The 268845-nt window shown below is 39.4% G+C and overlaps 3 long non-coding RNA genes across 3 annotated transcripts; 1 reads left to right on the top strand and 2 right to left on the bottom strand.

Annotated features, from left to right (window-relative positions):
- Positions 1–13924: 13924 nt before the first annotated feature.
- LOC139458327 (uncharacterized) lies at positions 13925–55343 on the bottom strand. The gene is made up of 3 exons (XR_011652662.1): positions 55301–55343; positions 52130–52156; positions 13925–13980 (listed from the first exon to the last, which is right to left on the bottom strand). It is a non-coding gene; the product is annotated as an uncharacterized lncRNA (long non-coding RNA).
- On the bottom strand, positions 55338–187198 carry LOC139458326 (uncharacterized). Its single transcript, XR_011652661.1, has 6 exons — positions 186938–187198; positions 181427–181459; positions 153621–153705; positions 102161–102206; positions 74877–75261; positions 55338–55419 (listed from the first exon to the last, which is right to left on the bottom strand). It is a non-coding gene; the product is annotated as an uncharacterized lncRNA (long non-coding RNA).
- LOC139458325 (uncharacterized) lies at positions 79022–218947 on the top strand. Its single transcript, XR_011652660.1, has 3 exons — positions 79022–79168; positions 177425–177480; positions 215800–218947. It is a non-coding gene; the product is annotated as an uncharacterized lncRNA (long non-coding RNA).
- The last annotated feature ends 49898 nt before the right edge of the window (positions 218948–268845 follow it).

Genomic DNA, 268845 nt, shown 5'->3' on the forward strand with positions numbered 1-268845 from the left:
ATGTTCAATGAAGTTCTTTAGACATTTAAATATACCAATGAAATAGCATTATTAACAGAAACCACCCTCCTCATACTTCCTAGTTAGCTACCTGCGTCCCTATACATCCTGCTACATATAGCACCTAAACAAAACAATAGCTATATCATCTTTGCAGCATTAAATGCTTCTATGTCCAGCAGCACCAACTGTATTTCGTTAATATAATGATTTATTAAAATTGTGTAAATAATTTTCTTTGAAATAATAAAACAAGATTTGAATATTTCAAAATCGAATGTACCTCCCACAGTGAGTGATTATGTTGCAGTGACTGTCAAAAGATTCCATCATATTTCTGGTTATGCATACCTTACTTTTAATCACTGTAACAGCCCATAGGAAATATTGTTATTGGTTCGGTTGGATTTGCTAATATATATTTTTACATACTCTGCAAAACATATATATTCAAATATTCACAAGCTTAGTACTGAAAGAGTCATTAATAGTCACAAATACTATGAGTTATTTACTTCCTACATTTCAGTGATGTCAGATTCATTGATGAAAAAAGTTTTTAAAAAGGAGGAAAATAATTACAGGAAATTGTTTATCCATGGAATAATTGCTTGAAATATATTTTAGTTGATTGTCAACTTTATCAATAAAATAGGTATAATGCAATAGGCCGAGGCAACGTTCACACAGACATTCCGAACATTTATGTTATATGTGGAATACACAGGAGTAAAGAGTGCTGGAAATTCAATGTTCAGTCTTATGTTCGTACATGCTCTAAAATGTTTTGAAATTTAAAAAAAAGGTGATAAGTAATTAACTGCAAGACAATCACCGTGAACTAGTAATAAGTATAATTTTCACATAAATAAGTGATCTCCTAATAAAAGAAATAGATCATTCTTTTCTTCTGTAAGACGATATATAGTTTTTAGTATATTCACTGGGGATGTTTTTTTCTGGGACAATTCCCAGTGAAAATAAATTTGTTATCAATACTATAAGATTTCTAATCTGATTTGAAAGAGGAATGGAATGAGAAATAAATTTCGTGCGAATAAAATACACAAGCTGAAACTATTAATCCAGAAGGATCCGAACAGCTTTTAATACCAAACACTAACCTGTATATCATTGAGTCACAGGTGAACGACACGCTATTTATTCGTTATTTAAACAGATATGACATTATTTAAGATATTTCTTTATTCTTATAGTTCATGAATTTATTCTTTATAGGCTGTAAAAACGTTAAAATCATTAATAAGAGCAAAATTTCAAGGGGTTGTGGATATAGAAGGTAGTGTCGGCATTTGCATAAGTCTTCTAAAAATATTCACACAGTACGTCAAATGTTAAATAAAGAGCCATACATGTAAGCATATACCCTAACATTTTTTTCTGACTGCGTTTCTATTGAGATACATATTGAAAGAGTTAATTAGAAATATACCAAAAGGAAACATAAAGAAATGAAGACACATATTCGTATAACAGTGAGAAATTATTGTTTCATTCGTTTTACAAATATGACAATGTTAATCATGATAGCACACAAGTTGGACGGAAGATATGTGCAACCACGTGGCCAAAGTAAGAAATCACACTTACTTGTCTGTAGACTAATACTATCCTAGTGGATCCCAATACGTGGAGAATATAATTAAAAACGTTGAGCTTAATGATGTTGCGGTTACGATTGTTGTGGCCTACATAATGAACTACAGACATAACGTACTCGCTGTATACTGCAAAAATGTGTCGCTAGAATCCGAAGTTAAACTGGAGGGGACCTCATTACGACGATGCAGTGTAACACGGAAAGCACGTAATATGCAAATTAAAATTCCTTTAAATGTTTGACCAATGAACGAATCACGTGTTTTAAGCAGATTTAAATTAATCTTCAAATAAGAGTTATCTCCCATAGCCCATGCATGATCTGAGTGACATGCAGATAACATATCTACCCGTTCTTCAGTAGTTACAAGTTTCGTGTTGGTTTTAACTTATTATCTCCATAAACAAATTTTTATCGAAAATATTATAAGCAGAGTTTATCGCAGTTTGTTTGTAGAAGGACCAAAGACTGCTGTGAATATTAATTTTGGTATTTTCCTTATTTGGCAAACACGACTTGCCTCTAAAGATGACGTACAGCTGCACGATTTGTGCGGATATCGTTTTTTTCCCGTTATTTGTCATTTGCATATCACAGACAAAAATGAAGATTTTTAAATTGTAGTCATTCAAGGATATACAGTTTAAAAAGTGTCTACTTTGAGTAGTTCGATTATCTATAAATCTGTTTTCCACCAAATCGGTTTTGAATTTTGAAACACATAGAAATATGCAAGATGGTATAATCAAAGGAGAAACCTTTATTTTGGACCAAGTGCAGTTGTTCTTTTCCTGAACAAAACACAAGACATATTGACCATTTCTGTTATTGTTACTTTTCTCTGTTATTTCAAACATTGCTGTACGTAACATTTATTGTATCAATATACTGTTATAACCATCTCATTTTTTTAAGTTAGCGTACCGTGAGTGTTTGGTTAATGATATTTTGTAATTACTAACACTTACAAATATTTAGGTAATGGGGGCGTGTTACAGAAGGATACGGTTAACATACTGTAAATAATTATTATTCATACATTATTTATAACAATTGAATTCTTTGGTGCCAAGAACTTATAAATAACCACTGATCTGTTGATTTATCAATGAAATTCAAATTTTTCAGCAAAATAGAATTTTGATAAAAATAACAATACCCTCAGAGCGGATTGCTTTATATTTACTCTCTTGTTTTCACTTGCGTGTCGTCAAATAAACTGAAGTAACATAAGTATGTATCAAAGTTATTTCGATCTTGCGGGTTTTTTATTTGGTTACAAAAATGGGAAGTCAAAATACTAATTATTTTACATACGACTGCTTTTAACGTATCATTCAGGTACTATTTATGTACCATGTATCACCGGTATCCCGTCTCAACAGGTCAGAGGTTTCAATATTATATCACAACACGTGTTGGATAAGCGTTACAACATCCCAGCGGTAGTGGCTCTTGCAATAGATATTCTTCCAAACGATGCGATAATAAAGCTTTAGATGGGGAATGTATTCAAAATACCAACAATTATATAACAATTATTAACAACTAATCAGGTTTTTCTGATGGGATTCGTTAGGGGATGTATTTGCGCGGTTCTGGCATAGACTTGTTCACGACTGTACCACAAAGAGTGATAGTACATAACGTGGGATTTGATATAGATACATTTTGCTGATGTAAGCGTTCTGTACTGTCAATATTTAGATAAATCTTTACACAATCTAAATAACTGTGATAAAACTTGGATGTTATTATAAATATACACCTAAAAAGACAACGAATATTAATGTCAAACTATAATGACATGCAGACAATGAGTTACTTTGGAAGTACGATATTCCAAGGCAAAAAGACGACAGTCGTCGTGAAATGCGTATGTTTATTATCAACAACAGCTGAAACAACGACAACCGTACACACATTTCCAATAAAAAACTAAAACGTATAGACAAATTTCATAATTTCGTTTTAAGTTGATATAACACTGTTGCATTCCTTCTAACATTCAGCATTATTCTGAAAACATAACCGGCATTTTTTGTCACGGGATTATTCTGATAATGCATCAGCTTGTTAAGCAGAGCTTTATGTATGTAAAGGGATTATGCTTATTGTGTTGCAAAATATTCAAATGAAATAATTCATATTGGAATAAATTAGATATATTGCATGTGAAATCTATTCATGTTACTTAGGTATCCCTTCTATATCAGTTGTGAAATATAGCTTGTAGCAAAAAAAAGTATTTTCAGACACCAGGGAACACATTTTTCGGTAACCTTTTTTGTGACAATAATTACGCGTCTTCATTTGGACCGCTTCGTGTGAAAATATGCACATACAACTATAGATAGCTAGGTCGAAACAACGTACCAGTTACAATTTACAGTTACATTTATGATTAGTATAATCATAATGCTGTCCTTACCTTAGGGAAAATATAAGAAATTCGGATTCATATACACGACGAGAATGAAAATAGTTAATTTATAATATATGTTTAATAAAAACCCTTGTCCCTCACCATGACCGTGTGACAATTGTATACTATGAAAACAAAGCCAATCTATAGGTTTGTATAAAAAAACAAGTCTAGCCGGCTCTATTCCACATATGAAACCAGATTCAAGATTTGTATTTTCTAAATTTAGAATAGATATATGTATGGTGTAATAAAACATTTCATAGACTCTATGATATTCTATAAAACCCCATATATATTTGTGAACAATAATAACTCAGAAACAAAGGTCATTGGTCATGCGTTGAATGGAAACTAACGGTGAAATGAACTGTTATTGATTTCATGCTTAGAATGAAGCCTAGCTGGTACGTAATATATAGGACATGTTAAACCATATGTATCTATAAAGGAACATTGACAATCCTTCAGACAGTGCTAATTATGGTGAAAACATATACGTGCATTAATGTCCTATTAATTATATATTGACATTTTCTTTCCCTATACACTGGTGATTTATTTTTTGTTATACTATATAAAGAATATTGTATTTCTTTGATATAGTTTTCAGTCATTTTTTATTTTTTACATACCTCTATAATCTACATCGTACGACTTGTTCTATATATCTAAATTTGTTTAAAAAGAATTACCTATTTTTTTTAAGTGTTTATGAAAGGATTATATGTCATGTCTACATTTTGTATCATCATCAAAGCATGTTTCTAGGTATTTTGGATGTCAATAAATTATTTATTATTTTGATATATTTAATGAATAAATATGAAACTAGTATCCACCCAGGGATGAGGGAAACAGACTGCACGTACGGCGGGTATATTTCGCTGCAGATGTACAGTACAGTGGGAAATATAAATATTCTTTCTTCCCCATGAATTGAAATTATTGCTATCTCGGCGATACAAATACATTAACATTAAGTTTTCTCAATCTGCGATTCACTTCACTGTATAGATGCATCCCGCTGTGTAACAATGTGCTGTACACAGCTCGCGACGCCCGATTAAGTCCACATATGCCATATACATTAATAATGTTCATTATGTTCACAGACTAACATTCCCATTCAGAATTGTTGTTAAGTATTTTTTTCAGGGAATAACTGCCTCGCCTTTGCGTGTGTTTGTGACAGGTGCCACCGGTGGGCCGAACGCCTATGATCACTATTTGATAGTTATTCATAAGCATATGCATGCTTATGATAATGTCGGAAGCGTACACTAGAATCTGATGTCAGAAGATATTTCTTACGATAATGGAAATGATTTTGTCGCTTTTATCGAATAAATAATATTTTATATTTATACGATACTTTGATGACAAAAATGACACCGGTGAAGCACATTTAGGACTAACTTCGTGAAACGGAAACGACAAACATATCGTGTCAGTGAACGCGGAAAGACTTTATTATAAAACTAAAATTGTGTTTGTAAAAATTTATAAAACACGAAGTAACGACTTGTCCATATCCTTATAGTGAAAGCATCAAAATAAAAATTAAATTGACAAACTATATGAACATGTAAAAAATACAAATACGTAGAACAGTAACAAATTACTTGCAAAATATATAATAAGTGTGTACATATATCACGAAATAAATACACCTTTAAAACTTGTATATAACTTACACTAGTGACAAATTAACAGAATGTACATATCTTACTGACATTAGTCTGAGGATATGTTGAAAAAACACGAAATGTTTAATCAAGTTTTACATATACCAGTATCCTCTTTCAACTGCAAAATGTATTTTATATCCACTTCAGTAGTTGAACTCTTAAAAACATGTGACTGTTGGACCTCAGGTTCGACCAATCAGAACGTCTGTCAATGTCAACATACTCCTCTGGAAGGTTAATACATGCATATGACCCATGTCTGGTACATGGGTCTTGATCACTTGTATCGCGAGTGTATGTCTAAGCAATGCAGTACAACGGTTAGGGGAAAAACATATTCATACTTAAAACGATACACTACACTAGTATTACTAGTATTAATACACACAATGATAATTTACGTGTGTGCGCAAAACTATGAAATGTATGTGCTTAAGTATTTTAAAAGAATATATATTATAATTGTAAATGGAATTTTCAAAATGATGTTTTGCAATCTGTGTGAAGGTATACGGATGTTAGATAGAACTCAAAGTTGCAGAACAGACCAGCGTGTTAGGAGATCGATAACTCCATCACAAGCCTGACCCCTCGAATATGAGGTATTAATCTCCGACTAAATGTCACGTGTGACATTTACGAACGATTTCAACAAAATGATAAAAACTCAATGTATAAACGCATGACGTATTCCCAAGATACTGCGCTTGTAAAGATGTTGTTCTGTTGTCGCTATCGTGTAAATGAGTGAAGGTCCGTGGAGCGTCAAGTCGGGTACAACAGTTATACTGTACAAGGTTTTCTGTGGTCGGGGTGAAACACAAGATGACTACCGGGAACTGAACCACGTCGAGAGAGGTTGGGTCATCTTGGTATCAAAGTCCATACTACCTCGACCAGAAAAGTACGAAACAGGTTGAAGTCGTATTCCTTTAAAACAATATTAATCATAATTCAACTTGAAAAAACGCTATATATCACACACATCAACATACATTTGTTCGATTGTTTTACGTTGGTCGATAATTTACAATTGTGGTCATTAAATGGTCAATGCGAAGCAACCACTTGGACCTTTAAATGGCCCCCTATTTCCTAACATGATCTGTTGGGGCAAGCGGAAATATTCGTCATGAAGGTTGGGAGTAATCAGTGAGACATATTCCCTGACGCCTGAAAATCGAGTTTAAGAGTGAGTGAGTATGTTTTTACGCTGCTTTTAGCAAGATTCCAGCAATATCACGACGGGGACCCAAGAAATGAGCTTCACACATCGTACCCATGTGGGGAATCGAACCCGGGTCTTTGGCGTGGCGAGCGAACGCTTTAACCACGAGGCTACCCCACCGCTCAGGAGTTTAAATTTTATTGTTAACTCGTGGTTATACTTACAGTTTACATTATCTGAGTAAAATGTGATCTATTATCTATATATATAAAATCATTTTTCATTTTATTGTCAACTCTTGTTAAGTCTTACATTTGGACAACATCAAGGGTTGTTAGAAACCCATCAAACATCCATATCTAAAACCTGATTAACACCTGAGATAGTTAACGCGGATTAATACATGAGATAGTTAACGCGGATTAATACATGAGATAGTTAACGCTGATTAACACCTGAGATAGTTAACGCTGATAAATACCTGACAAAGATAACGTTGATTGATACCTGAGATATTTCACGCTGATTAAAACCTGAGATATTTCACGCTGATTAATACCTGACAAAGATAACGTTGATTAATACCTGAGATATTTCACGCTGATTAAAACCTGAGATATTTCACGCTGATTAATACCTGATATAGTTAACGCTGATTAATACCTGAGATAGTTAACATTCAATTTTAAAATAGCATCCAGTAAGACATTCCACATGTACATGCATGTCGAAATAACAATAGTATTTGTTGGAGAAGTCCTAAAAGTAATATAGCAACAAAATCTGATTAATACCTGAGATAGTTAACGCTGATTAACACCTGAGATAGTTAACGCTGGTTAATAACTAAGATAGTTGACACTGATTAATACCTGAGATAGTTAACGCTGATTAATACCTGAGATATAGTTAACACTGATTATACCCGAAAGAGTTAATTAACACTGATCAATACGTACGCTAGTTAGCAGTGATTAATATCTGGGATAGTTATTTAACACTGAGTAATACCTGAGATAGTTGACACTGATTAATACCTGAGATAGTTAACGCTGAATAATACCTGAGATAGTTGACACTGATTAATACCTGAGATAGTTAACGCTGATTAATACCTGAGATATAGTTGACACTGATTATACCCGAAAGAGTTAACACTGATTAATACGTACGCTAGTCAGCAGTGATTACTATCTGGGATAGTTATTTAACACTGAGTAATACCCGAAAGAGTTAACACTGATCAGTACGATAGTTATTTAACACTGAGAAACACCTGAGATATTTAACGCTGATTAATACCTAAGATAGTTGACACTGAGTAATACCTAAGATAGTTGACACTGATTAATACCTGAGATATAGTTGACACTGATTATACCCGAAAGAGTTAATTAACACTGATCAATACGTACGCTAGTTAGCAGTGATTAATATCTGGGATAGTTATTTAACACTGAGTAATACCTGAGATAGTTGACACTGATTAATACCTGAGATAGTTAACGCTGATTAATACCTGAGATATAGTTGACACTGAGTAATACCCGAAAGAGTTTACACTGATCAATACGATAGTTATTTAACACTGAGTAATACCTGAGATATTTAATGCTGATTAATACCTGATGCAACTGACGTGCAGTAGACATCATTTCTATTCAGTGCAAGGACACCCTCACACGGAGAAAGCAGGACTTCGTGTGCACCAAGCCACGTCATCAGCGGGGCAGAAATATCGCGAATTGTCCGGTTTGATTACATAGACAAGTCTACATAACGTAATTCTCTTTGAGTAAACCGTCACTACGTCATTATTGCAGCGGTGATTAAGGTATGACATGGCGCCCACTTTCAGTGGTAAACATGTACGTGCAAACAGCTGTGTGTCAAAAGAGTCCCCCCTGCGCCTTGTAAATCTCTGCATCGTTTGTTTGTATCTGACTTGTAGAGAGTCGTTCAAATGCTGTTACATACGGTATATTACATGTATCTTTCTGTTTGCGTGTATTATTTCTTTACTTCTATTCACTCGATCGCTTAACAATAACAACATAGATTCTCATTTAAATGCTCTTTGTATTCCATGGAGACACACGTTAAAAATTCATTAGCGGATGGCCAGGAAACATTGACTATTATTACGCCCCTTCCGTCTGGCGATGGAAGTCTCGTTCTCGCGAGATTTGAGACATAGAAGTCTTACTGTAACAATCCCCACGTGATCTCTATTTAGTTGAATTAATAAGCCATTTAAAGCAAATAGAACTGATATGTAATTTTATCAAACTCGACATCCCCGCAATGTTGATTTCTAGGAATGCCGGAAATTCAATTTATTGAAATGCCATCTGACCGCGCTTTGATAAAGGAGAAACGGATCTGTATTGTACGTTTATGGTGATAATGTCTATAGATCAGCAATACCACCGCCAAGCATTTATTCTGCACGTTGCAGAGGATGAAGCGAGCCTCTCCAGTGTCACTCGGTATTTAATGATATATGTTCTTGAGGCTTATTTCATACAGGTCATAACACTTGAAGTTTCAAAGTTTTTCTTGCAAGTGCCATTGCAACAGCGCGACTGATAGTCCTCTTCAAGATGCTGAATGAGTATAATGCAGATTTTATTAAAATAAAAATGAGGATAATTGCGATAATTCTTTTAACGTGCCAGGTAACCACTCAATTGAATTCTTATTCGAACATTATATCATTAAGAGTTTTGAAACATGAGGAATAGCTCGTTTTAGATTTCTTATCAATGGCATAAGTTTTGCAAATCATGGCATGTGATAAATATTCGTTAGTTATATAGTACTAGTATATTTGTTATAGTTCTTTCGTACCTATGATATGATCAATGGCATGCAAAAGAGGTTCATTGCAAGATGTATTTATATAAACTGAAATAGTTCCATAATTCATTTATTTTTAACGTTATGACCATAAACCCTTGCTCCCGTTACGCATATCATCATCATCGTTATCATAATCATATTCATCATATTTATCATCACCACTACTGTGTTGTTATCATCATCATATTCATCATCTGGCTCCTATTTCCGCTTCCATTACTTCAGTTGTTTGTGACTTGTATTAAATTGAGATAGTGATTAGGCATGCAGTGACATGCTTCTACTTGGAAAATTGCCTTTAAATAAAGCCAAATTTCAAAATATATCTGGTGGTCTGTACATACGTAATGGATAAAGTTAAATTGTTATTTTCACTCATGCACAACAGATCTGAAAGAATATATTTTTAATGTTGCCTGCTTGACCTGCGAACTTCAAGATTGCTCACTGCATTGCTCATATTTGTTCGTATTAATGCTATGCAGAGTTGCATCCCTTCGGTACGCCAGAAACCCATGGTCGTGAGAATGTTGATGCTGATTCATGCCTGACATAGTTAACGCTGATTAATACCTGAGATAGTGAACACTGATAAATACCTGGGATAGTGAACACTGATAAATACCTGAGATAGTGAACACTGATAAATACCTGAGGTAGTTAATGCTGAATAATACCTGACACAGTTAACGCTGATTAATACCTGAGATAGTGAACACTGATAAATACCTGGGATAGTGAACACTGATAAATACCTGAGATAGTTAACGCTGATTTATACCTGACATAGTTAACGCTGATAAATACCTGAGATAGCTAACGCTGATTAATACCTGAGATAGTTAACGCTGATTAATACCTGAGATAGTGAACACTGATAAATACCTGAGATAGCTAACGCTGATTAATACCTGACATAGTTAACGCTGATTAATACCTGAGATAGTGAACACTGATAAATACCTGAGGTAGTTAACGCTGAATTATACCTGACATAGTTAACGCTGATTAATACCTCACATAGTTAACGCTGATAAATACCTGAGATAGCTAACGCTGATTAATACCTGACATAGTTAACGCTGATTAATACCTGAGATAGTTAACACTGACTAATACCTGACAAACTTAACGCTGATTAATACCTGAGATATTTCACGCTGATTAATACCTGATATTGCTAACGCTGATTAATACCTGAGATAGTTAACATTCAATTTTAAAATTGCATCCAGTAAGAAATTCCACATGTACATGCATTTCGAAATAACAATAGTATTTGTTGGAGTAGTCCTAATAGTATTAGTAGTGGCAACAGTAGCAGTCGCTGTGGTAGCAGGAGGAGTTGTAGCAGCAATAGTAGCGGTAGTAGTTGTAACTGCAGTAGCACTAACAACTGGTAACGTAATAACGTGATGGTCGTCTCGGTTGTCAGAAGTAGCAGTGATGTTGTTGTAGCAGTGATGTTGCTGTAGTAGTGGTGTTGCTGAAGCAGTGATGTTGTTGTAGCAGTGGTGTTGCTGTAGCATTGATGTTGTAACAGTGATGTTGCTGTAGTAGCGGTGTTGCTGTAGCAGTGATGTTGTAGCAGTGATGTTGCTGTAGCAGTGATGTTACTGTAGAAGTGGTGTTGCTGCAGTAGTGGTGTAGCTGTAGTAGTGATGTTGCTGTAGCAGTGATGTTGATGCAGTAGTGGTGTAGCTGTAGTAGTGATGTTGCTGTGCAAGTGGATGTTGCTGTATCAGTGATGTTGCTGTAACAGTGGATGTTCCAGCGGCAGTGGGTGTTGTTGCGAGACAGCAACAGTATATTACGGCGATACAATTGTTCACGGATAGAAATCAGTCGATAAATCTTGCCATCTTACTCTTTGTTCATAATACATATAGCTAAAATAATATCCCCGCGGAAAACATCAAGTTATGAAGGTTATGTATAAATCTGTAACCGTTTGACCTTCAGCCAAAACCCACCAGAGAAATAACCATTCAAGCTGTTCAGCCAATTTAATAAAATGACATTTATACACGTTATGGTGTTCCGTCTATACGACCTACTATACAATCTTAATGTGTTTCAACAGAATTATCACATCGGCTTGCTCTTTAATATTGCTAAACGGCTGGGGAATATTGAGGCGACTGACGTCATACTACTTTTGGTGTTGGTACAGCGAGCCGTCATACTTGGTGAGGTGAGGTGAAATGGGGTTTAACGTCGCGTCGAAGATTGTTGCACATATATAGCGACGTGCATGCGCGTGTATGTGTGTGGCTCGTATTCTAATTGCGTGGATCGATGCTCATGATATCAATCACTGGATTGTCTGGTCCGGACACGATTATTTACAGACCCCCGTCCTATAGCTAGAATTTTGTGCGGCGTTAAACAAACAACAAACATACGAAACGAAAGGAAGTGAGTGTGTCTGAGACTTGATGGTTGGTAGTTTGTATTGAAGGACAGACATGATGGTTGGTAGTTCGTATTGAAGGACTGACTTGATGGTTGGTACTTTGTATTGAAGGACTGACTTGATGGTTGGTAGTTTGTATTGAAGGACAGACATGATGGTTGGTAGTTTGTATTGAAGGACAGACATGATGGTTGGTACTTTGTATTGAAGGACTGACTTGATGGTTGGTAGTTTGTATTGAAGGACAGACATGATGGTTGGTAGTTTGTATTGAAGGACAGACATGATGGTTGGTAATTTGTATTGAAGGACAGACATGACGGTTGGTACTTTGTATTGAAGGACAGACTTGATGGTTGGTAGTTCGTATTGAAGGACTGACTTGATGGTTGGTACTTTGTATTGAAGGACTGACTTGATGGTTGGTAGTTTGTATTGAAGGACTGACTTGATGGTTGGTAGTTTGTATTGAAGGACAGACATGATGGTTAGTAGTTTGTATTGAAGGACAGACATGATGGTTGGTACTTTGTATTGAAGGACTGACTTGATGGTTGGTAGTTTGTATTGAAGGACAGACATGATGGTTGGTAGTTTGTATTGAAGGACAGACATGATGGTTGGTAATTTGTATTGAAGGACTGACTTGATGGTTGGTACTTTGTATTGAAGGACTGACTTGATGGTTGGTAGTTTGTATTGAAGGAATGACTGGATGGTTGGTAATTTGTATTGAAGGACTGACTTGATGGTTGGTAATATGTATTGAAGGACTGACTTGATGGTTTGTACTTTGTATTGAAGAACAGGCTTGATGGTTGGTAATTTGTATTGAAGGACTGACTTGATGGTTGGTAGTTTGTATTGAAGAACAGGCTTGATGGTTGGTAATTTGTATTGAAGGACTGACTTGATGGTTGGTAATTTGTATTGAAGGACTGACTTGATGGTTGGTACTTTGTATTGAAGGACAGACATGATGGTTGGTACTTTGTATTGAAGGACTGACTTGATGGTTGGTAATTTGTATTGAAGGACTGACTTGATGGTTGGTAATATGTATTGAAGGACTGACTTGATGGTTTGTACTTTGTATTGAAGAACAGGCTTGATGGTTGGTAATTTGTATTGAAGGTACAACTTGATGGTTGGTAGTTTGTATTGAAGGACAGACATGATGGTTGGTACTTTGTATTGAAGGACTGACTTGATGGTTGGTACTTTGTATTGAAGGACTGACTTGATGGTTGGTAATATGTATTGAAGGACTGACTTGATGGTTTGTACTTTGTATTGAAGAACAGGCTTGATGGTTGGTAATTTGTATTGAAGGACTGACTTGATGGTTGGTAGTTTGTATTGAAGGACTGACTTGATGGTTTGTACTTTGTATTGAAGAACAGGCTTGATGGTTGGTACTTTGTATTGAAGGACTGACTTGATGGTTGGTAATTTGTATTGAAGGACTTACTTGATGGTTGGTAATATGTATTGAAGGACTGACTTGATGGTTTGTACTTTGTATTGAAGAACAGGCTTGATGGTTGGTAATTTGTATTGAAGGACTGACTTGATGGTTGGTAGTTTGTATTGAAGGACTGACTTGATGGTTAGTACTTTGTATTGAAGGACTGACTTGATGGTTAGTACTTTGTATTGAAGGACTGACTTGATGGTTGGTAGTTTGTATCGAACTGGAGAAAGTAAAAAGACATATAAGTATATATTAGAATATATTACCATATCTTCATTGTCAGGATATCCCCAGCAACCGGATAAACTTCCCTTGCTGGGTTGCTGAAAAAGACAAACAATGTATCATTAAATACATTACTTGTTTGGTTATAAGTAGACCGTGAAAACAGTGCAGCGTAACTATGGTAACCACAGTGCTTGAAAATGTCCACCCAGGTTATTGACCCCAAGGAACCTCCTACTGCTCTACACAAAATTTCCCTTGGTCCATATTCCAGAACCCTATGTTTCTCCTTCATAGGTGATAGTTGCTTGGCCCTTGGATATTTCTATCAATCTTCAACGCTGTGCTACGTATTCTAATAACGGTAACTATGACAACGTGATTGAGCTTTGTGTTGGGACCAATAAAGTTTGAAATACATTTGGTCTTGTGTTGTCAATCTGAAACCTGTTTTCCGTTCTCTGTCCGAATTATCGAGGTTCCCCACTTTCTCCACAACAGCTGAGGAGAATTCGTTTGAGACGAACAGGTGTCTTTGCAGGTTAAATACAAATACCATATTTTACATTGTCGTTAATCGATCGTTCCGTTCCTGTTTTACTTAGATCCCAAATAAGTATTCAGACATCTGGGGAAAAACTGTCACACAATGAGGCGATGCTAGTTCCGTACAATTTCTCTTTGTCAAAATCACAGCAGATCATGATATGGTAACCGAATCCCACCCACATTGCGTGTCTTATTCCATGCAGATTTAAACAAGACACACCGATTCAGAATAAATAAATAAACAGAACAATGAATTCCAAGCTATGAATAAAATATGCAGAGATACATATATAATCATGTACACATTGTGACCTTGAGTTAATAGGCCGTGGCTTTGAGGCACCGGGAATGAGCTGAGGCTTACGTTAAATGTTTTGTGGGTGAGTACTGTTTTACGCCGCAGTTAGCTGCATTCCAGCAGTATGACGGCGTTGGGCATCAACCATGGGCTTCAACTATAACGTAAGTTCCACGAACACAAATATGTTCCACACAACACTAAGGATATATAGTTTAAATAATAAAAACGTTTGGATGACTCTCTGTGAGTATGGTTTTACGCCATGTTTAGCAATACTCCAGCCATATCACTGTGGTGGACAGCCGAAATGGGCGTCCCACATTGTACCCACTTAGGGAATCGAACCCGGGTCTTCGGCGTGATGAACGGACGCTGTAACCACAAAGCCGATTTTGGAAGAAAATTGTAAAGCCTAACTTAAAGTCTATCCCCTGGAGTGGGGTGGGGTTTGGGGACTGGGGGCTACTGTCCAAATCCTAATGAATTAAATCTGTCTGTTTGTGTCTACGTGCATGAGTTGAGATCAGGCCTTATTGCTTGAGATCACGCCCTCCTTCAGCGTATACATATTAAAAGCGGGAATTAAGTTCGATCCAGTTTCATCTGGAATCAACTGGAATCACTGGCGAGTGAAAGGTTTCGCCGCAAATTGGCAAAATGCTAAACCTTTAAACATACATTTTAACCATGTGGCATCGGACCCAGATCAGGTAAGCTTACCATCATGTAAGCATAAAGCAAGGTACAGGTTGTACTTGGATAGTGTGATACATCAGTGTCGCATCAAAGCTGATTGGTGACAAAGAGTGACATATCATTCAAGATAAAAACTACTTTGCACCCCCCCCCCCCGGAGACAGGCGGGTAGAATCCATTTTTCCTGCAAACGTCCTCACCCAGTGGCGCCAAAATCTCGCTGGAATGGTTTCCGGGTTCGTGACAGCGCCTGTACATTCATACAGTGCAGTGTTTTCCACATATTTGAAACAGTTACAAAAGGGAACAATACGACGAAACAATCCTAATCCGGACGTTCCCGAGAGAAAGAAGTCCGTATTTGAAAATTGAAATATTTCCCTTTTCCTTTGACCTTTGAGGTTTTGTTACGTAATCTCAGAGACACACACAACACAACGCACTGTGTTATCGTGATGTTCTCCACCCACATTATTTACTGTCGGCGTGATGTTCTCTACATAGATTATTTTCGATTTTCTATGCGATTCTTGGCAACACATGAACGGTGGCTGTGTAGATCGGGTAGTGTTGGCAGCAGATGGGTCGTCAGCATTTCTGATTCTGCTCGTCAACAGAAATACATATCCACTTGGTCCAGGTATTGCAGGTAATTCAACATCGAAAAACACTACAAACCTTGTAAGCATTGATATGCACACCGACATTTTTCTCCAATATAACGAATGTTTAAAATTGACCTGGATTAAATAAAGAGAAATTATCCATATCTAATTTACTAAACTTATTCGCATGTAAAAAATGTCCAAAAAAAATTAAATAATGGAAATTGTCAAAATTAACATGGCTACTAATTTCAGATTTATTTGCAATCTTGAGATCTTAAGACGAACACATTTACAATTCGCATAGAAATAAGTATCACCAGGAGACACAGGAAGGAACTATGCAAATATGAACCTTAATAATTAATCAGGTAGACAAATCCTAACCGCAACGTCTTCGAAATTTAGACACGAGGGACTGCATTGCACTTGTGTGAGTGCAGTGAAAGGACGTCCCAGCTCTTACGTGATCAGAATGAGAAACCTCGCTTGAACCATATATACATACATCCAGACGTATTCTCATGCTCCAAAAGAAATTCTACAATATACATTATTGGGGTTGAGCAATACATGCTGCGTATGTGGATTACGAGTATGATCCTCTTCTCGGAGCTAGACCAGACAGTTATGAAACGAATCTGCGAATCAAGCGACTTACCCCAAACCGATGCATTTGAATATTTCGACAGTTGCTCTAGCGATGGAGTTGTCTCCCTTCCAATGCGAGCGTGAACTTTCAACTTGAAACTTTCAATTTCAAATTTCAAAACAGTTTCCTGGAATTATTCTGCCCGTGTTTGAAAAAAGAACTATTATTTTCCAACGGTTTTCAACTATCATTAGCATGGATTGTCTTATATGCAAAATGTACATAAAATGAAAAATATATATTGTGCCTTAATCGAGTTAATAATATATTTACTCTCTATTTAATAATGGATGTCCTATTTTGGAAACTGCCTTCGCAACTACAGCTTCAGACTTAATGGACGCTGTCTATATTATATATGTCGTCCAATAATTAAAGGACAGCCCGAGAACTCATTTATCGATTTAGGAAACTAGCAAGACAGCTTCTATGTGGTTGACAATTTATTCATCCAATAAACTTCAAAGGACACGCCGTTTTCTTTCATCTGTAGACTACATTCATATTATATGTAAACACCCAGTTGCACCCTCTTCACCTCAGAAATTAAACATACCACATATGAATGTTATTTTGAGAAAACTGATGCCCTGACGGTATGTGAACAAAATCGTTCACCCAGTCAAGATTTACCTGTACAGGTAAAATGGATTTCTGTTCCTTTGAGTGACAGGTGAATAGTCAACAATTGTCACTATGTCATGTGGATAGAGTCGCTGTCGTCGTTGTGAACACCAAGCATGGGTATTATTATTATAATTATTTGTATGATGATGAAGATGATGATGATGATAAAGCGCTTATATCCAGTAAACTTCGGATTTCATTTGGGAGTGAGTTCCATACCAGTGGTGCTGCCTTTCTGAAGCATCTGTCGCCAAGCGATGAGGGTACCGTTAGTAAATGCTTACTAACAGACCGCAATGCTCCCGTAGGCGTATGGAGTCGTACCTTGGACCGAAAGAAAACGCACGCATATTCCACCGATCGACAGTGACGAATGTGGCGATAGATAGTGATAACGAAGTAAAACGCAAGGCGAATTGATGGACTAATATGTTCATCTTTGAGATAACCAATTTGAAGACCAGAGCCTGGTGACGAATCCCACCTGGCTTAAAGCACCAGCATCAGCATCAACGCCATCACAGATGAATCATTGACAGCGGTGTCCCCACCACTGGATAACTAGGGGTGTTCCCGAAACAGAGAGCTGTCTTCATCATCGAGCCCCACACACAACACAACAGGTGCCTGGCACACACAGGTGTCATACTAAAGGCCCCGAGAGGCCATGTGAAATGTTCATGATGAAGGCTTCACGGGGAAACATCACACAAATAAATGTCATGCTGCAGGCTCCATGAGGGCATATTACGTATACAGATGTCATGTTCAAAGCTCCACGAGAACGTGTCACACAAACAGGTGTCATGTTATAGGTTCACAAGGATATGACAGAAACACGTGCTCCAAGGGGACATATAACACAAACAGGTGTCACACTAAAGACTCCACGACATGTCACACACAGGTGTCAGTCCTCATGCACCACGATGACATGTCACTAACACAGGTGTCAGTCTACAGGCTCCACGATGACGTGTCACACACGCACACGTGTCAGGTTCCACGATCACATATCACACACACAGTTGTCAGTCTACAGGTCCCAGCTATGACGTGTCACACACAGGTGTCTGTCTAATGCTCCACGATGACATGTCACACACGTGTCAGTCTCTACAGGCGCCACGATGACATGTCACACACAGGTGTCAGTCTACATACTCCACCATGCCATGTCACACACCCAGGTGTCAGTCTACAGGCCCCACGATGACATGTCACACACACAGGTGTCAGTCTACAGGCCCAACGATGCCATGTCACACACACAGGTGTCGGTCTATAGGCTCCACGATGACATGTCACACACACAGGTGTCAGTCTACAGGCCCAACGATGCCATGTCACACACACAGGTGTCGGTCTACAGGCTCCACGATGACATATCACACACACAGGTGTCAGTCTACAGGCTCCACGGTGACATATCACACACACAGGTGTCAGTCTACAGGCCCCACGATGCCATGTCACACACAGGTGTCAGTCTACAGGCCCCACGATGCCATGTCGCACACAGGTGTCAGTCTACAGGCTCCACGGTGACATATCACACACACAGGTGTCAGTCTACAGGCCCGAAGATGCCATGTCACACACAGGTGTCAGTCTACAGGTCCCACGATGACATGTCACACACACGGGTGTCAGTCTACTGGCCCCACGATGCCATGTCACACACAGGTGTCAGTCTACAGGCCCAACGATGCCATGTCACACACACAGGTGTCAGTCTACAGGCCCAACGATGCCATGTCACACACACAGGTGTCGGTCTACAGGCTCCACGATACCATATCACACACACAGGTGTCAGTCTACAGGTCCCAAGATGCCATGTCACACACATGTGTCAATCTACAGGCCCAACGATAACATGTCACACACACAGGTGTCAGTCTACAGGCCCCACGATGACATGTCACACACACAGGTGTCAGTCTACAGGCTCCACGGTGACATATCACACACACACAGGTGTCAGTCTACAGGCCCCACGATGCCATGTCACACACAGGTGTCAGTCTACAGGCCCAACGATGCCATGTCACACTCACAGGTGTCAGTCTACAGGCTCCACGATTGCAATGTCACACACACAGGTGTCAGTCTACAGGCCCCACGATGACATGTCACACACACAGGTGTCAGTCTACAGGCCCCACGATGCCATGTCACACACACAGGTGTCAGTCTACAGGCTCCACGATGCAATTTCACACACACAGGTGTCAGTCTACAGGCTCCACGATTGCATGTCACACACACAGGTGTCAGTCTACAGGCTCCACGATGACATATCACACACACAGGTGTCAGTCTACAGGTCCCACGATGACATGTCACACACGGGTGTCGGTCTACAGGCTCCACGATGCCATATCACACACACAGGTGTCAGTCTACAGGTCCCACGATGACGTCACACACACAGGTGTCAGTCTACAGGCCCCACGATGACATGTCACACACACAGGTGTCAGTCTACAGGTTCCACGATGCCATATCACACACACAGGTGTCAGTCTACAGGTTCCACGATGCCATGACACACACACAGGTGTCAGTCTACAGGCCCCACGATGACATGTCACACACAGGTGTCAGTCTACAGGCTCCACGATGCCATGTCACACACAGGTGTCAGTCTACAAGCCCCACGATGACATATCACACACACGGGTAGCAGTCTTCAGGCTCCACGATTGCATATCACAAACAGGTGTCAGTCTACAGGCCCCACGATTGCATGTCACACACAGGTGTCAGTCTACAGGCTCCACGATTGCATGTCACACACAGGTATCAGTCTAAAGGCTCCAAAATTGTATGTCAAACACACACAGGTGTCAGTCTACAGGCTCCACGATGACATGTCACACACAGGTGTCAGTCTACTGGCCCCACGATGACATGTCACACACAGACGGGTAGCAGTCTTCAGGCTCCACGATTGCATGTCACAAACAGGTATCAGTCTAAAGGCTCCACGATGCAATGCCACACACACACAGGTGTCAGTCTACAGGCTCCACGATTGCATGTCACAGACAGGTGTCAGTCTACAGGCTCCACGATGACATATCACACACACACACACGGGTATCAGTCTACAGGCTCCACGATTGCATGTCACACACAGGTGTCAGTCTACAGGCTCCACGATTGAATGTCACACACAGGTGTCAGTCTACAGGCTCCATGATGCCATGTCACACACACACGGGTATCAGTCTACAGGCTCCACGATTGCATGTCACAAACAGATGTCAGTCCACTGGCTCCATGATGCCATGTCACACACACGGGTAGCAGTCTTCAGGCTCCACGATTGCATGTCACACACAGGTGTCAGTCTACAGGCTCCACGATTGCATGTCACAAACAGGTGTCAGTCTACTGGCTCCACGATGACATGTCACACACAGGTGTCAGTCTACAGGCTCCACGATGCCATGTCACACACACACGGGTAGCAGTCTACAGGCTCCACGATGACATGTCACACAGACGGGTAGCAGTCTTCAGGCTCCACGATTGCATGTCACAAACAGGTGTCAGTCTACAGGCTCCACGATGACATGTCACAAACAGGTGTCAGTCTACAGGCTCCACGATGACATGTCACAAACAGGTGTCGGTCTACAGGCTCCACGATTGCATGTCACACACAGGTATCAGTCTAAAGGCTCCACAATTGTATGTCAAACACACACAGGTGTCAGTCTACAGGCTCCACGATGACATGTCACACACTGGTATCAGTCAACAGGCTCCACGATTGCATGTCACACACAGGCGTCAGTCTACAGGCTCCACAATGACATGTCACACATATAAATGTCAGTCTACAGGCTCCATGATGACATGTCACACACAGGAGTCATGCTAAAGGTCCAAGAAGACATGACGCACACAAAGGAAAAAATAGGTTTTAGCAATATTCCAGAGGTATCACGAGGTGGACACCAGAAATTGGCTTCGCACATTGCAGCCATGATGGGAATCGAACCCAGACCCTTGGCGTGACGAGCGAACGGTGACCTGTAAATAATGGAGTCAGGACCACACAAACCAATGATTGACATCACGTCCATCGTTCTACACAATTGGGATACGATGACATGCATCAACCAAGTCGGCGAGCCTGACCACCCGATCCCGTTAGTTGCCTCTTACGTCAAGGATGGGTTGCTGGTGACCAATTATCACCCAGTTCTTCACGGGTTAAAAATAAGTTAATTCTGTGCTACCTCAATGATAATGACACAATAAAACATTTTAGGACTGTAAACATTCCTCTTTAAATTTGTTAAATCTGTTATTTGTCCCTATGCACGTTTGGGTTTGAGGTTTGTATTAAACATATAGGTATTGTGCAATTTACATCAGGCAAACGTTTTGTGTCGGAATTATTATGTCTATGACGGAAATTGCCGACTGTAACATCGTCTGCCCACGTTAAACTGGAACCAGTCACGTGTTGTGGCGCTTAATGAGGAAGCTCCTTACATCATCACATTCAGTGAAGGATTGTTCAGAGTTTTGAAATTCTTAAAATAGTGCTGATGAAAGTCATCTCACCATCGATCAATAATGTTTGATGCAAGCATGCTGATAGCAATTTCATTCTGTTAACCACGAGGTCTCTCCCTCGTGTTCATTTCAGTCAGATAGACTGGTGTTAGCACGTGCAATATGAGCCATCTCTCACCGTTGGTAGTCTGTGGTGCACGAGATATCCGTTCCTAGCTTATTGTCGTTACGAAAACTGGTGTTAGCACGTGCATATACAGGTTACCTCCAAGCTTACTGCACTCACACAGACTGTTGTAGCACGTGCATCCCGAGGTATCTCTCAAAGCCTCCAGGCAACACCTTACACGTTTCATTTGGGGGGCAATTATGGTTGCTGACAGATGTATAGCACATTTAAAAAATCCTGAAATATAAGTGGTTGCTGTCGTAAATTTGAGCACTGAGCAAATATATACACGGGGGTTATTGTGTGGATGGTGAGTGGAATTTGTCCAAAAAGGGAAAACAGGTTTTAAAAATGAACTTGATGACAAATTACTACACAGCTGTCACACTGTAATGTGTGAGTGAGTACGTATGTGCTATCCACATGCAATATTCCGGCGATGGTTCGCATTCGTACCCGAGTATTAGATGTGACAAGCGAACGCTTTGAACAATGATTTGTTTGTTTGTTGTTTAAAGCAGCAAGCAGCAATATTTCAGCTTTATGACGGCGGTATGTAAATAATCGAGTCTGGACCACACAATCCTGTGACATCATGAGCATCGATCTACGCAATTGGGAAACGATGGCATGCATTAACCAATATTCTTAAAGACCCATGTGGGGATTACGGGGATTAAATGTCCCCAGCATCGGGGGTCTGGATCGGATGGTCTGGTTCGGTGACTTGACTGATTGCGTGCCATCGTACCAGTGGAGTGGGTAGTTGTTGCTCATGCTTTCACTCACTTGTTTGCCTGGGGCAGGCTGGATTAGTAACAAGCCTGCTTTATATCTAGAATTTCGCTGCCCGCAGCGTTCATCAATATTGTGAATAATAGACATCCCGTATTCTGCCCGTGTTGTTCGGACGCCTTAACCACGTGACTACCGCTACCTCACCCTCCTGTCCTTTAAGACAAGTCCCCCACACAACACTAATTATATTAACCTGTTCAAAGTCAGGGCAAGATTTGGAAATGGATTCTCTTCACACACCTCTCCATTAACGAATGCTCTGAGTCCAGCCTACGCTATTGCCTGGTCAAGGGTAATATGCGATGACGTTTATCCACTTAATCTGGTCCAACAAGATGGGGACAGGCGAGGTTACAATCAGTTAAAGGTGACAGTATCGGCGTGTGTTATTTTAGTTGTCAAAGGATGATTTAAATAACTGTGTGAGTGAGTGAGTTGGCTGTATTCCAGTTATTTCACGGCATGGCAGCTTGAGGAAGTGATGCAGGTCTTGGACGTTTACCACTTTGTGGGGTATTGTGCTAGAAAGCCTAGAAATATAACGATGGGGAAATCTTGGATGTGAACCCCAGCTGGACGCAACGACTTGGCTATCCGCGCTCGCGTGTGCGCGTGTGTGTATGTGTGTGTATGTGTGTGCCTGTCTTTGTGCGTGCGTGTGGACCTTGGCTATTTTGCTAAATAACTTTATTCTTAAAAGGCGGATACACAGGACATATATCTCAATAACCTGTTACAGGCGAACTCCCTTGGTGACGTGACTTCCAGTTATATCACGCTGCGTTAATTTAATCTGGGAGTGTTGCAGGTGTTCGACGTTTACAACTTTGGTGAAACCACGAGCACGGGTATGGTGCTGGCAAACCTAGAAACATAATCGGAGCGAACAGGGATTCAAACCCACAGTCACAGGTTTCTGTCGTGCCAAAGGGACGCAACTCTGCACAGCGAATTACGGCGCCCGAGACGAGTGGGTCACCAGACCGCCATCACCAGATTTCCACAACCGGATTGCCACAAACAGGCCGCCATCACTGGATTGCCACAACCAGACCGCCATCACCAGATTGCCACCACCAGATTGCCACAACCAGACCACCATCACCAGATTTTCACAACCGGATTGCCATAACCAGACTGCCATCACCAGATTGCCACAACCAGACCACCATCACTGGATTGCCACAACCAGACTGCCATCACCAGATTGCCACAACCCGATTGCCACAACCAGACCACCATCACCAGATTTTCATAACCGGATTACCACAACCAGACCGCCATCACCAGATTGCCAAAACCGGATTGCCACAACCAGACCACCATCACCAGATTGCCACAACTGGATTGCCACAACCAGACCACCATCACCAGATTTTCACAACCGGATTGCCACAACCAGACCGCCATCACCGGACTGCCACAACCAGACTGCCATCACCGGATTGCCACAACCAGACTGCCATCACCAGATTTCCACAACCGGATTGCCACATCCAGACCGCCATCACCAGGTTTCCACAACCGGATTGCCACAACCAGACCGCCATCACCAGATTTCCACAACCGGATTGCCACATCCAGACCGCCATCACCAGATTTCCACAACCAGATTGCCACAACCAGACCGCCATCACCAGATTTCCACAACCAGATTGCCACAACCAGACCGCCATCACCAGATTGCCCCTATCGAACTGCCACAACCGGAGCACCGCTACCATATCGTCACAACCGGATATGGTTTGCAAGACCACTGGTTTTTTCGCCCTCGTGCTTTCTTCATCACTACTTCTGTGATCGGTACTGATGCAAGCTCTCGGAGGCGCGCACTTTTCCACCGTTTAGTATTCAACGGATCGAGACGTTTAATTCTAAATGCAGTCATTAGTATTTATAATCTAGTCGCCACAATGAAGGCGATATCGAGTCTAGTTTCTGCCAACATTTATCACTCGTGTCCTTGCTTCAAGACATTGCGGTGCTGCAACATGGGGGGCGTATAGCTGTCTCTTTAGCTTGCCCGGCCGTCTTTCTCACATCGTCATGATGGTCATGGTGGTAGTGATGATGGTGCTGCTAAGGTGGTGTGTCGTGGTGGTGATAGTGGTGGTGGTGGTGATGGTGGTGGTTGAGCCAAGGTCGTGTGTCGTGCTGGTGGTAGTGGTGGTGGTGGTGGTGGTGATGGTGGTTGAGCCAAGGCGGTGTGTCGTGCTGGTGGTAGTGGTAGTGGTGGTGGTGGTGATGGTGGTTGAGCCAAGGCGGTGTGTCGTGCTGGTGGTAGTGGTGGTGGTTGAGCCAAGGTGGTGTGTCGTGGTGGTTGTAGTGGTGGTGGTGGGTGATGGTGGTTGAGCCAAGGTGGTGTGTCGTGCTGGTGGTAGTGGTGGTGTTGATGGTAGTTTAGCCAAGGTGGTGTGTCGTGGTGGTTGTAGTGGTGGTGGTGGGTGGTGGTGGTTGAGCCAAGGTGGTGTGTCGTGCTGGTGGTAGTGGTGGTGGTGATGGTGGTTGAGCCAAGGTGGTGTGTCGTGGTAGTGGTAGTGGTGGTGGTGATGGTGGTTGAGCCAAGGTGGTGTGTTGTGCTGGTGGTGGGTGGTGGTGGTTGAGCCAAGGTGGTGTGTCGTGCTGGTGGTAGTGGTGGTGGTTGAGCCAAGGTGGTGTGTCGTACTGGTGGTAGTGGTGGTGTTGATGGTGGTTGAGCCAAGGTGGTGTGTCGTGGTAGTGGTAGTGGTGGTGGTGGGTGATGGTGGTTGAGCCAAGGCGGTGTGTCGTGCTGGTGGTAGTGGTGGTGGTTGAGCCAAGGTGGTGTGACGTGCTGGTGGTAGTGGTGGTGGTTGAGCCAAGGCGGTGTGACGTGCTGGTGGTAGTGGTGGTGGTTGAGCCAAGGCGGTGTGTTGTGCTGGTGGTAGTGGTGGTGGTGATGGTGGTTGAGCCAAGGTGGTGTGACGTGCTGGTGGTAGTGGTGGTGGTTGAGCCAAGGTGGTGTGACGTGCTGGTGGTAGTGGTGGTGGTTGAGCCAAGGTGGTGTGACGTGCTGGTGGTAGTGGTGGTGGTTGAGCCAAGGTGGTGTGACGTGCTGGTGGTAGTGGTGGTGGTTGAGCCAAGGCGGTGTGACGTGCCGGTGGTAGTGGTGGTGGTTGATCCAAGGCGGTGTGTTGTGCTGGTGGTAGTGGTGGTGGTGATGGTGGTTGAGCCAAGGTGGTGTGACGTGCTGGTGGTAGTGGTGGTGGTTGAGCCAAGGTGGTGTGACGTGCTGGTGGTAGTGGTGGTGGTTGAGCCAAGGTGGTGTGACGTGCTGGTGGTAGTGGTGGTGGTTGAGCCAAGGTGGTGTGTCGTGCTGGTGGTAGTGGTGGTGTTGATGGTGGTTGAGCCAAGGCGGTGTGTCGTGCTGGTGGTAGTGGTGGTGTTGATGGTAGTTTAGCCAAGGTGGTGTGTCGTGGTGGTTGTAGTGGTGGTGGTGGGTGGTGGTGGTTGAGCCAAGGTGGTGTGTTGTGCTGCTGGTGGTTGAGCCAAGGTGGTATGTTGTGCTGGTGGTAGTGGTGGTGGTTGTGATGGTGGTTGAGCCAAGGTGGTGTGTCGTGCTGGTGGTAGTGGTGGTGTTGATGGTGGTTGAGCCAAGGTGGTGTGTTGTGCTGGTGGTAGTGGTGGTGGTGATGGTGGTTGAGCCAAGGTGGTGTGTCGTGGTGGTGGTAGTGCTGGTTGAGCCAAGGTGGTGTGTTGTGCTGGTGGTGGTGATGGTGGTTGAGCCAAGGTGGTGTGTCGTGGTGGTGTGTCGTGGTGGTGGTGGTAGTGGTGGTGGTAGTGGTGGTTGAGCCAAGGTGGTGTGTCGTACTGGTGGTAGTGATGGTGGTGGTGATGGGCACTGATAGAAATAGTGTTGTGTGTAACCCTGCATTTCTGAATTTCACTTATATCACGGAGTTTCAGCTTAAGTTTGGAGGACAGTCCGAGGTGCTGCAAATCTTAGAGCACCAAAGTAACTCCCCGAGATGTCATAGATTAATACATAACCAGGGGGAATCTAGGATTCGAGCTCCCGATCACGGGATTCTCGCAGCTGCAAAACATGAACCTGCTTAACCCGGGTACTCTCTCAATGTCAGTCAACAGATCGGGAGGTACCAAACCTAAGGCACCGAGAACAATGGGGGATCGGACAATGGGGTACTTGGGATGCAAGTGTGACATTTCAAAAGCGAGGTCCGCATATTTGCCATGTTTTTCCTGAATCTTGTCAATAACATTGGTGTCAAAAGGGACACAAAATTCAATAATATGAATGATTTCATTGGATTTATCAAAAAGGACAAGATCAGGTTTGTTGGCCTGGATACGTCAGAGGCTGTATACGGGCCTATTCCAAATAATTTTGTTTATGTCATTTTCCATGACGCCCTCTGCATATTCTGGGTCGTGCCATGGATGGACCTCTGTGTCAAAACCACAAGCATGGCGAAGACGGTAATAGAATGATCGAGCCACTCCATCATGTCGCTTAAGATACTGTGTTTGTGCCAAATTAATTATTATTATTATTATGAGTGACGTAATGTAATTATTCTGGGCCAAGAACTATCACAGATGAGTTGTTTTTTTGTTGTTGCAAGAGTGGACCTGACAACACGACAGTTTTTACATATACAAGTTGAGGGCCCTGTTGCAATCGTACAAAGTCTACCCCGACTCAACAGTTACTTCAGCGTCTTGTAGTGACAAATCGTCGAACACATCCCGAGCCCCGCTCGCCCAGGTGGAGGGACCCTTGTTTGTCATTGGCAGGCCCTTATCAGGGATTAGTATCAACACTGGAAAGTCTACCCGTCCCAAGCTGGGGACGTAACTCACACCGTAATGGCTTGAGCTTTTGAAACGTAGGCAGACCACCATGAATCGTACAACACGTGAAGCGAAGGCTCGTCGCGTACCCCGCAATTACTGATGTATTTGCGACGGAGCCAAGCTGATTGCCTGCTACTTTATGATAGCACAGTTCAATCTGGTTACCTCTACCGTCGTGGGGTACGGGGTGGTGGCGACGCAGCTGTCTAAGAATTCTGTTGCTACACGTTGTGAACCCTCTGCCGTCGTAGAATCGGGTGACGACTCAAACGTCGACCCTGTTGATGTCGTCAGTGACGTGGTCCAGAAATTCTGGAAGAAGTGTGAGAATATCACGTGACTACTGTAGGATGCTGCACAGTTCCACCTGGTACCCTCTGCCGTTGTAGAGTTCCCGTGTCAGAGACTCCAATCTCAAACGTCGGCCCTGTTCATGCCGTCAAAGACTTTGTCTAAGAATTCTGGTAGCAGTGTGAGAAGGTAATTTGTGTGAAGATGATTTGACGTGAGGTACACCATAAGACGTTCAAACAAAGGTGTGTACATTTTCATCGCTCCAATGATGATCGTGCCTGTTTTGTGACGATAATGTTCATGAAACATTTGGGAAGATCCGGTTTAGAACTGGTCTTCAGCAACCCATGCTTGCCGTAAGAGGCGAGGTTGGTCAGGCTCGCTGACTTGGTTGATGCATGTCATCATATCCTAATTTCGTAGCTCGACGCTCATGAGGTCAGTCACTGGATTGTTTGGCCCAGACTCGATTATTTACAGACCGCCTTCACAATACTGGAATATTGTTGAGTGCGGCGTTAAACAACAAATGAACAACAACGAAACGTTTGGAAAGGACAGAATGTTGCATGATAACGAAGTTGCAAAGATTATGTTGTTGTTGATGTTGATGATGTTGATGCTGAGGAGGTGGGAGATCAGGAACCGCCACACTTAGCACGACCGACTGGTAAGGATGAGGGTAATTATCGGAGTAGATGTAAACATAACGTTTTGCCTTGACATCGATCCCGAGTCCTGCACGAATTGTCTTCTTGCTGTTGTCGACATTATTTGCGTTGTATATTGAAGCTCGTTTGATATATTCATGGCAGGCGAAGCTTCATATATCAACGTGTGAAGTGTGTATTTTTAAACAATGACAGCAAACCTGTGGTTTCCATTCCGAGTTCCGCCCCGAACACAATTCGATATCCCGATCACCATCATAAAGCTCTCGTCAATAACTCCGAGCCTGGATATTCTGTGGAACTATATTATTTTCTCACATAACTCAAGTCATATCCTGGATTCCAACTGTCACGGGCCACAATGGTATTGACAGTGTGGAAGGACATATAGAAAGCTACACAGTCATTAGGTATGATATATCTGTGTGCATATTGGTAGACTAGGGGTAGAACTATTGTGCCCATCTTTAGGGAAGGCGTCGCCTATTGACCAAAGGGCGGGTGTTGGGGTTGTGGCAAGAAATGATTTGTTACATAAAATACTGTGGTGAGTGAGTTGGTGGTTTAGTGAGTAAGTGAGTAAGTGGGGGAGTGAGATAGATGACGTTGTATGATTGAATATGTTACAACCGGAAGTCATGTCGGTAATATTTAGCTCCATTATGACTTTAAAACCTATTATTTATAAAGCAGAAAAAAACAACGGACAACGGACAGTATACCACCTAGAATGTCACAATTTTGATGTAAAATTAGTTGGAGAATAAAGATGGCTTTAGAAATCTTTTCATAATTTGAGAAAAAAACATTACATGGCAGTGTTTTTGAGCGTTTGTGTGTGTGTCTGTCTGTCTGTCTGTATGTGTGTCAGAACTAACACATTGTATATGCATATACCATAACGACAACAATAATACATTGTATGATAATAAACTACAAAGACAACGCTTACCGATGGTACATACATACGATAAAGACCAAACTAAGACATTCTTTATGAATATACTAATGAGATCAAACAACCCCATTGTATATGAATATACTTTTGGGATCAAACAACCCCATTGTATATGAATATACTAATGAGATCAAACAACCCCATTGTATATGAATATACTATTGAGATCAAACAACACAATTGTATATGAATGTACTATTGAGATCAAACCAACCCTTTGTATATGATTATACTTTTGAGATCAAACTAACCCTTTGTACATGGATATACTATTGAGATCACACGAGCCCATTGGGTATGAATATACTATTGACATCAAACTAGCTATATACTACTAATATACTATTAAGATCAAACTAACCCATTGTATAAAAATGTACTTGTAAGATCAAACTAGCCCTTTGTATATGAAAACACTATTAAGACCAAACTTATCCATTGTATATGGATATACTATTGAGATCAAACTAGTTCATTTTATATGAATATACTATTGAGATCAAAATAGCTCTTTGTATATGGATATACAATTGAGATATGAATACACTAACATGACCAAATTGACTTATGACATATGAATACACTAACATGGACACATTTACCTATGATACATGAATACACTAACATGACCAAATTGACTTATGACATATGAATATACTAACAATGCCACATTTACCTGTGATACATGAATACACTAACATGACCAAATTGACTTATGACATATGAATATACTAACATGGCTGCATTCTCCTATGAGATATGATATATGAATACACTAACATGACCAAATTGACCTATGAGATATGAATACACTAACGCGGCTATACTGACCTATGAGATATGAATACACCAAGATGGCCATGTTGGCCTATGAGATATGAATTCACTTACATGGCTATACTGACCTGTGAGATATGAATACACTAACATACCTGCATTGAGTTATGAGATATGAATACACTAACATGGCTACATTGAATAATGAGATATGAATACACCGACATGGCCACATTGACCTATGAGATATGAATACACTGGCATGACCACACTGACCTGTGAGATGTGAATACACCGACATGGCCACATTTACCTATGAGATATGAAAACACTAACATGGCTATACTGACCTATGATATATGAATACACTAACATGGCTGCATTGACCTATGAGATATGAGATATGAATACACTTGTATGACCACATTGACCTGTGAGATATGAATACACCGGCATGGCCACATTGACCTGTGAGATATGAATACACTGGCATGACCACATTGTCATGTGAGATATGAATACACCAACATGGCCACATTGACCTATGAGATATGAAAACACTAACGCGGCTATACTGACCTATGAGATATGAATACACCAAGATGGCCATGTTGGCCTATGAGATATGAATTCACTTACATGGCTATACTGACCTGTGAGATATGAATACACTAACATACCTGCATTGACCTATGAGATATGAGATATGAATACACTAACATGGCTACATTGAATAATGAGATATGAATACACCGACATGGCCACATTGACCTATGAGATATGAATACACTGGCATGACCACACTGACCTGTGAGATGTGAATACACCGACATGGCCACATTTACCTATGAGATATGAAAACACTAACATGGCTATACTGACCTATGAGATATGAATACACTAACATGGCTGCATTGACCTATGAGATATGAGATATGAATACACTGGTATGACCACTTTGACCTGTGAGATATGAATACACTGGCATGGCCACATTGACCTGTGAGATATGAATACACTGGCATGACCACATTGTCATGTGAGATATGAATACACCAACATGGCCACATTGACCTATGGGATATGAAAACACTAACATGGCTATACTGACCTATGAGATATGAATACACTAACCTGGCTACTTCGACCTATGAGATATGAATACACTAACTTGGCTACTTCGACCTATGAGATTTGAAAACACTAACATGGCTGCATTGACCTTTGAGATATGAGATATGAATACACTGGCATGGTCACATTGACCTGTGAGATATGAATACACTAACATGGCCACATAGACCTGTGAGATATGAATACACCACATTGACCTGTGAGATATGAATACACTTACATGGCTATACTGACCTGTGAGAAATGAATACACTAACATGGCTGCATTGACCTGTGAGATATGAATACACTTACATGGCCACATTGACCTGTGAGATATGAATACACTAACATGGCCACATTGACCTGTGAGATATGAATACACAAGCATGACCACATTGACCTATGAGATATGAATACACCAACATGACCACATTGACCTGTGAGATATGAATACACTGACATGGCTGCATTGACCTATGAGATATGAGATATGAATACACTAACATGAGCAAATTGACTTATGACATATGCATATACTATCATGGCCACATTTACCTATGAGATATGAATACACTAACATGACCACATTGACCTATGAGATATGAAAACACTAACATGACCAAATTGACTTATGACATATGAATACACTAACATGGCTACACTGACCTATGAGATATGGGATATGAATACACTAACATGACCACATTTACCTATGAGATATGAATACATTACATGGCTATACTGAACTATGAGAAATGAATACACCAACATGACCACATTTACCTATGAGATATGAATACATTACATGGCTATACTGACCTATGAGAAATGAATACACTAACATGATCACATTGACCTATGACGTATGAATACATTACATGGCTATACTGACCTATGAGAAATGAATACACTAACATGACCACATTTACCTATGAGATATGAATACATTACATGGCTATACTGACCTATGAGAAATGAATACACTGACATGGACACATTGACCTGTGAGATGTAAATACACAAGCAGGGGTCACGGGTGGCCCCTTTGTCTAAGAAGCCGCAATTCGATGTGCAGAGTTGCGTCCCTTGGGCACGCCAGAATCCTAGGATCGTGAGCTCGAATCCCGGTTCGCCCCGATTATGTCTCTAGGTCTGTGACCACCATACTCGTGCTCGTGGGTTTCACCGAAGTGGTAAACGTCTGAGACCTGCATCACTTCGGGCTTTCCTCCCACATCAAGCAGACATGCCGTGATGTAACTGGAGTACTGTACTCAGGATTATTTATTAAATCGTCTCCAATAGTATGTATACTATGCAGTCAAAACAAGACGCCTTAAAACGATGATATTTCTTTCACATTGTATTATCAACATTGCATTTCTTGTATATAGCCCAAAGGCCTTCACGTAAATAATCTATGTTGCTTGGATTTTGACCCATGATATTCAAATATATACAGTAAGTATGCTGATTCTTGAGATTTATTGGAAGACATTTATTTCATGTTTAATATTTGATTTATGTATTTCCTGAAATACATTCACGACTTGCACATAAAAATCAACTTGTACTATATAATATAATATAACAACCTGTCTATGACTTGCCCCATGATAGTTTCTAAGAGTGTAGGAGACAGAGAAACCTCGTTAATACAGACGTCGTTGATTGGAACCTATTGTTGAGAATGCAATACAGTGTAAACCTCGTTAATACGGACGTCGTTAGTTGAAAGCTATTGTTGAGAACGGGAATACAGTGTAAACCTCGTTAATACGGACATCGTTAATTGGAACCTATTGTTGAGAATGGGAATACAGTGAAACTTCATTAATCCGGACATCATAAATTGGAACTTTGGGACCTGTTGTTGAGTATGGAATACAGTGAAACCTCTTAATCTGGACCTCGTATTTCGAACCTCGTTAATACAGACACAACTGCATGGAACGTCAACATATATAACAAGACATTATTCTGAAAACATGATTCGTTAATCCGGACATTTGTTAATCCGGACTATTGCACCTTATACTGTACCGTCCGAAATATCGGGGTTTAACTGTACAGAAGACGAAACTGAAAATACTAATGAATTGACAGGGTCTTTGTTCTCAGTCGACATGATAAAATGAATCATTATTGTAACAATTAACCTTTGTTACAACAGTACGCCAACATTTATGAGCTTGCAGAGATTGATAACCTTTAAATATTCAGTGAAATTTCGTGTAAACTTTAACGAGTATTATGGATAAGTAGTTCAGCACAGGTCAAAAGGAATTATTGTTCACTTCTGATAGAATTGTCTGTGGTAGTAGGTTAAGGGTGATGTTTGCAGACCATTATTGTCGCTGGTAATGTTCTTTTCAAGAAGTGTTTTTTGACAAGGCCTTAGATATGTGTATCGTTGAGGACAGTATTGAGTATGACATTGTTTAGCATCATTTCAACCCGAAGACAATTCATGGATGTATTTCCAAGAACATATTGAAGATATATCCAGAATGTTTTTCTTTGTCAGAAGATGTATTACAAAAACAAACATAAAGAGTGCGTGAGTATTGTTTTACGCCGCTTTTAGCAGCATTCCGACAGTGTAATGGGCTTCACACATTGTACCCATGTCGACATCGAACTTAGGCCGTTGGTCTGACGAGCGAACACTTTAACCACTAGGCTACCCCACCGCTAATTCCCCAAAATGAGGATAAGGAAATATCGTATTGTTTCGAAACATTTTTTGCTTATAGAGATATTTGTTCTTGGCATTTGTTACCATGTAATATAATTAAGACGAAAATAATCTCAGGATGAAAGTTCTGCACCAAAGTAAGTACCTAAGTGCCTACCCGTGAAGACCCGGATTAGAATAGGTTTTCAACAACCCATGCTTGTTGTAAGAGGCTACTAGCAGTATGGGGTGGTCGGGCTCGCCGACTTGGTTGATGCATGTCATTGTAGGATGGATGCTCATGATGTCAATCACTGGATTGTCTGGTCCAGACTCGATTCTATACAGACCGCCGTCATATAGGTGGAATATTGCTGACTGCGGCGTTAAACAACAAACAAACAAACTTAAGTACCTCAGTCTGATAAGCTCTTCACGACCATGAACATCGGCACCATCACCATAGAGCCCGAGTGAGTAAGTGAGTCGTGTTTTACGCCCCTTTGAACAGTATTTATGACCGCTATATTACGTCATAGAGTTTTACCCCCTTGGTGAAACCAACGAGCACACGCTGGTCCCGACAAAGCAGGGACTTTTATTAGGACGAAGGAACTCTTGTTTTTTTCTACTAAATGAAACGGGACAGTCACACCTATGCACAGACCATGCACAAAATATTGCTTATTTACCTTGGTGTGCGCGAGTGTGTATTCAGTGGACAATGTACTCTCTGTGTGTGTATTAACTGTGTGTAGCTGTGTGTAGCGAGCGCATATGTGTTTGGTGTGTGTTTGTGTGAATGTGTGTGTGCATTCAGTAGATAATGCGCTGTGTGCGTACGTGTGTGTGTAGATGCGTTAGTGTTTGTGTGCGTGAATGCGTTCGTGTGTGTGTGTGTGTGTGTGTGTGTGTGTGTGTGTGTGTGTGTGTGCGTTCAGGAGAACACTGCAAGATATATGGCTACTTTACCTTCTTCTGTAAGTGCATGTATTCAGTAGAGGATTGCAAGCTGTTTATATGAATGTCCTAGATGAAATGGAACAATGTTTCTTCAAGTCATAGCATACAAGTAAGGTAACAGTAGCGTATGCAATGTTTGGTTATTGAACTATATACATGCAATTGAAGGTTACATACATTTCCCCGAAATCTTCAATATTGAGTATTAAACAGACAATTAACGTATGACATACGGTTATTCACATAACATTATGTACGGGTGCCATCACGAATTAGTATTGCCATGTTTGAGCATAAAGACCTACTCTGCATGCTACTGTTTAGACACAATCGCTTATTTACGAACAGTACACAATAAGTGACCACCCAATGCTTTTCAAGAAAACAAACAGATTACAGGAAGGACATCATCAAAGATGAAAAATGAAACAAAAAACACCCAGTGTAAACCATGGTGGCAAGAGGGATCTCTGGCATAGTTTGGAAACCGGAAGAACATGGCAGAAATACTAGTACTGCATATAACACACACCGAAGCAGTGATTTTCTTTAATTTACATAAACTATAAAAACTGATGATATAACTTTACACTAATAACGGCTGTGATGTTTTTAACAAATACTAAAACGAAACACTTAGTAAAATGTAAAAACAAATAATTTGTAAACAAATCCTTTCTATTATCATGGGAAATCTCTAAAATCAAAGTCCATTGTACGATTCCAACGTTATCATAAGCATTTGCAAATAGTGATTACACCGTGTGTTGGCGACATACCGCGTACGGGTAAAACGAAAATATAGACACCAGATATTGAGGTTTACTTCAAAGCTTATATATTATGCTGTTTAAGCAAACATAATATTATTTGGAATAAGTTACAGTAAACTACGTTAATAACGAACACGCTTATAACGAACTGACGGAAAAACGAACATATGTTTTGGTGCAGCCATTTCCTGTTTATGTCATGTATACATCCTTATAAGTAACTACGGCTATTACGAACTAAAATTAGTGGTCCCTTTGAGTTCGTTATATTGTTTGTTTGTTTAACGTCGCACTCGGCACCATTCCCGCTAAATGACGGCGGTCTATAAATAATCGAGTCTGGACCAGACCATCCAGTGAGGATCGACATACTCAATTGGGATACGATGACATGTATCAACCAAGTCAGCGAGCCTGACCTCCCGATCCCGTTAGTCGCCTCTTACGTCAAGCATAGTCACCTTTTCACGGCAGGCATGGGTTGCTGAAGACCTAATCTAAGCCGGATCTTCACGGGTTTGAGTTCGTTATAACCGTAATTAACTGTATATTAAGACTGTTTGACGAAATTGGTATGATATCAACTTATGGCTTAGATATGAAGCAGTGATAACATCATGAATTATTTACCTTTTCTAGGACTAGTTATATATTCCGAATTCGTTATTCGCAGGTTAAACTTCACATCAACATGTTTCACTCTTAATATACTCATATCTACCTATTCACTGCTCATTCGAGGCCCTTTACAAGACATTTACGTACATGGTAGTATCAAGGGGTACATGGGACAACGTGTGCGAACACCTATACAATTTACAAAGGTTTTGTATCTGTTACTTGTCAAAGATTGATGTCTGACACGACTGCATATCTGAATGAAGTCGTCGATGAATCTATTTGATGTACTGAGCTGAACATATGTCCTTATCAGTCTAATCGCTGGTTAAATTTTAAAATAAACCTATATTTTTCAACATATTCAAATGTTCAAAGTCAGTGCTAATGATCCGCTCACTATAGAATTTTGCGGACATCTTTTGATTTAATAATATATTTAGCAAAAATTGAAAGCCAAGGGAAATTTGTCGTATTAAATATATATACGTTAACCAGTCCCCACTGTATTCAGACATTGGACCATCATCGTGTAGTGTCCATTTTTGTCTTCTTCAAATGTCAAAATATTTTATGGTTCAAACAAGATTAAAGCGACCAATCAGCGTTCGTGTGTAGTCTGGATACTCATGAATATTCATAGGTCACATGTGAGCTCCCAGGGTCCAGCTCTGATGACCTTCTTTCACGATGAATATTTTGTATTTTAAATTTGTCTGGTAAAATTCCGAGAAAATACATGAGGAAACTGTAGGAATGTGGTTAATAAAATATCTTATTGATAAGTCTGGACGATTAAGGCAAGTAATAAGATATTTCTCTATCTAGACTATTTGTCTCGCAATGTTCAGGAAAGTAAAAGTAGATGCACAATATATATATATATATATAGATATATCAATGTATATCTGTAAATCTCCACATAACTCACAAGCTGCATAATTACAAGGTTTGATTTAAATATATATTATCAACAAAGGCCAAAGGATGAGACAAACGGTTTCCGTATTTAGAGTAATATATATGTTTTCCATTTTCGGCATTGCATCGATACAATTTCAAGTTCACGTATAATAATAATAATAATAATAATAATAATAATAATATGTGTATATGTATATAATATATATTGCCCTTGCCTCCATACACAAGGTGCATGCTCTAAGCGCTAACATTATAACCCTAAAACTAGCATATTTAACAACTACAACAGCTACGATATGATTCTTTCTGGCAGTATGTATTTTAAGATAATAATAAAAAGAATGTTTTCGCTATGCATATTCCAATTTATTACATAACAGTTCATTTTATAAAGAACTCAAAGTACAGACATATGTTGGTATTTTATGTTTAAATTGTTTATAGATATATCTTTCCTGTCTTCCCCTTTAAATGTTTTGGTTTGTTTTTGAACTCGGACGATCCAAGTTTATGCACTTTGAACAAAGATTTCTAAACACAAATCTTCAAACATGACTTTATTGTCTCTAACTACAGTGTCTGTTTTGTCTAAACGGCGGGCATCACAAATAAAAAGCAAAATGTTGACACTGTAAACGTTTGCATATAATTGTGTTTCAATAAAATAGAACAATAGAAATAATAGTACTTTGCCAGTTCGGTCCTAACGAGTGAAATTCATGTTGAAGATTGTCACATTTCCTACAGCTAAGTACATCATGCATGTGTGTAATTCTACACAAGACAAAACACGGGTCACGAATACGTCTTCTCCAGTCAAGGGAGTCGCGTGTCTCGGCTGAGAAATGAATTATGCACATGATGTAAAGAGTATCTTGCTTTCTCTATATGTCAAAGAAGCATACTGCAAGAATTTTTGTTGTTGGAAACTATACAGATTTATATATTTAAGGTTTATTTTACCTTTTAAGAGTTTATTCTATTTTTATATACACTATAATCGTCATCTCGTTATTTACATATTTATGAAATATATATTTCTGTTAAAAACACGACGTGGTAAATACATATACAATGCACAGGTATGTTACAAGGTATAGTAAAAGTTATATGATATTTTACCTTTTTACAGTTTATTTAACTTTTAAATACACTGTAATCTTCAGCATTATTTATGTATTTATGAACATATATATTTCCGTTCAAACATGACGCGGTAAGTACACATACAATACACGGGTATATCACAAGGTATATTACAAGTTATATGATATTGTTTGCAACAAAAACAATGCCTTACCATCATCGCGAGTGTACAAAACCAGAACGGAATAAGATTCCATAAAGTTTAACATATACTACTCAAAAGAACTTAAGGATCACCTGATTCTTCCATATCACAACAATTAATCTCTCATGCCATGAGAGATTAACATTACCAATATGAAAGAATCGGGTGATCCTTAACTTCTTTTGAGTAGTATATCTTTGTATACATCAAGTTCTGGGATCGAAGTAAAATATGCGAACAATAATTTTACGAGCCACTTAATACCTATCTGTCAGTGTTTTTTTTATGAAACTGCTGTGTATAACTAAAATAAATCATCTAAGGTCGAAAATTGGAGACAGGCGATTTTAAATGTCAAAATATACATGATGGATTGCGTGGACTCAGACAGGCATAAATAACTATGGGCAACTAAATACTTTGAATTTAATTATTTTCCTACCAAGATTTGTGACTAAACCTAACACAGACAAATATTATGTTAAAGAAAATGCGAAAATACACATGAAACTATGAAGTGCGGAACAAGTATGGAAAGCTAAACATCGTTGGTTAGGTATGTAATGAATTATGAATTCAAACCCCATTCAACAAAAACATAACTATCTTTTGAGTACAAGCGACATGTGGCAATGTGATTTTCAATATAAAATTACTGCAATAAAATAAATATTGTTTTCAATTACATTTCAAACTGCATTTGCCTTCGTACATGGGGCTACTTCTATCTTTAAATCGCCCTCGTGAAGTTTTATTGACTCTTATGATCACAGATAAAAAATAATCAAAAACTAAATAAAATCATGAATTTGTGCATAGAAAAACTGTGTGATCTACTATGCTTTCCAATAAGGACAGTGGATTAAGAACGTTCTATATGAATTTAGCCTTGCGAAAGTACGGGACTGACATACATACATTTGTGACCGATTGTAAACCATGTTGCGAACTTGTTACAAGCGGAATGTGAGTAGAAAAAAATGTATTTATTTTTGAGTAGTTTATTTACAATTGTGTTAATTCACAATTAAGTAAATCGGAATGAAAAACAATTTCGCTTTACCTGTATTGCAATGCTCTCAGTCTCCCTTTCCGATACCGGTAGCGGGCGAATAGATTATGCTCATGTAGGGCCAGACGGGCCTTGATCTATTTTTAGCTCCCTTCGCGAACTTTGGGAAAGTCTCTCGCGCATAGCGTCATTGAGCAGCGAGATGCGAACATCTTATCCACTTTCCGAAAATAGCGAAAACAAACCATTTTTTCAGTAGGGTATATCTATCAAAGGTGAAACAGTGATAAAGTTTCGCCAACGATACCCGTGTAGTCTCAAGTAGAAACTGTACTGGTGGGGTAAAGTGACAAATCTGTGCCGACACATTCCAGTAGTCCCAAATTCAAGTAAATTCTTCTGTTGAATATTCTTCACACAAAAAAATATGTTTACATTATACAAACAAGTCCAATATTTGCGAAGGTATTATATTTTCCGAGCTGCATTGGCATCATTGCGTCATAACCTATCTATACAAATTGAAATGATTTTAACAAAACATTTACTTTTCCATTACTGTTATCTCATATTATAAATTGCTGCTGAACGAGTACCAAATATCTCCCAATATTTCGTTATTTTTTATTTCATTTAATGCATTTAATGCTAATAGTACACTACAATGAATTCCATTCAGTTATTAAAAATCAAATGAAAACCCCGAACGTTTATTAAGCTCACTGTTAGTTTCAGATATAATGATGGTCACAAAATAAAGAATAAGAAGAGCAGTAGAGCTAAAACGTGCAGTATTTTAGTTTACTTTACATCAACACTTATTGTTTTTTAAATAAGTCAAGTTGGTGACTTAAACATTACAAATATGTTTGTGTCACGGTTGATTGTGTATGTCTCTAAAAAAAACCAAGCATTTATCTCACGCCCTGATAGTGTTCGTGTGCACTACGTCACGTCCACAGGTATTAGATTTATTCCTGTCATGGAATTATTCGCTTCACATCTGTGTGAATATAATTGACATATATGTCTAGACGGTTAATAAAAATATAATTATTGACATTATGTGTGGATAATATCTTCATATACACCATACCATAGTTTCCATGATAATCTTCATTTGTGGATAGTGCCTTCATATACATGTCATAGTTACAACATTCATAGTCAGGTATCCATCACATCTTCATATATACCGTGTCATTTCAACATTATCCATCTGCAAGTATGGATAATACCTTCATATATACCATGATACAGTTACCATGTCGATCTCTATGTTTGGATAATACCTGCATATATACCATGATACAGTTACCATGTCGATCTCTATGTGTGGATAATACCTGCATATATACCATGATACAGTTACCATGTCGATCTCTATGTGTGGATAATACCTGCATATATACCATGATACAGTAACCATGTCGATCTCTATGTGTGGATAATACCTGCATATATACCATGATACAGTTACCATGTCGATCTCTATGTGTGGATAATACCTGCATATATACCATGATACAGTTACTATGTCGATCTCTATGTGTGGATAATACCTGCATATATACCATGATACAGTTACCATGTCGATCTCTATGTGTGGATAATACTTGCATATATACCATGATACAGTTACCATGTCGATCTCTATGTGTGGATAATACCTGCATATATACCATGATACAGTTACCATGTCGATCTCTATGTGTGGATAATACCTTCATATATACCATGATACAGTTACCATGTCGATCTCTATGTGTGGATAATACCTGCATATATATCATGATACAGTTACCATGTCGATCTCTATGTGTGGATAATACCTTCATATATACCATGATACAGTTACCATGTCGATCTCTATGTGTGGATAATACCTGCATATATACCATGATACAGTTACTATGTCGATCTCTATGTGTGGATAATACCTTCATATATACCATGATACAGTTACCATGTCGATCTCTATGTGTGGATAATACCTGCATATATACCATGATACATTTACCATGTCGATCTCTATGTGTGGATAATACCTGCATATATACCATGATACAGTAACCATGTCGATCTCTATGTGTGGATAATACCTGCATATATACCATGATACAGTTACCATGTCGATCTCTATGTTGGATAATACCTCATATATACCATGATACAGTTACCATGTCGATCTCTATGTGTGGATAATACCTGCATATATACCATGATACAGTTACCATGTCGATCTCTATGTGTGGATAATACCTGCACATATACCATGATACAGTTACCATGTCGATCTCTATGTGTGGATAATACCTTCATATATACCATGATACAGTTACCATGTCGATCTCTATGTGTGGATAATACTTGCATATATACCATGATACAGTTACCATGTCGATCTCTATGTGTGGATAATACTTGCATATATACCATGATACAGTTACCATGTCGATCTCTATGTGTGGATAATACCTTCATATATACCATGATACAGTTACCATGTCGATCTCTATGTGTGGATAATACCTTCATATATACCATGATACAGTTACCATGTCGATCTCTATGTGTGGATAATACCTGCATATATACCATGATACAGTTACCATGTCGATCTCTATGTGTGGATAATACCTGCACATATACCATGATACAGTTACCATGTCGATCTCTATGTGTGGATAATACTTGCATATATACCATGATATAGTTACCATGTCGATCTCTATGTGTGGATAATACCTGCATAAACACCATGATATAGTTACCATGTCGATCTCTATGTGTGAATAATATCTTCATGTTGTATATATACGTCTGCGTGTACGTAGTATCCTTGGCTTTGTCCGTCTACAGCACTGTATCCATCTCCCTGTCCTTGCTTAAATTCCTATATCCATTTACATTTTTGTTGACATTCATATATGCTTCCACCTGTTTTTTGTTACATTCCTGTATCCATTTCCCTGTCCTTGCTTACATTCCTATATCCATCTCCCTGTTATTGCTCACATTCCTATAGCCATCTCCCTGTTATTGCTCACATTCCTATAGCCATCTCCCTGTTACTGCTCACATTCCTAGAACAATCTCCCTGTTATTGCCCACATTCCTATATCCATCTCCCTGTTATTGCCCACATTCCTATATCCATCTCCCTGTTCCTGCTTACATTCCTATATCCATCTCCCTGTTCCTGCCTACATTCCTACATCCATCTCCCTGTTCCTGCTTTCATTCCTATATCCCTGGGGCGGTCGGGTAGCCTAGTGGTTAAAGCGTTCGCTCGTTACGCCAAAGACCCGGGTTCGATTCCCGACATGGGTACAATGTGTGAAGCCCATTTCTGGTGTCCCCCGCCGTGATATTGCTGGAATATTGCTAAAAGCGGCGTAAAACCATACTCACTCACTCACTCCTATATCCATCTCCCTGTTCTTGCTTACATTCCTATATCCATCTCCCTGTTCCTGCTTACATTCCAGTATCCTTCTCTATTTTTTTGCTTACATTCCTTTAGCCATCTCCTTGCTCCTGCTTACATTCCTATATCCATCTCCGTATTCCTGCCTACATTCCTACATCCATCTCCCTGTGCCTGCTTTCATTCCTATATCCATCTCCCTGTTCTTGCTTACATTCCTATATCCATCTCCCGGTTCTTGTTTACATTCCTATATCCATCTCCCTGTTCTTACTTACATTCCTATATCCATCTCCGTGTTCCTGCTTACATTCCAGTATCCTTTTCTATTTTTTTGCTTACATTCCTATATCCATCTCCCTGTTCTTGCTTACATTCCTATATCCATCTCCCTGTTCTTGCTTACATTCCTATATCCATCTCCCTGTTCTTGTTTACATTCCTATATCCATCTCCCTGTTCCTGCTTACATTCCAGTATCCTTCTCTATTTTCTTGCTTACATTTCTGTAGCCATCTCCTTGTTCCTGCTTACATTCCTGTAACCATCTCCCTGTTCTTGCTTACATTCCTATATCCATCTCCGTATTCCTGCCTACATTCCTACATCCATCTCCATGTGCCTGCTTTCATTCCTATATCCATCTCCCTGTTCCTGCTTACATTCATATATCCATCTCCCGGTTCCTGCCTACATTCCAGTATCCTTCTCTATTTTCTTGCTTACATTCCTGTAGCCATCTCCTTGTTCCTGCTTACATTCCTATATCCGCCTCCCTGTTCTTGCTTACATTCCTATATCCATCTCCCTGTTCCTGCTTACATTCCTTTATCCATCTCCCTGTTCTTGAATACATTCCTATATCCATCTCCCTGTTCCCGCTTACATTCCTATATCCATCTCCCTGTTACTGCTTACATTCCTGTAGCCATCACCCTGTTCCTGCTTACATTCCTATATCCATCTCCCTGTTCTTGAATACATTCCTATATCCATCTCCCTGTTCTTGCTTACATTCCTGTATCCATCACCCTGTTCTTGCCTCCATTCGTATGTCAATGTCCCTGTTCTTGCTTACATTCCCATAGCGACCTTGTCATGACAACCTTTGTCCGAATGACCATTTAATTACAAAGGCTACTTACCATGTTGTAATTACAACCATATGTCTAGAATCACTCAACGTCCGTTACGTCGTACTTAGCAAAATGCTAATCCCATTGGTACAATTACAGTTAGTCACGTACAACGATCAGTGCAACCATGTCACTCTTCATTACCTACTCTTGTTTGTATTCATGACTTAACCTGTGTCAGGTTAAATAAGCCTTGGTCCAGAGATACGGAGAGACAGAAAAGTCTCATCCTTTACCTATCTAGGGTGTGGCGAGATGCTCCGGAGCACTGAATCACTTCCACTGTGTGCTGACCTGGCATGCAGCAATACACACACTTTAATCATCAACTTTATATTACTAGTAATTAATGTAACGCCCATGTGCAAGGAGCGTTGTTAAACTATTAAACTTTGCTTAACAGAGTAATTGTAATTCTTTCAGAGACTTATTCTTTTATTCTTCCAATATGACTTGCTTGATGAAGGTACTAGTGTCCCGATACGATGCTTGATAAAGGTACTAGTGTTCCGATACGAGTGTTGAAAGAATGCCTATTAGTAAGTTCAAATGTTCACCAGTCACCCCTACTGCATCCCCTGAACTTGTTGTTATACAGTTCTCTGACAGAGACGTGTATTCCTATGTCATCTGCCATTGTCATGTCCGAATTGAAGGAGGTGGGTGTGATTTTATGTGTGTGTGTGTATGTATGCATGTGTATATTTGTGTATGTGTATGTGTGTGTGTGTATGTATGTGTGTGTATGTGTGTGTATGTATGTGTGTATGTGTGTGTATGTATACATGTGTATATTTGTGTACGTGTGTGTGAGTGTGTGTGTGTGTGTGTGTGTGCAAGTGTATGTGTACAAGTGTATGTGTGTGTAAGTGTGTGTGTGTGTGTATGATTTTGTGTGGACCACACATCCACAGAACCATGTTAAAACAGACTATATGCTGAGGAAATATAGCCAGTGGGCGTTTCCGTCGACAGACAGCCATGCTGTGCTGACCGCGCCTCATTACCGAGACATCAAACCCTAAATATTTGACTGACACAGATGCAAATACGCGGACACATATCATTCAACAATACCGATATGTCCCTGACACAACTATTGCGCCGACAGAAGTATTGAATACTGTCTACAGACACAAATAGTGCAATGACACACATATTTCCCCGATACACATGCACTGATACAAGTATTATATACTGTTTCCTGACAATAGGGCAATGACACGCATATTTTGAAATGATATAAATCCATCTTTTTTTAAATGAGCGAAATGTTTCTTCATTTAACATTGCACAATGAAATCATTAGGACATGGTAACATCGGAGCATATCGTAAATTCCTAATTCAATCTCCCTGCCCTTGCTTACATTCCGTTGAACGGCTTGTAACATTATAACACGGTTACAACGAATGATATCGTGTAATCGTGACATCGGAGGATATCGTGGCATTCTATCATCGTTACATCGTTTCATTTTAACCCTCTACAATCGAAACATCTTATCATCTTAACACCCTATCATCGTTCATCGTAATACGCTAACGTGAACAAACGTGAGTGAAGGTCTACTCCCAAAAAACTCCCCTAATTGTCTTTAAAGAACACATTAGTCTTGACATTAAAGATGCAAACACAGTCACATGACAGGAATATATTGAAGGACTTCCGACACAATTGCGAAAAATGACTTTTGTTTAATCAGCCCAGCGAGAACCCCAGGAGACCGCATTGAGAGCGGCATTTCATTATTGTAAAAACAATCCCCTTTCAGTCGTTAGTACCAACAAAGATGCTTGATAGGGCAAACTTGCAAACCAATTTCTTTGAATTCGTTTGATCAAATTTTCTACAGCAACAAATAACTGCCGGAAGTCCATTCTTTGATGCTTCACGTGAAAAGATCTTCCTAATAGTATTCCGAGATTGTCATTAAAGAGAATTTGGTCGAGACCAATAATATCGGTACTCTGCTTAGATTCGCGTAATTAGGCATGTGTAGTAGAAATCTACTAATAACCAAACAAAAAATAGTGCCTGGAAAATAAAGAATCTCATTTCGTTTTTTTCCAGAGGCATTGTTTGAAATTAATCGGCAGACGACAGCAGGACCGCGCACTGGTTCTTGAGAAGCACGAGACAAGCTCAGGGCCAGTGGCTGAAAAAGAAGTGAAAAAATGACTAGCTGTCGCCAGAGAACTGCGAGACAGCGTAGAGATGAAATATCTCTTGTTTCAATATTCTTCTCTCATAAAGATGCATTCGGTCAACTTCGGTGGTTTCCGGAGGAAGTTGACGAGACGTGTATGTTATGGCTTCAAGGTTGTATTTCATTCGGATTTCGTCGGCTGACCATGTCGCTTACTGATAACATTTCACTTCTATTAAGAGTTCGCTGCCATTTTCCGGAATCGAATAGGACAAAAAATTCAAGTCTTCATAGAATCTACGTGAACGATGACGTGACATACCATTGCCTATATTTCTAAATGTTTGGTCGTTATCTTCTTGAATGAATCACTTATTGTCATAGAAACGCGACAAGCCGCGTGACAACCTTTGTGCTCCTCTACTTGCTGATATGTTTCTCTGGCCATATGAATCAAAATTTCTGCTTTGATTTAAAAAATCAAAACACGAGAAAAAGGCCAAGACGTTTAACTTAAGCTTCAAGTTTATCAAAGATTAGATATTGATTAATAGTTGCGAAAAAGCCACATAGTTCCACTGATATACCAGACATACACAGTGAAATAGCCACATAGTTCCACTGATATACCAGACATACACAGTGAAATAGCCACATAGTTCCACTGATATACCAGACATACACAGTGAAATAGCCACATAGTTCCACTGATATACCAGACATACACAGTGAAATAGCCACATAGTTCCACTGATATACCAGACATACACAGTGAAATAGCCACATAGTTCCACTGATATATCAGACATACACAGTGAAATAGCCACATAGTTCCACTGATATACCAGACATACACAGTGAAATAGCCACATAGTTCCACTGATATACCAGACATACACAGTGAAATAGCCACATAGTTCCACTGATATACCAGACATACACAGTGAAATAGCCACATAGTTCCACTGATATACCAGACATACACAGTGAAATAGCCACATAGTTCAACTGATATACCAGACATACACAGTGAAATAGCCACATAGTTCCACTGATATACCAGACATACACAGTGAAATAGCCACATAGTTCCACTGATATATCAGACATACACAGTGAAAAAGCCACATAGTTCCACTGATATACCAGATATACACAGTGAAATAGCCACATAGTTCCACTGATATACCAGACATACACAGTGAAATAGCCACATAGTTCCACTGATATACCAGACATACACAGTGAAATAGCCACATAGTTCCACTGATATATCAGACATACACAGTGAAATAGCCACATAGTTCCACTGATATATCAGACATACACAGTGAAAAAGCCACATAGTTCCACTGATATACCAGATATACACAGTGAAATAGCCACATAGTTCCACTGATATACCAGACATACACAGTGAAATAGCCACATAGTTCCACTGATATACCAGACATACACAGTGAAATAGCCACATAGTTCCACTGATATATCAGACATACACAGTGAAATAGCCACATAGTTCCACTGATATACCAGACATACACAGTGAAATAGCCACATAGTTCCACTGATATACCAGACATACACAGTGAAATAGCCACATAGTTCCACTGATATACCAGACATACACAGTGAAATCGCCTCATGTGTTTCATATTCATAAAGATTTAGATTGACCATAAAGTATCCACAAGACTGTATGACAAGAGGAACGACTTCAACTTTCTAATTGTCAACTGAATCCCATCTTGTATTCATGGGATACTGAATCCCATCTTGTATTCAGGGGCACTAAATCCCATCTTGTATTTAGGGGGTACTGAATCGCATCTTGTGCTCAGGTAGTACTGAATCCTATCTTGTACTCAGGTGGTACTGAATCCCATCTTGTACTCAGGGGGTACTGAATCCCATCGTGTATTCAGGTAGTACTGAAGCCCATCTTGTATTCAGGTGGTACTGAAGCCCATCTTGTACTCAGGGGGTACTGAATCGCATCTTGTATTTAGGGGGTACTGAATCCCATCTTGTATTCAGGTAGTACTGAAGCCCATCTTGTACTCAGGTGGTACTGAAGCCCATCTTGTATTCAGGGGGTACTGAATCGCATCTTGTATTTAGGGGGTACTGAATCCGATCTTGTACTCAGGGGGTACTGAATCCCATCTTGTATTCAGGGGGTACTGAATTCCATCTTGTATTCAGGTAGTACTGAATCCCATCTTGTGCTCAGGTAGTACTGAATCCCATCTGAACACAAGACGGAAGCAAGTCATTGTTTGATGATTAGAAAACTGAGGCCACTACGAATCCCATCTTGGACTCAGGGGGTACTGAATCCCATCTTGTACTCAGGGGGTACTGAATCCCATCTTGTACTCAGGTAGTACAGAATCCCATCTTGTATTCAGGGGGTACTGAATCCCATCTTGTACTCAGGGAGTACTGAATCCCATCTTGTACTCAGGTAGTACTGAATGCCATCTTGTATTCAGGGGGTACTGAATCCCATCTTGTATTCAGAGGGTACTGAATCCCATCTTGTATTCAGGTAGTACTGAATCCCATCTTGTGCTCAGGTAGTACTAAATCCCATTTTGTGCTCAGGAAGTACTGAATCCCATCTGAACACAAGACGGAAGCAAGTCATTGTTTGATGATTAGAAAACTGAGGCCACTACGAACATCTAACAACACGACAATCAGCTTACCTGGAGACCCGAGCCCTCGACATTCTACGTTCCCACCAGGAGGAACCAGTCAACACGCGTGAAGCCGTTATGACATCTCATATAATGAGAAGGTCAGGTGATCACGACACATATAATAGCAACGTGACATATATACCAGTGCTGCTTTTATCCTTCATGTTTTAAGCAAGAAAGCCAATTTAAATTGCGGCAAAGTAAAAAAGTCAAAGTAAAGAGAACATGTGATGTGTTTTTCTAGTCTCTCAAGAGTATCTTAACGTTTCATAAATAGAAATATTTCATAAATATTTTCAAATAAACGATCCATTCAGTATCCACCTATTGTGAAAATAGTCTATATGATATAATTTTTTATGTCTTTCTCTGTGTGTACAAATTATATTGTGCGCTGAAAACAAACGTCGTGGTTGCAGTGAATGAGTGAGTGAATAGGGATAAACGCCGATCTGGGCAGTTTCTCACTGTGATCAAGGCCGTGCAAATATTGCTGGTCGAGATCGAAGTTTCAGATTGATCCCGATTATAATTCTTGGTCGCTATCGTTGATTACACCAAATTGTAAACAACAACGACCTACGTCTGTCCAACGTTAATCTGAAACTGCGAGTGAGTATTGATTTACGTCGCTTTTAGCAATATTCCGGGAATATCATGGCGGGGCATACCAGAAATGGGCTTGACATATTGTACCATGTAGGGAATCGAACCCCACTCTTCAGGCGAATGCTTTAACAACTGGGCTACCCTTCCACCCGAATTTGAAACACATAGATATGTCTGAAATAAGGTTTTAAACAAGCTTCATCCTTAAGCCCAACTGAAAATCATGAAAACGTGCCTTTTTATCAGAATTAGTCATCTCGAAATCTTGAATTCAGTCCAGGGGATGCCACCCGAGATAACTGAGGGTAGGGTTTTATGCGATATATACTGACAATCGTCACTCACTCACTCACTCACAGACCCGTGACGATCCGTAGTAGAATAGCCCATGCTTGCCGCAACAGGCACCTATGCTTGTCGTAAGAGGCGGGATCGGGTGGTCAGGCTCGCTGACTTGGTTGATGAATGTCATCATATACCAATTCGGTGGATTGATGCTCATGATGTCAATCAATGGATTGTCTGGTCCAGACTCGATTTTTGACAGCACGCCGTCATACAGCTGGAATATTGCTGAGTACGGCGTTAAACAACAAACAAAAACAACAAACAGAAATAATGAAATGATGTACTAATGTATGCTATGCTGCATAAGTACACCCTCCCTGAAGTCGCCGAGCCACTACAACTGACAGCCGGTCCATTAAAAAGGTGCTGGCGACCCAGTCAACCCATGCCGGACAGAATGACAAGGCAGTGGCGACCCAGTCAACCCATGGCGGGCACAATGACAAGGCACTGGTGACGCACTCTACCCATGGCGGGCACAATGACAAGGCACTGGCGACCCACTCTACCCATGGCGGGCACAGTGACAAGGCACTGGCGACCCAGTCAACCCATGCCGGGCACAATGACAAGGCACTGGTGACCCACTCTACCCATGGCGGGCACAATGACAAGGCACTGGTGACGCACTCTACCCATGGCGGGCACAATGACAAGGCACTGGTGACCCAGTCAACCCATGGCGGGCACAATGACAAGGCACTGGTGACCCACTCTACCCATGGCGGGAACAATGACAAGGCACTGGTGACTCACTCTACCCATGGCGGGCACAATGACAAGGCACTGGTGACGCACTCTATACATGACGGGGACAATGACAAGGCACTGGTGACCCACTCTACCCATGGCGGGCACGATGACAAGGCACTGGCGACCCAGTCAACCCATGCCGGGCACAATGACAAGGCACTGGTGACCCACTCTACCCATGGCGGGGACAATGACAAGGCACTGGTGACCCACTCTACCCATGGCGGGAACAATGACAAGGCACTGGTGACCCACTCTACCCATGGCGGGCACAATGACAAGGCACTTGTGACGCACTCTACCCATGGCGGGCACAATGACAAGGCACTGGTGACGCACTCTACCCATGGCGGGCACAATGACAAGGCACTGGTGACCCAGTCAACCCATCGCGGGCACAATGACAAGGCACTGGTGACCCACTCTACCCATGGCGGGCACAATGACAAGGCACTGGTGACGCACTCTACCCATGGCGGGCACAATGACAAGGCACTGGCGACCCACTCTACCCATGGCGGGCACAATGACAAGGCACTGGTGACCCACTCTACCCATGGCGGGGACAATGACATGGCGCTGGTGACGCACTCTACCCATGGCGGGCACAATGACAAGGCGCTGGTGACCCACTCTACCCATGGCGGGCACAATGACAAGGCACTGGTGACCCACTCTACCCATGGCGGGGACAATGACATGGCGCTGGTGACGCACTCTACCCATGGCGGGCACAATGACAAGGCGCTGGTGACCCACTCTACCCATGGCGGGCACAATGACAAGGCACTGGTGACGCACTCTACCAATGGCGGGCACAATGACAAGGCGCTGGTGACCCACTCTATACATGGCGGGCACAATGACAAGGCGCTGGTGACCCACTCTACCCATGGCGGGCACAATGACAAGGCACTGGTGACGCACTCTACCAATGGCGGGCACAATGACAAGGCACTGGCGACCCAGTCAACCCATGGCGGGGACAATGACAAGGCATCCGCGACCCAGTCTAGGGAACAAGGATGAGGCACTGGTGAACAAATCTATCTGAAATCTTGATGGAGTGTGAGACTCAGCAATGAGCTTCCACGTCCAGTCGCGTATTCGGGCAGAGCATCACAAAGTAGCGTTGCACCCTCCCCGTGGATTCCTCATCCTTTATGTCTGTGTGGGTCAACTATAGTAAAAAAACTACCACAAATAAAACTATGAAAATACAGCTGCCGAGACACATGTGTGAAGGGAATAAACTGAAGAACACAACTTACCATAATGAGACACGCTGGAGCATCTTCCTGCAAACAGATGCGATTTTGTTAGCAAAGACCTTACTGCGTATTTATGTTAAAAACTTTGATGTTAGGTGAGGTGAAACTTGTTTTAAAGTCGCGTACAAGATTATTGCACTTATATAGCGACGTAGCGACGTAGCGAGTGTGTGTGTGTGTGTGTGTGTGTTTGTTTGTTTGTGTGTTTGTGTGTGTGTGTGTGTGTGGCTGCTTGTACTAGTCCGGACTAATTTTTTTACAGTGCTACCCTACTGAGATACCATACCGCAGTTTAACATGAGTACCCCACAGTATACTGTCTTCGAGCCGACCAGGCCTTGTTTTAGCCCCTCAATGCCGAGCGCAAGGCAGAGAAACAACTACCAGGGTAACAAGCAACATCTTCTAAAGTCTTTTGGTATGACGCGGCCGGGGATCGAATCCCGGAACTTCCACTCTCCAGGCGGACGCTCTCCCATTATATCACGGAGGCGGTCTCAAAAACTATGAGTAACGAGCGCAAGCAATGAAGTTTAAAGAACGGTGTTCCCATTCGGAAAGCGAGGTGCCCGAACGCATCCATCACGACGACGCCATTGCCGTTGGCCAAAGCGGCGCGTCTGATCCTCATTATTGAATATGGTCATTTATTTTTATGGGGTTTTAAGTGTGTCAGGTTGGGAAACACGTTATTGAACTTTAACCCCTGACCTCTGTGCCAAGTTTGATATTTCTACAATAAAGAGGACGTCGATCCGGTTGTTGTTCCCGAGAGAGAGTTACGCCTGGGTCAGTGGCTCAGCGTTTGTCAAGAGATGGTCCCTGGCTGGCTGCTTCACGTAGTCAGAAAGTGTCCAATTCCTTTAATTTGTCGCCATTCGGTATTGCGTCTGGAGAGGTATATATACTTAAGAATATAACGGATTCGAACCGTAGTCATTACTTTTATACATGCTCAACCGCCACTGGGGTCACTCGACTAGACTTACGCTTAGTCTCTGAAAATATATAATTTTGGTAGAAACAAATAACTGCAATTAAATTGAAAGGAACATCAGTGAAATGGGAGGAGGAAAACCTAGGCTTGCTTCATTTAGGGCTTCTGCATTACAGGAAGGACAATAATATGGTTCAGGGATTATGAGAATGACTGTCACTCGATCTTTAAATTCGCAAAAAATCTTCTTTTACAATAAAAATGGAACTGATGTCTGGAAACCGCAATATACTTTCTTATTTTGGTGCAAATAAAGGGAACGATATGATTCTTATAATAGGTTCTTGTTTCCTGCTAACGTCGCACTCCGCAATATTCCGAAATAAAGAATTTAAGCAATCGAATCTGAGAAACTATCGACACGGTTTTCAACATAAAAGACATTCCCTTCTTACCACTACAGATGACAGTTGACAGTACATAGAGAGTGTGTACTTCCAACAACAAAATTAAAAAAATAAAAACTCAGAATTTATGTACTGCCAACGCTTTTGCTCGGGAGAAACAAACCATCCAATATTCGTTTTGTAATATAAAAATAAACTGCCGGGCAAAGTGAGTGAGTTGTGTTTAACGCCGCTTTTAACAGTATTCCAGTTATATCACGGCGTGTCAGCTTAATGTGAGAGGAAATCCCGAAGTGATGCAGGTCTCAAGACGTTAACCATTTTGGTGAAACCCATGAGCACGGGTATGGTGCTGACAAACCTAGAAACATAACTGGAACCCGGATTCAAACCGACAATCATAGGTTTCTGGCGTGCCCAAGGGACGCAACTCTGCACAGCGAATCACAGCGTCTGAGACGACTGGGAGTGAGCGAGTTGGGCGTTATTCACTTTTGACATGTACCCATGTGGGGAAACAAACCCGGGCCTTCGGTGACGAGCGATCGCTTTACCCACTTGGCTACCCCACCGCACCCAGTCATTGTTATGGACTGCTAACGAAAATATTTAATAGCTTCACGCCAAGCAACGTCATGCAACCTCACGTCGTCTACGACCCTGCACGTTTCCGTGACGATATAATGCTAAGGCTGTTTGCATAAAACTTTGAACTAGTGTAATCATATCTTGCCCCCTCGTGTACTTTGTTATTTTTAGTACACATCTAAAAGCACTGCTGGTTAAAATCGCGCAATTTTGAATTGTTTGTTAAGCCTAATCTATGCAATAGAACGGAAGTAGCGCGCGCCGCACGGGCCAAATATAGTCTTTCAGTAGTGCTACGTCTAGCCCTCGTCCGCCCCGGCGTCGGGCCCCAAAGTGCTGCGTGTTTAAGTCTATATCATTTTTAGCACGCGGATCACCAATTAAGGGATTAGCTGTGAAAAGATTCATACTGATAGAGAGAATTTCTAGGTCTTATCATTAGTCCGTATTCCCGTTCTTCTTTAGAGTAACCTCCCTTATGTTTGTCTTGCACGTGCAAAATGGCGCCAAACAATCCTTATAAGGAATATGGTTAATCATAAAACCGAAAATTCAAAATGCCTAACGGCTCAAACACATAAAAGGTCATTATAAAAAAAAAACATGCCTCAAATTTAACAACTTACTCGTAATTGTTAAACATTTTCTTTTTGTCGGTTGGGTAGTACTGTGTTGTGTGGATGTGTTCGTCACACCGAGGGCACAGGTTCATTTCCTCACTGAAGCATTAGGCGTAGAACTGATATCGAAATAGAGGATCAAAATGAGACGAGGTCGCGTTTAAGATTATTTCACTCCTACAACCACGTGCATGCATGTGTACGTGTGACTTATGCCGACTTTATAGTGCTAGCCCGCTGAGATGCCATGCCACAGTTTAAGATGCACACCCTACTCAGATACAGTATAGTGACTCCAGGCCATACAGTCCTTGCTTTAGCCCCTTGATGCCGAGCGCCAGACAGGGTAACGTCTTTTTAATGTCTTTAGGTATGGAGCGACCGGGGATCAAACACCGACCTTTTGAAGGCAAGACCTGCCAAACTCGTGTCGAATTTTTGTCTCATTTTGATTCACGGTCTGAATGAGTTGCTAGGGACACCAAGCGTGAAGGTTCAAGCGTGAGATTTGACGATGTGATCAATATCTCTTTTCTTTTGGGCAATACCCTTCTTATTACTAAAGAAAGTCATCATAGTCGTAAACGTTACTTCTTAATCAGTAAACACGCCAGCTTACCAAAATCTCGCGAAGTCTCGCTTGTCACCAACACTCTTTCCACTGTCCACCTTCACAGATGAAGTCAGTGATGTGAGCGACCCTCTGCTTCGTGATGTCACCCACTTGCTGTCACGGATCTGGGAAAAGAGATAGGGTTGATAGTGTTTTGTCTTCTGGTTATAATGACCAACAGAGACGAAGAGAATTCGTTGTAATGTTATGGTTTGGTTTGAGAGTATTCTCGTGCAATGCATATGCACGTACATTGTTCGTTGTCACTCGGCGGCCATAATCAATGGTGTTCAATAAGTTGGTCACGATAAAGTTTATAGGTTTGTCGTTACCCGTTTTTGTTGGTTTCTCTAAAATGTCACGGAGGTTTTTCTCTTGCATGACTTTTATTTCTTTGTTGTTTTACGCCGCACTCAAGCTATATGACGGCGGTCTTTACATAATGAAATCTGGACCAGAAAATCCAGTGATTGACAAAATACGCATCGATCTACGCAATTGGGATACGATGACATGCATCAACCAAGTCAGCGAGCCCTAACCCTGATCTTTACCGGTACTCCCCCATGAAGCCTGACAGGCCGTGATATAACTGAAATACTCTGCAACGTAGCTTATTACGACTTGACCACCCGGAACACCCCCCGCCCCCGCACCCTATTTAATTGTGATTCTTGCATTGTATTTTACGACCCGTGAAGATTCGGGTAGAGAACAGGTCTTCAGCAACCCGGTTATTTACAGACCGCTGGAGGGGGCACGGGTGGCCCAGTCGTTTAAGGCGCCACGATTCGCTGTGCAGAGTTGCGTCCCTTGGCCACGCCAGAAACCTATGATTGTGGGTTCGAATCCCGGTCCGCCCCGATTATGTTTCTAGGTTTGTCAGCACCATACCCGTGGGTTTCACCAAAGTGGTAAACGTCTGAGACCTGTATCACTTTGGGCTTTCCTCACACATCAAGTTTACACGCTGTGATATAACTGGAATGCTGTTAAAATCGGCGTTAAACCCACTCACTCACATACCTGATGATCACAGGTGCGAATATAGCATTGACATGACACTGGTGTGTTCTGACATCCACCGTCAGTGCTTATCACTGCAACGTTGAAGCTTTTCTGTAACACGGCCCATCAGACGTCATACGCCACCGTCACCCGTGGCAGTGGTGATCGACAGTGACTGTGATGGTATCCTCCCGTACAACCCACTAAGTTAACCGAATCTGACACCTATGGCAACACGTCCAGAGTGTAAATACTAAGTGAGGTATACGCGAGATTGGTGGTGGGTGATTGACGGAACGTCCACCAATACGACCTGAACATTACAACGCTATCTGGACACAGGGCAGTGGCATGTCACATGTCTGGAGAAACGTATTCGATTCGAATCTGGGAGGAGACTTTGTGGGTGAGTGAGCGAGTGAATGAGTGTATTTACATGATGTGTACTAACCTACCTGAAATCCCAACAAGGAGACAAGCACGGGGTACTTATCTACCCGAATTCCCAACAAGGAGACAAGCATGGGGTACTAGAGTACTGATCTACCCGAAATCCCAACAAGGAGACAAGCATGGGGTACTAGAGTACTGATCTACCCGAAATCCCAACAAGGAGACAAGCATGGGGTACTAGAGTACTGATCTACCCGAAATCCCAACAAGGAGACAAGCATGGGGTACTAGAGTACTGATCTACCCGAAATCCCAACAAGGAGACAAGCATGGAGTACTAGAGTACTGATCTACCCGAAATCCCAACAAGGAGACAAGCATGGAGTACTAGAGTACTGATCTACCCGAAATCCCAACAAGGAGACAAGCATGGGGTACTAGAGTACTGATCTACCCGAAATCCCAACAAGGAGACAAGCATGGGGTACTGATCTACCCGAAATCCCAACAAGGAGACAAGCATGGAGTACTAGAGTACTGATCTACCCGAAATCCCAACAAGGAGACAAGCATGGGGTACTGATCTATCCGAAATCCCAACAAGGAGACAAGCATGGGGTACTGGGGAACGGTTTATCACCCAACACGGTGACACGGTAAGGGTGTGATCGGAGACACTGAAGATACAGCGTTTGCTAAAAGAGGAACTCCATCACATCTGAGGATAACAATGTTACCACCTACAGAGGTTTGCCAAGTGCCAACATTTCTTTAAAAGGGTAGAACACAAATAGACAGCGTATCTCGGAGCCTTGTGTGACGGTTTAAGTGGTGTATGCATAGTTGAACGCTTAGCTGTATCAATAACGACTAAACACAAGCCGTCATGTTTTCGGAAGGTCAGTCAAACTGGACATTGAACCGGTCAAGAAGGTAAATAATTGATGAAAGACATTTTTCTGTCTTTCTTGGGTTTTTTTGGTGGACATTAACACCACGGAACACGTCATTTCACAGGGAGAAGGACAATGTTTCTTGAATCTCGGTGTAACTTTATTACAGAACTATAAACACTTTAATAGGCTTAGGTAAGTGAGCTGGATGTTGCAAGGTATTTCGTCTGTGTTCTGCTTTAACAATGTAACGGAATATTGGTGACGGGAGCTCTGATCGTGTCTAGACCACGTGATATGAAAGAAGTTTGTTCAAGTCAGCCATGCGTGTGAAATGTTGACGTAAAAATGTGAAATTATTAGAAATATCGAGAGTGTTGATTTATGGAAGTGTTTGAAAGTTGATATCTTTGAGCCTTCAAGATTTTTTAAAGAGAAAAACTTGAAACAATGTATTTTTGTGGCAGACATTTTTTTCAACAGTCTGAAGCATAATTATGTTTGTAAAGAATTTTCGGGGACACTTTTTCTTCGATACAATCCAATGCCCCCAGAAGATCCTATGGTCAGTCCTTCAGCTCCGTCAGACTTTATGGCCGTATACAAGTGTTTTCCAGTGAACATAGCCAAAAAAGCATCTTGTGAAAGTAATTACATGGCTGCTGACTGGCAGCTGGATTGCTGGCATGTTAATATGAAAGCATTTTACCAATCGAATTATACGAAATTTCAGTAGTCCTCAGAACGTATTCCATCAGACTGTGCAAATATTTTCATTTTTTTCTCTCTACGAACTTGAAGCAGGGGCAACGAGATACGAACGTGCCAAGACTCCGAATTAGAGGAACTTTGATAGAAAGTTCAAAAGTTTAGGAAACTAAAAATTAAAGACAAATTTTGACATGAGACGACGGGCTCTCCAGACAGCGCATGATCAGTTGGGGAGGGGGGAAAGAACTGGCGTTGACTCATGTACCGCTGGCTATTAATAGAACGTCTAGACGGTCGCCATTCAGTTGCTCCACAATGAGTGTCTCGCTCCTCTCCCCGCCACCCAACCTCCCCCTCCCCGCCACCCCAACTCAACCGATTCTCACCCTTTACATATAGCACGGTACCCGCAAACCTGCCTTCGTCAATATTTCGTGGCTGAGGCGCTTTATAATCGCAGTCGTCGTGTTTTAAGCCCCTCCGCATACATCGTCCACCTTGACTCACTCACTACCCTCTCCCCGCCAGACCTCTGTCTCTCTCTAACATTACACATACCCGGGAATCCGACCATGTTAAGAAGTAGCCTCACTGCTTACGCCTGACACAAATAAATCGCGAAACTGTGTCAAAGTGCATTACGTTATTAAAGACTTGTAAACTATATTGCATACCCCCTCCCAAGAACCCCACTCCCCTCCCCACCCACTTCACGTCACCCCAAAACACATCTATGCTTAAGCTAGTAGTATGATATTTAATGATAATAATAATTTTGCTTCAGATTGTTGGAAGGTGTTTTTTTCAGAAAGATATTTCTGCTCATAATTGTAAATAAACAATCCTATGATTTTGCAGCTGAAGCTAAAACAAATCCATACAATATCCTCCCCATCTCACCCCCCCCCCCCCCCCAAAAAAAAAAAACAAACAAAAAAAAACCCCAACAAAACAAAACAAAAAAACCCCAACAAAAACAAAACAACCCAAACAAACAAAAAAACAAAACAAAAAAACAAACCCCCAAAACCCAACAACAAACAAACAAACAAACAAAACAAACCCAAACAAACAAACAAAAAACAAAAACAGATACGGGCAGGTCAGAATCGCTGTCTTGGTTGATGCATGTCATCGTATCTCAACTGCGTGGATCGATGTTCATGATGTCAATGACTGGATTGTCTGGTCCAGACTCGATTATTTACAGACCGCCGTCACATAGTTGGAATATTGCTAAGTGCGGCGTAAAACAACAAACAGACAAACAAACAAAGTTACAGGTCATGAATATTTTGGGGGACATTTGTTTGGTGTTGAGAAGACTGAGCACCCAATTTCATAAAAATATCGCCATATCATATATAATATTCATGATCCCGAACGTTTTATGTTCAGTATACAGTGTGTTGTTGCAAGATTATACAATACCATTTTGGCTGGCCGTTTTTACTGGGTTTTTTTTTCTAAATATGAGTAGCAATTATTGTTAAAGCACGTGGCCAAAGCATTAAAGGTTGTTCACGATAAGGGCAATTATCAATGCATTCCTGAACACTTTCTCTATTATTCACTAGCTCATGCCACGTGTGGATGATCATGAACACGAGGAAGATAAGTATGCTATTTTCTAAAGAACATGTATATAAATGTCTTCATGAGGATTATTTTTTAAATATTTTCACATTTTTTATTTTCTTGGTAAATATATATATGTCTTTGTTGAAAGAAGTAGCAGTAAAGTTTGTGGAGGTCTTATTTAGTTTTTTAAGCTTGATTGAAAAAGGTTGTTTTCAGTGAGGCACACAAATGGACATACCTGAACCCATGTGGTCGGACCACGGTCTTTGGCGTGACGAGACAACGCTCTAAGCACTAGCCTACCCACGCCTCTTTTGAGCAAAGAGTAGCGGGTGTAATTTTACGCCGCCTCGGGCAATATTACGGCCGAAGGCTTGACACATAGTACCTCTATCTGGAATCGAACCCGGACGTGACGAGCGAACGCATTAACCACTAGCTACCGTATCGCCCCAGTAGAGTGAGACAGTCTAAGGATAGAGTGAGCTGAGTGAAAAATGTTTTACACCGGAAGGATAGCAGCTGTACTCATGGTTGATGGTATGAGCAACGATCCACGGGGGTACGATTGCATAGCATTCGCAAAGCGTTGTCAAATAGCCGATACTCATTTTGGTTTGTGTATTCCTAAAATATGCAATTGGACTCGGAAACTTTGAAACTAGTTGTGCTGTTCACAAGTCATAGCAAAGATATGCGACCAACCCCCCCCCCCCCCCCCCCCCCCCCCCCCCACCCCCCCCCCCCCCCCCCCCCTTTCCCACGCACACAAGAAACAAGGGACATCACAAGATGACATATCCCCCGTAGTTTGGGCACGTATACCCTTGCCAGTGGGTACCTTCAGTTCGTTGAAGAAACAAATAATGCTGTTCAATATTTTTCAATATCCGGAATCCAGAAAGTTTCATCCAGAAATATTCCACTGTTTGGGAGTTCTGCGCCGGAAACGAGGACTATTCTGGTTTTCAGTATAAGCCCGCCTTGTCGTCATGAAAGGATAACAAAGTAAAACAAATAAAAATCCTAAATCAGCAAAAGGCACTAGTTCACCACTAGACTGATCTTACAAGTATAATCCTGAAATAGTCAACGGTGTTGGAGTTCTGCTCCGGAAACGGAAAAAGCCTAGGACAGACAGACGGACGGACGGACTGACATGGTGATATCCCAAACAACAACCCAACAACCCAGCCACCGAACCACTCACTGAACAAGTGCCATGGAATACCACTGTAAAATATAACGTAGTGTCAGAATGACGGTACACCCTCCTCCAACACCTGGACTTTCACAAGTCTCTAACGCAATAATTATCAGTTTGAATCCTAATTTCTTGATTACATATAGATGTTCCTTTTAGAGACTGGCGTCCTTAGACCGTTCACGTATCTAGACTTGCCTGTTATAAGGATATAATTACTTTTCACAGTGGACACCCCATTCAGTACAGCCTTTGAACAAGGCAACCCAACACCCTACCTATCCCCCCAACTTTACCATTTAGCGACATTCCATGCTTGATCTAAATGTACGTCGTTGATTTCACCTGCTTTTGACAACTTCCGTTTGTGTCCTCGTTGTGTATTTAATCAACTCGAACAAAAGCGGCAGTAGGATATCGTGGTGGGTCGTATGTTCAACTGTCCCGCAAGACCGTTCGTGTTCAAAAACCAGAAATGATACAGAAACAGAAACGGCGGTAGGATAACCATGTGGGTCGTGTGTTCGCCTGTCTGGCAGACAGACTATGTTCGAAACCGGGTATAGGTACTGACGATGCACCCCATATTGGAGTCTGCTGTTACCGTTCTTGCTTCAATAGCGTTATAAAAGGGCTGAATCCACTGGCACTTCTCGAGCGGCGGTCTGTCAGGCCGGCGCTCCCTGATAAGCGTTTTATGTGTAATTTGAGCGCGTATACATAATTGTGGTATTCAGGTCATAACAGGGCGCACGTGCTAATTAGCCCACGACATATTTGCGGTTTTCACCCAGCATGCAAAGCGCATCGTTGAAAGGTGGTCTCACTCCTTAAAAACCACAAACATATGCTCAACAGCTAAAATAACTCGACCACAGTCTGTGGGATCGGCAGAGCCTGAAGTGTAGAGGGCACCACTCCCAGCATCACGAAGACCATATTAACCACAAAGGGAAATGTTCTGGTGTAAAAACAAATTTCATGTTGGTCTAATGAGGCTTATAAACACCCCGGGTGTGCGTGCCCTCCTCATAGGTCAAATGCCTTTAATCATCTTGTATCAACTCTTCCAACCGCAACTAAACATGGCTGTGAGAGAATCCACCTCCCTTAAAGGGGCAGCAGCATCTCATCTTTATTACGGGGGCTGCTCGATGCCCTTGTCAGTTATGCTACTCTTGTGCGTTACTTTCAGCGGTATTACAAGCAAGGCTGTGTCTCTTCCATTGGAACCTTTGAATTCACTTTTTACCCTTTTCATATCGCATAGCTTTATGTTATGTTATACTGCTTTTTGAAAGTTTAGAATCGGTGTTTTATTGGTCTTAGGGGCGTTCTGTGATGAGTGCGAAGGAGCGGATCAGGTTGGTGCGAAGGTAGCCTCTCTCACAGTCCCTGAAGCATATCATTTTCTCTTTAGCCCAGCCCTTACTGTGATGATTTAGTCAAAAATAAAGCAAGTCAAGCTTTTCCTCCAGATTCGGAATCTCCTATCTCACTTGGACTCTTTCTCAGTTAAGGTGGAGTTGTTTGTTTCCATCAAAATTATATAGTTTCAGAGACTTAGCGTTAGTCTAGTGACAAGGTTGGATGGCAGGTGCTGTTTTAGCGACTGAGGTGGCGAGTGGTTGGGTGGGTGTTGGGGTAAGCGGGAGTGAGTGAGTGGATGGATGGGTGTTGGGGTAAGCGGGAGTGAGTGAGTGGATGGATGGGTGTTGGGGTAAGCGGGAGTGAGTGGATGGGTGTTGGGGTAAGCGGGAGTGAGTGGATGGGTGTTGGGGTAAGCGGGAGTGAGTGAGTGGATGGATGGGTGTTGGGGTAAGCGGGAGTGAGTGGATGGGTGTTGGGGTAAGCGGGAGTGAGTGGATGGGTGTTGGGGTAAGCGGGAGTGAGTGAGTGGATGGATGGGTGTTGGGGTAAGCGGGAGTGAGTGGATGGGTGTTGGGGTAAGCGGGAGTGAGTGGATGGGTGTTGGGGTAAGCGGGAGTGAGTGAGTGGATGGATGGGTGTTGGGGTAAGCGGGAGTGAGTGGATGGGTGTTGGGGTAAGCGGGAGTGAGTGAGTGGTTGGGTGGGTGTTGGGGTAAGCGGGAGTGGTTGGGTGGGTGTTGGGGTAAGCGGGAGTGAGTGAGTGGATGGATGGGTGTTGAGGCGAGAGTGTGTGAGTGAGTGAGTGGATGGGTGGGTGTTGAGGCGAGAGTGTGTGAGTGAGTGAGTGGATGGGTGGGTGTTGAGGCGAGAGTGTGTGAGTGAGTGAGTGGTTGGATGGATGGGTGTTGAGGCGAGAGTGTGTGAGTGAGTGAGTGAGTGGATGGGTGGGTGTTGAGGCGAGAGTGTGTGAGTGAGTGAGTGGATGGATGGGTGTTGAGGCGAGAGTGTGTGAGTGAGTGAGTTGATGGATAGGTGTTAAGGCGAGAGTGTGTGAATGAGAGAGTGGTTGGGTGGTTGTTGGGGTAAGTGGGAGTGAGTGAGTGGTTGGGTGGTTGTTGGGGTAAGTGGGAGTGAGTGAGTGGTTGGGTGGTTGTTGGGGTAAGTGGGAGTGAGTGAGTGGATGTTGGGTGTTGGGGTAAGCGCGAGTTAGTCAGTGGATGGATGGGTGTTGAGGCGAGAGTGTGTGAGTGAGTGGATGGATGGGTGGGTCTTGAGGCGAGAGTGTGTGAGTGAGTGAGTGGATGGGTGGGTGTTGAGGCGAGAGTGTGTGAGTGAGTGAGTGGATGGATGGATGGGTGTTGAGGCGAGAGTGTGTGAGTGAGTGAGTGGATGGATGGATGGGTGTTGAGGCGAGAGTGTGTGAGTGAGTGAGTGGATGGATGGATGGGTGTTGAGGCGAGAGTGTGTGAGTGAGTGAGTGGATGGATGGATGGGTGTTGAGGCGAGAGTGTGTGAGTGAGTGAGTGGATGGATGGATGGGTGTTGAGGCGAGAGTGTGTGAGTGAGTGAGTGAGTGGATGGTATGGTGTTGAGGAGAGAGTGTGTGAGTGAGTGAGTGGATGGATGGGTGTTGAGGCGAGAGTGTGTGAGTGAGAGAGTGGATGGATGGGTGGGTGTTGAGGCGAGAGTGTGTGAGTGAGTGGATGGATGGGTGTTGAGGCGAGAGTGTGTGAGTGAGAGAGTGAGTGGATGGGTGGGTGTTGAGGCGAGAGTGTGTGAGTGAGTGAGTGAGTGGATGGGTGGGTGTTGAGGCGAGAGTGTGTGAGTGAGTGAGTGAGTGGATGGATGGGTGTTGAGGCGAGAGTGTGTGAGTGAGTGAGTGGATGGATGGGTGTTGAGGCGAGAGTGTGTGAGTGAGTGAGTGGATGGATGGGTGTTGAGGCGAGAGTGTGTGAGTGAGTGAGTGGATGGATGGGTGTTGAGGCGAGATTGTGTGAGTGAGTGAGTGAGTGGATGGGTGGGTGTTGAGGCGAGAGTGTGTGAGTGAGTGAGTGGATGGATGGGTGTTGAGGCGAGAGTGTGTGAGTGAGTGAGTGGATGGGTGGGTGTTGAGGCGAGAGTGTGTGAGTGAGTGAGTGGATGGATGGATGGGTGTTGAGGCGAGAGTGTGTGAGTGAGTGAGTGGATGGATGGATGGGTGTTGAGGCGAGAGAGTGTGAGTGAGTGAGTGGATGGATGGGTGGGTGTTGAGATGGGAATGAGTGAGTAATAGTAGTAACATAATTGTAGTAATAATAGTAGCTGTTGCTATTGTTGTTATTGTAGTAATGAAGTGATAGACGTAGACGCCTGTCATGCCGGTTTCCATAGTAGCGTGTTATGACTATTTTTCGACGGGTCATGAATAATTTTGCAAGACATTAGTGTTACAACAGTAATTCTCCATGACAGTAGGATGTCATGACAATAATTCTCCATGACAGTAACACGTCACGACAACACCACGTCACGACAGTAATTCTCCATGACAGTAGGATGTCATGACAGTAATTCTCCATGACAGTAACACGTCACGACAACACCACGTCACGACAGTAATTCTCCATGACAGTAACACGTCACGACAGTAATTCCTCATAACAGCAGCACGTCATGACAGTAATTCACCAAGACAGTAACACGTCGTGATGGCAATTGTCCATAACAGTAACACGTCGTGACGGCAATTCTCCATGACAGTAACACGTCATGACAGTAATTCTCCATGACAGTAACACGTCATGACAGTGATTCTCCATGACAGTACCACGTCATGACATTAATTCTCCATAACAGCAGCACGTTATGACAGTAATTCTCCATGACAGTAACACGTCGTGATGGCAATTCTCTATGGCAAGAATACGTCATGATAGTAATTCTTCATGACAGTAACACGTCATGATAGTAATTCTCCATGACAGTAACACATCGTGACAGTAATTCTCCATGACAGTAACACGTCATGACATTAATTCTCCATAACAGCAGCACGTCATGACAGTAATTCTTCATGACAGTAACACGTCATGACAGTCACACGTCATGACAGTAATTCTCCATAACAGCAGCACGTTATGACAGTAATTCTCCATGAGAGTAACACGTCGTGACAGTAATTCTCCATGACAGTAGCACGTTATGACAGTTATTCTCCATAACAGCAGCACGTTATGACAGTAATTCTCCATGACAGTAACACGTCATGACAGTAATTCTCCATAACAGCAGCACGTCATGACAGTACTTCTTCGTGACAGTACCACATCGTGACATTAATTCCCCATAACAGTAACACGTCATGACAGTAATTCTTCATGATAGTAATTCTCCATGACAGTAACACGTCGTGACTGTAAATCTCCATGACAGTTACACGTCATGACATTAATTCTCCACGACAGTAACACGTCGTGACGGCAATTCTTAATAAAAGCAGCTCGACATGACAGTAATTCTCCACTACAGTAACACGTCGTGACAGTAATTCTCCATGACAGTAACACGTCTTGACGGCAATTCTCGATAAAAGCAGCAAGTCATGACAGTAATTATCCATGACAGTAACACGTCGTGACAGTAATTCTCAATGACAGTAACACGTCGTGACAGTAAATCTCCATGACAGTTACACGTCATGACAGTAATTCTTCATGACAGTAACACGTCGTGACGGCAATTCTTTATAAAAGCAGCACGCAATGACAGTAATTCTTCACGATAGTAGCACCTCTTGACAGTAATTCTCCATGACAGTAGCACGTCATAACATTAGCATGTCATGACAGTAATTCTTCATGACAGTAACACGTTATGACAGTAATTCTCCATGACTGTAGCACGTCATAGCAGTAACACGTAATGACAGTAATTCACCAAGACAGTAACACGCCACGACAGTAGCAAGTTATGACAGCAATTCCCCAAGACAGTAACACGTCATGACAGTAACACGTCATGACAGTAATTCTCCATGACAGTAACACGTCATGACAGTAATTCTCCTTGACAGTAACACGTCGTGACAGTAATTCTCCATGACAGTAACACGTTATGACAGTAATTCTCCATAACAGTAGCACGTCATGGCAGTCACACGTTATGACAGTAATTCACCAAGACAGTAACACGTCACGACAGTAGCACGTCATGACAGTAATTCTCCATGACAGTAACACGTCGTGACAGTAATTCTCCATGACAGTAACACGTCGTGACAGTAATTCTCCATGACAGTAACACGTTATGACAGTAATTCTCCATAACAGTAGCACGTCATGGCAGTCACACGTTATGACAGTAATTCACCAAGACAGTAACACGTCACGACAGTAGCACGTCATGACAGTAATTCTCCATGACAGTAACACGTCGTGACAGTAATTCTCCATGACAGTAGCACGTCATGACAGTAATTCTCCATGGCCGTAATTCCCCATAAGAATAATTCTCCAAGACAGTAGCACGTCATGACAGTAATTCTCGGTGACAGTTGCACGTCATGGCAGTAGTACGTCACCACAGTAACTCTGCATGATAATAGCACGTCATGACAGTAATTCTCCGTGGCAGTAGTTCTCCATAACATTAATTCTCCATGACAGTAGCACGTCATGACAGTAATTCTCAATGACAGTAGCACGTCATAACAGTAATTCTCAATGACAGTAGCACGTCATGACAGTAATTCTCCATGACAGTAGCACGTTATGACAGTAATTCTCAATGACAGTAGCACGTCATGACAGTAATTCCTCATGACAGTAGCACGTCATGACAGTAATTCCTCATGACAGTAGCACGTCATGGCAGTAATTCTCCGTGACAGTAGCACGTCATGACAATAGCACGTCATGACGGTAAATTTCCATGACAGTAATTCTCCATGACAGTTGCACATCACGACCGTGACCCTTGACCATACATCGCCGTGAGAGTAGAACCGTGCACGGAAACATTACCAACCAGACTTCTGAAGCGGTTCCTAAGCATGACCTCGTTCTAGGTCTTGTCATTGACATGTGTAATGGAATAAGTCCAAACAATGGCATCAAGCAAAATGTTGCATTGGCTGGCCTGGTAATTCTTAGTTCATTCTTACGCTCTAAACATGCCGCGCCAAGGGACTTAAGCTCCTTAGCAAACACACTCTGTATGCCGTGCTCAAACCACAAAATACATTGTATGAGATTAGCATAATCTAATAGTTTAATTCCTGATTTATGCGTTAACACTGGGGTAATTTACACAACGCCAGCCGTTGGCTAGTTCATTTCGAATTCGTTTCAATACAATTCTCACTACAAGACAAGCAGGCCGAAATGCCGATGAACGTCGAGTGCCAAATGTCAAATTTGACAGCTACAAAATTATGTATTGTCTCCGTGGTGCGTTGTGCTTGTTCTTCGGGGTTTTGGGAAGGTCATTGTGCCATGACCTTAACCTTTGACCTGGCCTCGTTCTGATGACAGATTGTTCTGGACATGTAAACGTGACCAAGCGCGGCATGTCTGGGCGGAGCAGCACCAGACGGACAAAAAAGCCAGACACATAACAGATAAAAAAACGAAAACGGAATCATTGGTGCCATGAACGACAAAACAAAATTCTGAACATCAATGTGTCAGCACTTTCATGGCACACATTTGTCGATTCTAGTTTTTCAGGATTTATACTTGTAAGATACAAATTAGACATTAACACAACCATGAAAAAAAAACAGACTCGGTCTTAAAATCTAAGTACTGAACATGTCATAGCAACCTGTCACACTTCCAATATTAGATTGAATTGGGCGGATAATTGTGAACAAAAATCTCCCTGGAAGTGGTAAAAAATATTAGTCCTAAAAACAAGAAGTGTTTAAATATATTAAAAATCACAAGAAGCCCACAATGCTCTCACATTCAGTAAACGCAAATACGAAGGTACTTTTTCAGGAATTAAATCTTCTTCTTTTTTCAATTCACACTTCTACACGACGCATGGGTTATTTTATTTGGCGACAACAGCACGTCTCCCGCGAGTACGGTAGGCATCCAAAGTCGTGTTATAGTAAATAAATTGAACATGTCTTACTGGGAATTAGGATTAAGTGCAAACGGTAAAAGAAAATGACAAAATTTGGTCTTAGATAAAAAGATAAAAAAACACAGGAATTGAACGAGCAATTTTTCTCAAATTATATTCAAAACTAATGGCACAATGCTGTCATTGTGTAAAATTCTTACAATACGACGTTTAGAGAATAAAGAAGTTGAGATCCACATGTCTGACACTACAGCTTTAAAAAAATGCCACTTCCAGATATTGATCTTACTTTCAGTAACACGTACATAACTGTACATTACAAGTTGTTATTCAACCATATTCCAATATAAGTACATATCAAAATGATAATAAAAATAATATATTCAGATATCTCATGTGACAATGTTATGAATAAACCCTATTCTTGTATTACTCTCGTTTCTAGAAGATACAAGTTTCAACCCATTTACAATATCAAATCTCCCGTGAAAAAAACGGTTAGAATGGGTCTTCAGGAACCCATGTTTGTCATGAGAGGCGACTCCGGGGATCGGGGGGTTAGGCACGCTGACTTGGTTGATGCATGTCATCGTATCCCAATCGATCGATACTCATGATGTCAATCACTGGATTGTCGGGTCCAGAATTGATTATTGACAGATCGTCTTTATATAGCTGGAGTAGTGCGGGGTTAAACTACATACAACCAGAATGAGAGAGAGAGAGTTAGGTTTTACTCCGGTATAAGGGGACACCAGACATAGGTTTACACATTTACCCATGTTAGGAATCGAACCCGGGCCTTAGGTGTGATCAGCGAAAACAAGTATGTTAGTTGTTTTTTTGTTTTACGTCGCAAGTCAGCGAGTCCGACCGCCCGATCCCGTTAGTCGCCTCTTACGACAAGCAGTCGCCGTTTACAGCGAGCATGGGTTGCTGAAGACTTATTCTAACACGGATCTTCACGGGTAGCGATCAATTAACCACTATTTCCCCATTGCCACCTTCGAGGCCAGCTGGTGTGACGTTGCATCATCATCTGCGGTACATCTTCATCAACTCACTGGTGTAATCAACTAAGCGAACCTCCATACAACATAGTGTGTAATACATGATTTATCGCAGAGTGGCACGTGAGATTGGATTCGCACTACAACCGTTTATTGAGTGCGAACAGAGACCATGCATCCGTATATTGTCCCTGGGGTGATGCTCAATGGACTGCGGTTTCTAGAACACACTTGTATACTTCTGTAAAAATCGAAGAAAGTATGTGGCTGTAAGTAACCTAATACCCCGTCTTAGATCTTCCACCACACAACTCTGTCCTATTTACAGCTGGTGCCTTTCACGGCCAACTAGACAGCAGCTTTGTTTGTTTGTGGCTCTCAGTAATATCTAGCTATATGACGAAGGTCTGTAAATAATTGAGTCTGGGCCAGACAACCCAGTGATTGATATCATGAGTGATGAAAAAGACCAATATAAGGATGTTTACAGATGGAGACAAGTTTGGGATGCTGAAGACCAATTCTAACACGGAACTTTACAGATTGGCACCAACAATACGGCTTCTCCAAACCTCTCTCATTGAGACTGAAAACAAGCTATTGTTGAATGATAAGCATCTCGTTGCTTTCGTTAAATGGTGCGATGCACATCTAAACCAACGGTTACAGTGTTATTGATGTGTTTATGACACGACAGACACTCTCAAAGAGTGACGGTGCTTTTAGCACGTCAAACAGTTGATCATATCTTACAACGGAATCCCTAATGCCCCCGTTATAACGTGCTGACAGATGAACGCGCAATACCGAAGGTTAGGTCCATGGCGTCATTCTGTGGCACGTGACTATTCTTCATCCAACATGACAGAACATATGGTGTCACTCTTGGTAGTTTAGGTAATACATTCATAACGCCATCATTGTCATGGAACTTGTAATGTCTTTTGTTTGGGCCGTTTTGTCCTTGATCCATTCTTAAAACATAAAACGAGAGAGTTCGTTTTTATGCCGCATTAAGCAGTATTCCAGCAATATCATGACGGGGGACAGACACCAAACATGGGGTCCACACATTGTATCCATGTGGGGAAACGAACCCGGGCATTTAACATTACGAACAAACGAACGCTAAAACCACTAAGCTACCCCACCAAACTCAAAGCATTCTGAACTGTTCAACAGAGAGTGAGTGAGGAAAAGAGGTTTAACTGCACTTTGAACAGTATTTCAGTTATATCACGGCGTGTCACCTTGATGTTGGGATGGTAGCCCGATACGTCGCAGGTCGTCACCACGTTTGTGAAACCTTCGGCGTGGTGTCAGTAAAATGTTTTTTATCAGGACGAAACGGGACTCGACTACATTTGGCTATCCGTCTCCAAACAGACTCGTGCCAAGCGTGGCGCAAATAACATTTGGTTTGAAACATCAAACATTCGTTGCATCAAAAGTGGGGTCATGATCCGGGCCACTTGGCAGCGTTATCAAGGTCGTTCACTCTTCACTCTATCCGTGAAGATCCGGGTTAGAATTGTGCTTCATCAACCAATGCAACGGGATCGGGTGGTCAGGCTCGTTGACTTGGTTGATGCATGTCATCGTATCCCAATTGCGTAGATCGATGGTCAATCACTGGAATGTCTGGTCCAGACTCAATTATGTACAGACGGCCGTTCTATACCTGGAATATTGCTAAGTGCAGACTTTTGGTAGAAGTGGAATTCACTAGCAATACATTCCTTCATATAATGAAACCTCGTTAATTCGGACGGTACTGTTCCCAGTTAAAGCGTCCAGACTAATGTCCCACTGTATAGCTTTTCGATCATCTGGTAACTCTCTTGTACGATGTAGATCTAGCGATAAATATTTACCGTAATTACAAAGAGACAATGCTCCAGTTTACTTGCTGTGATTACAACCTTTAAAGAAGATAGGCCAACAGTTCGGGGAGTTAAGCTCCTTGTAAGGCCTGCTTCCAGATTAAACATCCGGGAAACAAATCTGTTTGGATTTAACCACGTGACTATCTTCAGGACGAAAACCCAAAACACATACACGTCAGGTGTCAGATCTACAGGGATGTGATTTGCTTCCCGGATGAAGAAGAATATTAGAGTGTTCTTGGTACGCCGTAGCATTCTTCCAGTTATATCGTATTTTATCTAATAGGTGCCGGCCTCCAATAGGCGCCGGGTACGAAGCAAGGTACAACACAGTAAGCGCCTGGTATGTTACATTAAATTACTCCTCCCTGGAACAAATGAAAGCTTCGAATCGAAGGGTCCCGCATAAGCACTTCAGGTTGTTGAAAGAATTAGCGCCAGGGCGCTTACTAGAAAAAATACAGTATTTCTAAAACAAAACGTTTTCGAGTCTAGGCCATTTACAAACAAGTGGTTGATAGCACGATGAATGGTTGACAACATGGCGGTACCAGGGCATACATTGTGACCTGTGTGAGACTTGGGTGATGGGGATTTCTGCTGACCGGTATCCCCAACTGATTATACTTCATGTAGCATATCTGTTGGTTTAATGTTGTAAATAATACTGTAGCTTCATTTGCACCTCAACTGACTAAAATGACATTTACTTCACGTTTCTTGCTTCTTACTTCGGTTTTTTACATAACATCTTGGAACAACGTATTTTTTGTGACTGACGATTTCTTTATTTTGAACATTCTGAAGCATACATATTTATTTAAAGCGTTTTTGACAATTTCTTTCTCTTGATAAAATCCCAGTCGGGGTACGAATACACTGAAGTGTCACCGACCCCGCCACGGATCCATTAGGTCACATCTTACCTCTGGCATAGGTTGGTGGGGACCAAATGTAACCTTGAATCCCGACAGGCCCAACTTGTACAATAAATCACATACTAAAACATCTTTATCAACAAAATGATACTCCTGAAATATGTGATGTTTAACGTCACTTCTGTGAGATCATAACACGACAAAGGCCTTCATTGTTCTCCTGTGTCAAGGCAGAGGAATCGGCTGAACGATGTGAACGTGGGGAGGATTCCACACAACGTGTATCCTGTCAGGCTTGAAGCAAACTGCCATGTAAGTGTGATAACGACCAGCTCTATGTTGCGATCTAGGTAATAATTTATGTAACTATCTAAATAAAATGTTCCAAAGCATAAAGAGGCGATTCAGCGCACGGCGTGAACCTGTCGACATGCTAACTGAAAGACCGCACTCATCCCATGCGTTATGGTAAAGACTTCTGAGGAACTTAATGGATTCCTAATGCAGCTGGAACGGCGCAGGCGCCTGGTGTCGAAACCGCCATCGATGTCTGCCACTCTGCGCTTTTATGTATAACAGTGTATCCCTGTCCCTATACCATGGTTGGACCGATGATACAGCCCATATTAAACAGTAATGGAAGCCGCGATACAGAGCTGTTAGCGTGACGTAGTAAGGGTGTACATCGGTGTGAGGTACCAAGCATGTGGTGAGTGAGTAACTTGGTCTAGCGCCGGTCTAAAGAGTATATCATGTGTGTGTCAGATTGATGTGGGGGAATGCCCAGCGCGACAAGCGTTGTTGCGTCCATATCTATGCCAATGATTTTCCCCTTACGACATTGATGTTGATACCGACGTTTAAACACCGATGACGTTGATGCCGAAGTTTATAAACGATGACCTTGATGTAAACATGGATAACGTTGAAGCAGAAGTTTCTAAACGACGACCTTGATGTCAAATTTGAAATACCGATGACGTTGATGTCGAAGTTTAACATAAACGATCTGAATGTCGACATTTAAACACCAATGACGCTCATTGAGTTTTGTTAACGACGACCTTGATACCGACGTTTAAACACCGATTATTTATACCGTCGGTAAAACCAAGGTCGAGGTTGATTTATACACCGATGTCAATCAGGCAGAAGTTTAAACACCGATTACTTATACCGTCGTTAAAACCAAAGTCGAGGATGATTTATACACCTATGCCAATGAGACAGAAGTTTAAACACGTATCACGAAGATATCCCCGCTAACTTACAAAAGACGTTGATGCAGACGTTGATACCGATGTTAAATAAATACATGAACACTCAGGGTAATCCGCATATACTTTGTTTCTTGTCACCTATGTTTGAGGTAAGAGTTGTGAAAATGGATCGGGTTGTAAGGGTAGGTGACCTAGCTGTTCATTGTTCTAAAATGGTGTTGGTCGATGCTCATGCTTTCAGTCACTGGTTCCCTTGGTCCAGAATCGCATGTTTACAGGCCGTGTGATTTAAATACTTACTCCATGGTCTCCATGTCCATTTCTCTTTCAGTGTGCATATCTCGCTTTTACTCAACCGATTATTTACAGACTGTCGTCATATAGCTGGAATATTGGCGAGTGCGGCGTTAAACAAACACCAACCAACTAACATGTGCGCCTGTGTTCGAGATAAAGGGAGTTAACAGCTGTGCTCCTGAGTTCGAGATAAAGGGAGTTAACAGGCGAATGCTATACATTCTGGCTGTACAAAAGACTCATGCCAGCGTAACGATGATATAAACAGCTGATCTGGTTCCTACCCTGAGTTGAACACTGAAGATGCTCGCAATAAACTAAAGACTATTATGCCAGTCCTGTCACGTTAAAGTTCAACAACGTGATTTTATTTGCGACATGGTCAGGGAGCGCCGCCGGCTACAACGGAGTACAGTCGGTTACACTGAGTCAGCCGAAGACTAGAGGAACACTTTATACGTGCGTGGGTGAGTGGGTGTCATCGTGTGAACGTGTGAGTTGATATCTGTGCGACTGCGAAGGTTCGTGAGTAAGTGGGTGAGTAGCGAATGAGTGAGTGAAACGAGTGAGAGGGTGAGTGACAGAGGGATAGCGGGGTAACAAAGGACACCTTGTGATCGATAGTGAGAACAACGGTCACGTCATCGGCGTTGATGGCGTACTAAACTGTCAGGCCACTCTTTCGGTAAAATAATCCAGTAATTCACTATATACTCGTTTCTTAGACCTGACTGTTTAAAGTAACGAAACAGACCACCAGATATTTGACGATCATTGGAGACTCGCAGGGATTTTAATTTTTCATTTTGCATCAGGTTTTACGAAAAAACCATACATTTGTTTGCAGGAAATTTTGAAAAAATACCTGTTGTAAAAAAAAATAGGAAAGCGTTTGATGTTTTCGTTCAGGTCAGAAATGGAACGTTTTGAAGGCGAGGCTTAAGACATCTCGAGCTAGATTTTTGTAGCATTGATGAAAGCGTGTGATACACAACACATGAGAGTACAATATCCAAAGCACAAATTTTAAAGCGCAAGGTCCATTCTAAATCACAAAATTACCTTTTCTTGTGTTTTTCTCCATCTTGAATCAGCTAGGTCAAAGGTTGCCTCTCTGTTATGGAAAGGATAGGGTGAAGGTCACTTCTCCATCTCTGGCCAATCAGGGTGAAGGTCGCTTCTCCATCTCTGGCCAATCGGGGTGAAGGTCGCTTCTCCATCTCTGGCCAATCGGGGTGAAGGTCGCTTCTCCATCTCTTGCCAATCGGGGTGAAGGTCGCTTCATCATCTTCGATACGATAGGGCATAGATACCTTCTCTATCTTGGGGTGAATGTCGCTTCTCTCTCTTTGATTAGTAGGGCTTTATTTGTAGTCAGAGCGGATGAAGGTCGGTTCTCCATCTTGATTAAGACGGGTGAAGGTCTCTTCTCCATCCATTTTCACACCTGAAAAGGAATAATGGATAACGTATGAAATACATGCATGGGCCAGTCTCCTAGTTACCTTCATTTCACAGAATACGAACATTTGTTAGTGTTCAACCACAATTTTAACTGTTCCACCAGACCCATCAACATTTCACACCCCCAAAAACTGTTCAACACAACCGAACTATATTCCACCCCACCCTAAATTGTCCCGCTCCATCCAACTATATTCCACCCGACCCTTAACTGTTCCATCCGACCCTTAACTGTTCCACTCCACCCTTAATTGTTCCACCCCACCCTTAACTGTTCCACCCGACCCTTAACTGTTCCACCCGACCCTTAACTATTCCACCCGACCCTTAACTGTTCCACTCCACCCTTAATTGTTCCACCCCACCCTTAACTGTTCCACCCGACCCTTAACTGTTCCACCCGACCCTTAACTATTCCACCCGACCCTTAACTGTTCCACTCCACCCTTAATTGTTCCACCCCACCCTTAACTGTTCCACCCGACCCTTAACTGTTCCACCCCACCCTTAACTGTTCCAACCGACCCTTAACTGTTCCACTCCACCCTTAATTGTTCCACCCGACCCTTAACTGTTCCACCCCACCCGAAACTGTTCCACCCCCCTGAACTGTTCTACCCCACCCTAAACTGTTCCACCCCTCCCTAAACTGTTCCACCCCACCCTAAACTGTTCTACTCCATCCCGAAACTGTTCCACCCCACCCGAAACTGTTCCACCCCACCCTAAACTGTTCCACCCCATCCGAAACTGTTCCACCCCCCTGAACTGTTCCACCCCACCCTAAACTGTTCCACCCCTCCCTAAACTGGTCCACCCCTCTCTAAGCTGTTCCATCCCACGCTTAACTGTTCCACCCTTCCTAAACTGTTCCACCCCTTCCTAAACTGTTCCACTCCTTCCTAAACTGTTCCACCCCACCCTGAACTGTTCCATCCCACCCTGAACTGTACTGCCCCACCCTAAACTGTTCCACTCAACCCAACAATAGTCCACCCCACCCTAAACTGTTCCACAATACCAAATATATTCAACCTCATTCTAAACTTTTCCACCCCACCCGGCCTAGGCTTTGACGCCACCTCATCACATTCGTTGCATTAAATAGAACCACCCTGCTCAGCCTGTCCATAAAACATCCCTCTTAAGATAATTATCGTTTTCTTATTCCCAACAATACCCTTAACTCCGCTGTACATTCCCACCCCCAAATTACCAGTTCGTCAATACCGTATGTCTTTATACCCTAGTTGCTATCATTACTGATTATTTCAAACCCCAAATCTCTTATTTTTCCATCCAATCCTTCACCGTGAGAGCGACCGTAGATCAAAGATAGTGTTAATCCCAAAATGGAGACTTGCGCATGATCGCCCAGATCCAGAGTGCGACTGGAGGGAAGTGAACCTCCCTGATTAAAGAACAGGGGGCGCTGCTTGCCCTGGCCCCAAACTAGGACAGTCACCGACATGGTGACTTACTCACGTCTCTACCTGTCTGATTCCGGACTGTTTACACCTTCCACCAGAGGGCTACAGCTAAACCGTTACCAGCCCTGATCAGGGGTATATGTGCATATGTGGCATTAGCTTTCATGAAAAACAGCTGTGACACTTTGGTACTGGTAATTGAACTGCTCACTCAATCATGGCTGCAAAGGTTCATCATGGTCGGATATGTTCTTACTGCAACTTCAGTCCGGAAAAAGTGTTTTGAGCTTTGGATAAAATGGCGAATATGCTCATGAGACTTTCGCTGTGTTAAACACGGGTAAAGACAAATCATGATACATTCAGACCTGCGTACCAGGTGTAGTACTATGTGATATTGCTTAACTCACACGGTCAGCAAAATTAGCAAACAAAAGTTACCCTAAAAAGAAGTCACCTGAACGACAAGGTATGCCCTTACTTTCATAAGCTCAGTTCATGAGTGACCACCTGAAGAATATTCAATCGCCGTCACCATTACCGGTATCACACAAGTGATCGCATAGCATCATCAACGTCGTTACCTTCCTCCTCATCATCAAATAAGTGATAATTTACTTCATAATCATCATCATCGACGTCTCCGTCGTTCTCATCATCATCTTCGTCGTCATGATATAAACAACTTACATCATTATCGTCAGTCATTGTCACCCTCGTCGTCGTCATTATCATCCTCGTCATCATATAAGTGATAACTTAGATCATCAACTTCATTGTCACCGTCTTCATCGCCGTCGTCATCACACAAGAGATAACTTATATTATCATCACAGTCACTGTCATCATATAAGTGATAACTTTTGTCATCATCACCGACATCATCACTTCATCTGTTGTAGCCGGATTAGTGACACAGTCGTCATCGTCTCCACCATCATCATCAATCGCATCTCCGTCGGCTTAAAGATTGTAAGTAGTAGATGTACTTGGACATTATAGTATCCGTAATTTAGTAGCCATGTAGCAAGTTTGTTATAGTAGCGGTGAGTAGTTGTAGTAATCCAGCTGTATGACGGCGGTCTGTAAATAATCGCGTCTGGACCAGATAATCCAGTGATTGATATCAGCAACGAGCCACGCAATTGGGATATGACGACATGCATCACCCAAGTCAGCGAGCCTGACAACCCGATCACATCAGTCGCCTCTTACGACGAGCATGGCTTTCTGAACACCAAGTCCAACCCGATCTTCAAGGGTCAGCATCAATAGCAGCAGTAGTAGTAGTAGTAGTAGTGATAGTAGTAGTAGTAGTAGTAGTAGTAGTAGTAGTAGTAGTAGTAGTAGAAGCATTATTCTGATATATTATCATTATTGTTATTATCGCTAGTAGTAGTGGTAGTAGTTTAGTATGATCATCATACATTCCTGACACCGAAATCAGCCCATAGTACTAGGCCTATATCCTTATATCGTCCCCGAGGTGGTGACCGCGATACATTGCTTCACTCACGGAGTCGCCGCTGTCGTCATTCATGCCCACTTAGATTGCGAGTGTAGACACAAATAGACGCTCCGATCCATGCCAGAGAGCGGATCCTATATTTAGATCTAATTCAATGCTAATATATTGTCCCCGTCAAATCACTTCCGTTTAAGACACCTTAACAAAAGCCTTCACCTTAGCTGATGCGTTGGCAAAATCGAAATTCGCACCAAATATAGACCTGATGTCAGAATAAGTGTTTTTCTCTAATCTAGAGAGCTCTACACCAAAGGGAGACCACCCACGTAGCAGTCAGCTGATCGGGAAAGTCGAAACATCTAAAAATCAATATCTCCGATCAATGACATCGAACTGTGGGTGCTTGTGTAGGTATCGTCACGCATCATCCCCCGATAAGCCCACGCTCGCCGCTCTGCCATGAACGGCGAAATGTCATCGTGTTATTGTACAAACATCTTTAAATCGATAGTTCCTGACTCCAAGTTATTTTTTTAAAACCTGCTGCAGCTGCTAAAATGTAGTTAGGATTGATAAGACAGAAAAATCGCATCCTAAAGTCGACGTATCAGGGCCGTGGTGGAAAGTTCCCATGCATGATAGTCCAAATGACATGCAGTTGTTAAATCACCTGCATTTGGCCATGTATGTTGCGTCGCGTGAGATTGAAACAGGATGACGTCACAAGACAACAACCCATGCTCGTAGCTGCACATGAAGATACGTACCATACATGCTAGCCGTGCATGTTGCGTGCAGATGACCCGCTAATTTGCATATGACCTCTGCAAACCTGCTTTCGATGCACTGAGCATTGGGAGTGTGACGCTGTATACAGATTGTGTTTGGGAGTAGAGCGGTGTGTGTTATTCAAACCACGCCGCTCTATATTCAGGATATTTCATATAGGTGGATATACTTTACCGTAAGACTGCAATCAAGGAAGATGGCGGGTAGGTAGCCAATTGTCCTGGTTTTTTTCGTATTACATCATAGCTGTGCCGCTGCTGAGCCGTACGGTTACATAACCGACAACAAAACACGAAGGCAGGTTGCCTCGCCAGTCAGAGACAGGGCGTCTTGACCCAGAGAGGTAGTCTGTATTTCCCAGCCCCAGGGATCGATACGCCAGGCCCGGGGGTGGCGGTGGGGGGTGGGGTGGGAGAGTGTGCCGGTCACGCTGAACCTCACCCATGTTATTTAGTCATATATAGGATTATATTCTTTGGAATGCAGCCAGTTGGGCTAAAAAGTGTTCATGACACAGGCGAACGGAATTTGACAAGAGAAGATCCAACCGAAGAGCTCCTTGTATTCAGAAAGCCCCCATAACGTAATCACGCCTTGAGGGAAAGGACCGCTTGTCAGACAAACCCGTGTCGGCTATCAACCCCAAGCCCTAGACAGGTCTCATGCTGTCTCGTCAGTTGTCAAAACTAGGCTAAACTCACACATTCAAGCTATATGGTACATTTACACACATTATTATTTCTATTGTTTATTCCCCTTTACATGTAACAGTTGCGATAGGTCTTTAGTCTGTGACGAGTACACCTTATCGTCGCATCAGTTTTGATTGCAACGGGCGACGCGCCGCGCCTTCAGTATGGTGAGATTCACATTGGAAGGCCGACTCTCTGTTTACGCTGGCAAACGATTACATAATCAAACGCCATAACTGTCAGTCTCAATATTGCGCATGCGCAAAGGGTATTTAGGGTCATGGCCCTTTGGATCTGTCTGAGGGACACGTGACACGCTTTTCTCGCACAATTTCAAAGTCTCGTTCTATTTGCTAGGGTGGTTATTTGACAGTATAGTGTTGTATTTAGACTGCTGGGGTGATAGCAGTGTGACGTTAGCTAGTCAGTTGAAAGGAAGCGCTCAATTGAATCGCTCTTCCACTGGATAGAAAACTATAGCCTGCGTCGGCAATAGGCCACAAATACAATAACCACGACTGCACCAACTTGAAGATAACCACAAGTTTCAGAATTATAACTCATACCCCAGCACTGCCATTAATCCTCGCATTTCAACAAGTGGAACACTCGCAATACGATGATTATTTCCCCCCTGTCACCAGTTGTTAGGGCGGTCGCTTCATGCGTGGTGTCGTGGGCTCTCTCAACAAGCGCGTTCATTGCTTGTATTGTGTCCACCGCTCTACCTGCTTAACGAGCGTTGATGTAGGAGAGAATTTGGTTGCAAAGCGAAACACCCACTAGATCATATCAGCGAAATAAGCATCCATTAAAAGCATAAATCCTTCTAAACTAGCCTCCATTTCCAACAAACACGACTCTACAAGAAAGCCCTATCATCTGGACTGTAATTACAGTCATGAGCATTGTATAGTTTTTTCAAATGATCGTACACAAAGCGGCATTGTGCGACCTGTTATATTTGCCGGTAACTTCTAACATTCTCCGGTCGACGTCTTAAAGAGATTGTGAGAAAATGTCCCCCATGTAATCGCTAAGTGGTGTGAGCCAGTTAGCGTGAAGAATCCATTTTTTTTCAAGTCGAACATTTTCTTTCCTGACACCGCTATGGACACAGTGTTGACTATTTTACAGCGTCTGGTGCATATTGCATCTGGATGACCGTCTGTCAGAATGTCTGTAAATCAGTTTGCTTCCTTCTGTGTCTGTTTGCTTCCTTCCGTGTCTGTTTGCTTCCTTCCGTGTCTGTTTGCTTCCTTCTGAGTTTGTTTGCTTCTTTCCTGTGTCTGCTTCATTCTGTGTCTGGTTGCTTCTTCCTGTGTCTGTTTGCTTCCCTCTGTCTGTTTTTTCCTTCTTTGTTTGCTTCTTCCTGTGTCTGTTTGCCTCCTTCTGTGTCTGTTTGCCTCCTCCGTGTCTGTTTGCTTCTTTCTGTTTCTGATTGCTTCCTTCTGTATATGTGTGCTTCCTTCTGTGTTTGTTTGCTTCGTTCTATGTCTGTCTCTTCCTGTGTCTGTTAGCTTGTTTCTGTTTCTGTTTGCTTCCTTCCATCTGTTTGCTTCCTTCCGTGTCTGTTTGGTTCCTTCTGTGTCTGATTGCTTCCTTCTGTATATGTGTGCTTCCTTCTGTGTTTGTTTGCTTCGTTCTATGTCTGCCTCTTCCTGTGTCTGTTAGCTTGTTTCTGTTTCTGTTTGCTTCCTTCTGTGTCTGATTGCTTCCTTCTGTATATGTGTGCTTCCTTCTGTGTTTGTTTGCTTCGTTCTATGTCTGCGTCTTCCTTCTGTCTGTAAGCTTGTTTCTGTTTGCTTCCTTCTGTCTGTTTGCTTCCTTCTGTGTCTGGTTGCTTCCTTCTGTATATGTGTGCTTCCTTCTGTGTTTGTTTGCCTCGTTCTATGTCTGCCTCTTCCTGTGTCTGTTAGCTTGTTTCTGTTTCTGTTTGCTTCCTTCTGTGTCTGTTTGCTTCCTTCTGTGTCTGGTTGCCTCTTCCTGTGTCTGTTTGGTTCGTTCTGTGTGTCTTATCTTTTTTGAGCGTCTGTTTGCCTCTTTCTGTGTCTGTTTTCTTTACGTAATAATATGCTTCATTAGGTTATTCTGTGCAGCTTCTATCCAACAGTGTTTGATAAACTATCTGGGTGTCTGTTTCAACGATTGTCGCTGTCTGTTACAACGGACTACCTGGATATTTCTCTTTTTGCATGTCTGATTGTTTGTCTCATCTTGATTGTGATTCACTGTATAATTATCTGTCGGACTGACTGTCTTTTGTGTCTGCATTTGATTGTATATGTGTCTGTATCGGATACCACCCTGATTATGGCCATTCTCTCTCTGTCGTCTGGCTGAAGGTGGTTGTCAGTTTGGTCTTGTCTATTCGTCTTGTCCCGTCCGTCTGTGTCAGCTTCTGTGTGCTGTCCCTGACAACGATTTTTCATTCACTCACTCTTATTCTCTTTTTCTGTTTTTTTTTTATCTGTTTCTCTTTTTTCTGTCTATCTTTCTGTCTGCCTGTCCTTTTATATCTGGTATGTCGTTTTCTGCCTACCTGGTCTCTAGTTGTCTGTATCTATCTTTTACTATCTCCACCTGACGGTCTCTTTCTGTCTGTCACTGTCTGTTTTGCCTATTTCTATCGGATTGTCTGCGTCTCTCGGCAATTCTCAGTCCCTGTCTCTTTCAGTGTGTCACAATCTGATTGTCTGTGTAATTGTCAACGCGCCCAAGACCGATGGCCATGGAAATATAGGTGACAAAGCCTATCCATAGAAGTCACGTGTCTAACCCTGTGTAAATTCAGCTGTACACACCCACCCCAAGCAAAGGATAAACGACAACAACAACCCATAAAAATGCACAGTCATTTACACACAACATGAAGAACTCCGCTCAAAAGCTTCTGACAGCTCTCAAACAAGAAAACCCTTGTCACGATCAGTCTTGACCTTTTCAAAGTCACAACTTATAGTGGTAAGACTGAACATGCCCATTCCTTTCACTACTGCCAGCAGTAACAGTTTCAAATCTGGGGGATTGCCAGAGTATAAACTCGAGGGGAAAGCCAGAATATCAGTATCAAGTTCAGGCTAAAGGCTTGTTTGTTTACACAGATAATGCGTAGAGTGTCAACTTCAGGGGAAAGGCTATATAGGAGTATCAAATCAGAAGGGAAGCCTATAGAGTATCCAAAAAGGTGAAAGAATAAAGGTTCAAATCAGGGAAAAGCTAAAGAGTATGAAGTCCAGGGGAAAGACTGCAGGGTATCAAATTAGGGGAAAGACTGTCGAGTATCAAATCAGGAAAGGCTTACAATATCAAATCGGGGGAAGGCTACACTAACAAGTCTAGAGTGAAGGCAAAAGAGTATAGGGCTAGAGAATCACATCAGGGGAAAGGTTAAAGAATCATCAGAGGAAATGCTACAGTAGCAAATATCACAACTATAATGGAAAAAAACCACTCATTATGGAAGATCATTTCGACTTGATATGTACACCCTCATGATGTTGTTGAGAGATTCATGTTCCTGACGACAGTAATTCAGACGTTTTAATATTACATCTTTATAAGGTTCACGACAGTTCTCAACTGTGTTATAATATTTTTGGTTTAATGTCCATCAAAATATAAGCCATTTCGTATTCCATCTGAGGTCATATAAAATTCCAAATGTCAAGAAATATGAAGTTGTTCGCGTGTATATATAAACACTCATACAAAGGTTGTCAGCACCAGCTTAAGATAGCTTCTCTCATCGGAATGAGAGTGGAACAAACAGGATTAACGGTGAGAAAATGAGGCTGCAACGAATGCTGGATCCTTGGACTGGTCTCACTTTGCACCCCGTGGAAGCTCCGTTCCTCGTGGATTAACACACGAGCAGCGTGGAGGATGAAGCGGTGTTTGATTGCATTAAATCGACAAGTGATCATATCATAAGAAGAGCGCGTTATGGCAGTTTAGAACTGATTGCAGCGCATCCGTCAGCTGATCACGAGATCGCGGCGTACACGGGACCTTAGCGAGAACTCCGCTAACGCGCGCTGGTAGAGATATTTGTACGTCTCGACGTCTGGGCAATATCCGTGGCGATTAGTTTCATATTTAGACGGCTTTTACGCAGTCAGTTGTGCTGTTAGGGCAATCTTGGGAATATCATTGAACCAATACGTAACTAAGTTGCATAGCTTCAGACAAGCGGAGTCAATTTAGTGCGGTCAATGGCTGTTTGATTGAATATTTTCGTATTTTATTCGAAAACATTTATCAGGATGTCCAAACAGAGCCATTTTATCGCCACTTGCATCTCATCCTATGATTGATTAGTATGTCCGCCTGGAAGAGGCTACTTTCTCGCGTACATTCACTGAGCTGTAGAGCCATTTTATGGACAACAATGGTTATCCTAAAACCTGGACATGACATGGATGGTTACATCATTGATACCTGGAGGATTTATGAACACTCGTTTGGGGCCAGTATCTATATTTGTGTGTCGCACACTCTGGTTAATCATCTTCATCGACAGGTTGAAGATATCGTATCAGAACTTGAATATATGTCAACATTATGTTATGGAATTACTATTGTTAAGTGCAAGCCGTTATTCAAACTTACGACATTGTTGGGTGGTAGGGTAATTTGGGATCTAAAGCTTTCGCTCGTCACGCGGAATATCCGTTTTGGATCCGCAGAATGGCATTCCCCACCCACAACACACTTCGTACTGATGTGTGATAAGGTGGGAGTGGCAGCATGGTAAGACAACAGGTGAAACAGCCAGTGAAAATAAGGGGAAAGCCAGAGTATCAAACCGGGGGAAAGCCAGAGTATCAAACCAGGGGAAAGCCAGAGTATCAAATCTGTGGATTGCTAGATTATCAAATCAAATGCCAGAGTATCAAAGTCTGGGGCCAGAGTTTCTGAAAGGAGTGACATGCCCAAAAATATTTGAAATTGTACTGACATTTCAAATAGACGCTCGGTATAATTGCCGAGAGAAGCAACCGGCAGATCAAACATTTAAGTGTTTATAATCCTGCAAAAACAGGGAACACAACTCCGACGGATACACGCTGTTAATGTCGTAGCTGATACGACAGGGAATTGTGTGAGTGAATGCTGGGAGTAAGAGAAGGTTGGGGGCTGGGTGGTAGGAAGGGTGGCTGAGTTAGTGATTTGGCTTGTGAGCAATTGGGTGGGTGAATGAGTGAGGCTGTGGGCAGACATTGAATGTTGACGAAAGCAAACTATTTATGTGGTAAGCGAAGGTCTGAGATCGAATCCCCCCATGGGTACAATCTGAGAAGCCCCGGGCGAACTCGTAATGGGTCTAAGCCTACGCTAAAAGTGGCGTACAAGCATTTACTGAAGCAAGACATTCAAACAATCTTGACTTTTCGAGGCGGCCTTCATTCTGGCCAATTAACAGTCATTTCACGTTTTATCCGGAAGTCATTCCAAAATGTTTGTTTGACAACGCCTTCAGGATATTCCTGACATCTCCTTCGGGACATTACTGGCATCTCCTTCAGGACATTAATGGCAACACGTTCGGGACATTAATAACAACGCCTTCATTACAATAATACCTATGCCTTCGGGACATTAATGACAACACGCTCGGGACATTAATGACAACGCCTTCGGGACATTAATGACGACACGTTTGGGACATTAATAGCAACGCCTTCATGACAATAATACCTATGCCTTCGGGACATTAATAACAACACGTTCGGGACATTAATGACAACGCCTTCGGGACATTAATAACAACGCCTTCATGACATTAGTAACAATGTCTTCGGGACATTAATGACAACACTTTCGGGACATTAATGACAACACGTTCGGGACATTAATGACAACACGTTCGGGACATTAATAACAACGCCTCCATGACATTAGTAACAATGCCTTCGGGACATTAATGACAACACGTTCGGGACATTAATGACAACGCCTTCATGACATTAATAACAATGCCTTCGGGACATTCATGACAACACATTCGGGACATTAATGACAACACGTTCGGGACATTAATAACAACGCCTTCATGACAATAATAACTATGCGTTCGGGACATTAATGACAACACGTTCGGGACATAAATAACAACGCCTTCATGACATTAATAACAATGCCTTCGGGACATTCATGACAACACGTTCGGGACATTTATGACAACGCCTTCGGAACTTTAATAACAACGCCTTCATGACATTAGTAACAATGCCTTCGGGACATTCATGACAACACATTCGGGACATTAATGACAACACGTTCGGGACATTAATAACAACGCCTTCATGACAATAATAACTATGCGTTCGGGACATTAATGACAACACGTTCGGGACATTAATAACAACGCCTTCATGACATTAGTAACAATGCCTTCGGGAAATTAATGACAACATGTACGGGACATTTATGACAACGCCTTCGGGACTTTAATAACAACGCCTTCATGACATTAGTAACAATGCCTTCGGGACATTAATGACAACATGTTCGGGACATTTATAACAACGCCTTCATGACAATAATAACTATGCCTTCGGGACATTTATAACAACGCCTTCATGACATTAGTAACAATGTCTTCGGGACATTAATGACAACACTTTCGGGACATTAATGACAACACTTTCGGGACATTAGTAACAATGCCTTCGGGACATTCATGACAACACGTTAGGGACATTAATAACAACGCCTTCATGACAATAATAACTATGCCTTCGGGACATTAATGACAACACGTTCGGGACATTAATGACAACGCCTTCATGACATTAATAACAATGCCTTCGGGACATTAATGACAACGCCTTCATGACAATAATAACTATGTGTTCGGGAAATTAATGACAACACGTTCGGGACATTAATAACAACGCCATCATGACATTAGTAATAATGCCTTCGGGACATTAATGACAACGACTTCGGGATATCAATAACAACGCCTTCATGACAATAATAACCATGCTTTCGGGACATTCATGACAACACGTTCGGGACATTAATGACAACGCCTTCGGGACTTTAATAACAACGCCTTCATGACATTGGTAACAATGCCTTCGGGACATTAATGACACGTTCTGGACATTAATAACAACGACTTCATGACAATAATAACTATGCCTTCGGGACATTAATGACAACACGTTCGGGACATTAATGACAACGCCTTCGGGACATTAATAACAACGCCTTCATGACATTAGTAACAATGCCTTCGGGACATTAATGACAAATCGTTCGGGACATTAATAACAACGCCTTCATGACATTAGTAACAATGCCTTCGGGACATTAATGACAACGACTTCGGGATATCAATAACAACGCCTTCATGACAATAATAACCATGCCTTCGGGACATTCATGACAACACGTTCGGGACATTAATGACAACGCCTTCGGGACTTTAATAACAACGCCTTCATGATATTGGTAACAATGCCTTCGGGACATTAATGACACGTTCTGGATATTAATAACAACGACTTCATGACATTAGTAACAATGCCTTCGGGACATTAATGACAACACGTTTGGGACATTAATGACAACACGTTCGGGACATTAATGACAACGCCTTCGGGACATTAGTCACAACGCCTTCATGACATTAGTAACAACGCCTTCATGACATTAGTAACAACGCCTTCATGACATTAGTAACAATGCCTTCATGACATTAGTAACAACGTCTTCATGACATTAGTAACAACGCCTTCATGACATTAGTAACAACGCCTTCATGACATTAGTAACAACGCCTTCATGACATTAGTAACAACGCCTTCATGACATTAATAACCATGCCTTCATGACAATAATGACTATGCCATCGGGACATTAATGACAATGCCTTTATGACATTAATGACAACGCCTTCATGACATTAGTAACAATGCCTTCATGACATTAGTAACCATGCCTTCATGACATTAGTAACAACGCCTTCATGACATTAATAACAACGCCTTCATGACAATAATAACTATGCCATCGGGACATTAATGACAACGCCTTTATGACATTAATGACAACGTCTTCATGACATTAGTAACAACGCCTTCATGACATTAGTAACAACACGTTCGGGACATTAATAACAACGCCTTCATGACAATAATAACTATGCCATCGGGACATTAATGACAACATGTTCGGGATATTAATGACAACGACTTCGGGACATTAATAACAACGCCTTCATGACATTAGTAACAATGCCTTCGGGACATTCATGACAACACGTTAGGGACATTAATAACAACGCCTTCATGACAATAATAACTATGCCTTCGGGACATTAATGACAACACGTTCGGGACATAAATGACAAAGCCTTCGGGACATTAATAACATCGCCTTCTTGACAATAATAACAATGCATTCGAGACCTTAATGACAACACGTTCGGGACATAAATGACAACGCCTTCGGGACATTAATAACAACACCTTCATGACAATAATAACAATGCATTCGAGACCTTAATGACAACACGTTTGGGACATTAATGACAACACGTTCGGGACATTAATGACAACGCCTTCATGACAATAATAACAATGCATTCGAGACCTTAATGACAACACGTTCAGGACATTAACGACAACTCCTTCGGGACATTAATGACAACGCCTTTGTGACATTAATGAAAACGCCTTCATGGTATATGATATTAATAACAATGCCTTCGGGACATTAATGACAACATCTTCATGACAATAATAACAATGCCTTCGAGACTTTGATGACAACACGTTCAGGACATTAATGATAACTCCTTCGGGACATTAATGACAACGCCTGGAATTGAAAGGAAATTGTCAATAAATTGTGGTTGCAGTTCCGTTTTAAGGAACATGTGAACATATACCATCGTATGCAAAATAGCGTTAATGTCATTATAATGAAAAATTAAAATGTTTTAGTAAATAATGACAATACTCCATGAACTGTGATCGTGTCACATCATTCGTACATGATGCATACCTCATTTAAATTGTATAACGCTGCTGCATTCGTAAATGTGCAATGCATGAAAGTTCATTCTATTCCAGATCCCCGTAGTCTCAGAATAGAATAATGTCCTGTCATGCAACGCCACAGCCGTTGTCCGCATCTACATACACGACGGCCTCATCTTGACGGCATGGTCAAATCATTTTCGCACTTTTTCGTGGGTTCTTTTTGACAGCGGCGACAGCGCGACCAGCCCCCGCGGCTCTGTCGGGCCTTGTTCAAATAAAACTCAGGTTGTTTAAAAAGCCATTAATTCCGATGTGATATTTTGTTTGTTTTCTAAACGTTGAGGCATGAAGGGAATATGTCTATTTCATACACGTTACCTTACATACGTCACCAAGATACTGGTGGTCTATAAGACCTATATAGTTTCTCATCCGCGTGGTTTTACATTACAATCGAATGACACACAGCTTGCTCAACCTCATCTCTGTTGGTATCACTAGTTTCACTGATTAACGTTGCTATCACATTACATATACTTTCTGTTTTACAAAAGCTTTTTCCAAAGTCTCCTGTCATGATGTACGGAGGGATAATTTGATATTCGGTAAAAGGGTATAATGCAATAATTATGATTTCTCAATGACTTGTTTCTACATGACTTCTATAATGCCGATGACTTATTTTACGTAGGTAACGTATGGTACGTAAAGGGCGGGTCAGAATGCATCTGAAACTACACTTTCATGGAAATAATAAATCGCAAGTGCTTCTGTAGCAGTTCCTTGGCTAACCAAGAATTCTTTTCATCACCAAATCAAGACCACGCCCTCTAAAGGGCTACTGTTACCTGATTGGCGGATAATAGAATGGACGGGGCTCGTGTTGCATTAATGCGCTGAATGACGTCTTTGATTCCGTAAGGTCGTTTGATTTTAGCTTTAATGTTTGAAAAGGCAGTCTGTGAAGTTATTATTGCTGACTTACATTTCTACTGTAGGCATACGCGACTATGCTTGTCGTAAGAGGCGACTATGCTTGCCGTAAGAGGCGACTATGCTTGTCGTAAGAGGCGACTCACAGGATCGGGTGGTTAGGCTCACTGACTTGGTTGATGCATTGTATCCCAATTACGTAGATAGATGCTCATGATTTCAATCACTGGGTTATGTAGCCCGGGCATATTAAACCCCTTTATTGTCTCTTTCATATACACAGGGTATACACCTGGTATACACAACTGGTGTTAAGTTATACAGGGGGAAGGGATATATCGATTTAGGCAGTATTTATATCTCTTCATTCAATCTTCCAGTTTGACATGTATAATGAAATTGGAACAATTAAAATGATGTAATATAATAGTAACTTGAAATGACTTCTTATAGATTCAATATGCTTACAATCTTCACAGCATCTCACTTACATTAAAAAGACATTTCGAAAATTGATCTTAAGACGTCAAAGGTTGTATCGAACTGCGCCCTGTCTCCAGCCAGTTCACAGACCTTTTTGACAAAAACGTATGGTCCAAGACTGACAGTCGATTAAAATGTCATTTCACACCATGAGGGTGTTAAAACCAATCTCTTTGATACCAGTACACGTTAAATCACATGATTTCCACGTCCATAACGAGGGCTAACCCGTCTCAGTGCCATTCCTCAGTCAACGACCTTCCGTGCCGTAACCGTTGAAGTCTAGCGAGTTACTCAACCAAAATGAGCAAATATTTCATTGTAATTTTCTAGTTGTCACTAGTCGACCGGAAGACAGAACTGTTTTTCAGCGGCATGGGGCCCTTGCCAATATATTTAGCCAAAAACGTCGGCGACTTTGATATGACGTGGGGCTGTTTGGAAGCAGATGAACTGCGCGAGACTTTCTGATATTTGAACATTTGAACTGAAGAGAGGACGACATGGCCTTCTCCTTTACTATAGGCAGTATATAACGGTGTCCTATACACACTATACACCCGTGGTCTACATACACTATACACCCGTGTCCTACATTCGCTGTACACCCGTGTCCTACATACACTGTACACCCGTGTCCTACATTCGCTGTACATCTATGTCCTACATACACTATACATCCATGTCCTACATACACTATACATCCGTGCCCTACATTCGCTGTACACTCGTGTCCTACATACACTATACACACGTGTCCTACATTCGCTGTACACCCGTGTCCTACATACACTATACACCCGTGTCCTACATACACTATACATCTATGTCCTACATACACTATACATCCATGTCCTACATACACTGTACACCCGTGTCCTACATTCGCTGTACACTCGTGTCCTACATACACTATACACCCGTGTCCTACATTCGCTGTACACCCGTGTCCTACATACACTATACACCCGTGTCCTACATACACTATACATCTATGTCCTACATACACTATACATCCATGTCCTACATACACTGTACACCCGTGTCCTACATTCGCTGTACACCCGTGTCCTACATTCGCTGTACACCCGTGTCCTACATACACTATACACCCGTGTCCTACATACACTATACATCTATGTCCTACATACACTATACATCCATGTCCTACATACACTGTACACCCGTGTCCTACATTCGCTGTACACTCGTGTCCTACATACACTATACACCCGTGTCCTACATTCGCTGTACACCCGTGTCCTACATACACTATACACCCGTGTCCTACATACACTATACATCTATGTCCTACATACACTATACATCCATGTCCTACATACACTGTACACCCGTGTCCTACATTCGCTGTACACCCGTGTCCTACATACACTGTACACCCGTGTCCTACATTCGCTGTACACCCGTGTCCTACATACACTGTACACCCGTTTCCTACATACACTATACACCCGTGTCCTACATACACTATACATCCATGTCCTACATACACTATACATCCATGTCCTACATACACTATACATCCATGTCCTACATACAGTATACATCCATGTCCTACATACACTATACATCCATGTCCTACATACACTATACATCCATGTCCTACATACACTATACATCCATGTCCTACATACACTATACATCCATGTCCTACATACACTATACATCCATGTCCTACATACACTATACATCCATGTCCTACATACACTATACATCCATGTCCTACATACAGTATACACCCGTGTCCTACATTCGCTGTACACCCGTGTCCTACATACACTATACATCCATGTCCTACATACAGTATACACCCGTGTTCTACATACACTATACACCCGTGTCCTACATACACTATACATCCATGTCCTACATACACTATACACCCGTGTCCTACATACACTATACACCCGTGTCCTACATACACTATACATCCATGTCCTACATACACTATACACCCGTGTCCTACATACACTATACACCCGTGTCCTACATACACTATACATCCATGTCCTACATACACTATACACCCGTGTCCTACATACACTATACACCCGTGTCCTACATACACTATACACCCGTGTCCTACATAAACTATACATCCATGTCCTACATACACTATACACCCGTGTCCTACATACACTATACACCCGTGTCCTACATACACTATACACCCGTGTCCTACATACACTATACACCCGTGTCCTACATTCGCTGTACAGTCGTGTCCTACATACACTATACACCCATGTCCTACATACACTGTACACCCATGTCCTACATACACTATACACCCATGTCCTACATACACTATACACCCGTGTGCTACACACACTATACACCCGTGTGCTACACACACTATACACCCATGTCCTACATACACTATACACCCGTGTTATACATACACTATACACCCGTGTTCTACATACACTATACACCCGTGTGCTACACACACTATACACCCATGTCCTACATACACTGTACACCCATGTCCTACATACACTGTACACCCGTGTTCTACATACACTATACACCCGTGTGCTACACACACTATACACCCATGTCCTACATACACTGTACACCCATGTCCTACATACACTGTACACCCGTGTCCTACATACACTATACACCCGTGTACTACATACACTGTAACGTCGCTATATAAGTGCAATAATCTTGGACGCGACGTTAAACCCCCTTTCACCTCACCTCACCACATACACTGTACACCCGTGTACTACATACACTATACACCTGTGTACTACATACACTATACACCCGTGTACTACATACACTATACACCCGTGTACTACATACACTATACACCTGTGTACTACATACACTATACACCCGTGTACTACATACACTATATACCCGTGTACTACATACACTATACACCCGTGTACTACATACACTATACACCCGTGTACTACATACACTATACACCTGTGTACTACATACACTATACACCCGTGTACTACATACACTATACACCCCCGTACTACATACACTATACACCTGTGTACTACATACACTATACACCCGTGTACTACATACACTATACACCCGTGTCCTACATACACTATACACCCGTGTACTACATACACTATACACCAGTGTATTAGATACACTATACACCCGTGTCCTACATACACTATATACCCGTGTACTACATACACGTGTCCTACGTACACTCTATACTTGTGTCGTACATACACTATACACGTGTCCTACATACACTCTATACTTGTGTCGTACATACACGATACAACTATATCGTTCGTACACTGCACGCCTGTATCGTTCATACACTGCACACCTGTATCGTTCATACACTACACACCTGTATCGTCCATACACTGCACACCTGTATCGTTCATACACTGCAAGCCTGTATTGTTCATACACTGCACACCTGTATCGTTCATACACTGCACACCTGTATCGTTCATACACTGCACACCTGTATCGTTCATACACTGCACACCTGTATCGTTCATACACTGCACACCTGTATCGTTCATGCACTGCACACCTGTATCGTTCATACACAGCACGCCTGTATCGTTCATACACTGCACACCTTTATCGTTCATACACTGCACACCTGTATCGTTCGTACACTACACACCTGTATCGTTCATACACTGCACACCTTTGAAGCAATACAATGCAGCAATATATGTGGACATTATTATCAATTGACTCATGATTTGGTGGGCGAAATGTCAGAAGGGATAGACGGGATAGGAGCACTGTCGTTGCATTACGATACAATGCAGCGACATACTACGGCATGAGTACATGTAGTTGTGATGCCGTATGTGGGTTCGGGGGTCGCCCTGACTAGGTTTCTAGGTTTGTAAGCATCGTAGACGTGCTCTCCAACATGGTGAACGTGTAGAACCTGCATGGTTACAGAAAACCAAAACAAACAGTCATTGAAACTTGTTTCATTATAAGACCTGGTCACATCCTTGACCTGTCAAACACTTCGTTCACCAAAGCGGCAATTGTCGATGACCTGTTCCTCTTTGGGCATCGACTTGATATAACTGAAATAATGTTAAAAGCGGCGTCAGACCAAACGTACTGACTGTAATGACAAAGCCTTGTGAGATTACTTTTGACGGAGCTTCGACAGCAACGTTCGGCCCAATTTAACCACCTGGGCCATTTACAGAGAAACCATTTTTTCTACCAGCTACGATGGAGCTACATGCGGGTCACGTGATTTCAAAGCATGCACAGTGTCACCTATCGGTAAAATTCACACTTCGTGCGCGTGCTTTAAATTTGAAGGAAAGGTGCTGACATCACACGTGCATGTGGACATGAAAGACACTCGTTCTATCTGCAGCAGTTCGCAAGCTGCTAGATAGAAATGTGGTTCGCATTGTCGGAATCGTAAGGAGTCACGTGTTCAAAATGAATCACTTGGTATACTATTAACCACGTGACTTTGGAGGAGATTGTAACCATATGCGTTATATTCAACATAAAAAATAAGTAGCCTATCTCACAGTCCCTAAACCACATTGTTTTCCCATTCACCAAGCCCTTACTTTATGCTGAAGCCTTAAATGAAGCAAGTCTTGATTTTTAACACCGGGGCTTATTTGCACTTTCATCTTTTCTGTTTAAATATTTGCGTATTTCTATCAAAATTATTTACATTCAGGGACTAAGCGGAGTCTAAAACACTAGTTACGAGTGATTTGAATGGACTGAATTTTTGATAATTGTCTAATGGAGTATTGGAGGTGAAATACAAGCGCCCAAGGTTGTAAACATATAAGGCGTGGAACCTCAAACCTCAAATATTACCAGTCACCCCCATACCAAATATTTAAAAACGTTAAACGTTTCATAAAAACACATGCCTTTTCCCCATGTCATATAACAGCCAAACCCCGTTGTCTCGAATTCCCCGTTATATCGAACTCACAGTTCGGCCCCGACTAGTTCAGATAGTAATAAGGTCGAGTCAGATGAATCAAACCCCGGATAAGTCGAAACTTTTCTCTCGTCCCCAAGGAGTTCGAGACAACAGGTTCAACTGCATATAAATAGGATAACAATGGCGAAATTCATTTCACATAACATATTCGTTAAATGTTGTAAATAAATGGTATCCAAACACTTTTTGATGTTTATCATGCGACGGGAAACACAGCGAGACGGATACTACTGATTGGCTCATACCAATGGCTCATGACTGTTCTGATGACTGTCGTATGCTGGTGAAAGCATGCATTGCTCTCGACATTTCTGACTTTGTCATTTCAGTATATGCTAATTGTGGCAAAATAAATCTTGAGAAAAATATAGAGAGGACCGCCATAGAGAACGCGTTGACAGTGATACTAAACTCTGACAAGGTGATTGACTCGCTTATGAATATTCAAATGTCTGTCTATCTCATGAATGTTCAATGAGGTACACAGCTGAGAGAACTAGGTGTTTCTTCGAGTATTGCAGTTTGCTTCAATTGGAATAAGCCCCGTGAAGATTCGGCCTAGAATTAGTCTTAAGCAACCATTACTTGTCGTAAGAGGCGACTGACGGGATCGAGTGATACATGTCATCGCATCATGACATCAATCACTTGATTGTCTGGCCCAGACAATTATTTATAGACCACCGTCATATAGCTGGAATATTGCTGAGTGCGGCGTTAAACAAACAAACCAACATATGGCATGAGCTTATGTCCACACATGATAATGACGCCAATGTCCCACTTATTAAAGGCCCAAGAACTGGTATATTCCCGGCTAACTGTATATCCAGGTGACCAGCTGTGATGTATTCCCGGCTAACTGTATATCCAGGTGACCAGCTGTGATGTATTCCCGGCTAACTGTATATCCAGGTGACCAGCTGTGATGTATTCCCGGCTAACTGTATATCCAGGTGACCAGCTGTGATGTATTCCCGGCTAACTGTATATCCAGGTGACCAGCCGTGGTGTATTCCCGGCCAACTGTATATCCAGGTGACCAGCTGTGGTGTATTCCCGGCCAACTGTATATCCAGGTGACCAGCTGTGGTGTATTCCCGGCTAACTGTATATCCAAGTCGCCAACTGTGGTATATTCCCCGATAGATGTATATCCAGGTCACCAGATGTGGTATATATCCGGATAACTGTATGTCCAGGTAGCTAGCTGTGCATGGTATATTCCCAGTTAACATATATCCAGGTCACCAGCTGTGGTATGTTCCCGAATAACTATATATCCAGGTCCCAGATGACTGTATATTCCGAGATAATTATACACACACACACACACACACACACACACACACACACACACACACACACACACACACACACATATATATATATATATATATAGCTGAAAGAGCAAGGCGAAGGGTAGATATGTATACTATTGATAACCTTGTGTTACCCACGTAGTATTACGTTAATAGGTGCTATATCATGTTGGTTTTGTCAACAATTCTCAAATACCCAGATTGTTACAAAAAACACTTCTGCACTGTGCTTCTCGTGAATGTCCACAGTACTGATACAACGGACGTAATCACTGGAACTATAGATATGGTAAGCTAGTTCTCCGTACAACATCCATGACGTATACGTCTTCTCCGAACTAAAACAATACGACATCTACTCATAGCAAGTTATTCGGGAGTTGGTGGCCGATGTTTCATTTTAAATGTCCACTATGTCTTGTTATGAAATGTCATCGCAGATTTACTGATGAATTCGTACCCTGGGACAAGCGCGACTTATCACTCCCTCAGTCTGCGATGAATATACAGTGATCAATTCCCACAGGTGTTGTGTTATACTAAGTGATAAACTGTTTCATCAGCATCATTGATGCTTTTTCTTGTTTCGCTAAAAAATAAGGACTAGTGTCTCCACTGATAAACCGCCCGCCACATCTGAAGGGAGCAATTCTTCAAATGAGAATAATATTGAAAGGGAGAAGTATTTTACACGCGAAAAAGACATTGATAAAATTAGCAAGTTAAAATAAGTGTTCATTTGAGAACGTTTTTTAATCATAAAAACAACAATTGATTGTTTGGTTATCGCGGACTTTACCGGGGAGATATGAACATAAAAAAGAATTCTGGTTTATTTTTTATAGCTAACTATAAATGACAGAACCAGATTTTTAAATTCATATATGTGACGGCAGAAGTGTTTTAAAAACCAAAAAAACCAAAGGAAAACGCTTTTTATTACCTATTTTCGCTACGTAATATTTGTTGTATTCATAATAAAATGAGTAGCAAAATCAAATATTACTTACGCATATACAGTGTTTTATATGAAGATATTGTGATATTAACTAAAGGTTAACTAACGGATTTATTACCTACTTTCGTTATTTGGTTTCTTAATAACGTCATGCGTAACAAAAACAAGTATTACTTTCTTATGAACATTGTTTTGTCTTAAATTATTGTGATATTTACTTATGATTTACTAACAGATTTTCTTTCAGTTCTTTAAAAGAATTTCAAGATGTTCGTAGTGGTGCCAGACGTATTTTCTTTGATTATTGGCTGTTCTCATTTATGTGGCAAACATGTAGCATAAAACTGCTAAACAACGGTAAAATAAACGATGTGTGTCCCTTCGACGAGACATTGTATTTTGTTAGCTTGGCATCACTTACAGTGAATCTCCAATTCATAACCATTTAAACGAAATAGTCAAGGATAATTCACACGAATAAAACAATAGTCCCTTGGTGGCCATGATATACATGTTATAAATATTTATACTAAACAACGTCCTGAAATCTATATTTTCTTTAACACACGAAGTTCAAGAATTGGCATCACGTTAAACTACATAATGATAGAACATTCAACCGAAATATCACCCAATGACTTGTTACATTTTTACACTTATGTTTTTCATGCAGATTGTGTGAGTGGCGGGTGCTCCAAGTTAGGCAGGGCATTTCTACCCTGGTGTCATTTCTGATTTTCAGTGATATATTCAAATAATGTTCATCACTATTGTGTCTTTTACGCCGAAAGCAATCGATTTCAGCAGCTAATCGAAACTGGGATTTTATATCAAGATTAGATATTTTTTCAACTACGGCTATAGCTACAAAACGAGATATTGTTTTATTTAAAACTTTGATCCTGAATATAAAATGGATGGTCCCTAACGGGATCGGGTGTTCAAACGCTCGCTGTCACTGTATCCAAAACAAACAAACAAACAAACGTCTGTAATTCTCCCACTTGCATCAATATACCATCAACTTTAATTGAGCAGCACTTTGGCCGCAAGGTGACGGTGCTATTACGATATGACATGACAAAACGACAACGTACGCAGTAAAAATATATGAAGCATGTATTAATATACGTAATAATGTATAAAACAAGTTTCTGTCTTTTAAACAATGAACGGAAAGCTCTGGAAATCTACAAAAGTATCTAAATCGGATACACTCGCTCGACAGCTGATGTTGGAGTCCTACATCATGTACCACAGGTCATTGACCTACAATTCAAACGTACACGAACCTGGCAACAACTGTGCATAATGGACAGTTTCAACATGAACCCACTCTAATAAAACAAATCTGGCATGTTGATAGACTATTCAGCTTTGTGAATGTTCGTCGCAGATATCCCGTCTGTAAGGCCTATCATTCACATCGGACACGTGCGATTCAAAAGTTTAAATGTGAAACGCACTCCCCTGACGTCGCGAAGCAGAAACTATGTCGACGTCCGAAGAGCCATTTGCCTGAACGAGTTGGCCTGCTCGCCGAGTGCATTTCTGTTGAGCCGAACTGGGTTGCCTCCCTTGACGGCTCTCTCGGCGAACAACACTATGGTCGTGCATTACTTTCGTCAATAACGTCATTGACGTCAATATCTAGCGAAACGTTAAAACAACGCTTTGGTTGAAGCTTGGGCTTGTGTAAGACACATTGTTATCGATGATGTATGATGCTGGTACCAGACACAGATATATACAATTACATTGGTGTGTTTGTTTGTTTGTTGTTTAACGCCGCACTCAGACATATTCCAGCAATATGATGGTGGTCTGTAAATAATCGAGTCTGGTCCAGACAATCCAGTGATTGATATGATCATGATATATTGAGCATCGATCTACGCAATTGGGATACGATGACATGCATCAACCAAGTCAGCGTGCCTGACCACCCGATTCCGCTGTTCGACTCTACGACAGGCATGGGTTAATGAAGATTTATTCTAACCCAGATCTTCACGGGTAATATTGGTGTGTACGTATTGATATATAATGTTGAATGTTTTCAGACGATAATATTGAATGATATCAGATGTTACGATAAACATTTAGTAACATGTGACGTGGTGCTATATAATGTTGAGTGATATGAGATGTGATGCTATATAATGTTGAGTGATTTGAGACGTGATGCTATATAATGTTGAGTGATAAGAGACGTGATGCTATATAATGTTGAGTGATATGAGATGTGATGCTATATAATGTTGAGTGATATGAGACGTGATGCTATATAATGTTAAGTGATATGAGACGTGATGCTATATAATGTTGAGTGATATGAGATGCGATGCTATATAATGTTGAGTGATATGAGATGTGATGCTATATAATGTTGAGTGATTTGAGACGTGATGTTATATAATGTTGAGTGATAAGAGACGTGATGCTATATAATGTTGAGTGATATGAGATGTGATGCTATATAATGTTGAGTGATAAGAGACGTGATGCTATATAATGTTGAGTGATATGAGACGTCATGCTATATATCGTTGAGTGATATGAGACGTGATGCTGTATAATATTGAGTGATATGAGACGTGATGCTGTATAATGGTGACTGACATGAGACGTGATGCTATACAATGTTGAGTGATATTGAGCATGACGATGAACTTGTTGTCATCCTGCCTGGCGTTCGGCATAAGCGGGTTGAAACAGGGACAAGTCGGCGCAAATCAACATTCAGGGTACTTCCTCTTTAAGTTTGTTATCTCCCAACCCATGTGATAGTCGCTATTTTCCACCTAGTTTCGTATTACATAAATATTCACAGACATTAACACAACTATTAATATATTTTATGGAGAAGCGGATCAACCAGAAATTGCTGGTAGCTGGACTAGTCACGTGACGCCCTCAGCAAACCTGGCGTCGATAGGGAACGTTAGAATGGATGACGTCATAGTCACGATGTAAAAATGAAATCTGGATAAAGCAAACTGCTATTCACTTCAAAACGTCAGTGGGAAAGTATGTCCTATTCTAAACTCCATCGAAGGTTCCTGTGAGCTATATTTATGCCTCACATCATTATTGAACACCTCTGTTACTGACACCAGGAAAGGTGTATAATGCTGTTACAGACGGCAGGAAAGGTGTATCTTGCGTTTATGGACGGCAAGAAAGGTGTATATTGCTGCTACAGACGGCAAGAAAGGTGTATATTGCTTTGACGAACAGACAAGAAAGGTGTATATTGCTTTGACGAACAGACAAGAAAGGTGTATATTGCTGTTACGAACGTCAAGAAATGTGTATATTGCCTTGTCGAACAGGCAAAAAAGGTGTATATAGCTGTTACGAACGTCAAGAAATGTGTATATTACTGTTACGGACGGCAAGAAAGGTTTATATTGCTGTTACGGACGGCAAGAAAGGTGTATATAGCTGTTACGAACGTCAAGAAATGTGTATATTACTGTTACGGACGGCAAGAAAGGTTTATACTGCTGTTACGGACAGCAAGAAAGGTGTATATTGCTGTTACGGGCAGTAAGAAATGTGTATATTGCTGTTATGGACAAGAAAGGTGTATACCGCTGTTACGAACGACAAGAAAGGTGTATATTACTGTTACGGACGGCAAGAAAGGTTTATACTGCTGTTACGGACAGCAAGAAAGGTGTATATTGCTGTTACGGACAGTAAGAAATGTGTATATTGCTGTTATGGACAAGAAAGGTGTATACTGCTGTTACGAACGACAAGAAAGGTGTATATTACTGTTACGGACTGCAAGAAAGGTTTATACTGCTGTTACGGACAGCAAGAAAGGTGTATATTGCTGTTACGGACAGTAAGAAATTTGTATATTGCTGTTATGGACAAGAAAGGTGTATACTGCTGTTACGAACGACAAGAAAGGTGTATATTACTGTTACGGCCGGCAATAAAGGTGCATACTGCTGTTACGGACAGCAAGAAAGGTGTATGTTGCTGTTATGGACTAGAGACGTGTATATTGGTTTTACGAACAGGCAAGAAAGGTGTATATTGCTGTTGCGGACGACAAGAAAGGTGTATATTGCTGCTATTGACAAGGAAGGTGTATATTTCTGTTACGAACGACAAGAAAGGTGTATTTTGCTGTTACGGACGCCAAGAAAGGTTTATACTGCTGTTACGGAGAGCAAAAAAGGTGTATATATTTTTTTACGAACAGGCAAGAAAAGTTTATTTTGCTGTTGCGGACGGCAAGAAAGGTGTATATTGCTGTTAAGGACGATAAAAAAGGTGTATATTGCTGTTACGGACGGCTAGAAAGGTGTGTATGGCTGTTACGGACGACACTGCCTATGCATCTTGACTACCAGTATTCAACAAGTTGCCGATGAACGCATTCTGTCCAATAGCATGATTGTCATCATTGGCTATGATGTTTGTTAATTTAATAACTGAAAGCTTGTTTAACGTGTACTGGTTGCCTTTAAACATTTATCATGACTTACCTTGGTCTGTCACCGTCATTCACTCTCTCGCTCACTAACTCCGCCTGTCACTCACTCAGTACGTCTTTCTCACTCACTCACTCCGTTTCCGTCACTCACTCACTCACTCCGCCTTATGCATCCTTATTCAGTCCGTCTAATTCTCCTCCGCTTGCTCTCTCACACGTTCGTTCATTTATTTCCCACTCACTCATATGCTCCCTTTCCTTTTCACACCCACTCACCCTGTTTCACTCACTCACTCAGTTCGAAACACAAAATGAAGCTTCAGTCTTGCATTATCATGGTGCCAAGGTACAGCATTTCGCTTCTCTATTCTTACCTTGCGCAAGGCTGGAGGAAGCGTCGTTCGAACCAACACCGTCACTCTGAAACAAACACAACCATCGTCATTTACCTACAAAACAAACAGCTGGACAACGCGTATAGAGACGGGCAACAAAGTAGAAACGTCGATTGATCAATACAAAGACCTGACTATTTAAGAAGTTCTTGAATCAATATTATACGCCTAATAAACATAAATTTCAGGGACTTGAAACAGACCACATCATCACTTTGGTCTTGTGAGGTCTCCATTCACATGCATCCCATAAATGCTGCTTCTCATTTCACTCAATTCAAATTTCATATATTGCGTCAATTGTGACCTTATGTTCCAAGTTTATATTTATACTATACTATCAATATGATTGTTAAATTAGGCCTCCTATCATATCTATATTTACCGTAAGTCATACCCGTACACAATAAGTCATACTTGTTCATTCACATAATTTGGTCTTATATTACACAGGTAATGACATATTTTGCAAATGGGGCCAATGGGAATCAGCGGTTAGAAATTGTGACACAGCTAAAATATTGCTATTGCTTAATGCGGCGTAAAGCAACATTTACTCTCGTATTTATATTAGATATTGCATAACATATTTCCATCAGACATATCATATATTACATTATTCACATTTCATGTAACATGTATAGATAGATATTCCCCAAGTCATGTATGAATATATTATCATGTCAATATTTATTCTTCGAATCAGGTGATAATATTTTCGATATAATGTCCATATTTTCGGCGATTAACACCAGTATATTCTTTGAGTCTACTTCCGTTTTATTTTAAGTACCAAATAACTCACTTTTGTACATTTCACCAGTTTTTTTCCGAATTAGGATTTATTGAATCCACCCCACACTGTGTATTCTCGTAATACATGTGAACATGATGATGGTTATATTTTTCTCTATGTATCATGATATCCGCCTAACAATGTACATACATTCCAAGAATAAGATTGATATATCCCATGCACCACATACATTTCACGAAATGTTAATGGTCCACAAATACCACGATTCAAGCCCACATATTCTTTCAATGAATACCTGTATTATCCATCATATAAACACAATTAAAACACATCTGTGATTCTCTCTATTGTTTGAACGCTCCATAATTTTTCAGGAATGGACAGTTGTTTGTCAACAATACATTTGTTGAATCAACATTGAAATTGATTTCCACTTGGAATACACGGAACTATTTTTTACGTTCATTGACAAGTGAATAATTTCAATTATTTTTCCGAAAACATGTGCCACCAGCAGGGTTCGAACCCGCATCGTTTGATTTGAGGACGTCGACAGAGAACATACTCCTCGTGCAACACGCAAGGGCGACTCACAGTCAACAAAGAGTTCTGGTTTATTTTTCAAATATTTTCCACAACAGAATATTTTGTCAAAGTGTAAAAGTAGGGAAACGTTTTAAGTAGGGGAATATCCTCGTAACTCTCCATTCCTTGAAAACTCTGCTCCATTATTTTTAAGGAATGGAGAGTTACTCGGACATTCCCCCCTACAAAAGTTACTGTAATAAACGTTGAATGACACTCCAACATGCACATAATAATTAATATGTGTAATGATAAATAATAAATAAAAGCGACAAAATTTATATCCATATTCTGAAGAAATCTCTTCTAAAAGATGAGTCCACTGTTCGAATCCTGACTATATTAAACCCTGCTAAAACAACCATGCACAAGCTGCACGTTGTACATACGCCAGAAAACCCAAGGAAATATGTTTTTCGTGTATGTGTTTGGTCAGAATCGTAAATCGACTCTCCTTTTGGCAGAAAGTTCTTAGGGTTTAAATGCTTTTATTTAATATAACACCGAGCAACATTGATGTCACCTTGCGTTTCTATATGGAGACGCTTTTCAGAAGACTTTACATTGCATTAAACTGAGGCGTATTCTCATTTGTTGTATATTGTGGTGAATGTCACACATCTCATTATGCACGATACAGCGATCTTGTTTTAATGTTAATGTTTTTGTTAAACGCCTCTTCATTAAAAAATCGGAATAATAAAGCTTCAAGGTGAAGCCGACAGCTCAAAATACAGGGAGCGAATGAAACCTTATATAGAAAAAAACAACATTTCTGTTATTCTCTGTCGTTGGCGTTATATAATTACATATGCCAGACAGAAAAGTAGGTGGCTTCACTTAAATCCCAATATCTTATACAGTATAGTAATGTACGTGCAGTCCAGGAGTGGTACTATTATATTAAACAAAACAAAAGTCATCAATATATGCTCAGTCTCCACTACAGTAAAATATCCCTAAAGGTTTTCATGATCCCTAACTTGTTTTGTTCAGTTTATAATTCAACTGTATGCTGGTACTGTTATTGTGTATGCCAGATTGGAATACGTCAACATTCTTTCCATATTCATGAGGAAGCTCTGCCCAAAACAGAGTTTATGAATCACTATCAAATACTGATATAACCAGGAGTCCGCGAAAAGGTGAGCGCATTCTTCCCCAACCGTGGCACCCGTCACAAACACATACAAAGGAAAGTCAATTGTTAAAGGCATGAAGAAATGATCAACGTCATAACCACGAATACCCAGTTCATAAGAACCCCATGTTTCTGCAGATGGTTCAAAGAAACGGGGAGCAATTGAAAGTGCTGTCAAATGCGTATTGCCATTGAACATTTACAAAACATGTCTTCACTTAATCGACTTTGGTTTAAGTCACGTTTACATATGAGTGTGTCACTTCAGAAACACAACACAGTATATGAAAATGAATATAGGCTTCGATTTAAAAAATGCTGATTCGTAATATTATTCAGGTTTATATATCACTGGTCATAAAGTGTAAATTGTCCAATCATGACAGCACAGTTACGGAAGTTACGTATATCATACCATTCAACGTGACAGATATACATTCAACAGATATACATGTATCTGTAAATGTGCGTTTATCGATTCGTATGTCGTGATTGACTCAAGGCCATTCCCGTTAATGTGATCAAACGATCAACCGTTTGTCTTTACACGTCAGAGTTAATAAACACACAGAGAAGTATTGAGCCATCAAATGTGAATGTTTCGCTTCATGCAGGAAGTGATGACCCTATATTGTCAGCATTAATTTGCCACTGTAACAAACGGCAAAAAGTTATTTATAATGCAGATTGGATTGAGATATGAATCATCAACTATTATAGGCAAAACATATTTACCTCTCATCGTTTAATGATAAGTGAACCCTATAAATATGTTGATTTGAGGACACATAATTTTCTAACTAAAGACTTCCATTTCCTTATACACAAATATGGCTAACAAGTGGAATAAAAAAAAAGAACAATAATTATATTAGAGAAGACAACAGTTAAAGTTAAAGCCAGGCCCATCTGACCCTTACATAGTTACACAGTTTTATACATTTGCCTCTTTGTATAATGCAATACATGCCCTCAGACATTAGGTTTATATATTCTGTATAGATGCCGGAAAGCCATAGCATTTTGAACATATTTGGCATTATTTTAAACGGATGGTCTTCGACATACCCGTGACTGTGATTAAAAAAAACCCCGAGATTGTTTAAGGGATTTAAATGTACAGTGATGCTGTGAACCTAATACAGCATGGCTTGGGATTGTTACACACAGCTCCCATCTGTCCAGTGAGTGTAGTACTACTATAGGTCACATCTACACAACACTCATCTGTCCAGTGAGTATAGTACTACTATATGTCACATCTACACAACACTCATCTGTGCAGTGAGTGTAGTACTACTATATGTTACATCTATACAACACTCATCTGTCCAGTGGGGGAAGTACTACTATATGTCACATCTATACAACATTCATCTGTCCAGTGAGTGTAGTACTACTATAGGTCACACCTATACAACACTCATCTGTGCAGTGAGTATAGTACTACTATATGTTACATCTATACAACACTCATCTGTGCAGTTAGTGTAGTACTACTATATATCACACCTATACAACACTCATTTGTGCAGTGAGTATAGTACTACTATATGTCACATCTACACAACACTCATCTGTGCAGTGAGTGTTGTACTACTATATGTCACATCTATACAACACTCATCTGTCCAGTGAGTATAGTACTACTATGTGTCACATCTATACAACACTCATCTGTGCAGTGAGTATAGTACTACTATATGTCACATCTACACAACACTCATCTGTGCAGTGAGTATAGCACTACTATATGTCACATCTACACAACACTCATCTGTGCAGTGAGTGTAGCACTGCTATAAGTCACACCTATACAACACTCATCTGTGCAGTGAGTGTAGTAGTGCAATGAGACACATCCCTACAACAATCATATGTGCAGTGAGTTTAGTGTTGTAATGAGACACATCTCCACAACACTCATCTGTGCAGTGAGTGTAGTACTACTATAAGTCACATCGCCACAACACTCATCTGTGCAGTGAGTGTAGCACTACTATAATTCATATCCCCACAACACTCATCTGTACTGTGAGTGTAGTGCTTAATGAGACACCCCCCACAACACTCATCTGTACAGTCAGTGTCGTGCTTCATGAGACATATCCCCACGACACTCATCTGTACAGTGAATGTGGTGCTGCAATGAGACACATCCCCACGACACTCATCTGTACAGTGAGTGTAGTGCTGCATTGAGACACATCTCTACAACACTCATCTGTACAGTGAGTGTAGTACTACTATAAGTCACTTCTACACAACACTGATCTGTGCAGTGAGTGTAGTACTACTATATGTCACATCTCCACAACGCTCATCTGTCCAGTGAGGGTAGTGCTTAATGAGACACATCCCCACAACATTCATCTATGCAGTGAGTGTAGCACTACTATAAGTGACATCTACACAACACTGATCTGTGCAGTGAGTGTAGTACTCCTATATGCCACATCTACACAACACTCATCTGTTCAGTGAATGTAGTGCTGCAATGAGACACATCTCTACAACTCTCATCTGTACAGTGAATGTAGTGCTGCAATGAGACACATCCCCACAAAACCCATATGTGCAGTGAATGTAGTGCTGCAATGAGACACATCTCTACAAGACTCATCTATGCAGTGAGTGTAGCACTACTATAAGTCACATGTCCGCAACACTCAACTGTACAGTGAGTGTAGTGCTTAATGAGACACATCCCTACAACACTCATCTGTACAGTGAATGTAGTGCTGCAATGAGACACATCCCCACAACACTCATCTGTACAGTGAGTGTAGTGCTGCAATGTGACACATCCCCACAACACTCATCTGTACCATGAGTGTAGTGCTGCAATGTGACACATCCCCACATCACTCATCTGTACAGTGAGTGTAGTGCTGCAATGAGACACATCCCCACAACACTCATCTGTACAGTGAATGTAGTGCTGCAATGAGACACATCCCCACATCACTCATCTGTACAGTGAGTGTAGTGCTGCAATGAGACACATCCCCACAACACTCATCTGTTCAGTGAATGTAGTGCTGCAATGAGACACATCCCCACAACACTCATCTGTACAGTGAGTGTAGTGCTGCAATGTGACACATCTCCACAACACTCATCTGTACAGTGAATGTAGTACTGCAATGAGACACATCCCCACAACACTCATCTGTACCATGAGTGTAGTGCTGCAATGTGACATATCCCCACAACACTCATCTGTACAGTGAATGTAGTGCTGCAATGAGACACATCCCCACAACACTCATATGTGCAGTGAATGTAGTGCTGCAATGAGACACATCCCCACAACACTCATATGTGCAGTGAATGTAGTGCTGCAATGAGACACATCTCTACAAGACTCATATGTGCAGTGAGTGTAGTGTTGCAATGAGACACATCCCCACAACACTGATCTGTACAGTGAGTGTAGTGCTGCAATGAGACACATTCCCACGACACTCATCTGTACAGTGAGTGTAGTGCTGCAATGAGACACATCTCCACAACACTCATCTGTGCATTGAGTGTAGTGCTGCAATGAGACACATCTGCACAACACTCATCTGTACAGTGAGTGTAGCACTACTATAATTCACATCCCCACAACACTCATATGTGCATTTGAGTGTAGTGCTGCAATGAGACACATCCCCACAACACTCATATGTACATTGAGTGTAGTGCTGCAATGAGACACATCCCCACAACACTCATCTGTACAGTGAGTGTAGTGCTTCAATGAGACACATCCCCACAACACTCATCTGTACAGTGAGTGTAGTGCTGCAATGAGACACATCCCCACAACACTCATATGTACATTGAGTGTAGTGCTGCAATGAGACACATCCCCACAACACTCATCTGTGCATTGAGTGTAGTGCTGCAATGAGACACATCTGCACAACACTCATATGTGCAGTGAGTGTAGCACTACTATAAGTCACATCTACACAACACTGATCTGTGCAGTGAGTGTAGTACTACTATATGTCACATCTACACAACACTCATCTGTACAGTGAGTGTAGCACTACTATATGTCACATGTACACAACACTGATCTGTCCAGTGAGTGTAGTACTACTATAAGTCACATGTCACAACACTGATCTGTGCAGCGAGTATAGTACTACTATAGGTCACATCTACACAACACTGATCTGTGCAGTGAGTGTAGTACTACTATATGTCACATCTCCACAACACTCATCTGTACAGTGAGTGTAGTGCTGCAATGAGACACATCCCCACAACACTCATATGTACATTGAGTGTAGTGCTGCAATGAGACACATCTACACAACACTCATCTGTACAGTGAGTGTAGTGCTGCAATGAGACACATCCCCACAACACTCATCTGTACAGTGAGTGTAGTGCTGCAATGAGACACATCCCCACAACACTCATCTGTGCATTGAGTGTAGTGCTGCAATGAGACACATCTGCACAACACTCATATGTGCAGTGAGTGTAGCACTACTATAAGTCACATCTACACAACACTGATCTGTGCAGTGAGTGTAGTACTACTATATGTCACATCTACACAACACTCATCTGTACAGTGAGTGTAGCACTACTATATGTCACATGTACACAACACTGATCTGTCCAGTGAGTGTAGTACTACTATAAGTCACATGTCACAACACTGATCTGTGCAGCGAGTATAGTACTACTATAGGTCACATCTACACAACACTGATCTGTGCAGTGAGTGTAGTACTACTATATGTCACATCTCCACAACACTCATCTGTGCAGTGAGTATAGTACTACTATAAGTCACATCTACACAGCAGTCATCTGTCCAGTGAGTGTAGTACTACTGTATGTCACATCTCCACAACACTCATCTGTCCAGTGAGAATAGTACTACTATAAGTTACATCTACACAACACTCATCAGTCCAGTGAGTGTAGTACTACTATAGGTCACATCTCCACAACACTCATCTGTGCAGTGAGTGTAGTACTACTATATGTCACATCTACACAACACTCATCTGTGCTGTGAGTATAGTACTACTATAAGTCACATCTACACAACACTCATCAGTCCAGTGAGTGTAGCACTACTATATGTCACATCTATACAACACTCATCTGTGCAGTGAGTGTTGTACTACTATAAGTCACATCTATACAACACTCATCTGTCCAGTGAGTATAGTACTACTATAAGTCACATCCACACAACACTCATCAGTCCAGTGAGTGTAGTACTACTATATGTCACATCTATACAACACTCATCTGTGCAGTGAGTGTAGTACTACTATAAGTCACATCTACACAACACTCATCAGTCCAGTGAGTGTAGTACTACTATAGGTCACATCTACACAACACTCATCTGTGCAGTGAGTGTAGTACTACTATAAGTCACATCTCCACAACACTCATCTGTGCAATGAGTGTAGCACTACTATAAGTCACATCTCCACAACACTCATATGTGCAGTGAGTGTAGCACTACTGTAAGTCACATCTCCACAACACTCATATGTGCAGTGAGTGTAGTGCTGCAATGAGACACATCTCCACAACACTCATCTGTGCAGTGAGTGTAGTACTACTATAAGTCACATCTACACAACACTCATATGTGCAGTGAGTGTAGCACTACTATAAGTCACATCTCCACAACACTCATATGTGCAGTGAGTGTAGTGCTGCAATGAGACACATCTCCACAACACTCATATATGCAGTGAGTGTAGCACTACTATAAGTCACATCTCCACAACACTGATCTGTGCAGTGAGTGTAGCACTACTATAAGTCACATCTCCACAACACTCATATGTGCAGTGAGTGTAGTGCTTCAATGAGACACATCTCTACAAGACTCATCTGTACAGTGAATGTAGTGCTGCAATGAGACACATCTCTACAACACTCATCTGTACAGTGAATGAAGTGCTGCAATGAGTCACATCTCCACAACACTCATCTGTGCAGTGAGTGTAGCACTACTATAAGTCACATCCCCACAACACTCATTTGTGCAGTGAGTGTAGTGTTGCAATGAAACACATCCCCACAACACTCATTTGTGCAGTGATCGTAGTACTACTATATGACACATCCCCACAACACTCATTTGTCCAGTGAGTGTAGCGCTACTATATGTCACATATACACAAGACTCATCTTTACAGTTGGTTTCACTTATGAATCATGTTTTAAGACATATATTAATGTATGTTAACATTTTGAAATTATGAAAAGAAGTACTAAATAAAATCACATGTTGAAAAGGAATGATGCAGCATATTGTTTCAAACTATGTTCATATTGTTTCAATATTTTGTGGCACATTCCGGGACAAATATTCTATGGCTAATTTTGTGTGTGAATATACACACGAATGTTATAGTGTTTGTCGGTTCTCGGTGGTGGGATATCCTACATGAGAGTATGGCAGGATTAAAGTAATAATGCATAATGCTTGTGTTTAATATATATTAATGGCAATATCACAGCCACAAGAATTGGACATTTCGTGTGGTATTTCCTATTTATGGTATCAGATGGTGAGTTGGGCAGTTGTAAATGAGAGCCTTTCCATTATATATGAATACCATAATGCTTAATTTCAGAGCATATGACACCTGGATCAGAATGAAGGAACACTGTTATGTCAAACTAATTTGTGAGAACTTCATGACCTCAACGCCAGAGAAAAGTCAGTCTAAAATATTTGTCGAAACGGATTGCATAGAAGGAAAATGTAAATTGTGGTGAAAATTATATGAATTGATCATTACATGAAAATTAGTGCTGACACCAGGTGTTCGCAAAAAGGGTAAGCTTTATTGACTTTACCGGTATTACTTGCCACACACAATAACATAAGTTACTGTGAAAATAATGCATGATATTACATGAATACAATACATGACAATATACTTTCCTTGTATACAATAAACCATAATAAACACATATCTCCCAGATACCAAGATATCACTGGGAAATAACACCATCTTATTGAATAGAGTGCATTTTCTCGAGGTTGTAAATTGTATCTATTTACGACGTAATGATGATGCACTTTGTGAGGTTAAAAACATTTTGCAATCATCCTTCATGCAAAAATAGCAACAGTCACTCAACCTGTGCTTTCACATTACAGCACGTAAGCGAAAAGGGGTTGATCGGTTTTATGGTAGGGCTCCCGTCCAGTCTGATGCTTTGTGTAATTTTTATATTTGTTCTCACTTTGCAAATTTAGGGATCTGGAGGCTGGTGCATGTTCACCGATAGCTTGACCTGTCATACTGACCTTTCACATATTTAAATTTCAAGGTCACACAACACAGTATGCATGTGCCAAGCATCAGTCTAGAGGCCTTGAGTACATATGGTTCTGTGCAGGGAATTTAAACTGCACATTTATGAATTTAAAAATCTAAAATCTTACGTTATATGTATTTATCAACAGAAGATATTAAGATACTGAAATTATTTATTAACAATATCGTCAATAATTCCAATTCTGTTAATGACTCTGTGTAAAGTAAATATATGTGATACCATGCTCATCTTTTAAATTTGTTTTCTTTGGTGTTCTTTAGTTGTTTTGTTAACTTGTTGCACTTAGTAATATTTCGTATATCAACAATGTTTTTATCAAACATCCCAAGTATATATTTTTAATACATGTGACAATACATTTCAATCGAATTGGTTTTTTAAAATGATTTTCTTAAATACTCCATGCTGTATTGTATGGTTGCAAATATGATGATGTGATTATATAGTGACACTGGTGTTATTACATAGTGGCTTGGTCGTATATACAACTATGGTAATACACAGTGTCCACTGGTTATATATCTGATGAATTGATAACATATTGACAAAGGTATATATATTTGACGATTTTAATACATATTAATACTGTTGGTATATCATGTGATTGATTTACAAAGTGACACTGGCTGTCTCGGATAATAGTATTACACGGTGACATTGTGTTTATGATGATGTTATTACATATTGACATTGGTTTTATGTAATGATGTTATTATTACATAGAGACACTGGTTATACATAGTGCCACTAGTGTTATGTGTTGATGATATTTAATAAGGATATTGGTGATGTATCCTATGATAATAGTCGTTGTGAGGTTATCTGTTACATTGTGTACATTTATGACTATTTGATGCAATAGGTAGCGATTGTATGTAACAAGGAGACATTTTGTAACAGTTGGTATATCGTTGTAATACTATGGTCATCAATGTTTTCTGGTACACTTTTAAGTACATTTTAAAACTCGAAGACCCTGTAGCCCGTCACCATGTTACTTTTTGTCTGATACTATAATTATTATTGCCTCTCTCATATGACTACTACTACCAATATTTCTGATTAATTCTGCTGATACTTCTGACCCATTTAGTGTCTAAGCTACATTTGACAGCATACTAATTACTGGTCATTCGTATGACTAGTACTGCTTGTTTATTCCACTATCATATCTGCTGAAAGCAGAGTCAATTGTACGATTCCGATTCAAATTGTCACACTTAGTCACATTGTAAAGGGCTAGTTGAATTTGCACTTGGTTATGGTCAACCACTGACTCATTACATCACTGTTCAGGTTTAACATACCAACAAATGGGATGACATCATGACTTATTGCAGTGTCCTGAATATTGATATGATTGTCTTATCATTCATCGGCTACATTATTGCCTGCTGATTGCAATGACGGGTTGGTGTGAGTTCTTCGAATGTCCTGGGTACATAATACCATGGTAGAGAAGGAATGGGCAAAGATGTGTTTTGATGTATCAATCATTCATAATCAATCAATGCACCAGTCTCCCCTTCTAGAATCACATCCCATTCAAGAATGGACCTATATCTGCAGTTGTTTTTAGATTTTTCGGTTGTTTCCAATGCGATAATATAAACCTTCCACGCGGTTTTTTTATTATGAAAAATGTGTAATTAGTATGTTGTGTGAGTTGTCAAATCTAATATATCTTTATCTATTCTCTTAAAATTTGCCAAAGCCTGGAGACATTTATCGATGTTTCTGTGTACAATGGTACAGATAAAGGTCCTCAGCAGCGTAACGTATGAAGTTGCAAATGTGAAAAATAGTCAAATAAATCAAAATATTTAGTTCAGTTTCAAACGGAATGAACCGGTTTTATGCATGCCTGCTCGCGTTACTAAATTACAGCGCTGTTGGTAACACTTCGCCGTATTCCCGCAGTCTCTCCCACGTTCACACTGCCGTCGGACGCCGGGGTAAATTGGCGGGAGAAGTGTGACATGGTGTCGTTGATTGCTAAAGGATCTTTCTGGGAGAAACAGAGACGGGATTCCGGAGCCAGGTCACCATGGTATAATCTGAAAGTCGTGGGAAAGGGGCCGCATGGCCGTCAGGTTACAGTTAGATCGATATTGGACTACTCACGGTCACAACCAACTAAAATGTTACGCTTTTAAATATTTAAACAATATGCATTAAACCATAACACGCTCAGCATGCAGACAAGGAAACAAGGGTTTTTTTTAACAATCAGGGGATAAATTCAAGTTGAAGGAAAATCAGACCCAGTATCAGTTTGTTATGAATGTATCGGGTGTTACATGGTCAATTTGATTTTACATATGACGCTTGAATGATGTTTGAATGATTAAGATAAAATTACAGCAACCGGCGACATTACTAACAATGAGAAGTGCCTGGTTGAAGGAGTACGACCACGACCTTTGAACAACTCACAAAAAATCTGCTCGGCTGTGAAACCGCCTGGCGATATAGTGCATTATGTCGTCACCGCTGGTGTATATGAAACTGCGCTTCACAGTGAAATAATGAAACGGAACAACTGGTAGATGACGACTCCGCATCGTGCATTCGGACTTCCTGGAGAGAGAAAGGGGCACTACACTTATCACGTGATGTAACTCGGCGCGGATGGATCTCCGGCACGTGAGAGATTCGGCTGCAGTATATTAGCTTTTCTCTTCTCTCTTCTCGGCCCTTTAATCTACCTAAACCCTTGGGTCAATCTGATTAATGTTCCTCTCCCAAAACCCCGACACATGTAAATGTAAAACTATATCTGAGCTATTGAACACATTGTATGTTGAGGATTTCTGTCGGATAAAATTAATCACGGTGTAGGCTGGTGAAGTGATATATGTGTAATTAATCTCAAGTGACCGAACGATGAATAAGTATAACAACGTATTAAGATGCACCTGTCTGACCTCCTGTATCATATTGATATCCAACATGACTCGTGGGGTTTGCCATCTCCAGACTGTCATCCGCATCAGTTGTAAAAGGCCAGTATCAATTTGGTTCATGTTCTACATTCAGTGACAAAAAGCAGATTTAAAAACTTGAGGCAGTGAATGTAAAACAAAATGCACTCAAACATGCACTAAACAAAACCCCACATGCATTATGATGCACACTTAACATCATGGAATGCCGATATTTACTCATACTTCACACATGTTCCTAAACATTCTGTACTGGTTTTCAGCTTAACATATTGTACCCATGCATCTGGGAATCGAACCCGGGTCTTCGGCGTGACACGTCAGCGCCTTGACCACCAGGCGTACCATGCTTGAGCGGTACTCATGCATATGCAGGCTTCGGGGTAGCCCAGTGGTTAAAACGTTTGATCGTCACAAGGCCCGAGTTCTATTTTCCACGTTGGTGTTATGTCTGAAGCCTATTTATAAATCTATCACCGTGATATTGCTTGAATATTAATAAAAGTCTCATTCATTTGCATGTTGTATATGTTTTACTTATACCCGATACTGTTCTGCATTGTTTTGGTAATATGCATCAATGCGTTAATATGGGTGATCATCATAGTCGTATCATACTGTTCACAGGATACAAACTTATCTGTTTTTCTTGTTCCGGCGTAAAAGAAAACTCACTCACTCAAAGTCGTTTTCATACTTGTTAAATCGGCGTGAAACCGAACTCACTCACTCAATTATTCATAGTCGTGTGTCTAGGAGGCCAACCAGAATGACAGGGACAATTTCAGAAACATAGCGCAACACTGTAAGTGAGTGTGTGAGTGAGTGAGTGGGGGATTTGGGTTTTACGCCGTTTTTAGCAATATTCCAGCAACATCACGACGATGGAGACCATGAATGTGCTTTACACACTGTAACCATCTCGGAAATCGAAACCGGTTGTTACAGTAGGTCCCATCCTTCAGATATCATGATATTATGTAGTCACCGGAACCTTGGTCAATGCGCGGTCATATTTAGGCGAGTGGGCATATTATCGAAATTTAGGAGAAAATGACTACACTTCCTCCAAGACAATCAGTTGGGGTAAAAGACTTCCTCATGAGAAAAATAACCCCTAAAATCATTTCTTTGTGGTACTGTTTATCTTTTCCTGTGCATTTTGTGTTGTTGTAAGTCCAAACTTACAGTTCAAATGAACAAAGTGTAGTACCCCAAGATATGAAAGCATCTCATATAATCAAATAATTTGTAAATGCTATCCCAATTTCTTAAATTATTCCAATCTCTTGGGCTGAAAGGAGTCCTTATACTATCTTCTTTCTGTCGTCTTAAACGATATATGGAGTTCATGGAGTCAAGTTAAAAAAAGATTCCCTGTGCATGTGTTTGAGTTATTGGAGCTACTCGAGCAACTAACAACATGTGGGGAATAGTGTATAGGTTATAAATTTGTCATTGCTTAAACAACACTCGACGAGACTCTTTACCTGCTTGATAAGTTATTGAGCTGCGTAAGTCACCATTCCCTTTGATCCGCCTTCGACCCAGTGTAATACCATTAGAGACAGAGTTTGTAGGAAGGTTAATCCTCTTCTTATACGTTGTTTCTAGTCAGACCTCGTTGCATTAACTGATCAACTTAGGGACCGACCATTTGATACTCTGGGGGTTGTGGGTTGTGGCATGGGATTTTGTGTGTAGACTTAGATATTCTTTCAGCTTCTTCTGCAAACCCAGATATATATTTAATGGAAAACTATGAACCTAAATAAAAAAAATTAAACGTCTATCAAGTATGTATTTTTTGTTGCTTACAAATATCGTTTCTATCTGAAGCAAAATTATTTTTTTCAAGCGTTTTTTGGGGCGCATTTCTCACCCCGATAAAATCCCAGGCCCCTACAGAATATCAAATGGTCAGTCCCTAAGGGCCGTTTTTCCCCGCTTGATAGTATAGTTAACACAGACTTACTGGTATTTTGTGATCAGAGGCAAACATACGAAACACAGATATGTTGGTGTTTGCTGACCAGAGGCAAGTATAGAAAACAGAGCTACGATAGATATGCTGCTTTTCTGTGATCAGAGCCAGTTGCACGAAAACAGATATGCTGGTAATCTGTGACCAAATCCAGGTATAAGAAACACACATATTCTGGTATTCTTTGACCAGAGGCTGGTACAAGAATCAGAGATATGCTTGTATTCTGTGATCAGATCAAGTAAAAGAAACACACATATTCTGGTATTCTTAGGTCAGATACAGTAAAAGAAACATTTATTCTTGTATTCTTGGACCAGAGCCAGTTATAAATAACACATATATACCGGTTTTCTTTGACCTGAGCCAGGTACACGAAACACATATTCTGGTATTCCCAGACGAGAGCCAGGCACATGAAACACATATATGCTGGTATTCTGTGATCAGAGCCAGGAACAATAAACAAAGATGTGCTGGTATTGTGTGATCAGAGCCAGGTATAAGAAACACGGATGTGCTGGTATTGTCTGACCAGAGCCAGGTATAAGAAACACAGATGTGCTGGTATTGTGTGATCAGAGCCAGGTATAAGAAACACAGATGTGCTGGTATTGTGTGATCAGAGCCAGGTATAAGAAACACAGATGTGCTGGTATTGTGTGATCAGAGCCAGGTATAAGAAACACAGATGTGCTGGTATTGTCTGACCAGAGCCAGGAACAAGAAACACAGATATGCTGGTATTGTGTGATCAGAGCCAGGTATAACAAACACAGATATGCTGGTATTGTGTGATCAGAGCCAGGTATAAGAAACACAGATGTGCTGGTATTGTGTGATCAGTGCCAGGTATAAGAAACACAGATGTGCTGGTATTGTCTGATCAGAGCCAGGTATAAGAAACACAGATGTGCTGGTATTGTCTGACCAGAGCCAGGAACAAGAAACACATATATGCTGGTATTGTGTGATCAGAGCCAGGTATAACAAACACAGATGTGCTGGTATTGTGTGATCAGAGCCAGGTATAAGAAACACAGATATGCTGGTATTGTGTGATCAGAGCCAGGTATAAGAAACACGGATGTGCTGGTATTGTCTGACCAGAGCCAGGTATAAGAAACACAGATGTGCTGGTATTGTGTGATCAGAGCCAGGTATAAGAAACACAGATGTGCTGGTATTGTCTGACCAGAGCCAGGAACAAGAAATACAGATATGCTGGTATCGTGTGATCAGAGCCAGGTATAAGAAACACAGATATGCTGGTATTGTGTGATCAGAGCCAGGTATAAGAAACACAGATGTGCTGGTATTGTGTGATCAGAGCCAGGTATAAGAAACACAGATATGCTGGTATTGTGTGACCAGAGCCAGGTATAAGAAACACAGATATGCTGGTATTGTGTGATCAGAGCCAGGTATAAGAAACACAGATGTGCTGGTATTGTGTGATCAGAGCCCGGAATAATAAACAAAGATATGCTGTAATCTGTGACTAGAAATATAAGAAACACAGATATGCTGGCATTGTGTGATCAGAGCCAGGAACAAGAAATACAGATATGCCCGTATTCTGTGATCAGAGCCAGGTATAAGAAACACAGATATGCTGGTATTGTGTGATCAGAGCCAGGTATAAGAAACACAGATGTGCTGGTATTGTGTGATCAGAGCCCGGAATAATAAACAAAGATATGCTGTAATCTGTGACTAGAAATATAAGAAACACAGATATGCTGGCATTGTGTGATCAGAGCCAGGAACAAGAAATACAGATATGCCCGTATTCTGTGATCAGAGCCAGGTATAAGAAACACACATATGCTGGCATTCCATGACGTCACCTCATTCCCATTTCTATGTAAAACAAGAAGACATTCAGACAAAGAAGCTATCGTTTTTGGCCAAGAAAGGTTCTCTACTAGAGCACCTTGGAAGAAGATAACGTTATCTCAGTTTTTTCGAACTGCAAATGCCTAATCAACCGTCAAGAGAAATGAGTGCGAGCTGACAACTGGGCATGTTAGCATAATATAGTTTACTCCTTCTTCCTGCAGCAGATATTACTTGTTGTAGCCTTAACCATGACAGTTCAATATTGACCCGAAGTTCTTCTCACACAAAAAGAGACACAGATGTATGTGTGTATGACAAACTTGCACGAGGGAAAGCTATATCACTTAGGATGAAAAATAAGTGGGTGAAATTCAATTATTGAACCCGTTGACATTTAATGAAATATTGCCCCATGGAATTGATTAGTATTGATATACATTTTAAAGAGATGCGAGGGAAATGGATCAATTGTTACATGTCATCTTTCTTGCTAGATGGTCAAGACCCGGTGTCCGATGACAGAGATATGTCTTGTATCCCTGAATTGGTAATGTATTGGTGACTAAGATGTGTTGCATATCCCTGCATTGGTAGTGATCTGATGACTACACTGTGTCGTGTATCTCTGCATTGGTAGTGATATGATGACTAAAATGTGGCATGTATCTCTGCATTGGTAGTGATATGATGACTAAAATGTGTCGTGTATCTCTGCATTGGTAGTGATCTGATGACTAACATGTGTCTTGTATCCCTACATTTGTAATGATCTGATTACTAAAATGTGTCGTGTATCCCTGCATTGGTAGTGATATGATAACTAAAATGTGTCATGTATCCTTGCATTGGTAGTGATATGGTGACTAAGATGTGTGTTGTATCCCCGCATTTGTAGTGATATGGTGACTAAATGTGTCTTGTATCCCTGCATTGGTAGTGATCTGATGACTACAATGTGTCTTGTATCCCTGCATTGGTGATGTATTGTTGACTAAAATGTGTCTTGTATCCCTGCATTGGTAGTGATCTGATGACTAAAATGTGTCTTGTATCCCTGCATTGGTAGTGACCTGATGACTACAATGTGTCTTGTATCCCTGCATTGGTGATGTATTGTTGACTAAAATGTGTCGTGTATCCCTGCATTTGTAGTGATATGATGACTAAAATGTGCCGTGTATCCCTGCATTGGTAGTGATCTGATGACTACAATGTGTCGTGTATCTCTGCATTGGTAGTGGTCTGATGACTAAAATGTGCCGTGTATCCCTGCATTGGTAGTGATATGATGACTAATATGTGTCGTGTATCTCTCCATTGGTAGTGATATGATGACTAGAATGTGCCGTGTATCCCTGCATTGGTAGTGATCTGATGACTACAATGTGTCGTGTATCTCTGCATTAGTAGTGATCCGTTGACTACAATGTGCCGTGTATCCCTGCATTGGTAATGATCTGATGACTAAAATGTGTCGTGTATCCCTGCATTGGTAGTGATCTGATGACTACAATGTGTCTTGTATCCCTGCATTGGTGATGTATTGTTGACTAAAATGTGTCGTGTATCCCTGCATTTGTAGTGATATGATGACTAAAATGTGCCGTGTATCCCTGCATTGGTAGTGATCTGATGACTACAGTGAGTGAGTGAGTGAGTTTGGTTTAACGCCGCTTTTAACAGTATTCCAGTTATATCACGGCGTGTCAGCTTAATGTGGGAGGAAAGCCCGAAGTGATGCAGGTCTCAGACGTTTACCACTTCGGTGAAACCCACGAGCACGGGTATGGTGCTGACAAACCTAGAAACATAATCGGGGCGAACCAGGATTCGAACCCACAATCATAGGTTTCTGGCGTGCCTAAGGGACGCAACTCTGCACAGCGAATCGCGGCGCCTTAGACGACTGGGCCACCCGTGCCCCCCGATATGATGACTAAAATGTGGCATGTATCTCTGCATTGGTAGTGATATGATGACTAAAATGTGTCGTGTATCTCTGCATTGGTAGTGATCTGATGACTAACATGTGTCTTGTATCCCTACATTTGTAATGATCTGATTACTAAAATGTGCCGTGTATCCCTGCATTGGTAGTGATATGATAACTAAAATGTGTCATGTATCCTTGCATTGGTAGTGATATGGTGACTAAGATGTGTGTTGTATCCCCGCATTTGTAGTGATATGGTGACTAAATGTGTCTTGTATCCCTGCATTGGTAGTGATCTGATGACTACAATGTGTCTTGTATCCCTGCATTGGTGATGTATTGTTGACTAAAATGTGTCTTGTATCCCTGCATTGGTAGTGATCTGATGACTAAAATGTGTCTTGTATCCCTGCATTGGTAGTGACCTGATGACTACAATGTGTCTTGTATCCCTGCATTGGTGATGTATTGTTGACTAAAATGTGTCGTGTATCCCTGCATTTGTAGTGATATGATGACTAAAATGTGCCGTGTATCCCTGCATTGGTAGTGATCTGATGACTACAATGTGTCGTGTATCTCTGCATTGGTAGTGGTCTGATGACTAAAATGTGCCGTGTATCCCTGCATTGGTAGTGATATGATGACTAATATGTGTCGTGTATCTCTCCATTGGTAGTGATATGATGACTAGAATGTGCCGTGTATCCCTGCATTGGTAGTGATCTGATGACTACAATGTGTCGTGTATCTCTGCATTAGTAGTGATCCGTTGACTACAATGTGCCGTGTATCCCTGCATTGGTAATGATCTGATGACTAAAATGTGTCGTGTATCCCTGCATTGGTAGTGATCTGATGACTACAATGTGTCTTGTATCCCTGCATTGGTGATGTATTGTTGACTAAAATGTGTCGTGTATCCCTGCATTTGTAGTGATATGATGACTAAAATGTGCCGTGTATCCCTGCATTGGTAGTGATCTGATGACTACAGTGAGTGAGTGAGTGAGTTTGGTTTAACGCCGCTTTTAACAGTATTCCAGTTATATCACGGCGTGTCAGCTTAATGTGGGAGGAAAGCCCGAAGTGATGCAGGTCTCAGACGTTTACCACTTCGGTGAAACCCACGAGCACGGGTATGGTGCTGACAAACCTAGAAACATAATCGGGGCGAACCAGGATTCGAACCCACAATCATAGGTTTCTGGCGTGCCTAAGGGACGCAACTCTGCACAGCGAATCGCGGCGCCTTAGACGACTGGGCCACCCGTGCCCCCCGATCTGATGACTACAGTGTGTCGTGTATCTCTGCATTGGTAGTGGTCTGATGACTAAAATGTGCCGTGTATCCCTGCATTGGTAGTGATATGATGACTAATATGTGTCGTGTATCTCTCCATTGGTAGTGATATGATGACTAGAATGTGCCGTGTATCCCTGCATTGGTAGTGATCTGATGACTACAATGTGTCGTGTATCTCTGCATTAGTAGTGATCTGTTGACTACAATGTGCCGTGTATCCCTGCATTGGTAATGATCTGATGACTAAAATGTGTCGTGTATCCCTGCATTGGTAGTGATATGATGACTAAAATGTGTGTTGAATCTCCGCATTGGTAGTGATCTGATGACTACCATGTGTCTTGTATCCCTGCATTGGTAATGTATTGTTGACTAAAATGTGTCGTGTATCCCTGCATTGGTAATGTATTGTTGACTAAAATGTGTCGTGTATCTCTGCATTGGTAGTGATATGGTGACTAAAATATGTCGTGTTTCCCTGCATTCGTAGTGATCTGATGACTAAAATGTGTCTTGTATCCCTGCATTGGTAGTGATCTGATGACTACAAGGTGCCTTGTATCCTTGCATTGGTAGTGATATGATGACTATAATGTGTCATGTATCTCTGCATTGGTAGTGATCTGATGACTAAAATGTGTCATGTATCTCTGCATTGGTAGTGATATGATGACTAAAATGTGTCATGTATCTCTGCATTGGTAGTGATCTGATGACTACAATGTGCCGTGTATCCCTGCATTAGTGGTGATATGATGACAGAGATCATACAACTCACTGTTTCAGATTGTACAACATCCATACCATGACCATCCTCGATTATCCATGACATTATGTTTACAGTTTAATTGATTACATGAACCCATCGGCTCCCACAGCTCCGTTTCGGAAGTGGCGTCGCAATCTCTATATTTCGTTTAAGTAACTTCACATGAAACTTCTCTCGCTTCTCGCTCGCGTTATCCAATGGTTTGGTTGGTTAGTTTGTTGCCGCACTCAGCAATATTCCAGCTATATGACGGCCGTTATCCAATGGGTCTAGGGTATTTATCCTAATGGAATATAGATATAATACCCTACATATTCGAGGATGCTCCATTTCCACGATTTTGAACGATCTTTGCTCTTTTGTTTCTTCATTATGACAATGACGAGATAGACAAGAGAAGTAATTGACTTGAAACCTGTTTCAGAGCGCCACAGTCTGTTGGCAACATAGTTCTGACTGCAAGAACTTAAAGCAATTAAGATGTACTCCTGGTGCGGACTTTCATTATCTCCAAGTGGAAGGTCCAACCTTGACATTAATTACAGAATAACCAACGACCCCCGGGGAATTACGGATTATCTGTCCCCCGTGAATGAGTGATGTAAGTCTCGAGGCTGGCGAAGGACTGGCGACCTTGACAGAGGGACAGATAATCCACAATTCAGAATTTCGAGAAGGCTATTCGATATATTACTCTGTCATTTTAAGACAGAAATTAAAGACAACCTTATATAATTTTAAACCTGAAATGAAACCTAATCTCGTCAACCTATTGGTGACGTCATAAGCCTTGGATGGCGTCAGATAGTAATGACTGTCAACAACGGAGCGGTTTCACATCATATTGCGTCAACTATCCCCACAGAATTGATACACGTGTAAATATCGGGTAATTAGTGAACAATATAACCTTTTGGTTTATATTATCACAGCTCATTTGAGTAAGGTTTGATGAAATGAAATATCGGATTCAGCGAACCCAACAATAATCAAGAGATAAACATGCTGTATTTTCAAAGTTACCTGTAGATTTAACTGGGCTAATGCAATTTGAAACCCAAAGCGCAACTTAAGGTTCAGAGAAATGATTTTATATCCGAGTGGTTTATGTTTAAACCAATCACACAAAAACATGAGCGCCCATTCCGACTTATGGCTGATTTCCGAATCTGCTTCAAACTAAACTGTCATATAATTATGCGATTCAAAGCCTGGGCATAAAGAGGTTCGGCCTGGAGAGGGTTCGCAAATGCCATGATCAGCTAAAGAATGTACTGAGCGTCGAATTTGGGGGCACAATGATCCAAAAACCGGGGTAATACTAATACTGATACTGATCCTGGCACAGTCAGGCTGGTTAGGCTCATCATCAGCTCAGGGCCCTTACATCCTCAACATGTAGCCCGGACAGCGAATGGGACTTCTCCCAGGAAGCGCTGCCTAGTCAAACCCCTCCAGAACTTTTCAGAGAATGTGAAGACTCCCCACCACTGGAGCCTTCAGCATTACCCGGATTGTCAGAAGGGCTGTATTCCTGGTAGCATACCCGGGCACTCTCCCGATGTCAGTCAACAGATTGGGCACCGAGAACAATGGGTAGTCGGACAACTTGGTACTTGGGATGCATGCGTGACATTTCGATAGCAGGGTCCTGCCATGTTTTTCCTGAATCTTGTCAATCACATTAGTGTCAAAAGGGATAGAAAATTCAATGATATAAATGATTTCATTGGATTTATAAAAAAAGGATCAGGTTTGTTGGCCTGGATGCGTCTGGATACGTCTGAGGCTGTAAACGGGCCCATTCCAAAGAATTTTGTATTTATCATTTTCCATGACATCCTCTACATATTCTGGGTCGTACCATGGATGGACCTCTGAGTCAAAGCCACAAGGATGGCGAAGACGGTAATAAAAGGGTCGAGCCACTCCTTCATGTCGCTTAAGATACTGTGTTTGTGCCAAAGCTGGGCATCCACTGACTATGTGTTGGACAATCTCAATAGATTCATTATTGTAATAATAATAATTATTATTTTTATTAGTAGTAGTAGTTGTAGTACCCGTAGTATTTATCTTAAGGTATATATTGAAATGAAGGAAAATTAATGACACAGTCATCAGTAGAACTGTGAATCTGTGACAAAAAACGTAATTTTTTCGCGAACTCACAATATCGTAATTAGAAAGATTTAAAAAAATCTGAATAAAGATGTGCTACAACTGCTGTTGATTTTGTTGCTGGTGTTATCACTGTCGTGTATGCGACTATCGGTTTCGCTGTCGTTATCACTGTTGTTTATGCTACTGTCGGTGTTGCTGCAGATACTGCTGCTACCATCGCTTTTGTTTCTGTTTCTGTTGTTCTGTGGCAATTTTACAAACACCTGATGTCAGATTCGTAAAAGTGAGGTATTTGCGAGTCCCAGATATTATTAACACTTAAACGTGATGTCTCAGATTCTGTTACTCCGTGTTACATCGCTGATTGCAACAGTACACTCGTCACAAACACATACAGAGACAAGTCAATTGTTCACACACAAAAGCCCACGGAAACATGTGGTACAAGTCAAAAAATGGAATTCTATCAAAATCATTTTTATCACTAATGCGTCATTTATTAAATGTCCTCCACATGCCTTTCATACAACACTTAGAAGCTTTACTGAGGCCTTGACTGCTGTAACCCTGATCAAACAACTTTTGAGCAAGTCATATGACGCGCTTTGAAATATTCGTAGAAAGAGAATGCTCGATTGTTCCTCAAAAGTTGTGAAATAAAGACATATAACTGTAGTTGTATGAAAGAATCTGGTGTTCTTTAACTCCTTTTGAGTAGAAGATATGAAAACCGGACACATTCATGTATGCCCCTGGAAATTTATTAAGCACCACCAACTTGATGTTTCCATAGCAATTAGTTAAAAATAAAAAAATAATGTCATGTTTCAAGCAAAACATATTGGTATTGGTTAACAGTGATACTCGTGTTGAAATATTGAAAGCAATTTCAATTATGTCATGGCCTATTTTGTAACTATGTCCCGCCAACAGTTCATTGAACACCCTCTCAACTGCTACAAAGTCCTTGTCCTAAGTTCCTCCATCTGGAGGAACATACAGATTTTTACACAAACTATTTCGCAGGTATCGGTGAAATATTCATCAAAACGAGGTCAAAATCAAACATGAATATTTCCAAACGATGCATGAATTTATATTCGGAATATTTGAAAAATATAGAGGTGGTGCTTAATTTGTTTTCTTTGTGAATGTTAATCAATGACACATTGAAGATAACACGACTTAAATTCTCCATGCAACACATATCACATTTCTCAACACGAGGATGTTATCACGTTATACAGAGGAAACAAACAGACGTGGTGTTTATGCATATATGACAACACAAAGTCTAACATACATCACAGAAACTTGAAAGGAGTTTTCTACACCAGGTTTTCAATATTAACATAGGATCGAAACACACACATGAAGTTGAGGTAGGAAGATGCAGTCTGTATGCACCGACACCGGGTGTTCAATATCGACACATGGCCTGAACATTAAAAGGCACATAACTTAGAAAGTTATAGCCGACCATGGGAGGTATAATAACACATGGCCGATGGATACAAAGACAAGATGCACTCATTACGCACTCATTGTGTTCACTAAATACACATACGAAAGACCGTGAAACGAAGTCTCAAAAATTTTATTTAAACAACATCTTGTTTAACAACAACATGTGTTTGTCATATTGTCGTATCGATTATCTAATGTAGTTACGAAAGAACGGTGTCTTCTCTATAACTCATTGTTAGGGAATTTTGTCTTGACCATAATTCTTATGTGGTGTGTAAATCGTCAAGACCAAAGATTATGTAGAATAATAATCAGATTTTAGTAAGAAATATACTATTCCAAAATGTGAAGTATCGATACTTGGTTCTTAATCAATGTCTTTTCTACGATTGTGTTAACTCTTCGTTCTTATTTGTACAGCTTTCTTTGTATGTGATAGTTATGTTGCAAATATACATTCATTAGTTTCTTAAAAAACCCAACTGAAACAGACCAACCACAATAACCAAAGACGGAATTATTATTTTACAACCCATTGGTGTCACAAATATGTAGAGGGTAGATTTATTAATTGTGTAGATTTTATTTGACAGAAAATATACTTCAATTAATATTTTCGTTATAAGGGGATACATTGCCATTTAGTTTGTTTATTATAAAACAAACCTGTATTTTGATCGATACTATCCATTAATGGGTCAAATTGGTTTGAATCTTTAAAAAGTAGAATAATTTAGTATGTCCATTATGAAACTACTACTCTACCTGAATGATTTATCGGTTTAACAAAACTCACATAAACCACATCCCGGCGATGTTAACTTCCCTCGGAGGAGTAGGTTAGGTTATCGTATTAAAACAAAGACAGTTTTGAAAACTTGGACACTGAGCCCGAAAAGCACATGTTACCTTACGGAGATAAGTATCTTGTTGTTTTCTGTTATTTACTCAAGTACAAGTAACTGCTGAGTAAGCATATTCAGTTGGGAGAACAGTTGTTTATTATCATTATTATTATTATTATCATCATCATCATCATCATCATCATCATTATCATCATCATTATTATTTACAGATTAAAATAAAAAATGCAGCAAAAGAAGGTTTGGGCAGAATCAGGCTGGTTAGGCTCATCATCAGCTCTCAGGGCCCTGAGAGGCCCGAATGGGACTTCTCCCAGGAAGCGCTGCCTAGTCAAACCCATCCAGAACTTTTCGGAGAATGTCAAGACTCCCCAACACTGCAGCCTTCTGCACTACCCAGATGGTCAGAAGGGCTGTATTCCTGGCAGCAAAACCGGGTACACTCCCAATGTCAGTCAACAGATTAGGAGATACCAAACCTAAGGCACCAAGAACAATGGGGAGTCGGACAACTTGGTACTTGGGGTGCAAGCATGGCATTTCGTAAGCGAGGTCTGCATATTTGCCATGTTTTTCCTCAATCTCGCCAATCACATGACTGTCAAAAAGGACCGAAAATTCAATGATATAAATGATTTCATTGGATTTATTATTATCATTATTATTATTGAAAGTATAAGCGTGGGGAAGATTTTTTTCAAGCTAATGTTAGTATCATATTGCAGTTTTACCTTCGTAAGAACACAAGCTTTAGTCCTAGCATTTAAGAATAGTCGCTCTTACTCACAGGTGTATGTTTTCAAATAATACTTTACAAAAACTTTCTTCTTAAAAAGTGGTTTATATAATGTAATGAAGTATAGTGTTGATAAGGTACTTCCTATTCAAAAAAGAAAGAAAGAAACAAACAAACAAACAAAGACTGTCACTACTTTTTAATCATTGTATGCAAGTTCCTAATGTCAAATAGTAAGTAAGTTTGGTTGTAGTTATCTAATGGTCCTCTAGTATTCATTAAACGCAGTGTGTTTTTTCTACTTGATAGGTTACTTGAAAAACAGCCTTCTGTGTGCTGTTTCGATTTTTTCATGATCAACCTTTAAGTATATTGTTTAGCTGCACAGCCAATAATAACACTATTGAATTCATCATTACAGATTTCAATAAAATCAGAACAAGTAAGGCTTTGGAAAATACCTGAAGTAATTTAGTAAAAAAGTACCTTGTATATATATATATATATGCATTTGAACTGAGTTTGAATTTCAAATATGAAATAGTTTAATTTAGTAAAAACACATATTCCAGTATCATGGGACCTTTTGAGTTGTACTTCAATGATATTTTTATATGTTTTGATTATCATTGACAGATTTTGTTATCTTGGTTTATCAAATGCCGCATCTGCTAAATGTATTGAATACAATTATTATATACAATCAAAAGAACGAGTACAGCATAACGACATAATGTGTACACATAAATTAGTAAGTATTTGCAGTCACGAATGTGTGCAAGAAGTGCTATGGATGGATGAGGATAATTTAATATAATCTCAGCTTTTGTGAAGAAAATGATATGTAAACTGGCGACTTATGCCTACAGTGGGGTCACCAGACAGAAAGCATTACCTATGCAATTTTAAATAGGTCAGTACCTGTAGATAGTAATCTTCAGATTCTTTTGAAATTCCAAAGGCAACAATTTCTATATATATGCTAATACACCTCCCATTGCCAGTTCTTTCTCTTTAATATATTAACCATTATTTACAACAATGATATTATACAGAAATGTTAATATGCAAGCATTACGTAAACAATTCTTGACCCATTTTGTTCCATAAGCCAGACTATCAAAGGGACGCTACTCTTGTTAACACGGTGACGCAACGCGGATGAATACTTGAACCTAAAGTAGTGCGCCAAATTTAAATACATATAGAAACGGTATCAGGTTTAGCATGTCTCGTGGCAAACAAAGATATAACATGCGTGACGAGGAATTGTATTTTAAATGTCGAGGATATGAATAAATGAAAATGCCAAGTAATATTTCTTGTCTGAGAAGAGTAAAGTAGATGGATCAACACAATACACCCGTTACAAGTTACTAAATTAAAATGATTTATTGCATTTTAACGTCCCGTGTTAGCTTTGAAACAATATATATTTCATATAAGAGGAACACACAGGCACGTAACGGATAACAGTTAGTTTGGATATCGACTGATATCCTGTACTGTATCCCGTTTTGTTCACACCTGCATCAATGCATACATGTTTCCGTAACATTTGATGACTTTCGACTCTGATATAACTTACCTAAGTTTAAATATGTATGCAACTCTGAACTATGGATTCTGCAACAGGAGTAATATTTTCTATATATTTTCAACTTTATGACCCTCATTTTCAAGTTGCCACGGTGTCGCGTGTGGCTATAGTAGTAACATTAAACAGATATATCAAATGGATATGTACCATTAGAGCTATCGTGCTTTCGAATTTTAGTTTGAAAGTGAAGCTTGAAAGTGTTTTATAACTTAAAGGCATTACAATTTTAATGGTATTTTTGAGACTGTATCTATTACGTTCAAAATCTGATCAGGTGTGTCTGTGTTGATGATTTTTGCTCCCTTTAACTTTATTAAAAAGGAGAGGCCCGAAAAGCTCGATTGTTTTCGATTGTTAAAGCTAGATATCCACAACTTTCATCCATCAACATCCCATTCAATGCAATATCTCTTTGAATTGCATACAAAGTCCCTACTGTTAATGTCATTGTCACTTTTACTTATCATGTGATAAATGATTTTTTGTTTTTTAAAATATCTTATAAGCAGTGTTTCCGACTGTTAGGGTATAAACATAGTTATGTGTCCACCATGTTCATCCACCAAAATGCCATTTCAATGGAATACCCCTTTGAATTGGATAGATATTATTGCTCATAATTTGTGTGTTATAGTCAATTAAAGAAGTGTCAATGTCATTGTCAATTATATATCATGTGATTCATGACTTCGATTTTATATTTTGCTTTAGACATTCACCGTGTTTTCGATTGTTAGAGCTAGGTATCTAGCAAAATGCCATTTCAATGCGATGCCCCTTTAAATTCCACAAGCCCCTGCTGAAGTGGTATAATCAACTAAAGAATTAGCAATGTCATTGTCAATTTTATATCCTGTCATAAATGTCTTCTATTTTTTTGTTTTCGACATGCATGTTGTTTAAGAATGTAAACTTAGGTTGGTATTCTCCTAGTTGATCCGCTAAATTTTCATTTCAATGCACTGCACCTTTGAATTGCACAGAAAGCCCCTTTCTGTACGTGGTATAGTCAGTAAACATATTGTCAATGTCAGAATTAGTATTATGACGAAAGTAGCTCAAGAACATGGCCACATCCGTATCAGTAATTTGTCACTTCCTGTTTGAGATCAGTATCTTCCTTGTCTGATGTCAGGGACATATGGGTAAAAAGATAAAAGCGACAAAACCCTTTCCAAATGAAATAGAAATCTCTGCTAAAAGCAGAGTCGATTTTTCGATTCCATCTATATCATGAGCATGTGTTTAAGAATCACTATCAAATAATGATTATATCAGGTGTTCGCTAAAGACAACAGGTTTTTTTAATTAAGGCGGGCGATTAAAATGTTCTACATTGTATTCTAATTATGAATTATAATTGAAAGAATTGTATATACTGAATATAGGCCGCCAAGCTGCCAATTATAATCCTTTTTATGATTTAATGACAAATGATATATCTTAGGGAAATGGATCCCTATCGAAGGAATACATAATTACTTACTGGAGAAATCGTGAGAATAAACAGATTCAAGTGATGTCTCCGACTTAAACCATGGTATGTTTGATATATAATTTCGCAAAAATTTGGCATAATGACCTAAAGTTGCGTCAGTTTTATTTGTTAAATACACGCTCAGAATGGCCAGTGAATTCCTGCATAAACTTCCTGATCTACTACAACAATAGCGTGACGTCATCGTAATAGTGTATATCCACAGAACACAAACATTGATGCTAAGCTTTGAATTCTGTAATACAGATATACACTTGTATTTGAGCCAGGATAGTTTCTGTTGCAACGTGAAGTTTTAGATCATGCTATTTCATGGAAACTAATTCTAAAAATAGTATTTTCTTTTCTTTACACAACTAAATAAAAAAACTCTTTTCCTAGCCTGGAAGGAATAAATGATGTTCTACGTTTTATGTTTATAAATGTCTGGGTCTCAGTGCCAATATTACATCTATATCCCGGTGGTATTGAAATAGTAATAGAGCTAGCCCACACGACTAGTGGCCGATAGCGTTCGGTGACGACACACGGCAGTTCTACTGGGGCTTACAGTAACACGGGATAAACCCCCATCAACCCCCAAAGACAGACCTTCATATACCGTGAAAATTAAACTTTATTAACATTCGTCCTCAATAAAAGAACAATACAACTTGGCACAATACGAATTATTTGGTACTGGTTAGTTTGACACTGTTTGCTTCTTCCTGATATAGTTTAACACGCGTTCTGACCTCTGGGGCCACCTACGACAACGCCCACTGTGGTTGCTATGCATTAACATGGACACACGATAGCCCTTGCATCTAGTGTAGAATGGTGCGCATATTTGTGAAGGTATTTTCCTTAAGATATTAACAATATTTCAAAGATTGTGTCATTCGTATTTTTTTTTATCATTGGCACATCCTATAATTAGTTTAGACGACACGGATACTTTTTTGATGGAATAGTGTGAAAAATGGGTGGAAGTTAATCCTGACTTTCATGTGATGGTGGATCTGTTTCTGTCATATTTCATAAGTTTCGGATGTTTGAAATGGTTAAAACTGAAATTATTGATTTAAACATTAGTTTCACATGTGAATTATACCCATTAACCTTCAATGAAAAATATCTTTTGATATTAGGAAAAGAAAAGACAGTACAATTTCCCCCTGGGAATTCGAGAAAAGTTTTCGTTTAAAAGACGTTTCCAACAAATTTCATCTGTACGAGAAAAATGTTTGAGTAAATGTTTGATAGAAAATTACCAGTAACCTAATTTAAACATATTTTATTCAACTTAACTTAAAAAGGATTGGTAAACAGGCCTAACTGGCGTATGTAAATACCACACCCTGTTACAAAATTATATTTGTGTTGACAGCAAAACTGAAAGGTTGAGAAACAATACAAATTATGTAAAAGGAAGACCACTCACGTTATTAATTACCAACACTACAGTCATATGAGTATAGGCTTAACATATATTTATACTCAATGGACAAACCTACCACTATTTTCTATAAAATCATGAAATTATTCAATATTCAACACAAGAACGTTTCAATTTTACACTTCAATTCTAAATGTATGTGTACCGGTCTATAGATTTAACAAACCTGAATATTAAACATACATCTTCGATTGTCCCAATACTTAAAACTAGAACTTCATTTCGAATGAAATCTCTTTATTGATACTTAACCCTAGGTATAGTTATACACTGACACCCTACACATTTCCGTAATACAGTCAAAATAGTAATATGTGATATTTTAAATGAATCTGTAAACTGTGTATGGTGGAATACTCCAATCATCTTGATAGGAAATTAAATACGGAATACAGGAACCGGTTCCAGTACTTGAAGACCCAGACACTACTGACCATATTATCATGTTTCAACGAAATTTCCGTCAATCCATATGGACTAATAATTATTATTCACTGGCCATTAAAATTTTTAAGAAATCCATTCAACCACTGATCTGGAGTTACTTCCCTTAGACCACGAGGGAATGAACTTCTCATTGCAAATAATAATGATAATTATTTACGATCCTTCTCGACAGATGACACGATAAAGAAAACAGGCCTGTTTCTAATGTTAATGCTTTTTTATTTTGTACTGATATACGTAAATCAAAGCTACTCGCCGTAATTCAAACACGGTGAAATGTTGCTTGTCCTTTCAATTCATTTTCTTCAACGCCATTACAATCTTCTCATTTTCAAATGAAATTATTAGTTATATTTCACCTGTAGTCTTTAAATATCACTACCTTTTACAGTTGTTGGATTCTCGTTGTAAAAGACTATAGGTCAAAAAGCCATTTACAGTCTGTATAGTTATTTCACGATAGCCCTGCATATAGGTGCAGCGAACACGATGTGACAGGTTCTCATAAATTGCTTTATAACAGGAGTATCAAATATGCAAGTACTTTGCATACCTAATTATATTCAAGTTTACAGCGTTGTTTAAATCAATTATTTCGTATGGAGTGTCAACATTCACATGTACAGGTATAAGGATCTGTTCGCAAGCTTTGTTGCTGACAGTGTGGTATTGATACAATGCATGATAATTAACGGGATGGGGGGTGGGGGGGTGGGGGGGGGGGGGGGGTGTTTAAAACTCGTGATTCATTCTTTTAATTGAAAATACATATGTTAATATATCTTAAAAAGTAAATGACACCTTTTTGTAATTAAGCACGTTGTATATTCTCTGTCTATACAGAAATTACGTTTTGAAAGAAAACAAAATTACTTGACAGGGAAAGTTATATATGTTATGTGAACTCGGACAAAAACGAAAAAAGTTACCTCGCTGTTATGTATTGTCTTTGCTTGTTAACTGTTAGAATTACATTGTTTTTTCTTTTCAAAGAATGGCTCCTTAATTCGTGTTGATATTTGTACAAATACAAAATATATTAAACATAATCCTTACAAAATCGGAAAATGATAAAAAAATTTGTTATATTCATGCCGATGTGTTATGAATGAATATTCATAATTTATCATAATTATTAATTATGTGATATGAAATAAATACAAGAGCACAAACGAGAGGGTTCCTAAGTACCTGTGATACCGTAATTGTTATATATATTTTAGAAGTATATAGGTATCTGATAGATGGTAGAGAATATACTTTCCGTACCATGTTGGAAATGGTAATATTGTCTTACACTTGAACGTAGGTCATGCAGAGTGGTCATAGGTCATCATGTTGACACGAACATACCTACTTATTTAGACACAACATAGCACACAACAACATTCTAGATATCACAAACTCCATTCTTCTATCAGCTTTAAAAGTTAGAGAAAAATGGAAAATACATTCCATTTAAAAGACTTTCAAAAGTACTTCCACAACCGATGCGGTTAACGCAGAAGGACGAAAGAAAACGTAAAAAAACTCATCTTCGTTTTTACATATATTATTTTAAAATCATATTTTGTTCCTTATTGAAAAAAAACCCTGTTGTATTTTTGTCAGCAATAATTACACTCATCGATGCATGTAAACACAGGTACTTCAACACATTTGTTCAGGGACATTTAGAATAGAAGAAATAACAATATGTCATCTTCGAATAGCATAGCTTTCTGCATAATACATAGCAATGTAATAACATTTTGTTCACAATTGCATAAGTATCTTACAATTTTCACAATGTACTTTACAATATAGTAGATCGGGAAATAAAAGTTGCGTATACGGAGAAAAAACAGTGTTGTATTCACACAAACAACATGACGACCAGGAACAGTTACGTCGCCATGCTGCATTACCGACAAAGAGGAAATATACAATTCATGTTGAAACTGTTTATTTCGCATGACATTAAAGGGGATTTGTCGTACATATATACAACTGACAAAATTCTGCATGTGGGTTACAACGCATGTTTTGAACAACGGAAATAGATAACGCGACGTCTAAGCTCGACAAGGGCAACGTTGTCAGCATCTTGGCATGGTTGAGTATATTTATAAATAGGCCATTAAAAATACGTGTATATCGTCGGTGTGCTTGATGTCTCCGTCCTCCACATATAAATTGCAGAAGAAACATGTTCGACCTTGCCAGAGCGCATGAAGTGGCTACAATGACATCAGCATGCCTAAGGCGGGTTTAATATTCTAAATATCAGTAACAAATAGATCTATCATGAAATTTCATATCTGATGATTTTTTACAAACCGCAGTGAATGAAGTAATATGTAACGGGTAACTCATGGAATATACATTCTCACAGTACAACAAACATCTTCACCATATAACTCATATAAGGTACAATGACCATTGGCCATGTGATAAATATATTTTAAAAATTGTCAACAAGGAATGTATGTTTTATTTCCAATATATATTACATCAGTAGAATGAGATCAAAGTGATTGTCTAATGTAACATATTTCAGGTCGTGACGGCAATATAAGGCCTTCCCTATTACACATTACATTTGTAAGCGCCCCGTTATCGTGAACATATTAAAGTCATATTTGTTTCAGTTGTATTTCCAAGTGATTCTGTGGCATATGACATATGTACATATGTACACATATGTATACATATGTACCTCAACACATATTCCACGTATTACCATATGGGTGTGTTACTTGTGACAATGTCATTGTAAATATGATGCATTGTAACACATAACACGGGCAATGGACTTCCCTCATTCTCATCAGATGTCACAGTGTCAAAATATAACAGTAAAGCCTTGCAAAGGAATGATTATATTATCATTCACTGATGATTAATCAAACTATTGTTTGTTGATGCCAAATCGGTAGTTACGGAGTGTTAGCTTGATCTTTGTAGGTCGGCTTTCCTGTCAGTTTATATATTTATGCACATTATATGTAATACTGCAAATCAATAAATGCAGCACCGAAAACATACCTGAATTAGATAAATGTGTTGACAGAAAACATTTGTGCAGGCAATCATGTTCTCTTTTTGACAAATACATCTTTAAGCTTTTAAGAAAATGTGTATGCCAACCCTCAGTTGACGACATGTTAAGTGTGATATATGCTATATGATATGTGACTACATGAACCAATATTATTCAGTGAAGTAATATGCAAAGGAGCTTGTTTTTCCCATGGCCTAAATGTTCAGTATTGTCTACCCCAACCACAGCAGTGGGATATTCCTCAACACGTTCCATTTGTGTCTTTAAACAAAAAATGTTTACATTACAGGTCACGGAAAACCCACCTTACCCAAGCTGCCTGCCATACCTGTGTACTTACACCATATACTTCAAATCATAAAATAACCTTTTTGAATTTATAATATTCTCTAGAAAGACTAAAACAAATATATGTTAGTAATAATAATTAATTGAGCTTATTTTTCTATACATTGTTTATAATCTGCATAAACTATTTCTGTTACTTCCTACTACTTCCTGTAATCTGTACAGCTGATACACAATATTTCGATCTGTGGTTTCCGTTTGTTCTTCGTAGCACTCATATTTTCTTAATTTACTGATATATATCCCGTCAAGTGATTTACTTGGAATACAAATATATATTTGCTTAATTGTATATACCATACACATGTACATATGTTATTTATTGACCAACGGTGAGAAACGAAATATGAGGATTAAAGTTTAATTAATAACACATCTATGCAGTTCAGTCTATATACAGGAGCTTGTAGGTTGTGGGGTGATCGGTTATGTGGTTTTGAGTATTTGTAAGTATTGATAAAACGGGAATAGAGCGGCAGTGATATCTTTGTACGTCCCCTCCCAACATATGCACAGGTTGATCGCGGTTCACCTGCTTATTCCACACGAGTGCATATGAATGACACAATCACATTACAAGGAAATGGAAAAAAAATGTGTCTTAAGCAAGAAATATAACGCATGTCTGTTTCTATAATAGCATGTTTGAGTCATGTTCATAGCTGTGATTATCGGAGATCTGGCACTTCTCTCCATATAATTATCATGTATGTAGCAATCTTTTTTCGCTGTCAACAGGCAAAATTGGACCTCTCCTGCCCTTTATTGCAGGGGAAACTATAAACCTTAATATGATGCCGACAAAGGGCCCAATTTAGGTTCTCAATCCCGATTATGTTCGTCTGCTACTGGGTCGTCTGCTCTTGCTATGTCTGACATGGCAGACACTATCTGCCGTCCATGTTCGAGGAAGGCCTTCACTTTCCCGCCAAAATATTAAGCGCCAAAAATACGCGTCACGACTGAGCAGTTGTGGGTTATAATTGTGTCATCAATATAGCTCCAATAACTTCACGTTTTGTATCAGCGGAGTGTCATTTCAGTGAGAATTTGGTAGGAACTATATTTTTCTGCGTAGCGTTATCCTATGTCGAATGTAATGTGACGTGTGTTGTAAAAAGATTAAAAAAGTGAACCGCTAACCAATCAGTCACGGGCAAGCACAATAGTGATATGGCCATTTAAAGCAAATCAAATCAACTCTGTATCCCCTTAATTAAGAGCCTGATTAAGGGTCTCCTACCTATATTCTTCTGCGAGTCACGGGCACGCATACAATCACCGACTGTATCAGTGAGACAGTTCGGCAAATGTCTTGTCCAATAGACACTGGCGAACGAGCCGGTTTGCCACTATATGAAATCATAAAAAAATATCGAACGAAATTGTCCATGTTATATAATTAACACAATCCAAAACACGACAAAATACTTTACCTCTTTGTACAAAACACGACATCACTGCAAGAGCTTCAAAATTCGCCCCATTTCAGCACTGGAGATGCGTCGTCTGCCTTCCTGCCGCTTCGCACCAGTATCGTCGCTATTATGCAAAACCTACGCGATGGTAAGAAGGCAACGGGACTAATTTTTGTCTCCTCTAGTCTAGGGCTGGGGGCTAGACATTTTCCCATTCCGTAAACTGTGTACACTAACCAATCATCTTCCTCCTCAGGTGTACTTTATACCTACTTTTGGCGCCAAAATACCACATATTTTTCAAGGAAATTCAAGCACATACTCACTTTCTCTGCAAGCTCAACTAAATTAATCCTAAAGTAAACACTTGGACATATAGTTTATCCACAATTGTTATTACGTGACTTCATAGGTTTATTTGAAAGACATGCATTTGTTTATTTCATTTTTTCGAAATGATGAATATAGGATATAATACAAAGTTGGTTACTTTGAAATGCTGATTACGCGTTTACTCAAAATTATCAAAATCATTCAAATTAAGTTTTAAAACCAGTTATTTCTATGAAGCCATGCTAGTTCTTGATGGGTTAAGGATTAAGAGCAGATATAGCGTTTCTGGAGAAGTTTTCCATTAATTATAATGGCACTGAGAAAAGAAAGTTTGTGCTTTTGTGCAAGATTCACTTATGGGTACGTTATGACTTATCTCCATATTAATGTGTATCTCAAAGGTTATATTTTATCCATGATTTTAAACTTACTGATTGTGTAATCATAACCATGACTCACACTTAACATATTTTATATGATGTGGCATTCTTTAATGCATCAAACTAATGTGCTATACATGCACACAAATGATCATTGTACCAGTTCAAGCTACATGCACTGAACTATACTCCAAAACTAAGTGTACAAGTGCTTGTGTATAAGGGTATCAGGTATTCAATAATTCAGTTGAGAATTTATCTTAATGAGACACTTCATGTACATAAAGTCTAATTACAACAAGAAATGAATACAATAGGCTTAGTGTGGCAAAAACACAACTTTTAAACTTTTGAACAACGTGCACTCAAGAATAAAAAAACAAATAGTTACGGATAAACTAAATCCTGCATGAACTGGTTATGGAAATAGTATTCAAGATGATATTCAATGAGTTTATGCGGGTATATATATTTCGAAAGTCCTCTTAATACGTGGGCATTGATGTGTAACCGACAAGAGTTTAAAATGTTATATATTTGCAACCTTAATTTACCGAAGATAAATTATCTGAACAAATTTTACTCGTTATCTAAGAGTATGTTATTACATATTGATGTTTACTGTGTCACAATGAGAATATGTACACAATCTACCATTTTTACCATTGTAAAATGTCAATACTCAGTTGAAAATAAGGGGAGTTTTTAAATTTCCCCTATCACCTCTTCTTATTTGTCATCGCAAATATCATAATGACATTGTGACAACAATTATCAGGATAATATCTGATAGTCATCGGAAAAAGTTGTTTCAAATTCGTGAAGAGTCACAAACATATACACACACACATATGTTTAAATATATTTTCAAATTTTGAGAGAGAGAGAGAGAGAGAGAGAGAGAGAGAGAGAGAGAGAGAGAGAGAGAGAGAGAGAGAGAGAGAGAGAGAGAGAGAGAGAGAGTGTGTTAATCGTGCTTGTCAAAACTCCTTTATCCACACAAGATCTTTCTTCGGGTGTCATGAAAACTTAAACTTACATTGTAGTCCTAGGCGAGTAGGCAAAGCAGAAATATAGTTGTATATTCTATTTGAATACAGTACACAGGAAGTCAGCAAAATTCCATCAATGCGCATGGATCAGCAAAACGTAAATGGTCATATATGTTGCAGATAATTTCTTGGAAGTGGAAAGGTAAGATCAACATGGCAATGACTGGATGAAGGACTCAAGAAGTGCCATGGTTTCAGTTTCCTATTCGTACCACCACATGATCATATTTGTACAAAGTAGCACGTGTATTAAATAAGACATGCTGGTTTTATAGAATGCAGGAATTTCATCGATTTAATGTCTTACATGAAATATAAACATACGTTTTATATTGTAACCCTAAGTAAGTGCAGAGTAATCCACATGACAGTAGATCACATTAAAGCATTTAAGATTTTCTTCCATATTCCTGTACGTTTTACATACTATACATGTGTATGTAAACTTATTGACAGAGTGCAACGCTTTATGTTAACTCAGTATTAATGTTGAGTCCTTATGTAATAATTGTTATTGATTGTAATATTCCTTATAAACGAAATAAATCCTGCTCAATCACTCATAAATGTATGTATGTGGTCTCTGAAATGTGACACACTGTGTTATGGCTTTAAAAATATTTCTTTATAAATATTTTCAAATGAAATACCGACAAATATTATTGACATATATGTCATTAGTTAACCTCATCTCTTTTGACTGCAAATGATTTTTTTTTAAAACGGGGTAAGTGTTTTCTACAGGAACGGGAGAATGTCAACAAAAACTGAAACGACAATATCAAGAAATGAATACCCTTATTGATCCCAGATACTCTTTACCCTTACTGTTACCTTGGTAACACCCATAATATATCCCTGTAAATTCATATTGTTACCCTGGTATCTACCAGAATATATCTTTGCAAGATCCAGTTGCTCGACATCTAGACAATATCGTTGTTACATCCTGTCTGTTGCCTTGTAAAACCTAGGCTTTTTCCTTGCATGATATCAATGTTTGTCAAGAAACTCCCTGACTATATCCTTGCACAATCCTACTTCTACCAAAATACCACCCATACTATATCATAATATTGTAATATATAAATGTTAACCTGGTTATATATCATAATATATTCTTGAAATCTCCCATCATTAGCCTTGTAAAACCCGGATTATATCCACGTAATAGCAACCCGGATTATATCCACGTAAAAGCCTCTCCTTACTTAAGTAACACCTTAACTATATCCATGTAAAATCCTATCTTTACCAAAGTAACGTTTTTGACTATATCCTTGCATAATCCTACTTTTACCCAAGTAACACCCAGATTATATCCTTGTAATATATGAATGTTACCCAGGTAACACCGAGATTATATCCCTGTAAAATATTATGTTACCAAGGTAACACTAAGATTAAATCCTAGCTATATATTATGTCACCAAGGTAACCATGTAAACCTTGTAAAAAATAGTGTTACCCTGGGAACCCCCAGTTTACCATTGTAAACTATTAATGTTACCCTGGTAAAACTCAGACTATATATATGTAAAATAATAATGTTTTCCAGGTAACATCCACATTACTCATGCTAACACCCAGACTGTTTCCTTGTATAAAGTTATATTACCCAAGTAACATCCTTACTATATCGTTGTAAAATCCTATCTTTACCTTAGCAAAATTCAGATTATATTCTTGTAAAATCCTATTGTGACCATGGTAACATCAAACATATATAATATGATTCTTGCAAATGCCTGGTCGATCTGGTTACATATTTCATACGATCTATTCAAGGACAAACAAAGTCAACATACTTCATAATTGGGCTTCTTAATTTCAAAGTATTCTTCAATAGAATGACTACCAACTGTCAAATTCTTTATTTACACTCATAAACAAGGATCAATTGCCTCTATTTTAAATTCTTAAAATCAAAGTATCGATAAAACTTAATGCCCGATGTCTGTGTCATACAAAGTATTAATTCTCAGTATCTGTGACATACCCAAGTATAAATTCTAAGTATTTGTATCATCCTCCTGTATCAATTCTGAGTATCTCTGTCATACGCAAGTATCAATTCTCTCAGTCATACACAAGTATCAATTCTCCATGTCATACACAAGTATCAATTCTCTCTGTCATACACAAGTATCAATTCTCCATGTCATACACAAGTATCAATTCTCTCTGCCATACACAAATAACAATCCTCAGTATCTGTGTCATGCAAACTATTAATTTTCAATATATGTGTCATACACTTTATCCATTCTCAGTATATGTGCCATACACAGTATCAATTCTCAGTATCTGTGCCATACACACGTATCATTCCTCAGTATATATGTCATACACAGTATCAATTCTCAGTATATGTGCCATACACAAGTATTAATTCTCAGAATAGTATATCTCACACACAAGTCTTAATTCTCAGAATAGTATCTCTCATACACAAGTATTATTTCTCAGAATAGTATCTCTCATACACAAGTATTATATCTCAGAAAAAGTATCTCTTATACACAAGTATTATTTCTCAGAATAGTATCTCTCATACACAAGTATTAATCATCAGTATGTGTGCCATACACAAGTATCATTCCTCAGGATATATGTCATTCGCATTATCAATTCTCAATATCGGTGTAAAGTATCAAGTATGCCACACGTATCCATTACAAAGTATCAATGCCATGCACAAATATCATTGTCTTGGATATGATTCACGAGAACAGATTCGAAGCATATCCATGTAAAATCATACAGAAGTATCAATTCTCTATATATGCGCCATACATAAGTATCAATTATCAGTATCTGTGCAATGCACATGTATTTTTCTCAGAATATATTATCTTACACAGGTATCAATTATCAGTACACAAGTATCAATTCTCACTATCTATCTAAAAAACCAGGTATCAATTATCAGTACCTTTGTCGTACACAAGTATTATTTCTCAGAATAGTATCTCTCATACACAAGTTTTATTCTCAGAATAGTATCTCTCATACACAAGTATTAATTCTCCGAATACTATCTCTCATACACAAGTATTAATTCTCAGAATACTATCCCTCATACACAAGTATTAATTCTCAGAATACTATCTCTCATACACAAGTATTAATTCTCAGAATACTTTCTCTCATACACAAGTATTAATTCTCAGACTACTATCTCTCATACACAGTATCTGTGCAATGCACATGTATTTTTCTCAGAATATATTATCTTACACAGGTATCAATTATCAGTACACAAGTATCAATTCTCACTATCTATCTAAAAAACCAGGTATCAATTATCAGTACCTTTGTCGTACACAAGTATTATTTCTCAGAATAGTATCTCTCATACACAAGTTTTATTCTCAGAATACTATCTCTGATACACAAGTATGAATTCTCAGAATACTATCTCTCATACACAAGTATTATTTCTCAGAATAGTTTCTCTCATACACAAGTATTAATTCTCAGAATACTTTCTCTCATACACAAGTATTAATTCTCAGACTACTATCTCTCATACACAAGTATTAATTCTCAGAATAGTATATCTCATACACAAGTCTTAATTCTCAGAATAGTATCTCTCATACACAAGTCGTAATTCTCAGAATACTATCTCTCATACACTAGTATTAATCCTCCGAATACTATCTCACATACACAAGTATTAATTCTAAGAATAGTATCTCTCATACACAAGTATTACTTCTCAGAATAGTATCTCTCATACACAAGTATTAATTCTCAGAATAGTATCTCTCATACACAAGTATTAATTCTCAGAATAGTATCTCTCATACACAAGTATTAATTCTCAGAATACTATCTCTCATACACAAGTATTAATTCTGAGAATAGTATCTCTCATACACAAGTCTTAATTCTCCGAATAGTATCTCTCATACACAAGTATTAATTCTAAGAATAGTATCTCTCATACACAAGTATGAATTCTAAGAATAGTATCTCTCATACACAAGTCTTAATTCTCAGAATACTATCTCTCATACACATGTATTAATTCTCCGAATAGTATCTCTCATACACAAGTATGAATTCTAATAATAGTGTCTCTCATACACAAGTATTAATTCTCCGGATAGTATCTCTCATACACAAGTATTACTTCTCAGAATAGTATCTCTCATACACAAGTATTAATTCTCAGAATAGTATCTCTCATACACAAGTATTACTTCTCAGAATAGTATCTCTCATACACAAGTATTATTTCTCAGAATACTATCTCTCATACACAAGTATTAATTCTCAGAATAGTATCTCTCATACACAAGTATGAATTCTAAGAATAGTATCTCTCATACACAAGTATTAATTCTCAGAATAGTATCTCTCATACACAAGTATTAATTCTCAGAATACTATCTCTCATACACAAGTATTAATTCTCCGAATAGTATCTCTCATACACAAGTATTAATTCTCAGAATAGTATCTCTCATACACAAGTATTAATTCTCAGAATACTATCTCTCATACACAAGTATTAATTCTCAGGATACTATCTCTCATACACAAGTATTAATTCTCAGAATAGTATCTCTCATACACAAGTATTAATTCTAAGAATAGTATCTCTCATACACAAGTCTTAATTCTCAGAATACTATCTCTCATACACAAGTATTAATTCTCCGGATAGTATCTCTCATACACAAGTATGAATTCTAAGAATAGTATCTCTCATACACAAGTCTTAATTCTCCGGATAGTATCTCTCATACACAAGTATTACTTCCCAGAATAGTATCTCTCATACACAAGTATTAATTCTCAGAATAGTATCTCTCATACAGAAGTATTAATTCTCAGAATACTATCTCTCATACACAAGTATTATTTCTCAGAATACTATCTCTCATACACAAGTATTAATTCTCAGAATAGTATCTCTCATACACAAGTCTTAATTCTCAGAATAGTATCTCTCATACACAAGTCTTAATTCTCAGAATACTATCTCTCATACACAAGTATTAATTCTCCGAATATTATCTCTCATACACAAGTATTAATTCTCAGAATAGTATCTCTCATACACAAGTCTTAATTCTAAGAATAGTATCTCTCATACACAAGTCTTAATTCTCAGAATACTATCTCTCATACACAAGTATTAATTCTCAGAATAGTATCTCTCATACACAAGTATGAATTCTAAGAATAGTATCTCTCATACACAAGTATTAATTCTCCGGATAGTATCTCTCATACACAAGTATTATTTCTCAGAATACTATCTCTCATACACAAGTATTAATTCTCAGAATAGTATCTCTCATACACAAGTATTAATTCTCAGAATAGTATCTCTCATACACAAGTCTTAATTCTCAGAATACTATCTCTCATACACAAGTATTAATTCTCAGAATAGTATCTCTCATACACAAGTATGAATTCTAAGAATAGTATCTCTCATACACAAGTCTTAATTCTCAGAATACTATCTCTCATACACAAGTATTAATTCTCCGAATAGTATCTCTCATACACAAGTATTAATTCTCCGGATAGTATCTCTCATACACAAGTATTACTTCTCAGAATAGTATCTCTCATACACAAGTATTAATTCTCAGAATACTATCTCTCATACACAAGTATTAATTCTCAGAATAGTATCTCTCATACACAAGTATTATTTCTCAGAATACTATCTCTCATACACAAGTATTAATTCTCAGAATAGTATCTCTCATACACAAGTATTAATTCTCAGAATAGTATCTCTCATACACAAGTCTTAATTCTCAGAATACTATCTCTCATACACAAGTATTAATTCTCCGAATATTATCTCTCATACACAAGTATTAATTCTCCGAATAGTATCTCTCATACACAAGTATTAATTCTCAGAATAGTATCTCTCATACACAAGTATTAATTCTCCGGATAGTATCTCTCATACACAAGTCTTAATTCTCAGAATACTATCTCTCATACACAAGTATTAATTCTCAGAATAGTATCTCTCATACACAAGTATAGATTCAAATTAACACAAATAAGGAAAGCATACTATTTCAACCACAACTATTAATATTCCAAATGGCTTATTCCTATCTTCTTTTACCATGAAGTTACTTTATTAGTAATCTATGCAAAACTTAAACTGGATTTTTTCATAAATCTCATTCGTATATACGTAAGTGTTTTAAACTATTTGCATTTCATTTGCATTTCGAGGCTATTTTAATGTATTTTTAATGACACGTACTTTCTCCTCTTCAACCTAAAGATTGAACCAGTTAGTGTTTCACCTTTGTGAGTTGTACGGCAATTTTACCAGTGTATTTGTAATGAAAGGTACTTTCGCCTGAGCCTTATAAAGAAAATACCAGTTGAGTTGCACTTCTGTGTATCCTTCAGCACACAACCCCCCACCCCCCACCCCCCACCCCACCCACACACACACACACACGCACACACACGCACACACACCATAGAAGCACGTCTCAGCAATAGTGTATCACTCTTCCGCTATGGGTGGAATCGTTTCTCTCACGTTATATAATCCACCGCTATATCATTCTCTAGCTGAAATAAACAAATGACATTACTGATAAGTTTAAATCAGTTTTGCTTGTTAATTCATTTTCTTTCATTTTTGTGATAAGCTCTGCTAAGCATAAAATGTGCCTTGAATGCAGAAAACTTGCCATGGATAGTATGAACGTCAAAATCTATCGAAATATTTTTGGGTCCAAAAGAGATCACCCATTTATGTTTTAAATTTAATTATTTTTAGTTTCTTGTAGAAAGATATCTCATACACAGTTGTAGCCTTTCCCATTCTACACATCTTGTTATGTCGAGGTCACCTTTTTCCTCCCATGCACAATTACGACATATAACCACCCATTTTTGATAATTTCAAGACATTCTTTAACTACACAAACAAACATTCCTTGGAATAATAATGACTGTCATTGGCGTTTTAAAAAAGCATATATTTGTGCTTCATTTATCATCGCATTTTAAACCCTAAATGGCATTCTATTCATATTGCAATATATGTCTCGTTTCTCGTAGACGTGTCTATATCTTGCTTTATAACTAGAATATTGATGACTAGCCTCTGACCTACTTAGACAATTGCTCATTTCTTAGGGCAATCTATCTCCGTCCCCTAACGGCACCACTCGTCTTACCCTTACTACTTGTATGTGATAAAGGGTCTTTAGAAATGCAGTGCGTGAGGGTGTTCAGAAGTTAATGTGATTACGTTTGCCATGTATGTGGAGAAAGCCGTACGCTTCGTCATAATCTATTCGCCATGACCATTGAAACCATACGTGATACGCCTCTGTGTGTGTGTGTGTGTGTTTGTTTGTGTGTGTCTCTGTGTGTTTATTTGTCTGTGTGTGTATTGTGTGTGTATTTGTCTGTGTATCTCTGTGTGTGAGGGTGTGTGTGCTTGTGTGTGTATGTGTGAGTGTTTATGTGTCTCTCTGTGTGTGCTCGTGCGAGTGCATGTGTGTATGTTTTTGTGTCGCTGTGTGTGAGTGCGTGTGCCTGTGTGTTTTGTGTGTCTCTGTGCGTGAGTGTGTTAGTATTTGTGTGTGAATGTGTACGTTTGTGTCGCTGGGTGTGAGTTTGTGTATGTAAATGCATGTGTGAGTGTCTGTGTTTTTTTTGGTGTTTTTTGTGTGTGATTCTATGTGTATGCCTGTGTGTGTGTGTGTGTGTGTGTGTGTGTGTGTGTGTGTGTGTGTGTGTGTGTGTGTGTGTGTGTGTGTGTGTGTGTGTGTGTGTGTGTGTGTGTGTAGTTGTCGCCTTTATTTATTTATTTAACTAGATACACTCATGACATGGCCTGTGTACAGTTGAGTGTAATAAAACCCACAAACCCTTCCAATAATCATAAGAAATGTCTGCAAAAAGCACGTCATTCAAAGTATTTTTTTATGGCTACCGCTTTTTAATTGCAGCATATGTGTATCTTTTACTCGTTAGCTAAACGTTCCAACAATCACCGGCAGCTAAGGGTTGGTGTATATCTTGCAGGGTACCATGCAGGTACCAGAGTTAACACAAATACTTTTAAGGTGGTCTACATTTGGTTGATGGCGATCTGTAGCCTGAATTTATATAGTGTCGTTGTAAAATAGTCTATTCCTAGTATTATTAACTAGTTTTAAATACAACTACACGATGTTACCAGTTGTTTTCCTTTTTTTGATGGCAGGGTTTTAGAAAGTATAAATGCATTGTCTTGTCACAGTATGGTTGAACTATTGCCAATGTGACTTACAATTATAATTCACTCACTGACTCACTCATCAACTCTGAACCTTGTACATGCAGCTGTTATACTTATTTTTGCGTTTTAAATTTTTGCGATTGAGTCTCGTTCGCAAAACTCGCAATAATAGAACGGTCGCAAAAAATTCCCTGTTTACAGTAACTAGTCGGTGGGACTATGACAGAATACTCAATGAAAACATCGATGAGCAGGATAGTTTAAGAACGATTGGTTAAATGTATGCATATACTAAGATGGAAAGATGGATCGGATGGTTGGTTTTATGGATAATTGTAAAACGAATTTGAATCTCGTCGCATGCGAAGGAAATTACCTGGGCATCGAATACTCAGTAACACCCGAAAATCTCAAAACACATTAAACAATTAAATTGACAATTAAATAAGGATCTGTACTATGGGTTACTCGTGTAAGGGTTCTTCACAAAACCAACCTCTATAATAATAATAATCTGACTAACGTCAAGATTCCATGAGGGTAGTCTGGCAAATGTGATGAGCCGGAAAGAAAGGACAGTGTGAAGGGACACCCTGTGCCTATATCGACATGCACTCTTCACTTGAGATGGCTAATACAGCATTGCTGATCAAGTGGTAAGCAGCATTTTTCAAAGCTGAAAGTTGAAATTACCTTCCAATATAAGCAATGGTCCTTTTGCTAACTGCTCAATAGACCAGGTTTGACATTTTCCCCTCTTTGGGATGGGTTTTACCACTTTATAGGTCAACAACAACAACAACAACAATAATGATAATAGTAATAATGATGATGATAATAATAATAATAATAATAATAATAATAATAATAATAATAATAATAATAATAATAATAATAATAATACACAAAATAACGATGCATGCCAAAGGAATTAATTGATACGTTGAATTGGTGACAAAATAGGACCATCCCCATTGTAATTACAATATGATATGAAAACACCCCAGGAAGGGAATATGGTCCATTTTCGAAGCCCAATTTTGGACGATTCATGGAAGGATCGACTTAATATTATTATCGTACTGACGTCTATTTCCAGTAACAAGTTGTGTCAAATGCTAAACTCACATGCCTCTATATGTAAAGCCATATAGCTCTTCCTCGTTCACAACATCACCAAGGACGGATGTGACACATGAACAAATTCGGTATGATAAATAGTACTTCCACACAACCCAGGATGGGAAGGGTAGCTTGTGGGTAAAACCGTCGCTCGACTCGTCGCGGACCGAAGGTCCTCTAGCTGTATTGATACTGCTATAAGGTTTGTCAACTGTCGCTCCTCATAACCTGAGACATGAAAAGTGCTGATTCAGTAAATCCTATTGTACCTGCGTTCAACAGCAGGTAAAACTGATTGACATTTGTCTTTTGCTCTTAATATATTCAAGTGTATGAAAAGCTGTATGTAGTAGACGAGGAGGGTTAGGTCCCATTTTGACCAACTGGATATGTATCCGTCTACTTTTAAATAGTACCATGACAGTTATGTTCAAATGACGAACAGCAAACCTTTTCTCTCTCAGTATGCACGTTTTGGATTTGTGGCGTATTTCATATGCACAAAACGTCTGAAATGGGTAAAAAAGGCCGATTTCTTCAAAATCAAACTGCGATCAATTCCGTAACACAAATGATTTTTGTCATGGTTGTACTGAAAATCAGCTGGGCTCAAAAATTTACTCGTGTTCAATTATCAGATGAAGACGTTTTCATAAAAAAAACATTAAAACTCTTTTAATCACATTTTAGGCTACAAATGACAACGCTCCCAAACAAACATGAGGGAGAGGGACACCTAAGTTGGATAACGTTTGCCAATAAAATATGCTCAAAACAAACAAACTCTAATTATAATTCGTATTAACTTTTTTTCAACTTCCATGATGATTTGTAAAGATTTTTCTCTTTTCTTAAATTATACATACTGCTTGTGTCAAGAAAGGCAAATATTATACATTATCCAATGTCATATGTCTCCAGAATTGTAGAAGGTCAACTCAGGTTCTTTAATAAAACCTTCAAAGCATATAATCTTTATTACTGAAGTTTTAAAAGTAACAGCGAAAATAATTTTTTTTTTAAACCTGGGAGTTGTTTTTTAAGATGTTGGCGGTAAATAGTAATAACGTGTGCACTTATACTATTGTAGACTCCATACCCAAGGTGCATGCTCAAAGCGATAACATTATTACAACGGTCAATAGATCAGTGTGCACTCGTTTATCATTCTCGACTTCCTGGGAAGTAGCCAGCCCAAGCTGTCAGTGAAGCGCAAAGAGTTTAACTGTCAGATTACATCTCACCTCACCAAGTACCCATTTTCTGCTGGGTGAACAGAGGGACATATGAAACAAAGTCACATGCCTAAATAGATACCACATGTGCTACATGCGTTTCCGATACTCTCTACCGAACGCGGTCACCCATCCAACTATTTTCCGCCGCCGACGTTGATTCACGTCACCTGATTTATGACCTGTGCGCTGTGCGCAGTACCACGTTATTGGTGGGATTTAAGTTCAAATATCATGTCATTTTTAGTATATCATATATGTATTGGGGGATATTTATGTTGTTTTAACGATATTGCTTTAACTTCTGATGATGTAACATTGCTTTAACGATGTATAGTTACTTCTGATAGTGTAACATTGCATTAACGATGTATAGTTACTTCTGATGATGTAACATTGCTTTAACGATGTATAGTTACTTCTGATGATGTAACATTGCTTTAACGATGTATAGTTACTTCTGATAGTGTAACATAGCTTTAACGATGTATAGTTACTTATGATAGTGTAACATTGCTTTAAGGATGTATAGTTACTCCTGATAGTGTAACATTGCTTTAAGGACGTATAGTTACTTATGATAGTGTAACATTGCTTTAACAATGTACAGTTACCTCTGATAGTGTAACATTGCTTTAACGATGTATAGTTACTCCTGATAGTGTAACATTGCTTTAAGGATGTGTAGTTACTTCTGATAGTGTAACATTGCTTTAAGGATGTATAGTTACTTCTGATAGTGTAACATTGCTTTAACAATGTATAGTTACTTCTGATAGTGTAACATTGCTTTAACAATGTATAGTTACTTCTGATAGTGTAACATTGCTTTAAGGATGTATAGTTACTTATGATAGTGTAACATTGCTTTGACGATGTATAGTTACTTCTGATATTGTAACATTGCTTTAACAATGTACAGTTACTTCTGATAGTGTAACATTGCTTTAACGATGTATAATTACTGCTGATGATGTAACATTGCTTTAACGATGTATAGTTACCTCTGATAGTGTAACATTGCTTTAACGATGCATAGTTACTTCTGATAGTGTAACATTGCTTTAACAATGTACAGTTACCTCTGATAGTGTAACATTGCTTTAACGATGTGTAGTTACTTATGATAGTGTAACATTGCTTTAACGATGTATAGTTACCTCTGATAGTGTAACATTGCTTTGACGATGTATAGTTACTTCTGATAGTGTAACATTGCTTTAACAATGTACAGTTACTTCTGATAGTGTAACATTGCTTTAACAATGTACAGTTACCTCTGATAGTGTAACATTGCTTTAACAATGTACAGTTACTGCTGATGATGTAACATTGCTTTAACGATGTATAGTTACTGCTGATAGTGTAACATTGCTTTAACGATGTGTAGTTACTGCTGCTGATGTAACATTGCTTTAACGATGTATAGTTACTTCTGATAGTGTAACATTGCTTTAACGATGTATAGTTACTGCTGCTGATGTAACATTGCTTTAACGATGTGTAGTTACTTCTGATAGTGTAACATTGCTTTAACGATGTATAGTTACTGCTGCTGATGTAACATTGCTTTAACGATGTGTAGTTACTTCTGATAGTGTAACATTGCTTTTACGATGTGTAGTTACTGCTGCTGATGTAACATTGCTTTAACGATGTATAGTAACTGCTGCTGATGTAACATTGCTTTAACGATGTGTAGTTACTTCTGATAGTGTAACATTGCTTTAACGATGTATAGTTACTGCTGCTGATGTAACATTGCTTTAACGATGTATAGTTACTGCTGCTGATGTAACATTTCTTTAACGATGTATAGTTACTGCTGCTGATGTAACATTTCTTTAATGAAATATAGCTGTTCTTGGTGATATGACGATGATACTTTAATTATTGATATATATTTACTTTGGGTGATATTATAGTACTCAAATGATATATATTTAGTTACTTTTGATTATGTACTAGAATGTTCATGATATTTAGATACTTCTTATCATGTAAAAGTACTTTAATGATATATAGTTAGTTCTGATGAGGTAGCATTATTTCAGTTATAAATACTTATTGCTGGTGATGTAACTGTACTCTAATTAATGATATTTAGTTTCCCCGGGTGATGTAACATTATGATTCGTGATGTGACATTGCTTTAATGGTATACAGTTACTTCTGGTGATGTAACATTGCCGGGATGAACTATAGGTACCTCTCATGATATATCAGATTATTCGTGGTGTAGCCGTATTTTACATGGTTAAAATGTATTTTATATGTGTCAGGTAATTCCATGTATATCCTTATATTTAAGGAGATTACCAAGTATACTTTAGATATTCTGTACCTCGAATCGTAATCTGCATGGCAGATTGATAATATCAAGATTATAGATTCAACATATCGGTCCTCTTGAGACCAATGGTGTTCACCCCAAGTTGCATTGTTATTCTGGGGTGGTCTGTGACTGGGCTCCTGTCTACCTAAACGTTTTCTCGTAGGTTGCGTCTTGACGACACAACACGTAGCATTCATTGATCTTCGGTATCGAGTAAAATACGTATAGAAAACTACGTGAAGCCTGTGACGATGTAGAATCGTTCTCGCTCAAAAAGCAAAGTAGTTTGTTATTATCATTATAAACTTGCGAGAGGTGAAGATATGTCTCCGTGTTTGTTTCACTTTGTGACGTTACTCATGCGCACCTATGGCACCTATGACCATATATGGTACATATTGGTAGGCACTTTGGGCCGCCGCTTGTTAGCTACGAGCGGGAAGATTGCTACGCGCGATTGTAATGTTAATCTCTGACAAGCCAAAGTAAGAATTTCAGAGGTCAACAAAGTATCATTCCTGCAGCGTAGATTATTAATTATTAGACTGGAATTTGAGATACATTTTACTAACATGTAAATTAATTCCAACATCTTTTACTGACGAGAGACAGTTGATCATGTTCCCATGTCTGTTGTCTAGCGTTGTAATTAACTTCATCTGTGAAATTGAGACTTCATAGTCATGAGTTACATGTTTGACATATATCATAATATTGGAGTTTGTAGACAAAGGGGTTCTGACTTGAATCAAATGTGCTGGGACTGTCACTTAATCCGAGAGTCGGTCCCCCTTTAAGAACATGACGAAAACGTAAGTGCTCCAGAAAAAATGGAAACAGCATATACGGAACCTGATATGTTGAAACCGAATTTGTTACCGAAAGTACCGAAGGAAGTAATGGGTACACCATCCAAAAATATGATTGGATAGTACATCATTTCATATTGTAGAGTAATACTGTGTTCATCCGTGGTGATTCCGGATTGTAATAAAGATCCCCAGTCGTCTAAAGGGTTCGGGTGGCAGGTTGATTGGGTGTGATCGTATTCCTGTTGGAATAGAAGCTTGGTCCAGACCCGATAGTTAGTGTTTACAAACAACCATCATATAGCTGGAATAGTGCGGCATTTAACAATAACTAAAAAATCAAACATACTTTGGTTACTTGAGAATTTGACGACGTTTTGCTGTCCTTCCGCAACCTGCTTCTTTTTCCTTCTTTTTTTAGTTGTCTTCCCCTCCTGAAACAAAACCCGAATATTTTAGTAAAGAAGGTAGAAGAAACAACCACAGTCACAATCGTTATTCGTTTTTATATAATCCTCATTTTTGCAGAGTTGCCTCCTTTAGTCGTACCAGGATTCGTTGGTAGTTGGTTCTAAAAACAAATGGCTTGTCAGCGCAGTCTCCGTGGCGGATGGTTTCATGTCTCTTGGTTTTACACCCGCATCTTGCTGCCACGCAGTGATCTGACCGCGATACTGCTCAAAGAGGTGTTGAACAAAAGTGACTCAAATTTATAGATTTATCACTTTCAGTTGTACCCACGTTACGTGGATATGATACACACCTGGTCACTGACGTTAACCCTGTCACTCCTGAGCGCACAAGTACGACTTGATATGTTGCGAATCTGGATCCCGATTTTACTTCGCGGAAAGCGTCTGCATTGATATTGCTGTGATGCATCAGTGACACAGTTCGGCAAATGGTATTGTGATACCAGATTCGATTGGTCGACAGTACTTATTTCATCGATAAAAAAAATGGGAAGAAGTGAGGAGAGATGGGAAGAGACTGACGAGGGAATGTAGAGAAAGGGCTATAAAAAGGGAAGTTGAATAAGACAGGGAAGGAAGAGTTACGAGCGACATGAAGGGTTAACTGAGAAAGAGTGGAGTCGAGTAGGACTTGGTAGTGGCCGGGGAGAGAGTTGAGAATAATTGTGTGTGTGTGTGTGTGTGTGTGTGTGTGTGTGTGTGTGTGTGTGTGTGTGTGTGTGTGTGTGTGTGTGTGTGTGTGTGTGTGGTGGGGGGGGGGGGGGGCAGTTAAGAGGAAGAGTGACGGTATAGAAGATAGGTTGGGGATGGAGAAAGTTAAGTGGGGAAGAGAAACAGAAGAGATGGAAGAAACTGATAAGGTTTAGGAGGAAGGGGGGGGGGGGGGGGGGGGGCGGTTGGTGATGGAGCAAGTTTGGGGAAGAGGTAGAAGAGGCGGAAGGGTTTTATATGGTTTAAATGGAGGAGAATGGAGAAGAGATGGATGGAGGGACGACTCACGAGTTATCTCGAATTATAACATCACGGATATAATGTCGTGTGTTGTCTTCAACAGCTAGTTTCACGGGTTATCCTGAATAGGTATATCACCGGTTACCCTATTGTACACTGTACAAATTAGTCAGTTTCAATTCCTTCTGTATCTGGGCTGGATTTACTGATTTACCCACATGAACGATTTAGATTCATGTTAAGATCAACGCATAAAGCTTGAGACTGACACAGCACCTATCCACAAGGCTGTATGACAAGAGGGAAGACTGGGACTTCCAGGGGTCACCTTTGCTTGTTCGGTGAACAGGTCCAGTCTTTGGTGTCTTCATCTCACAACATTTTAGGTACAATCGATCATGCTCTTTCCACGAAGATTTCTGAGATTCTCTAAAAAGGTGTATGATAGACATGTGGAGGACATTTCCAAATCTGACGCATCAGTGAACATCGAACACCGGTAGTGCAGGATACGCACATCTGGTATCATCGCTGCTTGATAGTGATTCCTAAACACATTCTTATGATATAGTCGTGGGTTTCATCAAAGTCTTAAACGTCTATGACCTGCACCACCACGGACTTCCCTCCCACATCAAGCTGCCACGCTTTGGTATACTGTACAAAACAACAATAAACACAACTTACTCGATCGCTTATGAATACGACCTTTCAATAAGTTCACAACGCTTAACGTAGTACGCATACCAGATCGTAGCGTAGTAAGTAAACGTTGAACATGTAAGGAAAGAGTAACCATTTTACTGATGAACCTACCTGTATATAAATGCCCACAGGTTTACAGTATACACATCACTGCTTCCTTAGAGTGTCTGAATGTAAACAGTTCAGACTTGATATAATATATATATAGACCGGTAGACCGTGCGGCGTTCCTATGCAACATCAAGATGTCATGTTACGAGATGCTATGACCCAGTCTGAACTGTTTACATTGTGATACGACATGATATCATGTGATACCACTTATAATTAATATCCGTTCTGAGCTATCGTCGATGTGATTGAAAGTTTAGATTCCTACAGGTGCAGTTCTGAGATTTGATGTCCATGTACATTCAAGACGTCAACGCCTGATAATGGGAAAAGGGAAAATAGAAATAACAATTATATAAATTGATCAACGAAAATCAGTAATGACACCAGGTGTTCCCGAGAAATGAACGCAAGCCCTACTTTACCGGTAGCAATCGCAACTCAACACAGTTTTTTTAAATAAAAAAGTAAAGTGTTTTTTGCCTCACACCACACCCAGCAATACATCTACCATACGACGGAGGCCTGTAAAAACCGAGTCTGGACCAGACAATCTGGTTATCAGAAACATATACCATTGATATAGTTCTGAACTGCATTTCAGCAGAATAAGTGGAAAATAAGTTTCGAAATGTCGTCAATTGTAGAAGCGGAAAATCCAAACCAAACTAATACTGCAACCTGAAGTGCTGTGAGCATAGGTGTTAGATTTCCGAGGGTAATGCATTTCTATATTATGTCAATACATGTGCAGTCGGTGGTCTGAAATATTGGACAAAGGAGTCCGAGGCGAGGTGAGATTAAATGGGGTTAATGTCGCGTCCAAGATTTATGCACTAGTAGCGACGTGCACGCAAGTGGGTATGCTGCTTGTACTTGTCCTGACGAATGCCGGGTTTATATAGTGCTAGCCCAATGTGTGTTTTTGTGTGTGTTTGTGTGTGTAGGTGTGTATGTGAGTGTGAGTGTGTGTGTGTGTGTGTGTGAGTGTGTGTATGTGTGTGTGTGTGAGTGTGTGTGTGTGTGTGTGTGTGTGTGTGTGTGTGTGTGTGTGTGTGTGTGTTAGTGTGTGTGAGTGAGTGTGTGTATGGCAGTGTGTGTATGGCAGTGTTTGTGTGTGTGTGTGTGTGCACGCGTGTGTTTATATTTGTGTGTGTTAGATATAACATCTTAATAATCACGATATGTATTTGTAGCGGTGTCATATAAATCGTAGTAATTAGGATATTAATCTAAATCTGCTGTATTTTTTGAGAATCGTAACAATCATATGGGTCACTAATTGCTTTAGATGTCTTCATAGTAATCATATTTGTTCTGAATCTGCTTTATATAGCATCGTAATAGTCACAACTTTAGTCTATATTTGCGGTATATACAGCATCGTAATAGTTACAACTTGTGTTTATAGGTGCGGTAGATACGCAATCGTAATAGTCGCAACATTAGTCTGTAGGTGCGGTATATACACCATCGTAATAGTCACAACATTAGTCTATAGGTGCGGTATATATAGCATCGTAATAGTCACAACATTAGTCTATAGGTGCGGTATATATAGCATCGTAATAGTCGCAACATTAGTCTATAGGTGCGGTATATATAGCATCATAATGGTCGCAACATTAGTCTATAGGTGCGGTATATACACCATCGTAATAGTCACAACATTAGTCTATAGGTGCAGTATGTAAAGCATCGTAATAGTCACAACTTGAGTCTATAGGTGCGGTAGATACGCCATCGTAATAGTCACAACATTAGTCTGTAGGTGCGGTATATACAGCATCGTAATAGTCACAACATTAGTCTATAGGTAGCGGTATATATAGCATCGTAATAGTCACAACATTAGTCTATAGGTGCGGTATATATAGCATCGTAATAGTCGCAACATTAGTCTATAGGTGCGGTATATATAGCATCGTAATAGTCACAACATTAGTCTATAGGTGCGGTATATATAGCATCGTAATAGTCACAACATTAGTCTATAGGTGCGGTATATATAGCATCGTAATGGTCGCAACATTAGTCTATAGGTGCGGTATATACAGCATCGTAATAGTCACAACATTAGTCTATAGGTGCGGTATATATAGCATCGTAATAGTCACAACATTAGTCTATAGCCGCGGTATACATAGCATCGTAATAATCACACCTTTAGTCTATATTTGCGGTCTATACAACATCGTAATAGTCAAAACATAAGTCTACAGGTGCGGTATATATAGCATCGTAATAGTCGCAACATTAGTGCACAGGTGCGGTATATACACCATCGTAATAGTCACAACATGAGTCTATAGGTGCGGTATATACAGCATCGTAATAGTCACAACATTAGTCTATAGATGCGGTATATATAGCATGGTAATAGTAACAACATTAGTCTATAGGTGCGATATATACACCATCGTAATAGTCGCAACATTAGTCTATAGGTGCGGTATATATAGCATCGTAATAGTAACAGCATTAAGCTATAGGTGCGGTATATATAGCATCGTAATAGACACAACAATAGTCTATAGGTGCGGTATATACAGCATTGTAATAGTCACAACATAAGTCTGTAGGTGCGATATATACACCATCGTAGTAGTCGCAATACTAGTCTATATTTGCGGTATATACATCATCGTAATAGTCACAACTTTAGTCTGTAGGTGCGGCATATACAGCATTGTAATAGTCCCAACATTAGTCTATAGGTGCGGTATATATAGCATCGTGGAAATTATATTTGTGTATAACTGCTTATACGTCATCGTAGTATTCCTATTTGCGTATAGATTCTTTACATATAACATCGTAGTAATCATGAAATTTGTCTAAATCTGCTTTATGTAGAACACGGTAAGAATCATATTAGTCTCTAAATGCTTTAAATAAAGCATTGTAGTAATCATATTAGTCTGAATCTGATTTGTACAGAGCATCGTAATAGTCAGGATACTTGTCTTTAGCTGCTTTGAAAGTAGCTCCGTAACTAATCATATTGGTCTTTTATTGTTTTGAATATACCATCGTAGTAATCATGATAATGGTCCATACCTTTTAATTTCTATGTGATATATATATATTTACATTGATTTATATTTAGAAAAATTGGTATTAACACCGGGAACATATTAAACGTACTGATTGACTGTTTTTGTTCAACAATCTACTCATTGTTAGAATCTGTACGGGATAAGTATTCAAAAACAACATTGTACATCAGACAGTTGTTTGTATAGGGGATCGATTTGCAACTCCAATTTTAGAAAGATTAAGATTAAATTTCTTGGAATAGATATTTCAACTGCAAAGATATATGGACAAATGTTTATGATACCACTGGTTGGCAGGATCCCGCATACTGAGCTTTCCCTTCTCAATGGCCTTTGTATTATCAGATCCGGCATGGCCTTGGTATTATCAGATACGGCATGGCCTTGAACAGGCGACCTATTGTTATCTACCTTGAGCAATCCGTATGAAATTAACAAACAGGAAATATGCAGTCTTCGTCAAGGACAGATAGCATCGATAGGTCGTATTACTTGGTGGTATCTACAGTGTCATGGCAGCACATACGTCTGGTCTTGAATAATAACCATAACGTATTCATTTCTCTGACTAGGACTTTTGTTCTGTGTGGTGTCTACCTGTGTTATGTCCAGCGATTCGAGTGTACGAGGAAAACAAACAAACAAATTAACAAACAAATTAACACACACACACACACACACACACACACACACACACACACACACACACACACACACACACACACACACACACACATGGAATCTGCTTCAGTGGATAATCTAGACTGGTATCTTCTCTTGTATTGACAATTTATATTCAAAGCGACAGTCATATGCATGCATTGCAGCCATGGAAACATACTTGTGCACAAGTGCATTGTCCTGTTGTATTTTAGTGTATTTTCCACGACGTTCAGCCTCGACGCAGTTGCCTAAGCTGATATAATACTGACCATAAATGGTCTGACCTTCGGGGGGTAGTTTGGAATCACAGAAACCCGGCTGATGGAACAGACGTGGCCGTCCTCGGAGGCAGATACGTTTGATGTTTGCAATGCTTTGAATGTTGTTTAGTCTCTGGCTGATGGAGGTGAACCCAAGATTCATGTTGTTACAATTCGCTCAACAAAATCATCTTGGTCTGCTTCAAAATGTCGTAAATTCTCATGAGAGATGATGAATTTGGAGTCAGAAGCCTTGGAACCCAGTGTGGTGAAACCCTTGCCATGCCCAGTTTATTCTTCTCTATATGACGTGTGGTGAGTCTTTCATTATCCATAATGTACATATCATGTATTTTATCAAAATCTTCGCGTGGAGGCAGTTGAGGATTTTCTTCATCTTGGATCATCTTCGAGGCCATCTCTTCCCGTCTTGAATTCTGTTGCCCAACTCTTGGCAAAGGAAGGAGCACCATCCCATAAAACTGACACTATGTCGGCATGGGTGGCTCTTGGAGTTAGCCCTTTCAGTTGGAGATACTTCATGGCAGCGAGGCAGCCACATTTTCATCAACATGGAATATCTATTTACTTTGAATCCTCCAGAAATATGCTGCCCAGTTGTGGATTTGGGCTCAAATGCGGTATCGAAAGTATTGTAATTAACACACCTAAACTGTTGAAAGTGTACAATACATCTTGCGAAGCTAGGTTCAGGACTTTGCAGCCACCCCTCGTATATAAATGATATATTCCATCACTGTGCCACATGCGGGACTGAATGTAAAATATATTATTGTAGTATAGATTTATTGGGGAAAACCCAGCCCCCTTCCAACCCCACCATACATCCTAAAATGTTAACCGGGCGGTCGCAATATGAATTAATACTACCATGTATACTGTGACAGAAGTAAAAAACTATTGAATGCGGTAGAAAATATCCTTTTTTCAAAACATTGGTATCCAAAGAGGCGCACAGTGATGTGTAACCTAGTACTCCGAATTCATCAATCTTGGCATAGTACAAACAACAATGAAATAATAACGAAAGTGTACATTCCCACGTATAGACAGATTGATTTACCACAAAGTTAAACAATAAAAGCGAATGGTGGGAAAATCTATGTTTCATAAATATTCTGTGCATGTTCTTCTCAGTAGGTGTCCCTTGGTGTGTGAGTGGTACAAGTTGTGAAACTGGGTGTCTTGATAGAAACATTTCAGTGTCTGCGTGTGTCGCGTGTCAGTGTGTCCAGCGTGCAGATTCTTGGATGTGAATTCGTGAGTCTGGATGGACGAGTCTGGGTCTCTAGGAGCCTTGATGAAAGAATATTTGTGTCGAGGGGTGTGGATACAGGTATATGTGTTTCATGGTGTATACATTATTCACGTTATTGTGTCCGGTTATACGCGTATCTTTCAGGTATCAGAACAAACGAGTATCTGTCTAGCGTCTGGATTAACGAGTATCTGTCTAGCGTCTGGATTAACGAGTATCTGTCAAGCGTCTGGATAAACGAGTATATGCCTGTATTTTATAATTACCTGTTTGTCCGGGCGTGTGGATATACGTCTGAATTTGGTTTCAATGTTCGGAATGACGGTTGTTTTATTGTTGAGACTGACAATTGTTTTGTTGTTGAAACTGGTGACTGATTTATTGAGACTGACAACTGATTTATTGTTGAGACTGGCGATTGTTTTATTGTTGACACTGACGATTGTTTTAATGTTGAGACTAACTATTATTTTATTGTTGAGACTGACAATTGTTTTATTGTTGAGACTGACGATTGTCTTATTGTTGATACTGACAACTGTTTTATTGTTGAGACGAACGATTGTTTAATTTTGGGGACTGACCATTGTTTCAGCATTACGGTCTATGATTGTATCAACTTTGGGTCTGGACAATTGGTGGGCCACCGTATGTTTCATTATTGAGGCTGGAAATGATTGCAGCTTTGTGATTGATATCTGTTTCAGCATTAAAATGTATGTTGGTTCAGCATTGAAAATAGTCCCTTTCCAGCACACAAATTGGTGATAGTTTCAGTGTTGAGACAAGCGATTGTTTCAGCAAATGACATTTGTGGCTGTTACTCCATGAAATTCATGGTTGTGTCAGCATTGGGGATTGTGTCCAGCAAGATTTATTTACTGCACAGAGCGTCTAGCTACACTCTGCTCAAACATGTATCGACCGCACGTGACAAAATAATCTCGCTGACAGATTTGTTATATCCCATTTCTATATCTTTTTCAAAATGGATATACTTTTTATTGTTTATCCATGTGAATCCGAATTTTACGCATAATTAAGTAGAGTCCATTCGCAAATGACGAACTCTGATATATCTGACACTCCTGAGCACAACTGTTCCTTAGAAACATTGAACGCTAAGGTTAATTTCGTGCAATATTCTCTGCACGAAACGAAACTCACGTATAATGGCACCTGCAATAGATATCTTAAATTATAACGTGTCTCGTGGCTAACGATTTACTATTTTGCAGTTATCAGATCTACTGTCACCATCATGGAACTGCTTATGCTGTGGAAATAACGGGTCTTCTTCTAACAGTCTTCATGGTGTGACCTTTTGACCGCTTTTGTCATCACGGTGGCCTCGTGTCTGCTGTATCTGATATATGGCCTCTCAAAGTATATCACTATATGTGGCCTCTATGAAGGGCCTCTCACAGTAACAGTTGACGATATCACTTTTGGTGGCCTCTTCCAATTGCAGTTAATAATATTAGTGGATTAAAGTTACAGTTAATGATATCAGAATAGGTGCCTTCATACTTTTACAGTTGATGCTATCACTATTGGTGGCATATTACGGTTATATCTGATGATACCACTATTGGTTACATATTATGGTTACATCTGATGATATCACTATTGGTGACATATTACTTTTACATCTAATGCTATCACTATTGTTACATATTATCGTTACATCTGATGCTATCACTATTGGTTACATATTACTGTTACATCTGATGCTATCACTATTGGTGACTTATTACTTTTACATCTGATGATATCACTATTGGTGACTAATTACTGTTACATCTGATGATATCACTATTGGTGAAATATTACTGTTACATCTGATGATATCACTATTGGTGACATATTACTGTTACATCTGATGATATCACTATTGGTGACATATTACTGTTACATCTGTTGATATCACTATTGGTGACATATTACTGTTACATCTGATGATATCACTATTGGTGACATATTACTGTTATATCTGATGATATCACTATTTGTGACATATTACGGTCAAACCTGGTTCTATCACTATTGGTGACATATTACTGTTACATCTGATGATATCACTATTGGTGACATATTACAGTTACATCTGATGATATCACTATTGGTGACATATTACAGTTACATCTGATGATATCCCAATTGGTGACATATTACTGTTACATCTGATGATATCACTATTGGTGACATATTACTGTTACATCTGATGATATCACTATTGGTGACATATTACTGTTACATCTGATGATATCACTATTGGTGACATATTACTGTTACACCTGATGCTATCACTATTGGTGACATATTACGGTCAAACCTGGTGCTATCACTATTGGTGACATATTGCGGTTACATTTGATGATATCACTATTGGTGACATATTACTGTTATATCTGATGATATCACTATTGGTGACATATTACGGTAACATCTGATGATATCACTATTGGTGACATATTACTGTTACATCTGATGATATCGCTATTGGTGACATATTACTGTTACATCTGATGATATCCCTATTGGTGACATATTACTGTTACATCTGATGATATCACTATTGGTGACATATTACTGTTACATCTGATGATATCACTATTGGTGACATATTACTGTTACATCTGATGATATCACTATCGGTGACTTATTACTGTTACATCTGATGATATCGCTATTGGTGACATATTACTGTTACATCTGATGCTATCACTATTGGTGACATATTACTGTTGCATCTGATGATATCACTATTGGTGACATATTACTGTTACACCTGATGCTATCACTATTGGTGACATATTACAGTCAAACCTGGTGCTATCACTATTGGTGACATATTACTGTTACATCTGATGATATCACTATTGGTGACATATTACTGTTACATCTGATGATATCACTATTGGTGACTTATTACTGTTACATCTGATGATATCACTATTGGTGACATATTACTGTTACATGTAATGATATCACTATTGGTGACTTATTACTGTTACATCTGATGATATCACTATTGGTGACATAATACGGTTACATCTGATGATATCACTTTTGGCGACATATTACGGTTACATCTGATGATACGGCAATTGGTGACATTTTTCTGTTACAGTTGATGCTATCACTATTGGCGGCATATTACGGTTATATCTGATGATATCACTATTGGTGACATATTACGGTTACATCTAATGATATCACTACTGGCGACATATTACGGTTACATCTGATGATATCACTATTGGTGACATAATGCGGTTACATCTGATGATATCATTTTTGGCGACATATTACGGTTACATCTGATGATATCACTATTGGCGACATATTACTGTTACATCTGATGATATCACCAGCTGATGACAGACCAAGGGCGGAAAATGGCACAATATGTTACTTAAAATTACCGCAAAAGGCAGCGGGCAGTGAGAATGAATTTGGGATGATTCTTTGTACAGTTGTTGCGTCCATATCCAAAGTTGCAGTACCCACGCGGTGTTTGCTGCTATACTTCGAGGCAAATCATCGGACCAGGAGCGGACTGACCCCAGGAAAGGAAAAACTGGTTCTCATGCTTGTATGCACGTCATTGTAGACGAGACCGAGTTTGACCTCACTGCACTCCATTAGATTTGAGCATATAAGTCCCATTTCCATTCGAACCCTTTTTAAGTGTTGAATGTGAAATTATACTACGGGATATATAACTTCCGCTGTACAGTCGGACATATATGTGGTGTATGCATACTACATGTTATTGTTGACCACAGTGGTATCTAAACAGTATGTAATATCGATTCAATCGGTTTGACCTTCTGTGGAACAGGGCCGCCACAGTCAACCAGTGCAGAGTGATGAAGTAGGGTCTTCTTTGGTCGAGAAAAACCCCGTCATCACTTAAACACGGATTTCTACATCTGCCAGTAAAGGCCATCACTAAAACGTGGATATCTGCATCTGCCAGTAAAGGCCATCACTTAAACATGGATTTCTACATCTGCCAGTAAAGGCCATCCATAAAAACTTGGATATCTGCATCTGCCAGTAAAGGCCATCACTTAAACATGGATTTCTACATCTGCCAGTAAAGGCCATCACTAAAACGTGGATTTCTACATCTGTCAGTAAAGGCCATCACTTAAATATGAATTTTTATATCTGTCTGTAAAGGCCATCACTTAAACATGGATTTCTACGTCTTCTAGTAAAGGCCATCACTTAAACATGGATTTCTACATCTGCCAGTAAAGGCCATCACTAAAACGTGGATTTCTACATCTGTCAGTAAAGGCCATCACTTAAATATGAATTTTTATATCTGTCTGTAAAGGCTTTCACATAAACTTGGATTTCTACGTCTTCTAGTAAAGGCCATCACTTTAACATAGAGTTTTAATGTGGATGTCTACATCTGTCAGTAAAGATCGCCATTTTAATGTGGATTTTTACATGTCAGTAAAGGCCACTGCGTAAACGTGGATTTGACACTAAAGGTCAAAACATAACATTGGATTGCTACATCTGTCAGTAAAGGGCATCGCTGAAGTGAATATTTTGTTGGCATCATTATGCAGATATTTCTTTTAAGATGTGATGATATATAACGGTTTACATTTTCCATGGTGAATACTTCAACCATGGTGAACGGTTACAATCTTAATGAATACTTTAACCTTGGTGAATAGTTACAAAATTGGTGAATACTTCAACCATGGTGAACGGTTACAATCTTAATGAATACTTAAACCTTGGTGAACGGTTACAATCTTGGAGAATACTTCAACCATGGTGAACGGTTACAATCTTAGTGAATACTTCAACCATGGTGAACGGTTACAAGCTTGGTGAATACTTCAACCATGGTGAACGGTTACAATCTTGGTGAATACTCCAACCATGGTGAACGATTACAAGCTTGGTGAATACTTCAACCATGGTGAACGGTTACAATCTTGGTGAATACTTCAACCATGGTGAACAGTTGCAAGCTTCGTGAAAGCTATATCCATGGTGAATAGTTACACGGCATCAAGCTTACAGTTATTGCAGAAACCATTGAATGAGAATTCTCTGTCGTTGACGTCCTATATTTACCTCAACCATGGTGAACGGTTACAATCTTGGTGAATACTTCAACCATGGTGAACAGTTGCAAGCTTCGTGAAAGCTATATCCATGGTGAATAGTTACACGGCATCAAGCTTACAGTTATTGCAGAAACCATTGAATGAGAATTCTCTGTCGTCCTATATCGTCCTATATTTACCTCAGCTATAAAACATTCTGCAATAACTACTCACTCAGAAAATCATTTCTGGTTGTTATCCAAAAGCATCTAAAATAAACCTGAAAGGGTTAGAGGAATAGGTATGGTCGAATGAACACTCTTCGTCTTATATAGAACCATAAATGTTTAATGACTGGCTTGAATCAATTCCACCGGCACATGTCTAGCCGGTCAGGATATTTGTCGAGTCTGATATGATACCATCACATGCAAACGGGAAATAAACAGGTATGTGTTGTATGTGTAAAATACCACCATGAGTGTTTAAAAGGATTTCATTGTTTTCAAATACAACGGTTGCAGACAACTCATATGCAAGATTTTAATATAAAAATATATACCCACACTCTTTAAACGTTAAGCCATCAGGCTAAGCTAATTTAGCTAGATTAAACTCAGCGTAATGCTACATTGCCTATATCCATATCTTATTACAGTGACAGTAACTGTGGTTATATATGTATCGATAACTTAAAAATATCGTAAAAATGATGAAATAACTTAGGATTGACTTGTATTAATTACATATTCTACCTGTGTACACAAGCAGTCACATGTCTTCCCAGATGAGAGTAGTTTGATGTTGTTTCAATCCGTAGTGGGGTTGATATGAACTGACAATTTCTTTGCCATAATCAAGAAATTTCTGCTAAAAGTCCATTGTTCTATTTCGGCTATAAGCATATGTTTATGAACGACTATGAAAAAAAGATGACACCAGGTGTTCGCTGAAAGATGAGCGTATCCTGCTCCACCGGTGGCACCCTTCACAAACACATGCAAAGGAAAGTCAATTCCTCACCTGAAAACACACAGGAACATATGGTAGAAGTCAAAATAGGGATTTGCCACAAACATGACTTCCGTCCCCCATGCGTCAAATTTGGAGAAATGTCCTCCATTTGTCCACAATAAAACGTTTTGAATCTTCACTGAGGCCTTGAAAGATTTAGCTCGAATTTCCTTCTCAATAAGATGTAAATGTCTGGGAATATAAAAAAATCAGTTGATCACCTTATGCAAAGGACACTTAAGTGGCCATGCCGAATTTTCACTTTAAATTTTGAATATATAGTAAATTTAGAAAGCAAATATTTATAAACCTAATGGGGTTCATCTTTAGACCCCTTACACACAGGTACAGTTTTAATAATTTGAAATAAATTTGAGTTATGAGCTTCTTGAAATTCACAATCTGACATGTAAGAGCATGTTAGTTCGCATTGTTTTGTATCTTTGAGTATCCATATTGTATTCATGCTTCACCGGGTCATTGGACATATGTATAGAAAAACAGATAAAGCTCGAATAACTTACAAATAGTGTTTTAATGTTCTGAACCAGATCGCAAAAATATACACGGGCATACTTTGATTGTGATTTACTGTCGATATTTACCTTCATAAAAAAAATAACGCAGATTTCATCACCCCAACTTACCTTGGTGAATATAAGAACACAATTCCCCAATATACCCTTGTCAGGGTTAGGAAAACTCGTAAACATACCCGGATCAATATACCGACATACTAACACTACTCCCTAACTTAACCTAGCCATTATACGGTTGAACACAGCTACCCAACATATCCCGGACAATAACAGGACATATCAACACAACTAGCAAACATATCGTGGTATATATAAGGGAAGCAGTACTCCCTAACATATCTTGATGACGATAAGAACATACATACACAATTTCCAAAGATATACTTGTCAATATAATGAGATATCACACAAATAATAAGCATACTTTAGTCAATATAAGGGCATACCAGCACAACCCCAACATATGTTGATTAATATAAGAACATGTCAACTCGACTGTTTAACATGCCCTGGTAACTGTAGAGACGTATCGTCACAACGTCTAAGCATACCCTGGTCAATATAAGGACATATCATCACAACTCCCAAACATACCCTGTACAAGATAAGAACATATCACTCAAATACCCAACGTACCTTGGTCAATATAAGGACATTTCAACAACACAACTCCCCAACATACCCTGGACAAGATAAGAACATATCAGCTCAAATTCCCAACGTACCCTGGTCAATATTCGGACATATCAACAACACAACTCCCCAACATACCCTGGACAAGATAAGAACATATCAGCTCAAATTCCCAACGTACCCTGGTCAATATTCGCACATATCAACAACACAACTCCCCATTACTTCAAATTGATTTGGTCTTTAATGAAGTAACTTTCATGGTTGAAATATACTTAAAACTTTCAAAGGCATGTTGTCAGCAACGTCCCCTAAGTTTGAGAAATTTACCATATGAGAAATCTTATTAAAAAAAATCTTATCCACACACTCCAAGAGTACTTCTTGCTATATAAGTTACTACATGTTTATAAGACATTAGCTTTTTATTTGTTTTTGGTCATTTTTGTATTGGCTTGGCTTTGAAAAATAATTATTTATGATACTGACATGAATGAAGCTCATGAAATGAATTATTGATATTATAGATAATAAGGCCACATTGCGTGACGTCCTCATATTACATGACCAGTGTTCGTATCACAATACTTAATGTTTTTATGAATCGACTCAAGTTAGATAAACTAATGACAAGTGCGTATCCTATGCTTATCACGATAGATTTCTGCAATTTTTCTGTGTCCTGATACAAAAAGGGCTGCTGCATATTTTATATTTCAATGAGATTACTTGAAATTCATACCGCATAAGATTGTCACTGATGTGTTTGTCTAATATCAGCAATGAATAAACAATTCTTCAATAAAAATAATTTCATTTTTATGCTCTTATAAAGCCTTAAATAGTCCATACTACGTGGTCTGCAACAAACAGTTATCGACCTAACGACATACGCATATTGTAAATCAATTTGACCTCTATCTAGCCTTTCAATATAATGCTACTGAATACTAAGGTGTTAAGGCCATTGATAAAGCATCATTATGCTACTGAATACTAAGGTGTAGGTCATTGATAGAGCATCATTAAGCTACTGAATACTAAGGTGTAGGTCATTGATAGAGCATCATTAAGCTACTGAATACTAAGGTGTAGGTCATTGATAGAGCATCATTATGCTATTGAATACTAAGGTGTTAAGGTCATTGATAGAGCATCATTGTGCTACTGAATACTAAGGTGTTAAGGCCATTGATAAAGCATCATTATGCTACTGAATACTAAGGTGTAGGTCATTGATAGAGCATCATTAAGCTACTGAATACTAAGGTGTAGGTCATTGATAGAGCATCATTAAGCTACTGAATACTAAGGTGTAGGTCATTGATAGAGCATCATTATGCTACTGAATACTAAGGTGTAGGTCATTGACAGAGCATCATTGTGCTACTGAATACTAAGGTGTTAGGGTCATTGATAGGGAATCTTTATGCTACTTACAGGTTGATTGTCATTTGAAGTATCAATGTTTCATTAATGCAACACAATCAGCCGTCTTTCTTTCCATTTTCCCTCTTGTCTACTTAACGCAACAAATATTTCCATATTTTGACCTCAAGCTAGAACGTTTAGTGCAGTGCATCACATTATTTTAATTTATTGATATGTTTAATCTTCAACAAAACCCAATTAATACTCAGTAGCTTTAAAATAAACAACACAAAGCGTATGTTATTTGCTTTGTCAACATAATGATATGAATAATACATAAATACTGAAATTAATAATTTTTATCTGATGTCAATTAATACTAAATATTATTTTAAAGAAGATATGAAAATTATTACATGAATTTCGGAATAAATAGTTTATTTTTTAATGTTGTCATTTATTGTACCTTTCACATAGTACACAGGTTGAGTGTCACACCTTTCAAAACCGAATGCAGTTCCTTCGAATTTAATATAAGTTGACCAATAAGAACACAACAAAGCTTGAATACTTTCGGTGAAAATATAATGACACTGTCCCGAAGAAACCCCGACATTCTATCAAAACAATTTGCTACTAATTCTGTTTGGTGTTTTCTAATATATATGTATGAACACCTCTCTTGTATGTTTCAACAGTTTTAGCCATACCAAACTTCCTTCTTATCTATGACATAATTCATTCAGAAAATATCAGATTGTCACATTGTGCAGTATAGCGAAATCCCTTGTTCAGCAGTTTTGTAACCATTGTAATTCATGCGAATTCAAATCCTTCTATGACGTCACATGCAGACTTCATACTGGGACTACTTTCCTTGACGACTCAAGGGTAAATGGGTCACAAGGAAAAGTAGGTTGTAATTAGAATAAAGGGAGGAGCTTATGGTGTATTTAAAAAATCATAATAACTTAAGTCTCGCAAGCTCATGATGGAAGATAGCGTTACTCGCGTGTGGTAAACGGGGGAGATAGTTCTAGTTTAATGCCTCCTGCGCAAAGTCAATTCGGATTTTTTTATCCTTTCAAAGTTTTAAGATGAAAGGTTGATGGAAGTTTCAAAAACAGTATATCAGTAAAATAAATCAGGAGGTAGTTGGCATATACGAGCGAAGTGTTGTATACATTGTTATACACATACACATATTGTCGACTGCTGGAAAAAGGAGACGATAACAGGCACTATTTTCAGAGGAGAAGACACCATGGATAAATGGCAGCATTTCCAGACATGTAAAAATCGTACCCCAGACGTGAACTATTTTAAGACTCACCTGCAGAGTTAAACATATCTACAAGCGTTAGCGGGAGATGATGTACTGCCGAACTATATTCGTCTGGATCATCGCGGAGGAATATCCCTTTTCCAAGGTGTTGAAATATATCCAGTGATGTTGTATTTAATATTCAAATTCTCGAAATGCGAAATATTCGGACGAATAAGATCTCTCTACATGCGTCACAGTATTGATTATAATAATTTTCATAAATAAATCAATGTTCATGTTTTCAGATTAAGATTTATAAAACTAAAACTACATTCGGGATTTTATGGGTCTAAACAGTTGTATGTTACAGCTCATGAAATGAACTAAATTCTCTTAATACTAACGGCAGATTACAACCACTACACCTACCACTATGTCTACAACGTCATGTTTAATTTTAACACGAAGTTGAAGTTGTGTATTGAATAATATCTTATTTTCCCTGAAAAAAACACTTTTACTAAATAGTCGTCATAATTATCATCTCAAACCAACATCTGCAGCAAACGTGGCTCACATGCTGTGAAGTTCAACCTGTTCTACTACTAGTCAGCAACAATCAGTGCCACCATCAATACTAGTCAGCAAAAAACAGTGCCACCATCAATACTAGTCAGTAACAATCAGTGCCACCATCAATACTAGTCAGTAACAATTAGTGCCACCATCAATACTAGTCAGCAACAATCAGTGCTACGATCAATACCAGTCAGTAGGAACAATCAGTGCCACCATCAATACTAGTCAGCAACAATAAGTGCCACCATCAATACTAGTCAACAACAATCAGTGCCACCATCAATACTAGTCAGTAACAATTAGTGCCACCATCAATACTAGTCAGTAACAATCAGTGCCACCATCAATACTAGTCAGTAACAATTAGTGCAACCATCAATACTAGTCAGTAACAATCAGTGCCACCATTAATTCTAGTCAGCAACAATCAGTGCCACCATCAATACTAGTCAGTAACAATTAGTGCAACCATCAATACTAGTCAGTAACAATCAGTGCCACCATCAATACTAGTCAGTAACAATCAGTGCCACCATTAATTCTAGTCAGCAACAATTAGTGCCACCATCAATACCAGTCAGCAACAATCAGTGCCACCGTCAACTCTTGTCAGCAACAATCAGTGCCACCGTCAATACTAGTCAGCAACAATCAGTGCCACCATCAATACTATTCAGCAACAATCAGTGCCACCGTCAACTCTTGTCAGCAACAATCACTGCCACCGTCAATACTAGTCAGTAACAATCATTGCCACCATCAATTCTTGTCAGCAACAATCAGTGCCACCATCAATACTAGTCTGTAACAATCAGTGCCACCATCAATACTAGTCAGCAACAATCAATGCCACCATTAATTCTTGTCAGCAACAATCAGTGCCACCGTCAATACTAGTCAGCAACAATCAATGCCACCATTAATTCTTGTCAGCAACAATCAATGCCACCATCAATGCCTGTCAGCAACAATCAGTGCCACCATCAAAACCTGTCAGCAACAATCAGTGCCATCGTCAATACCAGTCAGAAACAATCAGTGCCACCATCAATGCCAGTCAACAACAATCAGTGCCACCATCAATTCTAGTCAGTAACAATCAGTGCCAACATCAAAACATGTCAGCAACAATCAGTGCCAGCATCAATACCATACAGTAATAATCAGTGCCACCATTAATACCAGTCAGTAACAATCAGTGCCACCTTCAATTCTAGTTAGCAACATTTAGTGCCACCGTCAATACCAGTCAGTAATAATCAGTGCCACCGTCAATACCAGTCAGTAATAATCAGTGCCACCATCAATACCAGCCAGTAATAATCAGTTCCACCATCAATACCAGTCAGTAACAATTTGTGCCACCGTCAATACTAGTCAGTTACAATCAGTGCCACCGTCAATACTAATCAGCATCAATCAGTGCCACCGTCACCACTTGTCAGCATGAGTATGTCAACATCATCACTTTTAAGCTACTTTCACCACCAGTCAGCAGCAATGAGCGTCACTGTCACCACCAGTCAGCAGCAATGTGTGTCACTGTCACCACCAGTCAGCAGCAATGAGTGTCACTGCCACAAGACAGCAGCAATAAGTGTCACCACCAGTCAGCAGCAATGAGTGTCACTGTCACCACCAGTCTGCAGCAATGAGTGTCACTGTCACCACCAGTCAGCAGCAATGAGTGTCACTGTCACCACCAGCCTGCGCAATGAGTGTCACTGTCACCACCAGTCAGGAGAAATGAGTGTCACTGTCACCACCAGTCTGCAGCAATGAGTGTCACTGTCACCACCAGTCTGCAGCAATGAGTGTCACTGTCACCACCAGTCAGGAGAAATGAGTGTCACTGTCACCACCAGTCTGCAGCAATGAGTGTCACTGTCACCACCAGTCTGCAGCAATGAGTGTCACTGTCACCACCAGTCTGCAGCAATGAGTGTCACTGCCACAAGACAGCAGCAATGAGTGTCACTGTCACCACCAGTCTGCAGCAATGAGTGTCACTGTCACCATCACTCAGCAGCAACTGGGATCACCATCAACACTAACACACCCTACAAACTGCCATTTTAAGCTGATACGGCACACTACCAGAACTTTTAAACTACTGTCATTGCTGATACTAGCAATATCCCTGCTTCTACTAAGGATAATTACGCGTTTAATCACAAACGTATTGGTGTTATGATGTTACGAGTTGTATGAATTACCATAATATATTTTATTGTCATTAAGCTTTCTGATCATTAACGAACCCTGAAGACTGATAGATACTGTTTACAACACCCCATTTAATGTATCTAAATGGAAATAAAACGGAATTACAAAATTAAAAAGGACAGTTCAAACATCACATATATTTTCAACAATTTTACTCTTGTCTCTCAAAGGTAAAAAAATATCACGTTCCCACCTCTAAATGTATTAATATACAACTCATAATTATAGTCTTACGTACATCTAAGAACATCGTGCAATGTATTGGGTTACCTTTGAAATGCAAAAGGAAAACAGAAAAAAGGCACATGACTTATTGTCTTTTTATATATCAAAGATAACCAAAAAATATATACACTTATGTCACTGGAAGCAAGTTGTTTTTTGTCCATAATTGACAGGTGACGCTTTGTTGATGAAAAGGTGACGAGGGAGGTCTCAAAGACCGAGTCTCTTTTACAGACCACCGATCATTTACACAGTAAAACAGTCACCTTCAATCCATTCCCATAACCCTTCTCAGCTCAGCAGCTCATACAACCCCTATTTAGCTCAGGAACTGCAGTCTCATGGGTTCATGTTTAGAATTATATTTACAACTTTGTTCAGGGACCATATGACATTCCTCCAAAGACCAAATGTTTTCTCTTTCAAATAAATCCCTTTCAACAAATATATTTAAACTCAACATCTACACGGAATTATGGTGACAACAAGTACACTACTACCCTATCAATGACTTGCTGACTGACAACATTGTCACATCATTGTGAGGACACAGCCACGCACAGGTAACATACTGGTGTCATACAGGTAGGACACTCATTAAGATACAGCGTTTTATAGCTTCTTCTTTCGTTAGCGTTGTATACTTACACATGCCTGTCTCCGCCGGTCTGCTTGCATCCATGAACAGCTAATAACGTGCGGCAAAATTAAAAAAAATATTGTTAATTTCGAAAAAGATAAAAACATGTTCAAGTACGCTTTGGTGTTCTGACATATATTATACTGTCGTCACTGTTCACTTGACAGTGGTCTATAGTTGAGTGTACATATTGTATAAACCATTGCACAGTTAGGCGCGATTGGAACCTATCCTTTACATTTCCAAACTTCTTTGATAATAAGACATATGCCCTGGTGCTCTTACATATCTTGAACTGTCTTCATTATCACATTGACAGGTGGTCTCATAAGTGAATGTTTAAACAACTAAAGTCATATGTGTTCTCATATATATTAGTGCCAAAAGGATTGCCTTGGCAAGTGGTCTAATAATAGAATATATTTTCAATTAAAAATTTAAGCATAATTGTAAATTATCCCTTAAATATTACGAAATATTGAAACTACAAACCACATGCTATGATGCATGCTAATTTTGTGAGTGGTGTGTGCTACCGGTAGAGCAGGACATGCTTACCCTTACCGCAAACGCCTGGCGTCATCCCTGGTTTTCAGGGATCCATTCATACAATTTTCAACCCTATTTTGCTCTTTAACCCTATGGAATCTATTTTGGCAGATATCGAGGCTGATTATTATCTGGCGTTGACGTTTCATATCTTAAACTGTCTTCACTATTCCCTCGACAGTGGTCCAACAAATGTGCGCAGATTGTATGTGTAGGGAGATGACACCGGCATGACACCGGGGAATGTGATTCAGTCACACAGATACTACACACAGTATTGGATATATTCCTTGTTCTTAGTCTTATGTCAGTAATTTAATTCCGAGCAATCAATAACTGGATTTCAGTCACGTGGCATGTCATTTTCCTCCGTCGATTTCATGGGCATACTTAGATTTTCAGGGAAAACAATGGGAGTATTTTTTTAATACAGTTTTAGAAGATTTGTTCTCAATTTTCAAAGATTAAAAAAATGTTTGTTTTTCTGTACAGTTAAAAATCAACATGATGACAGGCATTCGTGTAGAGATACATGCCTAGTGAGGTCATAACTTTTACAGAGATATGCGATAGATATGTGCATTTATATTTATTTATATATATAAAGGATATAGGTGCTGATCTGAGCTGATCGAATTCCATACTAGTTGGTTTGATGAGGATATAGTGGTTATAGCGTTCGATGCTATAGGCTTGGGTTCGATTCCCCAGATGGGAAAATGGGTGAAGCCCATTTCTAGTGATCCCCGCCGTGATATTGCTGGAAAAACTACTAAAAACGGCGGAAAACAATACTAACTCAAAATATTTCTTCAGGATGTAGGTTCTTAAATTATTTTTACCAAACATTTCTCGAATCGAATTTGATATTTAAGGTATGCTTTTTTCTCATAAAATGTACTTTTTGTAATTTGTAACCATGGACATTTCGATCACAATTTCCGTTTCGTTTAAAAAATGTACGTGCCATGTTTTGCAAACAGGCACTGTCAAAGCGAATCCATTGTTGGTATCCCCCATTAATGATATCGCTAAAATTGTGCTGAAGTTGGCTCTCACTCATCCAGCCACAAATGTTTCCGTATATGAACTCTGCTGTCTCTGCATTGACGATACGTTTAAGCAGTTTAGCTCGTTTATGCACAAACATAATTGCACAATACATGAATAACGAAACATTATTTTATTTTTATTTTTTAGTTTAAGTGCAATATTTTTCGATACGAAAATGTGCTTAATTCACTAATAGATGGGGGTATATTTGCAGAAAACTACGACATCATTTAAGCTTTCAGTGACAATGAAACAATGAATTACGACATAAGTTTCAGTGAGTGAATTAAGACATATCCGGAGACTTAACATTATTCCGTGCAAGAATACTGAAATAGAGCATACAATGACTAAAGTAAACAAGAAACCTACTCAAGTAGATAAACTTAACCTTTGACAAGAAACTCATACAACTGTTGTTGTGACATATTTGCCTACATGTGACTAGCCATGATATGAGGTACCGTATGGCTGAAAATCACATTTTGACTTCTCATCATATATGAAAACTATAGTATCTGAGGACAACAAAAATACACTTCATGAGCATCAATTTTTGTCATCAAACATGTGGACTCATTTTCGGCAATGTCCTATATTCAGACGCATATGTTTACATAATGATTGCATTTTTTATATAAAATGTCTTTTTTAATGAAACTAGACATGTGTGTTGAAATGTTTTCAAATATTGTTTTTATTACATTACGAACAAACTAGAGAAAAATAAGATAGTTCTGTACAGTCCGCACACGGGCCTTTTTTGCGGAAGTAAGTTGACGTCAAACGTCTTTCTTTATGACGTCAGAGCACAACTGTATCCTAGTACCCATAAGGTCCCTTTTCTTCTGGTGGGTGACATATGCTGTTGTACTTATTTAGTGAGTGAGGGACTAAGTGAAGGAAGAACGTTTCAGTTATAGCTGGGAGTGTCAGCTTCATGGAGGATAGCTTTGTATCTATTTCGGCTGTAATAGAAAGAATATTATCCATCTGCACGTAGTAATGATGATTGTTTATCAAAGAGTCTTGCTTGTGTGCAGTAGTGAGTAGGGTCAAACGCCATTTGAACAGTATTTCAGCCACGTGCGTTTAAGCTGGTCTGTCAGTCCATTACTGGTGTTCCCATCTTTGATATTGCTAGAATATATTGAAATGCGGCGTAAAACCAAACTCACTCACTCGGCGTTATATGGAAGGGGCACAATGCGGTAGATGTCTGTCACATGTGAGATACCTACGAGAATGTTTCTGACACACCAAAAATCATAATCACATCGAATGTGGGATTTACATCCACGATCAACGGGATCCTGAGGTTTAAAACACATACGTATGCGATGATCAACCATGATAATTCATGTAAGACGATGCATATGTCAGTTTTTCATTTCAGGGATGAAAATATATGTTGTTTACATTTTTTCGATATTTGTTCCAGATCTAAAAGTGTTTACATTACATTTCAGAGCAGAATGAAAGCTGGAATGAGAACTACAAGAAGACAATGAACTGTTTTTAAAAGGTGAGAGCGCTAACAATTTTATACTGCGGAATAGAAAATATTTAAAAAGGATGACAAAGAGACATAAAAGGTCGATCTATCTGGAATTCATGACATCTTTTATCGATAGCAACTTCTATCAAAGACTGCCTATCAAATATCTAGATCTATCAATACAAATTAAGAATGCGTCCCACAATTATACCACGAATGTACAATGAACTACACGTGTTTGTGCCTCAAAACCTGACTGATGGCGACACCGCCAGACAGAAGAAAATGTCAATTAAAATGTGGTCCTCAAACTAACAACTTTTTGTGAAATACTTTTCTGAAATGTACAGTAATTATTTTTAAAATGATAAAAGTTAAATTATTTTCTTATTCTGACCTATCAACTAAGACTAACTTGTCAAAACTTAAGCAAACGGAGATGATGTTTTAAAATTCCTTGCATGAATAGCTTCGCATGAAAGGAGACAACCGCAAGTTTATGCATTTTTAACGTCATGAAACACTCGGCGTCATATACATCATGGTTACGCGCCTGAGGTTTTTCTTTGAAGTTAGACATAATTATCGCAGATACGACATGGGACATTTTATCACAGCATGACTGATAACATGACATTACCATGCAACGAGGTGTCATTATAACCCTGGCATGGTTAGTTAAACATGTATATCATAGTGTGATTACTGAACAGGGGGGTGATATACGTGTCCACTGAATCGAGGGATTGGTGATAAAATAATATAACAAGACAGAGATAGTTGTGTATTATCCAAGTGGGATCGGATGTTGAAGTCGCGTTAAGAGCTCACATTTGGTTGGCTACGACGGAGACTAGTTAATGATACATTCAGTTGGTGTTATCGTAATATTGAAAAACTTAACTTATGTGGAACAACTATTATAACGTCAGAATCGACGTTGATTTTGACGTTTAATTTTTGTGTCATAATTTTAGAGTTGCTGTGCGCTATATGTGAATGGAAAACAATGTCTGTGTGTGTGGTTTGCTGCTGATGTGTGTATGTTGATGTGTGGATATCGATGTGTGTGTGTGTGTGTGTATGTGTGTGTGTGTGTGTGAGAGAGAGGGTGTGTGTGAGTATGTGTATGTCAGTGTGTGTGTTAGTGAGTGAGTGTGTGAATGTGTGATTGTGAGAGAGAGTGTGTGTGTGTATGTGTGTGTTAGTGAGTGAGTGTGTGAATGTGTGAGTGTGTGTGAGAGAGAGAGAGAGTGTGTGTGTGTATGTGTGTGTGTGATAATGAGAAGGGAAGGGAGCTTGAAGGGGGGTCGGGTGGTCTTGCTTTGTGACTTTGTGTAATTATTTCAACCACTGGTTTGCCTCGGCTAGGTTCTATTATGTTACAACTACAATCTAGATGGAGGACGTTTCATGTAGTCACTCTAACTTACAGAGTCCAAGAAGTGCTTAATAGTCAAACATATGTGTGAATTGTTCATGTAGAATTTTTCAAAAGATCATGACTCATTAAATATAGTCATCCGCTTGTCCAGATGCCGCCTTGTAAATTCCAATACATGCATGCATAGTGTAGTGTGATGTAATAATGTTCGATGTGCCGGCTTGTCACGTTACAGTTGACTGTTTACACTTCGAGTGTCCCATACCAAAATACGATGGCAGCCACAATCTGATTGTCACGCACAAATATTTAACCGAAAATGACTTTTTGTAAACTCCCCTACACCCCGTGGTTGACACGTGAATCTCTTCACGTTGCTACAGGTCATGGAACAAGGAACATCTATATCACATAAAACCGGAATAAAATGATGAGTTTGCATCAACTTACTCTCTTTTCTTTCTTTTTTCAAGATTAGAATGAATGTATTGCCAGCTTTGTAACATATACACGTATGTTTTAACCCTGTCTGTGACCCCAATAGACGTCTCGCGCATGTGTGACCTGATACAGGATACACTGTATTCCTCAGAATTAAAATGATTAAATAAATGTCAAAACTGCATAACGATATTGCTTGTTGCCTGGCTATAAAACTATAATCTCACGACAGTTGTGAGACGAGACAATTTGACATGGTAAACCGAAGTACAGATTCAAGGTACGATATCGAAGAACTTTTTATTCTCCATTTGAAGGATATATGATTAAGTACGTTGATTTGCATGCTACCGTGCTATTTTGTTTCATTGCAATGGTCAGTGTTTGATCAGTGGTCAAACAATGTATCAAAGTAGGACATTATTACTCTATGTGGTTAATTTCAAATTCAATTTGTATATTTCATAAAGAAAAGTGAAATGAGTATGCTTTCATCGTTGTGACTTTGGTCTTGGGGTTTTCAGTTAAATGTAATTCTGCCCCAAACGTGGCGTCTTTGTTCTTTCATTAAGTGTCAGTTTGGATGAAAATGATTGAGTGGATTTCAATTGACTGCCACAAAGACAGCAAATATCAGCGTCAATCCACACTGATAACTCCAATCCGGTTTGTCCAGGTATATCACAGCAGCCTGGATACACTGGAGTCCACACAAACCGGTGGCTAATGGCATGAACAACATCGTCGCCGTCGGATCACGATGAAACGCGATCACCAGGATACTCTTTCCTCGTTTCTTAATGAAGGAGTGCGTGCGTGTTTCTTAATGAAGACGTGCGTGCGTGGCACCGATAGTGACTACAACTGACCACTACTGACCTATACCGATCTTTACTGATGAAGTGAACCAAAATCAAGATATGGCTGAGTTATTGTCACTAGTCCTATGTTTACCTTCGCTTCATGCTGTGCAAGAGCTAACCTGCGTTTGCATGTCATGTGACCAGTGCACCTGAAGGGAGATTTTCTTAATCTGCACGTGCAAACACATGCTTTGTACAGTGGAGTGGTGTAGAACAGGTGGCATGACACGTGCATATAGTGACTGAGGGGTTAGCAAATATCTGGATGGTTTTTGACAAGGGCCGAGGAGAGATAAGGGTTCAGATTGGCCCACTAGAAACGTCACATTGTAAAATACATATGTAACTGACATATGTTATATTAAACATTATTATATTTTATACATAATATGTTCAATTGGTTGATAACCAGCTGTTTTCCTTCAATGCTTGCAAGTTGTCGACTTCTGACATGATCAAGAGCACAAAATAAACAAATCATAATGGCCGATTGTGTAAAACTTGATATGAGCTCATCGAACTATGATCAAAATCAGCTTTGGTCAAAATACTTGTTGTTGTTCAAAGATAAGAAAAAGACATATCCTCCAAACTTAAAAACATCCGCCTTCTTGACACATTTTAACATGTGGCATGCTATATTTGTTATTTGCATTCTTATTTCATGTATATAAACAGTCAAACATTTACTAAAACATATGTATTTGAACTATTTTATTTCTCTATCTATTCCTTTTTATATGAATATAAGCATTAGACCTACTTCAACCCTATTCATTGATTGAAAAAGCATCTATTTAAGCTGATTTTAATGAAATGGTTTTCTTGAAATCAAAACTGTTTTTAAGTAATTTCAAAGTTTGTGCTGTAATTTACATTATTGTCAATCAAATGAACATGCCTTTGTGAAGTAAACAAGCCCAACTTGATATAATACTGCTGTATTAGGAAGCAAATGTGTTAACTTAAGGAAATTTAAAAGCCATATACTCAATAAAATCCTTTCTATCTGTTACAGTCAATCTAATGGTTGTACATAAGACACAAGAAAAAGAAAAGAATAAAACATCGAGAATCAAGTTAGAATTTCATGCTGTAATCAAAAAAACATCTATTGCTACACTTGGACTTGTGTGTTACATTCAAATAAAACTGTACAACATTGTAGAACAATATAAGTATATGTGATTGTACTAATGATAGAACACTATATTTACCTGTGAACGTAACAGTAAATGAATGAATTAACTGGTGTCAATATAAGCATGCTTAACGTCTCTCTTACCTCAGGTTGGTGAACCATCTTTAATTTTGTCATCTGAAAATACAAAGAAACAGTTTAATGGACATACCATAAAATGATAAATTGTGGATATTGTCTCCATATTGTCGTCGTCTTATTGCCGTGGTATTGCCTTGGAGACGTACCAGTGGTACTGTCGCTGATACATTGCCGTAGTATGCCTTGGAGACGTACCAGTGGTATTGTCGCTGACATATTGCCGTAGTATTGCCTTGGAGACGTACCAGTGGTACTGTCGCTGATACATTGCCGTAGTATTGCCTTGGAGACGTACCAGTAGTACTGTCGCTGACATATTGCCGTGGTATTGCCTTGGAGACGTACCAGTGGTATTGTTGCTGATACATTGCTGTAGTATTGCCTTGGAGACTTACCAGTGGTACTGTCGCTGACATATTGCCGTGCATTGCCTTTGAGACGTACCAGTGGTACTGTCGCTGACATATTGCCGTGCATTGCCTTTGAGACGTACCAGTGGTACTGTCGCTGACATATTGCCGTGCATTGCCTCAAGACACACGAGTGGTATTGCCGTCGTCATATTGCCGTGGTATTGCTTACAAGACACACGAGTGGTATTGTCGTCGTCATATTGATGTGGCATTCAAGACAAACCCCAGGAAAAGCTATCGTTTTATCCCCCTGAATGTATCACACAGGTGTTAAGTGTGAGGCAATGCTTCAGTATAGTTTACTTTTTTCAATGTATAAGACAAACTACAACCTTATTCATAGAATTGAAAAAATAATAATTAAATCTGATTTAAATGAAATGATATATTAGAAATCATAAGAAAATATTTTTTGATCATATATTGCTTCATTTCGACTTGCGTGTCAAAGTAAGAAAGCACAGAATTATCGCAGTACATAAGAAACTAACAACCCAGCTGGAGAGATGCTGGCAGCGTTATAATGGATACACTTTAGGTTTTCTATCCATCCCCAGCACAGCGTAATAATGGGGAAATAAGGTTTGCTATCAGTCCCCAGTATAGCGAGGCACTGCGTTTTATCAATACATGGGTTGCATCCACTGTGTTTTACAGGTCTACAAAGCAAAACATCAGTCGCTCTATCTGTAATTTGTTCTGTTTGAGTAATTACAAGTTGGAAGGCAGTTTGCTATAATTACGAAAGCCGTCCCCTTTCTCATTCACAATTCAGCAAGAGCTGCCGATTGATTTTCTCATTCCGAATTTACATCGGAATAATTCGGCCATTTCCGTTCACCTCCGGAAACAACCGAGAAACTGTGAACGACAAGGCAGCAATGTATCAGCCCAGAGAAGGCTCTTCCGTGCTGTTTGTGTAAGGGCTAGGCTGTTTAGATATGTACATTATATTCAAACTACATAAAATAGCATACTGAACATAACTGTGATTATGTTTGAGTTCTCGGTTGTTTTAGAGTTACCTGCCCTAGACATTTCGCGACTGGGATGAAGTTACTGTATCGGCTCGAAATCATATTATTTTAACTCTTAGTGAAATATTTAGGTTTTTTTTATATTAGTCTACAAGTAAAATATTTTATAGTAGTACTGGATGAAGAAAAACTAGTCATATTCCGACTGGTACATGTGCACAGAAATGTGATGTTGCTTTCCATGGGTGAAGGTCGTTTGATAATGCTGAGACATTCATTCAGCCGCATGTCAACCTTCTCGTGACTGCCTCACATGTGCGCCGTGCCTGTCATCTTCAGTTATCGCTACCACACGTTACACGCAGACGCTGTGGCAGTACGAAAGCATGTAAGAGTTTGTGGGTGGGAGACTGATTTGGGGTGCGAGCGGACAGGTTTATGGGTGGGTGAGTTTTGGGGTGCGAACGGACGGGTTTATGGGTGGGTGAGTTTTGGGGTGCGAGCGGACGGGTTTGTGGGAGGGAGAGTGTTGGGGTGCGAGCGGACGGGTTTGTGGGAGGGAGAGTGTTGAGGTGCGAGCGGACGGGTTTGTGACGGGTTTGTGGGAGGGAGAGTGTTGGGGTGCGAGCGGACGGGTTTGTGGGAGGGAGAGTGTTGGGGTGCAAGCGGACGGGTTTGTGGGAGGGAGAGTGTTGGGGTGCAAGCGGACGGGTTTATGGGTGGGAAAGTGTTGAGGTGCAAGCGGACAGGTTAATGGGTGGGTGAGTTTTGGGGTGCGAACGGACGGGTTTATGGGTGGGTAAGTTTTGGGGTGCGAGCAGACGGGTTTGTGGGTGGGATAGTGTTTTCGGGTGTGAGCGGACGGGTTTGTGGGTGGGATAGTGTTGGAGTGCGAACGGACAGGTTTATGGGTGGGTGAGTTTTGGGATGCGAACGGACAGGTTTATTGGTGGGTGAGTTTTGGGGTGCGAGCGAACGGGCTTGCGGGTGGGAGACTGTTGGGGTGCGAGCGGACAGGTTTATGGGTGGGTGAGTTTTGGGGTGCGAGCGGACGGGTTTGTGGGAGGGAGACTGTTGGGATGCGAACGGACTGGTTTGTGGGAGGGAGAGTGTTGGGGTGCGAGCGAACATTTTTGTGGGAGGGAGAGTGTTGGGGTGCGAGCGAACATGTTTGTGGGAGGGTGCGTGTTGGGGTGCAAACAGACGGGTTTATTGGTGGGTGAGAGTGTTGGGGTGCGAGCGAACGGGCTTACGGGTGGAAAAGTGTTGGGGTGCGAACGGACTGGTTTGTGGTTGGGAGACTGTTGGGGTGCGAGCGGACGGGTTTGTTGGAGGGAGAGTTTTGGGGTTGGAGAACATGTAAGGGTGCAAGCGGACGGGTTTGTGGGAGGGAGAGTGTTGGGGTGCGAGCGAACGTGTTTGTGGGAGGGTGAGTGTTGGGGTGCGAGCAGACGGGTTTATGGGAGGGAGAGTGTTGGGGTGCAAACAGACGGGTTTATGGGTGGGTGAGAGTGTTGGAGTGCGAGCGAACGGGTTTGTGGGAGGGAGAGTGTTGGGGTGCGAGCGGACGGGTTTGTGGGAGGGAGAGTGTTGGGGTGCGAGCGGACGGGTTTGTGGGAGGGAGAGTGTTGGGGTGCAAACAGACGGGTTTATGGGTGGGTGAGAGTGTTGGAGTGCGAGCGAACGGGTTTGTGGGAGGGAGAGTGTTGGGGTGCGAGCGGACGGGTTTGTGGGAGGGAGAGTGTTGGGGTGCAAGCGGACAGGTTAATGGGTGGGTGAGTTTTGGGGTGCAAACGGACGGGTTTATGGGTGGGTGAGAGTGTTGGGGTGCGAGCGAACGGGTTTGTGGGAGGGAGAGTGTTGGGGTGCAAACGGACGGGTTTATGGGTGGGTGAGAGTGTTGGGGTGCGAGCGAACGGGTTTGTGGGAGGGAGAGTGTTGGGGTGCAAACGGACGGGTTTATGGGTGGGCGAGAGTGTTGGGGTGCGAGCGGACAGGTTAATGGGAGGGAGAGTGTTGGGGTGCAAACGGACGGGTTTATGGGTGTGTGAGAGTGTTGGGGTGCGAGCGAACGGGTTTGTGGGAGGGAGAGTGTTGGGGTGCGAGCGGACGGGTTTGTGGGTGGGAGAGTGAGTGGTTGGAGTCTGTGGCTGTAAAAGTGAGCAGAGGGGTTTGTGACTGGGAGAGTGAGTGGAGGCGTTATGTATGGAGTGTGTGTGGGGGGGGTGGTGGGTGGGATGGGGTGGTGGTGTGTGACTCGGAGAGTGAGTGGAGGGATTTGTGACTGGGAGAGTGAGAAGATTTGGCGAGCTTGAACTAAAACAAGTCATGTAAATAAGAATGGCTATATAGACACATAACCGCAGTATGGTCACACACAAAATTAGCCAACAAGTCCTTCCCACAATCCTGTTGACATGATGGGAGAGTTACAGTTAGTTAAACGAATCCTAAAATTGTGTCATTTTGTTACTGAAAATAATAACGTTATTTGTATTTTCACATTATGTGTTTGAAGGACATGAATATACGCCGACATTAGAAACGTTAGTGTACATATACTACTCAAAACAAATGATTAACCGTCCATAACTGGAAGGCTGTCTGTGTTGCAATACCATTAGCAAAGACAGAGTCATGAAAACATCGGGTGTTCTTTAACCTCCTTTGTGCACTATCTATCTATCACGTTACTTTCATTATTCCTCGAGTTAGCACGATGTGTTTCATAAACACTGTTTTCATACTACTTCACGTGATATTTCAGCCTTTGGGGACTACGGGACAGAAGGTCACAAGTCCACCAAGCTAGTCCTAAAAGTCGATATAAATGAGGATCTCATGGTCACAGTTTCTTATCTGAACCATTAAGAGTCGGTCCCATGGGGATCCCGGGTGTAACCGGTCCCCACCAACCCTTGCTGGTCGTAAGGGGTGATCAAACGGACCGGCCGGTCAGGCTCGGTGACTTGCTTGATGGCGTGTCGTCACGACGGTGTGGATCGTTGCTCGCAGTATCGATCACACGATTGTCTGGTCCAGACTTGATTATTTACAGGCCGCAGTCATATAGTTGGAATATTGCCGAGTGAGGTGTTATACAACAAACGCACAAACCAAAAAACAAACATTGTGAGTCACCATGCCCCGATTGTGTGGTTCGACACTCACGCTATTCAACCCCTGGTTTGCCTTGCTGGGATTCGATTATTAACATGTCGCCATGTCAACAGTGCAAACAGCATCCTCTCACTCAAATATACTTTTAAATATTTCATCAAATAAACCTTCATTTTAGTAAATAAATACAAGTTTTTACAGTTGCTCATTTATATACGGAGCTATATTATGTAGATCGTGCAAACTGTGTTGTTACCAACGTGTAACACTTGTTTGTTTGTCTGCAATGTTCAAGGTATATGATGGCCTTTCACGGCAAGCATGCGTTGCTGAAGACCTATTCTACACCACTAACATGTATCAGCTCAATGAGGAATGTTTTTATCATTTTATGAATGATGCCCTGACTGAAAAGCATTTTGAATGACGATTAATGTTACCTTATGGATTATTCCTTAATCATAGACTATTTATCCACCGTTAAGCTCGAAAATTGCTGCATTTTTCATTTTCATCAGAAAATGATTGAAATAATAATAACAACAACAACAACAACAATAACAACAATAACAACAACAATAACAATATCCCTCACGAAACCGTCAATGTGTGATTTTGCATAAAAATGTAAATATGAAAAGTAGATTATGCAATGAATTTAATGAGACTGTCCAACACGTTGTCAGTGGATGGCCAGCTTTGACACAAATACAGTATTTTAACTGATGGAGTGGCTCGATCATTTTATTACCGTCTTCGCCGTGCTTGTGGTTTTGACACAGAGGTCCATACATAGTACGACCCAGAATATGTAGAGGGCGTCATGGAAAATAATAAGTACAAATGTCTTTGGAATATGCCCGTACAGCCTCAGACCTATTTAGGCCAACCTGATCTTGTCCTTTTTGATAAATCCAATGAAATCATTTATATCATTGAATGTTCTGTCACTATTGACACTAACGTGATTGACAAGATTCAGAAAAAATGACAAATATGCAGACCTCACTTTCGAACTGTCACGCATGCTTCCCAAGTACCAAGTTGTCCGACTCCCCATTGTTCTCGGTGCCTTTGGTTTGGTACCTCCCAATCCGTTGACTGATATTGGTAGAGTACTCGGCTTTGCTGCCAGGAATACAGCCCTTCTGGCAATCTAGGTAATGCGGAAGGCTTCAGTGTTGGGGAGTCTTCACATTCTCCGAAAACTAGGTTCGACTGGGCTGACTGTCTGGCCTGCGTGTAGAAGGGGCAAGGGCCCTGAGTTAGGATGAGCCAAACCATTGTTAACTTTAATCTTTATAACAATGATACTACTACTACTACTACTACTACTACTACTACTACTACTACTACTACTACTTATACTACTACTACTACTACTACTACTACTACTACTACTACTATTACCACTACTACTACTACTACTACTACTACTACTACTACTCATACCTTTTCATACATTGTTGTAGTAGTTTGTTAGGTGTGTCTTTAAGTCTTATTTGTTCAGGGATGTACTTTGGACAAATATGACTTGGTGCTGTGCCATGCATATAGCAGTATGTTGCAGTTTTGTGTATTAACTGGAATTTTGAAGTAGGTTCTTGAAAAGCACCACACAACATGATATTACATACGTCACCAAAAACAGATACCTTGTTTACCCAGATAAATAACGGATTAAACAGTTCAGTAGAATTCCAACTGTATTCGTCACGTATAAACTTAACCTACACATTTAATAAATGTGAAATACGAGGTTATACTTTTTGTGAAAACAAGGTCTACCATATACTGATGTTCATGTTGAGTGCAGAGAACATGTCAGTGAAGACACACATACGCGTAGGAAAGAACAACATTTTCGATCTAAACAGTCCTGTTTGTCTTCTCTTTCCGCCGACGAGATCTCGTGAAGCCGACTTCCTCGCACGTCTCTCACGCTATGCGGCTGGAGCAACGAAGTGAGTCGATCAATACCGCTCGCTTGTTAAGTCGGCACAAGGACGAAACTGGGACAGTGGAGCGCAATTTCTGGGTCGCACTACTTTCCCACGCGGACTACTTTGTACCGCCCTTTTCGCAATGCGGTTCGGCAAACGGACGACTGTCATTGGTCATTTCCTAACCGTTGATTGAAAAGGACGGAACTACTTTGACCGTGTGGCGTGAGCGGTGAAGAACCCCTGTAAGGCGTGTCCATGGTATTCCTACCCATTTCCACGGTGAAGCAGACGACACAACGCTGAATGCTTATTTACTGACATAATCTCTCATAGTCGAACAGAAATATCTCACAAAATCCCGATAGTACTGAGCGATGTCACATTTCTGAGAACATGTTGATTTATGCAGCATCACTTCCGAGGCATCCCGTAGTTTATATTTATCCAAAAGGAGCAATCCCCCCACCCTCCATTCCCACACAGATCCATCTCCACCCACCCCCTACGCAATTACGCACGCAGTGGGATAACGGACTGGATAAATACAGTGGGTTTATGTCGCTTCGGCTTTATTTAAGCAATAGAGCGACGGATGGATAAATACAGCAGGACACAGACAGGTGGACACGATACAGACAAAGTTGCAGAACAAACATTTGGACACAGGCACTGGGTACTGGGAGACAGACACTGGGCACATACACTGGACACATGCACTGGGTATTGGGAGACAGACACTGAGGCACATACACTGGACACAGGCATTGGAGTATTGGGAGACAGACACTGAGGCACATAACTGGACACAGGCATTGGAGTATTGGGAGACATACACTGAGGCACATAACTGGACACAGGCATTGGAGTATTGGGAGACAGACACTGGGGCAGACACTGGACACAGGTATGGAGTATTGGGAGACAGACACTGGACACATACACTGGACACATACACTGGAGTATTGGGAGACAGACACTGGGCACATACACTGAGGGACATACACTGGACACATACATTTGAGTATTGGGAGACAGACACTTGGGCAGACACTGGACACAGGTATGGAGTATTGGGAGACAGACACTGAGGCACATACACTGGGCACATACACTGGACACAGGCATTGGAGTATTGGGAGACAGACACTTAGGCACATACACTGGGCACATACACTGTGGTATTGGGAGACAGACACTGGGCACATACACTGTGGTATTGGGAGACAGACACTGGGCACATACACTGGGGTATTGGGAGACCGACACTGGGCACATACAGTGGACACAGGCATTGGAATATTGGGAGACAGACACTGGGCACATACACTGTGGTATTGGGAGACAGACACTGGGCACATACACTGGACACAGGCATTGGAGTATTGGGAGACAGACACTGGGCACAGACACTGGACACAGGCATTGGAGTATTGGGAGACAGACACTGGGCACATACACTGGACACAGGCATTGGAGTATTGGGAGAGAGACACTGGACACATACACTGGACACATACACTGGACACATACACTGGGCACATACACTGAGGCACATTCACTGGGCACATACACTGGGTATTTGGAGACAGGCACTGGGCACATACACTGGACACAGGCATTGGAGTATTGGGAGACATACACTGAGGCACATACACTGGACACAGGCATTGGGGTATTGGGAGACAGACACTGAGGCACATACACTGGGTACATAAACTGGGCACATACACTGGGCACATACACTGGGCACATACACTGGGCACATACACTGGGAATTGGGAGACAGACACTGGACATAGGCATTGGGGTATTGGGAGACAGACACTGAGGCACATACACTGGGTACATAAACTCGGCACATACACTGGGCACATACACTGGACACATACACTGGAGTATTGGGAGACAGACACTGGGCACATAACTGGACACAGGCATTGGAGTATTGGGAGACAGACACTTGGGCACATACACTGGGCACATACACTGGACACAGGCATTGGAGTATTGGGAGACAGATACTTAGGCACATACACTGGGCACATACACTGTGGTATTGGGAGACAGACACTGGGCACATATACTGTGGTATTGGGAGACAGACACTGGGCACATACACTGGGGTATTGGGAGACCGACACTGGGCACATACAGTGGACACAGGCATTGGAGTATTGGGAGACAGACACTGGGCACATACACTGTGGTATTGGGAGACAGACACTGGGCACATACACTGGACACAGGCATTGGAGTATTGGGAGACTGACACTGGGCACAGACACTGGACACAGGCATTGGAGTATTGGGAGACTGACACTGGGCACATACACTGGACACAGGCATTGGAGTATTGGGAGAGAGACACTGGACACATACACTGGACACATACACTGGACACATACACTGGGCACATACACTGAGGCACATTCACTGGGCACATACACTGTGTATTGGGAGACAGGCACTGGGCACATACACTGGACACAGGCATTGGAGTATTGGGAGACATACACTGGGCACATACACTGGACACAGGCATTGGGGTATTGGGAGACAGATACTGAGGCACATACACTGGGTACATACTTTGGGCACATACACTGGGCACATACACTGGGGTATTGGGAGACAGACACTGAGGCACATACACTGGACACATACACTGGGTTATTGGGAGACAGACACTGAGGCACATACACTGGACACAGGCATTGGAGTATTGGGAGACGTGCACTGAGGCACATACACTGGACACTTACACTGGGTATTGGGAGACAGACACTGGGCACATACACTGGACACGGGCATTGGAGTATTGGGAGACAGATACTGAGGTACATGCACTGGGCACATACACTGGGTATTGGGAGACAGACACAGAGGCACATACACCGGGTACATACTTTGGGCACATACACTGGGCACATACACTAGGTATTGGGAGACAGACACTGGGCACATACACTGGGGTATTGGGAGACAGACACTGGGCACATACACTGGACACAGGCATTGGAGTATTGGGAGACAGATACTGAGGTACATGCACTGGGCACATACACTGGGGTATCGGGAGACAGACACTGGGCACATACACTGGGTATTGGGAGACAGACACTGAGGCACATACACTGGGTACATACACTGGGCACATACACTGGGGTATTGGGAGACAGACTCTGGGCACATACACTGGACACAGGCATTGGGGAATTGGGAGACAGACACTGAGGCACACACACTGGGGTATTGGGAGACAGACATACCGAGGCACATACACTGGACAAAGGCTATGGAGTATTGGGAGACAGCCACTGAGGCACATACACTGGACAAAGGCTATGGAGTATTGGGAGACACACCGAGGCACATGCACTGGGCACATGCACTGGGCACATACACTGGACACAGGCATTGGAGTATTCGGAGACAGCCACTGAGGCACATACACTGGACACATACACTGGAGTATTGGGAGACAGACACTGAGGCACATACACTGAGGGACATACACTGGACACATACATTTGAGTATTGGGAGACAGACACTTGGGCAGACACTGGACACAGGTATGGAGTATTGGGAGACAGACACTGAGGCACATACACTGGGCACATACACTGGACACAGGCATTGGAGTATTGGGAGACAGACACTTAGGCACATACACTGGGCACATACACTGTGGTATTGGGAGACAGACACTGGGCACATACACTGTGGTATTGGGAGACAGACACTGGGCACATACACTGGGGTATTGGGAGACCGACACTGGGCACATACAGTGGACACAGGCATTGGAATATTGGGAGACAGACACTGGGCACATACACTGTGGTATTGGGAGACAGACACTGGGCACATACACTGGACACAGGCATTGGAGTATTGGGAGACAGACACTGGGCACATACTCTGGGCACATACACTGGATACAGGCATTGGAGTATTGGGAGACAGACACTGAGGCACATACACTGGGGTATTCGGAGACAGACACCGGGGCAGACACTGGATACATGCACTGGGGTATTGGGAGAGAGACACTGGATACATGCACTAGGGTTTTGGGAGAAAGACACTTGATACATGCAATCGGGTATTGGGGGATAGACACTGGATACATGCACTCGGGTATTGGGAGACAGAAACTGGATACATGCACTTGGGTATTGGGAGGTAGACACTGGGGTATTAGGAGACAGACACTGGGGTATTGGGAAACAGACACTGGGGTATCGGGAGACAGACACTCGGGTATTGGGAGACAGACACTTGGGTATTGGGAGACAGACACTGGGGTATTTGGAAACAGACACTGGGGTATAGGGAGACAGACACTGTGGTATTGGGAGACAGACACTGGGGTATTAGGAGACAGACACTGGGGTATTGGTAGACAGACACCGGGGTATTGGGGGACAGGCACTGGGTACATGCACTGGGGTATTGGGGGGCAGGCACTGGATACATGCATTGGGGTATTAGGAGAGACAAACACTGGATACATGCACGGGGGTATTGGGACACGTACGTTGGACACATGCACTGAAGTATTGGGGCACAAACACTGGACACATGCACTGGGGTATTGGGAGAAAGACACCTCACACATTGACACAGGCACATTGGTATTGGGGTATTAGGGCACATACACTGGACACATGCACTGGGGTACTGGGACACATACACTGGACACAGGCAATGGGTTTTCTGGGCACATACACCGGGATACTGGGAGACAGACACTGTATACATGCACTTGGGGATTGGGAAACAGACACTGGACACATGTACTCGAGTATTTGGAGACAGACACTGGCCACATGCACTGGGGTATTGGGAAACAGACACTGGACACAGGCACTGGGATTTCTTGGCACATACACTCGATACAGGCTGTGGGGTGTTGGTACACATACACTGGACACACGGACACTTGGGAGACAAAGACTGGACACAGGCTCTGGGGTATTCGAAGACAGACACTAGACACAGGCACTTTGGTATTGGGAGACAGACACTGGGGAACACACTGGACACATGCACTGGGGTATTGGGGCACGTACACTGGACACATGCACTGTGGTATTGGGGCACGTATTACTGGACACATGCACTGTGGTATTGGGGCACGTATTACTGGACACATGCACTGGGGTATTTGGAGACAGATACTGGACACGGGTACTTACTTCCATCATTGACACGGTGGAACACAGGCACTGGACAAGGACACTGAACACAGATATTTTGACATACACACATGACCTTGACACATACAGTGAAACACAAACGGCATATAGACAAAAGCACATTCATAAAATTGTTATGATTAGTATTTTTAGTATTTTATACACAGGCCCCTCAGTTGTTCAGACACACCACCTTACTATCTAGATATAGAATCTCCATGCGATCTCTCTTTAAATTCACCACATAATTGATTACTTGTTTTTCCGAACCTTGCCAGCCAAAGGGGAGATAACTCGACAGGATGACATCAAGGATGGGGAACCTGTCAGGACCCCGGGGGTTTTCTCCGCACTGATAGGGGTCGCGTTTCAATGTGTGAAGTTTTCAAGGGAACAAGCTCCAAGCTTGATTCCCCATGCGAGGGCCATGCGAGGTCCAGCAAGACAGCTCCCGAAGGGGATCAATTCTTATTTTTGGATAGATAACCAAAAGCATATGCACGTTCTCACAACGTTATAGAAATATGATACTAGAACATATACTGTGGGATTTCTTCCTCGAGAGAATCTCATAGCAATACAGTACCGGCCGAATTCAATCACACAACACATTCAAGGGAGACAACTCACGATAAAGTGCAGAGGACAGTCGCATTTTGTCTTTCTATCCGAGCATAAGAAATAATTAACCATCACAACCATCTCAATCCTTATTCCCAACCAAGCAAACCCGATCCCTTACCGACACCCGACCCGTCAGAATTGAGAAGTCTCGGATTAAAACGTGTCGTAGAGAAAGTGTGCTTTATATTGATTTGAAACTCTACTCCTGGAATGTCCTGTATGTCCCTGCGCTCCGTCAATGACCGATCATACAATGTGTCCTGAGTACCCCTGTATTGAGAAGGGTATTGACCCGGTTGAAGTCTAGACGAGTACTAATCGATACTGCAGGTATGAACAGGTGTTCAAGTCGATGAGAATGGTCTGGAACTAGCGTTGATATACATCCCTGAGATTTCATACTTGAGTCCAAAAATATTCTTCAGTTATATAATATTATTTTAGTGAAAGACTTGGGGATGATAGGCACCTTTTTGGTCCACTGAATGAGCAGTAGGTATTTTTGGCGTCCAACAATGTGCTTTAGTTACTTTAAATTATTCATTTGGAATGTCTGTGTATGGACACCATTTTTGGTCCGCTTGATGTGCATTCTAAAAAATATCTTTATACCATTTTTCATTTTCTAGGTGAAAATTTCTGTTGAGAAATCAGTGTAACGAGGCCAGGTGAGGTCAACGTAGGGTGGTTAGGTGGTGATCTGTGTAACGAGGTCAGGTGGAGATCAGTGTAACGAGGTCAGGTGGAGATCTGTGTAACGAAGTTAGGTGGAGATCTGTGTAGGGTGGTCAGGTGGAGATCTGTATAACGAGGTCAGTCTAGGGAGGTCAGTGGAGGTCAGTGTAACGAGGTCAGGTGGAGATCTGTGTAACGAGGTCAGGTGGAGATCTGTGTAACAAAGTTAGGTGGAGATCTGTGTAGGGTGGTCAAGTGGAGGTCAGTGTAGGGTGGTCAGGTGGAGATCTTTGTAACGAGGTCAGGTGGAGATCTTTGTAACGAGGTCAGGTGGAGATCTGTTTAACGAGGAGATCTGTGTAGGGTGGTCAGGTGGAGATCTGTGTAACGAAGTCAGGTGGAGATCAGTGTAACGAGGTCAGGTGGAGATCTGTGTAACGAGGTCAGGTGGAGATCTGTGTAGGGTGGTCAGGTGGAGATCTGTATAGGCCAGGTGAGGTCAACGTAGGGTGGTTAGGTGGTGATCTGTATAACGAGGTCAGGTTGAGATCAGTGTAACGAGGTCAGGTGGAGATCTGTGTAACGAAGTTAGGTGGAGATCTGTGTAGGGTGGTCAGGTGGAGATCTGTATAACGAGGTCAGTCTAGGGAGGTCAGTGGAGGTCAGTGTAACGAGGTCAGGTGGAGATCTGTGTAACGAGGTCAGGTGGAGATCTGTGTAACAAAGTTAGGTGGAGATCTGTGTAGGGTGGTCAAGTGGAGGTCAGTGTAGGGTGGTCAGGTGGAGATCTTTGTAACGAGGTCAGGTGGAGATCTTTGTAACGAGGTCAGGTGGAGATCTGTTTAACGAGGAGATCTGTGTAGGGTGGTCAGGTGGAGATCTGTGTAACGAAGTCAGGTGGAGATCAGTGTAACGAGGTCAGGTGGAGATCTGTGTAACGAGGTCAGGTGGAGATCTGTGTAGGGTGGTCAGGTGGAGATCTGTGTAACGAGGTCAGGTGGAGATCAGTGATGGGTGGTCAGGTGGAGGTTTGTGTAGGGTGGTCAGGTGGAGATCTGTGTAACGAGGTCAGGTGGAGATCAGTGTAACGAGGTCAGGTGGAGGTCAGTGTAGGGAGGTCAGGTGGAGATCTGTGTAACGAGGTCAGGTGGAGATCTGTGTAACGAGGTCAGGTGGAGATCTGTGTAACGAGGTCAGGTGGAGATCTGTGTAACGAGGTCAGGTGGAGGTTTGTGTAGGGTGGTCAGGTGGAGATCTGTGTAACGAGGTCAGGTGGAGATCAGTGTAACGAGGTCAGGTGGAGATCTGTGTAGGGTGGTCAGGTGGAGGTCAGGAATGGGTGGTCAGGTGGAGATCTGTGTAGGGAGGTCAGGTGGAGATCTGTGTAGGGTGGTCAGGTGGAGATCTGTGTAACGAGATCACGTGGAGGTCAGTGTAGGGAGGTCAGGTGGAGATCTGTGTAACGAGGTCAGGTGGAGATCTGTGTAACGAGGTCAGGTGGAGATCTGTGTAGGGTGGTCAGGTGGAGGTCAGGAATGGGTGGTCAGGTGGAGATCTGTGTAGGGAGGTCAGGTGGAGATCTGTGTAGGGTGGTCAGGTGGAGATCTGTGTAACGAGATCACGTGGAGGTCAGTGTAGGGAGGTCAGGTGGAGATCAGTGTAACGAGGTCAGGTGGAGATCTGTGTAACGAGGTCAGGTGGAGATCTGTGTAACGAGGTCAGGTGGTGATTTGTGTAACGAGGTCAGGTGGAGGTCAGTGTAACGAGGTCAGGTGGAGGTCAGTGGAGTTTAGTGTAGGGAGGTCAGGTGGAGATCTGTGTAACGAGGTCAGGTGGAGGTCAGGAATGGGTGGTCAGGTGAAGATCTGTGTAGGGAGGTCAGGTTGAGATCTGTGTAACGAGGTCAGGTGGAGGTCAGTGTAGGGAGGTCAGGTGGAGGTCAGGAATGGGTGGTCAGGTGGAGATCTGTGTAGGGTGGTCAGGTGGAGAACTGTGTAACGAGATCACGTGGAGGTCAGTGTAGGGAGGTCAGGTGGAGATCTGTGTAACGAGGTCAGGTGGAGATCTGTGTAACGAGGTCAGGTGGAGATCTGTGTAACGAGGTCAGATGGTGATCTGTGTAACGAGGTCAGGTGGAGGTCAGTGTAACGAGGTCAGGTGGAGGTCAGTGGAGTTTAGTGTAGGGAGGTCAGGTGGAGATCTGTGTAACGAGGTCAGGTGGAGGTCAGGAATGGGTGGTCAGGTGAAGATCTGTGTAGGGAGGTCAGGTGGAGATCTGTGTAGGGTGGTCAGGTGGAGGTCAGTGATGGGTGGTTAGGTGGAGATCTGTGTATCGAGGTCAGGTGGAGATCTGTGTAGGGTGGTCAGGTGGATATCAGTGTAACGAGGTCAGGTGGAGATCTGTGTAACGAGGTCAGGTGGAGATCTGTGTAACGAGGTCAGGTGGAGATCAGTGTAACGAGGTCATGTGGAGGTCATTGTAGGGAGGTCAGGTGGAAATCTGTGTAGGGTGGTCAGGTAGAGGTCAATGTAGAGCGGTCAGGTGAGATATGTGTAGGGTGGTCAGGTTGAGACCTGTGTAGGGAGGTCAGGCGGAGATTTGTGTAGGGTGTTCAGGTGGAGACCTGTATAGGGAGGTCAGGTGGAGGCTAATGTAGAGCGGTCAGGGGAGATCTGTGTACGGAGGTTAGGTTGAGACATGTGTAGGGAGGTCAGGTGGAGATCTGTGTAGGGATGTCAGGTGGAGGTCAGTGTAGATAGGTTGGCTTGAGGTCAGTACAGGGAGGTCAAGTGGAGGTCATTGCGTCATGGTCGCGTTGAGATCAGTTTAGATCCGGGTGGAGGTCGTTGTTTAGTATCCTAAGAATATGAAATTATGTCTAATATTGACTGCCGCTCAATAAATCGTGTATCTTTAAAAAAAAAATATTTTTTCATATTTTTTTGCAACATGTGTCACCTGATTTAAACAAAGGAGGGAAACACTTGTTATCGCCTTTGACGGGTAGATTAAGAAGATATTAAATATTAATGAAATTGTTTTGCCTTGTCTACAGTTTCAAAGTGTCTTATTAGATAATGAAATATGTTCTTCCTCTGGCAGTTTACATGGCCGATAACAGTAACCAGTGACACAAATCATAATTTACTTAATAATTCAGGACCTATAATCTTCTGGCGTTCATAAATCACTGCATTAACAAGAAGCACTAAGAAAAGAAAATTATCTTAGTTACATTTTCTTTTACGGGTAGAAATTGATGAACTTGGACATCGTCAAGAAAGCTTGTTGTAACAACAAATATTATTTTAATAATGCACAAATGAGATAAATATAATATCGGGATGTTTCATAAAAAGTTTAATCAAATAATTAGCTCTCTTACGCTGCAATTGGTTCATTTATGAGTGAATTCTATTTTTGATAGGAACCGAGCTCTTAACAGTGTTCCTGACGTATGCCGATAAAATAAATAATGTGCATTGTGCATATTTATAATGAGGGTGGGGGTGTGTGGGGATGGGGGTGAGGATGGTGGTGGAGTAGGGGTTGGGTGAGGGGATGCGGGTTGTGCATGTGTGTGTGTGTGTGGGAGGGGGGGGGGGGGGGGAGGGTGGGTGGGGGTGGGGGGTTATAATGAAACTGATTTTGAAATCAGAGTGACTATCATTATGAGAGACCTCTATGTATTTCATGGTAGGTATTAACGGCATTGAATGGATTTGAGGGCGATGTTATCTGCTAGAAGGCGTTTGGATAGTGATCTTCAACATTCTACAGTAGTCATGTGTTTATGATATTTGAGTGGCGTTGAGATGTTTATATCCCAAATAAACTAACGCCATGAAGCAAACCCCCATTATGACGTCATGAACAAAGGGCGACAACTGCTGTAACGTTGTAAGTATTCTCTGTTTAAGTGATGGGGTAGAAAGGGTGGCCGTTCTGAAATCCCTCCCTTACCTGACAGCCGCCATGGTTTGAAATCCGAGTTTCGTCCCGTTTATGATGTTTTAGCTTTAAACTATATTCTTAGATTGTTTTAAGAAAAATAGAGAGTTAAGATAAATACTGTTTAAAGCGTGAATGTGGAGGAGTAAAGATATCACTGTCTTCCTCGATAAGGAGGTTTGTTTAAGGCATTATTGTCTGTATGGAGAAGTAGCGGTTAAGGCATCACTGTCTGTAAGGATAAGGAGCGGCCCAAGGTACTAGTATCACTGTATGGAGAAGTAGTGGTTAAGGTATCACTGTCTGTATAGGGGAAGAAGCGGTTAAAGCATCACTGTCTGTATAGGGGAAGTAGCGGTTAAGGCATCACTGTCTGTATGGAGAAGTAGCGGTTAAGGCATCACTGTCTGTATGGAGAAGTAGCGGTTAAGGCATCACTGTCTGTATAGGAGAAGTAGCGGTTAAGGCATCACTGTCTGTAAGGATAAGTAGCGGCTAAGGTACTAGTATCACTGTATGGAGAAGTAAGGGTTAAGGCAGCACTGTCTGTATTCAGAAGTAGTGGTTAAGGCATCACTGTCTGTATGGGAAAGTAGCGGTTAAGGCATCACTGTCTGTATTAAGAAGTAGTGGTTAAGGCATCACTGTCTGTATAGGGGAAGTAGCGGTTAAGACATCACTGTCTGTATGGAGAAGTAGCGGTTAAGGCAGCACTGTATGTATGCAGAAGTAGCGGTTAAGGCATTACTGTCTGTATAGGGGAAGTAGCGGTTAAAGCATCACTGTCTATATGGAGAAGTAGTGGTTAAGGCAGCACTGTCTGTATGGAGAAGTAGCGGCTAGGGTACTAGTATCACTGTATGGAGAAGCAGCGGTTAAGGCATCACTGTCTGTATAGGGGAAGTAGCGGTTAAGACATCACTGTCTGTATAGGGGAAGTAGTGGTTAAGGTATCACTGTCTGTATGGAGAAGTAGCGGTTAAGGCAGCACTGTCTGTAAGGAAAAGTAGCGGTTAAGGTATCACTGTCTGTGTGCAGAAGTGTCGGTTAAGGCATCACTGTCTGTAAGGAAAAGTAGCGGTTAAGGTATCACTGCATGGAGAAGGAGTGGTTAAGGCATCACTCTCTGTATAGGGGAAGAAGCGGTTAAGAATCACTGTCTGTATAGGGGGAAAAGCGGTAAAGGCATCACTGTCTGTATTGAAAAGTAACGATTAAGGCAGCACTGTTTAAGTCATCAGTGTCTGTCTGTATGTAATTGTTTAAGTCATCAGTGTCTGTCTGTGTGTGATTGTTTGAGTCATCAGCGTCTGTCTGAATGTTATGGTTAAGAGGTTCCCTCTATTAGAAGGCATGTTGTTCGAATTTCTGATTTTATAAGTTATTTTTAAGAAATTTCTGCTTACTGAAGAATGTTTTAAGTAACATTTCTAGGAAGGTAATGATATGAATAACTACGAAAGTAAATACAGTAGCAGTGTCTCTCCGGGGACAACTGGTTTACCAAGTATACCTTCTTTTATACTTGAATCTTTGGCTTGTAGCGTATGAAGTCTGGCGATGACACGAGTGAAAAGGGCAGAATGGCACAAAGGCGTTACGGGAACCTTTAGTTTCAGGACAAAGTGTACAGAGGGCACTCTAGGAAATTAATAAATTTATGATTAAATTTTGTTGAATTTCTTTGGGATGTTATGGAGACTGGTGTCTAATTGTTGCTGAGATTGTAAAACGATATTTGTTTATTCGAACTGCTCAAGTGAGAAACTGCGTTATCACGAAATGGATAGTGGATAGTCACAATCGGATAATTATGCCCATGAGGTCACCCAGCTTTTAGCAAGGCAGATACATCCATGCGATGCAAACTTGCCAAAATCTTCTCTGTTGCCTAACTTTACCAATGGGTTCAGACATAGGTGTCCTGATGTGTGAGTGCTAAAATGAATATACATGGCTGCAAATCATTTGGCACTATAAAATCTATATTTTGGTTCATTCAGACATTGTAATCAAACGGCTTTTCTGAAGTTCCCTTTGTGAATGAAAGCATGTCGTTCATTTGGGTTTCTTTTAAGAATGACATAAAAGGACAAGAGATTATTACCCCGTGTGAAAGTATGTATCTATCAAATACCAAAGGATTGCCTGCAAAGTGTTTGTTCCTAGTATATGCTCCTCACAATACGACACCGCTGTTAATCTCTGTGTAGACTGAACCAAAGGTACTATCGACAGGAGTCACCTATATATTCTGTCGCGGAAATTTCGAGCAGATTAGGGTAACAGTATACCACGGCCGTTGTAACATTGAAAGCATTATCCATTTTACGAATGCGTTACCATGGTTTTAGATTGGTGTGGTGATGGAAACACTCTGTAAACCCTTGTGTTCTGACGTCCAGAGACGGCGCGAACTATTTACCATCTATGGAAAAAACAAACGATTTTAGAAAAAAATGAATTTCAGTTACGGTGTTCATCAAAGTTTGCGTGCATTTTGCAGGGGGATCGTTGAGTATTATGTTGCATAATATCACGGATGTCGTCAACAGCTCGACGGACGTTCACATCAAGGTGTGGGTGGAGTCCGCCATTACGTATAGAGTGGACTCGTAACCTTGGTAACTCAAAAATAAATAGCGAAGCATGTGTTCATAGGTCCAGAATCTACCAGGTTAGGAAACTGCTTATTTGTTCTTAAATTTTCAATAAATGGAAAGCGAAATCAATACTGATTCTCAGACAAAACGTCGTCGGGGTAACCGCTGTGGATGTCGTGTTCTTCTTCCCCAAACACCATTCTCTACTAAATGCGTTTAGACATACAGAAACCGGTAACAGGTGCAATATTTGAATAGGTTATAAGCAGTTAATTTGGTCAGGTATCAATTATACAAGTGCGATGAATTGATTTGTGTTTCATATGCTATGTGGGCTGAGAAGACTAGTTCTTGAATTTTGCTCGTTTTAAATTCACCCCGACACCTGGTGTCTTCATTGTAATAACAGTAATTTTGAGACATGTCCCTAACTTGTGACACGTATTTGTGGTGTGTGTGCGTACGTGTGCGTGTGTGTGTCTGTGTGTGTGCGTGTGCATGTGTGTGTGGGGAGGTGTATTTATGGTTGTTGGGTGGGGTGTGTGTATGGGTTTGTGTGGGGGCGATGTGGGGTGAGATGGCGGTGTTACTACACAGTATATGCAGCGAGCAATTATCTTTTTGATAAAACCTGTAGCAAAATGTTTGTTCCGTTTTTTTTCTGGAACATATTATTCTTCAAAATCAATCCCACCAAGTGATAATGGCGATTCTTAACTAATGGACATACTGGGGATTCTGAGAGTGTACAATTTTATGACCGGTTATGACAAATAGGCAATGATATAAATAATGACCCCGACTCCAGTTTATACCCCTAGACAGTGAAGAGGTCTTTACCCTCATGTTTCGTCCACAACACTGTATAATTATGTTCACTGTCAAGAATCCTACTTGGAGTATCATAAAACAATGAACTGGACGCTGTATATTTCAGCGCTGACAAAACGCAAATGTAAACTGGTCATCCTGACCTAGTTATTCCAGGAGATGACCATATCCCAATGTTCCTTATGTGTTATATTAAGATTAATCTATAATATTTTGCTAGTGTCAATCGAGGTGCTAGGCTCGTGGTTGTAACATTCACTCGCAACGCCGCAGGCCCAGGTTCTTTTCCCAACAATGTAGAGTGTGTGAAGTCTATTCGTGGTGTTTTAGAAATATTTCATGAATATTGGCACCACAGAAATATTTCCTGAATGTGAGAACCAGAGAAATATTTAATTGATATGAGCTCCAAATAGATAGTTTGTTAATATAGGCACAAGGGAGATATTTCATGAATATAAGCCCCAGACAGGTATTTTGTGAATGAAGGCACAAGAGAAATTAATGATATTTGTGAATATGGGCACAAGAGAAATAATTCATTAATATGAAGCTCAGCGAGTTTTTGTGTGTAAATATTAGCCCGACGGAATGAATGTTGCACCAGTGTAATATTTCATGAATATGAGAAGCAGAGACATATCTAATTGATAAGAGCTCAAAAAAGATGTTTTGTGAATGTGGGCACAAGAGAGATATTTCATTAATATTAGCTCCAAAAAGATATTTTGTGACTATAAGCACAAGAAAGATATCTCATTCATATGAAGTCCCGAGAGATATTTTGAGCACAAGGTAAATAATATTTGAATATGAGTGAATTACAATTTAACGACACCTTAGCAATATTTCAGCCATTTCAAGAAATATCTCTCTGGTGCTCACATTCAAGAAATATCTCTCTGGTGCTCACATTCAAGAAGTATCTCTCTGGTGCTCACATTCAAGAAATATCTCTCTGGTGCTCACATTCAAGAAATATCTCTCTGGTGCTTACATTCAAGAAATATCTCTCTGGTGCTCATATTCAAGAAATATCTCTCTGGTGCTCACATTCAAGAAATATCTCTCTGGTGCTCATATTCAAGAAGTATCTCTCTGGTGCTCACATTCGAGATATATCTCTCTGGTGCTTTATTTCAAGAAGTATCTCTCTGGTGCTCACATTCAAGAAATATCTCTCTGGTGCTCACATTCAAGAAATATCTCTCTGGTGCTCACTTTCAAGAAATATCTCTCTGGTGCCCACATTCAAGAAATATCTCTCTGGTGCTCATATTCAAGAAATATCTCTCTGGTGCCCACATTCAAGAAGTATCTCTCTGGTGCTCATATTCAAGAAATATCTCTCTGGTGCTCACATTCAAGAAATATCTCTCTGGTGCTTACATTCAAGAAATATCTCTCTGGTGCTCACATTCAAGAAATATCTCTCTGGTGCTCACATTCAAGAAATATCTCTCTGGTGCTCACATTCAAGAAATATCTCTCTGGTGCTCACATTCAAGAAATATCTCTCTGGTGCTTACATTCAAGAAATATCTCTCTGGTGCTCACATTCAAGAAATATCTCTCTGGTGCTCACATTCAAGAAATATCTCTCTGGTGCTCATATTCAAGAAATATCTCTCTGGTGCTCACATTCGAGATATATCTCTCTGGTGCTTTATTTCAAGAAATATCTCTCTGGTGCTCACATTTAAGAAATATCTCTCTGGTGCTCACTTTCAAGAAATATCTCTCTGGTGCCCACATTCAAGAAATATCTCTCTGGTGCTCATATTCAAGAAATATCTCTCTGGTGCTCACATTCAAGAAATATCTCTCTGGTGCTCATATTCAAGAAGTATCTCTCTGGTGCTCATATTCAAGAAATATCTCTCTGGTGCTCACATTTAAGAAATATCCCTCTGGTGCTTACATTCAAGAAATATCTCTCTGGTGCTCATATTCAAGAAATATCTCTCTGGTGCTCACATTCAAGAAGTATCTCTCTTGTGCTCACATTCAAGAAACATCTCTCTGGTGCTCATATTCAAGAAATATCTCTCTGGTGCTCACATTCAAGAAATATCTCTCTGGTGCTCACATTCAAGAAGTATCTCTCTGGTGCTTACATTCAAGAAATATCTCTCTGGTGCTCACATTCAAGAAGTATCTCTCTTGTGCTCACATTCAAGAAACATCTCTCTGGTGCTCATATTCAAGAAATATCTCTCTGGTGCTCACATTCAAGAAATATCTCTCTGGTGCTCACATTCAAGAAATATGGGTGAGACAGTTGGTGTTCTTGGCCTTGGTGGTATTGATCATGAATGCTGTATAAATGAGGAGGTCTCCGCGAAGGTGAGATTTGTGATGGTTCAATTGGACTTGAGATCGTTGAGATCGTCTGTGATGGTAGATGTTGCGGAGTTTTAATGGGAAAGATCGTGTGTGGTGTTACAAGGTGGATGTTTGCAGGATGAGACCTGTGTGACAGAACAAGGTTGACTTGGGCTGGATGAGATTTTGTGTAAAGGTACAATATGGACTTGGGCTGGACGAGATTGTGTGTGATGGTACATATCATGGCCTTTGACTGGGTGAGATTGTGTGTGATGGTTCAATATGGACTTGGGCTGGGTGATATTGTGTGTGATGGTACATATCATGGACTTGGACTGTGTGAGATTATGTCTGATGGTTCAATATGGACTTGGACTGAGTGATATTGTGTGTGATGGCATATATCTTGGACTTGGACTGGATTAGATGGTTTGTGATGTAACATATCATGGACTTTGAGTGGTTGAGATTATGTGCACTGGTACATATCATGGACTTGGGCTGGGTGAAATTGTATGTAATGGTACATATTATGGACTTGGACTGGATGAGATTGTTTGTGATGGTACATATTATGGACTTGGACAGGGTGAAATTGTGTGTGATGGTACATATCATGGACTTTGAGTGGTTGAGATTATGTGTGATGGTACATATCTTGGACTTGGACTGGGTGAGATTGTGTGTGATGGTTCAATATGGACTTTGGCTGGGTGATATTGTGTGTGATGGTACATATCATGGACTTGGACTGTGTGAGATTATGTCTGATGGTTCAATATGGACTTGGACTGAGTGATATTGTGTGTGATGGCATATATCTTGGACTTGGACTAGATTAGATGGTTTGTGATGTAACATATCATGGACTTTGAGTGGTGGAGATTATGTGTAATGGTACATATCATGGACTTGGGCTGAGTGAAATTGTATGTAATGGTACATATTATGGACTTGGACTGGGTGAGATTGTTTGTGATGGTACATATTATGGACTTGGACTGGGTGAAATTGTGTGTGATGGTACATATCATGGACTTTGAGTGGTTGAGATTATGTGTGATGGTACATATCTTGGACTTGGACTTGGTGAGATTGTTTGTGATGGTACATATCATGGCCTTTGACTGGGTGAAATTGTATGTAATGGTACATATCATGGATTTGGACTGGGTGAGGTTGTTTGTGATGGTTCAATATGGACTTGGACTGCGTGAGATTGTGTGTGATGGTACATATCATGGACTTTTGGTGAGATTGTGTGTGATGGTACATATCATGGCCTTTGACTGGGTGAGATTGTGAGTGATGGTACATATCATGGACTTGGGCTGGGTGAGATTGTGTGTGATTGTAAATATTATGGTATTTGGCTGTGTGAGATTGTGTGTGATGGTACATATTATGGTATTTGGCTGTGTGGGATTATGTGTGATGGTACATATCTTGGACTTGGACTGGATGAGATGGTTTGTGATGTAACATATCCTGGACTTTGAGTGGTTGAGATTATGTGTAATGGTACATACCATGGACTTGGCCTGGGCGCGATTGTGTGTGAGGTACATACCATGGACTTGGGCTGGGCGCGATTGTGTGTGATGGTACATATCATGGCCTTTTGGTGAGAGTGTGTGTTGGTACATATCATGGACTTTTGGTGAGACTGTGTATGATGGTATATATGATGGACTTTGACTGGGTGAGATTGCGTGTGATTGTAAATATTATGGTATTTGGCTGTGTAAGATTGTGTGTGATGGGTCAAAATGGACTTGGACTGGGTGAAATTGTATGTAATGGTACATATTATGGACTTGGACTAGGTGAGATTGTTTGGGATGATTCAATATGGACTTGGACTGCGTGAGATTGTGTGATTGTAAATATTATGGAATTTGACTGGGTGAGATTGTGTGTGATGATTTAATATGGACTTTGAGTGGTTGTGATTATGTGTAATGGTACATACCATGGCCTTTGACTGAGTGAGATTGTGTGTGACGGTACATATCATGGACTTAGGCTGGGTGAGATTGTGTGTGACGGCACATATCATGGACTTAGGCTGGGTGAGATTGTGTGTGACGGTACATATTATGGACTTAGGCTGGGTGAGATTGTGTGTGACGGTACATATCATGAACTTAGGCTGGGTGAGATTGTGAGTGACGGCACATACCATGGCCTTTGACTGGGTGAGATTGTGTGTGACGGCACATATCATGGACTTAGGCTGGGTGAGATTGTGTCTGACGGTACATATCATGGACTTAGGCTGGGTGTGATTGTGTGTGACGGTACATATGATGGTCTGGTGTGAGGGCAAGTATGATAAATGTCAAGTTGATTGTTAATGGTGTAAATTGGAGTTGAAGACCTGGTAAATAATTGTGTTGACTTTGGTTGTATATTTAGGGCATGCTACATTTCTCCTCAGTTTGAAGTATCCTTTCTGATTTCTAACAAAGTTGTGTGTGTGTACATGCAACGTATCTCGTTCCTCTTATAGCAGGACACTTAAACAATTGTCTTTTAGAAACCGTAGTTTTAATATAGATACGGTTGTCTTTTTAAAAGTCTCTATTCTTTTAAGCGAGTGAGTGAGTATAGTTTTGTGTTGCTCCACTTTTACCAATATTCCAGCAATATCACGGCGGGAGACACCACAAATGAGCTTCACACATTGTACCCATGTCGAGAATCGAAACCGGGTCTTCGACGTGACGAACGAACGCTGTAACTACTAGGCTACCCCACCGCCCCTGTATTCTTTTAAGCAAGTGATAAAGGTATCAGCACCTGTAACACACGTCGCAGTGAAAGAATAAAAAAGTTGAAATCCAGAAGTTAACCCTATCTTCACTTAAACTTTGTTTCTGAATCCTGTGTTTTCGTGTCCCAATGACTCACGTTTAATGTTTGGTGTTAACGTGAAAACAGCAATTATGGTGTTGCATGCAAAGAGTTGATAGTTCCTAAAATGATATAATATCGGAAGGGTAGAATTCTGACACTATTTTATGATTGTTTAATGGCTGCATTACGATCTAAAAACTACGATTGTAAGACCATTCTCAGCAGTAAATCGTTTGACGTGGATGAATGCATTTATTATTGTTCTTTGTTAGTCTCCGAAATTTCTATTTTTAAAAGGAAATTCAACTTGAAGATCATTTGACATATACTAGAAAGAGTCCATATGCAATCAGTTGAGTTGATGTGTAAGGTTAATTAAAACCAAATGCGAACGTGATCGCATGTTTTTATTTACATTCATAAGTTTTTTAATCATATAGGAGTCACATCTGACTGCATTTAATTGGTATTTCGTTTAAAGTGTTTACCAATTTCGAATTTAATGGTATGTCATTCTTCTTAAAATATAATAATATTATATTTACGAATATTAAAGCATGTTTTGCCACATCAAATATTTATTCAAATAAATATATATGACTCATGTGGATGATGTCTTCGCATAACCACGTGACAGACACGTGGCCTTCATGTCCCGAAAAACTATAAGAAGGCACCTCTAATGGTACTCCCCAGAGTGACTACACAATCTGCAATGCATAACATGGTGGTCCTATGCTACATGTTTATCAATTGATTTAAATGTGATTGACAGATTCTGGTGCAGATATTTGAGCATTCCTCATTTTCTTGTATGAAGTTTCATACGATGTCGTGTCAGGAATATTTGGAACTAATATCAGTTGTAGGTTGTATGTAATGTAAATACATTTAGTATGCTGTCAAATGTCGATATAAAAATACATTTTTGTCACCGTTTAGCAAATTTTGATTCTCTAATAGATGAGACCATATGAATTGAGTAAATAAGTTGATCAAGGTAACAGTGTATTGCTACAGTAGTTACATGGTTTATGTGGAGGACATGTCGAAATTTGACGAAGCACTGACAAAAATGATACCCGACGCAATGTTGTCCTCTTTTGACTTGGTTTAGGTAAACAATTGATTTGCCTTTGCATGTGTTTGACACTGTTGCGGCAGGATACGATCACCTTTTCGTGAAAACCTAGTATCATAAATATTTCATATGGATTCATAAACACAAGCTCGGAATCGTACAATGAACTCTGATTTGGAAGAGATTTCTCATACATATATATGTTTTGTTGCCTATGTTTTTCCTAAGTTAATACGTGGTGTTGCCTTATTTACCTGTCTAAAACATACTCTAAGGAACACTATTTAGAAATAGTGTTTGGAAATGTTTTCGTGGTGTTTTTGCTAAACATAAGAGAGTGAAAATACGAATGATACTGATAGTAAATCCTTTAAATATGCATTGTGTATACATTCTACGTCAGTCTGTATTATCTGTTTAAGATACGATGGACAAGAACTTATGTGTACATTTATGAATCTGCCAAGTGATACTACATAACGAATCTTGTAAAGATCTTTGAGAATTGAAATGCATTTGTTCAGTGTGTTTGTTTATAGAAATTTTGTGAGTGGCGGGTGTTACCGGTAGGGTAGGACATGGTTTTTTTCACCGCTATTTTACGCCATATGGAATCTGTTTTGGCGGATTATCGTTGACGTTTTAAGTTTCCTCTGTACAACACAACACTAGCCGTAGCACTTCTACCACCAATGCCACTACCACTACGACGACCACGACCACGACCACGACCCCTACCACTGTCACTATCGCTATCACCACCACCACTACTGCTACCACCACTTCCACCACCACCATCACCACTACTACTACACCGCCTACTACTACTACACCGCCTACTACTACTACTACTACTACCACACATTCTTTACAGTTTTCAATTAGCAATAATTCCACTTTGTCATCATCTCTTCCATGTACAGTAGTTATTAGCAATATCAATATTTTACTTCATATGGACCACAGATCTGTTTCCTGTACATGAAAAGTTCAGGTTTTAATCCTTTCGATAAAGCAGCCATTATTGAGATTATTATCCTTAGTTTTTGCTTGTCTGTTCGTCAACAGATATTTATGTTGATTTTATAGTAAGAAGAATAAATATACACAGAGCCAAATGAGTACCGTAAATAGAAGCGACGAAAACCTTTCCATAATGCCAAAAAACCGTAGTCCATTGTACGATTCCGACAACATCGTCAACTGACTTATATGTGGATTGGGAGTACAAAATGGTTGTGATGTATGGACACTACTTGCCTGGATGACAACCAATTCATACTGAGACTCGGTCTTCTGTGTGTCATTAACTACAACAGGAGTAGTAGTGGGTTACAAATTCACTCTCTTTGCCTCGTATTTGAGATTAGCCTACGCACCCAGGTACACTATAGGGTACTACTATCACGTAATATATATATATTACTTATTTCAATCATAAAACGAGTATCTGTAATGTATTCCTCAGCCTACAGTTTCACAGGCTCACATTATTGTGTACCTACAAAGGATTCATATTTTGGGTTCACTCAATGATATTTTGTATGTATATTTTGCATTATTGTCAGTGCGATATTGTTCATGTTGTATGAAATGTGTTAACAGTTACCGAGTTTAAGACACAGGTACATGCAAAGTCTATTTTCCTTTTAAAAAACCCAGATTGAGTGAAAGGTCTTTTAGTCGTAGAGAACAATAAATATCACTTATTTTTAGTACATTCTATATTGAGATATTGAATCCATCTTTGGTCATATATATACAGTAAATATATTTCCAACACCATATAGCTCATACTAACATAATAAATACATTTATACCTACTGTGCACGTGTTATTGATGTTGCAACATGCAGCTATCAGGTCTAAAGCATTACCAGTTTAACACTACTATTTTATAGTTATTGATACATCGTTTTCTCTTTTTTAAAGCACACACGCGCGCGCTCACATGTTCATGCACACATGCACCACAGCACAAATACCCACATATGCCTGTTGACATTTGCCCATAGACGCTATAATCTCTGTCTTACAGGTTAATTTTAAAATATTTAATATTTTAGACTCAGATTGCATAGGGGCGTGGAATGAAGATTTGTACATGTTTGTCTTAATTGTAAGCAGCATGGCCAATTAAGTCTAATGTCCACATTGACTTTAACACGGTTGATCTTAATTATAAGGACACCAGTGGCATTGTCAAATACTTGTATAAATCACAGAATCACAGGTCGAATCTTCTCTACCCCTGGAATTGTTATTGTGGACACATGGGTAAACCGTACCTCAAAGGGTTACAGAGAAAACTACAGGAGTTTGGAAAGTTCGTAGGTCAAGTTTTGGAAAGAAAATGCTTCTTTTAATTTAAAGAGCTTGATTATTTTTCATGTTATTCGTTTAATTATCCTGCATTGTTTTCAAAACATATAGACTATTCACAAGATATATACAAAAATGGTAAAGATATATTAGTTCATTATGAGACATTACACTAGGATATATAACCCATTATTCTGTTATTTCTTATATATTTCTGTGTTGTGTAACTCGTTAGTCTATGTTATATTACTCGGTACAACACTTTATGCCATATTAAACATATGTGTGTGTTGATCATTGGTGGCATGTTACTCTTGCTTTGACAGTGCTAGCCAAACAACTATTTATTTACCATAACATGACATGATGTCATAGGCAAATGACCATGGCATCAGGTACAGAGTATTAGTTATCAAGTGTAAATCAACTTTAACAATTATATTCTAATTCTGAAAAAAAGTAAGTGTTGGTTTTTATAATCAAATGGACTAAATCGTAACTGAGTTATTTTAATTTCATAAAATGAGGAAAAAACGTTAGCTGTACGTATTATTACCTCAAAGAAAGTCAACTCCGTTACTATTCATGTAATTAGCTAACGAGCAAATAATATTCTGAAATACATGTTTGTATAATTGTTTTTCGTGTAAGCATCGTGTCTAAAATATCCCAAATGTGTATCCAACATCATTTGCTGACATGAATATATTTGATATTTATGTATGAGTGCCCCAAAGTGATATGTTAATACCAACGAACAAACATACACAACATTTTGCACCACTATTACGAATGATCACAAATAATTAACAAATGATTTGAAAATCACAAGACAATTTGAGAGTAGAATTGAAAACCATTTCTGTATATTAATTTACTTTTATTTTGCATTCCTAATTATTCTGATAATTTTACTTGCTTGTTTATGGATTATTCAAAGAACTGTTTTCATACGCTTTGCTTCTAGACAATCATTTGGATACATACGTAGCATACATTTAATGATCTGAACAAAACAAGGTGAAAGTTGAATACTTATATTGCATGCTAATCATAATATCCACGGTCAAACTTTCACAAATGTATGCACTGAAAATTTCTTAAATAAATATACTGATAATATAAATTTTGAATTGAATATTTTTGTTTTCATTGTATGAACTAAACCCTGAGCAATCTGAAAACAACAATGTCAAGACATTCTGGCATTTTCTATGTTCCTCTTTGCATTGTTACACACACCTGTGCAAACAAGAAACATAATATGTTACAACATGTTACATCACTACAAAATCGTAATGAAAATATGTTTTATAATTAAGAGAACCTTATCGCATAATTACAAATGATACAGCATATTTTAATGTCTCGCAGTTTATGTTTGACTGACTGTTTTAGTTATGTCATTTGCCTTAAACCCTCTGAGGTAAGTGTTGGGCATTTTCGTTGGAGTTTCAATGCAAATGTCAGCTTATATTATAGTGTAAATAGCCACTATTGCTTATCAATAAGTGTATACGGTAAAAGAGAAATAGTGTTTGAAACAATTTCACGTGCCATTAGTGAATATATTTACACCAATAAATGTACAACTCCTTTCAACCTGGTTTGGTATCTGATATTTCTTCTGGTTTTAAATACATGTTTTAAAATATATTGTAGTCAACTAGACTTCTCTCCAGTGTCTTATCAGTGGCTGCAATGTGCCTTCTACGTGATTTATAATTGAAGATTTTTTAGAAAGATTTCTACTTCAATATTGACATAGTAACTAGTTATGTATCGTAAGACCATGTATGACCACATGATACTAAATTAGCACTGGTTAACTTAATGAAATAAATGAATGTCTAAAGAATAGCAGTCCGATTAGATTTGCTAATAAACTTCACAAAGAATTGTCAAATGGAGGGAGTTCGCAAAACAATTTTATTTCAAACTCCTTATGTACACAAACGTATATCATTAATAAATATCACTTGGAAAGTGTAGGCGCATTTCCTAGACTACAATTGAAGTGACAACTACGGCAAGATTGTGAGGAGGAACTTTTAAACTGTCTCTTATATATAACTTCCCTTCGCGACATAATACCACATGTAACCATTGCATTGTTTTATGATTACAACCTAACACAATAACATCATTGAATGCAATGCATTGAATGCAAGGGGTATACATATATGTAGGTCACAACGGAGCTAGACTTACTTACATTTGCGATTTTGTTGCCTAATGTGACTTTTTTTGTATCAGGCCCTATTCATATTCACTGTACTTGAGCAATGGTGAATGAATTCCAAGAAACATACACAAATTAAATGTGTTGATTTGAGTCTTCCTTTAAACATGAAGATACATAATAATTAAAAATAAATTTGAGATGTTTTGACTTTGAGATAGCTTTACAAAACAGATTGATTTTGTTCTAAATTTTATAATCTGAAGGGGGTTGGTAATAAATGAGCAAAGTGCCAAACTAGAAATGATTGTATTGAGAAGCGTATACAGATTCAAGATATCGTTTATTCATATCACATGACATATCGGCTCATCTCATAATCTGGCTTTATCATGCAATTGCAATCCGACTGGATACATTGCTTAAGATACGGACTTAACCCGGGTAATGTCTTGCGAAATGAATTACTGATATATTGTTAAACTCAGGTTGATCACGACTTACTATTGATGATAAACACCACATAAACTTACTGCCCTGTGTGTTCTTGTTTCGAGAACAATTCATTTCAAGTCAATATTAAATCTCCGGAAAACATCGCATTTCAACATTACATTGGGGCATGACTGCGGTCACCTATTAATGGGTTACATGCAGACGTGGGATACGTTCAGTTTTCTTCGGTTTTGCACCAGTTTTGCAACCTGATGGTATTACTTCTATCAGTGTATGGCGTTGGTGCATACACGAACTTATATGAAGATAGATTGCAATAGAGTAGAAAATCAAACAACGAAACATATTGATTGGTCAACCCTGACATATCAATACACTCGTTGTATCTGTAAAGTATATAAATGAACAGTTGTAGTATACATTTGCACCACAAGCAATAATGCGGTTACACCGATATTATATTGCATGCATTTATCTCTTTTACTGAATTATTGTTCTTAGTCTCTTTCATAAGGTAAATCTAATTCGGTGTTAATGCAATGGAGGTTTCTCATATTAAATTACAATGTTTGAAACATGAAGGCAATTGCAGATGACATGCTTATACAATATCATCAAAGCTTCGTTTCATATCTTTCTAAACAATACATAGCCATCCTAACTTAACCGTTAGCAACTGATGTCCATTTTCACAATACGTATGGTAAACACGCCCTGTATATATGTTCTAGATATTATAAAGGAAACTGCAGTTGTTGCACACCATCAGGAACGTCTTATCGCGGAAATAAAAGCTATACTATATCCTCTGGTCCGGGGCATAGGGAAAATAAAGCTATATTATATCCTCTTGTCAAAGATATAAGGGACATAAGCGCTATTCTTTAATGTTATGTCCAAGCTGTCATAAGTAAAATAAAGACTTCACTATATAAGGGCATGACACGGAACAAGAAAGTTGCACAGAATGTCACTGTTCCTATTATGCAGTGTTTATACCATTACCCCGTCGTAGTTTAAAACAGCAAGTCATATTCCAGTTGTTATTGGAATCACATCCAGGAAGGTAAACTGTGCGTTGTTGAATTAATCGTCAAAGCGAGCAAAATAAGAGTATATTAGGTTTATTTCTAGTTTATTTCCCCTGTACTAAATTTGTTGAACTATGTGGTAACTGTGTATAGACAATTTTTATTACAAGATAGATGTCATGTCATCTACTGTGAGTTCATACATCTCTAGCTGCCCAATGTGAACAAATATGTATTTCAAGATATTGTACATATTAAGAATTGATCATGTAAGCTTATCATACATGTCATGTGGGACGTAGCAGCGAGAAGTTCCCTCATAACATACCCAGCTTTATACCACTACAAACGAACTAAACATTGCCATCGCATGGCGATATTATTTGCTAAGACATTAAAATGTAGGTACCTGTGTCATGTAGCTGTTGTTTCCACTGTTACATCTTAAGGGTAAGTCTGTTTGATTCTGTATGGTCGGAATAAGTTCTTTAAAATTACAGCTATACTTGTGGCAGGAATCATTTGACAATCGTTGAATATTTTGTCACTATAAGTCTTCAAATGATGAAGACTCCTGTTGGTTTTGAACCTTTATTTTGACACCATCCTTAAAATAGATGATAAAGTGAAATATATCTATATCTATAGATGTATATCTATCTATCTATCTATCTATATATTTCTATCTATATAATATATATATATATATATATATATATATATATATATATACATGTGCATGCGTGCGTGCGCGCGCGCGTGTGTGAGTGTGTGTGTGTGTATGTGTGTGTGTGTGTGTGTGTGTGTGTGTATTATTTTCATATAAATATCATTTTATTTATTTTGAGTTGGTTCACATTCTACATACTTGTTATTAACATTTTGTATCACTTTTGAGATTAAACAAAGTGTGCTAATTACTTGGTGCCTGTCCCTGTTTGTGTACAAATGTATGTAATTTATTTTGTTGCCTTGTTTTTTTTTTAAGAATTGCTTTTTCTTTGAGCATATCAATGATAAGGATATAATAGCAGAATTAGATCTGTGAACTTATTTCCTTTCAATTTCAGTAAATAACTTTCTGTATCATTTTTATCGTAAAGGCACACGGATCGTTTGCTATAGAAACATAGATCACAATTTCCAATGCGAATCTATCGTTCTTTCAAACGAATAAAGTTCCTTTTACAAGTATTCTGGCATTGCAGGTTTATGAAGGTAAGACAAATCAAGATTATAAATATGGTAAAAAAGAAGGTAATGCAAAGAGTTTCCAGTTGCTATTGAAATGGTTTATATACATGGTTATCGTAAATATGAATGAAACATTTGCAAGCGAACGTAGTAATACTGGAATGACTTCACATGTTGAATTTATCTTTTGATTCACCAGTGACAAAAGTCGATGAAAAGTGGCCAGTTTTCCACAACCTTCGAGAAGGATGCGAGGTTAATAAATTATAATTTATGCAAAGTCGTGTTTTAACAAATATTTTCATTGCTAGAAATGCACGACGAATCGTACATATAAAATATGCCCCCGTCACCATGCAATAATGTTTATACCATGCTCCTAATGCGATCCGAACGATTTATTTCATTACAAACACTCTTTGATTATTGACGTGATATAGTACAGCTATACTAAATACAAGAAGCAGTCTTTTAATAGAATCTACTAACTTATATGTTGCGTTGACAATTTCAAACATATGTCAATAACTTTTCCTGTAAACATGGCTAATTTCACTGCTATTACCCGTTTATTCAACAGAAACGGTTTCACTTGGGATTTTGGTACGGGAATAGATCGAGCGCTTCAAAGAACACCATGCGTCGTCACAGTGGATTGCAACTGATAAATATGCCGTGAAATCAACAACCATCATCCCAAAACCAAACACCGGTGTATATTAAATTTTCTGTCAAAAGGTCATTTCACAAGTAAATTCAACTTACATTTCTAAGTCCAGTTGGTGAATCTTCAATGTAATTCGGATGAAAAGGCAATTTTTCTACCACTACAACGAACTTCGAAACCTTGAAAGACAAGAAGCGAGCGGAGTCTGCAGAGATCTGATGCTATAAGGGGGTAATTTTTATTTAGACATAAATGATTTTTCTTGTTAGGCTGCGCCATTTTGAATTCTATTTGCCGAACTGTGGACCCTATTTTCTGGCATGCTGCGAGTTCGCCGGCTTGAATAGCCTGAAACATCGGTCAACGGACATTGTGCTGTAGTCTTAACATTATTGTTATCAAAGGGGAGTAACTGGTAACGAAAAAGCAATCGACTTGGCTCGAAACGTAACGAGTCGCATGTCTGGAAAATATGCAAATGACAAGAAGGTATGCACAGCGCCCTTGAACTACTTTCCATGTCTCCTTGCGCGGGATATTATTATGCAAAGTAGTTCCGGCTATGTGGGCTGGTGGTTGAGAAATGTGCGAGATTGTGCATTCTTTAGCAATCGAAAAAACCCAGAATAATGCTATTTCGTAATTATTGTGAAAGAAATTGCAACATAAGTGTTTAAAGCTATTTAAAAATTATAAAAAGAGATAAAATAAAATAAATCCTTTGCATCCTTTATCAAAAACAATGCCGACCATCGAAGCGTATGACAATTTTGTCTATCTATCTAACCAGATAAGATTGTGTCAGTTCAGCATGTAGCAGTGTGAGTTAATTGATATAAATCAGCTTGGAATCGTGATCTCACGAATTTTCGTTTCCATTTCTAGGTGGTCTTGCATTTGCTGAGGACACATCATAGTTAAAACTATTGTTTAAATCAGAAAATGGTTCATTAATAAATCGTTGTATATTGCACTGGTAATGATCTCATTAAGCAATGTAGAAATGCGTTTGCGAACGTTGCTATACTTCTCCACGTGTTTCGAAAATACTATGTATATAAAGCGTTCACGCCCTATACAAGGAGTTACGTATCTCTCACAAATGTCTAGATGAGGATACGCGGCTAAAATCATAACGTGACTAAAGCAGGTGCATTGGAGATATTCAGGAAAAATATGAATATATACTCAATTTTGTATATATTACTGAAAATATTATTCGTGCTTACGATATCTTAACCACTTAAGTGAGAAAACTATTTGATCTGTTTTTGCTGAGCATTGTTTTGTCATCAATATTATATGTTATGTAGTCTTCTAATTATTCACGTGCATTATTCTTCTTTTTCGCACAGAATGTGAATAATACGGAAATGATTTATGTGCGAAACCTAATTATCCACGATTCAACATAAGTAAAAAACGGGGTTCATATATCTGTAGATGTAAGTGGATAACAATTGGATGTTGAAAATCCCTATGTATCTTTTGTCTCCAACATTCACACTGTTCTTAAATAGACAAAGATATACAGCAGTGTACATGCATAGTTCCTTTCTTTTTAATATTTTAATATAATTTCTAAATACGACAATGCATGTTTCACAGTTCAATAACGATCTCCGAAATTCATTAGAATTTGAAATATAATAAAGAATGTATACAGGTTTATCATACACGGAACAATAATAAAGAATATTAGACATCCAAATAAATGATTATATTCATTGAAAGTGAAATGAAACATAGAAAAGGAATACTATGTGGGTAAATGGTAGATACTAATTTTATAAATTTAGATATAACGTCTGACGAATCTGATAAAATCAATATAGTTATTGATAGTTAATTCACATACTTACACACTGTATCATAGTATTACCTACTTGCAGGTAGACAGTCAAGTTGAAGAAATAAAACTGGGATTAACAGTTTATCCAACGTTTTGATACGAATGTACAGTTAAACGTTTTAGATTAAGTTTCTTAATGATATGAATGCCAATGTTCCTTACCTATGTATAATAATATATACTTCAAGCAAAACAGAAATGCGTATTCAATCTATAATCCATGCACTGATTAAATTTGCACTTCACCTATGATGCATCTAGTACGTAATTTCGTACTTCATCTATAACCAATACACTAAGTAAACTCAACTCCACCTGTAATAATTTACAACTTCCCTATACTTAATGTAGAACGTAACTTCCTACTCCAGCTATAATTAATGTAGTACGTAACTTAAAACTCCACCTCCACAATTCATGCAGTATATATACTTGTACTTCACCAATAATTCATGCAGTATATATACTTGTACTTCACCAATAACTCATGCATTATTAATATACCTGTACTCCACCAATAATAATGCAACATATATACTTGTACTTCACTAATAATTCATGCAGTATATATACCTGTACTTCACCAATATTTATGCAGTATATAAACTTGTACTTCACCAATAACTCATGCATTATTATTATACCTGTACTCCACCAATAATAATGCAACATATATACTTGTTCTTCACCAATAATTCATGCAGTATTTATACCTGTACTTCACCAATAATTATGCAACATATGAACTTGTACTTCACCAATATTCATGCAGTATTTATACCTGTACTTCACCAATATTTATGCAGTATATATACATGTACTTCACCAATAATTATGCAGTATATATACCTGTACTTCACCAATAATTATGCAACATATATTCTTGTACTTCACCAATAATTCACTCAGTAAATATTTTTGTACTTCATAGAGTATTAATGCAGTACTTGTACTTCATGAAAGAGGTATACTCCTGAAAAATTAACATCTCTCCAGAACACATACAACACATAACATCAGCACATTAATGTTTTCAGAATGTAGTAGTAGTCAATTTACATGACATTATGAATATTCTTTGCTGTAATTATAAGTCATTGCTTTATTCGCTTATTTACTTTGTTGATCATTTGTAACAACCACTGATTAATACCTTTATTGTATTGTACCTATGTTCAACTCGTTCATAAATTAAAATGCTTTTCCATGTGTTGTGGTTGTATTTATTTCTAGATGTTGATATCGATAAGATATTAGATGAAATAAAACATTCACATGCGAAGTGACACACTAGCGGTGAATGACATCAGATTTGCTGTTTTTATAGTGTTTTGTGCCATGGTTTGACAATTGGCATTGTCGTTGTGCTGTATATGCATGTGCAATGTGCAATGTACACATACGAACAGGTGTCCCCTCTGTGCATGTGTCACGTAGGGTCTTTTTTCTACATTTTCTTGAGCCTTTCTCATATATATATATATATATATATATATATATATATATATATAGATATAGATATATAGATATATATATATATAGATATATTGTATATTTTATTGTAAAGAATATTGTAAACTATTCTGTTTCTACTTAACCCTTATAAATTTAGAGATTGATTTTGTAAAGTGAGCCAGTGACGCCATTACATCGTATGATGGTTTGCATTGAAGCTGAAAAGGTAGGTACCTATTCTAAATATTGTTCATGGAAATATGTTTTTATATATAAATAGAAATATATGACGTAAGGTTGTGATCTCAGTCGAAGTTAAGCGTTATGAACAGTGTGGGAAGGCATAGGCTATTGTACAGAGACAGAAACATGCCTTTAACCCCCAACACACCCCACACCACCTTCCATACACACAGACACGCAAGCAGACATGTATCCACAAACAATCCAACAATCTGATTATTTGGAAATTGGGTGTTTTATTTCATTCCTTCCATTGCTATGCCAAGGGCTGATTATATTGTGCATTTTATTAAACATGTTTAAAGTGCTACATTATTACTCCGGTCAATGGATCAGTGTGCACGCGTTTTCCATTATCAGCTCCCTGGAGAGTATACAACCCAAGTTGCCTTTGATGCGCTAAATGTTAACAGACTACCTCATTCTACCGGGTACCCATTCACTGATGAGTGAACAGAGACATATTTCGAAATTACCAAAGTAGACCCTACATTTGCTTACATTTACTTCTGTGTGGGGCAGGACCGAAGGCTCCCCAGACACTCCCAGGGTGAAGCTGACGAATGCCCATCAAACTACTCTCCGCGAACAACGTCGCTTAACTTCACCTGATTTGTGACCTGTGCGAGGTACACAGGACCACGTACTTCGTGACATAAGTCCATTGTCAATTTTCCCTCTCAGCTCCCTGGGGAGTATGCAACCCAATTACTAATTACCATTCCATATAACGAACATAGAAAACTATAGGTTTGATTATTCTACATATTGAGATTTTCATGGTGTGAGTGATCATGAGTGAGTGGGGTTTCACGAAGTTCATATTTCAACATTTCATCCACATAAAAAAAGGATACATCAGAAACGGGCTTTACATATGAGAATCGAACCTAGGACATCGCCAACGCTTTAACCACCAAGCAAACCCTACCGCCCCTATGTCAATATGAAGTATGTTTGTTTCATACATGATTTCTTTGTAATGTTAGAGTAGAACTTTTTCATCATTTAAAGAGTATGTCATGCCTGCTGAACAAATGACGATATGTACTGCTTTCAATGTGTGCCCATGGGATATATCACTCCAGATATGTCGTACTGGAAGGCATAATATCGGTTATAACAATGTCTAAGAAATAAATATGGGGGTATTATGGTTCATATTCGAATTTCTTTTATTAAAATATATATATAGTTAATATATATTACATCATTATACTAGTTTCTGTGACAGACGAAATATGCCATATAAGGAAAAAGGAAGATCTTTAGACCGTATTGACGGTTATAACATAAACAAAATATAGTAAGGTAAACAAATCGACAAACCATCGAGTTAAGTTTTCACCAACTACAAATTGAGGCGGGCAGATATATGAAAGGTTCCAAGAAACGAAAGGTTTTGATGTGTTTGTAAAGAAGGTTTTGTTGAGGATGAATATAATTTCCTGTTTGCATGCACAGTGAAACTTCCCACGTAAATACAATGTCTTGATGTCAAGTGATAAATTTAATATCATAAGAAATTGACGATGTATATTAATAAGTCTATGCAATTAAAGACAAAACTACCTATGTAAATTTCAATTACAGTAATGTTTTCTGTACAGCTGCTGTGAAATGGGCCGATGGCCTACGTAACCTTGCTGTATAAACAACAATACAATACAAAATAACACTACAAGACAAACCCCTTTCATAATCATTTGAAATCCTTGCACATTTAATACGGAACGCAGATGAAATTCTACGAATCAGACTGTACTACTGAAGTCTGCACTACATATACTGCAAGGAATCCATTACATTAAAGAATACCGGCAATAGAGATATAAATCACATGTCAAAGGGTGATGTTAGGGTTATCCTTTCGAAACAGCATAACACGTGGAAGGTAGTTATGCTATGGATCATAACCTGGCATATATGCATATTATGCAAGGATTTCGTATACATTCTGCACACTAATACTGATAATTCCCCCTGAATTATGTGATTATCCTGATATTTGAAGCATCCAGATGATCATGATGCTATCACACGAATCATGAATCAGAGAAAATGATGGCAGTAGTGTACATAATATATAACAAATACTGGCAATAATAATGTTTATCATATATCATAGATAGAGCAATACTCGTGCTATGTCTATCTCAAGAAAATCAGGTAATAATGATGTATATCTTATATTATAGACAGGTGAGTTGTTAATGTTGATTACATGCAGAGAATGAAGACAATATTACTATTCATCGTATGAAAGGGACAGTGTTATAGAACGTTCCAGATGACAGTGTTATCCCATGCTTATATCTGACAGGAATATTGAACATATGAAAGGGCATGTACCTTCATCATATTGCTGTTTAGAAAACATAAGCTTTAAGTTCTGTTTTGATACTCTAGCTAAGTCTTTAAAAGTCTGGTTACCCTCAGGAAACATTTGGCATGGCACTGGTTAAACCATATATGGAAACATATACCATATATGGCTATCACGTAATTTGAATGTACATAATCTAAACAATATATTTTCCTGTGTTCCTTATCCAATGTTATGGTATCATATTTGCTACTGCATACTTCAAGGCCTAATAATCTCACACGCAGAAGTGATAAACAGGTATATTGAATCGATGTATACTTGCAGATATATATATTAATTTTAATTGTCTTTCACATTAATTTTAATCGTCTTTCACATACATGTATATATATATATATATGTGAAAGACGATTAAAATTAATGTGAAAGACGATTAAAATTAATATATATATCTGCAAGTATACATCGATTCAATATACCTGTTTATCACTTCTGCGTGTGAGATTATTACACTACATTATATTAGATTATAATACTATATATATATATATATATATATATATATATATATATATATATATATATATATATATATATATATATATATATATATATATATATATATATATATATGTATGTATGTGAAAGATATATTTGTCCAGATCAACACAAGCTGGTTGCTATTCAGAATGTACAAAGGAAATAATGTTTTCTGGGACAAGCTCAGAATTAGGACAATGCATCTACATCTATATTCTTAAACTTGAGCCAGTCATTGTTTATATGTTCGCTTCAATATATGTTTAAGAACAGTTATCTTTTGTCAACAACAACAACAACAATAATAACAACAACAACAATAATAACAACAATAATAATAAAAAATCCAATGAAATCATTTATATTATTGAATTTTCTGTCCCTTTTGACACCAATAAGATTCAGGAAAAACATGGCCAATAAGGGGACCTCGCTTTCGAAATGTCATGCATGCAACCAAAGTACCAAGTTGTCCGACTCTCCATTGTTCTCGGTGCCTTAGGTTTGGTACCTCCCAATCTGTTGACTGACACCGGGAGACTACCAGCAGAAGGTTGCAGTATTGGGGAGTCTTCACAGTCTCCGAAAAGTTCTCGTTGGGTTTGACTAGGCAGCGCTTCCTGGGAAAAGTCCCTTTCGCTGTCTGGGCTGCGTGTAGAGGGGGCAACGGCCCTGAGCAGATGATGAGCCTATTACAACAACAACAACAACAACAACTACTACTACTACTACTACTACTACTACTACTACTACTACTACTACTACTACTACTACTACTACTACTACTACTACTAGACCCGTGAAGATCCGGGGTAGAAGAGGTCTTCAGCAACCAAAGGTGACTATGCTTGTCGTAAGAGGCGACTGATGGGATCGGGTGGTCTGATATGGCTGATGCATATGTATGTCATCGTATCCCAATTGCGTGGATCGATGCTCATGATCTCAATCACTGGATTGTCTGGTCCAGAATTGATTATATACAGACCGCCGTCATATAGCGGGAATATTGCTGAGTGCGGCGTTAAAGAACAAACAAACAAACAAACAAACAACTACTACTAATCCTGATGACACAAACTGAACTAGTATATATATCAATCACCTGATATGGGGTGAGTGAATTATCGAAATATCATACAGATAAATTGAAATGATCTTTGTACCATGGGTAATGTGATGGGGTCATGTCATAATACAAAATAGGAGTCAAACCCTTTCCATAATCATAAGAAATATCTGCTAACACAGTCCTTGGTAACAGTCCGACTACATGTTTATGAATCACTGTCAGTTAGTGATGTCACAAGGTGTTCGCGAAATGGCGAATAACGCATCAAATTTTACTTGTCATTGATTAAGTATTTTGTAATTATTGACAATGTAAATACCCTTCCTTACAAAAACTAATAATTAATTATAAAGAATTTTAGTGTCACCGAATATTTTGATTATTACCGCAAGTAAAGTTTTATCGTAGAGTATAATATTCTTTGTCATAGAAGTAGGGCAAAATAATCGATGTGACCACTTAACACCTTAACAACAGGACCTATAGATGGACATATATCATGGATGCAATGATCATAGATACCATATGAAACAGATATTACAGATATTTGTGTTGAATAAGTTCGTAACCATTTAATCACTTAACCACAGGACATATACATATACCCACACAGAGGTAATGTTCAAACAATAATGATTTCAAAATTTCTATTCAATAATGGATCATACTCTAGTCATTATAAAGCTAACACTGATCTGAAACTGTACAGTGACATTTGGACGAACATATTTGGATACTAAAATGTTGATTTGAAAACTTAAATACTTAATATGAACAAATAGGACGTCATTATGATGCTAAGTATGCTCAGGGGAAGGTAACATCCTTCAACATACAATCTGAGTCGTAAATATTAGCTGAAAATAGGGCATGTTTATTACTGTATTTGTTATTAAACAGGCAAGACGTTAATTACTCGCGCTCACCCTTTCCAAATATCGATGTCATAACATAAATCGTTTACAAGGCATGGGCATATGATTTCATAACACATGTTTTGATGATGAATCGCATGTTTTGCTTATGTGTGGTATCTATAATACATCGATAACTTTGTATATTCCAGGCATGATCACACATTCCCAACAAGACACAAATATAATCTTCTCATGTCAACTAAAACTGAAATCCAGCAATTATCACAATATGTATGTATATCAAGCAATGTGATTGAGGAAATCTCTATCATGATGCTTTATTTCCTTACCCTAGAAGATGGTTAATTGTAACCTGTGGCCTGCCTTTATTAAGTGATGAATAAACACACAACCATCTGTCAACACAATACCTTTCACTTCCATTTTTTTAGATTAAAAAATAAAAACTGCAACTGTTGTCATTATTACCCCCATAAAAGTATCGTAATCAAGATAGAACGAAGACTAATTTCCTTTTCAAAATAAATCATAAACGCAAATGACAGCAGTATGTTTTCAAAAGGACAATGAACCAAATATAGGTGGTATATATGGCCACGTTTGGTTGTGTTAACTACGTTGAAACATTAAAAGAGGCGAGATACCAAATACATGTCAGTGTACGTCTGTGGAACATGCATAAAGAACGTGAGTACTGAATGATTGAGGTGAGATAACGACATGAAATGAATTTGTTTGTTTCATTAATGTGGTTGTGCAGATATGGCTCATGTACCACAGTGCTGTTTGTAATACATAAGTTGTGACTTGGACTGATGCATCCATACATATGTACCAAAACATCACTCAAGGTATAGATAAAAAGAAAATGCTTACTCAGTTTGGCACACGCCATATTTGTGACCTAGTAAATCTTAACTGACGCCAGTAAAGGTTTACCTGTAGGTGTCACCGTTAGCTGATTAGTGTAGTCTTACTACTGGTTTTATTGTAACCAACACTAGAGTGAAAATCAAGTTGAATCACACTGACGACGATCTTACCGATAAAAGGATGCTATATCAGTCCCCAATAGTACACACAAGTGAGAAAACCCTTTCCATATTAATAAGAAATATCTACTAAAGGCAGAGTCCACTGCACGATTCTGACTATATCATAAGCATGTCATGCATCTCCCATATCCCAGCGAGGAACGTATTATGTTAATATAAGAGACATATATCTGTGACATGTTTTGTACGCGCGGCGTTTCTCTTGTGCACTGTATAAATACTATACACTCTGAGCGATTAATCAGAAGACATATAGTCACACGTGTATGTTCATAGTTTCATTTTTAAAGCTGAGTGTGTCGTCTTCAGCCGATACAAAAACAACACTATGTACAGTTATCGAATGTGTTTGTTCCCATAACGTTTTCTACACACATGACACATGGTGTTTGGAAAAAAATGATTGATTGATACTGCAGCTCGAAAACTCGAAATATTGATGAAACTGGAAACAAATGTTAATCTTTTTAAACTGTTTCTCGAACCTCGACGATTAGCCCTCACACATATTTACCTGTGTGTCACCTTTAAGCCTGGCAGTATCTCATGCAGTGACAATGATTAAGATATCTAAAATATATTTTTTCCAAATAATATGCCTCTTGTAAGTCTTGACGAAATATGCATCCCACTGTTAAATGTTCATAGCTTGGATATGGTCGATTAATTCGATGAAAGATGTTAAGGAATATGAACATACATAAACCACTTAAGATTAACGTGATTATTTTTATTTCCTCCCATGAAATATTTTAGGCGCGAACATCTGGCATCATCATAATCATCATATATATATATATATATATATATATATATATATATATATATATATATATATATATATATATATATACATATATGTAGTCAGAATGGTACAATGGACTCTGCTTCTATTAGCTATTTCTGATTATTATAGAAATGTTTGTTTCGCTTTTATTTATAAAATACTTTGATGTTAAGGTGAACAACATAAGTTATAACCCAGCTCAGATTGCAGACTGAGTATTGTACATTCTATGTATGCTTCATTGGTGCTATATTGAAAACAAACATCAATGGGGTAAAATAAATTTGTGAAATCTGTATAAATCAACATGTGAATGCGCCTCTTACAGTACCATGTCTGATGGCTATATTCACATTACTGCTTAAAACAGACAAGGTGTGTCTGTGATGAACTTGGCTGTTCCCCTGTCTCGCGCTGCAGCAGGGCATGGTCAGGCTGACCTTTATGACCCAGCCGCCTTCTGCTAGTCTCATTCGAGGCCACTGCCAAAGTTACTGAAAGCAACCTCTACCGGTTGCTACTATATAATCATGGTTTGCTCTACTTAACGAACGTACTATAACATATTTAATAACAGGGGGTTACTGTTTATAAGGATTGTCGGCAGACTATATTCCTACTCCCGAGACACTTGGCAAACATTGGCGGGTGGGGGTAGAAGGTGGAAGTTGGGGGGGGGGGGGGGGGGGGTGTGTGTGTTTGGTGGGGGTAGAGGGTGTGGATCAAGTGATTGTTTTGTTAAATACGTAAGCGATAACAAATAGATTTTCTACTTGTTTTAACCCACACTGGTTGTATTATGTGTTATTTGGTTCATGGACTTTAATAAAAGAAAAAAAAAACCTTGCAGTTGGAAGGAAAATGAAATTCAAACATACTGAAGACGTACACAGATTCTAAAAAAGGACGAAATGTAACAAATCAGAATGTTATTTTGCAACATATTTATTTCATGACTGCATTTTGACTGGGCGTGAAGAAACTATGACTTTCGTAAAACATGAATATTTCCGACATTTGCTGAATATTGAATCGGCACATTCATTAATAATGAACACCTGTTTTGCGACAGTAGCATTATAATTTATCATTAATGGTTCAAATCATTGGCGGTGACAGTTTGTCGACCACGTTTATTAAGACATAATTACAATATTATTCAGTGCATTGTATACAACAGACCATCACGACAGTACTCATTACAGAATTTCTCTCTATACTTCCTATCACTATTATTGTGTAAAGGGAATTAATTTGTTTGTACCCCTTTTGAATAAAAACAGTTGCACTGTTATTCCGGTTAGTCAAAGATGTGATCCATTTATTGAACTATGTTTTAGAGTTACCTGCCCTTGTCGTGTACGCGACTGATGTGTTTGGTTAAAAGAAAACGCGGGCTGCAAGAAGAAACAAATGTTTCTCTCCTGAATACATTAGTTAAACTAGATACGACTTCAACGTGTGTTCATTCGTACATCACAGCTTGTAATTGAATAACTGATATATATTTAACCGTCAGCCTTTACAAAAGTAATATTTAGACAAGGTTTCAAATCACATAAAGTTAACAAAATTCTCAAAGTGGTGAATAGCGATTATAGTTTTCAAAGCAGTTAGAAACTCACTGTTATCAGTATATACTAAAGCAAACTGTTGTTTGGGACTGTGAGACAGACTACCATTGTTAATAAAATGTGTTTAAAACAAACCGAATTCAATAATCTTATGCCCTTAATTGAACGTGTGCCCAACAGAGGCCAACTGCCACTAGGCTTTGTTCTGCAGTATGAATGATCTTAGATCTCATGCTTATTATAGGCCGTGTTTTCTTATATTCGATGAGAATGGCACCACATCTCTGGCCAATACAAACTAACTGCCACTGTTGATGAATGTTTCAGTCATTTGTCTGATGAAGAGTAGACATTTTATATATTGACGTTCGGATGATGTTATTAAATTATTTCTGACATATTGATCTTTATTACCCAGTTTATCGAAAAAATGCATTGTCAAGGTGTTTTTCTAAAAAACATTATTTTTGTACAAAGTTTAAATAAAAAAGATCCCCCCCCCCCCAATCCACATACATACACACCTCTCATAGTTATATTGTGTGATAAATATGTTCAAAAGTAGACATGACTTTAAGCGCATGTAAATTTGTCGGATAACACTGGATGTACACAAAACACGTATCTCATTATTGCTTCGCCGTATTATCGACTCTCATTATTTAACACAAGAAAAATATATGCTTTTCTCAATTTGTCCAACTGCAACTTGTTTTTACACCATGATTCATTAAACATATCGCCATTCAGCAGAACTGTAGTTAGAGTTACCCGCCCTTGTGCGCCCAGGGAGCGTTTAAAGAAAACACCAGGGTGAATAAATGACACATTTTGCACGTAATAAATGAAAGTCTCCTTTCATGAAACAAGCAGCTAGTGGATGACATGATGAACATCTAGTACTGCATGCTTTCTCAATTTAACTGCATGCGATAGCTACAGTTGAATGTATGTATGTATGTATGTATGTATGTGTGTGTGTGTGTGTGTGTGTGTGTGTGTGTGTGTGTGTGTGTGTGTGTGTGTGGATCACACCCAACTATAGGACGCATTGTGTGTGCTTCAATCTGACATTGAAACGTGTGTGTCTACCACGTCCCGCTCTTAACTATGTCAAACAGTGGTTATTCAGTATTTGTTGAAACAAATATCAGTCTGTATTGTCCGTACATTGTAATTTCGTTTTTAAACGTGAATGCGTCGTGCAAGTATATACCTTGTATCTGATTACGAACTTCTCTACAGATGAAATATATGATGACAGATTGACGGACAAAAATGAAAATAACAATAATTGTTTCTAATTTAATCAGCATTAACTCTTATCTCTTTATTATTTTCAAATAATATATGCTGGTTATATGAGGAAAATATATATGATCAAATCTGTCATTCATGAAAATGTTTAGACTGGTATACCATTATAGCTCTCTTGGGTTACAGGTATGTACAGACGGTAGTAATATTGATGGAACATTGATAAGTGAAGTGTGAAAAACAAACGAAAACAATCATATAGTTCAGCTCCTCTGATGAAGTTAGAAATTTCAATATGCAATTCGTCTTCAAATTAAACCTAACATTGTCATGATGTATTAATCATGTAATCAGAAAAACGAGTTTGTGATATTTATAGGATTTTATCAGTGTTATCTACCTGATATAACAAATTTTGATTCAGCGAAATATAGGATATACGAAGCCCTTTTTTAGTCCCGGAGTAGCGGTACCAAACATTACTGTTTATGTGGACTTCATTTTTCGAACAAAACAATCTGATGTCTGACAGAGCTCACTCGGAATTTATTAACTTTGATAATTCCCAAAGTAAAGTGTTAATAAAAGCGACAAAACCCTTTCCATATTAATAAGAAATCTCTGGTAAAAGCAGAGTCTATGGTACGATACTGACCATCTCATTTGCATGTGTCTATAAATCTCGATCACAAAGTGATCAAACCAAGCGTTCGCGAAAAGGTGAGCATATCCTGCCCCGCCGGGGCACATGGAACAAGTCAAAATTGGGAATGGTCTCGGATATAATTTTGTCCCTGATGAGTCATATTTGGAAATGTCCTCCAAATGTGTATCATCTTCACCTTATCGTTCAACAGGTCCAAGTTGTCAGTGTATGATGGCATAGGAAATGTGTATTTGTATTTTCCAAATTTCAGTTTTCACTCATATCGTAACATTTCCACTGACGACATGCCATCATGGTAATCATATATATTAATATTCAAATTCAACATGAACAAAATATTACATGTTTCTATTCTTTTGGATCGTCTTTGTGGTGCAGTAGATGGATCGTCTGCACGGAGAATTGAGGAACAGTGTTCGATCCTCTGGCCTTGTTATACTAAAAGGGGTTAAAATATAGTATTTACCCTTCCTGGCGTTAGGCATTTATAGAGGATAAACAAGGATTGTTCGGCTCGAAGTCTGTGTGCTGCATCTGAGTGGGGTTTCCATCATATTAAGCTGTGTCATTGTATCCCAGTTGGCAAGTACAAGTTGTGACTAGTACAAACAGACAGACAGTGCAGCGATCTTGAACACCATGTTAATCGTAATTTTAGCTCACTTCACCGCACTTTGTAACTTTTGGAGAAAGGACTTTCAGTAAAGAAAACAATATAATATCAAGCTAGTGAGTATACCAGTGGATATTATACGTCATGTAGCAAGTTCTAACTTTATCACGGCAGTCTGAAAATGATACAATCTGGACCAGGCAAACCATTGGTTGATAGAGTGATCAACGCCCCACACCGTCGAGGTACAAGGACATACACTCAACAAGGTGAGACCACCCGATTCTCGTGACCTCTCAATCCAAACACCCCGAGGCGTAGTTTTATGTTAGTTAATTATGAAGGGTCAGATGTAATTTGTAACCTTTCTTGAAATTCGATATTTGGTGTGAGTGAGTAAGTGAGTGAGTTGGGTTTAACACCGCTTTGAACAGTATTCCAGCTGTATCACAGCGTGTCGGCTCAATGTGTGAGGAAAGCCCGAACTGATGGAGGTCTTAGACGTTTACCATTGCTGTGAAATCCACAGGTATTGTGCTGACAAACCTAGAAACATAATCGGGGCGAGCCGGGATTCAAACCCACTATCATAAGGATTTGTACACTGATATTTAGAGGCCATATTAGTTGGTGCATCATATCCACGAACAATCAATCGAAGAAACAAAAGAAAAAAACAGAAAGAAAAAACTAACCTTCGATGATGTTAATATTTTTCAAAATTTGTTTGTTGTCGATAAGGTCAGCACCTACATGTATATGAAGCCTGCACATCCATTCGCTTGCCTGTGGTGTAATTCAATACGAGAAGTATCACGTTTAACCCATATCTATACACGTAACGATTATATATGTTGTGTGAGATACCGTTCTAGTTGCCTTTTGTTGTCAGTAGAGATAATAACTGGTATGTAATGATTGTTTAAACTATTATTGTTCACTTAATACCCAATTTGCATTTCGTCTTCATAAGGTATCTGTTGGTTTTGCAAATTGGTCAGATTACTTTCTTCCAACGACTTGCACAATGTCTTTGGTGCCCTTTACAAGTGGCATTTACGTTGACGTTCTTAACAGTAGATCATATCGATGAAAATAGTACAATACAGACCGCCCGTTATGAAGCAGACATATAGCCTAAACATATTACTCAGTCATATTAATATAAAAACAAAACAAATTAAGTTGTTGTAATACGTCTATTACTTTCAGTAAACATTGATATTATATATACATAATCAAATATATATGTCTATTACTTTCAGTAATCATTGATATTTACTGACAGACAATAGAAATGTAACACTATTTATCACATTTCTAACACAAAAACAGGTACCATTTCTTAGGTCGGATGTAACCGGCTAAACTACAAAGACCCACCAGTATTGTTGGAACAGGTCGCTGCAGTAACACAGGAACAGAATAAGAACATTACCATGGTCCGACGAACAACTATGAACTCATTCCTGTGGCACCTGTTGTTGAAGTAATTGAAATCAGTATTCGTATCCAGTGTGTTCATGCTGTATTAGGCTATTCCATGAGTGATGCTGAACATTTTCTACGCACGCGTTACTTATTAGTGAACAATATACTGAAGAACAACGATCACATAATACGTTGAAACACACGAACAAATGTATATAGAATGTGAAAACACTTTACATCATAATATCTCGTTTTAAACCAGAAAACGTGCAGTCAGTGTATGATTTATCAACCACTCATTTTCTAGTTATAATACATACGAGGACGTATAATAATCAACTACACTTAGGATGTGATGTACATTTAAAAGTGATGCAGAAGGCTATCAAGATTACATGAATTCCCTTGCTCACAGCACAGCATAAACATAAGGGTAGATGCCTTGTCATAACACTACTGTCATATATGATAAATAAGTAGAACGTATTAAATGAGGATAAACAGTAATGTGATCATCGATAAATTATTTTCTTATGCGAACATAACCCAAGTAAAGAGCTTACAAACAACAATATTGATATTTTTTCAGAATATACACATTAATACGGTATTCTTATCGGCAAATTAAACACCTGAAGTGTCTTCCAAGCATCATGTTTAACTGAGTAAGTAGTGGTGATATTAATGTGTGATTAATGATTTAAAACTTGCAACATGGTTTTTTTTGTGATCGACTCAGTGCATACATGTTTGTAATGTCATGACCATCGAAACCAAGCAATGTTCAAAAGACCTTGACATACGTTTAATAAATGCATAAGTTGGATTAAATAAAGGTATGTGGAACTAAAAAACGGTCAACGTAAGAATATGAGAAGGTGCAACGCTGAAAACTATTTTTCTATTTTGAAGCTGATCATAACCAACTTATTTTTAACGACACTTTATTCTAATGGCTGCATCTAGACTTAAAACCAAACGCAATAAAAGTTTCTAAATCTATATATTGTGTGCATGTGCGATAGCATTGCTATGCATATGTCTGCACTATGCTTGGATAGATTCAAGCTTGACAGCCAGCCTTAACTTGACGATGTTCATATATAACCATCCAAGTACATACTGAAGCATTTCAAAAAAATTAAACTGTTTCACAAGTTCATCTAAGCGAGGAAAAATTGAAATAATAGTAATAAGCGAAACGCTCCTCTTTAAAATCTCACATTTACATATTAAACCCCTCCTATCAACCTTGAACAAAATCTCCATCTTCAGATGTTTAGGTTTCATTTAGATGTGCATGCTTCGTTTTACCAAGTGTAACAAGTGGAACGTGGATTGTAAAAGATAAACCTTAATTACACCAAATTGTTATTTTCCAGCGTCTACATGTACATGCAATGCAATATACTCGTGAAATAGGCAATTGAATGACTTACAGACAACTGTCGGACCTCCGTCATCGATCCAGGTGACCATGACCCTGGCGTTGGTCACGTGACATGTGTATGTCAGATTTAAGTAATTGGGTTTCATAGGTGAAATAGAGTTGGGAGTTGGTATGAATATCTATTTATAGTTGCATGTAACGCTATGTGCCACATCTAGTAAGTTTGATGACAGTTGCAAATTATATGAACGATGACATTTTACTTTTGCCGATGGTTTTATGCATGTGTTGAACGAAGTGACTTAAAACATTTTCTGTGTTATGCTTTACCAGACATTTGACCAGTGATACGCATGAGAAGGATATAAATACGGAAAAGGTTGATTTCTGCAGAAATACTCTTTGTGTTTAAAAATGTATGCTGTCTGATCAAATATATAAACTGCAGATCGGCATGATAATTTGTATCCATTAAATACATGCTGAACTCTTTCTTGGATGGAAGTGAACCTACTATTACATACGAACATACAAATGGCTGTCCCTTTCCTGTGTATCATAGCAATTCCAACATCTTTGTAACAAACATGTGTACAAATCAACAATGCTCTGCACTGTCAATATACCAAGACTTACAGTAGCTATTTTATGGTAGGATGGTATTATGTCCATAATATGAAAACTTAAATGATATTTGAATGAGAGATGAAGGCTCATATCACATATATCATATGAAAAAAATCTTTCAAAGTCTGTCCTCTGTATAAAATAAGGCGCGCACTATTTTAACATGCTAAAATTATATTGATTTCAAGGGAAATATTTGATCATTTACGTTTTCTTAAAAAAGGAAATACATACTAATCGGTGAGGTAACGTTCATATAATTTTAAATGCAGTAAATAACGGTCACGTTTGTTCCTCTCTTATTATACGGTCTTTATTTATGTATATGTGTCGGCCAAAAACGCTTTGAATTATCTGATTGAAAGTATTAGTGAATACTGAATTTTGTCTCCTCTAGCTTGCATTTATAGAACATTTTTCAAGGATTTACTTAAATCAAAACGTCGATAAATTGGACAGGTAAAGATACGGAAACACGAAATAACTGATAATATATCGGTCATTGTATTTTGTAAATACTTTAAAACTGGTTTATTTACTCCAGTATATACGTTTAATGTGGTTTTATGTGTTTAACTAATATGGAAATGGGTCTGAAATTGTAGTTTGTGCATGACTGGTTTATTTATATGGCTCAGAGAAAGCAAGAGAATTCGTGAATTTCACACACACACACACACACACACACACACACACACACACACACACACACACACACACACACACACACACACACACACACACACACACACGCAGAGAGTTATATGTATTAAGCGTACTATGTAAACAGACATATAATCAGTACTCAGCTGAAAGTAGATATGAGCGTACAGTTGTACCATAGGTATATCTAAATAAATACGACGAAATCTTTTATATTTTCATATGAAAGCTCTGCCATCCATTGCCCATTGTACAAATCCGACTTTATCATGAGCCTGTGTTTAGGAATCACTATCAAATAGTGAAACGTTCATGAAATATGTTAGAATATCTCTTGATGTTTATACACACTCCATTTATGGAGTTTATTGTTAACTGTTTATTTATTAGACGTATACCATAACATTAATCGCACTATGTCACGGTATAATGATTTGGTATAAATTAGGATCAGAACATCGAAACACATTGTTAAAAATTAAATTGATGCCATCTCAAATTTATTGGCCTTGTTTATATGTGTAGACATATACATTGTAATTGTCCCACAGTGTTGTTCTGCTTTACTGTAACAGATAATATTTTAATCATGATACGTTACATGTGTTCGATTTGGGGTAGTTATGAATACTCTAATACTCTTTTATCTACATTGATGTATATTTCATAAACTTGCTAGTTTGGTTAATATCTTAGTTTGCATGTGAGTATGTGCTTAAAAGCATGATTCTGTGAATAACAACAGTTACTAAACAATCATGACTAACATGGGACGTATAAAAGGACTTTGAAGAAATATTTGAAATTATTCGTTAGGAGAAACAAGGTGATTTTCAATTTATACCCTACCTCTAAATATATCCAAATGCAATATTACAACACATAACTGTAACCTTCTGCACGTAGTAACGAAAGAGCTTTCTTGATAAGTAATCTCTGCAACATGCGTGGATGGTCATAATAAAGTCGTACTATTTTTACGTTGTATTCAATATTTTCTGCTGACGATCAACAGGTAATATTCCGAACTGTATTTCTTATGTATAATTTACAATTACGATTAAACCATGTGACAGATTGATTTCTTTAATAATTCGAAATAATGATTTAAAACACAACAATCATCAGTATCGTTTAAACACTCATATACAAGTAATTGTGGTAATTTTCAAATATTACAATTAGCATTTAATCCAATGTAATTTGGTGAATTTAATTGAATTAAATTTTATGTGTGTCTTTTTTACTTTTTGTAAATTTAATATGGACACGTTTCTTTTCTCACTTCATTACAAGCTACAGATGTTCACTATCTTTTCCTACTGACGTCAGTAAAAAGTAGTTGTCTCGGGAATATACTCCTTGACTTGAATATAACATTTACTTGTTATTTGATAAAAACTAAATTTATATTTCTTTAAATATTTACAAAACAATTATAACTAAATCAAACTGATCAAATCTGTTTAGCTACTAAATATGTTTTAAAAATAAATTGCGATTTAATGAACACAAAAATAAACACAAACATTTTGGTTGTGATCATATAGCCATATATTTTGAACTATCTGTCATGTTTATCCCAAGAGGACGAAATATTGTTATGTCCATGATTGTGTTTCATAGACTTCCAGGACGGATTATTAAGGTCCATTAACCGGGGTAATAATACGCATGGAGCATGATATTCAGAATGGGAAAAAACCGCCATACAAATAATAATAATAATAATAATAATAATAATAATAATAATAATAATAATAATAATAATAATGTAAAACTTTTATTCCCTTTTCAGTAAATATATTTCTATATTATTAACTCGTCTTCTTGTACGAATGGACAGTTACTTTCTGGGAATACGATAAGCTGGGGGTTAAAACAAAGTATACAGATTTTAGAAAATATAATTGTTTATTGAAAGAAGTGTCATTAAATTTAATTATGCCTGTGTAACCATCACACATTCCTGCAACAGTTCGTAAAAGTAATATGTGGCTGGGTAATTTTATGTAAAATAAATTGGTTCAATGAAGACTGCGGTAAAAATGAATTTGCAACCACATGCTCCCTACCATATTTGAAATGTACATTTGTGTCGAAACAAAGCAAACGTATTTATTAGAAAAGATGAAAAAATATGTTTTAAATTTTTAAAAGTTTTATATAAAATTATATTTCAAAAGATATAACTATGCAGAAGTATTCTTTAAGTGCTGACAAAACGCCAGTGCAGTTCAATGTTTTAATGTGATATCGCTTACTTAAAATATTTTACATGCTTACCCTTTTCGCGAAAACCTGCTATCATCGCCGATTTTCCGTGATATATTCCTATAATCTTCACCGCTATTTGTGCCCTTTCCGCCCAAAGGAATCTGTTTCAGCAGATAATCGAGACTGGTTATTCTCTGGGGTTGACGTTTTGAATTTATCAAAGTTTTAACTTGAAATGAGAAAGTATGTCTCACATGTTCTTACTTTCATATCCTTCGAATGTTAATAAATTTCTAATGATGCGTTCCGCCAAGATTTGCATTATTTTGTATGTTGTATTTGTTGCAACGTTTGTGATAAACACGTACGTGAAATCATGGATAATCTTTAATCGTTTTCTGTCATAGATGGCTTACGCAGCTATTATTCTGTCACGTGTTATTTTGCTGTTCACATGATCAAGAGGATTCCTGGAAAGAATTGGTTCCTAGGTCTGTCTCTACGCTTCTCGCCAGACATATATGAGTACCCTAGAATCACAATGTTTTAGCGTACGTGTCGCCGTACCCGAGGACGTGGGAGGCTGTTCATGAAACCTGCGACTAGTTTGCATGGCTCATTACATGTATTTACAGGCCGCCGTGATAAAGTTTAAATATTGCTGACAATGTTTAGTCAACAAGAAAAGACTACTCATAGGAACCTTATCCAAGAGAGTAGCTTAAAGCGTTTGATTCGGTGCTGTCTAACTCCTCTGTCTAATGCAATATTTTTTTTAGTTTTCAAAATCAGTGCATATTCAGAATAATAATCTATTATAAAATTTTGTCTTTCGGGAAAATTGTCTATGGTATTAAATTGTATACTTCAGATTCTCATTATTTAAAGTATATATTGCGCAAGCATTTCAAAGGGGGATAACTCGTGCGCGCAACGTTTCTTAAAAAATCATGGCCCTTTGTACAATTTGTATACATTTAGAACAATTTAAGACAGTAACAGACACTAAAACATTATAATAATTATAGCATCCTTCCGAATATCCAGTTTTGTAAAGTTATTATAGTAAATGAGGATTTCAAAAGTACAGTGTATCTCAGAACTAAACGTCAACGTTGAACTGAACGTAACTTTGAACTAAGTGATCTAATCGTAACTTACAAATAGAACCCTTTCTCCTTGTCAATAAACTCGGGTTTTGCGATCATATTAAAAAAGAAATCAGCTTGGCGGCGGGGCGGGTTTTCCGAAAGGTTTGGAATTACTTATTTTTATAGCCATTCTGATGTGAATACACTTGAGAATAATTAGAGATATTGGTATATTTGAGGTTTTCGTTTACTTGCCCATATTGTATTTAACAGTGCAACGAGCCACATGGAAGTGTATATACATCGTCGAAAAACGGCCTATTATAAAGGGATGGTTATTAATAGGAATCGGTTCATCTCCATCATCGCGGTATTTAAATGGAATGAAATGAATTTATATAAAACTGAAGAAAATATATCTTTACACCTAAGTCCATGTTAACATGGGGCGGTTGGGAGCTTCGTGTTTAAACCTGAGCTGGACATATCTCTGGTTCGGGTTCGTTTCTCACATCGCGCGAAGGCCATGGGTGATATATCGCGGAAAGTGTTAAAATAAAAGCGTAAAACCTTATTTACCTTCTCATCCATACATACATATACAAACACAGTGACTAAAACGAAACTGCCTTTTTTGTATATGTTTATGTAAATTAAATACTTACTGATAATTATTTTAAATCATGGCGCTTATTTCATAGTAACTTTGTGACGTATTTAAGCCTTTAAAAGTGTTTCCATGCATTCCAGTCCTTTCATATGAACTGGATCGATTGGAAGGAAAAAGGATTCTTTCTACTAAAATATCGTTAAAAAAATAACTCATTTTATGGTCGTTTTGAATTCATGACCTTTTCCACCAGTGAGAATCAGATCAAACAGATTTGCGTTTGTTTAATTTGAAACATACACGTTACAAAAGCATGAATTACCATAACGATAATAACAAACTAATAATATATAAATAATAGTAACATGACTACTCATTTCCTGCCATTCAATCAAATACAAACGGTTTCTTTAAATGATCCAACATTCCAAACAAAAATGGATTTTGTTTACGTAACATCTGTATTGAGGGGCGATATTTACGTTTTCGTTAACAATTATTATACAAATAAGAAACATAATTTATCAAGCAAGTTTGTTTTATCCGAAATTACGAATTCAGAAGAACGATAATGGTAATAGCCAAATAGGTGTTGACTGCCAAATTGTAATCTATTCTACAAGAGATATAAGTGAGTGGGTGAGTTTGGTTCGACGCCAGTTTAAACAGTATACCAGTTACATCACGGCGTGTCAGGTTGATATGAGAGGAAAGCCCGACGTGATACATGTTTTAGACGTTTTATGACATTCTCCAGATATGTTGCTTTGAAAGTAATTATCGTCGGATCATCGGATCCCTGCACACCAAAGGAACAACTTTGGTGCAAGGGATATGATATTAAACATGATATACTGTAAAGTACTAGTACGATATTATACTGATAAGAAAGTTTGCGGTTTTGATGATATATTTTAAAGGTGAAATATATTTTGTTTCAGAACTTCCTTGGACTGATCGACTGAGGACCGGACATGGCGTAAGTGCAGGAGTACTCTTACAGAAATAAATCTAACTTACTTCTGATAAGTTTTATTTTTACAAAAACAACCCGAATTAAATATCAATAATATATGAATGTGTTCTGTGTTTTCATTTTTGTTACCATTCCTTTGATATATAACTTTTAATAACACTTTAATTGCTGTGAAGGTGTTCTCTATAATTACTCAAACCATTGATCAGAGTCCTATTTAATTAATAATACAAGACAATCTCATGATCCATAATTTGTTTACACAGTCTTTTAGTAATCGTAAACATCTACTTTACGAATAATGTGTTCCAGAAATATGAATATGCATTCGCTTAGGACATGTTGAAATAAACAACTAATATATTTCTCGTACGATATCATTTCCACTGTTTTCTCCTAAAGACTGACCACTAACGCAACATGTACCAGTAATCATTTCATTCTATATCCAACACAGGGGTATGTGGCGGGGATGGGGGGGGGGGGGGGTTCGTACTCATGTACTTCAGGAGTCGAGGGTCACCTAAATGTTCGAACAACAGAATTCAAATTATCTGTCTGTCCATAAATCGTCTTTCCAAAGCTACATTTAATCTTTGATTAAGACTGTATGTGACTATTATATCACTGATATATCCAACTGTATCTACACAAAAAGCGCTGGAAGTTTAGTATTTCGCTTGATCTTGGGGCACGGGTGGCATTCGACACATGCTCGACAAATCGGCCGGCAGGATCCTCTGATCTTGGGTTGGAATGCCAGATTGGATTTGCATAAGATTCCTGGTTTGTCAGCACCAAGTGTACCCTTGTGCTTCACCAAAGTTTTAAACATCTAAGTCCTGCATCGTACGTTAAAATATATACGTTGAAAAAAATATTTTAATCTTTTGTTTGATGAAAATATCTTTCAATATATAATAGAAAAAAAACCTGGGAATATCTTCATTTCCTGAAACTGAAGAAATCTAAATAAACTTGCCCTGAGAGTTGTTGCCTTGCACGTTAGATTTCGAATATAATGTTTTAGTGACTGTATGAGACACAAGCCTATGCGCTACTTACTGTTTTATCTCTATGGAGCTTATATCGCTATTATGGGTGTTCAAGGGAGAATTTAGAACGTATGACTCTATGACGATATAGGATGACAGTAAGGCATGCATTGTGTACACGGGACATTATCTCGTGATTTAAATGATCCAAACTGCTTCGTCACGATACCTCATGTGTCTACGACCATCGAGTAAAATTGATAAGGAGCAAAGATATGACAGACACATGACAAGGCAGATTTATAGTGTCTGCACGAAACCAGGTCTTGTGTGGCAAACCATGCCATCTGGTGGATATACAGGTGGATATACACTATGCCTTCTTTTAAATGCCAATCATTATAGCACTTTCCTTTCAGTATGTTGTGTGATAACTTGATTTAATCTGCATATTTTAAGTTATTTCCTAAACCTAATGAAAAAGACTTCCTATTTATACCAAAAGGTAATTTTGACAGGACATATTTTTATTTCCCATATACAAGTACATATACAGCGATAAGCATTGTCGTTGTCACAATAAACAATGTCACAGAGTATTCGTAATATAAACAATGTCACAGAATATTCGTACTCTGAACAATGTCACAGCGTATTCATACGATAAGTAATGTCAGGGGTTATTCATTAAAAAACAATGTCACAGCGTATTCATAGGATAAGTAATGTCAGGGTTTATTCATTAAAAAACAATGTCACAGAGAATTCATACTATAAGTAATGTCACAGAGTATTCCTATCACAATAAGCAATGTCATATAGACCACAGGGCATTCAAACAAGCATAAAAACGTGTTTGCATACACATACAAGATTATTAAAATCTTGATCGTGTCTCGTTTTGTTAGGTAATATTGACAACCGTTATTGCTATGGACAATTGAAAATATTTATGTGTCACATATATGTTTGAAATGTGTACAGAGATTTCTAAGGTCGTTGCTGCATCTCGTTGTACGAAATAAGAATGCTAAACTAGAAGTACAGGGAAAGTCAGATAGGAGAGATAACCGTGATCTTTGGTATTTGCGAAACGAGTATGGAAAGATGACCAATATGAAATAAACTGGCTTGGTTGCAATTTACAAAAGCTATATCTTTTGTTACTGAATAAAATTCTAAACTTCATCTTTGAATGTGTGTAAAAAATGGTCTTTTCTTTATCTACTCATTTTACATGTAGCTTTTGAAGGATTATTGTTGTTACCTTTGAAGCCAAATATAGTATTGTCCTGAGTATAACTTACTTTTTCTTCAATAATTGTTCTAAGCCATACTGACGTATCTTATCGTTTCGTCTGTAAGTTATTATGACTAAGTTGTTGCATTTTTTATATTTACTGTGCGCAGTATATCTATGTAAGCAAAAGTGAATTAAAATGAAAAAATAATTGATAACAAATAACGGTTGATAAACAATTATGTACAAGTATATAATATGTCCTCTGCACTCTCCATGAAAGGCAGTAGATGATATGTTGTATATTTTCTGAAATAGTAGTTGACATGCTATATGTATTCTTGCTGAGATACATAGGTAATAGTAAAATGTTGTATAATCTGCCGGAGTAAGAATGTTGGTATAATATTAAAGAGCAAGATTTGTGGTTTTGGAACTAGTTGCACCTCCTGAGGAATAGCAGTTGATATGTTATTTAGTCACCCCGAAGAATAGCAGTTGATATGTTATTTACTCCCCCGGGGAACAATAGTTGACTTGTAATTTACCCGGTCCTGATGAATAGCAGTTGATATGCTATTTAATCTCCCTATTGAATATGAGTTGGTATAATATTTGCCCTCCCCGTGGAATAGCGGTTGATATGTTATTTAATCTCCCTAAGGAATACTAGTTGATAAATTATGTTATTTACCCTCCCTATTGAATAGGAGTTTCTTTGAGTGGCATTTAGAAGTTGGTGTGATGAAGTAAGACGAGTTCTATAGATGAACAACTTCTTTATTACAATTAGTGCGACGTTTCGGTGTAGATCCTAACACCTTTATCAAGCAAGTGATCATCATCATCATCATCAACGTTTAAGGTGGAGTATCTTAACTGTTTCAAAGCCGAGTTCTAATTGATCCATCAAACAAACTGGAAGATACAGAACTATATCATATCTGGCGAAGGCCTGATCTTAAACAAGAAATAACCATCGAATTACGGAGGTTTACATAATGCAACATTGTACGATATCCGTAATTGGACATATCATCCTTAAACGTAAGTTTACCTTTCTGTGTTTTTTGTTTGCGTTTCTTTATTAAAACCGTGAATATATTTCATTTGTTTGGTGTTTTTGTGTTTGGCTGAATATGTAACGAGGTCCAACGTCAATCTTAAGATGTGGTATAACATTCTCACTCATAACGGATTATATTATTGGATTCGGAAACCTCATTTCAAGACTTACATTCGCGACGTTGGAATTCAAGTATGAAGGAACAGCCAGTGAACTAATGTCATCAATATGGGGATCAGATGGCCCAACTGACTTTAAAGTGTTCTGATTAATTAAGTGTATCATTGTTGTACTCATTGTATCGAACTTTTGCTGTCGGTTCACATCAGCGGCTGCATTGTCATACATGTACATTCATTCCCTCACTGAAAAGCTTATGACACACAGACACACACCTGCTGATTCAGTAACAAGGCTGGTGACCCCTATCCCCAATGTCTTAGATATCTACCTCAGATCTAGCATAGATCACCCGCACCCGATCTCTGGTCGTACGAGAATAGATTGGATACAATTGCGGATACAGCATGTGCATATCGCGCTGAAAAAGCGGGTTCGATTCCCCACATTTGAATCATGTATTGCTAGAAGCGACGTATAGTTAAACATGTACCCATTAGTTTATCAACACTAACATATGATGCGGTGGGAACGGGTGTAGGTGAGTGGTTACAATGTTCGGGTTCGATTTTCCACTTGGGCAGAGTGTGTCCAAAGCCGTGAAAATGCTGCAATAGACTAGATCCTGAGCTTGTGTTTAGGACCCACAAACAAATAGTGAATCGCCAACAAATGGTGTTCACGAAGAGGTGAGCGTATCTTACCCGTCACAAACAGATGCAAAGGTAAGTGATTTGTTCACCTGAACAAACAGGGGAACATATGGTACAAATCAAAATAGTAAATTGCGTCCTACATCATATTTGTCATTGATGCGTCAAATTTGTAAATATCCCCAACTTGTCTACAATAAAATCTTTTGAAACCTTTCACTGAGGCCTTAAATGTAAACCATCCTCAAACAACCTTTGACAAACGGCGCTTTTCGAAATATTCGAATAAAGGGCATGCTCGATTGTCCCTAAAAAACTGTGAGATATTGATACCAAAGGCTGGAGCCGCTGGATTGCTGCTCACGACACGGGTAAAGATGGACAGTTGAAGTCACCCTCTTGTCATAAGTCTTGGAGAGTCTTGTAAGAATCATAAAGTGCTAAAGACATCCGAGGTGATAACTTGAGAAACCCTTGTTTTATTCAATGCATTCACCCCAGGTGATAACTTGAGAAAACCTTGTTTTATTCAATGCATTCACTGGAGGTGATAACTTGAGAAAACCTTGTTTTATTCATTGCATTCACCCGAGGTGATAACTTGAGAAAACCTTGTTTTATTCAATACATTCACTCGCAGTGATAAATTGATAAAACCTTGTTTTATTCATTGCATTCACTCGAGGTGATAACTTGAGAAAACCTTGTTTTATTCATTGCATACACCCCAGGTGATAACTTGAGAAACCTTGTTTTATTCAATGCATTCACTCGAGGTGATAACTTGAGAAAACCTTGTTTTATTCAATGCATTCACGCGAGGTGATAACTTGAGAAAACCTTGTTTTATTCAATGCATTCACCCGAGGTGATAACTTGAGAAAACCTTGTTTTATTCATTGCATTCACCCGAAGTGATAACTTGAGAAAAACTTGTTTTATTCATTGCATTTAATCGCTGTGATAACTTGAGAAAACCTTGTTTTGTTCATTGCATTCACCCGAGGTGATAACTTGAGAAAACTTTGTTTTATTCAATGCATTCACCCCAGGTGATAAATTGAGAAAACCTTGTTTTATTTATTGCATTCACCCGAGGTGATAACTTGAGCAAACCTTGTTTTATTCAATGCATTCACCCGAGGTGATAACTTGAGAAAACCTTGTTTTATTCATTGCATTCACCCGAGGTGATAACTTTAGAAAACCTTGTTTTATTCAATGCATTCACCCGAGGTGATAACTTGAGAAAACCTTGTTTTATTCAATGCATCCACCCCGGGTGATAACTTGAGAAAACCTTGTTTTATTAAATACATTTAATCGCTGTGATAAATTGAGAAAACCTTGTTTTATTTATTTCATTCACCCGAGGTGATAACTTGAGAAAAGCTTGTTTTATTCAATGCATTTACTGGAGGTGATAAAATGAGAAAACCTTGTTTTTTTCATTGCATTCACCCGAGGTGATAACTTGGGAAAACCTTGTTTTATTCAATGCATTCACTGGAGGTGATAAAATGAGAAAACCTTGTTTTATTCAATGCATTCACCCGAGGTGATAACTTGAGAAAACCTTGTTTTATTCATTGCATTCACCCGAGGTGATAACTTGAGAAAACCTTGTTTTATTCAATGCATTCACTCGCTGTGATAATTTGAGAAAACCTTGTTTTATTCATTGCATTCATCCGAGGTGATAACTTGAGAAAACCCTGTTTTTATTCAATGCATTTACTCGAGGTGGTAAAATGAGAAAACCTTGTTTTATTCATTGCATTCACTCGAGCTGATAACTTGAGAAAACCTTGTTTTTTCACTGTATTCCCTCGATATCATAAGTTGAGAACGGCTTGTTTTTTTCTCTGGTCACTCGAGATGATAAATTGATAAAAAATGTTTTTTTACAACACTCACTCGCTGTGATAAATCGAGAAAACTTTGTTTTATTTCCAAACATTCTTGGTTTATATATTCAGGTACATACGGTGATGAATTGAGAAAACTGTATTTCAGTTACAATAATCAACCGAGATGAAAACAAAAGAAAAACAAATACCGTTCCTATCACATCCTCCGGGCTAACAAAGGCAAAGGTTTGTGCTTGTCCGGTGTGTGCCGATTTTATAGTGCTAGCGCGCTGAGATACAATGCCGCAGTTTTTACACGAATACCCCACGCGTAGAACATAAAACCGAGATGTAAGTTCATCATCAAAGTTGCATTATTGATTATAAAGAATTTACAACAATCGAAATGCGACAAAATACATGCACACTATTATTCATTGCATTCACGCGAGGTGATAACTTGAGAAAACCTTGTTTTATTCAATGCATTCACTCGCTGTGGTAAATTGAGAAAACCTTGTTTTATTCAATGCATTCACCCGAAGTGATAACTTGAGAAAAACTTGTTTTATTCAATGCATTTAATCGCTGTGATAACTTGAGAAAACCTTGTTTTGTTCATTGCATTCACCCGAGGTGATAACTTGAGAAAACTTTGTTTTATTCAATGCATTCACCCCAGGTGATAACTTGAGAAAACCTTGTTTTATTTATTGCATTCACCCGAGGTGATAACTTGAGCAAACCTTGTTTTATTTATTGCATTCACCCGAGGTGATAACTTGAGAAAACCTTGTTTTATTCATTGCATTCACCCGAGGTGATAACTTGAGAAAACCTTGTTTTATTCAATGCATTCACCCGAGGTGATAACTTGAGAAAACCTTGTTTTATTCAATGCATTTACTGAAGGTGATAAAATGAGAAAACCTTGTTTTATTCATTGCATTCACCCGAGGTGATAACTTGAGAAAACCTTGTTTTATTCAATGCATTCACTGGAGGTGATAACTTGAGAAAACCTTGTTTTATTCAATGCATTCACCCGAGGTGATAACTTGAGAAAACCTTGTTTTATTCATTGTATTCACCCGAGGTGATAACTTGAGAAAACCTTGTTTTATTCAATGCATTCACTCGCTGTGATAATTTGAGAAAACCTTGTTTTATTCATTGCATTCATCCGAGGTGATAACTTGAGAAAACCCTGTTTTTATTCAATGCATTTACTCGAGGTGGTAAAATGAGAAAACCTTGTTTTATTCATTGCATTCACTCGAGCTGATAACTTGAGAAAACCTTGTTTTTTCACTGTATTCCCTCGATATCATAAGTTGAGAACGGCTTGTTTTTTTCTCTGGTCACTCGAGATGATAAATTGATAAAAAATGTTTTTTTACAACACTCACTCGCTGTGATAAATCGAGAAAACTTTGTTTTATTTCCAAACATTCTTGGTTTATATATTCAGGTACATACGGTGATGAATTGAGAAAACTGTATTTCAGTTACAATAATCAACCGAGATGAAAACAAAAGAAAAACAAATACCGTTCCTATCACATCCTCCGGGCTAACAAAGGCAAAGGTTTGTGCTTGTCCGGTGTGTGCCGATTTTATAGTGCTAGCGCACTGAGATACAATGCCGCAGTTTTTACACGAATACCCCACGCGTAGAACATAAAACCGAGATGTAAGTTCATCATCAAAGTTGCATTATTGATTATAAAGAATTTACAACAATCGAAATGCGACAAAATACATGCACACTATCAATACATCTGAAGTCTGTGTTAGCAGTTGGAAGAACACGAATACATGACACGTCTTTCTCAAGCTGATGAGATAGGAGGGGATTTAAGTAAGTCCACTGGAGGTGTAGTGATTACACAGTGCTGGCTATTGTGACACAAGCAATACGACAATCAAGATGTCCGTAGTGGCTGGTGATGTGATTATAGCACAGTGGAGTACCGGGTGGGTGGGTAAGATTGGTCTTAGGACTGTATCATATTTTGCTGAACTATCAATTTTATGTAGATTAGTTTCATGGCTTCTGGTAGTTGGAACCCTTATTATTTTGTAGCAATCGCAATATGTGACAATTCCCATTATACATGTAGGATATTTAATAATCTTGCCACATGACGACATGTGTCGATATCCATGATTTCACCCACTTGTTTGCGCTGCCCAGATTAGAGCAGCCTGACCTAAATATGAATTGCGGCATGAAAGACTATTCACACAGCATACGGTGGCCGAGGAAAAGGGGACACAAAAATAAAAGCGACAAAACCATTTCCATATTCACAAGAAATCTCCTCTGAAAGCAGATTCAGGTTTACGATTCCGACTGTGCATGTGTTCATAAGCATTTTTTCATGAATCACTTTCAAATAATGATGACACCAGGTGTTTGCGAAACGCGAACAAAAACCGACATCGACCAAGCCAACGGGGTACGACGACATGCTTCATTAGAAAAAATACAGCCGTGGTAAGCCTTCGAATGTCGCGAAGCAACTCTACTGGTATAGCGCCACGAAAAGGACAAGGGGTTTATGTTGTCCTTGGACACAAGTGGTTCCTCTTAAATGCTTCCCTCCACACAACGAGACTGTGTTTTGTGTAATTCAATTACTGCCATCATCTAAATAATGTCCCAGTTCTTACATCATGTCTAACCATTTTCTGTCAGTCATGGCATCCCATCATCAGTTGTGAAATCGTTGGTGGCCATTGTCTGTGATTACTGGGGGCGTTTCAGTGGATAAATTAAGTTATATCCCACTGAAAGGTGATATATGAATATTAATGCCGTGAAAAGCTTCATTTCCTCTGCAACGTATGACGTCATGAAAAAGTTAAATTTATTCTTTTCGTTTCCAGGCAACAGAATTAAAGGTAGCGCTGATGAAAATTCTATCGATCAGTTCCAAACGATGAACGCATCGCAATGGGGTTATGATAAAATATGTGGGAAGGAAGGAGCCCCTGTCTGCTCCGTGCCCAGATTTATTGATTTCGAGTTAGAGAAGGTAAATACTTCTTTCAAAATTTTAAAGGGGTTCTAATATGGCTTTCATCCATCAGCTTGGTATCATTAGACTAAGACGTGCACACGCATTTTAAAGCATAAATTCGACAGAATACAAAACGACCCGGCACTTTGTCACCTCATCGCATCCTTGAAAACAAACCAACAAATCTCAACAGAATGTTCACTCCAAGAATTGTTTCGAATGCCACAATTCGCTATGTTCCGATTTAACAAGGATTACTTGCAGAAACACCCACCAAAGCTTAATCAGGGTCGATGACGCACAGCACCAGTTTCTAGATGAGGATATATAAGGTCAGAACATCCATGATCCTGTTATGACCCGGTGAATAAAGAAGCAGTGTTGTGGGGATCTCTCCCTCTCTCTCTCTCTCTCTCTCTCTCTCTCTCTCTCTCTCTCTCTCTCTCTCCCACATGGAACTGCATGATAATGACCCACACGATCTGCTCTATTTGAGACATGAACTAAACATGAAGAAATATACACACACTACAATTTGGGAGAAGAGCGATTTTTATGCCTCTGAGAGCAACATTCCAGTCCTATAACATCGGTAGCAAGTGAGCGTGCGATTAACATTTTACCTACGGGAATCCTTTAAACGGTTTTGGTATAACGAGCAAACTCCACAACGGCTTTACTACCGAAGTTTCCCTAAATAATGATGTGTTGATAATAATGCAATGGTATCACGACCATGCACAGTGCTCCATAAAATATACATCGAAAAAATTATATTCAACTGAGTACATCATTGGTTGTTTTCAGATCTTTTCAGCAATATATTAACTATATCATATCGACCTCAAGCATGTATGGATTGAGTAAACCTGTAATTGATAGGACAATAGCGTGTCTTTGTGTGTGGTTGCTGATTTTAGTGACGTTTGAATATGGGTTTCCACATTTCCTTCTTAAATGACAATGAGTAATACTGTACACTCAGATGATATGTCCTCTTCATTTTGTAATGTCCAGATTCAATAAGTTAGAGAGGGCCCGTCATATTGGTGGGGTGAATGCGGCGTTAAACAAAAGCAAGAAACCAATATCCCAAACAAACCAACGACCAGCAGGCTCGGTGCCTTCTCCATTTATTTCTGGACAGACAAACGGCAATTCCACGAATACCATTGGGTACTCTCTGGGCCATTTTGAAACCGCAGCATCCACGATGACAGGGTTAAAAATGTCACTTAACATATCTTCCGGGTACCCTGACCGCTATGAAGTTAATGATAACCCATAAATCTATTTGACAATGAATACTTTCAAGAAAACACTTTGAAATCGAAATAAAGTATTCTTCCGGATGGAAATGATCAGAAGAACAAAATATCAATTATTCTGTGGGCCAATGGGAGTACAATCAGGTAAGATGCATACTTATAACACATACTTTTAAGATCTTTTCTTAAGTGAAAGTGATCACTGGAATCTCTCTCTTACTGAACAGTGTCAAAGTGATATCTTCAAAGGCTGAACAGTGTCAAAGTGATCTCTCTCTCTCTCTCTCTCTCTCTCTCTCTCTCTGTCTGTCTGTCTCTCTCTCTCTCTCTCTCTCTTGATGAACAGTGTCACAGTGTTTTCTCTCTTGCCGAACAATGTCAAAGTGATGTCTCTCCAGGCTGAACATTGTCAAAGTGATCTCTCTCCAGGCTGAACAGTGTCAAAGTGTGATCTTGCTCTTGCTGAACATTGTCAAAGTGATCTCTCTTGCTGAACAGTGTCAAAGTGATCTCTCTCCAGGCTGAACAGTGTCAAAGTGATCTCTCTCTCTTGCTGAACAGTGTCAAAGCGATTTCTCTCCAGGCTGAACAGTGTCAAAGTGATCTCTCTCTCTTGCTGAACAGTGTCAAAGCGATCTCTCCCCAGGCTGAACAGTGTCAAAGCGATCTCTTCCCAGGCTGAACAGTGTCAAAGCGATCTCTCCCCAGGCTGAACAGTGTCAAAGTAATCTCTCTCTTGTTGAACAGTGTGAACATTGTCAAAGTGATATCTCTCTGGCTGAACCACGTCATACCAAAAGCGTTAAAATGTGGTACTTGTTACCCTGACTGCCAGGCGGCATTTAGGGGCTAAAACAAGGACTGGTCGGCTCGGAGTTAGTTTACTGTGTCTTAGTGGGGTATTCATATTAAACTGCGGCATGGTATCTCAGTGGGCGAGTACAAACAGCCACACATATATACACACACACACACACACACGCACGCAAGCAAGTACGCACGCACGCACGCACGCACGCACACATGCCTTCACGTCACTTGACAATAATCTTGAAACCCCATTTCCCCACACCTCACCATATTATCAAAACATGCACTAAGCCCCCAAGTGGTGAATGACGCAAAAAATATTAAAAGTTCAAATAAAATCCCTTGTGTAAAATCTGAGAGCTGCACTCCTTACCATACTATGAAACTGGTTTTCTAACTTGATGCACCATAAAACAGATACATCAGTGGGCGTGTGCCTCCATGATAAACCCATCCCAACTCTTTACAAACCGACCCGAACCTCGCCAACAGAACCGTATTTCATCAGCGCAGATCTTGACATAATCTATAATCTATATCATAACCAACCACAGGATATAACGTGTATGAAAACCCCAAACCATCAGTCTCAGCCAATCCCATAAAACCACAGGTATTCGAGGCGTCGAGATTTCAGGGGACAAAGCACCCCCGAAGATCCTGAATGGATGGGGTTTTAGTTAGAAACACATTTTAGTTATTATGGGCACAACGTACCTGGACATATTGTCAAACCTTCTGAAGGCTATCAATTGACAGACGGCCTGCCAGTTTTTTCAGATTATAGTTTCTCAGAGAAAGTCCCCAAATATTGAAGATCAAGACTACAGTACGTCGGGTGTGTCAATGGGTGGCGTACTGTTCATCGTATTTTCAAAATGGCGACTGAATATGGATGAGTGAGTCGGGTTAACGCTGCGAGGGGCGAGGGGCGAGGGGCAAGGGTCGAACGCCCAAACTAATTCAGATCTAAGACGATTATCACTTTCGTGAAACCCATGAACAACCATATGTTACACAGTGTGCTAAGTATTGAGAAAACGTACGCATTAACGTAATTCCCTCAATTTAAAACATTCGGGGGACATTCCACCGATAACGTAATACAGTGTTATTGCTTCATGAAACGAGGTTACAATAGTGTAACGTTATAGCTCAAAGAACTTTGCGGTCCCACCCGCATTCACTTTGGCGTATAAGCGATATGTCTGAATAAGCTATCTTACGTAATTCCATTTCCAAATTTATTAGATAATATTTAATATCCAATCTTTGACTGTTTGACCCTTTGACTATTTATTTTCGGAGTTATCGCTTCAATTTGGCGACAGATTTGAGTATGTCGTTAAGTATGTCCCTTTCGAACACAAATATATATCAGACAAGCAGACGCCCTTAATCTGACAAGCTGTGCTGCTCTAAAAGGTTAAATGTTAGGGTATATGCTGCAAGCTAATTGGTTGAAAACCGTTATTAAATGGGATTCGAAGACTTAGTTCTCCTGGACAATTCGCTGCTCCAGTGTGAATTCTGTGTGAATGGGGGTGTGGTAGGGAGAGTGTATGAGAGAGTGTGTGGGTGGGTGGCAGGGAGAGCGTATGAGTGAGTGAGTGTGTGGGGGTGGGTGGCAGTGAGAGCGTATGAGTGTGTGTGTGGGGGTGGGTGGCAGGGTGAGTGAGTGATTGTGTTGAGGGATTGAGCGAATGAGTGAATGAAAGGAAGTACTTGAGAATACAGATGACGGGGGAGGTGAGGAATGACACGACAGCAAGAGCATACATCTCTCACCCATACTCACTGACAGTCCTCTGTGCCACTTCAAGGACAACTCGCTATCCCCATAAATCTTGATTCCCTTCTGGAGACATTTTACACCCATCCCACGTCGACATCTAACCCTGTCTACTTAACCTCTCGATGTGGCGGTGGAGATGAAGTTTGTTTAAATTTACTAAGATTTGTTATGGCATGGTATTTAATCGGTCTAGAAGCTGCGCACAATGAACCATCTCAACACACCTGCAACCACAGGTATGCATGGTTTAGTGATTTGCCTGTTCAGCTTCAAAGGAGTTGTCTCCCCTTGACATTACACAACTTCGTAGGCCGAGTTGAGAACGTTAGGGTATTATAAGGAACCGGTCGATGAAATAAAATGTTCCTGTGGAGTGAGTAACTGCAGTATCAACTTAACAAAGTCGTGTGACGGAGATGAACAACAACAGATTTCCGAGTACCGATGAACGTAACCGACAGTATCTTGGACTGTCCATTAAACGTTTCATATCAGTCTTTGCTATGACACAGTTCACTTCTATATCTCATGGGGTACAAATATTTATATTTTAGATCGACGTACTGACCTCTTACTTAATCACTTTCCTTTTTTGGTTTTGGACAACAAGATGTCGACCTACATGATTTCCAGATCGAAAACATAAACCGGAGTATTTTCCAGGACCCGTACCTTGTTAAACGTTCAATCCGTAGCACTTAGTTATGGCATGGACAACCTGACATTAATAGATGTGACCAGATGAGGTGATGTGGTAACTGTATGAACCTGTGACCGTGGTGAGGGCACCTGACAGCACTCTGATGTTGGAGATTAATTAAATATTTGGCAGTATGGTAAAAAAAAAAAAATTACTTTACAATTATATGACTTTGTAGAAACTAAATTCACGTGAGGGCATAGTTTCGTGTTTGTTTGTTTGTTTGTTGTTTAAACTCTGCACAATATTCCAGCTGTATGACGGCGGTCTGTAAATAATCGAGTCGGGACCAGACAATCCGGTGATTGACATCATGAGCATGGAGCCAGGCAGAACGATGACATACCTGAACCAAGTCAGGAAGTGAACACCTGATCCCGTTAGTCGCCTCTTACGACAAGGGTTGGTGACGACCTATTCTAACCAAGATCTTCACTGGGTTTGAAAGTCGTGGGGCCTTGAGCGTTAGTTGACGGTGATGTACCGATTTTGGTATGACGTGAGGGTGGTGTTGTATAGGGTATATTCAGTCCTACCGTTTAATTTTGATCTGATAAGGCCATAACCTAGGTAGTAGTGGTTGGATGATTTAGTGAGTAGTTTCTGAAGTGCACGTGTAATACTGTTTAATGATTCTTTTACTTAAGATCTGGAAGCAGTGTATATGATTGTGTTTGGATTGGAATATGACGTGGTTGATATGTTCCAACTGCAGGACAATGGGACCTGTGCGATGTTTTTTTGTAAATATATTTGTGCTTACGTGTATGGCTAATTATGTTTGTGTACTCCGTGTTGACCGTCTCTTATAGCTGGTTCTATTGTTAAACTGATTCCACTCTGCGGTACGTGCCACAAGCTTAGCGATTTGAGGCAAATCTATTTGCATGTAACAATGCAGCCACAGCTTTTATCCATATTTCATGTTTTTGAAAATAACTGGCAGAAACGTTTCCATAGAGCAGACGTGACAGCTTATTTTTCTATTCTTACTCAAAACTTTAGAAAATCAATGAACCGTAAAGGAATTTACTCAAAACTTTAGAAAATCAATGAACCGTAAAGGAATATGTTACATAAACCTTTCAGTAGCTAACCACGTACAGAAGATAATCAGCGTAGACACATGATAATCCGCGTGACAAGATACCACAAAAGATCTCATAATTTCGTATCTGGAGGTGCAGAGTTGTATTAAAATTCTAAAGCTCCGCAAATTGAAAAAGGAAAATCAATGATAAATAGTAGTGGGTATGCAATGCTTTATGAGATATTGACATTTGCAATCAAATATCTTCCAACATAATATACAAATGTATGTAAATAAGATAGTATCACACAGCCTAATATGCGTGCGAATCAACGAACAGCTGATCCTGGCACGATCAAGGGACAAAACTTCGGATTGTAGATTTTTGTGACATGACGGCATGTACATAATCAGGACTGGGTTAAGCAAACCGTTGACTGAAAGCATGAGTATTGGTCCACACAATTGGGGATGACCCATTCACATTTAGTACAGATGACAGGTCTAAAACAGTAGTGGAACGTCGTTGTTCGATTTGTAGAGAGAGACAAATATCTGGGGACCAATTCGACCTCGGAATCCCCAGAGTGAGTGAGTATGGTTTTACGCCTCTTATGGCAACATTCCAGCAATATCACGGCGAGGTACATATTGGGCGACACACATTGTCCTCATGTAGGGAATCGAACCCGGATCTTCAGCGTGACGAGCGACGCTTTAACCACTCGCCTACCCGACCGCCCCGGATGTGAGGAGCCATGACAGGGTGGCAGGCCTGCAACGATCGTGGGTTGTAAGGGATCATAAATATCATAGGGGTCCTGTTGTTGATTTTTTTTGCCACTGCTTGAATGAGCATCGAGCTAGGCAATTGGGATACGATGACATGCATCAACCAAGTCTCTTACGAAAAGCAAAGGCTGCTGAAAACCAATTCTAACCCGAATCGTCACGTGGGTGTAATAGCCCACCCACCCCCACACACACACACTTTGTCAACACTTTCGTGGGGATTTATTATTGCCTGTACGTTTTTAAATATTACGGAGATGTCGACGAGCAATAGTTTACGAAATATAGATATTTCTATAGTTACAACGTCCATCACGGTAAGGGCTACCAGGATATTAGCAAGTAAAATAACTGTAATGGCTACCCCACACACTAACGAGCTACATTCGGAATAAATCGGATTATTACGACAAACACATTACCTTTTGTATTTCTGAGATAAGCGAAGCTGCGAATTATTCTTGCAATCCCTTGAATGTTTAACATTTATTTACACACTGACGAGGAAACATTGATTTTGATAGTTGGGAAGTTACCCGAATGAAATCGTATCAAAGGCATTGGTGCAGAATCGAGAAAGAATGTATGTGACGGCAAGATACCGTACAACGTCCTACAAGATACGCAGTCACGTTTCACGCTCCCAACATGAAGCTTTCGAAGAAAAGCCATACGTGAAGCAGTTCATGTACATTTACCACTTCGGTGAAACCCATTAGGCACAAATCTGTTGTTGATAAATGATCGCAATCGGGCTGAATCTGGGATTCGAACCTACGATCACAGGATCATGGCATGACCAAGGGACGCAACTCTGCACAGCGAACTGCGCCTCCTTAGGAGACTAGACCACAGTTATGACGTCCTCTTTTGTTGATGGCGTCGCCGCGATTCCAAGTGACGTAATTATAAATGTTTTGACAATACAGTCCCCGTAAAAGGCTGTCGCTTGGGGACATGTTTATGCTCAAACCATATTGTGTAGTTTCTTATATATACATATAGTAGTTTGTCAGCTTCATAAAGAGCGTCTACCAGAAACCTATAATCGTGGGGTAGAATACCAGATTCGCCCTGATTGTGTGTCCAGGTAAAGTCGTAAATGTGTGAGACCCCCATCGCGTCGATCTTTCCTTGAAACTGATAACACCGTGATATACCTCATTCACTCACTCACTCGTACTCAAGAGTGTAGATCTGATCATTGGACATTTAGAATGAACTCTTTACATGTTTTGTCAGTCTTAAAACGATCAGATGATAGAGGTAGTAAAATACGAGTATAGATAACAGATATGGTTCACAGATATGTCAGATGTTTACCATGCTGAGTGATACCAACGAGCACAGATATGGTTATGACAATAGCAGATGTTTACCATGCTGAGTGATACCAACGAGCACAGATATGGTTATGACAATATCAGATGTTTACCATGCTGAGTGATACCAACGAGCACAGATATGGTTATGACAATAGCAGATGTTTACCGTACTGAGTGATACCAACGAGCACAGATATGATTCTAACAATATCAGATGTTACCATGCTGAGTGATACCAACGAGAACAGATCTGATTCTAACAATGTCAGATGTTTACCATGCTGAGTGATACGGTTCAGACAATATCACACGTTCAACATGCTGGTTGAACAAGTGTAAGTTGGATGGATATCCAGGGGACGTATATTTCGGGATATACGGTATATTATTTACACAAATACACAAAGCTTTAAACACATCCACTAGCATTCAAAGCTAGATAAATGTGTTGATGCGGAGAATATAACATATACGACTATAATAAGATGGATTGGTTAGCGTTGAGAATGAAACATATCAGTCGGATAGACCCTTTAATTTGAGAATAAGACAGATATGACCAACAGTCAGATATTTGTATAAACGCTGTGAATAAACACATCAAACCCATATTCACTGATTGTTTGTGTTGAGAATAAACCATATACGACACAATGTCAAATAGATATGTATGTGTTGAGAATAACAAAGATATTACTCACAGTCAGATAGATCTATGGATGTTGAGAATAACATAGATATTACTCACAATCAGATAGATCAGTTGGTGTTGAGAAACATAGATATTACTCACAATCAGATAGATCTGTTGGTGTTGAGAATACAACAGATATTACTAACAGTCAGCTAGATCTATTGGTGTTGAGAATACAACAGATATTACTATCAGTCAGATAGATCTATTGGTGTTGAGAATAACATAGATATTACTCACATTCAGATTGATCTGTTGGTGTTGAGAATAACATAGATATTACTCATAGTCAGATAGATCTTTTGGTGTTGAGAATAACACAGATATGACTCACAGTCAGATAGATCTGTTGGTGTTGAGAATAACACATATACTACTCACAATGAGATAGATCTATTGGTGTTTGAGAATAACACAGATACTGCTCACAGTTAGATTTGTTTCTAAATTTGAGAATACAATTTACGGCTAAGATAGAAGTGTTACTTCTAAGAATACAACATATATCACGTGATGTGACCCACAATGGGATGGATTTGTAAATGTTGAAAATGTGACATGGAACCCACAGTACATTTTCTGTGGTTGAGGAAACAAAACACAGGTCTTTTGAAACGTTGGTTGGATTATGAATTAAGAAATACAGTGCACAACGTGGCTATCTTGCAGGCGTGTACAAGATCGCATGCCCGACCCACACAAATGATATGATTCTATGATAATAGCGTAAATAATCTACAGTTTGTACACCTCAACTTACTTGTCCTCGCAAAAGCTGGGCAACACGTAACTTCATAATAAATATAGCATATACTTTATTCCGGTTTGTAATATAAAACTATGAAACCAGTCTATGAATAAAACATTGCTCTTTTATCAGCTACATTAATGGGCTGACGTTTGCTAGTCTGTTCGCTGAGTATATAGTTAATCCGTCCTCACAACACTGTCTTCTTTGACGGAACAAGATAGGAAGTTAAAAGAGGGTACTCAATATCTCATATTTGTAACATTGGATCTTACATATTTTAAAACATATTTAAGAAAAAAGTAATGTTCAACTTAATCAGTGATGCTCGCGGTGTTTTATTAAGCGTATTTTTAATTGATGATTCGAATTCTTTAATAGCAGAGTATATGCAATAAAAACACAACACAGATTATAACGGCCACTACCGTTATCACCCAAGCCTGTCAGCTCGTCTGACGCAGTTATGCTTGGGTGATTCAGGAAATATTTGGGGTAAACCACGTGTAACAGTCTCTTTTTTGACAGTGTCTGTGGTTAGGAAGACGGGACAGGTGGTTGATGTATTGACATATCTCAACCGCAGTCTGACTTTATATAATGAGCCTGTCGTTATAGCCATAAATTAGGGATGATTAAAGTGCCATATCTACCGCATCACTGTTAAATGATAATTGGTCGGCTGGTATACCTCACAGGAAATAGTTGTGGTTAACCGTGGAGGCTTATGAGCTGAATAAGTTGCAGCTGTCAGTCGAATCGCGAGACGGGTGTGACGGAGAGACATCGAGGTTCTGTGAAGTAGCTATGGTCCAAGGGAGACAACTCACACGATAGCGCAATGCGTCGCTGTTCTCATCAGATAATTTTTAAGATTCCGGGTAAGGCGCACAGTTGTTGTTTCGGCATTCTCCGTCATATACTACGCATCATGTCTCTTATTTATATCAACATATTGATATTAAAATTAGTTTTTCCCATCTTCTATTACGGACAAACAGCCTTGTAGGCCAACCGATGACATGAGCAGGGCATGTATCTAATTCTTCTTTGTGATTTGTATGTCTTTCTTTCCATATTGTATTATTGTATATTGTATTTCTGTTCATATTCTATTGTTGAATCCATGTCGCTGTTAATATATGAACAAACTACTTGTATACACCTGGAGAAGAATTGATCACCTTTTATTTCTACCTAAACAACATTTTTTAAATTCATATACCGTAATACCTTTCTGACGAAACCTATATTTATTTCAAAAGTAAATACTCACAATAGCACATACAACAGAAACCGGAATCGATCATCTAATGACATAATGTGTAACTGTTCCATGAAAAAAAGACAACGTTATTTGGGGGCACGGGTGGCCCAGTTGTCTAAGGCGTCGCAATTCGCTGTGCAGTGTTACTTCCCTTGGGCACACCAGAATCCTATGACTGTGGGTTCCAATCCCGATTAGCCCCGATTATATTTCTAGGTTTATCAGAACCAACACTCTTCCTCGTGGGTTTCACGGTGGTCATCGTCTGAGAACTGCACCGCTTTCCTTCCACCTCGCTGACACGCCGTGATGAAATAATGAAATAATGTTTAAAGCATCGTTAAACCCAACTCACTCACTCACTCAATAGATATTTGACCCCACTTTCAGTTGCCTCCTCTGTTTCTTCGCAACATATGATGTGACTCAGAACAAAGACTAAATATAAGTGTAGTCAAGACTAAATGCAAGTGTAGTCAAGACTAAATATAAGTGTAGTCAAGACTTAATACAAGTGCAGTCAAGACTAATACAAGGGTAGTCAAGACTAATTGCAGGTGTAGTCAAGACTAAATACAAGGGTGTCAAGACTAAATACAAGTGTAGTCAAGACTAAATGCAAGTGTAGTCAAGACTAAATGCAAGTGTAATCAAGACTAAATACAAGGGTGTCAAGACTAAATACAAGTGTAGTCAAGACTAAATACAGGGATGTCAAAACAAAATACAAGGGTGTTTAGACTAAATGCTAGTGTAGTCACCAAATAGAACCAAACAGGATGTGAACTTCATTTCTCATTGTATATTTATTGTAGTTGGCAATAGGTTTACATATGATTTAATACTGTTCAATAAAAGCTGTTTTAGCATCTGTTTCATTCTTGATATTTAAGATGTTCAGAAACCGAAATTAAACATAGAATAGGAATAACTTTCATTTATTATAATGGGTAACTTTGGTGCCTAAGTATTGGCTAGATGGAAAATATGATGGTAGAAAGTCATTGAATAGTTTCCTGCTGTAGAAAATATAATTGTCAATGAAAGAGAATAACCAGTCCAGATTATCCACCGAAACAGATTCCATTTTGCGTCAAGGGAAAAATAACTGTCGCGTCTTGAGTTTTCATTCGAGACTCGGATCACGTTGCTTTCATATTACAATGTTCCATTGTCTATCTTCATCTTACATGAAGTCAAGGTATCTCTTTTCAAAGCAGCAAACTCTCTCAATGCCTACAGGAATGACTCTAGTACTAGTCACTAGTACACTGATATCTAGCCACAAAAAAACAAACTCATTTAAAAAACTATTAAGATAAATTATTTTTTTGAAAATGTTTGTGTAGTTCGTGACGTATGAAAATGGAGAAGCTGTTCATAGGTCCTCGTGCCACGAAGCGATGTCAGCTGCTGAGGCGACCGTTACTTCATACTTCAACATAGACTTATCGTCACCCGTTGCTGTAAGATCGAGGAACGAGGTCTAAGTGTATACACTGCTGAGCAAAAGAAAGTATACATCCATGTTTGATGGTGGCTAAAAATGAAATAAACAAGACATGGTTATTCGATGTTGATGTATTTGACACGGGGGTCATAGGGTCTCACAACAGGTTTTCACCCTTGTAACTTTTGCAATTATTTTGGTTTAAATCTAATTTTCAAGTGTGAAGTTTCTTTTGCCCGGCAGTGTATCGGATATTTGTATGATCCAGCGTATATTCATTGGTTATGTAAGCACCACGTGTTAGCCATGTATGTGGTTAATACGAGGAGTTAGCAATATATACTCACCGCCAAAAGAAACGCGAACTATAGAAACATTAAGAGAATGTTGTACGTTAAGAATACACGTTTCCAGCGTGTACTACTTAATGACAAAACTAACAATCAGTCACGTGTTACCACAGATTGTATTTATTCTTATCATGATATGTTGCGCGTGATTTCCAAACTTTACACGCTTATACTGAACGACACAAATGGTGCAATTGGAGTCACGGATCTATGACGTCACATGTGATGCGCTTGTCAGCGTCGTTTCACACAACATAACAATATGTTCTTTTGTGCACCGAACCATTATCATATCTCCATAATATCAATTATTCTTCATATATTAACTAACACGTATCGTACTCACGTATCCTTTGGCGGTGAGTTTTAGGGATGTCTCCTAGCAATGTCTGTGCTAAGCACAATGTTTTATCAATGTTTGCTGGCAATGTCTGTGCTAAGCACCATGATTTAGCAATGTTTGCTGGCAATGTCTGAGCTAAGCACCATGTTTTATCAATGTCTGATGGCAAGGTCTGTGCTAAGCACCATGTTTTATCAATGTCTGATGGCAAGGTCTGTGCTAAGCACCATGTTTTATCAATGTCTGATGGCAATGTCTGTGCTAAGCACCATGTTTTATCAATGTCTGATGGCAAGGTCTGTGCTAAGCACCATGTTTTATCAATGTCTGATGGCAAGGTCTGTGCTAAGCACCATGTTTTATCAATGTCTGATGGCAATGTCTGAGCTAAGCACCATGTTTTATCAATGTTTGCTGGCGATGTCTGTGCTAAGCACCACGTTTTAGCAATATCTGCTGAGTACTACCTGCTGGCAATGTCTGTGCTAAGCACCATATTTTATCAATGTATGCTGGCAATGTCTGTGCTATGCACCACGTTTAAGCAGTGTTTGCTGACAATGTCTGTGCTAAGCACCACGTTTTAGCAATGTCTGCTGAGTACTACCTGCTGGCAATGTCTGTGCTTAGCACCATATTTTATCAATGTATGCTGGCAATGTCTGTGCTAAGCACCACGTTTAAGCAATGTTTGCTGGCAATGTCTGTGCTAAGCACCATGTTTTATCAATGTATGCTGGCAATGTCTGAGCTAAGCACCATGTTTTATCAATATCTGCTGGCAATGTCTGAGCTAAGCACCATGATTTATCAATGTTTGCTGGCAATGTCTGCGCTAAGCACCATGTTTTAGCAATGTATTCGCTGAGTACAACGATTGAGCTACATGTATGTATGTGCTGCAGTGTAAGTACCACGTGTAAGCAATGTATGTGCTCAGTCAGTACCACGTTTAAGCAATGTGTGTGCGTAGTACAGGGTTTTGCATTTTTTAACTACCTTTTTTTGTACTTACAGACGATAGCCTGTCAAAATTCACAATACATATTGTGCTGGTTGACGAGGTTCAGGAGTTTACGGAAAACAAATAGTTTACTTTTTGTGGCCTGATTGCTTTTTAACGAACAGCGATTGTTATCGCAGTTAATGACGGGATGCATTAGCATAAAACGTCGACAACTGTCAATGAAATCAACGTGATGCGTCATTATACAGCAAACACAATGTCACAGTGTGTTCAGTATGGAGCCTTCAGTTTGATTATTTGGGGAGCACCAAGAAAACACTGGAAGACATTTTTGTCTTAAGGTGTTTCGCAAATAAATAAATCATCTACAACACACTACATTTTGCTGGGTGTTTTTAAGACTCATGTGTTATAAGTCAAAAGGATTTTGTTTGGCACTTCCTTTCAGAAAAGGCTTCCGTGGTCTAGTGGTAGAGAGTCCGATCGGAGAGCGTGAGGTCGGGGCTTTCATCCTGGCCGAGTCTACCAAAAGACTGTAAAATATGGTATGGTATGAGACAAGAACTGGTATGCTCGGAGTCAGTAGACTGTGTCCGAGTGAGGTATTCAGGTCGAACTGCAGCTTTGTATCTCAGTCGGCTTGCACTAAAGAATCGGCATTAGTCCGGACTAATACAAGCATCCAGATACACGCGCACACACACACACACACACACAAACACACGCACGCACGCACGCGTGGATACACGTCGCTATGTAAGTACACTAATCTTGGACGCGACGTTAAACCACATTTCTCCTCATCTCACCTTTCAGAGAAGGAAAATGTAGGTTTGAATCTGGTTGATTGCTCTTCTGCCACACGATATCGATCTCTCATATCAACATATATAGTATTATAATCTAGAGTTGGATTAGAGCTATGGAGGTTGTATCAAAATGATAAGATGGAAACTGTACATATGTTGGCATGTAAGCGCTTTCTTGGTGTTGAGATGTCTACCCCTAACCACATCGTGCGTGGAGAGTGCGGCCGTTATCCATTATCTATTTATGCTTACAAAAGATGTATTAGTTACTGGCTGCAGCTTATCTCTATGTCTGACTCCCGTTATCCAAAAAAGTGTTACAAACTGATGCTACAGGCATCTAATAACGGCAAACACAACTGGGTTTCGAAATGTTAATATATCCTGTTCAGCTTTGGATATATATGGGAACAGTAGTATATTCACCATCCAAAATATTTCTTATCTGAATTCACGTCACGCCTAAAATATGCCTGTGAACAGGATTGGCACAGCATGCATGCTCCAAAACGGTACTAAAACATCACCATATATATTGTTTTAAGTTTGGAACAGAGATGTACCTCTGTATATCTATCAAGAAATTCAAATTGGCCCCAGCATAATTTCGATGTTTTGAAACTGGTAGATATGTTAATCCACCGGAAAGTGGTCGATTATGTAAATGTTGCAGTTATGGATATATTGAAGATGAACATCACTTCCTGTTAGTTTGCACTGCGTACAAACATCTTCGTACAAAATATATACAAGAGACCTATAGCCTTAATCCTGAAAAGAATAAAATCTTCCAATTGGCACAAAAGGCAACATCTAGTTGTGTACCTTTATCATGCGACGCTCCTACGTAAAATAATTCTGAGGATATAATATCATAAATCTTTTATCTTGTCAACTATTTTATATAAGTATGTTGATTGTATTCAATACGACATGTAATCGAAATCAATGCAAACATGGGCCGTTGGCCTACATTTACCGAAATAAAGAGTATATATATCAAGTCAATTACTGCTTTGCCAGCACAAATACATCATCATTCAACTGAATGCATAGATTGTCAACTCCACGTTGTCGGGAAAGAGATGCCACAGACTGAACCAGCGTATATGGTAAGACCGAAAGATGTGATGTCAGTCAAGGTCAAATGCCTAATATTAATAATGGTCTATTAGCAACTATTATCTTGACGAGTTGATTAGTAACCCAGTGTGTATCTATTTCATAGTATCGATACTTGAGCTCTGAAATATAGATGCATCGAACTGGTACTTTTTCATACCGATACATGCCCTGAAAGCTAGACCAGCTTCCAGTTCAATAGTATGTGAGTGACTTGGGTTTATCGCCACTTCGAATAGTATTCCAGTTTTATCACGGCGTGTCGGCTTGATTTGAGAGGAAAGCCTCTCTGATATTGCTGGAATATTGCTAAAAGCGGCGTTAGACTATACTCACTCTCTCCTATCAAAACCGTTACCTGGAACCATTCAGAACGCTGACTGATTTTTGTTTGTTGTTTAACGCTGCACTCAGCAATATGACAGCGGTATATAAATATCCGAGTATGGGTCAGATAATCAAGTGATTGAAATCATGAGCATCGATCTACGCAATTTGGCTATGATGACATACATCAACCAAGTCTGTGAGCCTGACCACCCGATGTCGCACCATAAATCATAGCTTCATTCAACTGCCTGACAACTTCCCAATGACTCTGTTGTATTAACTTCTACACCAGTCCGACACTGTTTCTGTTTTGGATCACGTCGAATAATGCAAATCCACATTGCTTGCAGGTAACGATTTAATGTCGCAAACATGTTAATGCTTCTAATGATGGACGTTTGTTTCTTGTTAACGCCACTGCCCGGCAGGAAATATGAAAATTGTAATTTTACTTTTTACTTTCAATATCCTTAGTCTCTCCTTTTTCTTTTAAACCACCAACAGTCGCGTTGGAGCATGCCAATGGACGTTGCAATCATGACCTGACGATCCTTTTGACACGATATGAAATTATATTTTCGTAGAAAGGTTGTTGGGGACCTTTTCTAACCCTGAATCCCACAGGAGGATACGTTATTGGTGATATTACTGACATGTTTATTATGCACGGTTACGTAAACAAAAAGGCTATGCAACTGTGCTGCGCCATGTGCATGGCTGTAGGAACTGAAACGAGCGAGTGGATGAGCGGTATTCATGCCACTTGTAATAATAATAATAATAATAATAATAATAATAATAATAATAATTAAAAAAATAAAATAATAATAATAATAATAATAATAATGCGCCAAATCCATGCCCTAAAGCGTGTTCAAATCGCTATATTATTACATTATTACCCCGGACAGTGGATCAGTGTGCGCTTAGCACTCTGGGGAGTAAACAGCCTAAGCTGCATGGGAGGCGCTACAAGGTTGACAGTCACGTTACCAGTAACCCAGCCACATGACAGCTGTACACCTACACTAGGCTTCACACGTGGGGCGCTACAAGGTTAACAGCCACGTTACCAGTAACCCAGCCACATGACAGCTGTACACCTACACTAGGCTTCACACGTGGGGCGCTACAAGGTTAACAGTCACGTTACCAGTAACCCAGCCACATGACAGCTGTACACCTACACTAGGCTTCACACGTAGGGCGCTACAAGGTTAACAGTCACGTTACCAGTAACCCAGCCACATGACAGCTGTACACCTACACTAGGCTTCACACGTGGGGCGCTACAAGGTTAACAGCCACGTTACCAGTAACCCAGCCACATGACAGCTGTACACCTACACTAGGCTTCACACGTGGGGCGCTACAAGGTTAACAGCCACGTTACCAGTAACCCAGCCACATGACAGCTGTACACCTACACTAGGCTTCACACGTGGGGCGCTACAAGGTTAACAGCCACGTTACCAGTAACCCAGCCACATGACAGCTGTACACCTACACTAGGCTTCACACGTGGGGCGCTACAAGGTTAACAGTCACGTTACCATCTCATTCTACCTGGCACCCATTTACGGCTGCGTGAACGGAGGCATATTTCGAAAAAGCCTAGTGCCTTAAGAGACATCACATGTGCCACACGTGCTTGACTTGAATAATACACTTGATGTTCAGTGAGCTATGATAGTTTATAGTGTCGCTGAGAATGGGTTGACCCTTTGAATAATTGCATCTGGGGCGCGGGACAAATATTTGTTCATTTGGTTATACATCAACCAAGTCTGTGAGCCTGACCACCGACACCAAGAACCTTAAAAATTCCTTTTCATGTTCGCCTGTGATTCTTAACATGTGTTTATGTTTCAGTCACCTTATTTTCTTACCCCGTACCACCTTTCACATTGTTTCAAATTACTTATTCCCTACCGGTACACCCGTTAATGTTTTAAAGTTTCAAACTTCTAAATTCCTAAAGAGTGCCCACTTCATGCTGTATATTCTCTTTAATCCCTACCGGGTACCCTTTTACAGCTGTGAAACTTTATAACTCAGCAGACTAATAAGTTTCCAGGTTTTATGAATATTCTTCTTGTTTGCATGTGACTAGTAAAAACATATTCACTCGCTCATAAACCCATTATTCCTGGGACGATTTAAAGTGACTGACTATATGTTGAAACATTTACCTACCTATTATCGGGATCCACTTCTAAATGGCGCTGTTCACCTCACCAACTTTTGCAACCACATGTGCCCTACAGTACAATCGGAACAATCATGCCTTACCATTTCCGTTTCGGAGTCGTGTGAAACATGCCGGAGTTAACCGAAGTTTTCTGAAGGGAAATTAATATTTATTATTCAACGAAACGGGCTTTAAACATTCTTAACACGAGCCCTGATCGAGCGAGCTGTTTTGTGTAATTACCAACAAATGGGATTGACAACCGTGGAAGTTTCCCAGTTCGTCTGAGACCTCTTCGATCGTGGGTCAACTGGTTATATATTCCATATGTAGTCGTCAATTAAGTAAGGAAGAATATTGTACAGACGCATAAATGATATATTTTGTAAAGAATTAGAAGTGATATATTTTGTAAAGAATTAGAAGTGAAATTGACAGGCGAAGTGGCTTATATTGGTCTTCTACTATCAACCAACCTCCCGACCCACCTACACCGAAATCTACCCATCCCTGACCCCACCCTCGCCCTTCCCCTCTCCAACTCCACCATACTCCCTTCTCTTGCTGGATATATGTTGGGGTGCCAACCATCAAAATGTCCTGTTCTTAGCACGAATGCGTGATCGATTTACTTGGCTTTGCGCATCTGAAAAGGTCACCTTTCCTAAATTTGAAAAGAAATCACACTTTCCTCTTTGGGGGTCACACGAGTAAACTAAACGAAGAGTACGTCTGAATTTGTGAGTGAGTGACTTAGGTTGACACTGGTATTCCAGTTATATCTCGCCGTGTCAGTTTGATGTGGGAGGAAATCCCGAAGTGATGCAGGTCTCGGGCGTTTACCACTTTGGTGAAAACCACGAGCACGAGGATGGTGCTGATATACCTAGAAACATTGTTAGGGCATACCGGGATTCGAACCTCAATGATATGATTCTGGTACGCATACGCGACGTAACTCCGGACAAGGAATACCGGCGCATTATACTAACCGTATTTCCGTATTAACATGTGTGTTCCTCATCTGTGAGATGACTTGCACAACGAACACCAAGTGTCTGTTATACTTGCTATACTTGTGATAGGCAATTATGCTTGTCGTAAGCGGCGACTAACGGGATCGGGTGGCCAGGTTGGCTCACGGTGTGGGTCGATGCTGGCAATATCAATCACTACTTTGACAGACGCCGTCATACAGTTTGTATACACAACAAACAAACAACCAAAGTGTTGTAACTAACTATGAACTTACAATGCTGCAACGAAACAATATTACTTTTGGAATAAAATTGTGTTACCACTCGTTGCAAACCTTCAGTACAAGGTATCTTGTGTCGCACGGTAGGTAGGTTATTTGAATTTATCACTTTCAATTTAAACATTTTGAAAATAAATATATTTATAAAATACGCTACCTTCGGTTATTTTTTTTGGCCCACTTGGAAAATTTTATTTCAAAGTTGTGGAAAATGTGGTGAGACAATTCATCACACTGCTTTTGACAAAACTATTTTGTTCACAAGTTTTGCAATATCAAGCTGGACGCATGACTAACGTGTGTACACAAGAGCATGCGACAGTTATCCGGTCACAGACAAGGATTTTACAATATTATTTGTATCGGATATGCTCTAAATAACCATTCTCTCTCTCCAAGAAGAAACAGAATTGCAAACAGAATTTCATTGAAGACAGAAATGTTGTTTATAAATTCTGCGAATCCTTCTTAAACCATGCCTTAGTTTTCTAAGCCTTTTTAATGAAAAAAGAAACCGCCTTCATTAATTTTTTACCTTTTACCTAATTATTTCAACTGTTTTGGACCTTTTGAAAGTAGTAATTATAGCACAGCTGTGAGGCAACGTAGAACTGACTAAACCTGAGCTAATGTTACAAACCGTCATTGAAGAATCCAATAAAATTCTAATCGTTTAAAACAACATTCTTTGAAATTCATTTAAGAGATGAGAACAAAATCTTATTAAAAAGCCAGGTGATTCCACAACAAGAGATGCCACAAGCCAGCAGACCGGAAACTGGAGACATAGCGGCGCCATTACGGTCGTAGTGTCACTGACATGTAACAGCCTCTTTGATTGGTGGAGACACCTCGACGCCTGGATTCTCAAGTGGTCAAGAATTTGAAGTCCCACGGGACGGACCCAGCTGATTCATCTGTGGGATAGACGTTTATTTGCGGTGTCGTATTTTGAGAATGCCCTAAGGAATATCTTTCTACTGTACCTTTCACCTCGCTGTTTGTTAGCTAGCATGATGTTAATTTACGTTTGTTTAATGCTGATTATGAGTGCTTTACGCAATATTATATCTGGGTCTTTGTAAGGTATTTTTTATGCTGAGTATAAATGGAAATCAATACGTCTGTGTTGTATTTAAGTCGAATATTTTCACGTAACTATCTCCCTTGTCTCCTCTCTCTCTCTCTCAAGTACACATATATAGATTATATGTGTTTACCAAAACAAATCATGATATCTCGACAGGGGATTACATTTTTAATTATACTTTCCGTGTGTGTGTGTGTGTGTGTGTGTGTGTGTGTGTGTGTGTGTGTGTGTGTGTGTGTGTGTGTGTGTGTGTGTGTGTGTGTGTGTGTGTGTGTGTGTGTGTGTGTGTGGTGAGCGTGCGGGTGTATGTATGTGTTTGTGTGATATGTATATTAGTGTGTGT

The sequence above is a fragment of the Haliotis cracherodii genome, unplaced genomic scaffold (genome assembly GCF_022045235.1).
Source record: "Haliotis cracherodii isolate W230 unplaced genomic scaffold, xgHalCrac1.p SCAF_12, whole genome shotgun sequence".
Taxonomy (NCBI): domain Eukaryota; kingdom Metazoa; phylum Mollusca; class Gastropoda; order Lepetellida; family Haliotidae; genus Haliotis; species Haliotis cracherodii.